The 244,213-nt window shown below is 42.7% G+C and overlaps 5 protein-coding genes and 2 non-coding genes across 12 annotated transcripts; 3 read left to right on the top strand and 4 right to left on the bottom strand.

Annotated features, from left to right (window-relative positions):
• The first annotated feature begins 26,167 nt into the window (after positions 1-26,167).
• On the top strand, positions 26,168-29,178 carry LOC106561430 (melanoma antigen recognized by T-cells 1). The gene is made up of 5 exons (XM_014125400.3): positions 26,168-26,314; positions 26,768-26,853; positions 27,090-27,186; positions 27,477-27,578; positions 28,415-29,178. Exons 2-5 carry the CDS (start codon positions 26,792-26,794, stop codon positions 28,481-28,483), a joined length of 330 nt encoding a protein of 109 aa, XP_013980875.2. The 5' UTR covers positions 26,168-26,314; positions 26,768-26,791; the 3' UTR covers positions 28,484-29,178.
• Positions 29,179-29,231: 53 nt separating this feature from the next.
• On the bottom strand, positions 29,232-40,626 carry LOC106561418 (putative bromodomain-containing protein 10). Of its 4 annotated transcripts, none has more exons than XM_014125371.3 (8): positions 38,693-40,626; positions 37,165-37,365; positions 34,965-36,547; positions 34,720-34,778; positions 34,472-34,570; positions 34,109-34,224; positions 33,829-34,007; positions 29,232-33,595 (listed from the first exon to the last, which is right to left on the bottom strand). In XM_014125371.3, exons 1-8 carry the CDS (start codon positions 39,382-39,384, stop codon positions 30,030-30,032), a joined length of 6,495 nt encoding a protein of 2,164 aa, XP_013980846.2. In that variant the 5' UTR covers positions 39,385-40,626; the 3' UTR covers positions 29,232-30,029. The 4 variants fall into 4 exon arrangements, with proteins under 4 accessions (XP_013980846.2, XP_013980865.2, XP_013980856.2 ...); XM_014125390.3 differs by having other exon boundaries at positions 34,481-34,570; XM_014125381.3 differs by having other exon boundaries at positions 34,720-34,775.
• An 18,566-nt stretch (positions 40,627-59,192) lies between these two features.
• On the top strand, positions 59,193-103,846 carry LOC106561404 (E3 ubiquitin-protein ligase UHRF2). Of its 2 annotated transcripts, none has more exons than XR_006757022.2 (16): positions 59,193-59,536; positions 69,005-69,475; positions 72,734-73,074; positions 79,954-80,172; positions 80,483-80,592; positions 80,951-81,137; positions 81,707-81,830; positions 88,376-88,483; positions 88,815-88,919; positions 96,507-96,613; positions 96,850-97,012; positions 99,215-99,352; positions 99,775-99,991; positions 100,267-100,418; positions 100,659-101,291; positions 102,302-103,846. XR_006757022.2 is itself a non-coding variant. In XM_014125351.3 (16 exons), exons 1-16 carry the CDS (start codon positions 59,384-59,386, stop codon positions 102,446-102,448), a joined length of 2,841 nt encoding a protein of 946 aa, XP_013980826.1. In that variant the 5' UTR covers positions 59,194-59,383; the 3' UTR covers positions 102,449-103,846. The 2 variants fall into 2 exon arrangements, 1 of the variants encoding a protein (XP_013980826.1); XM_014125351.3 differs by having other exon boundaries at positions 59,194-59,536; positions 101,193-101,291.
• A 2,403-nt stretch (positions 103,847-106,249) lies between these two features.
• On the bottom strand, positions 106,250-116,352 carry oaz1b (ornithine decarboxylase antizyme 1b). The gene is given in 6 exon segments (XM_014125339.3): positions 106,250-107,254; positions 108,059-108,144; positions 108,243-108,415; positions 112,309-112,395; positions 112,397-112,448; positions 116,122-116,352. Coding segments are annotated over 6 exon segments (663 nt in total). The 5' UTR covers positions 116,253-116,352; the 3' UTR covers positions 106,250-107,120.
• Positions 116,353-121,742: 5,390 nt separating this feature from the next.
• On the bottom strand, positions 121,743-160,706 carry LOC106561388 (inactive tyrosine-protein kinase PRAG1). 2 transcript variants are annotated; one of them, XM_014125317.3, is made up of 8 exons: positions 160,011-160,706; positions 158,056-158,219; positions 155,538-155,920; positions 153,537-155,338; positions 138,645-138,811; positions 126,785-127,551; positions 124,609-124,890; positions 121,743-124,371 (listed from the first exon to the last, which is right to left on the bottom strand). In XM_014125317.3, the coding sequence occupies exons 3-8, from the start codon at positions 155,802-155,804 to the stop codon at positions 123,571-123,573; spliced, it is 4,086 nt and encodes a 1,361-aa protein (XP_013980792.3). In that variant the 5' UTR covers positions 155,805-155,920; positions 158,056-158,219; positions 160,011-160,706; the 3' UTR covers positions 121,743-123,570. The 2 variants fall into 2 exon arrangements, with proteins under 2 accessions (XP_013980792.3, XP_013980782.3); XM_014125307.3 differs by lacking the exon at positions 158,056-158,219 and having other exon boundaries at positions 160,011-160,705.
• A 22,517-nt stretch (positions 160,707-183,223) lies between these two features.
• Positions 183,224-183,276, top strand: LOC123726798 (U7 small nuclear RNA). Its single transcript, XR_006758947.1, has one exon. It is a non-coding gene; the product is annotated as a U7 small nuclear RNA (small nuclear RNA).
• A 13,077-nt stretch (positions 183,277-196,353) lies between these two features.
• On the bottom strand, positions 196,354-196,429 carry trnat-ugu (transfer RNA threonine (anticodon UGU)). Its single transcript has one exon. It is a non-coding gene; the product is annotated as a tRNA-Thr (tRNA).
• Positions 196,430-244,213: the final 47,784 nt, after the last annotated feature.

The following is a 244,213-nucleotide window of genomic DNA, read 5'->3' as shown; positions in this document are numbered from 1 at the left end:
TTTGTAAACTCTGCAATTATATTGGAGATTTATAGCAGTGAATGTAATCTATTAAATATACTGTTATAGTATTTATAAATAGCCAGGGAAATTAATTGTTCTCACTTTATGGTAGAACAATCATATTTTTCTGCTTGACTGTGGTGCCCTTTACCTGAATTGAGGATTTTCTTGTGATCACAACCAAACTACTTATTTTGCTCAAATAGAGAGAGAATTCAATTGTGTTTTCTTTGAAAAGATGGGCCTGGCTGAGAATTTAACTTTCAGTTTTTTTCCCTGAGTGTAGCGCAGTTTACTGCAAGTTTTGGGAATATCTTGTAACCAGACTTTTTTTACTCAACTAGAGAATGAAATAAATTGTGTTTCTTTAAAAAGATGGGCCTGGCTGACATGGACTGTTTCCTCACCTTATTCTCCTTGTGGTTTTCCATGGTCGCTGGTTATTTACCAGGTAACAAGAAGTGAAAACGGAACAAGGACTGAAGCAATAGACTCCTTATTTTACTCAGATTGAATTAAATGGTGTTTCTTTGAAAAGATGGGCCTAGCTGACATGAAAAATACATTAAGGGGAAAAGATCCACAGAGGCTGATTAACTTTCTGCACATATCTTTATTTACAATGCTGGTTGCATTGTACATTTCTTCTCATCACATGGATTTAACAATGCTTACACCTATCCAATACTTGGATATCCATGAGCGGGATGGACGATTGGTATGCAGCCATTGATTTCAGGTAGCTTCATCAACAGATGGAATGTGTCCCAAATTGCACCGTATTCCCTATACAGTGCTTTTGGAAAATAATCAGACCCCTTGACTTTTTCCCTCATCTTGTTACGTTACAGCCTGAATCAATTTTAGAATAAATCGTTTTTTCCCTCAATTTACACACAATACCCCATAATGATAAAGCAAAAACAGTTTAGACATTTTAGCAAATTTGTTCAAAATAAAAACTTAAATATCACATTTACATAAGTATTCAGACCCTTGATTCAATATTTTGTTGAAGCACCTCTGGCAGCAATTACAGCCTTGAGTCTTCTTGGGTATGACGGTACAAGCTTGCCACACCTGTATTTGTAGAGTTTCTCCCATTCTTCTCTGCAGATCCTCTCAAGCTCTGTCAGGTTGGATGGGAGCGTTGCTGCACAGCTATTTTCAGATCTCTCCAGAGATGTTCGATCGGGTTCAAGTCCGGGCTCTGGCTGGGCCACTCAAGGACAATCAGAGACTTGTCCCCAAGCCACAGAGACCTGTGTTGTCTTGGCTGTGTGCTTGTGGTCGTTGTCCATAAAGTCCCGAAGATATTTTCGGTCATAAGAGACATAAGAGACAACATTATGTACAAAATAAGTCTAAAAAATAAAAGTTACAAACAACCCAAAGAAACAACCAAAAAACTATTGGTTGGGAATACGTAAAACGTCAGTCTTCTCCAGCGCCATCATGATGCTGCCACTACCATGCTTCACTGTAGGGATGGTGTCAGGTTTCCTCCAGACGTGACGCTTGGCATTCAAGAATCTTGTTCCTCATGGTCTGAGAGTCCTGGCAATCCATCTGGCCCCGCGGCCTCGTGAATGTTGACCTGTTTAAAGGTCTTACTCACATCGGCTGCGGAGAGCGTGATCACACAGTCGTCCGGAACAGCTGATGCTCTCATGCATGTCCCAGTGTTACTTGCCTCGAAGCGAGCATAGAAGTTATTTAGCTCATCTGGTACGCTCGCGTCACTGGGCATCTCTCGGCTGTCCTTCACTTTGTAGTGTAATAGTTTTCAGGCCCTGCCACATCCGACGAGCGTCTGAGCCGGTGTAGTACGATTCGTTCTTAGTTGCATATTGACGCTTTGCCTGTTTGATGGTTCGTCAGAGGGCATAGTGGGATTTCTTATAAGCTTCTGGGTTAGAGTCCGGCTCCTTGAAAGTGGCAGCTCTACCCTTTAGCTCAGTATGTTGCCTGTAATCCATGGCTTCTGGTTGGGGTATGTACGTACAGTCACTGTGGGGACGACGTCCCCGATGCACCCATTGATAAAGTCAGTGACTGATGTGGTGTACTCCTCAATGTCATTGGTAGAATCCCAGAACATATTCCAGTCTGCGCCAGCAAAACAATCCTGCAGTTTAGCATCTGCTTCATCTGACCACTTTTTTATAGACTGAGTCACTGGTGCTTCCTGCTTTAATTTTAGCTTTTAAGCAAGAATCAGGAGGATAGAATTGTGGCCAGATTTGCCAAATGGAGGATGAGGGAGAGCTTTGTACGCGTCTCTGTGTGTGGAGTAAAGGTGGTCCAGAATTTTTTTCTCTCTGGTTGCACATTTAACATGCTGATAGAAATGAGGTAAAACTGATTTAAGTTTCCTGCACTTAAGTCCCCTGCCACTAGGAGCGCCACACCTGGACGAGCGCCTTCCTGCCTGCTCATGGCGGTATACAGCTCATTGAGTGCGGTCTTAGTGCCAGCATCGGTCTGTGGCGGTATGTAGACAGCTACGAAAAATACAGATGAAAACTCTCTAGGTAGATAGTGTGGTCTACAGCTCATCATGAGATACTCTACCTCAGAATGAACAGGTGAAAATAGACCTCAAAATGAACAGGTGAAAATAGACCAAATTATTAGGGTGAGGCACATTGACCGCCGTTTGGGTCTTTGCGTGTCAAAAAAGATACAGCAAACTACACTATTTGACTCTTTATATAAGCTTTTAATATGACATGTCAAATAACACAATTATATTATAGAATGTTGTGTGTGCTGAATTTGCAGGTGCAAGCCAAGCGCCACCACTACTATCAGTGGCACTGTCAAAGCTGTACAGAAAATGCCTGCAAACAATCACACACCGGCTACTAACAGCTTAATACACAACATACACTTAATATTACTTTCTTAGCTACAGTATACATATCTCCATGGCATATTACATCATTTATGCAGCAGCATACAAGACATTTTTGGACTCACCTTGTTGTGCTGTGCTCACTTAAACAGGAAGGTTGCGCGGCGGTCCTTTGTGGGCAAATTTTGTCATCAAACTTTGTCATCAAAGTCTGGCATTCTCTGGATTTATGGTGGGAATTCGGGAAAAAAAACACACAGCCACTCCACTGAATAGCAGGCTAGGGATTGCTTTGCTAGGCTTGAAGTTAGCCACTGATTACTTCCAAACCACTCATTGTTGAATTAGCAATTTTCAACTTGTTGTGTAATGGGTATGTCCAGTGGTCGATGAGAACCGATACGTTTTATCTATAAATTCTCTTCATTATTTCTCTTCATGTGACAAGGATAAAAAAAGGATTTGCCTTTAGATTGTAAACAATGATTCATGATGATGACTGCTAGCTAAGATTTTGAAAGTAAGATGTTGACATAACCTGCCCCACCTGCCCTGAATGACAGGTCGCCACTGGCCAGGTCAGAATCCGGCGATATAAAAGATCATTTAAAAACAGCTAGCTGGAGCTCATCTAAGTGGTCGCTGTGAATGCCCTCACCCGCTAGTATTTTTTGTGAACAAATGTTTCATCTTGGTGTTATAGTAAGGTTGGTAGGAACATGAAAAATCGTTGTCGAAATCTGTTCAAGTCGACTACAAAATCCACAATGCAATGCTCTCTCCATGGGCTGGCTGCTAGCAATCTAGCAAGCAAGGAAACGTAGCTACACACAATATCAAAGACATCATCAGCATGTAAAGTAACAAGTTAGCTGTAATATCGCCTAAACAAACAGCACTATCAATTTAGGAACCTACAATCTCACCAGGTTCAACCTGCAGATAGATGTCTTCTATGGTATAATGGCGTTCGCAACAATTGATGTACATTCCGCCACTTAGTGTGCGGGTGGATAATAAGGATCCCAAAAAAGGAGATAATGTGGGTAAAAATAAATAGAATATCAAAAACGAAATTAACCAAATCAACCTGCTTTTCTGTAAAAAATAATACAAAAAAAAAAATTCTAATCAGGTCCCTACACAGGCTCAGAAGACTCCTGAGGGTGGGACATTTCCTAGCGACAATAGTTCTTGCAGTGCTTCTGCCGCAAAATCTTGGAACCCAAAAAACTTTGACTGCAGATATAATGATGTCCAGCTTCTTGGACTTCTTAGACACAATTAATCACTGTGGTTATAAATGGCACAACATCCACCTTCACAATGAGTGTATCCAGATCACTCGATTGGCTTAAAACACTAGGAACTGGTTGCAAAGCATCCACCGCTATATCTTCAACACTGTTGCCTCTTGCTCCTTCGACTCTCTTCACCGCCTCCACATAGGAGATCAGCTGCACAGTCCTAATCCTTGACACCTCGACCACCTTCACCCTAAGAGCGCACTCAAGGAAGTCCAGAGTATGGAGAAAAAAAACGGGCTCCGACTAGGAGAATATGTTTTGAACGGTCCTCCTACTCAGAATTCCAAGTCAGGAAATCTGGCCTGTTTCTAGAGCTCCGACCTGAAGATCACTGACGTCATGATTCAACCTTGTTTTTTTCCCCCAGAGTTCCCAGTTGTCTTGAAAGCACCATAAATCCAGAGAATGCCAGACTTTGATGACAAAGTTTGATAACTATAATGTATGAAGGTAAGACCCAGCTGCAGACCACATCGAATAAACAATAGTTTAATGATCCAATAGGAGCAGGCAATAGACAGGTCAAGGCAGGCAGTGGTCAGTAAACCAGAGGAGAGGCAACAGTACCAGACAGCAAGCAGGATAAGGGTAAGTGGAGGCCAAAAATCCAGCGGGGGGCAAAGGTACCGGTCGGTAGGCAGGGTCAGGGGCAGGCAGACTGGTCAGGCAGGCGGGCTCAGAGTCAGGACAGGCAAGGGTCAAAACCAGGAGGGCGAGGAAAGAGAAACTGGGGAGAAGCAGGCGCTGAGAAACAAACCACTGGTTGACTTGACAAACAAGGCAAACTGGCAACAGACAAACAAAGAACACAGGTATAAATACACAGGGGATAATGGGGAAGATAGGTGGCACCTGGAGGGGGGTGGAGACAATCACAAGGACAGGTGAAACAGATCAGGGTGTGACAACAACAAAATTTGCCCACAAGAAGGACCACCGAGCCACTTTACTGTTCAAGTGAGCGCAGCACAACAAGGTGAGTCCAAAAATATTTTGTATGCTGCTGCATAAATTATGTAATATGCCAGGGAGATATGTATACTGTTGCTAAAAAAGTAATACTAAGTGTATGGTGTGTAGTAAGCTGTTAGTAGGTCATGTGCCTCACACTAATAATTTGGTCCCTTTCCCCCTCATAACTTAGCTTATTGTTCTGACTTGGTGGTGCACATGTATCATTGAATATTGTAAGAGAATATTGTCTGCTTATATGCCCCCTTTATTTATCCTATGGTTCTGACTTGGTGTACAGGGAGAATACTGTAAGAACGGCCCATATTCAGAATTTTGTCGCTGCACATTTCAAAAGTGCTGAACAAATGATATTGACTACGTCTGTCCTAACTCGCTCATTAATGTCTTAATCGGAATTATGGATTGCATCTTATCCGCTCGTCGTCCCCTTATGCCATAGTTTGTACACCTCAATTGTCAGTAGAAACCACATTTGTTTAAGCAAGTCAGCCATATCAGCTATGTTTTTTTAAGGCAATAAATGAGGCTGAATGAACTGTTTTTCTGCCAGACAAGGCTCCGCTGCTTGACAGGTGTAACAGTGGTAAGGATTCACTACATGGTGCTGAAAAGAAAGCTCTGCTGTTGGGACAGCTTTATGTAGGCCCTAACAGTTTGTGGGTACCGTTTGTCACCATTATAGTGCAATTAATGTATTGTTCAGTGTTGTGTAGTGACTTTTCTGGCATGCATCCCCCAAAAAATTGGGGAGTTTGCCCCACCAGGATTTACATGCGAAAATTGCCACTGGACCTGGCTACAGTGAAGATTTTCCAGTACCCAAAAGAGGACTCGTTTCTGCGCCCCAGGATGCAGACGAGTTATCCTGCATTCCTAAGCAGTATGGGTCTGCTTTCACTACCCACAACACACACACACACAAAGCCGTCAAGTCCCAGGAGAAGATGAGCTGCAAGGCCCTACACAACTCTCTCATCGCACAGCAGACCATCCCTACTGCAGACCTCCTAATAGGTTACCATTGGCTCATAATACCTTATAAAAGCCTAACTACTTATTTTGCAAATTAATGCCTAGCTAACATCAATTCAAGTCAAAGTTTATTGGTCACACAACCAGAATACAGAATGTAAATGTTGCAGTGTAATTATTTTTTAATCTTCAACATAGAAATGCTACCAAAAATAATTTACTGAAACTTGTTACAAATGATGGAGTCACCCATGTTTCACCAAACAATATTTTGAAAGAGGAAGTAAAGCACTTTAAGCAGATGTTTTTGTTTCAGTCTCCTCCATCTCCACTAATCGAAGTTAATTGTATGGATTTTTTTTCTACTAATAATTGTGGTGGATGAATCAGAATTAGTTCGGTAACATAGATAATTAAGATGTTTTATTAGTATAATATGCTTATGTGAGATACTTGTCATTAGAAAGTGTCCTTTGGACTCTGGTGTCTTTCAGTTGCACGTTTCCCTTAGCTGGGGCTCAGTCACTTGGGGCCCAGAGAGGGGAGAAGTCAGACTTATTTTTTACATGTCTCTGTTGCTATGCAGAATATCAGCAAGAGAGGAGGACTGAATGAAACATTGTCTTCATATGTGAATGTCTTTACCTATTCTTAAACCATGTGAAGGGATGGCGTGATTAATGGGGAACCAATTATTTGTCTCCACAATGTCTGTGCGCAGGTCACTCCCCTCAGTGAGCTTGTCCAGGAGTGGGGTCAAGAGGGGGTTTGCTTGAGATGGGAGTATCTAGAGTTGACAATTAATATATGCCATTGGATGAAATTGTGTTTTTGTTCTATGAAGTACCAGGGACGAGATTAGAACCTCGTCATTAGGGACCAAACTGAACGATAATTTATAGCGAATGCTATCTGGCTGTAGATATCAAATTTATTTATATAGCCCTTCTTACATCAGCTGATATCTCAAAGTGCTGTACAGAAACCCAGCCTAAAACCCCAAACAGCAAGCAATGCAGGTGTAGAAGCATGGTGGCTAGGAAAAACTCCCTAGAAAGGCCAAAACCTAGGAAGAAACCTAGAGAGGAACCAGGCTATGAGGGGTGGCCAGTCCTCTTCTGGCTGTGCCGGGTGGAGATTATAACAGCACATGGCCAAGATGTTCAAATGTTCATAAATGACCAGCATGGTCAAATAATAATAATCATAGTAGTTGTCGAGGGTGCAACAAGTCAGTAACACGAGTAAGTGTCAGTTGGCTTTTTCATAGCCGATCTTTGAGAGTATCTCTACTGCTCCTGCTGTCTCTAGAGAGTTGAAAACAGCAGGTCTGGGACAGGTAGCACGTCCGGTGAACAGGTCTGGGACAGCAGGTCTGGGACAGGTAGCACGTCCGGTGAACAGGTCAGGGTTCCATAGCTGCAGGCAGAACAGTTGGAACTGGAGCAGCAGCACGGCCAGGTGAACTGGGGACAGCAAGGAGTCATCAAGCCAGGTAGTCCTGAGGCATGGTCCTAGGGCTCAGGTCCTCCGAGAGAGAGAAAGAAAGAAAGAGAGAAAGAAAGAATTAGAGAGAGCATATTTAAATTCGCACAGGACACCGGGAAAGACAAGAGAAATACTCCAGATGTGACAGACTGACCCTAGCCCCCCGACACATAAACTACTGCAGCATAAATACTGGAGGCTGAGACAGGAGGGATCAGGAGACACTGTGGCCCCATCCGATGAAACCCCCGGACAGGGCCAAACAGGTAGGATATAACCCCACCCACTTTGCCAAAGCACAGCCCCCACACCACTGGAGGGATATCTCCAACCACCAACATACCATCCCGGGACAAGGCCGAGTATAGCCCACAAAGATCTCCGCCACGGCACAACCCAAGGGGGGGCGCCAACCCAGACAGGAAGGCCACGTCAGTGACTCAACCCACTCAAGTGACGCACCCCTCCCAGGGACGGCATGGAAGAACACCAGTAAGCCAGTGACTCAGCCCCTGTAATAGGGGTAGAGGCAGAGAATCCCAGTGGAAAGAGGGGAAACCGGCCAGGCAGAGACAGCAAGGGCGGTTCGTTGCTCCAGCCTTTCCGTTCACCTTCACACTCCTGGGCCAGACTACACTTAATCATAGGACCTACTGAAGAGATAAGTCTTCAGTAAAGACTTAAAGTTTGAGACTGAGTCTGCGTCTCTCACATTGGTAGGCAGACCATTCCATAAAAATGGAGCTCTATAGGAGAAAGCCCTGCCTCCAGCTGTTTGCTTAGAAATTCTAGGAACAATGAGGAGGCCCGCGTCTTGTGACCATAGCGTACGTGTTGGTATGTACGGCAGGACCAAATCGGAAAGATAGGTAGGAGCAAGCCCATGTAATGCTTTGTAGGTTAGCAGTAAAACCTTGAAATCAGCCCTTGCCTTAACAAGAAGCCAGTGTATGGAGGCTAGCACTGGAGTAATATGATCAAATTTTTGGGTTCTAGTCAGGATTCTAGCAGCCGTATTTAGCACTAACTGAAGTTTATTTAGTGCTTTATCCGGGTAGCCGGAAAGTAGAGCATTGCAGTAGTCCAACCTAGAAGTAACAAAGGCATGGATTAATTGTTCTGCGTCATTTTTGGACAGAAAGTTTCTGATTTTTGCAATGTTACGTAGATGGAAAAAGCTGTCCTTGAAACAGTCTTGATATGTTCTTCAAAAGAGAGATCAGGGTCCAAAGTAACGCCGAGGTCCTTCACAGTTTTATTTGAGACGACTGTACAACCATCCAGATTAATTGTCAGATTCAACAGAAGATCTTTGTTTCTTGGGACTTAGAACAAGCATCTCTGTTTTGTCCGAGTTTAAAAGTAGAAAGATTGCAGCCATCCACTTCCTTATGTCTGAGACACAGGCTTCTAGCGAGGGCAATTTTGGGGCTTCACCATGTTTCATTGAAATGTACAGCTGTGTGTCATCCACATAGCAGTGAAATGTAACATTGTTTTCGAATGACATCCCCAAGAGGTAAAATATATAGTGAAAACAATAGTGGTCCTAAAACGGAACCTTGAGGAACACCGAAATTTACAGTTGATTAAAGTAAACAGTAACTGTTCACAAAGAAAGACTCTGTGGTTTGTCATGTCAAAAGGCCATTGTGTAAAACATTCTTAACGGGTCATTAGAAATGGTGAATCGTTGAAAGTCAAAGATGCGTTTGCAAAAGTATCTTAAGTAGGTTATGTGGGACGAAATCGTCCCACCTACTCAACAGCCAGTGGAATCCCGTGGCGCGATATTCAAATACCTTAGAAATGCTATTACTTCAATTTCTCAAACATATGACTATTTTACACCATTTTAAAGACAAGACTCTCGTTAATCTAACCACACTGTCCGATTTCAAAAAGGCTTTACAACGAAAGCAAAACATTAGATTATGTCAGCAGAGTACCCAGCCAGAAATAATCAGACACCCATTTTTCAAGCTAGCATATAATGTCACATAAACCCAAACCACAGCTAAATGCAGCACTAACCTTTGATGATCTTCATCAGATGACACACCTAGGACATTATGTTATACAATACATGCATGTTTTGTTCAATCAAGTTTATATTTATATAAAAAACCAGCTTTTTACATTAGCATGTGACGTTCAGAACTAGCATACCCACCGCAAACTTCCGGTGAATTTACTAAATTACTCACGATAAACGTTCACAAAAAACATAACAATTATTTTAAGAATTATAGATACAGAACTCCTTTATGCAATCGCTATGTCCGATTTTAAAATAGCTTTTCGGCAAAAGCACATTTTGCAATATTCTGAGTAGATAGCTTGCCATCACGGGCTAGCTATTTTGACACCCACCAAGTTTGGCACTCACCAAACTCAGATTTACTATAAGAAAAATTGGATTACCTTTGCTGTTCTTCGTCAGAATGCACTCCCAGGACTTCTACTTCAATAACAAATGTTGGTTTGGTTCAAAATAATCCATAGTTATGTTTTGTTCGTGCGTTCAAGAAACTATCCGAAGGGTGACGAAGGGTGACGCGCCCGACGCGTTTCATGACAAAAAAATTCTAAATATTCCATTACCGTACTTCGAAGCATGTCAACCGCTGTTTAAAATCAATTTTTATGCAATTTTTCTCGTAAAAAAGCGATAATATTCCGACCGGGAAACCCTGTTTTCGTTCAAAGACGAAAAAATAAAAACATGGAGTTGTCTCGTGCACGCGCCCCCAGTCTCATTGTTCTCTGATCGACCACTAACCAAATTCGCTACTGTTTTTCAGCAATGGGCTGCAAAGTCATCATTCAACGTTCTGCCGCCTTCTGAGAGCCTATGGGAGCCGTAGGAAGTGTCACAGCAGAGATCCTCAGTTTTCAATAAAGAGAGTGTAGAAGGCCAAGAAATGGTCAGAGAGGGCACTTCCTGTAAGGAATCTTCTCAGGTTTTTGCCTGCCATATGAGTTCTGTTATACTCACAGACACCATTCAAACAGTTTTAGAAACTTTAGGGTGTTTTCTATCCAAATCAAACAATTATATGCATATTCTAGTTTCTGGGCAGTAGTAATAACCAGATTAAATCGGGTATGTTTTTTATCCGGCCGTGCAAATACTGCCCCCTACCCTAGAGAGGTTAAAGATGTAGTTTAACTCAGACTGGTGTGTTTGTAACTCTCCTCATTTGGTAATGCAGAAATTAGCCACCACATAATGTAAAATTAACAGCTGTACAGAATGACTCACGTGAAGGCCAAATTACAGAGGAGGAACTTCTTGATGCAAACTAAAGCTTTTAAGTCCGGGAAAACTGGATGGCATACCAGTGGCGGTATACCAAACCTTTTTTTATATATACTCAGAGGACCGTTATTAACATGTTCCAACCACTCCTATATAAATGGTCGATTATCACACTCAACAAGAAGATCTGATTTCGTTATTACTGAAACAGGATCCAAGTGGTAAATATAAAGATCCAGTCCATTACACTCCAGTGTTGTGATGCAAAATGCTTAGCGCATAGAATTAAAAAGTTATTGTCGGATATTATTCATCCTAATCGGACAGTTTTTTTACATGGACGATACATTGGAGGTAATATAAGACTGGAAATAATAGAACACTGAAAAATCTGGGAAACCAGGCCTGGTATTCATAGCTGACTGTAACGGCTGTCGTATTGTAGAGAGGACCAAGGCGCAGCGGGTTGCATGTTCATCATATCATTTAATGAATAAAGATGACACGAAACAATAAACAAACAAAGAACAACAGGGGCCTGTTGCACAAAAGTAGAATTAAGACATCCAGGATAAATGACTCAGCTGAGCTCAATGAAGCCAAAACATGTGCGTCCAGGCTTAATTGGTTGCACAAAGACCAAGCCAGGATGAGCAGACACGGATTCATTAAGCCAGGTGAAACCAATCCTGGATAGGTGCGCGCTCACGGCTCACTCAAATAGACCCCGCCACAGATCACAGATTAACTGATTTACCATGGCAACTAGAGCCGCGTACTTTTCCCCGTCGGAAGCACAAATCCTCATGGAGGCATACGAGGAGGTAAAATATATAATTAAGAAGAAAGGCAACACCGCCACAGTGATAAAGCAAAGAGAAAAAGCGTGGCAAAGTATTGCAGACCGCCTGAATGCGTAAGTAGTGCACAATTACACAGTCACCGCTCCGCTGAAACATCACAATTACAATTCAAATATTTAATTCACATCTCCAAAAATGCAGTTGTACTGTAATTATGAAACGGTTAAATTTTTAATTGAAATGCACTGCAGATATGAGTGAAATTGTGTAAAGTAACTCCATCACACTGTATAACGCTATGATAGATTTTTTGATATTTTTACTGAAAACAAGACAAAAATACCAAGTAATTTTTTGCAGTGTGACTCCATTAAATGTGTGTGTGTGTGTGTGTGTGTGTGTGTGTGAGATTAAACATGAACGGGCCAAAACGGACATGGCAGCAGGTGAAAATCAAATACAAGAACATTCTGCAGAATGGTATGGTCCCTGACTAATATTTAACAAAGCACAAGCATATATTGTACCCAGAAGGTGCCTGCTCACACATTGTCTGTACTGTTTTAGCAGTGAAAAAGAATACCCACAGACAAGGCATGGGTGGTGGGTCACCAAAGGCTGACCTTACCCCAGCAGAGGACATGGCCTTGGAGCTAAATAAAGGCAGGCCCGTCTTAGAGGGGATCCCTGGGGGGAAAGAGACGAGCATAGGTTCCTCCCAAGATGCCACCCGCTTCATTCAAGGTATGTCCTTCCATCTCTACATGGGATACAACCACATTCATATTGAATCAATTTGGACTGTCTGACTTTGGTTTACCTATTGCCTTGCAGTGTCTGGCAGCACTGTGTTCCTGTTAGAGCCACCAGCACAAGCACCAGACGATGCTGATCCAGTGAGTACTCCATCAAAGGCATACTGTAGGCCTGGCATGTCTTGTCTACTAGCTTCAATATGAATCCGATTAAATGTGATAGGGTGAAGGCCCCAGTGCAGCAGCAACAGCACATGATGGAGACGATGATGAGGAGGAGACCATCTCTCTGGATTCCAGAAGGCATGAGGTATCATGTTAAGACTGTGAAAGTACTATTTACTCTACAATGGTGAGGAGTCCTCATCAAAATCAAAAAATCTAATTTCTTTTACAGGACCCAGATGCTATACAGTGGGAAAACCAGCCTGGCAACATAGTGCGTATTAATAAAAGGACACCACATCCTGCCAAATTCCAGCTGCGCTAATTGTATTGTGTTCACAGAGCTCACAAGCTATCAGAAAGTTGTATGGCAACCACCTCCGGCGCCAAATAGAACTGGCAGACATAGACATTCAGTACAAGAAGAAAAAGATGGAAAATCTTGCACTGGAGTCCGAAATAAAAAAGAGGACAATTAGGAAACTGGACCTTGAAATAAAAAAACTTGAGAGGGAGGTGAGATATGCCTTCAATGTACACTGTATGCTAACTGTAACACAAATGTATTAATCATTATTTTTCTTTCCTCCCCCAGCTCCAAGAAGATGACACAGCTCAAAATAAAAATTAGGTATATTCTCGTAAAGTCAAGTGAGCCATGACATATGAGCTCTTATTGTGAGCACACAGGACGGTGGCATCTTTCTAAGGTTTTTTTTATTTTCCCAGCAATCAGTACAACCAAGTCATCGTTATAAGGCATCGCCCTCTTTTGCCCACCCCCCCAGCACCAGGTGTGGCCACTAGCCTATATGAAGGCCCAAAATTGTGTGTTCCTTTCTGCTCTGACAATGGCATGCCCATTCGTGCGAGATGTGGTGGATGAAGAAGCACTTGTGCTAAGGAGAGCCTTCAGGCGAGAAAGGGTCTTCAGGGACCGGTTGGACCCACTGGCCTTCCCTGATGACCATCTATATGAAAGATACAGGTTTTCTGCAGATGGCATCAGGTATCTATGCAGACTACTGGGTCCCAGGATTAAGCACCGCACTGCACGGAGCCATGCACTGAGTGTGGAGCAAATGGTTTGTGTGGCCTTGCGCTTTTTTTCTAGTGGAGCCTTCCTGTACTCAGTGGGGGATGCAGAACAGCTGAACAAGGCCACAATTTGCCGCACAATAAGGAGTGTGTGTCTGGCTATCAAAGCATTAGCAGATGTCTTCATCTCCTTCCCTGGCCACAGAAGACTCTGTGACATCAAAGAGGAGTTCTATAGGATTGCAGGTAAGAGGATCTACAAATTACAGGACAACTGTTAACACATAGTAGGATACTCATTACTTTGTGTGACAGGTTTCCCCAATGTCATTGGTGCAGTGGACTGCACACACATAAGGATAAAAGCCCCCTCAGGTGCCCATGAGGCCGATTTTGTGAATAGGAAATCCTTTCACAGCATTAATGTTCAGGTGAACATAACTTTTTGATATTGTCCATTGACGAACACTCTGCATTGCCAGTGATGTGCATTGATTGGTGTAATATTCCTCATCTTATGATTTCAGATGGTCTGCAATGCTGACTGTGTGATCAGCAATGTTGTGGCAAAATGGCCTGGCTCAGTCCATGACTCCAGAATCTTTCGGGCCTCTGAAATCTATCAGTGCCTATCACAAGGTAAGCCACACAACCCCTATTTATAACCATCATGGCTGTGTCAAGAATATCACTGTGTTTATGAGGTAGTAATGATGAGATTTTGTGTTGACAGGTGAATTCTCTGGTGTGCTGCTGGGAGACAGGGGGTATGGCTGCCAGCCTTTTCTCCTGACACCTTTCACAGACCCCCAGGAAGCACTGCAGGCCTACAACCATGCCCATGCCAGGACCAGGGCCAGAGTTGAAATTACCTTTGGCCTCCTGAAGGCACGCTTTCACTGCCTTCACAAATTAAGGGTCAGCCCTGTTAGGGCATGTGATATTACTGTGGCTTGTGCTGTCCTCCACAATGTGGCCTGCCTGAGGAAGGAGAGGGCCCCCAGAGTGCCACCAGCCATGGACTGGGACAATTCGGCAATCTTCCCTGATGACGACAGTGGTCGGCTGCTGAGGGACCAATATGTGTTGAATTATTTTAGTTAGTATGTGTGCTTTCAATTTTGGTTAAATATGTCCTGCGGTGGCAGAGGAATTGGGTTTTTTTTTGGGTTCGTTTTTTTACGAATTTGGCCTCTTATGATGTTTGTGCGGTATACTGTGTGTAATACAAGGCTGCAGGGAGGCTACTGCATCCATTCATTTGTCTGTTCAGTTGATGTGTATGGATTTGTCCTGCATTTATTTTAGTGTGCAGACATGCAGGGTGTGTTATATACAGACCTTTGAATGTGTATGTATCATTTTGTATAATATGCTTGGATTCTGTGCTTTCCATCTTGTAGTCACTGTGACTTCAGTTTCGAAAGGAGCTGATGGTTTACCTGCTTTGTTTTGTCCTTATTCAATAAAGGAACATAATGTTACACATTGTGTTTTTATATTCATATGGAATGTGTATTTGTTTATATGACAGAGTACTAGGGCCACACTGAAGAAAAAGGATAAAGTCATAAATTTATGAGGCTGGTTCTTTCTGCAGAAAAGCTACATATTGTTTTTACAGTTTTGATACTTATGACAATGTGATACTTAATATTCTGGCACATCAGCATGTCTTTGTTTATGAAACCATACTGAAGTACAATTTCACGAAATGCCCCACATCTGTCATTTTAACAACTGTCCTCCTTTAAAACAACCGGTTACAATATTATTACTTGTGTTTTTTTCCCCTCTGTGGCCCTAATATTCTATCATTTTATATATAGCCTTATAGTCTATGGGAAACTGTAAATTATCTAATGATAGCAACATAATCAAAAAATTATTTTTTATCCAAAATCATTGAAATTAATGATCACAAACGTTTAATGACAGTGGGTCTAGTTATGTGATAACAATGTATAGTGAGCAGTGAAATAACTATTGGTTTCCATTTGTGGTGACTGCTGACTGACATTAGGGATGAGATTAAATAGATCCTGGAATTTAGCCTGGTCTGGAGCAGGCTAGCTCCACAGAATAAATCTCCATGGTAATTTATACCATAACATATCCTCCTGCCCCCTATCCATCTTTAGTGCAACCGGATTACGGATCAATTGAGCCAGGATCACCAAGATATCCTGGCTTAATCCCTTATCCTAGTTTTGTGCAACAGGCCCCAGGTGACAGTTTCACAGGCTACAATAATCACTAGCAGTGCGAAATACAACTACCCACAAATCCCCAGGTGAAAACACGCAACTAATATATGACTCCCAATCAGGAACAACGACGTACAGCTGTTCCTGATCGGGAGCCACACAGACCACACAGAAATAAACAAACTAGAAAACCAACCTAGAATACAAAACCCAGAACATACACCAAAACCCCGTAATACATAAATAAAACACCCCTCTACAATACACATAACCCCCGAACCACATAAAACAAATACCCTCTGCCACGTCCTGACCAACCTACAAATACAAATAACCCCTATACTGGTCAGGACGTGACATTGACTTTGAAAAGGCCTTTGATAAAGTATGACTGGATATAAATGCCTGGAATATTTCAATTTTTTTGAATCTCTTATAACATGGGTTAAAGTTATGTATAGTAACCCTAGGTGTAACATAGTAAATAATGGCTACTTCTCAGAAAGTTTTAAACTGTCAAGAGGAGTAAAACAAGGTTGTCCACTATCGGTATATCTATTTATTATTGACATCGAAATGTTAGCTGTTAAAATCCAACAATAATATCAAGGGGTTAGAAATCCAGGGCTTAAAAACAAAGGTGCCTTTGTACACTGATTCATGTTTTCTTTTAAATCCACAATTTGTATCCCTCCACAGCCTCATAGAGGATCTACATACTTTTTCTAACCTCTCTGGATTGAAACAAAATTGTGTGTTTAACCTTTATTTAACTAGGCAAGTCAGTTAAAAAATGTTTTATTTACAATGATGGCCTACCCTGGCCAAATCATCCCCGAACCAAGACTACGCTGGGCCAATTGTGCACCTCCCTATGGGACTCCCGACCACGGCCGGTTGTGATACAGTCCTGGATCGAACCATGGTCTGTAGTGACGCCGCTAGCACTGAGATGCACTGCCTTAGACCGCTGTGCCACTCGGGAGTCTATTACATATTGGATCACAAAAAAATACAACTTTTACATTACCATGTAGGTTACCAATAAAATGGACTGACGGGGATGTAGACATACTCTCTACACATATCCCGAAATAAATAAATGATCTCACTCCCATAAAATGTATAGAAAATTAGCAAAAATATATAAGATCTTGCTACCGTGGAAAGGAAAAAAAACTGTATTTTTGTGGAAAAATCCCCCTGATTAACTCTTTAGTCATATCCCAGTTTACCTATTTGCTTATGGTTTTTCCTACACCTAGCGACCTGTTTTTTTTTATTATTATTATAAGGACAGACGCTGGAGACAAGAAGCAAGTACAGCGAGTGAACATTTAATTAACAATGGACATGAAACAGGACAGGACAGCGTCTGGACATGAAAACATAAAAACATTAACGCTGACATGGAGAACAAACGGAGGAACAGACAGATATAGGTGGGGAAATCAACAAGGTGAAGGAGTCCAGGTGAGTCCAATGAGCGCTAATGCGCACAATGATGTTGACAGCCTGGCACCCTCGAGCGCCAGAGAGGGGAAGCGGGAGCAGGCATGACAGTACCCCCCCCCCCCTCTAGGGGCGCCACCCAGCGTCCCACCTGGGCAAGCCTGACGGTCCGGTCGAAGCATGGGCGCTGGACTAGCCGGCTGAGGCGTGGGAGCCCGACGAGCCGGTTGAGGCGTGAAAGCCTGGCGATCCCGCTGAGGCGTAGGAGCCCGACGAGCCGGCTGAGGCATGACGTGGGATGTGAGCTTGCCAACTCAACCGAGGCAAGGAAACCTCTCGAGCCAGCTAAGGCGTGGAAGCCCAACGAACCAGCTGAGGCACCCGGACCCGGCGTCACTACCGAAAACAAAAATCAAGAATTCCCTGATGCTTCACATATTGGTGTCAGCATTCTGTAAGGACAGATGCTGGAGATGAGAAGCAAGTACAGGGAGTGAACATTTAATTAACAATGGACATGAAAAAGGATAGGACAGCGTCTGGACATGAAAACATGATGACGTTAATGCTGACACAGGGAACCAACAGAGGAACAGATAGATATAGATGGGGCAATATGAGCAAATAATATTCCATTTGGCTTGGAATGGCAAGCCAGACAAAATTAAAAGGGCCTATTTATATAATGAATATGAATTCGGAGGGCAGAAATGATAAAATATTAAATTATTAGACCTCTCACTAAAGGTGTCAGTTATACTTAAATCCGAACTGATTCTGTAGCAATTTAGTAAGCATGTCTCACCCCATGTTCAAGAATGGCCTTTTTCCCTTTATTCAGATTACAACCTCTCACTTTCGGTTATTTGTGAATTAAATCACCTCCAAAATATTGCTATTTTTAAAACAAGCCATAGACAGTTGGTTGCAATTTCAATTTAATCCACCAGACAAGACAGAAAAAAATAATACAACAAATATTGTGGTTAAACTCAAATATACTAATTGATAAAAGAGAACATTATTCTTCGATAATTTGTTATTTTTTTTAAGTATTATCTTTGTAAATTAAGTCATAAATAGGACTGGTGTCACATGCAGCTAACAAAAATATATGGAAATGTCTGCTCTACCCAAAATTACAACCGACTAATTGCAGCATTACCGTAAAAATGGAAGAGGCAAGTGGAAGGGGAAAAAAGTAAGGAATTTGTCTGTTGGCCCTGTATTAAAGGCCAAAATTTGTAAAAAAAAATATACCAGTTTCATTTAAGGACCAAAAAATGTACAGGTGTGCCATGTAAATTGCTAAATAGTTAGGAAGAGATTTTCAATGTACCAACTCCATGGCACATGGTTTATGAACTGATACGCCAGATTCAAAACTGGATTTTTAAATTATTATACAAAATTCTTGCAATCAATAGAATGTTATATATATGGGGGATACAACCTTCCCAGCTCTGCAGATTTTGCTGCGAAGAGACAGAGTCATTAGATCATTTATTTTGGCACTGTCCATATATATAGCTTGTTTTTGGTCACAGGTCCAGGAATGGCTGACGCTGCAGATAGCAATGCATGGTGATTTGAAAAGTCATAGTCAATCGATCAATAATATAATAATACTTTTAGCAAAAAAATGTATCTTTAATTTACAATCTGTAGAAACTATGAGAATAGAAAGCTCCAGAACTTTTGTGAAACATTACAGCACAGTTGAAAAATGTATGGCAAATAGAAATACAGTATGGATGGTGTTAAGAGATAGATGGGGGGAGTTGAATGGCGCTGAATTGTGGGACTAATAACAAGAAGATACCAAATGTAAAATATATAGGTTCAGAACTTTTGTGAAACAGCACAGTTAAAAATATATGGCAAATAGAAATCAAACTGGATGGACATCAGAAATAGACGGGAGAGTTGAGGGTAGAGGAAGAACAGGACTAAAAACGAACAAAACTTTGTAAAATAGATTGTGTCCGTAAAATGTACATAGTATGTATAAGGTAGAAGTAGAAGCCTAAGTGTTGATGTTCATTAGTTTACTCCAATTAGGGGAGGAGTGGTAGGGTTAGTGAAAAATAATAAACGAAAATATATTTTAAATATATATATATATATATATATATAGTAACCAAAAAAGTGTTCAACAAATCAAAATATATTTTAGATTTTAGATTCTTCAAAGTAGCCACCCTTTGCCTTGATGACAGCTTTGCATTCTCTCAACCAGCCTCATGAGGTAGTCACCTGGAATGCTATTCCAAAAGTCTTGAAGGAGTTCCAACATATGCTGAGCACTTGTTGGCTGCTTTTTCTTCACTCTGCGGTCCAACTCATTCAAAACCATCTCAATTGGGTTGAGGTCGGGTGATTGTGGAGGTCAAGTCATCTGATGCAGCACTCCATCACTCTCCTTCATGGTCAAATAGCCCTTACACAGACTGGAGGTGTGTTGGGTCATAGTCCTGATGAAAAACAACTGATAGTCCCACTAAGCACAAACCAGATGGGATGGCGTATCACTGCAGAATGCAATGGTAGCCATGCTGGTTAAGTGTACCTTGAATTCTAAATAAATCACTGACAGTGTCACCACCAAAGCACCATCACACCTCCTCCATGCTTCACGGTGGGAACCATACATGCAGAGATCATCCGTTCACCTATTTTACATCTCACAAATACACAGCGGTTGGAACCAGAAAACTCAAATTTGGACTCATCAGACCAAAGGACAGATTTCCACCGGTCTAATGTCCATTGTTCGTGTTTCTTGGCCCAAGCAAATCTCTTCTTATTATTGGTGTCCTTTAGTAGTGGTTTCTTTGCAGCAATTCAACCATGAAGGCCTGATTCACACAGTCTTTTCTGAACAGTTGATGTTGAGATGTGAAGTGCAATCTGGGGTGCAGTTAATTGCCAATTTCTGAGGCTGGAAACTCTAATGAACTTATCCTCTGCAGCAGAGGTAACTCCTTTCCTGTGGCGGTCCTCCTGTGCCGGTCCTCATGAGAGACAATTTCATCATAGCGCAATGATGGTTTTTGCGACTGCACTTGAAGAAACTTTCAAAGTTCTTGAAATGTTCCGTATTGACCTTCATGTCTTAAAGTAATGATGAACTGTCGTTTCTCTTTGCTTATTTGAGCTGATCTTGCCATCATTTTGACTTGGCCTTTTACCAAATAGGGCTATCCTCTGTATACCACATCTAGCTTTTCACAACACAACTGATTGCATTAAGAAATTCACTTTTAACAAGACACACCTGTTAATTGAAATGCATTCCAGGTGACTACCTCATGAATCTGGTTGAGAGAATGCCAAGAGTGTGCAAAGCTGTCATCAAGGCAAAGGATGGCTACTTTCAGATAGGTTTGCAGCCTTCAACCATACATGGCTTGCAGTACTCAGTAGTAGGTTCAAAATCCCCTGCCCTGCTAGGATCTGATTCGGGGGTTCTGCTGTCTCCAGTTCTGGAAGACCCTCAGGCCCTCGCATCTGCGGAACCAGCTGGCCCCTCCGGGACCCAGCTGGCCCCTGCTTCCAGATCCCTGATGAGCCTCGCCCAGGGCTCCCCACCTGGTCCACCATGGAAGTCATCGCTTTCAGCTGTTTTGAAAGAGTCACCAACCTCAGTCGCAGCCAGTGATCTGCCAACGACAGTTGTAGCTGGTGTGTCACATTCCTCCGCCATGGCCAGCTGTGACCTCTAGCCGTGGCCAGTCTCCCTTTACCAGCATCCCTTTACCAGCTGAGTTAGAGGATCCTCTGCCAACCCCCGTGGCATCCCATGGGGGCGGCCAGACACTGTTCCCGCAATGTTGTGCACTCTCCTCACGGGGCGGCCCCTAAGCCCCTTCTGTGCACCAGAGCCGGCACCCTCCAGGCCCCCATGGTTCTCTAAAGTGACACTGGCAATCAGCTGCCCCTCTAGTATGGCCAAACATACACAAGGACTGAACTCAATCCTGTCTGGTACCTTAGCTGCTCTGCCCCTCTGCCCTGTCTGTCTTGCCGGATAGAACTAGGTTAAGGTCTAAGCCCCTCATTGAGGCCTTTTCCAATGTGTGGATTTCCATAAGAAATCCAGAGGCGGCTGTAAAAAAAGACATGCCTGTGCACATGACTTTCCCCACAGTCCAATTAGGAGGATTTCTCCACTTCTCAGCTGTCCGTCACAGCCTCCTGGTTTCCACCAATGAGCGTGCCCGAATGCACATTTGGACTCTGACCCCTCCCACTCCGGGTCAGAGTGGCTATCGTTGTCGGCAGATGAAGACGCAAGTTTGGCTGCCAATCAAGTTATCAGTGCGTTTTAATCTGGAAGTGTTGTGCGTGCATCCACAATAAACCACCAAGATTACTTATATGATGTGTAACTGGGTGGTGGTGACCAAGAGAGAATAGAGTTAGGATATGGACACATCTGCATTGTTCTTGCCAGACAGCCTGTAGTGAGTCAGAACCTTTCTTTTTTTATCCCTTATTTTACCAGGTAAGTTGACTGAGAACACCTTCTCATTTACAGCAACAACCTGGGGAATAGTTATGGGATGAATGAACCAATTGTAAATTGGGGATGATTAGGTGGCCATGATGGTATGAAGGCCAGATTGGGAATTTAACCAGGACACCGGGGTTAACACTCCTACTCCTACAATAAATGCCAAGGGATCTTTAGTGACCAGAGAGAGTAAGGACACCTCTTAACATCCCATCAAAAAGACAGTACCATACACAGGGAAATGTCCCCAATCACTGCCCAGGAGAATTGTTTAGACCAGAGGAAAGGGTGCCTCCTACTGGCCCTCCAACACCACTTCCAGCAGCATCTGGTCTCCCATCCAGGGACTGCCCAGGACCAACCCTGCTTAGCTTCAGAAGCAAGCCAGCAGTGGGATGCAGGGTGATATGCTGCTCACCTTTTTTTCTTTTTTTTAATGTATTATTTAACCAGGTAGACTAGTTGAGAACAAGTTCTCATTTACAACTGCGACTTGGCCAAGATAAAGCAAAGCAGTGCGACACAAACAACACAGAGTTACACATGGAAAAAACAAACATACAGTCAATAATACAATAGAAAAAGTCTATATACTGTGTGTGCAAATGAGGTAGGATAAGGGAGGTAAGGCAATAAATAGGCCAGAGTGGTGAAATAATTACGATATAGCAATTAAACACTGGAGTGATAGATGTGCAGAAGATGAGTGTGCAAGTAGAGATACTGGGGTGCAAAGGAGCAAAATAAATAAAATAAATAACAGTATGGAGATGAGGTAGTTGGATGGGCTGTTTACAGATTGGCTAGGTACAGGTGCAGTGATCTGTGAGCTGCTCTGACAGCTGCTGCTTAAAGTTAGTGAGGGAGATATGAGTCTCCAGCTTCAGTGATTTTTGCAGTTCGTTCCAATCATTGGCAGCAGAGAACTGGAAGGAAAGGCCGCCAAAGGATAAATTGGCTTTGGGGGTGACCAGTGAAATATACCTGCTGGAGCGCGTGCTACAGGTGGGTGCTGCTATGGTGACCAGTGAGCTGAGATAAGGCGGGGTTTTACCTAGCAAAGACTTAGAGATGACCTGGAGCCAGTGGGTTTGGCGACGAATATGAAGTGAGGGCCAGCCAACGAGAGTATATAGGTCGCAGTGGTGGGTAGTATATGGGGTTTGGTGACAAAACAGATGGCACTGTGATAGACTGCATACAATTTGCTGAGTAGTGTGTTGGAAGCTATTTTGTAAATGACATCGCCGAAGTCAAGAATCGGTAGGATAGTCAGTTTTACGAGTGTATGTTTGGCAGCATGAGTGAAGGATGCTTTGTTGCGAAATAGGAAGCCGATTATAGATTTAATTTTGGATTGGAGATGTTTAATATGAGTCTGGAAGGAGAGCTTACAGTCTAACCAGACACCTAGGTATTTGTAGTTGTCCACATATTCTAAGTCAGAACCGTCCAGAGTAGTGATGCTGGACGGGCGGGCAGGTGTGGGCAGCGATCGGTTGAAGGGTGTGCATTTAGTTTTACTTGCATTTAAGAGCAGTTGGAGGCCACGGAAGGAGAGTTGTATGGTATTGAAGCTCGTCTGGAGGTTAGTTAACACAGTGTCAAAAGAGGGGCCAGAAGTATACAGAATGGTGTCGTCTGCGTAGAGGTGGATCAGAGAATCACCAGCAGCAAGAGCGGCATCATTGATGTATACAGTGAAAAGTCAGCCAGAGAATTGAACCCTGTGGCACCCCCATAGAGACTGCCAGAGGTCCGGACAACAGGCCCTCCAATTTGACACACTGAACTCTGTCTGAGAAGTAGTTGGTGAACCAGGCGAGACAGTCATTTCAGAAACCAAGGCTGTTGAGTCTGCCGATAAGAATGTGGTGATTGACAGAGTCGAAAGCCTTGCCCAGGTCGATGAATACAGCTGCACAGTACCTTAACAATCAGCATTAAGTACTAGCAGGTGAGAGCATTCACAGCCAACAGTTCATACAAGCTCCAGCTAGCTGTTTTTACAATACTGTATGAAATGCAGTCATTTTGACATATCCTATTCTGTAATGGATATTCTATGGCAAGCAATTATTATTGGCTTGAAATGTTTCAACATTTCTGCTTCATGTCTGTTTTTTCCAACAACAACAAAAATGTGGTTTATGACTCAAGTAGTTACCTTATTTGGTATGTGTTTGTAAACTCAGCAAAAAAAGAAACGTCCCTTTTTCAGGACCCTGTCTTTCGAAGATAATTTGTAAAAATCCAAATAACTTCACAGATCTTCATTGTAAAGGGTTTACACACCGTTTCCCATGCTTGTTCAATGAACCATAAACAATTAATGAACATGCACCTGTGGAACGGTCGTTAAGACACTAACAGCTTACAGACGGTAGGCAATTAAGGTCACAGATATGAAAACTTAGGACACTAAAGAGGCCTTTCTACTGACTCTGAAAAACACCAAAAGAAATCTGTGTGAACATGCCTTAGGCATGCTGCAAGGAGGCATGAGGACTGCAGATGTGGCCAGGGCAATAAATTGCAATGTCCATACTGTGAGACGCCTAAGACAGCGCTACAGGGAGACAGGACGGACAGCTGATCGTCCTCGCAGTGGCAGACCACGTGTAACAACACCTGCACAGGATCGGTACATCCGAACATCAAACCTGCGGGACAGGTACAGGATGGCAACAACAACTGCCCGAGTTACACCAGGAACACACAATCCCTCCATCAGTGCTCAGACTGTCCGCAATAGGCTGAGAGAGGCTGGATTGAGGGCTTGTAGGACTGCTGTAAGGCAGGTCCTAACCAGACATCACCGGCAACAACGTCGCCTATGGGCACAAACCCACCGTCGCTGGACCAGACAGGACTGGCAAAAAGTGCGGTTTTGAGTCGCTGTTTTGTCTTACCAGGGGTGATGGTCGGATTTGCGTTTATCGTCAAAGGAATGAGCGCTACACTGAGGCCTGTACTCTGGAGCGGGATCGATTTGGAAGTGGAGGGTCCATCATGGTCTGGTCCGGTGTGTCACAGCATCATCGGACTGAGTTTGTTGTCATTGCAGGCAATCTCAAAGCTGTGAGTTACAGGGAAGACATCCTCCTCCCTCATGTGGTACCCTTCCTGCAGGCTCATCCTGACATGACCCTCCAGCATGACAGTGCCACTAGCCATACTGCTCGTTCTGTGCTTGATTTCCTGCATGACAGGAATGTCAGTGTTCTGCCATGGCCAGCAAAAAGCCTGGATCTCAATCCCATTGAGTACTTCTGGGACCTGTTGGATCGGAGGGTGAGGGCTAGGGCCATTCCCCCCCAGAAATGTCCGGGAACTTGCAGGTGCCTTGGTGGAAGAGTGGGGTAACATCTCAGAACTGGCAAATCTGGTGCAGTCCATGAGGAGGAGATGCACTGCAGTACTTAATGCAGCTGGTGGCCACACCAGATACTGATTGTTACCTTTGATTTTGAACCCCCCCCCCCCCCCTTTGTTTAGGTACACATTATTCCATTTCTTTTAGTCTGTGGAACTTGTTCAGTTTATGTCTCAGTTGTTGAATCTTGTTATGTTCATACAAATATTTACACATGTTAAGTTTGCTGAAAATGAACGCAGTTGACAGTGAGAGGACGTTTCTTTTTTTTTTCTGAGTTTATGTTATTGTTGCAGTGCTCATTGCAGTGGTTTACAACTTTATTTGACTATTATCGGTCAGTGTGAACTGACTGTGAGGAAGAAAGTAATCATATTGTGCACCCTACAGACCATTCCTTGATACTGCAAGATAATCTGAAAGTAGGCCTACTATAACGCCAAAGCAGGCAACAAATGAAAAGGATATTAGCCCTACACTATCAAGAGCATCATACTACATTACCACTACAATACAATAAAACACGTTATCTTATTCACAGGAATTCTAATAGGTTAGAATTACAAAGCAATATTTTGGAATTATTTTAGTGATTCATTTTTTGGTCATCATTTTTGGTGACTTGTACAGGGAAATGTTCTAGATATCAATAGCGTGCAATAAAGGTAGGCTACATAAAGTTATTATTATGAACTGAAATGAAATAAATGTACTCAAATGATATTATGAATTATATTAAATATTTGAATCCTTGATGTATTACTTATATATACGAATAGGAATACGTGTTTATGAAGTTTCCCTTATTTATGTGAATAATGAAGCGTGTTGAGCCTGAGCGCCATGTCAGACAGAAAGAGTCAGCAGGTAAAGTTTCCATCATCGAGTCCATAATATAAATTGTGTTCTGGCTCCAGGACTGGAGGGGGTTTCACGCCCATTAGTCCAGTTCAATGGCTTTAAGTATGAGTGGTAGAACTCGTGACGGTCATGAGAATTCCTTTCCTCCCCTCACAGTTCTAACCTTTTCTCAAGTCAGAGATTTAAGCAAAGAAAAGTGAGACTGAGAGCTTTCGGGAAAGCGCTGGGAAGCAATTTAGAAGGACCGGACCCTTCACAATCTAATTATCTACTTTAGGTAACTTTTTCTACATAAACACAGACCATTGATGGACAGGTCCATTGAGTTTTCTTTTGAACTAAGAAAAAAGTATTTTAAATGATTACATTTTCAAAATGATCAATTTATTTCAATATTGATAGAAGCCTAGGCTATACAATGTTGATCAAGTTTCAGATTTTCTGTTAGTTATGGTACAGGCTACATTATGCTGCTGCAATGAAATAACATTATTCATAGCCCTACAGAAAATATTATAGGATATAAAATGTAAATATCTTCTGATTTGTTGATATGTTACTTTGGAATTTAGCCTAAATTCAATTTGTAGCTACGTATTTTAGCGGCAAAATGTTCAATATACTTCACCAGTGGATTAGCCTATATAGTTTAGCCTGTTATTGATGTTGAAATAAACGTGTAATAACGGTTTCCTACCGTTTATAACGGTAATTGCACCATGTTCCTCAGGTGTAAAAGTCTGGATGGAAAGAGATGCCTCGCGGTGACTTCAACGTTTATTTTGCAAGCAGAGGACAGCATGTTAGGGCCGAAGAGTTCGTGGATTTTATTGACTCTAACTAAAAGAAAAAACATTAATTGAATTGATGTTTTCTGATCATTTATATTATTTGTAGAGTTAAACTGGTAGTTAGGACTGTATAGAATATAATAGACATTCAGAAAACGTCATTCGATTTGTTATCCTATCTTATATCTTAAAATTGATCCATTGGTGAAGAAAGTATTATTCATTTATTCATAATACTATCATTTGTTTGGTGCGCCACAGGGCAGCTGGCATAGCTCTGTTGGTTGTAATTCTCGCAGCCCTTCTCATCGTCGGATGCTGGTATTTCAAGAGGAGAAGCGGGTACAAAATGATCAGGGTAAGAATTGTCCAAGCTGCACTTTCCTTGCATGACAAAGGGTGCATATCTCTATAGTATAATATGGCTTCATCTTCTCCCCTCTCCTTTACTTCATATGTAATGATCTGAAGAGAATAGGCGAAAGCAAATAGGGATATACAGTATATGTATCTTTCACCTGTCCAGTTCTTTCACAGATCTATAGGAGATGGAATAGTGGCAATAGGTAATCGGTTGCTGTCCAACAGGGTTTATTCCTCCTGTTCTCCTTACTAATGTTGCTGTTTTCTCCTGTTTTCTCCCCACAGAGCCCAAGATCAGGGTCCCTGCCATTATTCAGTAGAGGACAGTTCAGCGAGGGAAGAGCTGCAGCAGATAACAAGATGGGCCTCAGTGAGCTCAGACCTGTGGTAAGAGACTCAGACTGGATGTACTGGGATGTCAATGGTCAGAACGTTCTTTTTTTAAGAGTATTTGATGTTTTATTGAATGGATTTGTCCTCTATTGCTGCGTTTACACAGGCAGGCCAATCCAGATATTTTTCCACTAATTGGGAAAAAGATCAGAATTGGGCTTCCTGTGAAAACACAGCTGCAGGTTTAAATCTGTATACAAAGACAGAAGTGAGGAGTGAAGAGAGAGTTTCTGTTTATGCGTAGTGGTGGAACCAGGATTCGATCACATGCTGCAGACATGGGCAGTTATGCGCTGGAAGGCAATAGTGTGACCAACCCATGGCCATGATCATTCTCTTATCATAGCATACTGCATTCATTCGGCTATACACAACACAACCATGAAGGAAGGACCTATAGTTCAAATCTCCATTACTTTTCCTGGAATTAAAGGGTTCTTTGTGGAATAAGGGGCACATGAGCTGCCTGGTGCAATATGGCTGCTGGTGGTGCAGTCAGAGATTATGTCTCCAGACATCAGGAGGGGATTACGATCTGGAATTCATAGGGCCCCAAGGGGTGCATAATTTTACTTGGAAAGGGCATTTTTCGACATAAGGGCTTTTCACAAGACTGAGCCGAACCAAGCTGTACTGAGCTGACCTATGCATCCATCATCATTGCAGCAATCATTACGAAAAGGACGATGTGAAAAGAAAATATCCAAGCCAGCACAGTTTGGTTCATGTCGGTACAATACTGTGAAAAAGGAAATAGTATTTCAATTATCAGAGGGGTTTATCCTGGTTGTTTCCTAAATGGTGTGTGCATTTGTATTGATGTGTTTCAGCTTCCCAATGCCCCTCCTGCCTATGAGAAGATCTCATCAGGACACCTACCTCCTCCCTACTCGCCATAATAACAACAGTCCTCTGTGGGATAACCAAAAATATGAAACTTCATGTGTTATTTCATTAAACACATGCTCAAACTTGTGAAGAACAAATATTTTGTTCATAGAATTATTCTTCAATATTTGGGTGGGGGGGGGGCACTGTAGTTTCATGTTAATGTTTTGACCTTTTAGCTCCACAAGCTTTTATTTCTGAAGGCTGCTCAAAGAACAAGACTTTCTATCAATCCCTGTATATGTAAACATAACAATATTGTGCTTAGGAAATTGTTTGTTCATTTCAGTGATAACCTAGCTTCTGCCGAGTCCCCAACAACCGGATGTTCTGGTTTTCAGGAGAAATGGAAAGCGAGCCTGTGACGCAACTTCCGCTTTTGGACTTTTACAAGGCGACGCTCCATCTTAACTCCTCCACATTTACTGGATTGGTTGAACAGTGCAGAATAGAACCTCCCCGGACAATATTTTTTCTTCTCGTCAAGACCAGTATGTAGGGGATCTAGTTTCAGGTGTTTCTTTTATGCCTGCTACGTTACATTAATGATAACCAAATTTGTAGGAGCTGAGAATTAGTTGAGAATTCCTCTGAAGTTAATGACAACAGCTTACCGGCTTGATTGTTGGCTTATATATTTCAAAATGTACTTATGAGGATTTGGAAATTACACATTTCAATAAAGAACTCTTTTTTTTTAAACACAGTTGAGTTTACCAAGAGCCTCATTCACATGAACACCACAAAACTCTTCTGGAGGACAGTCGCACCATTTATTTCCATGCAGAAATGTCCACAGTTATCCAATGACAATGTACCCACTAAGTATTTTGAGAAATCTATGATAGGAAAAATAAATAAATATAACTTCCAAAATGTTTTATATTGGCTTCGACAAATCATTTAGAAGTTGCACTTCAATCATGTAAAATGCTATTTTTTCCCAAATAGTTTCTGGAAATAGAATAGAACCAATGTAATTACATTTGGACACTGACCTGCCTCTTGAGTAGGCAACACACATCTGAAGAACATACTACAATAGGTCTGAGGGAAAGTCCTAAGAGTCTGGTAGATAGAATAAAACAAGTGTTGTTCCAATCTAAGGAATTAAATGGATATAATTTCAGAATTATATTCAATGTCAATGAAAAGTATTACCATCACATTCAAATCCATTTGCTCTACCCTGCAATCCTAGCAATTTACAACATATTTATTACTGGCCTTAAAGGTTTTAAAAAAACTAAAAATGTCCAAATTCACATTTAAACTTTGTGAGAAGGCAACCCCAAAATGCTGTTAGCTTAAAGAAATAGAAAACCATCACAAATACATTTCCACCTACATTTCTTGAGCAAACTGAGTCAACTATAGAGTTTATCTAGCATCGCTTAAAACACACTCAGATATGCAAAGTAAAAATGCAGCTCAACCAACCCCCGCCTTCTACCAAAAACATTCTAGAATGTTCTAAAGCAGTCCAGAACACCAAGTTAGCTGGAATATGTGTCTGCTTCATCACAGACACTGGTACTGGCTTTCAATCTCAGTCTTTCATTTGATAGGTCCACTTCTCTCAGCCTGTGTAGGCATTAAGGGATTGGCAGTATTTGCGCTAGGCAACGGCACTCTCCCAGTGGAGTTAGGAGTAACAATCAACGCAGCCATAGACTTGTTAGCCATCTCTGGCAGGCCTGTGATGTTGGTAGGGCCTCTAGCCAAATTTAAAACAGCACCATCAGGACTCACTAGTAGCTTGGTGGTGGGGCTGGTTGTTTGCACTGCTGATGCAGGCGCCTGTAAAGGCTGCAAAGGGGGCTTGCCCAGGCCCAGTATTTGCTGCTGCTGAGGATTGGATAAAACAGTGGGCATGCGGATAGTCTCTGCCGACATTACCGTCCTGATAGGTTGTGCTGGTGTCATGATTATAGTGCAGTTGGATGGAGGCACAGTTGCCACAGGAGACGCCTGTTTGCTACTGAAAGCACTCCTGATGGATGGTATGGTTGCCACGGGTAGAGTCTGCAACCTGGAGACAGTGCTCCCTATTGGGGGAACAGCTACCGCCGGCAGCACCTGTGTCCGGGTGGAGACCACTCCCATAGGTTGCATGAATGACATTAGCTGCTGTGCTTTGAGTGGTGTGTTGACACCAAGTGCTGTGTGCAAAGGGAGCTGTTTTGATGGGCTCTGTGGAACTCCTGCAATTTGAGCTGCACTGGGACTTCCTGGCACGGAAGAGAGTGAGAAGCCGCCCATCCCTTCAGGTTGAGTTAAATGTGGAGCTGCAACCACATGAGCTAGGCCAGTGTGTATGGTGGCCGGAGCAGGGAGCCAGTGTGAAACTTGTGGAGAACTGGTGGTGGTGCTGGTGGGCGATAGTGGGGCTCGAACAGCCACCATCTGGCGAGGGACAGTGAAAGAGACAGGGAGAGAAGGTCCAACTTTCACAGTGGATGGTGCTGCCAGGGTTGGGGATCTAAGTGCTGCTTGTTGAGGCTGGTGTGTCCCGGGTGGTCTGGCCATTCTGGGGCTTTGCGCAGGTAGGGCCAGCCCAGGTAACATTGGCCCTTGTGGTACACCGGTGGTTGGAATCACTATCCTGGGACTAGGAGCTGCCACAGGCACTGCGGGGCTGGAGATTATGAGGACATGCTGGCCAGGCCCAAGGCCTTGAGGAGGAACAACAAAACGGGTGTTGTTGAGGAGAATCTGCGTGCCGCCTGCAAGAGTAGCAGTGGTGTTGATGACAATCTTTTGTTGCAAAGTGGTGGTGGTGCTGGAGACAGGATTGGTATTACCAGCTGGCTGTACTGGAGAGGACTGCTGAGTGGATATAGGGGCAGTTGGAGACTGTGGAGTGCTTATCATCTGAGCAGGTCTGGCGACGCCGACAGCGTTCTGAGACTGAGAAACCTGTGCCGGTGATGTGAGGGGGGATGTTTTGACAGGACTTAGCGGCGTAGTGATTGACACAGGTAGTTGTGTGTTGCTGGAGATCAAACCTCTGATTATAGAAGACCCTGGCTGCCCAGCTACCTTGATTCGATTGGGGATCACAGAGGATGAAGGGACACCTTGTAGTTGAGATCCAGTCAGCAGTGTGGAGGATGGCAAATGTGCAGTGCTAGTGACAATATGAGACGATGTGGTTGCAAGAAGGCCCGACTTTGAGGCAGATATAAATGTGTTTTTTAAAGTAGATTGTGCGAGTGCACTAACTGGCCTGCAAAGGTTTGCCTGCTGTGGTAGCCTTATCTGAGAACCTGGAAGGAGATTGATGCTCTGGACCTTATTCAAAGCTCCGAAGTTAGCGCTGCCAATGGCTTGACCAAGGTTAAGTCCGATCTTCATTGCTTCAGTGGATATCGACATGGTTGGGGATTGTGCGGTGGGTCCAGACACTGATGATGGCGGTTTTGGATTACTGGTAGATGGTGATTGGCTGATGAACATGAAACTTTGACCTGGAAGAGCAGAGGGAGCCGTGGTGGAAGTGACTTTGGTTGCAGCCACAGACGTGATGTTCGAGGAGGGAGAGACCAGGATGAACTTAGTGAATGGGGGGGACCTCTCATCTGGACCTACCTTTTTCAGAACAGGTTTGGTGACACACTGGACCAGAGACGTCTGGGTGGCACCTGCTGGTTTACCAGGTACAGTGACAATGCTTTTAAGTAGCTGTGCGTTAACAGCAAGTGTAGATGAGAGAGTGCAACCCTGGTTTACAGCAACGTTAACATCAGAACTCGCCGTCTGACTTGTGGCCATTGTAATGCCAGCAGTGATCGGAGACTGGCGTGTAGTTGTTGAACTTGTGACAGTTGAAGACCCTAACAGTGAAGGTCCTGATCGCGACTGGGCTACAGGTGAGCTGGTGACTACAGGGACTGTAGTGGCAGCAGGTGGAAACGTCTTGGACACGAGGAAGGCTTTGAACTGTGGAGAGATGTTGATGACAGGGCTGGCAGGTATCAAACCAGGTGTACTCTGGTCAGATGACTGCACCTTGACAACGCCAGTGTTGCCCCCCCTAGTGGTGACTAGAATGGACTGCGAGTCCCTGATGCATACAGTCTTCAGCTCTTGTTTACGGTCCGGAGGTTTGCTTGGATCAGTAGCTGCTGCACTGGTGGGGTTGGATCTATTTGGTATAACATTTTGGGTAGTGCTACTTGCTTTGCAACGAGGGAGTTGCACAACCTTGTAGCCTGGAGTTAGAGATGTCTGCAACCTAGGAGAGATGGTAGGAGAGGGTGTTCTTCCCTTTACCGGTGGCACTTGTTGTATAGCGATCCGGTTGTCATGACGTTGAGGCATGGTGAATCCAGAGCTTTGTGACAGTGGAGTGGACTCTTTGGAGGCTGGGACCTGGAGAGTCCTTAGTTGCTGGGGCAGACTTTTATCCTCCGACTTTTGAATGAGCAAGTTCGATGGCAGGATGACCACTCGTTGCATTATCTTATTCCCTGTTTTCTGGTCCAGGATTGGCTGTACTTCGATTTTCACAGGGCTCCCATCTTTCCTGACCAGACCCATGCCCTCAGGTATCTTGTATACAACGTGTATGGGGCTCTTTGGTATGGGCGTGGTATGGACTGTCTGTGAGTGTTTAGATGTTGGTGTTGTTGGTTGTGGTAGCTGTCGAGAGCTTTGTGGTAAAGAAGGTTGAAGTTTGGTAGCTTGCATGGAAGAAGCACAGTCCTTGCTTTGTGCCTGACCAAAATGGCTGATAACACCTGTACCAGGCTGATGATGAATTAAGGTCACTTTATTCCCTACACTCTTAGCCAGCAGGGTATGTAGTTGAACAGGCTTGTAGGTCCCTTGGAAACCAGCCATAGGTGTTACAACAACTGAGCTTGTCTCTCCAGCCTGCTGTGCTGCTGGATTTGCTTCCCTGGGTCGGTTTTCCATTTCTGATCCTTCAGGAGAAGTTGTCATCCTGTTACTGCCAATCCTGCCTATCTTAATGAGACTTGGGTCCTCGTCTATAGCGCTGTGCAGGCGCTTCAAGCCCCGAGTGGAAGGTCTATGCTCATTCAAGGTCAACATCTCTTGTCTGGTTACCACGGTGAAGCTGCCTCTCAATGACTCTGCTCTAACCTGCACCGAGTCCTCTGCAAAAAAAAATTTAAGTTCAATGTATTAATTCTAAAATGCCCTGACAATTTTTATTATGTGGTTTCAATGCATATTTATTCATTTAACTACATAAATGATTAAGAACACATTCTCTATTACAATAACGACCTAACCAAGAGGGTGCAGGTTAAACACACTTTACCTCCTTAGTATATGCCGCTCCTGTGATTTATGATTCAATTGTACCAACAAATAAAGCACAATTTACCTCCTGTCCACAGAATTCTCTGAACTGTCTGGTCCTGCTGTTGCCGCTCCTCCTCTTCAGTCAGTCTAGTGTTGTCACCTGTGCTTCTGTCCACATCCTCTGCCACCCACTCCTCTCTGACAAAGTTGTCATAGTCAGGGTGCTTTTTGAAGTCATCATAATCCTTTTTTAAACGTAGCCTGTGGGGACAGATGACATAACAGGCATCGAGAAGTCGGTTATGTGTTTTTGCCGGACACAGCTTTAGGTTAATATAACTGCCTTCAGGCAAGCGCCTTACCTGTTCCTATGGAAAGCCTTGACCAGTTTGGGTTCCCATGGGGAGAGCTCGTTGAGCAGCCTTATGAGAGTGATGTGCAGATCTTTCACTGCTTCTCTCCTGAAATACCACCTTTCCTGTAAGTCCATTAAACACATGACGTCAACAATAAACAAACCCAATGCTTGAAAGCATTAACCACTGTATTTCGTATTCTCGATTTTGTATACTCCCATAGTAGACAAGCTATAAAAATGTGTTCCCTCCATCATTCATTTTTACATTGTAATCCGTCCATACTGTATGTAAAAGTTGTTTCTGTATGTAATGTTTTATTGACACAGTACAGTCAAACCAAAATACAAAACATAAAATATTTATTACTTTACTAACAGATCTCTTTTTGGTGTTCTCCAGCTCATCCAGCTCATCCTCTGTCCTGCTGATGAGTTCCCTCAGCTCCTCTAGACTGGTGCACACCAACTGGATTAATGGAGTAGAGAGTCAGATGGGGAAGAGAAGGAGAAAGACAAATCAGCATGCATGGATTCAAATTGCATATTAATTCCTATTCCGTATTTTGCATTAAAACAATACAAAAAAAAAAACTTGGGAAAAACTGTGGGGCTTACCCTAAATCCATGTTCAACTGGGAGTTGAGGTTTCTTCTTTGAAGACAGCTTTTTTCCTGCTGAGAAAGAACATTATTTTACTGAGTAATTAAGACATCAATCAGCCAAAGCATTTTAATTGATTTAAAACAAACAGGAGGTGTTTTAGTCTCTTGACGGGTTTTACATAATTTGGCCTAACAACTTCAAAAGCTTGATGTAGGAAGACAGGATTAGCATGCAAAGCAGAAAGTTATTTTACCCACCCATTTTGCGTTTTTTTCTCTTGTCCTTTTTCTTGATGTTGGTAGCAGCTCTCTGCAGGGTGGATCTAGCTGCCTTGGCCTTGCAGAGTCGGGTCCTGTCTGGTCTGCACTGTCCACCTGTTGCACGTACCTCCCTCTTTTTTTTCCTTTTCTTTTTCTTGGCCCGAATCCTGTCCATCTTATCCTCTGTCAAGTTCATCTTGCGGGGGTGGCCAGTCCCAGAAGCTGAGGTTGTTGATGCCTTGTTCTTGGCACAACGGCAGCGATGATTGTCTTTGGACTTTGCCCCCATTTTGGAGACGCATCTTGGACATGGCCTCAGCCCCTCAGTGAGTTTGTCCCTGTCTACTTTAACATCAGTCTGTCTCATTGGTACAGCCACACTAGGCCTACCTGTTATCTCACCAGGGGACTTCCCCGTATAGCTGTGTTCCCCCACACTGAGATGCGTCTGACATGACTCTGAGGATGACCCTGAGGAGGATGAGTCCGACCCCTCTTCCTGTTTCACCTGGAGTCTATCAGGCCTATATTCCACTTCCTGTGGCTTTTTCTTCACACACCCTCTGCCCACAAAGTCCTTAATATGTGAGGAGGAAGTAGAAGAGCCAGTGTGTCTGTTCTGTTTAGGCTTACAGTCCTCCTTATCACCATCCTCTACAGAAACAGAAGAGTCATCATCCTCCTTCATTCCCCAGGTGTGAAACGACCCACCCCTGCTCGTACCCCCGTTCTCCCCTTTAATCCTACCACCACTCATTCTGTCAGAACTAGGTTTCTCCTCATAGTCCTCCGTCTCCATGGAAACCAAATGCTCAGAGTCCTTCTGCTCGTCCGAGTCCTCTGATATTCCCTCATCAGGCTCCACCCGCCTGACCCAGACAGCTGGAAAGGGGAAGTCAGGGGGCATGCTGGCACTCTGGCAGTAGATACGCAGGTCCGCCCCGCAGAAGTGCGGGAAGTGGATATAGGCGTTCTCATTCCCGTCGTAGCCCAGGATGGACTCGCGGCACTCGTGGATGGGCTGGCCCAGCACAGCGTCCTGCACATCCTTCTGGGTCTCATACACGTTGTCACACAGGCCTTTGAGCAGCCACACACGCTGAATGAAGGGTAAGAGATGGAAGGGGTTCTCCTCCAGGGGGCTAACCTCCCCGGCCGTCCTGAAGAACTGATGGGAGAGGCCGAGCTGCTCAGCCATCCTGCCCTGGTCCTCCGCCGTACCCATAGCATAGTACCAGCCCTGCACCCTCTGACGCAGCTCGGACTCCCAGCGGCGGTATGTGAGGGCTGGGCGGCGGTGGAGCGTCCCTCTCCTCTGGGGCTGGCAGAGAAGTGAACTCATGATCTTGGAGAGGAAGACGCTGCAGCGAGGCATGAGAAGACACCGCTCCAGCTCAAAGAACACTATCTCTGGGAGGTTGAGAGCTGCCTGGGCCAGGCAGAGGAAGTGGCCGATGGCAGGGAGTTCCCACAAGGTTTTCACGGGATTCTGGGCCACCTGGGAGAGAAGACTGCGCTCCCACTCCTCTACATCCTTGGCTGAGGTTTCCTCCGCCTCCTTCTTCTCCAGCTCCCGCTGCCTAAAATCAAAAATGAAGGATGAGTTGATGAAGCAGATATGGGTCATTCCATTTGATTTCAATCACTTTCTGACTGCACCACTTTTGATTTGAACAAAACGTTCTATACAATAGTTTGACAACCCTGTTCATAAGGTTTTAAATGATATCAAACTCAACCCTTTATATGTTCCAGTGATGAAGACATGGACGTCTCAATGGTAGGATATGCAAAATGGATCAACTTTGAGCACCTTAATCTCCTAAATGTTTAGGCATTCAGGTCCAAAAATGTACTTTCCAACCACTTCTACCATGGGCTAATATGTATGGAAGTTTTTGAAATCAAAGGGAGTGTGGTCAAAAAGTTTTTGAAATCAAAAGGAACTACTAAAAACTGAGTCTAACAATCCCAGCCACATCTTTGATATAGTCATACACAGAATTAGAATTAAATATTATAACACTTGTTTTTGTAACCCTGAATGTATAGTATCATTGGATTAAGTAGTCTATGGAATTTGTTTGTTTTTATTCTGACCATGGAGGGAATCAGGACATAGAAAACCCAACATCTGCCTGGCCTGGCCTTAGCCTCAGGCACTGGAGCATTATATTACATTTCATCCATATCTTACCTCTTCTCTTCCTTGGCTTTCTGCTGCTCCTCCAGCCTGAGTGCCTGGATCATGATGGACTCATTTCCCCCCACTGTTATAGTTGCCAGGCTGCGAGGCACGGACCTCCGTCTGGTTGAGGTGCCCACAGGCCCCCTCTCATCCTCGGTCCCGAAACGACCCTTGGAGGTCACCACCAGAGTGGTCTTCTCTCGCAGCGTCCTGGTTGGGCAGGTTGACAAAACAGAGCATCATAGGGTTAGGGTCTCAGTAGTTTCATGGGTCAAACAAACACTACTGATGTCAAAGGTTAAATTATGTAATAAAATGTTGTTGTTTTTTTTGTTACTACTATAGCAGCAAATCGATATCATTGAATGTGTGTTAAGTGTGAATGAACGTAGCCTATGTACAATATGCAGGCTTTGTAATGAATGTACACCATTTTACAAAAGTTTGGGGTCACTTTGAAATGTCCTTGTTTTTGAAAGAAAAGCACATTTTTTTGTCCGTTAAAATAACATCAAATTGATCAGAAATACAGTGTAGACATTGTTAATGTTGTCAATGACTATTCTAGCTGGAAACGGCAGATGTTTTATGGAATATCTACAGTTGAAGTCGGAAGTTTACATACACCTTAGCCAAATACATTTAAACTCAGTTTTTCACAATTCCTGACATTTAATCCTAGTAAAAATTCCCTGACTTAGGTCAGTTGAGATCACCACTTTATTTTAAGAATGTGAAATGTCAGAATAATAGTAGAGAGAATGATTTATTTCAGCTTTTACTTATTTCATCACATTCCCAATGGGAATGGTGTTTTGCGGGTACAGTTTAATGAAGCTGCCAGTTGAGGACTTGAGGCGTCTGTTTCTCAAATTACACACACTAATGTACTTGTCCTCTTGCTCAGTTGTGCACCAGGGCCTCCCAGTCTTTCTATTCTGGTTAGAGCCAGTTTGCGCTGTTCTGTGAAGGGAGTAGTACACAGTGTTGTCCCAGATCTTCAGTTTCTTGGCAATTTCTTGCATGGAATAGCCTTCATTTCTCAGAACAATAATAGACTGACGAGTTTAAGGAGAAAGTTTTTTGTTTCTGGCCATTTTGAGCCTGTAATCAAACCCACAAATGCTGATGCTCCAGATACTCAACTAGTCTAAAGAAGGCCAGTTTTATTGATTATTTAATCAGAACAACAGTTTTCTGCTGTGCTAACATAATTGATAAAGACTTTTCTAATGATCAATTAGCCTTTTAAAATGATAAACTTGGATTAGCTAACACAACGTGCCATTGGAACACAGGAGTGGTTGCTGATAATGGGCCTATGTACGCCTATGTAGATTTTCCATAAGAAATCTGCCGTTTCCAGCTACAATAGTCATTTACAACATTAACAATGTCTACACTGTATTTCTGATCAATTTGATGTTATTTTAATGGACAAAAAAAGTTGCTTTTCTTTAAAAAAAACAAGGGCATTTATAAGTGACCCCAAACTTTTGAACGGTACTGTATGTATGCAAGGCTTGCACTTTCTTACCTTGACAACAGTGTCAACTTCTGCTCAAGCATAATTTCCAATTTCTGCGCCTGTTTAGAAATCCAGTGGTCGACCCCATGGTGCCTGTAGCAGTTCTCTAACATCAGCCTGAAGTCTGCCACAAACTCTGTGATGGTTTCATACTCCCGGCTAACAAACTTCTCCTCCATCCTTCTGAAACACATGGACTGCTTAAGTTGACCCTCGGCCCTGTCAGTGTGGTCCTTGAAGCCAATGGGGTGCAAGAATGGAGTCGTAATGCCTTTGTGCTTTTCCAGGAGAAACCCGTGAAATATCCTATAGGCCTGCTGTAACTCATAGCTAAGGTCTTCTTCAACTCTAACTGTGGTAGGTATGTAGACCTCAGGTAATGACAGATCGTTTGAGATTTCAGGCACCCCATGTCTTAGTGCAAAATCATTGGTAGAACTACCGTGGGAAAGAACATTTACATTCTCCAGGGAGGTTCCGTTGCTGAGTCCTTCAGTGACTAGCCTGCTGCATTGAGTGCTGTGCCACTTTGAGTCTGATGATGATACAAGGTGAGCCTTCTGCTGCTGAGATCCTGAACACAGTTCACTCCGACAGTCTTGGTTGAGAGAAAAGAAAAGACTGTGGTGGCTGTCCCTTTTGTCTGACATGTCGTTTTGTGGGACCTTGGATGGGTTGCAGGTTTCAGTTTGCACTTTCATGTTGCTGGCAGCCCTGTATTTCAATAGGACGTAGCTAGCTAACCAACTGACAAACTGTCCCACTTTTATTGGGTAACCTTGCTAGCTAGCTAGCTAGCTAGCTGACCGCAGCAGTAGCATAACGTTAGAACGCTTTGTTGCCATCTTTGAAAAGCAGCTCGCACAATTGGTAGTGGATATTATCTCCTGACAATTACATTAGGGTCACATACATAACTTGGCGAGCTAGTCCTTCCTTGTTTGACTCTTCAAAACATTCACCGGCACGTGCAATAGAGTTGACAATACAGTGTCAGTGGTAACTAACTTTAAGTCAGCTAACGTAGCTGCCAGTAAGCTAGCTACCAGCTGGATACTGTAGCTAGCCAACATGCCTTAGCTAGTGCTAGCTAGCTACTAGTTGGTTAACGGGACATTATGAGAAATGTTATGTTGACGTTAATTTGATAACTAAATGAACGAAGAATGTTAGTTATGTGGGGTTTATTTAGTTAACGGATCCACCACAAACTATCTAGCAAACGATTAACAGTAGCCAAGTTCACTGGCTGAAAGCAAGCAAGCAGTTAGCATGATAGCTAAACGAAGTGAAGTGTATTTCAACATTTGCTAACGTTAGCTAACTATTGGTCTTCCTTTCCTTAGTTTGGTACGTTATGATGGGACCGGTAGTCTACATAATGGAGAAATATATCTTAACTTACAAGGCTATTACAGTAGCTACCCCAACAATCTGCGACTTCAGTTCGCCTCCAATACAAGCTACTACAGTAGTAGCCAAATTGTCTCCTCTATCCGAGCTCATTGTTTCCAATGAAAGGCCTGCGTCTGTACTGTCCGCAGCAGCGTTAGCAGGGAAAATACTGTGATTTACAGGAAAGTTAGGCAACACAGCAATGAATCCTTGCTATGATGAGCCAACGAAACAAGCTTAGTAAGATAGATAAGAGCGATTCAGCAAGATAAACCTTGCTATGTAGCTGGTAGCTAGCCAACGTTAGTGGGTTAGCTAACGATTCATGTAAATTAACTTGAACATTTCTAAAACAAAATTAAACTAGCTAATGACAAACAAAGTAGCTTCATAACTGTAGCGATTTTGCTAACTCAGTCAACTAAACGGTCTACAAAGCTAAGTAGCTAGCGGTTCAGTTACACTAGAGTCGAGAGGCTATGCTATCAAAATATTCCCCGAACGTTGTTTCTTCGCAACCTCCTCAGTGCGTGCACCCTGACGTAGTCGCGTGTCACACATTTTATTTGGGTTAACAATATATAATTTTTTATTTGTGTTTCATAACGTAGATATTACTTTTATTTGCATCGGCCAATATAAGGACGATGTCATTGTTTATCGAATTGTTCAGAACGACAGATTGCTACCTTATCAGCTCGGGGATTCGATCCAGCAATCTTCTGGTTACTGGCCCAACGCTCTAACCACTAGGCTACCTGCCTTCCCTTGACTGGAGAGTAATTTGGTAAATAACGCTCACTACACTTCTCACCTATCCTGTTAAAATGGTTTCTGAGTTTTGTTTAATCAACAGAGGAAAAGCATGTCAGTTTTTCCATGTGCAATTCACGTGAGGCTGATGGCAAATTGACCGATAATTTTGAAGACTATCAGTGGGGTCAGTCAAGCTTCATCAGTTTATAGAGGTTGACATATGCACGCTCGAGCCCCATTTAACAAAAGTGCGCGTGCACAATTTTTTTTTAACTTTGCGTGCGCCAGTTTTCCTGCAAAGCTTGGTATTTATCAAAACAAGCTTTATTTATACAGCACATTTCAGACATTGAATGGAACGCAATGTGCTTTACAGGAAAAAACGATGAAATAAAAGCTTAAATATTTACTACACAACAAACATAAGATTAAAAAAAACAAAAGAATGAAGCAAACTGAACAACTAAAAAACAACCTAAGGAAAAGCAAAAAAATATGTATTTTGAGATCTCTTTTAAATATATCCACAGTTTCGACCACCCTCAGTTTCTCTGGCAGGCTATTCCAGAGGCTGGGGGAATAATAACTAAAGGCTGCCTCTCCATGCCTCTTGGTCCTAGGCTTTTGGATTGTTAAAAGGCCAATGCCAGGGGACCTGAGGGACCTACCCTACTGGGTGCCTAACTTAAAAGCATGTCTGACATGTATTGGGGTGCACACGTGTGGATGATTTAAAAACCAATAGAATAATCTTAAAATTAATTCTAAAACTCACATGCAGCCAGTGCAGAGACCTGGTGTAATGTGTGCTCTCCGTCTGGTCTTGGTCAGTACCCGTGCTGCATCATTCTGTTTGTTTAGCAGTTGACCAATGGCTTTCTTGGGAAGACCAGACAGGAGAGCATTACAGTAGTCAAGCCTGCTTCTAATAAAAGCATGGATGAGTCTCTATGTATCAGCCTGAGAGAGAGAAAAGGCTGTATCTTGGAAATATTCCTCACTTGGTAAACTATTTTGATCACATTCCTAATGTGTGATTTGAAATTTTGTTCAGAATCTAAAATAACACCTAGGTTTTTTACCTGGTGTTTTATCTTTATTGCCCGTGAATTAAAATGTGCGGCAAGATTCTCTCTCTCTGTTGCTTTGGCTCCAACAATAAGTATCTCCTTTTTGTCTTGATTTAGCTGGAGGAAGTTGAGAGCCATCCAGGTATTTAAATCAAGAATACAGTCTAATTTATTTGTGTAGCTAAAATCCTCTGGTGAAACGAAATGTACAGTTGTGTGTCGCCTGCGTAGCAGTGAAAATCAATGGTGTGTTTTATGATAACGCTGCCAAGGGGTAACATATATAAACTGAACAGCACCAGACCCAAAATCGAACCTTGTGGAACTCCACATGTGATATATATTTTCTCTGAGTTATGTTCACCAAGGGTGACAAACTCTCAACTGGTTAAATGGGTCCTAAACCAATTTAGAAGTGAACAGGAGAGACCAACCCACCTCTCCAGTCTGTCCTGAAGGACTTCGTGGTCAACCGTGTCGAATGCAGCACTTAAATCTAAGATTACAAGGACAGAGAGCAGGTTGGCATCTGTGTTGGCTCTAAAATACTTTAGCACTTTAACTAAGGCTCTGGGCTGTGGTGGGCATGAAAACCCGATTGGAATTTTTCAGAAATAAAGTTGTCATTTAGCTGTTTGAACACCAAAGTTCTCCAGAATTTTGCTTAAGAATGCAAGGTTGGAGATTGGCTCGGTTTCCCCATAGCAGTTGTAGTACAGTGGGGAAATGCCTGTGAACAGGGAGTGATTAACAACAACTTGCACTTCTTCAGATATGCAATTAAAAACTGTTTTGAAAAATGTGGTGAGGAAAGTATCGAGAAGGCAGGTAGAAAGCTTCAATTGTGATATCACTTTCCTGAGCATGTTTGTGTCAACCAGGGAAAATAAAGCCATAGTGCCTTTGCATGATAGACTACGGCACATACCATCAACTTTCTCATCAGGTCTTGGTTGACTGATACCCAGCCTAATGTTTGTTATCTTATCTCTGAAATATGCCGCAAACTCATCACATTTATATGTGGCGTGAAGTTAACATAGGTTTGCGGGGGTAGGACTTATCAGGCCTCAATGGTCGAGAAGAGCACCTCTCGAATTATTCTGATTAATCGTGATCAAATTAGAAATTGGCGTGATCAAATTGGCATTTCTAACTGCCTTGTTATATATGCCAAATTGCTATCTCAGAATATCATAATGGACCTGCAACTTTGACTTTCTCCACGTATCACCGTTGAACTGACTGGAAAGTATGGATATTTCCACGCAAATCTCAGACCATGTGTATGCACAGTTTTTAGTGGTTGATCAACTGTATTGCAAGCAAAGATTGAAGTTTGATGCACGGGAATTATAATAATGGTAGGCTGATAAAAACGTTGGTCTAATGATAAAACTGATGCATTTACCGTTGGCAAGAAGATCGCATAGCAGAATGTCGCCAAATATATTTATTTTACTTTTATTATTTAGGCCTAAATCACAATCATATTTCAGGGCATGTCTCTCCTTTTCTGATATGACTGGGTTATTCCCGCTACACAACGAATATTAGACTACCATTTGTCCATCGCTCATTCAAAAGCCATTGCCAACCATGCTCGAATGTAAATAGACCGGCCGCCTATGACAGATTGGATCACTTTTATTTAAAAAAGGTGCTATCTAGAACCTAAAAGGGTTTTTCGGCTGTCCCCATAGGAGAACCATTTAAAGAACCCTTTTTGGTTCCACGTAGAACACTTTTGGGTTCCATGTAGAACACTTGAAACAGAGGGTTCTACATGAAACCGATGATGTGTATAAACCCTAGATGACTGACAGGGGGCGCTGTATTGAAGCCACCGCGCAGCCTTCATGGTACTCCTCCTCAATTTAAAAAAATAAATTGGAAGCTTTAGAAATGAATTTATTAATGTCTACATTCATTTTTGACACGTTTGTTATATTACATACACCTTAATGCATACTTTTAAATGATGTGAGCTAAAGATAAAAAATGAAAAAATATATTAAAACATTTTCCTTTTTTTAGAGAGTACTAATGGTGTTGTCCCAACTACAACACAAAAAACTTAAATAAATGTAATTGTATACTTTAAACATGTAATTGGAGGACTGCTGCTACTAGGGAGTGCCAATATGGCCGACCGGTGGCTTCAAAGCCAATACATACAGAAGCATCCAGGATTTATATACACAATTGCATGGAGCCAAAAAGGCTTTTCCTATGGAGACAGCCGAAGAACCCTTTTGGAACCATTTTTTAAAAGAGTTTGTACAGTATAGCTGTTTGACAGGAGCATGACATAATAGCATATTTCATCTCAAGAGCCTATACCAAGGCAGGATATAGAAACACAATTGATTATTGATAAACAAAATATTGAATAACAATGTGTTTTTTGCATAGAAGTGTGGGCTTTAGGCATCATTTACTTTTAAATTGTTCAATAGAAAATCAATCTTACAGAACATGTGGCCAGTGTTTGGCACTTCACTATAGGCAGCATGCATTTTTTGTAAAAAAATAAATAAAGTAATTACAAAAGATTAAAACATTCTGCCCACACACTTTCTTTTAGAAACTGTCATGGCCCAGTTGCAACATCTCCAAATAATTCAGCAAATGAAGGCGTTTTTGTTACCATAAAAGGTGAATGGAGGGCATTTTCCAGGTAGGTTTGAAATGCTCGTTCATGAGCGCAGAAATATCTATACTACGGATCTGATTTATCAACAAAAACGTGTATATGCTGCAAGGCAACAGTTTGATAAATCCCTAGAATTTGTTGCACAAGGAGATCCTAATATCTCCACGTTTGCCAGAATTTAGTGATCATTTTATGCACCATATGTACAAAATATATCCCAAAATGTGCCTGGCCAGTTTTCAAGCAAAAGTTGGCATTTATAACCATTTGACTTGACATAAGAATGTGCTCACCTCCCACAAACGTTACACCATGCAACACACATCTGCTAGTGGTTGAAATATTGTATTGAAAGCCAGCAAGTAAGAATAAGAGTAAGAATAAAAATAGGGATTTGATGATATTACCTTCTTTTTTTTTACCAAGTGCATCTTTCAATTAATTGGATTTAGTAACCTAGTAAATAGATAGGCTATAGCCTGCATTTCAAGTTTTGCAATCTCATAGGCAGCACGGTTTAATATACAGCAGTCTAATTTAACTGGTGAACCGACAGGTGATCTTTTACGTTGAAGTAAGCTACTGTAAGTACTGTAGGCTAATTGCATTTTTTTGTAGCCTGCCCTAGACATTGTTTCAGAATTCTCAGGCAGTCCATCATATTTAGGCTGGGGGAAGTCAGTGCAAAACATTGTTCAATTAAAAAATTCTGCTGACAGGTCCACAACCATTTGCCAGAAATGGACATAGTCCTTTGCCAGATATGCAGCAGAAATTACTACAAAATATGAAAACATTCTGCCAACATTGTGGTAGTTTATTTTTATTTGATTTATTTATTTCACCTTTATTTAACCAGGTAAGCTAGTTGAGAACAAGTTCTCATTTACAACTGCGACATGGCCAAGATAAAGCAAAGCAGTGCGACAAACAACACAGAGTTACATGGAATAAACAAGCGTACAGTCAATAAGAATAGAAAAAAAAGAGTCTATATACAGTGTGTGCAAATGGCGTGAGGAGGTAAGGCAATAAATAGGCCATAGTAGCGAAGTAGTTACAATTTAGCAAATTATCACTGGAGTGATAAATGAGCAGATGATAATGTGCAAGTAGAAATACTGGTGTGCAGAAGAGCAGAAAAGTAAATAAAAACAATATGGGGATGAGGCAGGTAGATTGGGTGGGCTATTTACAGATGGGCTATGTACAGCTGCAGCGATCGGTTAGCTGCTCAGATAGCTGATGTTAGTGAGGGAAATATAAGTCTCCAGCTTCAGCGATTTTTGCAATTCGTTCCAGTCATTGGCAGCAGAGAACTGGAAGGAAAGGCGGCCAAAGGACTTGCTATGGGTGGGTGTTGTTATCGTGACCAGTGAGGTGAGATAAGGCGGAGCTTTACCTAGCATCGACTTATAGATGACCTGGAGCCAGTGGGTCTGGCGATGAATATGTAGCGAGGGCAAGCCGACTAGAGCATACAGGTTGCAGTGGTGGGTGTTATAAGGGGCTTTGGTAACAAAACGGATGGCACTGTGATGGACTGCATCCAGTTTGCTGAGTAGAGTATTGGAAGCTATTTTGTAAATGACATCGCCGAAGTCGAGGATCGGTAGGATAGTCAGTTTTACGAGGGTATGTTTGGCGGCGTGAGTGAAGGAGGCTTTGTTACGAAATAGGAAGCTGATTCTAGATTTAATTTTGGATTGGAGATGTTTAATATGAGTCTGGAAGGAGAGTTTACAGTCTAGCCAGACACCTAGGTATTTGTAGTATGTAAAATATTTGACAGTGGGTAGGCTCAGGCCGCCAGGGACTTTGGGCCCTACCAGATATCACATTGGGCCCTACCACCACAGGCCACCACAACCCTGCGCAATTGCTGTAACCACACATCTCCAGAACCCAATCGACCCATTCAAAGCTTTACATAACTCTACCTTTGCAGGCTTGCAACTCTCTTGTAGTCCAATATTTACTGTCAGTGAGCTGTGAAAATATAACACTGTGCAGACATGCATGCAACATTCTGCATTCAGTGGAATTCACTATTTGATGCAAGACTGATACCCTCTATAAGAAATGTGCTAAAGCCTATCTTTTACAGTCTAAATGTAATTTTAATGGTAAAATTCTTGAATGGAAAATTCTCTTAACATTAATGAATAATTTAAAATAAATATAACTTAAATATACATTAACCTCTTCAATGAAAATAAAATAACATTATCTATAGAATGATGTAACAAACAAAATACTGAAATCAGCAGCAGATGTTTGAACTAAGTACACATACCAACTAGAAAATAAGCAGCTGTAAAAATGGAAATGGAAAACAAAATGGAAATAAATAAACATTGGTTTAAGACTATACCACTCATATGGGAGGGGAGGGGGGGGGGGGTAAGTCTAAACATTGGTTTCAGACTATACCACTCATATGGGAGGGGAGGGGGGGGGGGTAAGTCTAAACATTGGTTTAAGACTATACCACTCATATGGGGGGGGGGTAAGTCTACACATTGGTTTAAGACTATACCACTCATATGGGGGGGGGGGGGTAAGTCTAAACATTGGTTTAAGACTATACCACTCATATGGGGGGGGGGGGGGGTAAGTCTAAACATTGGTTTAAGACTATACCACTCATATGGGGGGGGGGGGGGGGGTAAGTCTAAACATTGGTTTAAGACTATACCACTCATATGGGGGGGGGGGGGGGGGGTAAGTCTAAACATTGGTTTAAGACTATACCACTCATATGGGAGGGGAGGGGGGGGGGGTAAGTCTAAACATTGGTTTAAGACTATACCACTCATATGGGGGGGGGGGGGGGGTAAGTCTAAACATTGGTTTAAGACTATACCACTCATATGGGGGGGGGGGGGGTAAGTCTAAACATTGGTTTAAGACTATACCACTCATATGGGGGGGGGGGGGGGGGGTAAGTCTAAACATTGGTTTAAGACTATACCACTCATATGGGGGGGGGGGGGGTAAGTCTAAACATTGGTTTAAGACTATACCACTCATATGGGAGGGGAGGGGGGGGGGGGTAAGTCTAAACATTGGTTTAAGACTATACCACTCATATGGGGGGGGGGGGGGGGTAAGTCTAAACATTGGTTTAAGACTATACCACTCATATGGGGGGGGGGGTAAGTCTACACATTGGTTTAAGACTATACCACTCATATGGGGGGGGGGGGGTAAGTCTAAACATTGGTTTAAGACTATACCACTCATATGGGGGGGGGGGGGGGGGTAAGTCTAAACATTGGTTTAAGACTATACCACTCATATGGGGGGGGGGGGGTAAGTCTACACATTGGTTTAAGACTATACCACTCATATGGGGGGGGGGGGTAAGTCTAAACATTGGTTTAAGACTATACCACTCATATGGGGGGGGGGGGGGGGTAAGTCTAAACATTGGTTTAAGACTATACCACTCATATGGGGGGGGGGTAAGTCTAAACATTGGTTTAAGACTATACCACTCATATGGGGGGGGGGGGGTAAGTCTAAACATTGGTTTAAGACTATACCACTCATATGGGGGGGGGGGGGGTAAGTCTAAACATTGGTTTAAGACTATACCACTCATATGGGGGGGGGGGGTAAGTCTAAACATTGGTTTAAGACTATACCACTCATATGGGAGGGGAGGGGGGGGGGGGTAAGTCTAAACATTGGTTTAAGACTATACCACTCATATGGGGGGGGGGGGGGGGGTAAGTCTAAACATTGGTTTAAGACTATACCACTCATATGGGGGGGGGGGGGGTAAGTCTAAACATTGGTTTAAGACTATACCACTCATATGGGAGGGGAGGGGGGGGTAAGTCTAAACATTGGTTTAAGACTATACCACTCATATGGGAGGGGGGGGGGGGGGGGTAAGTCTACACATTGGTTTAAGACTATACCACTCATATGGGGGGGGGGGGGGTAAGTCTAAACATTGGTTTAAGACTATACCACTCATATGGGGGGGGGGGGGGGGGTAAGTCTAAACATTGGTTTAAGACTATACCACTCATATGGGGGGGGGGGGTAAGTCTAAACATTGGTTTAAGACTATACCACTCATATGGGGGGGGGGGGTAAGTCTAAACATTGGTTTAAGACTATACCACTCATATGGGGGGGGGGGGTAAGTCTAAACATTGGTTTAAGACTATACCACTCATATGGGGGGGGGGGGGGGTAAGTCTAAACATTGGTTTAAGACTATACCACTCATATGGGGGGGGGGGGTAAGTCTAAACATTGGTTTAAGACTATACCACTCATATGGGGGGGGGGGTAAGTCTAAACATTGGTTTAAGACTATACCACTCATATGGGGGGGGGGGGGGGTAAGTCTAAACATTGGTTTAAGACTATACCACTCATATGGGGGGGGGGGGTAAGTCTAAACATTGGTTTAAGACTATACCACTCATATGGGGGGGGGGGGGTAAGTCTAAACATTGGTTTAAGACTATACCACTCATATGGGGGGGGGGGGGGTAAGTCTAAACATTGGTTTAAGACTATACCACTCATATGGGGGGGGGGGTAAGTCTAAACATTGGTTTAAGACTATACCACTCATATGGGGGGGGGGGGGGGGGTAAGTCTAAACATTGGTTTAAGACTATACCACTCATATGGGGGGGGGGGTAAGTCTAAACATTGGTTTAAGACTATACCACTCATATGGGGGGGGGGTAAGTCTAAACATTGGTTTAAGACTATACCACTCATATGGGGGGGGGGGGTAAGTCTAAACATTGGTTTAAGACTATACCACTCATATGGGGGGGGGGGGGGTAAGTCTAAACATTGGTTTAAGACTATACCACTCATATGGGGGGGGGGTAAGTCTAAACATTGGTTTAAGACTATACCACTCATATGGGGGGGGGGGTAAGTCTAAACATTGGTTTAAGACTATACCACTCATATGGGGGGGGGTAAGTCTAAACATTGGTTTAAGACTATACCACTCATATGGGGGGGGGGGGGTAAGTCTAAACATTGGTTTAAGACTATACCACTCATATGGGGGGGGGGGGGTAAGTCTAAACATTGGTTTAAGACTATACCACTCATATGGGGGGGGGGGGGTAAGTCTAAACATTGGTTTAAGACTATACCACTCATATGGGGGGGGGGTAAGTCTAAACATTGGTTTAAGACTATACCACTCATATGGGAGGGGGGTAAGTCTAAACATTGGTTTAAGACTATACCACTCATATGGGGGGGGGGGGGTAAGTCTAAACATTGGTTTAAGACTATACCACTCATATGGGGGGGGGGGGGGGGGTAAGTCTAAACATTGGTTTAAGACTATACCACTCATATGGGGGGGGGGGGGGTAAGTCTAAACATTGGTTTAAGACTATACCACTCATCATATGACACCTCCTACCTGTAGTGTGTTTTGTTTTCACCGCCTTTTTCGATCTTTCAACCTCTCTTCTTCAGACCTTCGTGAGTGAATGACATACATTCAATATGAAAATATATTCAGGTCAGTCTGGCTACAGTGAAACAAGTGATTTTAAGAATGCAAATTAAAAGTTTTTATAATGTTCAAGACTTACGGCATGGGAAAGTTCTGCAGGAGAACTAGGCATCACCATCGCCTAATTTGCTGCATGTTTTCCTTTGAAAAAGAAAATCACATAATTGGATGGGGATCCCAAAAAACATATCCACTAGTAATGACAATTTCATAATTTTTACATACCTCAGTGAAATCACACTGTGCTGCATTGCAATATACAGAGCATACTGTAAGTTAAGAAATAGTGATGATCATAGTGATCATAGTAAATAATAATACCCCCCCCCCCCCCCCCCCAAGAAGTCACAGCATGTCACATCAGCATCCAGCTCTGCAGGAGTTTGATGTATGAATTGTGTATGTAGTCTAAAAACTGTAGCAAATATGTCCCAAAAAATGTCAAGAATAATAAACAAGAAAACATATGAGCAATAACAGTAGTGTGCTTTGTATGCTGCAAGCACATAAATAATAATAACTTTTCATATGTTATAACAGAAAATAGGACTAATAGAATATACTGAATAACCAGCATCTCCCCCCCCCGGGAGAAACCTTGCTTTGGTTGTAACGTCTGCTTCCAACTCACACCCTCAAACACGTAGATCCCCTGAACACATCTTACTCTTCAGATCCCAATCGCCTGAATTCTAATCACCTGTTCACACACCTGTATGTCATTATCACACACTATTTAGTTCAGTTCTTTTCAACCCATCACTGTGAGGTGTTGTTTGTTTTGTGACACATGTCTTGCAGAGCGCTGTTTGTGCCCTGTCGTGTACACGTCCTGTGTAAGGCAGGCAAAAAATAACGATGGCTATTTCCTGCCTGTACTTTAGCCTATTGGATTTCCTGTTATCTACCTATTGCCTGATCTCTCGGACAACGTTACTAGCCTTTTCCCTGCCTGTATTGTTGCCATTTTGGACCCCCTGTGTATGACCTTCTGCCTGCCCCTGGACCCAGCTACCCGCCTCCTCCTGTGGTCCTTTGCAAGAAACACCTGCTGTGCCCTGTGATTGAAACGAGCTCTCTGTCTCCCATCGTGTTCATTACATTGGTAGGCCCTGTGGTGTGAACAAGGTACAATTTTCAATAAAGGAATGACAATCAAATGGTACAGTTCAGTGGAATAATTTAAAGGAATATCTAACCTGAACATCATCCACACCAAAAGTCGTCCAGGGGACAAGATCCGAGCAATGTTTCTGTGAACAGTGTATGTGAAAGTAAAGAAAAAGTACAATTCAACAGCTTTTTAATACTCCAGCATGCATAACAGTTTTGAACACAGTTGGAACTGAATTAACCCAAGTATTTTTCACAACATGTATGGGTGTTGCTGGACCAGAAAATGTATTTTGGACTGCAAACACACCATTTCTCACATCAATGCACTCACATGCCAAAAATCTTTCCTTGGACACTGTTTCAAAGCAATGTGTATGCTTTCTCTGTAAATGTGTCTTGAAGTTTTTCTTATTTAACTTCAGTTTGCAGTGTGAAAAAGTGACAATGACTTTTCTTGACTTGCCATGTATGTTGGGACCAGGTGACTTCATTGTAGATACTATGTGTAGGCTGTGTGGACTCGCTGTGTAACTAAGGGAATGGCATCAACGATACACATTTAGAGCCAGCCAAACACAAGGCATACATTGAAGAAACAAAGAAAATCAAAGATCAAATAGATTACATAACTGTACATGTAAACCTAGGCTTACTGTTCAAGATGGCAAATTTGTCCTAATAAGATTCCCTCATTGTGAGCAATTAGCTAGCTCACATGCAAATGGGTGCTAATTAACGCTATGCTAGCATCGGTGCAGTCGTTGGTCATATAAAAATATACCACTGCATAACATGAATATTACAAAGTACATTATGCATAATGACAGTCTCACTTACTTCCATGGTTTATATTTTTATCCATGTCGGTTAGGTTCAATTAAGATTTGCTTTTGTTGACATTGATACCTTCGACATTTACCTCAACTTGGGTGATCTTGAAGGAGACGAGAAGGGTTTGGGTTAAACGCGTTTGATTCCACCCACATTGAGCCCGGCCCCGAACTGCACACTGCAGTCAGGTGCTTTTTGAGCCTGTAGGCCTACCAAGGCAGGACATAGAAACCCAATAATCTACTGATAAACTATACTGATCAAAAATACTAAAGCAACATGCAATAATTTCAAAGATTTTACAGTTCATATAAGCAAATCAGTCAATTGAAAACAATTAATTAGGCCCTAATCTATGGATTTCACATGACTGGGAATACAGATATGCATCTGTTGATCACAGAAACCTTTAAAAAAGGTAGGGGCATGGATCAGAAAACCAGTCAGTATCTGGTGTGACCCCCATTTGCCTCATGCAGCGCAACACATACCATTTCCATAGAGTTGATCAGGCTGTTGATTGTGGCCTGTGGAATGTTGTCCCACTCCTGTCCCACTTCGCTGTGCGAAGTCGCTGAATATTGGCGTAAACTGGAAAACGTTGTCTTACACGTCGATCCAGAGCATCCCAACCAGGCTTAATGGGTGAAATGTCTGGTGAGTATGCAGGCTATGGAAGAACTGGGACATTTTCAGCTTCCAGAAATTGTGTAGAGATGGGGCCATTGATTATCATGCTGAAACATGAATGAATGTCACAATAATGGGCCTCAGGATCTTGTCACTATATCTCTGTGCATTCAAATTGCCAACGATAAATTGCATTTGTGTTCATTGTCCGTAGCTTATGCTTGCCCATACCATAAACACCATGGGGGACTCTGCTCTCCAGCACAACGCCATACACGTGGCCTGAGTTTGTGAGGCCGGTTGGACGTACTGCCAAATTCTCTAAAACGATGCTTGAGGTGACTTATGGTAGAGAAATTAATATTAAATTATCTGGCAACAGCTCTGGTGGACATTCCTGCAGTCAGCATGCCAATTGCACGCTCCCTCAAAACTTGAGACATCTGTGGCATTGTGTTGTATGACAAAACTGCACATTTTAGAGTGGACTTTTATCGTCCCCAGCACAAGGTGCACCTGTGCAATGATCATGCTGTTTCAACAGCTTATTGATATGCCACACCTGTCAGGTGGATGGATTAACTTGGCAAAGGAGAAATGGTCACTAACAGGGATGTAAAATAATTTGTGCACAAAATTTGAGAGAAATAAGTATTTTGTGCATATGGAACATTTCTGGGATCATGGGACCAACACTTTACATGTTGCGTTTTTTATTTTTGTTCTTTGTAAATATTTAACAACAATAGAACTATAGAAGTGTGGGCTATAGCATTTAGCCTAGTTTTACATTGTTTCGAATATACAATCAACCTTGCAGAATGTGCAGACAGGCACTGGCTATGGCAGCATGAATGTTCAGCAAAATATCAAAACTTTCTGCCCACACCTCTACAGAAATGTGATCAAAATTGCCATTGCTCTTTCTTTTAGAAACTGCTGTGGCCTAATTCCAAAAGTTCCAAAATTGTTCCAAATTATACAGCAAATAAAGGGCTTTATTTCTAAAAAAGGTTCTATATACACAGTGAAGGGAAAGAACCTTGAGGGTTCTATCCCTACCCCAGAGTGTAATGGGGATTTTAGAAAACAACAGCTAACAAAAGCTAACGCAGTATGAAAACAGAGCTTTTTAATTTGTTTCTGATGTTTTCCATTGGCAATATCCATATTAATGATGCTGCTGCATGGTTTCGCTGGTAAGAAAAATGGCTAGCTGACTTCCGAAACTGTTGGTTGCAACCTGATCTCAGATCATTTCGTATTATTCTGCACGTAAATCAGAGACATTTCGTTTAGTTTGATGTTTCATTTCATATGGTATGTATTAATTTGTGGATGTCCATCATCCATTTTTTATGATATGTTATGAATTACAAATCGCATTATATGTTATGAATTTGCAAAACGTAGAATATGTTACAAATTTGCTAAACTTCTCTACGAATTTTCAAAAAGGTAAACGTGATACGAATTAGAAAACGTACAGAATAATATGAAATGCTTTGAGACCAGGTTGGTTAGCTCTCTATGGCAGAAGGAAGATTCAATTAATATTTTGCAACATTTTTGTCAGGGACAATGTCTGAGTGGCAAACACTATAGTTCATACAAACCTGTGCTGTTGCAAACTATATGCTAGCTATAAAAAGAGGAAAAAAATAATGATTTGCCATTCTGATTCAAAAACCAACTGCCATTCTGCATGATGATGCAAGAGGATGGTGGTTGAACCAACTTGCAAGTAGCCTACCAATAAGCACTTTATTTTTCAATGTATTAAGGTAAGCAAAGTTGATTATTTAATTCAAATATATGAAACCAAAGTCATATGATAAACTACAGGCTAAATATATAAAGGTGAAACGTTATTAGAATTTGAGTATGTTTGTAAGCTGGCTAGTTAATTATATATAATAAGTATTGGTGATTCAATAGCCTAGTTAATCACTACATTACTTTTAACACACTATCTATATTTTGCTCAGTCTGGCAGTAACCCAACTATCAGACACAGAGAATCTCTTTCGGTTGCTGCTGACAACTACTGCACGTTGTTCTTCTACATCATAATACATATGTCTGCATAGCATTTTGTCTTCATTTTGGCAGATTAACTCGTGTTTTTTCTGAAGATGAACTTGTGTTTTTGCTCCTTTTTTCTTCTTCTGTGGAACCAGTCAGGCAACAACTCATACTGTACTGACTGTACCCCAACGGCTAAGGAATTGGACCTGTGGCAGGATTTGTACCTGTGTTCGAAATGTGTCCAGTTCAAATCCCAGGCCGGCGCTGGAAAAAAACGTACGGAATTGATCTGACAACTGAAGGGCTGCTGGGTTCACATCCTCAGAACATTCCCTTACCGTTGGGCCCGTGAGCAAGGTCCTTAACCTGACAACATGCTCTCCACCCAGAGGCGCAGCATTGGAGCTTAAATCTGTGCTCATCTCAACTGTATGTGTAAGGTCTGCTGTTTGGGGGGGGGTTGAGAATGGAGCAAATGACACATTTTTGTTGTTCGCTGAAACTAATGGACAACATTGTATTGTATAAAAGGGTTCTGTATAGAACTTTCAGGGGTTCCATATACAGTTGAAGTCGAAAGTTTACATACACTTAGGTTGGAGTCATTAAAACTCGTTTTTCAACCACTCCACAAATTTCTTGTGAATAAACTATAGTTTTGGCAAGTCGGTTAAGACATCTACTTTGTGCATGACACAAGTCATTTTTCCAACAATTGTTTACAGACAGATGATTTCACTTATAATTCACTGTATCACAATTCCAGTGGGTCAGAAATGTACATACACTAAGTTGACTGTGCCTTTAAACAGCTTGGAAAATTCCAGAAAATTATGTCATAGCTTTAGAAGCTTCTGATAGGCTAATTGACATCATTTGAGTCAATTGGAGGTGTACCTGTGGGTGTATTTCAAGGCCTACCTTCAAACTCAGTGCCTCTTTGCTTGACATCATGGGAAAATCAAAAGACATCTGCCAAGACCTCAGAAACAAATTGTAGACCTCCACAAGTCTGGTTCATCCTTGGGAGCAATTTCCAAATGCCTGAAGGTACCACGTTCATCTGTACAAACAATAGTACGCAAGTATAAACACCATGGGACCACGTAGCCGTCATACCGCTCAGGAAGGAGACGCGTTCTGTCTCCTAGAGATGAACGTACTCTGGTGCGAAAATTGCAAATCAATCCCAGAACAACAGCAAAGGACCTTGTGAAGATGCTATAGGAAACAGGTACAAAAGTATTTATATCCACAGTAAAATGGGTCCTATATCGACATAACCTGAAAGGCCGCTCAGCAAGGAAGAAGCCACTGCTGCAAAACCACCAAAAAAAGCCAGACTATGGTTTGCAACTGCACATGGGGAGAAATATTGTACTTTTTGAAGAAATGTCCTCTGGTCTGATGAAACAAAAATAGACCTGTTTGGCCATAATGACCATTATGTTTGGAGGAAAAAGGGGGACGCTTGCAAGCCGAAGAATACCATCCCAACCGTGAAGCACGGGGGTGACAGCATCATGTTGTGGGGGTGCTTTGCTGCAGGAGGGACTGGTGCACTTAACAAAATAGATGGCATCATGAGGTAGGAAAATTATGTGGATATATTGAAGCAACATCTCAAGACGTCAGTCAGGAAGTTAAAGCTTGGTCGTAAATGGGTCTTCCAAATGGACAATGACCCCAAGCATACTTCCAAAGTTGTGGTAAAATGGCTTAAGGACAACAAAGTCAAGGTATTGGAGGGGCCATCACAAAGCCCTGACCTCAATCCTATAGAAAATTTGTGGGCAGAACTGAAAAAGTGTGTGCGAACAAGGAGGCCTACAAACCTGACTTAGTTACACCAGCTCTGTCAGGAGGAATGGGACAAAATTCACCCAACTTATTGTTGGAAGCTTGTGGAATGCCACCCAAAACGTTTGACCCAGGTTAAACAATTTAACGGCAATGCTACCAAATACTAATTGAGTGTATGTAAACTTAAGACCCAATGGGAATGTGATGAAAAAAATTAAATCTGAAATTAGTCATTCTCTCTACTATTATTCTGACATTTCACTTTCTTAAAATAAAGTGGTGATCCTAACTGGCCTAAGACAGGGAATTTTTACTAGGATTAAATGTCAGGAATTGTGAAAAACTGAGTTTAAATGTATTTGGCTAAGGTGTATGTAAACTTCCGACTTCAACTGTATGAAGCAAGCGATAGAACCCTTTTTGGTTCTATAAGGAACCTTTTTTCCTAAGATTGCAGCCTAGTCTCTTGTGGACAGACTACGGATGCGTTCATCTGCCCAGGCGTTGCTGATGCATGCCAAATCTTACAATGCCTGGATAGGTATTTTAAGTATCAGCTAACCACACATGTTATAACAATCTGTCAGTTGATGACATGGTCGATGACGTGGATTGCAACCATTGGTTGATGCATGCCACGTCTCAGCAGGGGAATGCTAATGCAGCGTTCAAAACAGCTGGGAACTCGGAAATCTCTGACTTCCGACTTCAGTTTGTTCAAGACCACTGTGAACTCTGTGAGCACTGACTGGGAAAAATCGTTCCCAGTTGTCTTGAACGCAGCAGAAGTCCTCCTGACTTCAATGAGTCACAGCTCTCCCTGCTCTGTGAATCACGTGGGTCACGTCAGCCAGGCTACTAATTACATACACTTGATGCCAATGATTGACCCTCCCATAGGAACAACATTCTCTTTGGAGGAGCCAGTAAGGCAGCAGGAGAGAGAAGTGCAATGAAGTGAAAGCGAAACCATGTCGCTAAGTACAAACCTTCGTACCCTGAATACAAGCCAAGCAAAATGACGTTGAAATCTACTTGATCACTTCAGCATATTGAGAATATTGGATCCCATTGGTCTGATGGATTTCTTGAGAATCATGAGATGGAGTCAGTCGACTTCAATGATTCCTCTGAAATTAGGCCTTCATCCTGGTCAGGCTTATCTGTGGTAGAGATTTCCAAAGTTTGCCCTGAGAATCCTACCAGAGATTATTTGGGACCTGTAGGAGTGAGGTTTTCTGAGAAAGGGGATCCATCCTTTTTGACCGACCCATATGTTTCAAGCTGGGTAAAGGTCAAACTGGGAACTGTTACGTCTCTCAAAGTTTCGAGAAGTGGAATTGTTTCGATTTTTTTTTTTTGAGGCAGCGGGCACTCCGCTTCACGCATATCAGGCTCGACCTGTGTCATGCTTTGCTCTCCGGAGTGATCAACGGATTAAGGTTGAGTGTAGCGGTGGATAAGAGAATGAATATTCCTGATGTTTGTGATGCCCGCTGTTTGGTGAGATGCAGACTCGGTAGAAATGGTGAGACGGAGGATACCCTGTCTGGTTGTTGAGCTTCGATATGGAGTTTCTACCAGATAAGGTCAGGCTAGGATGTATTAGCTATTCGGTGAGTGCATTTGTTCCAAACCCACTATGCTGCTTTAGGTGCCAAGGATTCAGACATGTGCCAGCAGAATGTAGAAGGGAGATCCCACGATGTGGAAAATGTGCATGAGAGCATAGTCAGAGGGAGTGTGAAGTTGGGGTTGAGAAAGCAGCTTGGGATCTGAAATGCTCTGTACGAGAGAGAGAGAAGTTGAGATTGTTAGAGTGGGGAAGAAAGTTTCATATGCTGAGGCAGCAAGGAGAATAGATGATAGCCCAAGGATGAGGGATTTGACTGGGAGCCCCCCAGTGAGTAGGCCTGAAGAGAGAGATTCAGAGAGGATGAGTTTTAGTAAGGTTGGATTTCTTGCGTTTATAGCTATGGTGATCAACTGTACTGCACTAATGGAGTGGAAATTACAGAAGAGAGGTGTGGTAGTTGCAGCAGCAAAGTATTTTGGTGAGAGATTTTAGTGCAGAAGATCTACAGGGAGTTTTGGGAGACTGGGTTCCAAAGCAGAGGGATGGGGTGATGGGTTTTGTGGATAGTGTCTAGGTAAGTTGCAGGGATACATGGTGGTGCAATTAAAACATTTGCCCTTCCCCTTTTACCTTTTAACCAAAATATGAAATCTGCACACCTACCTGCGGAAGGGAGCAACACGCAACACAGCGTCTTGTCTGACAGAAATTCACAGGAAGAAGACCCTCCATAAACTTATAGAAACCGTTCATAGAAGTTTTGAACAGTTTGGGAGAGCAAGTGGTATAAAGAAGCTATACATGCCATCAATGCTTGTCCATGTTCAGTATGGGCTGCATTTTTTTACTTTTTTAATCCCATCTGTTTTGAAATAAATATTTTTAGATTTAGAAAAAACTTTGTCTATTTATCAACCATTAGAGCAATGGCTAGCTCTTTACAATGCAAGTCAGTAAAGGTTTTAATTTGACATTGAAGTTATACATTTTATATAGATTTCTAGAATGTCGACTGCTTACATTGCACATTCTGAAAACGGTGAGATACTTTCGTCCCTTGTATTCGTTTATTCATTGTACTGCCCACAAAAAAGGGCCCTGCGCCTTTAACGGCAAATTGTACATAATTTTATTTCGCGAGATTTGCTTGGCGCGGTGACCCATGTGAGAGACACATCCTGCAAAAATCATTCTCCCCTGCAGAGAAAAAGGCTATGGAGCGCTGAACATTTTCACTTGTATCCCCCTTCCCCCAAAGGCCCCGTATTTGTTGTGATCAGATTTCTGTAACAAAAATTGGTGGCTATCGGGCGGTGGAACGATGTGGATTCAGATTCGGACCATAGACGGAAAGGAGACACGAACCATTGAGGATCTTTCCAGGCTGACCAAAATTGAGTATCTGAGGCTGAAAATCAAGGATATCTTCAATGTAAACCCCCAACAACAACGGTTATTCTATCGGGGCAAACAGGTAGATGCTATCTGTCACCTTTGGCCATCCTAACAGTCGTTTGTTGTGTGTTTACGGTGCCGGATTAGGTGCTAGGCTGTTAACGTTGTACATAGCACTGGAGCTTCCTGTTTTGAAGGGAATTCGCCAACAGTTCTTGCGCAAGAGCTGAGAGGACGGACTGTGGTGCCATATTCATATGCTGTCATTGTCCCCATGTATTCTGTCTACAATGTTGCAGTTTTCAGTAGGCCTGTTTTCCAAGATGCATGCAACAATGTATCAATGTAGTAGCCAACACTTGAGCTAGACAGCTGAGAAAAGGCATATTCTTCGTGACCTTTCCAGATGTACAGTGTTATCCACATGTCAGGAAGGCATCCCGTTATTAGAAGCTTATTCAAACCCCCATGACCAGTGCGATATAATCTAGATGCAATGCAAACAGGATTCTACCACGTTTCCCAAAATATTTGGGATCTTGAGTACTGTCGTCATGACCTTTTTGATGTTCATGTGATTGTGTTATTCATTTGTTTAGTTCAGGATGCTTTGCTCCACGTGCCTTGCCGTCAAGTGAAGTGCAGTGTTTACACCCGCGCGCTGGTGGTTTGACAAACTCAACGTCACTACATCGTGAATAGTGGTTAGGTAGGAAAGTAATCTAAGCATGGGGACTTTGTTTCCCTTATTCTGTATGTAGGTTACATGTAAATCATGGTTGATAGATACGAATTCTGCTGGACAGTGTTACACAAGACTAATACTCCTGGGGATTCTAGACGCTGAAGTAGTAGATTCAGAGACAATTGTCATTGAATGTGAGATTTATACTTTTTTTTTCTCTCCAAGTGAGCTTTGACATTGATCAGCAACATTACATCTTTTACAATATGACATTGATCAGTCTTTACAACATTTGTCTTTTCTGCGACTTCGTATAATGCCTTCTCATCATTTCAGTGTTTGTGAAGGTAATATGCTAGAATGCTCTGTACCTTTTTTTAGGGCCCTGTTTCCAGTCTAGTAGTAAGGACGGCAACCAGAGTGTTGTCAGAATATGCATACACCCACCTTGTATCCTTTCTATCCAGTGTTTGAGCCAAGTATAATGACTCAAAATGCCATCAGTTAAAGACAATGGTGATTGGGTTGGAGATGGAAATGCTGCCGTGCCCCTGTGATGGTCATTCAATCCTGTGTGTGTGTGTGTGTGTGTGTGTGTGTGTGTGTGGGGGGGGGGGTTTAATTGTCTAACCACTGTGTCCCTGTGCATGTCCCAAATATAAACCTTTTCCAAATAGCACTACTTTTGACCAGGGGCCATAGGGAATAGGGTGCCATTTGGGACAGACCGTTTGTGGGGAATATTACATCTGGAATAATGACTCAACATGCACCTCATAAAGAAAATACTGCTTTTTCTATTATCATAATTTAATATGCTTCACACCGTCCTTTTTTAATCCAGTTATTTGACTTACCATATAAATTGATTCCTCTGAAGGCACTTTAGCCTTAAATCCTAGGCCCTGTAAAAAAAATCCTAGGCCCTGTAAATAAATAAAAAAACTAAAGGAGAATCATGACTGCCATTGAAAATAAATGGCTTGCTCTTGTTTTGCTGGATTTTTGACACTACATTAAGGATTTAAGTGGTTTTGTGTTTACACATCCATGCTTTGGAAGGGATTCCAATTTCGGGGATGTTGTTCGTTGCTGTATAATGTGCAATACAGCATGATGTGTCAGCCATTTTGAATTTTTGAATGAGGAATTCCCATGTGCTCTCTTTTGAGAGGAAACATGGGACGGAGCCACGGCAAGCTTTTTTTCATTTTTTTATGGGGATCAAGCAACTAAGCGTATTCCATTTTAATGTGAATTTAAACAACAAAAGACCCGCGTTCGATTTGCTTCAGTTGGCAGCCTACCTACGTTTTCATCACCTTGTGATGTATGCATGGCTGGCTGTTTCTAAGGAAACAATATGCTTTTCTCTTTTCCATACTGAGTGTTGTGTTTTCCCACTATCCCTTTATTTAGGCCTAGTTTATGAGAATACGCACTGGATTATGTTAAGGTTTATTATACAAGAAGACCTTTGGTTTTCAGTGCTGATATTGTGTAGTAGTGTAGGCCTAGTAGTAGAGTAATGTACTGTAGTAATCTTTGTATTTCCTCTGCCTCAGGATAGCAGGCAGGGTGGGTGGGGGATTTACACGTGTGAAGTAATGTGAAGAATGAACCACGCGCAGTACCGACTACCGTCACACTATTAAGACTGTTGCCAGGAGCCAGAGGAGACTCATTCAATTTCAAAATGGCGTCGTCCTAGCCCTAGTTCAAAGCATGTGTACTATGCCCTTGCGTTTGAACGACTGTCAATGTTAGAGAGCCACAGAGGTCTTCTAACAGTCTCTTAAGTCTGTGAACGGATCTCTACCTATAGTCAGTCACAAATGTTCCCTTTCCGAGAGTACAGTCACTGCCTTTCTCTTTTAGATCCTGAGCATACCGTCTTGTCACACACACAAAAACAGAACACTCTACTGAGCAGACCCTGTCCACTGAACGTCTACTCTGAGACTTGTGATTGGCTGGTTTTGAATTGTGCTCCCTCTCTATTGGCGAGTGAGCGTCTCTCAGGGTTAATATTTCACAGAAAATGTGTTGAAAGAAAGCCACTCGCACTGATGGCATGTTTTATAAATGCTCCTAAATGTGAAAAAAGACAGCTTAAGAACTGTTTTTAATACACACACACACACACACACACACACACACACATTTTCAACATTACACTACAGGCTAATGAGCCTTTACACTTTTTTTTCTTAGTTGGAAAAGCAGGGCATTCGTTCAGTCATTGTTATTGCTCTGTATATGAGAGGCAATATGGCTTTGTAAGAGAGCTGGTTGGTTGCGTTCCTGGGTCTTTGCTTATGGGGGACTAAGATAGTGTGTGCTGCACTCAGCCATGTGTACAGATGCCCCGCTCTCCAGTTTAGGGTTGGCTGAAGGTTTGGAGCCTGTTGTCTGACACGGCTGAGGGCACTGGAATCCAATTACACTAATGGAAGTTGGTGTCCTTTCTGAGTTAAGAAAGGGACGGTGTGTTTCACGCGGTGGAAAAGTGACCAATTTATTTTGGATCTGTTTTGAGCAGGCAGCGTGAAGTAGAGGCAGACAACAAAGGACCAGTTTTCAAACATTTTATTTAAGGCATGGTTTTTCTATAACTGAACTCAAGACTCAGCCTATTCTCCATTCACATATTCTTGATTTAGTTATTTTCAGTTGTATCAAAGAAGTTACTTTAAAAACCATGCAAGATTAAAACGTAATGAATTAAATAAACAAAAAAAGGGCCCAGGAAGCAGGCGTCCATTTTCTTAAACAGTTCAGTGGCTACGTGCTCTCACCAAACGCTTGTCACATGCACTCTGCAACAGGGATCCACCATGCTTCTGGACTGCATCACATCCGGTGGGATGTCCGCACCTCAAACAGAAAGAAACAGGGATTTTATTCAAGTCAGGTGAACATACTCAATGAACCAGAGTCTGCCGAGTTAACAGTACATGACTGATTGCCAAGTTAAGCAGTGGTACTTGAGGTAGATCAATGCCACAAAGGCTGCATTTACACAGAGAGCCCAATTCTGATATTTTTTTCCCCACTAATTGGTCTTTTGACCAATCACATCAGAACTTTTTATATCAGATCTTTTTCAGAGTTGATCTGATTGGAAAAATGTCTAGTCTCAGTTTAGCAATTTTATGTTTGTATGTCATGGATTTGGATTTAGGCTAGTTATCAGCTCAGTCTAGTTATTTTGTTTACGGTTCCTTCAGTGGTGATGTGTTTTACTTAATTTGAATATCAGCTAGCTACAGGAACTGTGTGTCAGTTGTTCTTGGTAATGCGAGTTAAATGGAAGTGCTTTCTTTTTCACTCTACCAGACCGGCTTGTCAAAAAAAAACGCAGGCTCCTGCTTTACGAACACGACGGCTAGAAAGAAACACGGTTTGGGGGTAGAGGAGAGCAAGCCGAGTCTATTCAAGCCAACTTCTTTCTAGCCATGTAATTACTAGAGATGAAGAATGTAATCTGTTTTGAGGTTTAACGTGTGTGTTCTGTATAGATGAATAAATAAAGCAATAGAGTTTGGTATAGGCTAGACAGCGAGTTCCATGTCAGTGTTTTGGGCTGCTTGGGGGGTGTTCGCTCTTTGATTAGAAACGTGACCTATTTTTTTTCTATTGGCGGTCTAGCGGGCGGGAGGCGAGGGGTGGTTTGGGTGGTGGGGGGAGGGGTAGGGTGTGGAGCTCACTGTCTGGTTGAGCAGTGTGTGTGTTGGGCGTTTCCTGCCCTATCCCAGAGTTCCCTGACAGGCTCTGACTGCAGACTAGTATCTGACCACCAGCCCCACTGACTGATTTGGTTTTGCACCTTTGTTGCGTTAGGGAAATGAATAGTCACACATACACTAGCTCTGACTCGCTTACAAAAATACATATGAACGCCACACTTGTACGTACTCACTCACTCACACACACGAATGCACCTAGTACATTTCGGAAGCACAGGTCATGTACCGATTCTTTTGAAAGGCTCGGCACGTACGCAGAAACACCTTTCCAAATTCTGATAGAAATCTCAGGTGGTCCAATTCACTTAATTGGCAGGCAAAGATAACCACCACAAAAGTACAATGGTTATAATAGAAATGGTCTGTCATTTTAATTGCGTATACAGAGTACTTTTCTCTGTTGCGTTAAATCATTGATAGGCTCGATGCCAAGGCATATCTGTCAGCCAGGATAGTGTCTAAATAGACTTTTCCAGGTTCGGCCTGGTGATGTAGTGTTGCCCTCCTCTCCACCTGGAGTAGATTAGGTTTCTGTTCTGTATCATAATGAACAGGATCCGTCCAACAATTACCTAATTCAAATATAAAAGTAGCTGTTTAATAATTATTACGTATTCAGAATATGTTGTTGCAGGGGCGGAAATCCCGGGGGGGACGGGGGACACACGACCCCCCCATCCTGGGAAAAATATGATTTGTCCCCCCCTATATCACTGAAACATAACTATGTAATTTAAATAATATTAATAATACACAATGAAATCAATTGTGCTGATTTATAGACACTTAATAGCGCGTTTTTAAGTTTCAAAAGATTGCAACCCCCCCACCCTTTGCCTCACAATGGTTTGATCCACTGCCAGTTCCTTAGCTTGCTCCGTAACAGAGAGGTCGTATCTACTGTCTGAAAGGCACTCAATGCACGTAACTGACGTGAGGTTAATCCAGTCAATCGCGCACACACACTAGCTGAATATGCAGAGCTAGTGCGCAAATATTAACTATTAAGCTAGCTAGTACCTATTCCATTTATGTGGCGTCATCAAAGATGCAATCTTTGCTATCGTCAATTTATTCCAAGATCAGCATGAATGTAAGTTGGTGCTTCAAAGTCCCTGTCATAAGGTTAGCGATAAACTGAACAGAACTACACTCTCTTCTACCATTGTTTTAAATATATTTAATGGTCTCGTTGCAAAAGCTAAATTGTCGCAAGGGAACTTTTAATTATATATTTTATTTCACCTTTATTTAACCCGGGTAGCAAAGATTATCGCAAACACCACTGAATTGGTGCTCGCTAGCTTTGCAAATTCAGCAATTGTTAGAAGCCAGCCAATATGAAACAAACGATTAAAATTACAAAAGGTTGCAGCATATGTTGTGTAAATGGTGAACTCATACAGCTGTCAACTCTTGTCACTGCAATCCGTTTCACATTTGCTAGCTACCTTTTAGATCGAAGCCCAAATAGAATGATAGAAGATAAGATGATAGAAGCCCATCTCCTACTGTAAATAACCTACATACTGTGTGTGTGTGTGTGTGTGTAGCCAACCAGGTAGAAAAATGGCAGGAAAATGGCAGAAAAAAGACGGACATCAGAGTATTTTTCAGTACACCAAAACGCAAAGTAAGAACCCTAGTAGCCTAATATCTCAGACTAGTTGATAAAATGTTCATAAGAAAGAAGTGAAATGCTAATGGATGTTTCATAATGATGTCATTAGGCAGAGCAGGCAACAGATGGCACACAGACAGCAGAGTTGGGGACAGATATGCAGGGACAGACTGGCAGAGACAGGGAGTCTCAGGTAAGTTTGTTGAGTCTTTGTTTGGCAACATTATGAAAGGTTCTCAAATTTTTTGACTTGTAAAATAGGAATATAATTGGAAAATGCCATGGATACCCCCGCTCTCAACTTAAACTGGTGACTGAACTAAGATTTGTTAAAGGCAATGGTATTGCTGTTGTGATTAGTTGTGTAGTTTTGGGTACCGGTAGTTAGGAGTACGGCAAACACCTTATTTCTTTGGTTCCTCAATATACATTTACCATATTAAACGTAGGCTATGTGTTACAGCACTACTTTTGGTGTCCCCCTCAGGAATTGCTCTTGAGAAAATTTAATGTAATTGTCCCCTCCAAAGTTGATATCAGATTTTCGCCCCTGTGTTGTTGTAACCTTGCCAGTGCGTAAGCAAAGCGCATCTCACGCTGTTTTTTTTTTTGTTTGTGTGTCAATGTCTGAGTGATGTGCTTGTAATAATTTAGCAATGAGCTTTTCAAAGACAGTCTGGCTGACTTGTCAGTCGTCGCCTCGGATAAACAAAGAAATTAGTTTGACTGAGGAGAGGTTGTTCTCGTCATCTACAACCAAATAATGACACACGCGGACAAACACTCACACGCAAAGTGGTTGTGCCACTGCCACCACGTGATCGATTTTTGACCATGCTTTCCACATATTTTTCCGTTAGTGTTTCTTTTCCTCCTTAGTCTAGCAGATGACTGAGGTTTTATTGCACATTCCTAATGTTGTTATTGAGGATGACATTTACATCCCACTCTGGAACTTTGTTGAACATAATGTACTCTATGGGCATAGCAATCTATTGAAAAATTTGCCAAAATCTAATACATATGCCAACTTTGATTTCATTGTTTCTCAATTATGCTTTTTGATATATATGTCAACAATCCTTCCAAAGGACCATGCTATGGATTACATTTTGTGAAAATCTCCAAAATCTTGGTATTTTTTTTGGTCTGGGTTGTGAGAGGAATCGCTTGTATGAGAAATGCATTTCAGCATATTTTCCAAGAGAATCTTAGCTAGAACACATTTTCTAGATATGAACAATTGATTCAGTAAAAGTCTGAAGAATACGTCCCGGACCAATCACACAAAATGTGGTGAATGCACAAGATTCTGAAGTGAAGATATGATACATCAATATCCGTAACATCCACAACTGTTATGGATGTTACGGATATCATAACGCTGAAAGAGGATTCTGACAATGAAAAGAGAGAAACCAATTATAGACCATACAAAACCTTAGTTTCCTAAAAGTTTCAAGATGATAAGGTGCATGTTTTATGACAACCCCCCCCAATGTTACATTGCCTGTCCCAGTCACCCTCCTACCTTTACAAGACTGTGTAATACGCAAACAAAACGTAGTATTGCTTCATTAACATCTCATCTTCGTAACTAATACTGGGTACAGCTGTGAGTGGAAAAACAAGCTTTGTGAGCCCTTTCTAAAAGCCATGAAATATGGTTGACAGAAAAGCCTTTTTTGAGACTTGGCCACCTACTCTGTAAATGGTCAAAATTCATGAAATTAAACTTTTCAAATAAAGCTTTGAACTCCAACACATAGACCTTTTAAGGATAATGGTTTCATTTGGAAATGAATGCTCAGGTCGACTTTTACACAGAATCGCCCAACCATAACTTTTCGAATGGACTGGATGGAAGACATCCAATCCCCCCAAATGTTTTACCACCCCTTGACCATAGCTAAACCCCAAATTTGTAGAAGCTTTATAACATCGGATATCATGGGTACTAACTGGACCTGGGTTTTGAGTGTAATTATTTTTATTGCCTAAGCCCTAAGGAGCCTATAAAATGTCTTGTTGAAGAGGGAGATTATGCAAATAGTAATTGACTCTCCAGTTAAAGGTCAAACGTGGCTAATGTACGCTGTGTTATGGGATACCATGCATGACATAAAATAGGCTTTTCCAGACACAATAGATTAATTCTAGTCAGTGTGCCGCAGCCTGCCTGGTGTCCCTTTTTCTCCACGATGGTGTCTAGTCCACCATAGAAATAGAATTACTAGAACGGACATTCCCATTGAAGTCAATGTTCTGTGACTGGTAGTAATTATATTTCTGTGCTATGCTGTTTACTCCACACGGCAGGCAGACAGACAAACGCACACAGACAGGTGACCACAGTGTTTGCGGCTGCTCTGTTCTAAATTTCATGAGATTATTAAATAAGGGAGGCTAGAGGACGGGAGATTGCGCTCTCTGTCACAAGCCAGTCTGGAGCGCCTCCACTCTCGTTTCTCCTTTTCTGCCTCAATAAGTATCGAGGAGAGGAGCGAGTGGCCATGCTCATTTCTCCAACACAATGGAGGATGGGAAATGGTCTGGTCACTGGTTACCTCGCTCGCTTCTGCTCTGATGAGATGAAGCTACGTAGATCCATTGGTACACAACTAGCTGTTTGCTCACCATTATACCATAACATTTTCATGGAAGTAGGCTATAACAAGAGATACAGTAACTTAAAAACACATAGCAAGTAATGAGGCAGCCAGAGATGCAATGTTTCTTTATGTGAGGAGTCTCTCACTCTCAGAAGTGGAGCCATTTTCTGACACAAACCAATGACTGCGGAAATGCGCCACACCACCATCTGAAAGACAGACCGAGATTGTGGGGAGGGAGTTTGTCGATATGGAGGGGTGGTGGGGGGGGGGGCTTCTTTATTGGTTGCCATAGCGACTTACATAGTGTTCCCCCCCCCTCCAGATTTATTATTTTATTTATGTATTTATTTGAGGAAAAAACGCAGTGGAAGGGAGAGATTTGTCGTTTTTGCACAGGAATGGATGTTTATTTTTTCCCCGTAGCGTTTAGCTTTAATTCCGAACGGTATTGAGCATCAACACATTGTCCCTCCTCACCCTTCTGAAGAACCGTGGAATTCTGTCTTTTTGCCGAGCTCTTTGTTTTCTCCTGACAACCAGCTCCGGCTCGATATATGCTTCTGACGGCGATGCTATGCTGTTCATTTTAATATTGCGCAGATGTCTGCCAGTGCCTGAGAAGAGAACCCCCCCCCCCCCCAAAAAAAGAGAAAAAAACGATACCAAAATGGCTGCCGAACAGATCCGTGTGTGTGTGTGTGTGTGTGTGTGTGTGTGTGTGTGTGTGTGTGTGTGTGTGTGTGGATGTGTGATTTTTCAGATGCAAGATGGCCATACGGTGTTTGACTATCACATAGCTGTTTTACCCACCTCAAGCAAAACAGAGAAACAATGTCTGCCTAACTAACAGATCCATTTGTGTGTCAATATTTTTCAGATGGAAGATGGCCACACGCTATATGACTACAACGTGGGGCTGAACGACATCGTCCAGCTGCTAATCCGTTCTCAGGCAGGGGATGCTCCCGACAGCCCCCTCGTCCCGCCAATTGCACCCCCTGTCACCCCTAAGGACTGTGACACCATGTCCAGTAGTACAGCTCTTCCCCCCACCACCTCCAACACCACGGCTGGTGCAGCTACCACCCCCTCCCAATCCAAGCCTACCATAGTGGCCCCCAAACCCATCCCTACCCTCACCACAGTCAACAACAACACAACCACAACCACCAGTAACAGCAGTACCACCAACACCAGTACCACTAGTACCAAAACCAGTAACACCAGTGATCCCAATAACAACAGGGCCAAGTCTTCTAGCCCACCAGCAGCGCTGGAGAAGCTCGACAACCAGCCATCAACCTCTACACGTCCCTTCCTCATAGACGCCGGCATTGGGGTGTTCAAGGTGAGAGAACTTGCTGGTCTGTGGTACCATTTTCTCTCAGGTTGAGGTTTGTGTATGAAAGCCTGTGAGATAATATAATAATATTACGTTCATTCAATAATGGTCCTTTTGAGCCGGATATGAACCAGCTAAGTGACCCCTAAGGATACAACTCTCCCCCACAGTATACTTGTGTCTTGAAAGGTTTCAAAACCCTACTTTCTGTCCTCTAGTCCAGGTTGGTTAGTTTCACAGTTTAGGAGATACTGACGTTTGTTTCGTCATTTGTTTCCGTGATGGCACTGGCACACTACCTCTTCTTTGCATTGTTGTGGTTTTTGGACCCACATGCCTGTGTTAGTTCAAATTGGCATCTGCCTCTCACTCCCTCAGCATTCTGTGTTCAACTGCCATAGCGACCAGTGGATACAGACAAAGGGCTCTGGAGGGTTTCGCTACTGTAGCAGGTCCAGTGGTGTGGGTGCCATTCTGGCCTTCGCTGGCTGGCTGGCTGGCTGGCTATCTTGTTTTGTGCTTGTGTGTCTGGCACTGTCATGTTGCCCTTCACCTCTCCCCTCCCTGTCACCCTGGTTAGATCCATTGCTAGAGGTAGTGTCAGTCGTCAGGGAAACAGTCTGTAAACATGCATGACAGACCTGATCCTGTGTCTCTACTCTAGGGTGATGCTAACAGACATTCAGTGGAGGTTGTTATTCTTCTGGGCCCGTATTCACAAAGCATCTCGGAGTAAAAGTGCTGATTTATAGGATCAGTTTAGCCTTTTAGATCATAATGAATACGATATGGGCAGGGGGGACTTGTTCCTACGTCAGCACTCCTACTCTGAGAAGAGTTTTGAATATGGGCCATTTACTTAAATTTCCCTGTTGAATTATGTCTGTACTGGAGCTCTGAACGTTCACTTCATGGGAGCCATGTTGCTACACGTTTAATCTCCCCAATGAATCAGACGTTTGAGTTGGAAAACTTTATTGCCGCGCAACAAACGGTTGCTAAGATTTTTCTTGGTAACTTATTCCTTTTTTATACTCCGTTACAGATAGTGGCAAGGCTGACACGTTTTGATAGATAAAACAGTTAACACCATAGCCAAGCTGCAGGGGAGCTGGGGCTAAGGATGCCAAGCAGACCCAAGCCAAGAGACACATGCGCAGAACTTAACCCTGAGAAAAGGCATGCTGGCCTGCTGCTGGCGAACCACAGTGGCTGTAAATGATATGTAACAGTCTCTTGGCTCAATGAAAAGCCAGTGCTAGCCATCTACCATCAAGGTGATGACTGGCCCTGTGTGACTCAGTTGTGGCTTCAATTTATGCAGGGATCACACATACACATACCAAAATTGTATGCACTCTGATATATTCTTAGCTTTGGGACACATCATCGGGAGAATGTGTATTGGTTGGACTTCCTGAGTTGTCCATCGTTCTGGTGGGTGGCAACAGAAAATAACAATACCACAATATAGCTGGCTTCACCCAAAAAACATGTTTCCTGTCAACAAAAGGAACTCTACTTACCAGACATAAAGTGAAATGTGTCCCTCATTATCAAATAAACGTCAGAATTCAACATTTGTCCGAAGCTCACCATTCCTGTCAGTAGACAACGCACGTCACGCTAGATTTCCTACCACAAAGTCTACCACTGTTTGCACTGCAGGAATATGGTGCGGTTTGGACAAAAGTTGGATTCAGATGTTTATTTGATAATGAGGGACACATTTCACTTAACGTCTGGTACGTAGAGTTCCTAGAGATTATACGTATGCTTTTGTTGACAGGAAACGTGTTTTTTCGGTGAAGCCGGGCTATATTAGGGTAGGGTTATTTTCAGTCGCCACCCACCAGAACGATGCATAACTCAGGAAGTCCAACCAATACACAGACTCCCGATGTTGTGTCCCAAAGCTAAAATATTTTGTACTACATGTGAATATTAAGAGTAGACCAAAAGGCTGCCTTACTATGATGTTGCTACTCCCCCCCCCCCCCCCCCCCCCAGCCTTTGTCCACAAACACTCACTGACGAACTTTCCAGAACTGATGAACATTCCAGAACAGTGATCTAATCCTTAGTTGCTAACTCCATTAGCTAACTATGCTATGCTACTCATCATAACATAAACTGAGGACGCATCAAGAGGCGATCTGAATCCAGACCCAAGCCTAGAATGCGTGGAACACAGAATACTTCAGACGTCATTATAAAGGCCTTGAGAGAGGGGGAGGGTGAGGTGTTAGTCACGAAGAAACAGTGGGGTCTCCAAAACCCACAGTCTGGAGAAGTGTGTTTGGTTCCTCACGTTACGTCTGGATGAGAATCAGTCTGAGGATGCTTCATTCAGACTGCTGTTTCATGTGGTTATGTCATTAACTCCAGGGGAGACAGATAGATAGTGACAGCAGTGCGTCTCCACAGGCCCACAAGGACTGCTAAAAAATAGTGGCACTCGGTATCAATAATACTCTGAACCTGCAACCATTAACTTAAATAAAGGATATAGAGCTCACTGCTTCTGCAAATCTCAATTTCTTTAGCCATGATGATACACATTGTAATCTAAACATTGCTAGGCCCACGCCTGAGTTTGGCCTTGCCCCTCCCTGTCTCAGTCGTGTGCTTTGTTCTGCTTCCATCATTAAAGGTCCAATACAGCTGTTATTTGCAGAGAGGTTTGGAACTCTTTCTTATTGGTCTATTAACTAATTTACCGCCTGGTGATTTCACCAGGCAGGCCATAACTCCATCCCACCAAAACAGGCAGAAATTTCAGGCGGACTTTTCAAACAGCTCTTACACTTAAAGGGCATTATCATAATTGTTCACAATTGGAAATTATATGTTTGACTGCACTGGGCCTTTAAATAAACAGAGGCTAGTTGGAGAATTGATAGCCTAGTTAATGGTGTTTGGCTAACACAATTTCACACTTAAGTCGTTCTCATTTTGTTGCTTCCAGTGGTCCACTGATGTTTTTTTTCCCCCAGCCACTTTGTATTCCAATGTAAACAAATGCTTGTCAACAATAGTAAAAACATTTTTTTATGGGTATTTTAGAAGTAATTGCAGGGGTCTATTTATTTTAGAAATGTCCCATATGTCTTTGTCATTTTTCTTTGATACATACATTTAATTATCCAGACACCTGCCTTCATTAATACTGAAGCCAGATGTACTCTTAAAATTATATAGAATAATACGTGTATTTTTATGAATATTTAAGAGCTAAACTATTTCATTTTTCTTATCTCCCAGATAAATGAGTTGGTGGACTGCAGAGACATAAGCATCGGTGCCTGGTTTGAAGCCTGCATCGACAACGTGACGCGAATCCCAAAGGGTCAGAACAGCAACAGCAAAGCTCCTACAGCGGGGAAGGTTGGCAGGCCTAGCAAAAGGACTAATGGCAAGCTGGAGACAGAGCCGGGCCAAGGCCAAAGCCACCCCTCCTCCTCCACGGACACTAATAATGGAAATAATTATTCTATGTTAAACTCGGACAGTGGGCCAGGGGCTGGGTCCTCCGCTTCTCAAACAGACTCTACTGCCACAGACAAAGAGAAGGAGGATGTCACGTACCATATCAAATATGACGAGTAAGTTGGTGCACCTGAGGAAAAAGGCAGCATGACTTGTCTGTATTTCCACTTAGGAACCCTATTTTGGATTTATTTTCCTCCTTTTTGGGGAGGGGGTCATCTACAATTGGTAGTTTCACCCACCCAGGTTTGCTTTCGTTAATTCCCTGCCATTTGGTTTCTTTACGGCGTGTTACAGTAGGTCCTATTCTTTTGGAATGGGTCACCTACTTTTGGTTGGTAAGTAGGAGTACGGTATGTTGTGACGAATCCTACCAGGTACAGTGAGCTCCAAGTATTGGGACAGTGACACCTTTTTTTTGTGGTTTTTGCTCTGTACTCCAGCACTTTGGATTTGAAATGATACAGTTACTGAGGTTGAAGTGCAGACTGTCAGCTTTCATTTCAGGGTATTTTCATCCATATTGGGTGAACCGTTTTGAAATTACTGAATTTTTTGGTACCTAGTCCCCCCCCAACCCCCCCCCCCCCCCCCTTTTTTTAGAGGACCAAAAGTATTGGCACAAATTCACTTATACTGTATGTTTTAATAAAGTAGTAAAAAGTGTAGTGTTTGGTCCCATATTCATAGCACACAATGACTACATGAAGCTTGTGACTCTATACATTTTATTGAATACATTTGAGGTTTGTTTTGGTTGTTTCAGATTATTTTGTTTCCAATAGAAATTAATGGTAAATAATGTATTGTCATTTTGGAGTCATTTTTTTATTTATTTATTTATTTTACCCCTTTTTCTCCCCAATTTTGTGGTATCCAATTGGTGTAACTTGCAGCGATGAAACAAGTTAGTCTTGTCTCATCGCTGCAACTCCCATACGGACTCGGGAGAGAGGCTAGTGTCGAGAGCCATGCGTCCTCCGAAACACGACCCGACCAAGCCGCACTGCTTCTTGACACAATGCCCACTTAACCCAGAAGCCAGCTGCACCGGAGGAAACACTGTACACCTCGTGAGGGTGCATGCGCCCGGCCCGCCACAGGAGTCGCTAGAGCGCGATGGGCCAAGAACATCTCTGCCGGCCAAACCCTCCCCTAATGCGGACAACGCTGAGCCAATTGTGCGCCGCCCCGTGGGTCTCCCGGTTGCGGCCGGCTGCGACAGAGCCTGGACTCGAACCAGGATCTCTGGTGGCACAGCTAGACCACCGTGCTACTCAGGAGGCCCTTGGAGTCACTTTTATTGTAAATAAGAATACAATATATTTCGAAACACTTCTACGTTAATGTGGATGCTACCATGATTATGGATAATCCTGAGAAAGTTAGAGACGCGCAAACATCATAACCCCCTAAAATGCTAACCTCCCCTGTTATTGTAATGGTAAAAGGTTAGCATGTCTTGGGGGTATGATATTTGTGTGTCTTACTTTCTCACTCCTCATTATTCACGATTCATTCAGGACTATCCGTAATCATTGTAGCATCCACATGAATGTAGAAGTGTTTAGAAACATTCTATTCTTATTTACAATAAAAGTGACTCCAAAATGTATTTCTATTGGGCACAAAATAATCTGAAACACAACCAAAACAAACAAATGTATTCAACACATTTGTAGAGTCACAAGCGTGATGTAGTCATTGCGTGCTATGAATATGGGACCAAACACTAAACTTTAGACTACTTTAATAAACACAAGTGAATTTGTGCCAATACTTTTGGTCCCCTAAAATGGGGGGGGGGGGGGGCTAGGTACAAAAAGTGCTGTAATTTCTAAAAGGTTCACCTGATATGGATGGAAATACCCTCAAATTAAAGATGACAGTCTGCCCTTTAACCCAATAGTCACTGTATCATTTCAATTCCAAAGTGCTGGCGTACAGAGCCAAAACAACAACAAAAAAGGAGTCACTGTCCAAAAGTGTTTGGAGTCAGAGCTGTGTAGACTGGGGTTGCTGGGGAGTTCAGGATATCCCATTACATGCCATATATTTGGCCGTAGAAGTGCTTTGATATCCCCTTACAGTATGTAGTCACACCCCAGTAAATACAGAGGAGGTGAGATTGCATGCAATATAAGTGGTGATAAATCTAACATAATACCCCTTTTATGTATTGCTGCACCAGAAGTGCCAGCCACTCCCTCAGTAACCTTTGACCTGGAAAACTAAAGCTCAGGCAGTAATGAAACGGCAGCATTAACTGTTTTCCTTACTAACCTGGTGGGGCACTGGCCAGTGAGTCAAAAGCAGGTCAAAAGGCAACAGAGTTATTTCCTGTCTCAGAAATCCATTCCCAAAAAATGTCTGTAGACCAGTGAGCTTTGCATGTTTTAGGACAGACAGATAACCCTCTGACACTGGCTAGTCACCTGGAGTAATAGCATAAGAACCAGATTTAATACAGTAGACAAGTCAGTTTGTAATCTGAGATGTTGAGTCTCATTTTTCCACAACTTCCATGGCCTCTCTGAAAACATTGTCAGTAGTTGGTGTTTATAACCAAAACTTGGACGACATGTACAGTTTTGCAAAGTAGTGTCAGGAACCGGCTCGTAGCCCTTAACAAAGAGGGAGACAACGTGCAGATAACGGAATAACAAAAATACATTTATTAAGTAAACTATATACAATTAACAATGCTGTGTTTGTGTGTAATCAGTAGTGTAAGAGAGTGGTTGCGTACAAAGATGGTGATAATGAGAGGTGCCAAAACAAACAGGCCACAAAATGCCACAACCAAAAATAGTCTGTGTGGAGAGAAGGCTCCTCAATGAACGGGGCAAATGTGTATTTATCCCCGGAACACACCCGGGTCCAGGTGTGTCCCATTCCGCCCACCGTCATCCTATCAAGGAAAAGGAGCGTAAAGAGAGAATTCGGCAGACAGTGGGAGGGTCGTCACAGCAGCTAACATCTGCAACGTATTAATATAAATGTTTTGTTCTTTTACGTAATTAAATCAGAAATCACTCTACATCCTGCTGGATGGTGAAAGTCCTTTTGTTGGGGATGTAAACCCACAACTCTTTGGTTCAGAGGGAAAGGGGTTGGGTTGGGGCAACGAGTTTAAAACCACAGCCCCTGATTCTGTCTGCCTGCAGCTTATGAGGGAAAGGAGGATAGAGGTGGTGGGGAGAAGCTGCTAGATGGAATTTGAGTCATCATTTTCAGGGAAATGAATTCAAAGGAGCCATTTCCAAGGTAACCGCGGAGTTCTCGGGAGCGTTACTCTAAACCCCATTCCAACTGCTGCCTAAAATTGAGCTGCACATCTAGCATGTTGCGAGTGAGGTGCATAAGGCTTTTTGCTTAGTGAACCACTTCTGTAGCTACCAATCGCTCTAGCCCATATGAATCAAACTCATTCCACAGAGGGCTGAGTGTCTGCAGGTTTTTGCTCCTCTCTTGTATTTGATTGAGTTACGGTGATTGATGGGTTACGAACTCCCATCACTTGGTTGTATGTGTCTTAATTGGACACAAATTGAAAGGAGAAACCAAAAACCAGCAGACTCTCGGCCCTGCATGGAATGAGTTTGACACCTCTGTTCTACTCATTGGCCATATTTCAGTATGATGATTGGAAATAAACATTTATATTTCAAATGACCCCAAGCCAAGCAGCTTTTGTTTCTCTCTCTGTGTTGTGGTTAGGCAAGGCTTTCCAAGGCTCGCCTGCCTGCTGAGGCAGAAAAACAGCTTGTCAGAACTGAAACCACCCGTTTTACTTCAAAGTCTTGGGCTAATCTCTAAGAAATCTTAATTAATGAGGCTCAAAACCGTTGCCTCCAAGATGGAGAATCGTCTGCATTCTTTTGGCCTGTTTTTCCATTATAACAAGCGTCTCAGATCTGGCTTATGGTGGGTCTCGCTTTCGGCCCAACCAATGCTTTCAGTGTAGCATTTGGAACAACCGATGCATCCATCGAAGCAAAGGAAAAAAAACTCTGGAAAGCATAAACAACTATATAAATAAGGTATAAACAATTATCAGATTAAATGGTTATATAAAAAAAAAAAAAGACCAGAAAAGGAATGTATTATTGCATCGCTGCAAAGGTCATGCTACATGCTATTTTGCAATTGTGACAGTTACTGTATTAGTGAAGCTCCCACTGCCACCATATTTCTGCTCTGTGATTTAGCCGTATTAATTAGACCTTGTACTTAAATGTATTTCAGTATTCCATGATTGCTGAGATCAAAAGGCCTGCAGTTCCATTTAGTTATGAAACTAATACTGTTTAAACACACTAAGCAACCCTTATTGTTTGAATAGCTCATAGCTCCAGGACTGCCTACTCGCCTCCAATACTAGTCAGCTACTCCTCCACACACCCACTGTCTGTCCTCTCCGTGCACTTCACTTACTTATCCTCCCCTCTTGTTTTCAGATTACATTTGAGGAAACAGAACTTTAAAAAAAAAGGTTTCCATTGAAATATTAAATTACAAATGAACAGAATGTGCTAATTTTGCCCATGTGATGTCATCATGGCGTAATTACACTCAGCTAAGATCAGCCAGACTCCTCTGCATTTGTGTGTGTGTGTGTGTGTGTCCTCATCTGAATCCCAGACACCCTATCAAACCATGCTGCTTATCTGACAGCCATGGCAGTGCTTCATTTGAGCTAAGGAGAAATATTAGTTTTCACATACCTCCTCTACATGCAGTATAGGTGCTCTGTTTGGTCATCTACATATGATGATAATGACAAACGGTTTCATAGTCTATTCAGTTAATGCTCTAAATTCCAGAGTCCGTATTCTAGATTCTAAATGGTAGCTTCCAGATTTTAGAGTCCAGATTCTAAAACCCAGATTCTAAATTCCATTCTAGAACCACTTCTAGTTTCCTGCTCTTCACAGGCGCTGTGTACAGTACAGTGTGAGGGTCTGTGTGGCCCATGGTGGTGCCGGTCCGGGGTGGACTAATCTCTTCCACTGGGTTGTTCCCGTCTCTCCTTTGCCACAGGAACACTGTGTGCTGAGCACTGACTTTTGTTCTGTTCTCCCCTTGCGGAGCTTCTGTAATCCCCTCCACCCAAAAAAGGAAATTCATGCCTCTAGCCTGCTACCCTCACACCGACATCTCGAAGCTATCAATGTGCTCAAGCTTTCTTTGCTAGTGTTACTACTCTATCTACAGTACCAGACAAAAGATTGGACACACCTCCTCATTCCAGGGTTTTTCTTTATTTTTACTATTTTCTACATTGTAGAATAATAGTGAAGACATCAATACTATGAAATAAAACATATGGAATCCTGTAGTAACCAAAAACGTGTTAAACAAATCAAAATATAGATTGAGATTCTTCAAAGTAGCCACAAATGAACTTTTAACAAGGCACACTTGTTAATTGAAATGCATTCCAGGTGACTACCTCATGAAGCTGGTTGAGAGAGCATGCCAAGAGTGTGCAAAGCTGTCATCAAGGCAAAGGGTGGCTACTTTGAAGAATCTCAAATATAAAATTCATATTTCCTTAACACTTTCTCTTGGTTACTACATGATTCCATATGTGTTATTTCATAGTTTTGATGTCTTCACTATTATTCTACAATGTAGAACAATGTGTTCTGGTATACACATACACAGGCGCCAACTGTATGTACGTACACAGGCACCAAAACACACACACGTAGAGGATATTGCTGTGAACCGTAGGCTGGTCTTTCTCTCTCCCTCTGTGTAAAGCGTCAGCAATGGTGCTATAGAGGTAGGGTGTGTGTGGATCCAAGGATTAAAATTCGGAACATGAACTTGAGTGTGCACAGAGCACATTGCAGGGAGAGGAGAGGAGAATGTGAAGGACACTAGACAGGAGAAATAGGAGACGTACGACTGTAGCTAGTACCTTCACAGTACAGCCAGTCACTACTAAGCCTCTTCACCATGCTAATGTCTGTGAACCCGAATTATTTTTTTATTATTTTTTTATCTTGTCATCCATCAGCAAAATATTTTGTCAAAATAACCAGTCAGCCTCCTCTGGTCAGATAGGATACTACCACTGTCACATTTCTAGGATGGGTGTGTTTGGGAATATCAACGGTAAATCCCACAAACTACTCAGCAAGATAAAGATGTGTCTAGTGTGCTTGTCACTTAAGTTGTGTTGACATGCTTCAATGTAGTGATGCTGGGGAGAGCTCTGTGATTTGTGACACTGCGGAGAGTACGCGCTTGTGTGGGGTGGATTGGGATGAAAGCATTGCCTAAAGCAGGCCTTGGTATATGAGCTAGTCTCCAGCATTCACTGTCCCTTTTTGAAATAGTCAATCACCTTTTATTGTTTAACCTCTCCAGGACTGACCACCTCTACTGGTTTTATATCGGACATTCTTTTGAAGTATAACTCTGTTAACCTTCAAAACCTTCTTCAGGGCTACCTGACTTTGAATGATGAATTAGTCACACACACATGACTTTTTAGAGTTGCCTTTTTTTCTCAGACCGGGGGATGGGATGTATTTGCAACGTATACACAGTGTTTCATTTCCTCTCTGTCTGTTTTTATGGAGATACAGAGTTGTTAAAACCCTTTCTAAGCCTGTTGCATTAGTCCCAGTCCAAGCTGCATATTATACTGATTTGTCTCTGAAGTTTTGCACTTACATGTGTGAAATTCCAATTTCTCTTGTCTGGCTGTCTTTTTTGATTTTATTTTATGAATTAAAAAAATCTAATTTTGGCCTGTTCTAGCAGTTTCTCTACTCAGCTTGCTACATCTGACTAACAGGTATAAGTGAAACTACTAAGTACTTCTGTAGTCCTTTTTGAGGATAAATACTTTTGAGTTTTACCCATCTGGAGATCATACTTTTTTACGAATTCATTAGGTCAAGTTTTTGATATTTTATGTGGTGTCGATGTTTTATAATGATGGCGACGACGATGATAATGTTCTCTCCTCTCCCTAGTTACCCTGAGAACGGCGTGGTGGAGATGTGCGGTGGTAACGTGAGGCCGCGGGCTCGGACTCTGCTCCGGTGGGACCAGCTCAGTGTGGGCCTTGTTGTCATGGTGAACTACAACATTGAGATCCCAGAGGAGAGGGGGTTCTGGTTTGACGCTGAGATTACTGCGCTCAATGAGATCTCCAGAACCAACAAGGAGGTCCGCGTCAAGATCCTACTGGGGTAAGAGACTAGGGCTGTGGTCTATAAACCCAGTGGATATAAAAGGTATATTTATGTCTACAGGTATTGTTGTGAATCTTCATGTTCTGGTGTGAAGTGCAGAATCAGAGATGAGATCTGACAACATTGTAAAGGCAAAAGAAGAGGTTCATTTTACCAGTGTTTCATATAATCATATGTAAGTCTATGGGTAAGGGCTGTGAAATACTTACTGGTTGTATTGTGAACCACGTAGGCCAGTAATGCAACGTAGATATTTCTGCTGACTGTTGTTGAAAGAGGACTCACTCTGTTCTTCCACTCCCTCCAGAGGGCCAGGGGACGTCATCCCAGACTGTAAGCTGTTGTTTCTGGATGAGATCTATCAGATTGAGAAGACTGGAGCGCCCTCACTGTCTGCTGCAGATGGCCAGTTCAAACGTACGCCTCAATACTACAGTCTTCTGACCAGCCAGTCAGGGCTAGGATAGGGTTAAGGGGGTAATATTGAGAATTCACTCTGAATTGTTTTCGTCAAGTAGCCTCAATGATAAAATGTCCCATCGAAAATGGCCATTGCAAAATGGCACAATTTGCAATTTCACATGGTTTATTGCCATCAGTATGTGTGTTTGGTTTGTGTGTGCATGGGTTTTGTTTTGTGTTTTTGTTTGCCTGTGTGTGCGGCAATTGTTTGCATATGTATTTGTCTGTGTGTGGGTGTGTGCACACCGGTGCGTGTGTATGTTTTCACGTGTCTGTGTGTGTATGCCCTCTACACATGCTGGGATGGATCCAGGGAAGAGCGGGCCCGAGTGTAAGCACTGCAAGGCGGACCCCGACTCTGAGTGCAGGTTCTGCTCGTGCTGTGTGTGCGGAGGGAAGCAGGACGCCCACATGCAGCTGCTGTGTGACGAATGTAACATGGCCTTCCACATCTACTGCCTCAACCCACCGCTCTCCACTATACCGGACGACGAGGACTGGTGAGCTTCGCTATGCACTCCCACCATTTGGGGGCGCTACACTCACTCACACATACTGTAGGCCGCATCCCAAATGGCACCCTGTTCCCTATACAGTGCACTACTGTGGGCCCTGGTCAAAAGTACAGTAGTGCTCTATGTAGGGAACAGGGTTGCATTTGGGATGTAGAGCTGGTGGTGCATGTACAATATGTGATCCATTTGATTCTAATGATGAACAAACACACATTGTGAGTGTTAGTCATTTTTGCATGTTAGTGATGACTAAGAAATGGCTTTAGCCGTATGTATGTATGTATGTATGTATGTATGTATGTATGTATGTATGTATGTATGTATGTATGTATGTATGTATGTGTTTTATTTGGTGCCAGATTTTATGGTGGGTATCAAAGGTTTCTAAGTTACAAGAGACAATGACACCAAAAGTATAGCACCAACAGTAGTTTATCTTCTGTCCATCAATCACAACACTATATTGACTCCCTATATTGATCATGCTCTGAGAGGGTAGTGCACCTACTCCATTAAGTGACTGAGTTTTGACTCTTGCCTGTTTTACTTGGCAGGTACTGTCCCACCTGTAAGAATGACACTAGCGAGGTTGTGAAGGCTGGTGAGAAGCTGAAGGCCAGTAAGAAGAAAGCAAAGATGCCATCAGCCCATACAGAGAGTCAGAGGGACTGGGGCAAGGTGAGACAGACCGGGTCTATAATACTAACTACGCTAACCCCAACAGAGAGTCAGAGGGAATGGGGAAAGGTGACAGGGGCCGTGTCCGAAATCTGGCTTGCCTACTACCTACTTAAACTGCATACTGTGTACTAATCAAAATACTATTTAGGAATTACTGTTTAGTAAAAATGAATGCAGTAAGCAACACACATCAGAATACCAGGCTCATCCTACTGAGAATGGGTCATCTAATGTGCAATTGTGTTGATTCCTGCCATTTGTTCAGTTTGGTACAGCGTGACCCCTCATCCTACAATCTAAGCTTGATGCCCTCAATCTCACACAAATGATCAATGAACCTACCAGGTACAACCCCAAATCCGTAAACATGGGCACCCTCATAGATGTCATCCTAACTAACTCGCCCTCCAAATACACCTCTGCTGTTTTCAATCAAGATCTCAGCGATCACTGCCTCATTGCCTGCATCCGTAATGGCTCTGCGACCAAACGACCACCCCTCATCACTGTCAAATGCTCCCTAAAAGACTTCTGCGAGCAGGCCTTTCTAATCGACCTGGCTGGGGTATCCTGGATGACATTGACCTCATCCCGTCAGTAGATGATGCCTGGCAATTCTTTAAAAGTGCCTTCCTCACCATCTTAAATAAGCATGCCCTACTCAAAAAATGTAGAACTAGGAATAGATATAGTCCTTGGTTCACTCCAGACCTGTCTGCCCTTGACCAGCACAAAAACATCCTGTGGCGTTCTGCATTAGCATCGAATATCCCCCGTGATATGCAACTTTTCAGGGAAGTTAGGAACAAATATACACAGGCAGTTAGAAAAGCTAAGGCTAGCTTTTTCAAACAGAAATTTGCATCCTGTAGTACTAACTCAAAAAAGTTCTGGGACACTGTAAAGTCCATGGAGAATAAGAGCACCTCCTCCCAGCTGCCCACTGCTCTGAGGCTAGGAAACACTGTTACCACCGATAAATCCACTATAATTGAGAATTTCAATAAGCATTTTTCTACGGCTGGCCATGCTTTCCACCTGGCTACCCCTACCCCGGTCAACTGCCCAGCACCCTCCACAGCACCCGCCAAAGCCACCACCATTTCTCCTTCACCCAAATCCAGATAGCTGATGTTCTGAAAGAGCTGCAAAATCGTGACCCATACAAATCAGCCGGGCTAGACAATCTGGACCCTCTCTTTCTAAAATTATCTGCCGAAATTGTTGCAACCCCTATTACTAGCCTGTTCAACTCTCTTTCGTATCGTCTGAGATTCCCAAAGATTGGAAAGCTGCCGTGGTCATCCCCCTCTTCAAAGGTGGAGACACTCTAGACCCAAACTGCTACAGACCTATATCTATCTTACCATGCCTTTCTAAGGTCTTCGAAAGCCAAGTTAACAAACAGATTACCGACCATTTCGAATCCCACCGTACCTTCTCCGCTATGCAATCTGGTTTCAGAGCTGGTCATGAGTGCACCTCAGCCACGCTCAAGGTCCTAAACGACATCATAACCGCCATCGATAAGAGACATTACTGTGCAGCAGTATTCATCGACCTGGCCAAGGCTTTCGACTCTGTCAATCTCCACATTCTTATTGGCAGACTCGACAGCCTTGGTTTCTCAAATGATTGCCTCGCCTGGTTTACCAACTACTTCCCTGATAAAGTTCAGTGTGTCAAATCGGAGGGCCTGTTGTCCGGACCTCTGGCAGTCTCTATGGGTGTGCCACAGGGTTCAATTCTCGGGCCGACTCTCTTCTCTGTACACATCAATGATGTTGCTGCTGGTGATTCTCTGATCCACCTCTTTGGACACTGTGCTAACTAACCTCCAGACGAGCTTCAATGCCATACAACTCTCCTTCCGTGGCCTCCAACTGCTCTTAAATGCAAGTAAAACTAAATGCATGCTCTTCAATCGATCACTGCTCGCCTGTCCAGCATCACTACTCTGGATGGCTCTGACTTAGAATACGTGGACAACTACAAGTGTCTGGTTAGACTGTAAACTCTCCTTCGACTCACATTAAGCATCTCCAATTCAAAATTAAATCTAGAATCGGCTTCCTATATCGCAACAAAGCATCCTTCACTCATGCTGCCAAACATACCCTCGGAAAACTGACCATCCTACCGATCCTCGACTTCGGTGATGTTGGAGGCTATTTTATAGATGACACTCTACTCAACAAATTGGATGCAGTCTATCACAGTGCCATCCGTTTTGTCACCAAAGCCCCATACACTACCAACCATTGCGACCAGTACGCTCTCGTTGGTTGGCCCTCGCTTCATACTCGTTGCCAAACCCACTGGCTACATGTTATCTACAAGTCTCTGCTAGATAAACCCCCGCCTTATCTCAGCTCACTCGTCACCATAGCAGCACCCACTCGTAGCATGCGCTCCAGCAGGTATATCTCACTGGTCACCCCCAACGCCAATTCCTCCTTTGGTCATCTTTCCTTCCAGTTCTCTGCTGCCAATGACTGGAACAAACTGCAAAAATTTCTGAAGCTGGAGACTCATATCTTCCTCACTAGCTTTAAGCACCAGCTGTCAGAGCAGCTCACAGATCACTGCACTTGTACATAGCCCATCTGTAAACAGCCCATCTATCTACCTACCTCATCCCCATACTGTATTTATTTATTTATCTTGCTCCTTTGCACCCCAGTATCTCTACTTGCACATTCATCTTCTGCACATCTACCATTCTAGTGTTTAATTGCTATATTGTAATTACTTCGCCACCATGGTCTATTTATTGCCTTAACTTACCTCATTTGCACTCACTGTATATATACTTTTTGTTTTCTTTTGTTCTACTGTATTATTGACTGTATGTTTTGTTTGTTCCATGTGTAACTCTGTTGTTGTATGTGTCGAATTGCTATGCTTTATCTTGGCCAGGTCGCAGTTGCAAATGAGAACTTGTATATTTTACATTAGAAAGAGGCTATATCTTGGCCTGGACTGGAGCAAATATGTTAATGCCGCAACTCACGTTATGTGACACTCAGAAGGAGGACCCCCTTGGTTTTTGGCAGCTGAATGAGTGAGCGAGACACACACACGGGCAGGCAGACAGACAACACTGTCATTGTCTAGTGCCTTGTGCTGCTAACAGAAGCCCAGGCTAGTTGAGTAAACTGAGCCGTCGGCCTGTTGAGTCACAATATTAGCAATACAAAGTAGATCTCTTCTTCACAGCTTTGTAGCAGAGTGACTGGGCAGATTGGATTATGCTTAGGCGCGGGGCACCGGTCTATGGCCCGTAACGTGAACGGGCAAAAGCCATGAGGGAGGAGCGTCCTTCTCAAATCGAACAGTAATCTTAGCCACTCGGTCATGTTGTCAACAAAGCAGCATGGTGCATCGTCCAAATTTGATCAAAAGCAACCACTTTTGCATGTGGAAACAGAATTATTTTAATTAAATCAAATCGGATGCTTTTCAAACAATGCAGAGTTAAAAGTAAGATAAATAAAAAATACAATCCAAAATGTAAATAGTGACACAAGGACAAAATACACAGCAAATAATGAGTAAAAACATAACGCTATATACAGGGAGTACCAGTACCGAGCCGAAGTGCAGGGGTACGAGGTAATTGAGGTAGCTATGTACTACATATACAGTGCTTTCAGAAACTATTCATACCCCTTGACTAATAATTTGATGTGTTACAGCCTGAATTGAAAATTTAGTAAATATTGTTTTTCTCACCCCATTTACACACAATACCCCATAATGACAAAGTGAAAACATGTTTTTATAAAAAAAAAAAAATTGTGTTGAAAATAAAATACAGAAATATCTAATTCATACTCATTGATGTTTTGTGTTGGATTTGCTCCAAACATAATGCTTTGTTTTCAGGATATAAAGTTAATTTCTTTGCATTGTTTTTTGCAGTTTCACTGAAAAGTCTTCCTTTTCACTCTGTAATTTAGGTTACTATTGTGGAGTAATTACAATGTTGTGATCCATCCTCAGTTTTTGTCCTTTCACAGCCATTAAACTCTAACTGTTTTTAAAGTCACCATTGGCCTCATGGTGAAATCCCTGAGCGGTTTCCTTCCTCTCTGGCAACTGAGTTAAAGTGTAATTAATAACTTCACCATGCTCAAAGGGATATTTAATGTCTGTTTTTTTGTTGTTGACCTATCTACCAATAGGTGCCCTAAGCGATTCATTGGAAAAGTTTGAAATTCACTGTTCGACTGAGGGACCTTACAGATAATTGTATGTGTGGGGTACAGAGATGAGGTACTCATAAAAAAAAATGTTTTACTTTATTATTGCCAACAGAGTAAGTCCATGCAACTTATTATGTGACCTGTGAAGCAAATTGTTTGACTCCTGAACTTTAAGGTTTGCTATAACAAAGGGGTTGAATACTTTTTGAATCAAGACATTTCAGCTTTTCATTTTTAATTAATTTGGAAAAATGTCTAAACATAATTCCACATTATGGGCTGTTGTGTGTAGGCCAGAGACACAAAATACTTTCTGAACGCACTGTAGGTAGGCGTAAAGACTAGGCAACAGGAAAGATAATAGACAGTAGCAGCAGTGTATGTGTTGAGTGTCAAAGTGTGTGTGTGTGTGTGTGTGTGTGTGTGTGTGTCTTGTGTGTGGGCGTATGTTGTGTGTGTGTGTGTGTGTGTTGCGGTGTCAATGTAAGCATGTATGAGTGTGATGGTAGGGTTTAGTGTGTGTGCATAGAGTCAGTGCACGAGAGTTTGTGTAAAAAAAGGGTCAATGCCGGTAGTCCGGGTAGCTATTTTATTAGCTATTTAGCAGTCTTGTTTAAAAGTCTTTGGCTTGGGGGTAGAAGCTGTTCAGGGTCCTCCTGTTGGTTCCAGACTATAAATGTTGGGCCTTCCTCTGACACTGCCTGGTATAGAGGTCCTGGAGGGCAGGGAGCTCGGCCCGAGCAATGTACTGGACCGTACGCACTACCCTCTGTAGCGCCTTCCTGTCGGATGCCAATCAGTTGTCATACTAAGTGGTGATGCAGCCAATCAAGATGCTCTCAGTGGTGCAGCTGTAGAACTTTTCAGCCTCCTGAGGGGGAAGAGGCATTGTCGTGCCTTTGAAGCTCTCGACCCGCTCCACTACAGCCCAGTTGATGTGAATGAGGGAGTGCTCGGCCCTCTGTTTCCTGTAGTCCACGGTCAGCTCTTTTGTTTTACTGACTTTGAGGGAGAGGTTGTTGTCCTGGCACCACACTGCCAGGTCTCAGACCTCCCTATAGGCTGTGTCATCGTCGTCGGTGATTAGGCCTACCACCGTCGTGTTGTTTTCAAACTTTTTATTATGGTGTTGGAGTCGTGGGTGAACAGGGAGTACAGGAGGGGACTAAGCACGCACCCCCGAGGGGCCTCTGTCTTGAGGGTCAGCGTGGTGGATGTATTGTTGCATACCCTCACCACCTGGGTTACTCCTTAATTACTTCACTTTTGTTTAGAGCTGACTTTGCTTTGAACGGGGCACCTGGCTCACGTTTGGGAAACAGCCCGTGTCCAAAACGAATTCAATCAACTTTTACCCCACGCAGAACACGCCTGCCCGGGCCATATTAATTGAATCCCCTCACTAAGTTCTTCTAAAGGAATGCATTGGGAGGTAGCAGTAGTGACCAAATGGGAAGAAAACGGACTGAGACACTGAGGGACTACCTGGACTTGTCCAATAAGAACCACTCAATTTCGTTTTCCATTGCAAAATGTTTTGCGACCTTGTACCCTACAAATTAGGGTTGCAAAATTACAGGAACTTTCAATGAAATCTGATTTTCCTGAAATCCCGGTTGGAGGATTCCTGCTTATTTCCTCCTGATTCTAGGATTCCGTTTGGTCCCCACTGAACATGGCCCAGGCCCACAGTGAGGCCTTTCTGCTCTGACTAAGCCGTGTGTAATTCTTTGTTGGCTCTCTCCTCTCAAGCTGTGAGGTGACGCTAACAATGCCATTTAAAATGACTCAGCAGGGTGAAGTTCTTTTCTTGGAACCAAACTTGAGGAAAAAGAACCCCATTGTTTCCCAGTATACAACATGGATGCTTCCCAAATGACACCCTATTGCCTATTTAGTGCACTAATTTTAACAAGGGTCCATAGGGCACTGGTCAAAAGTAGTGCACTATAGGGAGTATGGTGCCATTAAGAACGCATCCAATGTTAATTGAAAACAGCCTATTCTGTACATTAACATCTATATGTACATGAAAGTGCTAGAGGTTTAGTTTTTTTCATTATTTGTCTTATCATTTGTGAATGTTATGAGATAAGACTGAAGAATGAATCAAATTGTCCAACGCTTTAATAAAAAAAAACATTTCCAGTCCTGAAAATTGATTATTGTTATTATATACAATGCCATTCAGGTCTGATTACGCTATTATGGTAACTAAAGCTTCTACTAGTAAGCCCTTTGTTTATGTAATGTGTGTGGTCCAGCGTGGGAATACATGCTAGCTAAAACATACATGAATAGGTCCTTTCCTTGAATGCCATGCTCCTGTTACAGGGTATGGCCTGTGTGGGGCGCACTAAGGAATGTACCATCGTCCCCTCCAACCACTACGGGCCCGTCCCTGGTGTTCCCGTGGGAACAACATGGAAGTTCCGCGTTCAGGTGAGCCAATAGCAACACGATTTCATACCATGGGTCATACAGGTTAGGTGATTCCTCACAAACTCGGAGATAACAGCGAAAATGTTTCGAACAATGTTATATTTACAAATCATGGCGACGTTGAATCCGAAAAGATTGTTACTTTAAATGAACTTTATTGGCTTATAGTTATCAACTCTGATATTCTGACATGGATTTGTTGACATAGCCTGTATCGCACGTTCCTTCCCTCTTTCTCTATCCCTCCCATATCTCACATCACCCATCCTGACTCTCCCCCACTCCTGTTCATTCTCCCTATCTATATTCTCCTCCCTTCCTGTGTTCCAAGGTGAGTGAAGCGGGAGTGCACAGGCCCCACGTGGGAGGTATCCACGGCCGCAGTAACGATGGCTCCTATTCGCTGGTGCTGGCCGGAGGCTTCGAGGATGAAGTGGTGGGTTTATTTTTTATTTTTTTCAGATTTTTTTTCATTTCTGCGGTTGTTGTGTGTTGAACTAAGCAATCTAGGAGCGTGGGAGCGGGCTCTCTCCCTCTGTTTTCCCTCGCTATTCTCACTTCCTCTAATGTCCCATGCTGTTTGTTCTTGCTCTGTCTTGTCTTTAGCATGGGAGGATGGTAGTCTGTCTACCCATCCATCTGGTCCTCACACAGGTGTTGTCTGTCTCTCTCTTTCTCCCACCCCCACTCTCCTTCTCTCCCTTTAACATGTTTGACTTTCTTAAAGGATTACGCAGTGTACATCCTTGAAGAATACAGCGCAGCTCTGGAGAGTGCATTTAAACCACTATGATGAATGTTTAACTAGGATTCGTCCGGAGGATGGATTAGGATGGACTTTTAACGTATTTTCACTGGATTTTTCTAAAGTGTTCATACCCATACATAGCCAGTTATAATTGTAATGGCTTAGTAGATAAGAAAAGACGCTGAGTATTTACCTGGCTAAAAGAGAAGGAATGTAATATCTATTGTTTACAGGAAACCCATTCAACAATTTTAGATTAAGTTCTGGGGGGGAGAAATATACTTTTACCATGGGCAAAGAAACTCGAAAGGGGTGACGATATTAATTTACAAGAATTCTGATCTGAATGTGCAAATTGTCCTAACAGATCCGCAAGGTAGATGGATTATTTTAAATATGTTATTGGACCATAAACAGATTAGGCTCATTAATTTGGCTCATCCAAATAATGATGATCCATGCTTCTTTGAAAATATATATAATAATTTACAAGCAATACAAAACTCTATTATTATGGTGGAAGATTATAATACGGTTTTAAATACCTCAATGGACCGTAAAGGAAATCGCACTGCAAACTATCACCCTTATGCATATAAGGAAATCACGAATGTAATGGATATATTGGAACTTGTGTGTGTGTGTCCTGACCTAGTGAGATATACATGGCAGAGGCTCAATCAAGCTAGTCATCTTGACTACTTTCTTATGTCATTCTCGCTGGCACCGAAAAGTTTAAAAAGTGTTGATAGGGGACAGAATGCCATCAAATAATTGGCTTATACATTATCCTTAGAGAATTTCCACGTTGGCGAGGATAATGGAAATTTCATCAAAGCCTATTGGATGACAACTTGTTTTAACCAGGACAGAATAATTTGAATAATCTGCCTTTTTCCAACATAATATAGGTAGAGCAGATCCCCTTATTGTATGGGACACTTTTAAATGTGCCTTTAGAGGCCATACAATTCAATACTCATCTTTAAAACAATAGCAATTTAGGTCAAAATAATGAATATTAACAAAGGAAATACATGGACTAACAGTACAGATAGTTGTCAATAAAAATTGTACCATAGAGGCACAGAATACATTAGAGGAAAGACTATAAAAGAAAAGGAGGAACTTATGCAAGAAAGATCAAGTGTACAGTAATATATTATAAAAATAAAGCGAACTGTATGGAATATGGGGGAAAACAACACAGAAATGCTACCAAAGATAATTTACTGGAACTTGTTACAAATGACGTAGTCACCCATGATTCACCAAACTATATTTTGAAAGAGGAAGCAAAGTACTTTAAGCATACAGTGGGGGAAAAAAGTATTTGATCCCCTCCTGATTTTGTACGTTTGCCCACTGACAAAGAAACTATCAGTCTATAATTTTAATAGTAGGTTTATTTGAACAGTGAGAGACAGAATAACAACAAAAAAATCCAGAAAAACGCATGTCAAAAATGTTATAAAATGATTTGCATTTTAATGAGGGAAATAAGTATTTGACCCCTCTGCAAAACATGACTTAGTACTTGGTGGCAAAACCCTTGTTGGCAGTCACAGAGGTCAGACGTTTCTTGTAGTTGGCCACCAGGTTTGCACACATCTCAGGAGGGATTTTGTCCCACTCCTCTTTGCAGATCTTCTCCAAGTCATTATGGTTTCGAGGCTGACGTTTGGCAACTCCAACCTTCAGCTCCCCCACAGATTTTCTATGGGATTAAGGTCTGGAGACTGGCTAGGCCACTCCAGGACCTTAATGTGCTTCTTCTTGAGCCACTCCTTTGTTGCCTTGGCCGTGTGTTTTGGGTCATTGTCATGCTGGAATACCCATTCACGACCCATTTTCAATGCCCTGGCTGAGGGAAGGAGGTTTTCACCCAAGATTTGACGGTACATGGCCCTGTCCATCGTCCCTTTGATGCGGTGAAGTTGTCCTGTCCCCTTAGCAGAAAAACACCCCCGAAGCATAATGTTTCCACCTCCATGTTTGACGTGGAGATGGTGTTCTTGGGGTCATAGGCAGCATTCCTCCTCCAAACATGGCGAGTTGAGTTGATGTCAAAGAGCTCCATTTTGGTCTCATCTGACCACAACACTTTCACCAGTTGTCCTCTGAGTCATTCAGATGTTCGTTGGCAGACTTCAGATGGGCCTGTATATGTATTCTTGAGCAGGGGGACCTTGCGGGCGCTGCAGGATTTCAGTCCTTCACGGCGTAGTGTGTTACCAATTGTTTTCTTGGTGACTATGGTCCCAGCTGCCTTGAGATCATTGACAAGATCCTCCCGTGTAGTTCTGGGCTGATTCCTCACCATTATCATGATCATTGCAACTCCAACAGGTGAGATCTTGCATGGAGCCCCAGGCCGAGAGATATTGACAGTTCTTTTGTGTTTCTTCCATTTGCCAATAATCGCACCAAATGTTGTCATCTTCTCACCAAGCTGCTTGGCGATGGTCTTGTAGCGCATTCCAGCCTTGTGTAGGTCTACAATCTTGTCCCTGACATCCTTGGAGAGCTCTCTGGTCTTGTCCATGGTGGAGAGATTAGAATCTGATTGATTGATTGATTGCTTCTGTGGACAGGTGTCTTTTTTACAGGTAACAAGCTGCGGTTAGGAGCACTCCCTTCAAGAGTGTGCTCCTAATCTCAGCTCGTTACCTGTATAAAAGACACCTGGGAGCCAGAAATCTTTCTGATTGAGAGGGAGTCAAATACTTATTTCCCTCCATTAAAATGTAAATCAATTTATAACATTTTTGACATGTGTTTTTCTGGATATTTTTGTTGTTATTCTGTCTCTCACTGTTCAAATAAACCTACCATTAAAATTATAGACTGATCCTTTCTTTGTCACTGGGCAAACGTACAAAATCAGCAGGGGATCAAATACTTTTTTCCCCCACTGTATGTTTTCGTTTCGGTCTCCATTAACCGAAGTTAATTGTATTATTCTATTAATAATGTAAAATTAACATCTATACAGAAAGACTCATGTGAAGGCCAAATTACAGAGGAGGAACTTCTTGATGCAATTAATGGCTTTTAGTCTGGGGAAAACTCCAGGGCTGGATGGCATACCAGTTGATGTGCACCAAACCTTTTTTGATATACTCAGAGGACCATTATCATCATGTTTTAACCACTTCTATAAAAATGGTAGATTATCAGATACTCAACAAGTAGGTCTGATTTCATTATTACTGAAACAGGACCCAACTGGTAAATACAAAGATCCAGTCCATTTAAGAAATTAGAGGGTCCTTACACTTCAGTGTTGTGATGCAAAATGCATTGTGCATAGAATTTTAAAAGGTATTGTCGGATATTATTCATCCTAACCGGACAGGTTTTTTACATGGACGATACATTGGAGATAATATAAGACAAGTACTGAAAACAATAGAACACTATGAAAAATCTGGGAAACCAGGCCTGGTATTCATAGCTGACTTTGAAAAGGCTTTTGATAAAGTACGGCTGGAATTTAATATAAATGCCAGGAATATTTACATTTTGGAGAATCTCTTATACACTGGGTTAAAGTTATGTATAGTAACTAGGGCTGTTGCGGTGAACATATTACCGCCACACCGGCGGTCACGAGTCATGATGGCAGTCAAATTCCACATGACCGTTTAGTCACGGTAATTAGGCTTCTCCAAGCTCTGATGCTGTTGATGGTCATTAGTAGCCTACCAAACTTGCTAACTGCCCGGTACTCAGCACTCTATTGTTCTCTAATCACTCTGACATCAATGCAAATGTAATCGAAAATCTAATCAAACACTACATGAGAGCCCATGAGCTCATGTTGCGCAACATTTCTATACAATTGCACGAGAAAACAGGGTGATTGTCTCTACTAAAAAGAGGAGGATCCCATCAGCTTTGTAATGACTACTATATTTATTTCTCAACTTTCCTAATATTAAGCACATTGTTTATCACAACTAAAGTGTCAAATAACGTTTTAAAATTAAGCACATTAATCCGCTTTACAAGGGGTGTAGAGCCTAACTGGCAGACATAAGCAGCGCGTGAGTTTCAAGTTTGGGGAAGATAATTTTCACCATAAAAATGAACCTTTATAATAAATGCATTACATGCGTAATTGCGTTTGTGTTCACTTTTGATAATGGTGTCTACACACAATACCCCATAACAACAAAGCGAAAACAGGTTTTTAGACATTTTTGCAAATGTATTAAAAATAAAAAACTGAGATGCCTTATTCACTTAAGTATTCAGACCCATCGCTTTGAGACTCAAAATTGAGCTCAGGTGCATCCTGTTTCCATTGATCATTTTTGAGATGTTTCTTCAACTTGATTGGAGTCCACCTGTGGTAAATTCAATTGATTGGACATGATTTGGAAAGGCACACACCTGTCTATATAAGGTCCCACAGTTGACAGTGCATGTCAGAGCAAAAACCAAGCCATCAGGTCGCAGGAATTGTCCGTAGAGGTTCAAGACGGACCCGATGGTCACTCTGACAGAGCTCTAGAGTTCCTCTGTGGAGATGGGACAACCTTCCAGAACCCAATGGTCACTGACAGATGGAAGAACCTTTCAGAAGGACAACCATCTCTGCAGCACTCCACCAATCAGGCCTTTGTGGTAGAGTGGCCAGACGGAAGCCACAGCTCAGTAAAAGGCACATGACAGCCCGCTTTGAGTTTGCCAAAAAGGCACCTAAAGGACTTTCAGACCATGAGAACCAAGATTCTCTGGTCAGATGAAACCAAGATGGAACACTTTGGCCTGTGTGCAAAGAGTCATGTTTGGAGGAAATCTGGCACCATCCCTACGGTGAAGCATGGTGGTGGCAGCATCATGCTGTGGGGATGTTTTTCAGGGACTGGGAGACTAGTCAGGATCGAGGGAAAGCTGAACGGAGCAAAGTACAGAAAGATCCTTGACGCTCTGGACGTCAGAGTGGGGCGAAGGTTCAACTTCCACTGGACAACGACCCGAAGCACCCAGCCAAGACAACACAGGAGTGGCTTCGGGACAAGTCTCTGATTGTCCTTGAGTGACCCAGCCAGATCCCAGACTTGAACCTGATTGAACATCTCTGGAGAGACCTGAAAATATCTGTGCAGCAATGCTCCCCATCCAACCTGACAGAGCTTGAGAGGATCTGGAGTGAAAAATGGGAGAAACTACCCAAATGTAGGTGTGCCAAGCTTTTAGCGTCATTTCCAAGAAGACTCGATGCTGTAATCACTGCCAAAGGTGCTTCAACAAAGTACTGAGTAAAGGGTCTGAATTCTTATGTAAATGTGATATTTCCGGTTTTTATTTTTTTTTATAAATGAGTGTGTAGATTGAGGATTTAAGAAAAAATCTATTTTAGAATAAAATAGATTTTTCTTACCATAAATTGCAGTAAAACATTTGACAATTAAACCACGATATAACCCCCCAAATACTCAAACTGAAATCTGCTATAGCCATATCAAAATACCAGGTTTCAAATCATAATTTATTTTTTACATTAACCTTTTTCACATTGTGTGAAAAAGGTTAAGGGGTATGAATACTTTCCGAAGGCACTGTATATTCATACTCCTTGGATTTCTTCACATTCTATTTATAAAAAGTGGGAAGAAAATGGATTTAATTGTGAAATTGGAAGATTTTTTTTGTTGTTTAATTAATAGAAATTAAATAAGTAAAATATAGTCGTTGCTGAAGCATTCTGCTCCCTGAGTCAATACATGTTAGAAACCCCTTTGGCAGTGATTACAGTTGTGAGTCTTCTTGGGTAAGTCTCTAAGAGCTTTACACACCTGGATTGTGCAATATTAGCCCATTATTCTTTTCATAATTCTTCAAGTTCTGTCAAGATGTTGGGGATCATGGCTAGACAGTAATTTTCAAATCTTTCCATAGATTATTAAGCAGATTTACTTTGAAACTGTAACTTGGCCACTCAGGAACATTCACTGTCTTCTTGGTAAGCAGCTCCAGTGTTAATTGGCCTTGTGTTGTAGGCTATTGTCCTGCTGAAAGGTAAATTACTCCAAGGTTTTCCTCTATGATTTTGCCTGTGCTTAGCTCCATCCTGTATCTTTTTATCCTGAAAAACTCTAGTCCTTGCTGATGACAAGCATACCCATAACATGATGCAGCCACTACCATGCTTGAAAGTAAGGAGGCAGTTACTCAGTGATGTTGTGTTGGATTTGCCCAAAACATGAGGCTTTGCATTTAGGCCAGTGTATTCCTTTGGCAGTTTTTGTTTTCAGAATTACTTTAGTGCCATACAAGGCGCATGTTTTGGAATATTCTGTATATTTGTATTCTTCTTTTCACTTTGTCACTTATGTAATTATTGTGGAGTCCCTACAATGTTGTTGATCTGTCCTCAGTTTTCTACCACCACAGCCATTGAACTCCATAGCTGTTTTAAAATCACCAATGGCCTCATGGGAACATCCCTGAGCAGCTTAATTCCTGTCTTTAAAAAAAAGTTTTAATTTAATCTTTATTTAACTAGGCAAGTCAGTTAAGAACAAATTCTTATTTACAATGATGGCCTACCCCGGCCAAACCCTAACGACGCTGGGCCAATTGTGTGCCACCCTATGGGACTCCCGATCATGGAGTCCCATTGATGTGTCTAGGTGGTTCAATGCATAATCCACAGCATCATTATTTACTTGACCATGCTTAGAGATATTTATTGTCTGATTTGTTATTGTTACCCATCTACCAATCACTGTCCTTCTTTGAGGCTTTCAAAAAGCTCCCTGGTCTTTGTACTTGAATCATGTGAACCCCTATTATTTCACACAGTGAGTCCATGTAATTTACATTATTATTTGATTTGTTAAGCCACATTTTACTCCTGAACTAATTTAGGCTTGCCTAAACAAAGGGCCTGAATACTTATGTACATAACTAATTAGAAAATAGTTATCACATTTTTATTCATCTTTAAAAAAAAAGTTTAAAATTTTCTTCCACTTTGACATTAGAGTATTTTGAGTAGATTGTTGACCACTTTGTAACACAATAAAATATGAAGAAATCCAAGGGTTATGAATACGTTTGCAAGGCACTGTATGTTGATTTAGCAGTGAGTCTCAGGCTGAGATTTCATATTTGTGACTTAGTCAGCTAAAGAAAATGCAAGATTAGTCCAGTATGTGCAGGGGCTGTGTTATTAGGACTGTGTTTATGTGTGTGTGTGTGTGTGTGTGTGTGTGTGTGTGTGTGGGGGCTCCTTTTTAACCCTCTGACCTCCACTGTCAGGACAGGGGAGATGAGTTCACCTACACGGGCAGCGGGGGTCGCGACCTTTCAGGGAACAAACGCATCGGGGAGCATTCCTTTGACCAGACCCTAACCCACTACAACAGGTACAGTAAACAAACAAAAGAAGTACCACCTGTCCTGTTTCTCTCCCTGGTTTCAACCAAGACAGCAGGCTTCATAGTGTACTTTTTTTACTCAAGTCAATGTAAAACTGTTGAAAACCAGTGTTCATCAACCTGTCCTGGAGACGCAAAGGATGCTGAATCAAATGTGTTAGTGCTGAACTAGAATGAAAGCTAGCTCCCTTCGTCACATGACCCTTTGACCCTTGCTCTCTCAGGGCCCTGGCGCTGAACTGTGACGCCCCCATCAACGACAAGGACGGGGCGGAGTCCAGGAACTGGCGTGCGGGGAAGCCAGTGAGGGTGGTGCGGAGCTCCAAGGGACGACGCATCAGCAAGTACGCCCCAGAGGAGGGCAACCGCTACGATGGCATCTACAAGGTACATTAGCTAGGGGGACTAACTTCTATCGTATGAAATTGCAATACATACAGTTGAAGTCGGGAAGTTTACATACACTTAGGTTGGAGTCATTAAAACTCGTTTTTCAACCACTCCACAAATTTCTTGTTAACAAACTCTAGTTTTGGCAATCTACTTTGTGCACGACAAAAGTAATTTTTCCAACAATTGTTTACAGACAGATTATTTCACTTGTAATTCACTGTATCACAATTCCAGTGGGTCAGAAGTTGAAATACACTAAGTTGACTGTGCCTTTAAACAGCTTGGAAAATTCCAGTAGGTCATGGTTTAGAAGTTCATGATAGGCTAATTGATACTATTTGAGTCAATTTGAGGTGTACCTGTGGATGTATTTCAAGGCCTACCTTCAAACTCGGTGCCTGTTTGCTTGACATCATGGGAAAATCAAAAGAAATCAGCCCAAGACCCAAGACCTCAGAAAAAAGATTGTAGGCCTCCACAAGTCTGGTTCATCCTTGTAAGCAATTTCCAAACGCCTGAAGGTACCACGTTCATCTGTACAAACAATCGTACGCAAGTATAAACACCATTGGACCACGCAGCCGTCATACCGCTCAGGAAGGAGACGCGTTCTGTCTCCTAGAGATGAACGTACTTTGGTGCTAAAAGTGCAAATCAATCCCAGAACAACAGCAAAGGACCTTGTGAAGATGCTATAGGAAACAGTTACAAAAGTATCTATATCCACAGTAAAACGAGTCCTATATCAACATAACCTGAAAGGCCGCTCAGCAAGGAAGAAGCCACTGCTCCAGAACCGCCATAAAAAAGCCAGACTACGGTTTGCAACTGCACATGGGGACAAATATCGTACTTTTTGGAGAAATGTTCTCTGGTCTGATGAAACAAAAATAGAACTGTTTGGCCATAATGACCATTGTTATGTTTGGAGGAAAAAGGGGGAGGCTTGCAAGCCGAAGAACACCATCCCAACCGTGAAGCACGGGGTGGCAGCATCATGTTGTGGGGGTGCCTTGCTGCAGGAGGGACTGGTGCACTTCACAAAACAGATGGCATCATGAGGTAGGACAATTATGTGGATATATTGAAGCAACATCTCAAGATACCAGTCAGCAAGTTAAAGCTTAAGGACAACAAAGTCAAGGTATTGGAGTGGCCATCACATAGCCCTGACCTCAATCCTATAGAACATTTGTGGGCAGAACTGAAAAAGCGTGTGTGAGCAAGGAGGCCTACAAACCTGACTCAGTTACACCAGCTCTGTCAGGAGGAATGGGCCAAAATTTACCCAACTTATTGTGGGAAGCTTGTGGAAGGCTACGTGAAACGTTTGACCCAAGTTAAACAATTTAAAGGCAGTGCTACCAAATACTAATTGAGTGTATGTAAACTTCTGACCCACTGGGAATGTGATGAAATAAATCTTTCTCTACTATTATTCTGACATTTCACATTCTTAAAATAAAGTGGTGATTCTAACTGACCTAAGACAGGGAATTTTTACTAGGGTTAAATGTCAGGAATTGTGAAAAACTGAATTTAAATGTTAGGCTAAGGTGTATGTAAACTTCTGACTTAAACTGTACTTCCATGCAATAGTATTTTGTTTGTATTGCCATTACATTGCTTTATACTAAGTTGTATGCTATAGTGTGGATATTGGAATAGAGCCCTGGTGGCTCCTTGCCTGTCACTCAACCTCCTCACATGAACATAGACTGGAGCATGCCATTTTGGATCCTTTGTGTTACCTCTCTCCTAGTCCCTTGTGACGAACCGTTAACAGCCGTTTGGTTGTAAAAAAATCAGAAATCCATTACAAATGTAATACAAACAGCATCAAAATAAATCGGATGACGATATGGTTGGGCTTTTTGAACACATCTTGATTTCCCCAGATGGGCCGTTACGGTAAACACAACACGCATGGTTTCAGGGCTGTAGCAATCGCTAACAATACAAGATTAGGAAATATTTAATCTGCTCTTTTTGCCATCCTTTTTTGAATGAGGAATTTTCAATGCAATATTATTTTTAGTGCTATCCCTGTCTTACTATAAACTCCTGTTAGACAGCAGCAACATCCAGTGAAGATGTAACTATGTGCCCATAGAAATAGAATTTCTAGAACGAACATTCCCATTCAACTCTGTGTTCCGTGGAGCAGCAGTAATTATTTTTCTGTGTATGTCTCAGGTGGTGAAGTACTGGCCGGAGATAGGGAAGTGTGGTTTCCTGGTGTGGCGGTACCTGTTGCGGAGGGATGACCTGGAGCCTGCTCCCTGGACACCTGAGGGCCTGGAGCGCATCCAGAAACTGGGCCTAGCTGTACAGGTAAGTGAGGGTCTCCTGTCCACCTGCATTTCTTTTATAGGACATTATGATTGTATGAGAAGGATAGGACAGGCTTTTGGTTATGACTGCTGTTTCAGTGGCTGTCTCTCTTTTTATGTCTTAATTTCTCCAATTATATTTGCAATATTTGAAATTGCTGCACCATTTCCTTGTTGGAAAAATGTGAATAGTTTGCCTAATTTCATTTTTATTGACAAAACACGTACTGTATAGTGTAAATAATCGTTGTACCTTCTAAACCGCTGTGAAATAGTATATTTTCAGTAACCACAGATATTGTATTGATCCTTTGTTTGTTAAAGACAGTTGATGTTTTTATCTGACGGTCTTGACTGTCTCTCTGAGTGCCCCTACTAGTGTCCTCTGTGTTTTCGTATGACTCTGTCACTTTGCCTCCACAGTATCCTCCAGGCTACGTGGAGGCCATGGCCAACAAGACCAAGAAGGAGGCTAACGCTCGACCAGGGTGCACTAGGAGCAAGAAGCAACCTGGACGGGGACGGCCACGGCTACTCCCCCTGGAGAAGAAGGTGAAGGAGGACGAGAAGAAGCCCATGGAGGGTACAGAACAGCCACAGAGCAACGGCAGTCAGAAGACACCCAAGGACAAGGAGACAGGTACCTGTTGAGACACAGCTAGGAATATAAGCCAGAGACCAACGAGTTGTATTTTTAGCTTTGTGTGTACAGTATACTGTATATCTTGTGCACTGCTATGTGGAATTGCCACTAGGGAAAGGGGGGGGGGGATTACCAAAAGATATGAAGCCAGTTATGACAAGTCATTTCAGGGGTTGTTTTGAAGGCGTCAAATAAAATGTTACCCCATCTTTGAATAGAATCGATATGTGTACATACATCCATAAACAACGTGTGTTGGTGTGCTTTGTCAGAGGTGTGTAGGGAGTCGGCGGAGCCCCGAGCCAAGCGTCTGAAGATGGAGGAGGCGTTCCAGCTGACAGAGCAGCAGCAGAGCCTCATCAAGGAGGACCAACCCAACAAGAAGAACTGGGACGAGGCCATGGGACACCTCAAGGAGGGGCCGGTATGTATCCACCACCCTACCTCAGCCACCTCACTAACTACCTCACCTTGCTGACCACTAGACTAACTACAACTATACTGAATACAAATATAAACGCACATATAAAGTGTTGTTCCCATTTTTCATGAGCTGAAATAAAAATCCCAGAAATGTTCCATATGCACAAAAAGCGTATTTCTCTCAAGTTTTCTGCACAAATTTGTGTACATCCCTGTTAGTGAGTATTTCTCCTTTGCCAAGATAATCCATCCACCTGGCAGGTGTAACATCCAACCAGCCTCACAACCGCAGACCACGTGCAACCACACCAGCCCAGGACCTCCACATCCAGCTTATTCACCTGCGGGGTCATCTGAGGAGGGGGAAGGGGGGTGCTGAGGAGTATTTCTGTCTGTAATAAAGCCCTTTTGTGGGGAAAAACAAATTCTGATTGGCTGGTGAACCTGGCTCCCCAGTGGGTGAACCACTGGCTCCCCAGTGGGTGAACCACTGGCTCCCCAGTGGGTGAATCCATAGATTAGGGCTTAATAAATGTATTTTAATTGACTGATTTCCTTCTACACAATACTGCCTCACAATGTAGTCTCCTGACTTCCTACTTCTAAACAATAGCTGAACCAACACAAGTCTCAGCTAGCTACACAACCTACCTACAAGGACTTGTATGTACTTCTATTAAATGAAATTAAGCAGATGATCCATGGCTAACTAAGATGTGTGATGCTGCTGTTACTATTGTGACAGCTGTGCCTGTGTTCCTGTCTTTCTCTGTAGAACTTCTTGAGGAAGGTGGAACAGACCTTCATGTGTGTCTGCTGCCAAGAGCTGGCCTACCAACCGGTCACCACTGTCTGCGCGCACAACGTCTGCAAGGTGTGTGCACTTGCATCCATTGTAATGATTGTTTGCTGGACTATAATTGATGACTAATTGTGGTGTAGCAATGTAAATGATAAACAAAAGTTGAAAAAGTATGGTGACGTGACAAAAAAAGAAAACGAGATATTAGATACATTGAAACAACAAAGGTCTAAGAAGGGATGGTTGAGGAACACCACAAGACATTATAACCTTATTAAATATGAGACGCACCGAGCATGTCATTGCCGCTAGGTACTTATCACAGTGGGAAGCCGTTCCTTTTCTTGCTAGAATGAAAGCGGTTCCTGCTGCGTGATGAACAGCGATGCTCGTCAGTGACCAACAACTTGACTTTGAGCCAGTCAGAGAGCACGAACCCCATGTAGAGGAGCCCAAAAAATAATGAAAATGGCATTTTCACCGTACATTCCTGGATGAAACAGTTACACTTCAAATGCACTGTATGCTATAGTATGGTAGCTAGCTAAGTGCACAGACACAATGCACACAACACTAAATACGTCCTTAGCTAGCTAACTAGCTATGTTGTGCTAGCTAGCGAATATGCTAACGCTATCTAAACATTTGGCTATGGGCTGGCACTGGCCGTTTAGGATTATGGATAGTGAATTCAATTGTTTATTCGTCATCTTGCTAGGTAGTTATCTAGCTGTGGCCATATGGCTAGTATCAACAAGGGTTTTCTACAACTTAGCAAGATGGCTTTGAATCTAAACCATAAGCAATACGCACAGACATGCATTGCCAAACCATAGCTACTGTCACCTTTTGGTTTGGAGTATTTTAATAACAAGGATGAGTGGCTGACGACTTCCAAGGTCTTTGCTGTGTGAACACAAAAGAGATTGACTGCCGACACACTTCAGAGGTGCTAAATACTGTCAGCAGGCGAACATTTGACAATCCTACCAGTGTGTCTGAGCTTTTAGATACCCATGCTGTTCTGTGATCTGTGGCATTCTCACTCTTTGTCTCTCACTCTCTCCCTCCCTCCCTCCCAGACCTGTTTGCAGCGGTCTTTCCGAGCGGAAGTGTACACCTGCCCTGCATGTCGCCACGACCTGGGTAAAGATTACATCATGGTCCTCAACAAAACTCTACAGCTGCTGTTGGACCAGTTCTTTCCTGGGTACAGCAAGGGCCGATGAGGCCACACACACACGCGCACACACACTACATGTACACGGCGACACACACATAGATACACACATTTGCACTTACACAAGTAGTTACACAAATCACATACCGATGATGCACACATACAAAACCTACGTATAGACACATTGGTACACACATACATGCACCTGTTGAACTTGGACTGTCCCCATTAACTTCACCAGCCTGAAATCATCCATGCCTCAGAAGACCTCTCCTGAGCACCACCCACCCCTAACCTTGCCATGGATTCCCTTCCTGGGTACCACCACCCCTTAACACCCCAAAGGGTTCCCTCCTTCCCAAGCCTTCCACGTCCCCAGTCCGCAGAACTTAGCAGTTCATCACCTGTCCATGTGAGGAACAGCCAGCGAGGATGCTAATGCTAACCATAGCCATGTAGAGAATATATGGCTCTAACGCTACGTAGCCTCCAGGGGAAGGTGCCTGAAGTCAGCACCTATAGGGGTCAGGGGTTCGGGGTCACAACCTAGAGAAGCGGGGTGATGGGAAATGTAGTGTACAATGTTAGTTTTTTTCTTTGTTACTGGTCCATTTGAATTTCAGCCTGTTCCTCCCTTTCTTCTTCTCTCTGATCTCCGTTCCTTTTTTGTTTGTTTGTTTTCGTGGTGATGTCCTTTTCATTCAAAGAATTCAGGATTTTTTAAAGACATGCAAATGCAAAATGTTTTAAATTATGCTATGGTCTCTAAAGCAGCAAACTGTGATGTGCATTCCTTCCTACTGCTCAAGGCGCAAATATACAGAACAGAAAATAATTTTCTCTCTTCTGTATCAACTCGCAAGCTAATAGTTTCCTTCTCCTCTGTGAGCTTTGCTTCGTCCCCACCGTCCCTAGGGTTGCAAGATTCCGGTAACTGCCCAACATTCCAGGTTTTCCAGAAATCCCGGTTGAAAGATTCATGGAATCAGGAGGGAGAAAGCAGGAAATCCAGGAATCTTTCAACTGGGATATTTAGAAAACCTATGAGAATTTTGGGAACATTTGCAATCTTACCTGCCCCCAGTCGTGTACTCTACCTACCACTGCTGTGGACAACAGTAACTGTCTAGACGTCAAGTGGACGCTTCGCTTCAGCTTTAGTGTTGTGTTCTGTTTTTATTGCACTTATTGAAGAAAAAGATGTTGAAAATAAAAAAAGTAATGTCTATAATTTCCAATAATGCTACTACAACATATGGCATTTTTCTATAATTTTAGTTGCCTATTCTATTTTAGTCATTAGTTATTATTTTATGTGGCAACCTTTACCTGCTGCTGTCAGCCTGATTGAAGAGTTTCATTGCTTCATATTGTGATCTGAAATTTTATACATGGTATAATAATACTTGATATGCACCTATTAAATATTTTGATTCCAGAAAAAAAATATTTTCTGTTCAGTTTTCTTCCAGCCCAAACTGGGCTTCTGCGGGCCTCAGCGGAAACAGTGGGTTCTGGCTGCCATTCATGCCAAGAGGATATATCTTCCTCTCTGCTCTCGTCACACCACCTCATATTCAGATTCCCACCTAGTTTCTGCTATATTGGTTTTACATACCCAGTGCTATAACATCTGTGAAGGGCAGTGAAAGACTGGAGAAACTTACCTGCGTTTACACAGGCGGCCTAATTCTGATCTTCTGCCACTAACTGGTCTTTTGACCAATCCGATCAGATCCATAGCCAATAATTGGGCAAAATATCAGAATTGGGCTGCCTGTATGCCTGTATGCCTGTATGCCTGTATGCCTGTATGCATGTATGTATGTATGTATGTATGTATGTATGTATGTATGTTAGTCTGAGATTGAGAATGTTAATGCGTAGAGACCCCATGTATAGGTAGGTACCTATTACCTACTCGACAACTGAGCTGATCAGTGTAGTAGAGCCACAGCCAGGTGCTGTGCTATGGCCTGGTTACTATACTAGGTGAACAGTTTCTACGGTGAAGTGTAAATGGTCCCGAACGCTGAGCTGAGTATGCAGGATGGAACGTTAGACTTTCTGTGCCGCTGACTGCAACGTAATGGTTCCACTTTTAAAACCCAGACAGATAAACCCATGGAGAAGGTGATCACAGAATGAATTAGGGTAGAATAGAGCCAGGTTTTCCTGAGTTAGAGGATTTCACCTCTGGATTCTGCAGGTGATATGGCATACATACAAAGAACATGAGATGTAGTGCCTCTGCCACGTTTCCATTTTAATGATCAGAGATAAACCCATTGAGAAGGTAGTCACTGTCTAAGTTTGTCTTTGTATAGGGACTAGGGAGAGAGGATTATTTCACCCTTGGATTCTGCAGGTGAAACCAACGCACCCAGGTAATCTTGACTGAGTTGACTAAACAGGATTTCTCACCTCGATTGTGCAGGTAAAACGCCATACATACATAATGGTGCAGGTGATAACTAGGAACATTGTTGTTGACCTCATGGTGGGAAGGAAGGAGCATTCCCTTGTGGTGAGCTGCCCCCTAGTGGAGTAACATATTACACTTTTCAAGCCTCCAATACTTACCCTAATTTTGTAACTCACCTATTTCGCTTACTGTGCAAACATTACTAGGGCTGCATTCTGATTCTCTATCCTTCTCCTGAAGTGTGCACTACTATGCATTTAAAAGCATTGGATTAGTGCAAGCATAGCTGGATGGCATTTCAACCACATTCCTCACACCAGTTCATTACTTTTAAATCCATGAGAGGGGGAAGTCTACGAGTGCATACTTTTGGAGAATGGGAATATAGCCCTAGTGTGCAAACAAGGGCTTTTTCTCAATCTCTTGATTCTGCACATCCTCAAAATGCATCGAAAGGTCCGAAGGGAGGGGACCTTGGCCCTCTTCCTCCAATGCAACTGACACAGCAAAGACAAATTGATTAAGCCATGGAAACCATTTGAATAACTACAGCTGCGTTTACACAGGGAGTCCAATTCTGATCTTTTGCCCAAGTATTGGCACAAGCTTAGATTTGTCAAAAACACCAATTAGTGGCAATAGATCAGAGTTGGCTGCCTTTAATTCAATCAATTGCATTTCACGCCAAATATTTACACTATCAGAGAGATGTTTGTGTTTGAACTGTCAAAATGTGTTATTGCAAAGAAATACTGAACAGTAACTAGCATACACTTGGGGTCAACTTCTGGAATAAGAACCACTGCCCCATGATCATGCAAATGTGTCAAATCCAGTGTGTTATGTGTAAATGTAAAGTGCATTAACAAAGAACAAGACTACAGAATAGGGAGAAGGAAAGAATCCATAAGATGATGTATCAGAGACAAGGAGGCAATGATATTTTTCTTACTTTTATTATCACAGAAGCACAATAGGTACCACTATGCAAGGTGAACATCAAACTTATAAACTACACGAAGAATCAAAAAGTTAAACGGAATGCTAGTCCAAAAATCCAAATCGAAACATCACAACAATTTTATCCAAACAATGGTACAATCATTTTCAGATATACAGGAAAGAAAAGCAAAAAGGACTTGACTTTTTTTGGTTGCTTTGAACCAATTAATCCATAATTTTACATGATATTTACTTCTCAAATGTAAGCACCCAAACCAGTTACACATAACAGCATTCACGTGTGCTAAAGTTTAAAGGGCTATTATCCAGCAATGAAATACCAATATTGGAGCTTTTTTGCATAAAAGCAATGTTTACACACATTACAACATTTGTCAGAGGACTTGAGTGCTTTATTATCAAAATGTTTGTCACAAAGGAGGGTTGGACATGTTTTTATAGCTTAGCCAATGAAATAAAAAGCTTATATCTAATATAGCCAATCAAATTAAAAGCTGGAGTACCCAAGCGTAAACCTGATGACCTGTCTTTTTACATTCAAGAAATAAGAAAAAAAATTCTCCTTCCGCCTATCAACACAATAAGAATAAAACAGACAATCGATTGATGATAATAGTTATGAGAATTGCAATATGCTCAAAGTCCGTAAAAACATGGTTCCCTCTTAAGTAATGAACAAAATACCAATGAAACCTAAATAATAAAAGAACTTAAAGGGATGAAAGAGAGGAGAGAAATGTCAGCCAAGCTGTGAAACTGGGGGATACAATATCTAAACTAATCATCCACTTCCTTTGAACAAAAGCATAGAAGGATGTAAGCACTTGGGTCACATAGGAGAGTGGGGTTTGGTGGAGCAGTGGGTAATGTGGGGGCAGGGGTAAGCCTGGATCCCTAACCCAATTGCTCCGTTTCACACAATTGTTTCACTTCACAATTGTGGTCATCACAGCATGGTCATCAGACTTCAGTCTGGCTGAACCATCTCTTCATTGAAACAGTTTGTGAAACAATAGTGAAAACAGCACAATTCAAGTTGGGATCCATGCTATGCTGGGGGCTGTTCCAATAAGCAGGATCAATGTGTTACTTAGCCAGCTAAATGTCTTCACTAAACATTCTGAAATTACTTCACCTTTCCTAGAATATAGAATTGAAATGCTTATGACTGACTCAACCAATAAACCCATACTCAGGTTTAGCTTTCTAAATACATTTTTACATTTAAATAAACCAGAAAAATCTAAAGGATGTGCCTATATCTGGCTGTTTATCAAAGTTAGCTGGCTAAATTGATGATTCTGTTTCCTGGAACACCCCACAGGGGTCAGAGCTAATCCTCATCGGAGGAAGAGTCCTTGTCGAAGTTGTAGGCCATGAAGAAAACGTCAGGTCGGAGTGGGACAAGGGCATGGCCCGGTTTCACTATCTCGAAGCCCAGAAAACTGAATGTGCGCACAAGTTTAGCTGTGGGGACACACAAAGACACATATTAGAAGAAATACCATCAAGGACGACCTTCCATCATAAACGGTGAACTCCAAAAGTATTGGGACAGTGACACATTTTGTTATTTGGGATACTCCTGATTTAATGGTGAGAAAGATGGACGCACAATATCATAACCCCAAGACATGCTGACCTCATCATTACAATAACGGGGAGTTTTGCATTTTGGGAGGTAGGATGTTTATGTCTGCAATTTTCTCACTCCTCATTATTCACGATTCATTCAGGACTATCCGTAATCATTGTAGCAGCCACATGAATGCAGAAGTGTTTAAGAAACATTCTATTCTTATTTACAATAAAAGTGACTCCAAAATGGCACAATACTTATTTATTTACCATTCATTTCTATTGGGCACAAAATAATCTGAAACACAACCAAAACAAACAGCAAATGCATCCAACAAATTTTGTAGTCACAAGCTTGATGTAATCACTGCGTACAAGGAATATGGGACCAAATACTAAACTTTTGACTACTTTAATACACATACAAGTGAATTTGCCCCAAAACTTTTGGTCTCCTAAAATGGGGGGACTAAAGGGGGGGGGGAAGAATACCTAGTCAGTTGTACAACAGAATGCCTCCAACTGAAATGTGTCTTCCGCATTTAACCCAACCCCTCTGAATCAATTGGATACCAGGAAATTGGGGTGAAAAAGGGGTAAAATAAATAAGATGTTACTGTCCCAATACTTTCAGCTCACTGTGTGGATGCTTATCCATTGAGATCATAGGTTTGGTGGATACGCATTACGTACCGCGATCATCTCTATTCTTGTAAAAGCAGACGAACACGCTGACAACTTCAAGATGTTCTTCCGCATACTCCAAAAGAGCCGCAAAACTGTAGAGAGAGAGAGGTAGGCAGGGTTAATTAGACAACATGAGATTATACACACACACACACACGCAGATTTTCATATACAGAGCACAGGCACACACCTCTCCTTGCTGCCCTCGGGGAGCGGGTCCATCGGTATCTCCACATACAGAGCGTTCCCGCTCAGCACAGCGTCCCAGTGGATCACCTTGGAAACAGTGGGGCGGCTCTGGAAGTGGAGTATCCCGGGGCGACCGTTCCCCGCCGGCTCCTCTGTCACAGTCAACTTCCGGTCCTGGAAAACCAAAATGGGAAGGAGGGGAGCGTTAAATCAGTCATTTCACTTGAAGAAGGGATCATTAATGAAACAACTCCCTGGATGACTTCAGGATTGTGTTCACTAGAGCACACTAACAACATTTTTGCAATGGAAAAGTAATATCTGTTTTTATTTCAAGCAGTACTTCACTTTATATGCAAATCCTGCTAACAGCTTCTAAAAAGGGCTCGGTAGAGTTTCCGGCCAACCAAATAATTACAAATGAGTAACAGCGTTTTCCATTCGCGCCGGTCCTCAGCTAATCAGCTCGGTTACAGACTCATATTCAGCTGGCTACTTTTTCCACCTCATATTAAATTAGGCTACTTTTCATTTAAAAGTTTCAATTGGCTAGCTTGTCGACCCCTCTCCCGCTAGAATAGAAGACGCGTATCGTTCAGCGACCTATCGATAGGATAGGCACCTGTCAGTCACAAAGCGAGCGATGACTGGGAAACGCAGTCTGCCCCGCCTCCCAGTACAATGTGCACGTGCTGTGGTCGGTTTCAGTCAAATGTATTTACATGGAGGAGGGAGGGAGAGCATGATGCTCGTGAATTTGCACGTCCCATGTAATGTGGTGACGATGAGCATTCTAGGAAATGTATTTTATTTGGTGTTTCACATAGCCAGCCACACAGAGTCGTGGCACATAGTATGCCATTTACTGTGCTTTAATTGACAACTGAACAGCAAGTGTTGACTAGTTTATAAAAGGTGTCGAACTGCCTGAATAAAGTCGACCTCCTATACCCCTTTGCCATTCATAAATCATGCAACGTGATTATATCCATGGTGTCGCATCGGGACAATTAAACCAAAGGATTTCCTAGGTTTTCCTTTCTTAGGACGTTGAGGCTTGCCAGACAGTGACGTAAGTGACCAACTCTCACCTCGTTAGTCAGCGTATCCTACCGAATCCCGCCGGTTAGACCTGCGTTCATTTGGCTCCCTAATTTGCATAGACTATTGATAAGCCTATGCTTTATGCCGATTATCTGCAGATAAATTACAAAACAATTCACTGCAGGAACAATAGAGAGCTTAATTCGGGTCCAAACATATTTAGGGCCCTCACGGAATCCAGGCATTAAAACGGAATTCAACAATATATTGACCTTAATAGGGAATCAACTAAATGTATTGAAAATGTATTAATTTATCATGATGGAAACAGAAAACGTCAGCCAACTTTCCAAATGTTGACTAAACAAAATATGCTAGACAAGGTGGGATCTTCTTGTGTCTGAGAAATGTTGGTAGAAACACTGCGTAAATATTTTTTTTTATAATAACCACCATATCGAAGTAAACTTCGAGTCACATGATGACGTGTGTGGTCCTCCCACTACGACTCGTTGGGAAAGCATGCAGTTTATTAGGGTACCGATGAAATAAGTTATGAACTTCAGGGTGGCGAAAGTGGAGGCGATGAGCTTGATCCTCCTTTCCAATAAATATTGATGGTCTTATTCTGGTGACACGATCACTGATGCTTGTTTGACAAATAAAACTAATCTCACTCTTTTGTCCATAATCATTTCATTATGTAGGCTATACCCGCACTGTATCTACAAGCTGTTGGCACATGCCAATACCAGAGAGGGCACACTCACTATATTAAATGTTTTGTTTATATTATTTATATCCCAGGACAAATTAGCCAGCAACATCAAACTAGCTAGCTAAATGTCCATGAATGTTTCATGTGTTTCGACCTGTGCCCAAATTAATATAGTTGGGTCAGAGTGCGTTTCGATATTTCAACCTGCGAGCCCTGATCGAGTCTGGACAAAAATCAGCATGCGCGTAATGGCGCTCGCATGTGTGTGCACGGTGTAGTCATCAGCATGTTAGAAAAATATTTATCCAGCTCGACTGCGTCACGGCACAGACATGGCAAAGCAATTGCTGAATGTATCAAGCAAGGCTGATCTAAATAACATACGTTTCATAGCTCTACGATAAAAAATGCGACCAACGCACTTCCAAACCTAAAATAAGTATTTACGTGGAAGTCAAACATTTGTTTTTTTACGTCAGAGGCAGACACATTGCATATGCTCAGAACGTCAAAAATGGATCCCTTTACATAGTCCTTATCCCCTTGTCTATAGGAGGGATGCATGCTGTTTAAATGGCCCAAATGTGACTTTTAAAAAGTGGCACGGTCATAGGATGCCACCTTTCCAACAAGTCAGTTTGTCAAATTTCTGCCCTGCTAGAGAAGCCCCGGTCAACTGTAAGTGCTGTTATTGTGAAGTGGAAACGTATAAAAGCAACAACGGCTCAGCCGCGACGTGGTAGGCCACACAAGCTCACTGTCCTCGGTTGCAACACTCACTACAGAGTTCCAAACTGCCTCTGGAAGCAACGTCAGCACAAGAACTGTTCGTTGGGAGCTTCATGAAATGGGTTTCCATGGACGAGCAGCCGCACACAAGCCTAAAATCACCATGCGCAATGCCAAGCGTCGGCTAGAGTGGTGTAAACCTCGCCGCCATTGGACTCTGGTGCAGTGGAAACGTGTTCTCTGTAGTGATGAAACACGCTTCACCATCTGGCAGTCCGACAGACAAATCTAGGTTTGGCAGAAGGCGATGCTGCCTGCCCCAATGCATAGTGCCAACTGTAAAGTTTGGTGGAGGAAGAATAATGGTCTGGGGCTGTTTTTCAAGGTTCGGGCTAAGCCCCGGTTCCAAATCTTAACGCTACTGCATACAATGACATTCTAGACTATTCTGTGCTTCCAACTTTGTGGCAAAAGTTTGGGGACGGCCATTTCCTGTTTCAGCATCAAAATGCCCCAGTGCACAAAGTGAGGTCCATACAGAAATTGTTTGTCGAGATCGGTGTGGAAGAACTTGACTGGCCTGCACAGAGCCCTGAACTTAATTAACCCCATCAAACACCTTTGGGATTAATTGGAACGCCGACTGCGAGCCAGGCCTAATTGCCCAACATCGGTGCCCGACCTCACTAATGCTCTTGTGGCTGAATGGAAGCAAGTCCCTGCAGCAATGTTCAAACATCTAGTGGAAAGCATTCCCAGAAGAATGGAGGCTGTTATAGCAGCAAAGGGGGACCAACTCCATATTTTGGAATGAGATGTTCGATGAGCATGTGTTCACATACACTACATGACCAAAAGTATCTTTTCAATAACCAAAAATATTGTATTTTCAGCTGTTTGAAGCTGGTGTACAAAACCAAAAGTAAAAGACACAATCGAAACATAAGAGGAAGCATAGAAATAGCGCACATAGAACATATCTACTGCTTCTTAGACTTGCTTTCAATGAGAATGACACATCTATAAGTCACATTTCTATGGGCATTTGGTCAGAACGCCCAAAAAGTTACATATGCGGCTTTAAATTGTAATATCTTAAATATATTTTTGCAGTATGCAATGAGTGCGTGTGATGTCCTGGTGTGTTAGAGGAGTATGCATAACATTACATTTACATTACATTTAAGTCATTTAGCAGACGCTCTTATCCAGAGCGACTTACAAATTGGTGCATTCACCTTATGATATCCAGTGGAACAACCACTTTACAATAGTGCATCTAAATCTTTTAAGGGGGGGGGGGTTAGAAGGATTACTTTATCCTATCCTAGGTATTCCTTAAAGAGGTGGAGTTTCAGGTGTCTCCGGAAGGTGGTGATTGACTCCGCTGTCCTGGCGTCGTGAGGGAGCTTGTTCCACCATTGGGGTGCCAGAGCAGCGAACAGTTTTGACTGGGCTGAGCGGGAACTGTGCTTCCTCAGAGGTAGGGGGGCCAGCAGGCCAGAGGTGGATGACACGAAAGATTATATTATGGTTGCATTTGCATGAGCGTTGTTAAATGCGTGTATGTACTCACAGAGTAGAGCGGCCGAGCTGAAGGAGTGTGATCCCGTTGACCATTCCCTCGCCCACCTGGGATCTTCAGGGGTGGGAGAGGGGCATCAGGAGCACCACAGAGGCCCCGGACCGCGGGTACTACAACAGTGTAGGGACAGGCTGGACAGGGAGAGACACAGATTCATCTTTAATTGTTGTTTTTAAGCTTTTGACTGCAATAGGACTCTGAACATGCGAGATAACGTTGCTTAAATCTTGTGTTCCCCGGTGTATTTTAATTATTTGGTGCAATACGGGCCGACGTATCAAGTGCAAGTAAAATTGGTAACCAAAATACTGATTGTGTGATTTAATTCACCCTCAAAGCGCATTATATTAGTTGGAACTGTTGCCCATGTAGGCAGTGGAGTGTATTCATGGATGCCAAGGGAAGCCAGGTTTCCCCCAAAAAAATTACCAAGAAAAGAAACATACAATAATTGTCTCTTTCGTATCTCTGTTTCATAAATGTTCCTTCAATTCGAAGGAGGCTTAATGTATCTCACCGGAGAAAGCATCAGAGTGAGCGAAATAGAGCCCCCGTCTCTGTAAGCCATCTATCTGACGCTGTCTGGTCAAAAAGAGTATGACATTGTTGCCACCTGTAGCATTGAATGCAAGGGAAGCCAGTGAGCATTTGGTATAAAAGTATAAAATAGCCAATCGGCGTTGAGCTAAACTGTGTGCGTTCAACTGTGAATTGTCCTGGCGCACCAAAAAAAAAACTGGTATGGAAAGCCAGTTTGGATTTGGCTTCACTCCAATCACATCTACAGCAAATCGTCATCGAGAGGAAAAAAAAAAACTTGAATTGTTTGCATCGTTGCCCTCCGGTGGCTAGCTAGCTAGTTAAAATTGGCCCTTTCCTAAATTAGCCATGGATGGAGATCGGGATTTGGTTTTACTTCATTCTCTGTACTGACCAATGATTATAACAGCAATTGTGATCCAAACAAACTCATACATTGTGCCCCTGGCCTGAGGGAATGTAAGTTCAATATGTGCTAGATGTAGTAGGCTAATGTTAACTAGCTCGCCTGGCGCATATATGCCCTTGAAAGGAAGTTAAGCAAGCGAGCAACCATTTTAGCCAGGTAGCCTAGGACAACAAAAAATAAAAGCATGTGCTGTATAACTGAGTCATAGACGTTTCGTCAACATGAAAAGACAAAGGATGGCATTGGTGTTTCCATACAAGTAGGGTGAGTCAACATGTTTTTTCTTCTTGCACAAATACACCGAAATCAGAACCATAGACATCCACATCATATTTGGCTTACGTTGATTGCACTACATTTTTTTTAATTTTTTTTAGCTGTCACTGTACTAAGCATAAGTGATTTGATGATGAAGTTGAAATGGTGCTGGAATAGTGGAGGCAGCTCCAGTTTTCTTTGCGACTTGCGGTAACTCTGTGGTTCTAAATCAATAGTTGTTTAATAGTCCGAAAATGTAGGTCATGAAACGGTTTGTTACATGCAATATGCTTTGTGGACTTCAGAGGTTGCTCTCCAGTTTTGTGATGAAACAAAAGGTGTGGTTTAATTTACTCTGCCACTGGGTCTTAGTGTCTCAGCCTTTAGGCCTATAAATCACGGTCACAAATTTTATTGGTCACATACACATATTTTGCAGTTATTGCGGGTGTAGCGAAATGCTTTATCGCAACACATAGGTTGTAATATGGCTTTAATTGTTTTCTCTGGCTTGGCTTCCCCAGTGATTTGACCCACGCACCGCTACTGCATGTAGGCTATGTGAGTTCGCCACCTACTTCATAATTGTGATACTCATTGAAAGGCAAGGTCAATACAGGTGCATCAAAACTGGGACCAAGAGACTGAAAAATAGCTTCTATTAAATAGCCATCATTGCCGGCTTCCACCTGGTTATGCAACCCTGCACCTTAGAGACTGCTGCCTACACATAGACTTGGAATCACTTGTAACTTTAATAATGTTTACATACTGCTTTACTCATCTCATATGTATATACTGTATTCTATTCTACTGTATTTTAGTCAATGCCACTCCGATATTGCTCAATCTATTATTTATATATTTCTTAATTCCATTCTTTTAGATGTGTGTATTATTGTGTATTTTTAGATATTACTGCACTGTTGGAGCTAGGAACACAAGCATTTCGCTACACCCGCAATAACATCTGCTAAATATGTGTATGTAACCAATAAAATTTGATAGGGCAAAATATGTCACACTAAAGCCATATAACCTAAACAAATTGTATTATTCCAAGGCAAAACTACATCATGAATAAACATAATCCACCATGTATGTGATGGATAGCATTGTATGGCACACAGCAGGTTGCTTAACGCTGTTCAGGGGACATCTGGAGGCTGCCTTGCATCAGGAGGGCACTAGTGATGGATCATTCGCAAACGAACGACTCTTTTTGAACGGGTCTTTTTGGTGAAGGTCAGGAACCGAACCGCATCGGTGAAAGAGCCATTAATTTGGCTCCCAGACTGCAACTACTGCATTTTGATCTAAAAAAAACAACGTTTTTCTGCAGATAAATTACAAAATAATTATCTAGAGGGTGAACCCTCACCGCCTAGACAATGGAGAGCGTGTCAATCTGGTCCACGCAAATTTTTTCATTGCAACATTTTTTTTGGGGGGGTGCAAGATAATAGTTTACGTTTTGGGCTATACGTTGGATATCTGTACTTTTTTTTCAGAGTTCTAGCTAGGTCCATTTTCAAGGATTTTGAACAAAGAGCCGTTTGGGAGTCGGCTCACCGAAAATACTCGGAATGCCCCACGATGGGGAAAACGTGCACGATGAGGAAAAACGTGCCAATCTTAACTGCGTATCTGCCGGATGACAAATTAACTTGACCAAAAAAAACTGCCAATGATCGCTACAAGTCAAACGTATAAATAGCATACTAAATGTAATAATGAATTCATCCCACGTAGATATGTAATTGCACCATTATTTAATTTATTCATAGGGGTTGGATGATTAATTCAACAATACTTTGATAATGACTCCAATATTGTTTTGGGTGTATAATTTTGAGGGACTAATAGTATAATGGTATAATGTTACAATGTAACCGTAAAAGAGTGACGTCACAAATGGAGGAATGACGTTGCGTCACTTGGGCCTTCTGATTAATAATCAATTGTGTTTAGAGAAAAGGTAACAATGGACGTGGATTCCGCGTGTTTCTTCAGTTTTAAAGTTGCTCATCCATTAAACAAGCCATTCTAATGACAGTTTCATTTTGGGCCTTTTAACTGGTTGACCAGCGAGTTAACGGTAGCTAAGCTACCTGACTATGCTATGCTTGCAGGTGGCAAGCTAGTTACACAGCTAACGTTACATCATCTTATCGAGCTAAACTACGAAACGATGTCATTGGCAACCATTGAAACAAAATTGAAATAAATGGTTAAGGTGTTCCGTTTGTAAAAAGTGGTGATGGATTTAGCTAGGCTTCCTAGAGGACCTTGATAATGTAGCTAGATTTTAGCCTAGCTTCTGTTATATAAATGACGTATCTTGGCTAGCTAGCTAGCTTAGGATAAGCTAAGGGAGAGAGGACTAACCTTACACAATAACGTTATAATTCGTCACTCCAAATTAATGTAGGATATGTTTCATAGATTACTTATCTAGCTAACCAGTTGTGGACAAATATGAATATTTTACGTCATAAGAAATTAAATCCCAGTTTATATTAGTAGCTACTTCCTCGTCACTGATAAAAATGCACCATCCCCCACTTCACTTCGCTATTTTCTCCGTCTTCACTTACTTGCCAATCATGTCACAAATATTAACGTTACTACTTAAATCCGCCATTGTAGTACAGAACTGTGGTTTTCCTTCTTTCTCGCGAGCAAAGCAATGACTGTTTAAGATCCGCTGGAGGTTGGATTTTACCATCCGGCCTCGGAGAGAGACACGACTGGCTTCTGACTGCTCACTGCAATGGTCGGCTGAGGAATAGAGCTCGATCAGTTCTGAACTCAAGCTATGAGCTACGTAGGGAAAACAAGCGATACGTAGCTAGTTAGAGGTGAAGTTAGCTACATGGGGGCGTCTTCCGTGCAAGTGGAAAAATACCAAGGCTAGTAAACGAACAACAAAGACAGACAGACAGCAGGGCTGATGTTTGTCATCAAGGCAAGAAAAGTTGAATGTGTAGTCTCCATGCAACATTATAATTAGTCTTTCAGTTACATTTCATTTGATTGAAAGGTACAGCATCATTGATGGCTTGAACACAGTGGGTGAATAGGTGAATTATAACTAGGCCTTATTCATATTATTGTCAATTGAATGTAATACAGTAGCTACATATTTGTATAGTTTTGCATGTTGTTACTCTAGCCCCCCCAGCAGTATAAAATACCACGTTGCCTGCCCTGCAGTATAAAATACTACTTTGCCACAACAAACTAGACATTTTGGCTAAAAACATTTTCCCTGTGAACCCAACAGTGGACGGGAGAGAGTGCAATAGGCTACATACCTATGTTCTCGCCAAGCAGGTTAATCTCCTTGGGATGAGGATATAGCCTTGGATTGTTTATCTGGCTCTAAAAGGTGTCAATGTCAGTATGTCTGGTGGATAAGCTTTGAGGAGTAGCTATTTATCTTGGATGCTATTACCAGGGGCAAAGCAAGAATACGTCCCAAATGGCACCCTATTCCCTGGGTGTCATTTGGAACATGGCCCAAGACAAGTCAGTGCTTAAATTGACCCCAGTGACCTTTTACCTTGGAGTAAAACATAACATTCATACATAACTCTGTTGAATGGCTGACAAAGCAACTGGCCTATACCGATTGCCTCATCCAATTGGGCCACTGCCATTATGATGTGTACTTACCAGTAGTCTCATATTGGTATGTGAAGCCTATGGAGAGAAATGCAGCAACATTCACGCTTTAGGCTGATTAATTTCCTTTCATATCTTTAGCCAGCTCCAAATCAAAATGCCAGACTATGCTTATCATATTAACCATGCCATGAACTGGTAATGTCCCAAATGGCACCCTATTTCCTATATAGTGCAGTACTTTTGACCAGAGCCCTATGGACGGTGTACACTTTTGCACTATAAAGGGAATAGGCTGCAATACCTAAAGTATTTCAGTTCATAATAGCCAACTTGTTGTGATGTTGAGCGGTCTGCTGCTTGCCCCACAGCTCCAAGAGTAGCTGCAGCCCAATATGGTGACCGGAGTATGGGCGAGTGGGTGTCGAAAGTAGTGGGTGTATGGAATGCGAATCAGCTAATTGGGCAGATTTGTTGCCACTCAAGACCGTTTGGCGTGGCTGACTAACGAATATTGAGATAACCATCTAGATGTGACCTTGAACCATACAGTACCAGTCAAAACTTTGGACACACCTACTCATTCAAGGGTTTTTCTTAATTTTTACTATTTTCTACATTGTAGAATAACAGTGAAGACATCAAAACTATGAAATAACACATATTAAATCATGTAGTAACCAAAAAAGTGTTGAACAAATCAAAATATATTTTAGATTCTTCAAAGTAGCCATCCTTTGCCTTGATGACAGCGTCACGTGGAATGCTTTTCCATCAGTCTTGAAGGAGTTCTTATTCTAAAATGGATTCAAATAATTCCTCATCAATCTACACGCAATACCCCATAATGACAAAGCGAAAACAGGTTTTTAGAAATGTTTGCTAATTTATTAAAAATTAAAACAGAAATACCTAATTTACATAAGGCCCTTTGCTATGAGACTCAATTGAGCTCAGGTGCATCCTGTTTCCATTGATCATTCTTGAGATGTTTCTACAACTTGATTGGAGTCCACCTGTGGTATGTTCAATTGATTGGACATCATTTGGAATTGCACACGCCTGTCTATATAAGGTCCCACAGTTGATAGTGCATGTCAGAGCAAAAACCAAGCCATGAGGTCGAATGAATTGTCAGTAGAGCGCCGAGACTGGATTGTATCGAGGCACAGATCTGGCGAAGGGTACCAAAAAATGTCTGTATACTTGAAGGTCCCCAAGAACACAGTGGCCTCCATTCTTAAATGGAAGAAGTTTGGAACATACAAGACTCTTCCTAGAGCCAGACTCCCATCCAAACTTAGCAATCGGGGGATAAGGGCCTTGGTCAGGGAGGTGACCAAGAACCCAATGGTCATTCTGACAGAGCTCCAGAGTTCCTCTGTGCAGATGGGAGAACCTTCCAGAAGGACAACCATCTCTGCAGCACTCCACCAATCAGGCCTTTTATGGTAGAGTGGCCAGATGGAAGCCACTCCTCAGTAAAAGGCACATGACAGCCCACTTGGAGTTTGCCAAAAGGCACCTAAAGGACTCTCACCATGAGAAACAAGATTCCCTGGTCTGATGAAACCAAGATTGAACTCTTTTACGGGAATGCCAAGAGCGCTTTCGACACACCCACTCCTTTTCACAGCTCTGCACTGACACCCTTTGCTGTCTCTAATTAAACTATGACATACATGTAATGTGTCCTTTGGACCACTAGGTGTCATCCTTGCATTACAAACACCTGTAACAGGTTTGAAGTGTTCTAGCTACATTGTCATTCGTCAGTTATGTTCAAGGAAGACGTTTGTTTTGTGTTGGAGCAATTGTATGGCTGGGTATCTGAAAGGTTTGGGGTGACAGGACAATTTCAACTTTGGATGGTTTCTCCATGAGTTCATATACTTAAAAATGTCAATTGTGAAAACATGAGTTTGATATGGTGCTGAATTGAAACGTGCAAGGCTGACTAATACAGAAAATAGTAGAAAGTATGAGACAGGTCCTATCTCCCCTACACCTTCTGCAGCTAGGTGAAGTCTAATTGTGCATTCCAAATGACACCCTATTTCCTATATAGTGCACTACTTTTGACCAGAGCCATATGAGCCCTGGTCAAAAGTAATGCACGGAATAGGGTGGCATTTCGGGTGTAGGCAGGCCGATGTGGTAAACAACTGTCTTTCAGTATGCCTTCACTTATTGTCAAAACAGATTCAATGCAGTGCAGATCTGGCTTGTACAGGCTTGTTGTTGTTTACAGCTGTGTAACCACTCCAAAAATCCCTCTGTACAGCAGTGGAACATTATGATTTCAAGGTATGATAATTACCTGAACAGAGGAGGAATCGTGATAAATTAGCCTAAAAGGAGCATCTATTCTAAACATTCTCATTATTGCCCAATCTTGTTTGACATACATTGTGTTTCATATTCAGTAGGAACTTATACATATTCGTACATTCAGTCCTCATGCGATCTCATAGATTTAGAAATCAAAGTGAAGTGAATTGAATCGTGACAGGGGGTTGGTTAATGTCAATCTATAGAGACCCAAAACCTCCCAACAGCTTTTCATCCCACGTCCGACCTGAGCTCTCCCACTCCCCCAGGGTAAAAGTGGAGGACTGAAGGTTGCTGTGGTGTGTGTGTGTGTGTGTGTGTGTCTCTGTAGCAGTAGCAGACATGTTGGTTCAATTGAACCATAATGAAGGCATTTAATTTGCATGAAGAGTGCCTTGGTCCTTCCTGAAACAGTTTGTTAGATCTCTGAGTCTGGTAGATTTTGGTCATTCTTACCATAATTTGCACAATATGATGACTGAAACCTCCACATTGTGTAATGTTCAAATACAGAGAGATTACAACCAGGAATGTTAAATTGTCGTTTCCTTGCAGAGACTATCTGCTTGCAGTGGCGGTCAGTGCCGTTTAAGATGAGGGAGGACAATACATTTTTTCATGAGCATGGCCTTATTTCTACTACAGCATATTGGTTGACTCTCATTCGTATTCCATTCACCCAGTTCAATGTAACAGTGATAGGTTTAGGCTACCTCATGATAATCAGATTTTCCCTATACCCATTATGAGGTTGCTACAACCTAGCCTATGAATGAAAGTTTACAATGTAGTTGCACACAGGTCGAGAGACAAATTTGAGGTGACAGACAGTGACATTCAGTTCTGCCTTGCACACTCTTGCCTGCATCTAGCTGATATTGGGTGTAATCATTAGTCCAACAGTTGCAAACAATAGTTTCTATTGGACAAATTCCAGTATGCTTATCCCCGTTTTGTTTTGTTCTGTTTGCTTACGTTTAATAAACCTTTTCAACAGAATTGGCAGAATGAATACACCCCTGATCACGTGTAAACACAGTTCACTTTCATAGCAGCCACATTGTATTCCTTCTCGCATCCATGCACTCTCCTCCTTTCACCTCTTCCCTTTGTTTGTGGACTTCAATGCACAACACATCAGCTGTATGTGACCAGGCGAAAAAACCTTTCCAAACCAAACCGCTACACACTGCCTACATTGTTGTCACCATATTAGCTAAAGTAATGTCATAGTATAGCTAATAGAACTAACGCGTTAGTAAACCCGCTACAATTATGCAGTAACGTTAGTGTGCAGTCAGTAAGCAGTTACACCGGCGGGCCCCGGTGGCAATAAATGGGTAATACCATGAATTAATTGGAAGAGTCCCAGCGTTGTTTTGGAAAGTCATAGCCAGCTAGCTAACATAGCATCCCTCTTTCTGAGCAGGGTATTTCAGTAGGCTTAACTAGCCAGCTGCATTTGCTTGCTAAGTAAGTGAAACAGATTTTTTTTTTGGGGGGGAAATCTCTCTCTTGCTTCTCCTTCATTTTGGAAGAAATGAATTTGTTCAAAACTGTTCAACTATCGTCTTTCTCTCTCTTTGAGTCAACTACTCACCATTTTATACACTGCAGTGCTAGCTAGCTGTAGCTTATGTTTTCAGTACTAGATTCATTATCTGATCCTTTGATTGGGTGGACATGTCAGTTCATGTTGCAAGAACTCTGATTGGCTGGAGGACGTCCTCCGGAAGTTATAATTACTGTGTAAGTCTATGGAAGGGGATGAGAACCATGAGCCTCCTAGGTTTTGTATTGAAGTCAATGTACCCAGAGGAGGACGGAAGCTAGCTGTCCTCCGGCTACACCATGGTGCTACCCTACAGAGTGCTCTTAAGGCTACTGTAGACCTTTTTTGCAGAATAGTTTGTTTTAATCAGTCATTTGGTGGCGTGTTTATATTTAGTATAGTTTTATTTAAAAAGGATAACTTTCTAAACATTTTTCAATTGACATTTTTATGAAATTCACTGAGGAGGATGGTCCTCCCCTTCCTCCTCTGAGGAGCCTCCACTGACTGCTTGATACCACATTTGTACCATTTTGTACAAATGGGCTTTCACATTTTCCTTACAGCTCCCTGACTCAGGCATTCTAGCCTTTCTTCCATTTCATTAGCAGCTAAGGTCTTACAAAGTACCAGGCCATAATCAGCAGCACACTTATATCCATTCACAGGTTACACCCATTGATTCAGAACAGAAAGACTGAGACGGAGTATGGTGTGAATGTGTGAAAACATATTTACAATTTATTAATAGATGCAGGTGAGGCTCACAAATTCTGTTAATAACTTGTTAGTCATCAGAGAAGGGTAAACGTTGTAGTCACATAATGATAACCGCAGTGGAATAGAACAGTATTTGGACTGTTTCCTTTGCAGCCTCAGGCCATATTTCTCATTGGAGAAAAAGCTAAGAAGTTAAAGTGTGTATGGAAGCAGTCTGCTGCAGTGCACTGGCAAAGGAGAGGAGACACAGCAAGCACAACAGCAGAAGCATTAAAACATCAACCTCTAAAACAAACAAAGTAATAAAATGGCACCCTGTTCCCTAAATAGTGCACTACTTTGGACCAAATCCCTATATTGGCCCTAGTCAAAAGTAGTGCACTATGTAGGTAATATAGTGTTATTTTGGACGCAACCAAAAAAACCAAAATGCATTCCAGTAACTACTACAGGTTTAACGAGACTAATATAGGTTAAACAATTGGATATCATAAATACTTTCACTATGGATCTTATCCATTGCAATTATTAAGACCTGCTTGAGTGGGGCACACCAGTTGATCTACAATCTCTGTATGTACAAGTTATATCTGTCTCCAGACTAGTCTGTGAAATTCCAGTTTCACATATCGAAGAGGGAGTATAGGGGTTACGATTTACAATTAAGTTTTCAGTCACCATAACACATGGAGAACTAAAGGCACTGTAACAATTTTATAATATTGAAAACAACAGTTTTAGATGATATTAAGGTAAGTATTGGGGTAAGTGGGGCCATAGCAGTGGTGGTTCTGGCCATCTTAACTAATGCAATACACACTGTATTAAGTGTCATTAGGCAGTACACATTTTTAATTGGTTCATTCAGGTCAGACTAGTTCCATTCAGTCAAAACAGCTTTGCCTTTAAAATGGCTGCCTCTCTAAAGACCAATACCCTTACTCCCCATATGGATTGACAAGTTGAGATGCAACATCATACCTTTACACTGAATAGTAAGCATCATTCTAGAACCTTTTGACTCCGTGTCAACACTTTTACTGTATGTGCCATTTTAATATAGGCAAATGTAAATACTTGTGTGTGTGACCCTCTATTTACATTTTGTAATCAGCAAATAAAAGTTAAATAGCTGCACAGGCACAATCAAACATTTATGTCAAGACTTGCTGGAGTGGACAGAGATGAAATACCAGCGAGAGCTCTTACTATTTGAAAGGGCAAAGGGTATCAAGAAATCCTATTAATTAAGGACAACACAAGACCGTAACAGTTAGAATGTCTTGGCTCGACTGTTGTTCATTAGTACTTTGCATTCTAGTAAGTGTAAATCTTTGTCTGATTAGAATGCTCCATTCTGTGCAAGTCTCTTCTCACAGGGGCTGTGTTTGGGGTGGAGAGTGCAGAGTGCTCAGTCTGGCCAGAGAGACCATTCCATGTTAGGCTGTTCTGTCCATTCCTGGCCTGGCTGTGCTTTTGAACAATCTCCAGTGGTCTGCCTTAGTCCATACAGTAAACACAACAGCAGTCTGTAAACTAGAACACATACAGTAGAAGCTGAATGGACAGTCAGTGATGCCTTGCTTTCATGCATGTTGTTGTAAAGGAGGCAGGCAGGCAGCAGGTTCACATTGTATTTTCGTATATCCTCCGTGACAGATACAGGGAAACCCAGGGCATTGGTTCATTGTCTCTACACATTGTCCACAAACTCGCCCTAATCCCAAAACTATCCAATCTGTTCAGGTCTCAAGGAGTGCCTAGGGAGCTAGGGTTTGATTTGGGATTCAGAAAGTTTGTCCAGTCAGTGTTTCAGTCATTTGAGTGAGTAGAGCAGTTCAGCAGTATGACACAGGGACAGAGGGTGAGCGGCGCTGAAGTACTGACAACACAGCCAGTCCTCCAACTCTGCATTCCTCTCCGGCTCCAGAGATCTCTCAGCAAACTTCATCATCAGCAGGGCTCTCTTCACGTCCAGCCAGTTGAGGAGGCCCTCGTGGCAGGGCCCTTCTCCGGGGCCCAGCCTGTCTCGGTCCCCCCACTGCTGCTGCTCCATCAGGTCCCTCCGGGGGCCCCACAGCAGGCTCTGCAGCACCCGCTTGGCCTCCTGGATGTGGATGCGTTTGATTGGGTCTGGCTGGAGGAGCAGCCGGGTTAGTCTCTGGAGCCCAGCGGAGTAGAGGGAGACTGGAGGAATGGGGGGCAGGTCCTCACAGTTGTAGTCCTGTTCTTTCAGTTTTGGGCTCACCTCGAATGGGTTGGGCTGGTGGAGCAGCTCGTAGATCAGGATTCCCGTTTGGAACTCGTCGAATTTCCGGTACTGGGCGGCCGACACGATTTCCGGGGCCAGGCGGGCGTGGTCGCGTTTAATGCGGGGATCATTGGCAGCGGAATCCTCAGTGTTTCGCTGCTTGGCCTTGGCGAAGCTGGCGATGACCAGGCGGGGGAGGTGCTTCTGGTCGTAGGGGGCATTGGGGTTGGCCTGCAGGGGGCGACGGTGAGGGATCAGGAGAAGGTTCTCCAGACAGAGGTCGCGGTGTGTGACCCCGTGCTCCTTTAGGTGCTCCAGACCGTTGCACAGCTGCAGCAGGAGGAAGCAGACCCGCCGTTCGTACACCTACATAAAAAACAATACATTTCATTTGTTGAGCGCTATTCATCAGAAATCACAAAGCTCTGTACATCAAAACAAGATAAAAAAAAGGCTGAAAGCTTAAAGCAAAAATGAAGAAAGCTATGAGTGTCCCAAATGGCACCATATTCCCTATATAGTTCACTACTTTTGACCAGGGGCCTAGGGTGCTATTTGAGATGCAGCCTAGTACTGTACAAGATACGCAGACAGACAACTGACCTCTGGCTGAGCCTGGTGGAAGGACGCCCACTCCTTCACGAAGTCTGCCGTACTCTGCTGTGGCACCTCCTGGGTGATAACCACCACGCGTTCCTTGTCCCCCTGCGTGGGGTTGGGCCCGAGGGGCAGTGAAGCCTCGTCAGGGGGGAGCATGCTCTGGGGGACGCAGGCGATGAAGTGACCACAGTCCTGCTGGAGGTTAAAGTGGGGTGGGAGGGTTTGCTGGACAGACAAGCCGTAGAGGTGACCCTGCTTGGCTTCAGAGGTCTGGCTCTTACAGATCTGGAGGGAGAGAGAGAAACATACTGGTTATAGTTGGTTGAGAATGGAGGAGGGAAGAGTCAACGCCATAATGTGGAGAGAATTAGGAAAATGTCAGCCTGGCACTTTCAGAGAACAGAGTGGAGGAGGAAGAGACTGCTTAGACCACAATGTGCATAGTGAGGAAAATACTTGAATTATATTGATACACAAGAGTCAAAGCCCTGATGTGGACAGAATGTGGAAATACTTCAATTATATTGAAACAGTTTTATGACTTGTATACCATCTCTGCCTCCAGAATCAAATCTTGCCTGTGTGTTTGCACGCTACTTGTCTGTCACAAGAGACTTTGCAAGAGATTTCCCCTTATTGTACTACTTGTTTGCAGCTTCAAGTAGAGACATTAACACATTCTCTACTTGCACTTAGTGAGATTTAGTATTCTCACTCGCTGTCACCAAGCTTTAAATCCTGCATTCATTCCAATCTTGTTTTCAAGCAAACACTGGTACACTTATGGCAGCTTAGATGAATGAGTTTCATCATGTACAATACGTGCAAAGCCAAACACTGTGCGTTGCATCCCAAATTGCACCTTATTCCCTATATAGTGCACAAATTTTGACCAGAGTCCTATAGACCCTAGTCAAAAGTAGTGCACTATATTGGGAATAGGGTGAGCTCTGATATGACATTGGGTACTTCCCAAATCGCACCCAATTCCATATATAGTGCAATACTTTTGACCAGGGCCCATAGGGAAATGTAGTGCACTATATATAAGGAATAGGGTGTTATTTGGGACAGTCTGATGATTACTATGAAGGCTGGATTATTTCATACACTGTGTGTGTGAGAGAGAGGGGATCTTTGATGTGTGTGTGTGTGTGCGCGCGCGCGTGTGTGTGTGTACAGGCCTTGACAACAGGCATGTGTATAACTGTAAATCCTGGCTGGCATGAAAAGATTAATGGACCCAGAGACATTAGGAAAGACTATGCAGAGCCTCGGGCAGCAAACCTCCCTTAACACACACGGCCCTGCTCTGGATTTACACGTTGCTAATGACTTTGGGACAAAGGTCAGTCAGAATGAATGCAGAGCAGCACACCCTCCTCCCTCCACGGCAGGCTACAGTACATCCCCTGGAGGAACACTAGAATGGTGGGACCTTCCTTCTCTTCTCTCAGAGAACAAACAAAATCTGTCCCAAACGGCACCCTATCTCCGATATGGTCAAAAGTAGTGCACTATGTAGGGAATAACATGCCATTTGGCACATACACAAAGTGAAGGGGCTGTGGCTCCCTCTGGTTCTCTAAACAGTCAAAAAGCTTGTTATTAAGGGGTCGGCTTACTTCATTGGACAGGTTTTTATTGTTTAACGAGCTAGTCTTTAACAAGGTAGAAAGATGACCTTGATAGATGAGTAGAATTTACACAGTCCAATCACAGGGGAGTCTGGATGTACACAATCCAATCAGAGAGGAGTTTGAATTTAAACTACAGATTACAAAGAACCTCTTCTCACGGTAATTATGTCTCTCACCGACACACACATCCTCGCCACACGCTTGTTTATAATTCCACACGTTTTTTCCCCCCATCTAAATGTATTCTCAGCCTTGTTGTTTTGTCTTTCAGACTTATTGTAAACATTAAACACAAGAGTCCTTGATATCAAAACATTTTGATTATCAAGCACTACATGAGAGCCTTGGCCCCCCAAAACAATCCCACTTTGAAACTTAAGAACACAGAGAGACATATCTCCCTAGGGAAAGCGTTCTTCTGACCTAAATAAAGGTTAACTAAGAAAGTTTGTATTCAGTTACCTTGACTGTGTAGTGTAAAACTTTGAAACTTAAGACCACAGAGAGCTATAGAGATGAAAGGTATCTAATGTTGTTACCTTGACAGCGTAGGAGTTAGATGGGTCGGAGGCGCAGGCAGCAGAGTAGTACACAGCATCGCCTGCATTACAGCTGGCTTTGTTACAGGTCAGTTTGAACAGGGACCAGTTGCTCTCATCGAAGCGCAGCGTGTTCTTCTGACTGCGGGTGAAGTGGTCCTCACATTTCAGAGCCAGGCGCCGCAACGACTCAGCGTACAGGCCTCCCAGCTTAGAGTAGATGCCCTCTCTACTGTCTATGTTACTGAGCAGGGTCTGCAGCTGCAGGCTAGAGCCGTGGGTGGGCCCAGAGGCTGAGAGGTGAGGGCCGCTGAGCTGGGGGGAGGAGGAGGAGGTGATGCTGCCCCGGCTGTGTCCTCCGAGTCTACCACGTACCTTCAGGGGTTCGTCCAGGGTCCGGGAGTGCAGGGGGCGACCCGGAAGGCCATGACAGCGCTCTAGGGATTCGGAGGAGTAGAGGGGACGGGGGTCGACAGGGGAGGACGGGAGGCTGGACAGGGATGGTACGTCTGGACGAGATGCGTTGCTCTCGGAACCACCGGTGAAGGGGAGGCGGGGGAAGGCCCAGAACAGGGGTTTCCCGGCCGCGCTGTCAGGGGCGGAGACGGTGCGGTTCACCATCTTCTTCTCGGGGAGAGGCGGTGGCTGCAGCTGGTTGGAAAGGTTGTTGCTAGGGAACGGGTCAGGGTGAGGAGACACTGGAGAGGAGTCCATGGGGCTTCTGGGAAATGGGGAGGCGCACGACAGACGAGGGGCATCGTGGGAACCTGTAGAGAGCGAGAGAGAAGTCATCAGTATTCATGATGATATTGGATATCACACCGAGACAGGCTACAAGATAAAATATTACATTTGAAGCGCGTTTCTATTTTTTTATATACTGAATTGACTTAAACACTGGAGAACTACTAGTACCAGCAGCATCAACACTTCTCTGATCAAACAGTTGACGAATCCATATACATATAAAAAACATTTGATCAAAACCGCATCAAAACAACATCTCACACTTGAAAAAACTCTGAGCTGACTTCTCTGAAGCGTGTATGTGTGTGTGGTGTATGTAAGAACCCAAGCTGAGCCATAAGGGAGACTCTGGGCATCTATCACACCACTATCAGATTGGGGGGGGGGGGGGGGGGGGGGTAGTAGTGCATGTATGCTTTTTGTCTCCAGACAAAAGGTGAAGGTCGAGAGCCGTGCATCCTCTGAAACACAACCCAGCCGCAATGCTTTTTGACACAATACCCAGAAGCCAACATGTCTGAGGAAACACCATACACCTGGCAACCTTGTCAGTGTGCAGTACACCTGTCACAGGAGTTGCTAGAGCCTGATTGCCAGCCAAACCCTCCCCTAATCTGGACAACGCTGGGCCAATTGTGCACCGCCCCATGGGTCTCCCGGTTGCGGCCGGCTGCGACAGAGCCTGGACTCGAACCAGGATCTCCCTCGATTGCTAGTGGCATAACTAGCACTGCGGTACAGTGCCTTAGACCATTGCGCCACTCAGGAGGCCCTTGTTGAAGCACCTTTGGCAGTGATTACAGCCTCGAGTCTTCTTGGGTATGATGATACAAGCTTGGCACACCTGTATTTGGGGAGTTTCTCCCATTGTTCTCTGCATATCCTCTCAAGCTCTGTCAGGTTGGATGGGAGGCGTTGCTGCATAGCTATTTTCAGGTCTCTCCAGAGATGTTCGATCGGGTTCAAGTCCGGGCTCTGGCTGGGCCACTCAAGGACAATCAGAGACTTGTCCTGAAACCACTCCTGCGTTGTCTTGGCTGTGTGCTTAGGGTTATTATCCTGTTGGAAGGTGAACTTCGCCCCAGTCTGAGGTCATGAACACTCTGGAGCAGGTTTTCATGTAGGATCTCTCGGTACTTTGCTCCATTCATCTTTCCCTTGATCCTGACTAGTCTCCCAGCCCCTGCCGCTGAAAAACATCCCCACAGCATGATGCTACCACCACCATGTTTCACAGCAGGGATGGTGCCAGGTTTCCCCCAGACGTGACGCTTGGCATTCAGGCCAAAGTGTTCAATCTTGGTTTCGTCAGACCAGAGAATCTTGTTTCTCATGGTCTGAGAGTCCTTTAGGTGCCTTTTGGCAAACCGAGTGGGCTGTCATGTGCCTTTTACTGAGGAGTGGCTTCCGTCTGGCCATAAAAGCCATAAAAGCCTGATTGGTGGAGTGCTGCAGAAATGGTTGTCCTTCTACAAGGCTCTCTTATCTCCACAGAGGAACTCTGGAGCTCAGTCAGAGTGACCATCGGGTTCTTGGTCACCTCCCTGACCAAGGACCTTCTCCCTCGATTGCTCAGTTTGCCCGGGTGGCCAGCTCTAGGGAGAGTCTTGGTGGTTCCAAACTTCTTCCATTTAAAAATGATGAAGGCAACTGCATTCTTGGGGACCTTCAATGCTGCAGAAATGTTTTGGTACCCTTCCCCAGATCTGTGCCTCAACACAATCCTGTCTTGGAGCTCTACGCACAATTCCTGGTTTTACCGTCATTTCCGGACTATAAGCCGCAACTTTTTCCCCACGCTTTGAACCTTGCGGCTTAAACAAATTTTTTCTCCCCAAAAAAACACATTCTGTGACGTGCTCAGTTTTTTGGCGGCATGAAGCTTTCATTAGACCAATGAAATTGCCGAACGGGTTAAGGTCAAAAAAAATTTTTGTTTACTGTTTAGATTAAATCGAGCGCTCTCAAACTTCCCATCATTCTGATTACGGTAGTCATTTTGTCACCCTCATCATGGCAAAGACACGGAGAAATGCATATGATACAGCTTTCAAGTTGAAGGCGATTGAACAGGCTGTTGGAAAAGGAAATAGAGCTGCTGCACGGGAGCTTGGTCTTAATGAGTCGATGATAAGACGTTGGAAACAGCAGCGTGAGGAATTGACTCAGTGCAAAAAGACAACTAAAGCTTACTGCTAATTTTTTGTTGTTGTTGTTACAAGCCGTGTTTCGTTAAAGCCTATTTATTTTTGTTACAAGCCGTGTTTCGTTAAAGCCTATTTATTTTTGTTACAAGCCGTGTTTCGTTAAAGCCTGTGTAAAGATAATTTGTTTCAATGTACCGGTAGGCACCTGCGGCTTATAGACATGTGCGGCTTATTTATGTTCAAAATAATATATATTTTTTAATTCAGTGGGTGCGGTTTATATTCAAGTGCGCTCAATAGTCCGGAAATTACGGTAGCTGTTTGTTTTTTTCTGTCTAAAAAACTGTTTTTGCTTTGTCATTATGGAGTATTGTGTGTAGACTGAGTTTTTATTTGGTATTAAATCCATTTTACAATAAGACGAACATAACAATGTGGAAAAAGTAAAGTGGTCTGAATACTTTCTGAATACACTGACTGTTTAAAGCAAAACTATCCAAACTATTGATGATGGTGAACCTGAACAATCAAAATAAAATCGAACGCAAGCCTCGATCAGCAGGTAGGCTATAGCCAGATCAGAGTTGTGTCTCTGGTAGCTTACTTTTATTCTGGTAAAACACCATTTTCAACAGCGCATTTGATAACAATAAGCTTGAAAATGATATTGGTTGTCAATGAACTAATAAAGCCTAATATTGTGCAAGCCATTTTACAAGCATTTGAATGCAGCTATACAAGATCAGAAATAGACCTCTCTTCGGGCAGTGCGCGAAGCTGGGCACAGTGTGCAGTTTGACTAGGCTACTGATATTCCCCGGGGTTGTTCGGCACGCAAAGGGACTTGTAGATCAATGACTATCAACGCATTTAAAAGAGCGGTATTTTCAGAAGGTAGAAGGAAAGTTATTTGAGAAGAGGAAAAAAACTAACCGACGATTCGTAACCTTTGAATCGATTTTCTGACTGATGCATGCTAGATCTGGATTGGTTTGGGGTCCCGAGTACCTTAAACATTTGAACTAGGGACCAATGCGTATTAGTGAATCGTTACATCCCCAGGAAACACATATCTCGACCATAAACAGGGTTGGTATAGAACAGGTACAATTGGCCACCAAGGGTTCAGAGACTGAGCAATAGGGAGAGTGAGGAGAGCGACTAACTGCCGCTAGTAGTTACTATTGAACTAGGAGCCTACCGCCTCAGGCGCCTGTATTGATTCTTATAATTGGAGCTTTGTGTCCTTGTGCCTCCCTCACCCAGAATGCTATAAATATATAGTGCATTACCAATACAGTACATTACCCCTCACCGACAAACCTACAGTACATTAACCCTAACCCATAAACCTATAGTACGTTTCCATAAACATACCGTACATTATCCATATGTAACAGATTGCATTCTGTTCTGCCCCGAAACTAGCGATCTTCTGCCCAGCAACACACGCAACTCAAAGCCAACCGTCTTAGCCAAAAGAGCAATCTACATTATCCCTCACCCATAGACCTACAGTAAATTACCCCTCACCCATAAACCTACATTAAAGTCCACAACAGCATCTGCCTGGGTGACTTTGGCGAGCTGCACCCATCCTATCACTGAGTCACTGTGGCCCTCCCTTATAACGTCTAATATCTTAGTCACATTTCATCTATTCAAAGTTCCCTGAGAGGGTGTAGTGAGGGAGTTCAATATGATGGTCAACATGTCTGCTGTGCTATACCATTAGGAAATGGTGAATAAAAGAGTACAATATAAAGAATGTGACACTCCATAGTCTAAGGCTGCATCTCAAATGGCACCCTATTTGGGCTCTGGTCAAAAGTAGTGAACACTGTAGGAAATAGAGTCATAGAGTCACATTTGTAACACCGACTAAATGAGTGTGTTTCCAGAGCGGAAATCTAAAGGAAAGATGGCATGTATGCATGGAGCAGCAAAAGCCCTTATTTTCCTTGTTATCAAAGTCCCATAATTATCTCTTCAAACACTTCCCAGGAAGTGAGGCAATTACATACTGTCTGGGAGTGTCCCAAATGGCACCATATTCCTCATGTAGTGCATTACTTTTGACAGGAGACCTATGGTCATAAGTAGTGCACTACATAGAGAACAAGGTGCCATTTGGGTTGCGTCCCCTGGGCTTATATGGAGAGACGAAGACTGTGACGCCAAACAAGAGTGATGGTGCGTCAGACCTCAGCCAGCAGTGTGCAGGGTTAGACACGCACACACTCACTTGCACTCAAACACACACGCACGCACACTGATTCAATCTGTCTATCTGGAAAAAGTATATTTCAAAACAAAGGCTGGTCACACAGACAATTTACATTTTAGTCATTTAGCAGATGCTCTTATCCAGAGCGACTTACAGTAGTGAATGCATACATTTCAAAAAAAAAATTCTCCGTACTGGTCCCCCGTGGGAATCGAACCTACAACCCTGGCGTTGCAAACACCATGCTCTACCAACTGAGCCACACGGGACCATTTGAAAGAGGACAGAGAAATGAACACTTGACTTCTGCTACTATAACCTCATATCTGCAGTCGCCTTTTTCTCTTCTGATTTGTTCTCTCAATTTCAACCTAGTTAGATGGCTTCCTTCTAGTAGAACCATGTGACTACCACAAATGGAAAACAAGCAAAGACGTTTTTCCTAATCATGTAACATGGTATAAAGGGCAAGATTTCCCCCAGGACCAACTCTGGGGCACAATTCTTTTACATTATTTCCCCCAATGATGTTGGATAAGTGTAGTTATGGCTGCACAATTAATCGAATTCAGATCAAAATTGCGATTATTGACGTGCAACATCCATATCGCAAGAGGCTGCGATTTTCTTCTTTCTTTGACACTCCGTTAATAAAAAAAAAAACTAGACTACGGTACCTCCTCCAATAAGATGTGCTAGACTCTGTTCATTCACTCTCTACAGATGTAGGATCTTAAATGCAGGAAATTAAATATTTGTAGCATAGTTGAGAATTCCACTTTGAAATTTCAGACTTGATTTTCCCTTACGAAAAATGTATCAACCCATTCAAAAATGTCCATTAATTATAATCCACATAATAATTCACATTTCCTTTTGCTGCAGGATTAATTTCCTGCTGTAGCAAACTGGCTCAAATGTAGATCCTACATCTGTACATGCACAGAGGATGCTGACAAATCACAAGCGAACTCTCTCACTCTCTGCATGGCTTGTGCATGCTGGCCAATCACAAGCGTCCCTGCTTAAAGCTCGCAGATAGACTCTGGTGAGGAACGAAAGGGCTTTACCTGTGTGTGTGTGTGTCAGAACAACAATGTTGATTTGGTGCCAAAGAAGGGCGCACCTTCAGTGGTATGGCAGTATTTTGGCTACAGGCAAACCGATGTCAACCAAATTAAATCATTTGAAGAATAACCATCCCCTACTTTACGATGATTGCATGGTGAAAAAAACATCTGAATAGCAAAGCCCCTCAGCCACAAACAGCCGCCTAAACAGGCATTGATTGCAGACACATAGAAATCACATAGCTTTAGAAATGTTCCTATTTACACAGTCAGCAAAGATGACTTCAAGAAGATGATAAACAAGCTGGACAGGAGATACAAGATTCCATCTCGCACATATTTCTCCCAAGTCGCCATCCCAACACTGTATAACAAAATGAAGGGAGAAGTTGAAACATTGAATGTCGCATTGAATGACTGGACCAAACTCCATTGTTTTGGACACAGGCTGCACCTTGCAATCGGTAACCTATGTGTTAATTGTTTTTGTTAAGGCACTTTGTCTTATCATTTCAATTATAATAACGATTGAGTCTACTTATACATAATTACACAATCATAAGCTTCCTATTCCATCTGTAGCCTATGGGTACCTGAATAAACACTTAACTTACGTTAATTAAGAGCTCATAAAGGTAAAATAGAAATAAGGAACTCATTATGTTATTCATTAATTAATAAGTGCTGTGCTTATAGCACACTATTTTGATAATAAAAATGTGTTTTAATACAGTTGAAGTCGGAGGTTTACATACACCTTAGCCAAATACATTTAAACTCAGTTTTTCACAATTCCTGACATTTAATCCTAGTAAAAATTCCCTGTCTTAGGTCAGTTAGGATCACACTTTATTTTAAGAATGTGAAATGTCAGAATAATAGTAGAGAGAATGATTTCAGCTTTTATTTCTTTCATCACATTCCCAGTGGGTCAGAAGTTTACATACACTCAATTAGTATTTGGTAGCATTTCCTTAAACAATTTAAACTTGGGTCAAACGTTTCGGGTAGCCTTCCACAAGCTTCCCACAATAAGTTGGGTGATTTTTGTCCCATTCCTCCTGACAGAGCTGGTGTAACTGAGTCAGGTTTGTAAGGGCTCCTTGCTCGCACACACTTTTTCAGTTCTGCCCACACATTTTCTATGGATTGAGGTCAGGGCTTTGTGATGGCCACTCCAATAACTTTGTTGTCCTCAAGCCATTTTGCCACAACTTTGGAAGAATGCTTGGGGTCATTGTCCATTTGGAAGACACATTTGCGACCAAGCTTTAACCTCTTGGGGCTAGGTGGGACGCTAGCGTGCCACCCGTGGTGCACTCCATCAACAGCAGGTGCATTTCAAGAGCGGCAAATTTGAATCCAAATAAATGTCAAAATTCAAATTTTTCAAAAATACAACTATTTTACACCATTTGAAAGATAAACATCTCCTTAATCTAACCACGTTTTACGATTTCAAAAAGGTTTTACGGCGAAAGCATACATTTAGAGTATGTTAGGACAGTACATTTACAAGAGTTGTGTGTAATGTTTTGTCAAGTCAAAGACAGGGTCACCAAAACCATAAAACCAGCTAAAATGATGCACTAACCTTTTACAATCTCCATCAGATGACACTCCTAGGACATTATGTTAGACAATGCATGCATTTTTAGTTCTATCAAGTTCATATTTATATCCAAAAACAGCGTTTTACTATGGCATTGATGTTGAGGAAATCGTTTCCCTCCAATAACCGGCAGTCAAGTCAGCGTCACAAATTAAATAATTAAAATTAGAAAACATTGGTAAAATATTATATTGTCATTTAAAGAATTATAGATTTACATCTCTTGAACTCAATCAACTTGCCAGATTTAAAAATAACCTTACTGGGAAATCACACTTTGCAATAATCTGAGCACTGCGCCCAGAAAAATATGCGTTGCGATACAGACTAGACGTCATGTTGGGGAGATCTAAAATCGAAAATACTATGTAAATAATCCATTACCTTTGATTCTCTTCATCAGATGTCACTTCCAGGTATCACAGGTCCATAACGAATGTAGTTTTGTTCAAAAAAGCTCATCATTTATGTCCAAAAATCTCCGTCTCGTTAGCACATGATGTAAGCCAGCCGGACTTCTCGTCATGAACGAGGGGAAAAAATATATTTCCGTTCGTTCAAACATGTCAAACGTTGTATAGCATAAATCATTAGGGCCTTTTTTAACCAGAACATGAATAATATTCAAGGTGGACGAATGCATACTCTTTTATAACGTATTGGAACGAGGGTACCCAACATGAACACGCGCGCCAGGTGTCTAATGGGACATCATCGTTCCATGGCTCTTGTTCGGTCAGATCTCCCTCCAGAAGACTCAAAACACTTTGTAAAGGCTGGTGACATCTAGTGGAAGCAATAGGAAGTGCCAAAATATTCCTAAGCCCCTGTGTTTTTCAATGGGATAGGTTTAAAGTCAATACAACACATCAGGTATCCACTTCCTGTCAGAAAATGTCTCAGGGTTTTGCCTGCCAAATGAGTTCTGTTATACTCACAGACACCATTCAAACAGTTTTGGAAACTTTAGAGTGTTTTCTATCCATATATAATAAGTATATGCATATTCTAGTTACTGGGTAGGATTAGTAACCAGATTAAATCGGGTACATTTTTTTTATCCAGACGTGCAAATGCTGCCCCCTAGACCCAACAGGTTAACTTCCTGACTGATGTCTTGAGATTTTGCTTCAATATATCCACATAATATTCCTACCTCATGATGCCATCTATTTTGTGAAGTGCACCAGTCCCTCCTGCAGCAAAGCACCCCCACAACATGATGCTGCCACCCCCGTGCTTCCCGGTTGGGATGGTGTTCTTCGGCTTGCAAGCGTCCCCCGTTTTCCTCCAAACATAACGATGGTCATTATGGCCAAACAGTTCTATTTTTGTTTCATCAGACCAGAGGACATTTCTCCAAAAAGTACAATCTTTGTCCCCATGTGCAGTTGCAAACCGTAGTCTGGATTTTTTATGGCAGTTTGGAGCAGTGGCTTCTTCCTTGCTGAGCGGCCTTTCAGGTTATGTCGATATAGGACTCGTTTTACTGTGGATATAGATACTTTTGTACCTGTTTCCTCCAGCATCTTCACAAGGTCCTTTGCTGTTGTTCTGGGATTGATTTGCACTTTCGCACCAAAGTACGTTCATCTCTAGGAGACAGAACGCGTCTCCTTCCCAAGCGGTATGACGGCTGCGTGGTCCCATGGTGTTTATACTTGCATACTATTGTTTGTACAGATGAACGTGGTACCTTCAGGCGTTTGGAAATTGCTCCCAAGGATTAACCAGACTTGTGTAGGTCTACAATTCTTTTTCTGAGATTTTCCCATGTCAAGCAAAGAGGCATTGAGTTTGAAGGTAGGCCTTGAAATACAGTGGATTTAAAAAGTCTACACACCCCTGTTAAAATGCCAGGTTTTTGTGATGTAAAATAATGAGACAAAGATAAATCATGTCAGAACTTATTCCACCTTTAATGTGACCTATAACGAGAACAATTCAATTGAAAAACAAACTGAAATCTTTGAGGGGGAAAAATAAAAAACTCACAATAACCTGGTTGCATAAGTGTGCACACCCTTAAACTAATACTTTGTTGAAGCACCTTTTGATTTTATTACAGCACTCAGTCTTTTTGGGTAGGAGTCTATTAGCATGGCACATCTTGATGTGGCAATATTTGCCCACTCTTCTTTGCAAAAGTGCTCCAAATTTGTCAGATTGCGAGGACATCTCCTGTGCACAGTCCTCTTCAGATCACCCCAGAGATGTTCAATTGGATTCAGGTCTGGGCTCTGGCTGGGCCATTCTAAAACGTTAATCTTCTTCTGGTGAAGCCATGCTTTCGTGGATTTGGATGTGTGCTTTGGGTCGTTGTCGTGCTGAAAGGTGAACTTCCTCTTTATCTTCAGCTTTCTATGGACGCCTGAAGGTTTTGTGCCAAAATTGCCTGGTATTTGGAACTGTTTAGAATTCCCTCCACCCTGACTAAGGCCCCGGTTCCAGCTGAAGAAAAACAGCCCCAAAGCATGATGCTGCCACCACCATGCTTCACTGTGGGTATGGTGTTCTTTGGGTGATGTGCAGTGTTGTTTTTGCGCCAAACATAACTTTTGGAATTATGGCCAAAAGGTTCAACCTTGGTTTCATCAGACCATAACACATTTTCCCACATGCTTTTGGGGGACTTGATGTTTGTTTTTGCAAACTTCAGCCGGGCTTGGATGTTTTTCATTGTAAGAAAAGGCTTCCGTCTTGCCACCCTACCCCATAGCCCATTCATATGAAGAATACGGGAGATTGTTGTCACATGTAGCACACAGCCAGTACTTGCCAGAAATTCCTGCAGTTCCTTTAATGTTGCTGTAGGCCTCTTGGAAGCCTCCCTGACCAGTTTTGTTCTCGTCTTTTCATACATTTTGGAGGGACGTCCAGTTATTGGTAATGTCTCTGTGGTGCTATATTTTCTCCACTTGATGATGACTGTCTTCACTGTGTTCCATGGTTTATGTAATGCTTTGGAAATTATTTTGTACCCTTCTCCTGACTGATATCATTCAACAATGAGATCCCTCTGATGCTTTGGAAGCTCTCTGCGGACCATGGCTTTTGCTCTGAGATGCAACTAAGAAAATGTCAGGAAAATCCTACTAGAACAGCTGAACTTTATTTGTGATTAATCAGAGTCACTTTAAATGATGGCAGGTGTGTAATGACTTATATTTAACATGAGTTTGAATGTGATTGGTTAATTCTGAACACAGCCACATCCCCAGTTATAAGAGGGTGTGCACACTAATGCAACCAGGTTATTGTAAGGTTTCTATTTTTCATTTTTCCCCCTCGAAGATTTCAGTTTGTTTTTCAATTGAATTGTTCACATTATAGGTCACATTAACAGTAGAAAAAGTTCTGACATGATTTATCTTTGTCTCGTTCTTTTACATCACAAAAACCTGGCATTTTAACAGGGGTGTGTAGACTTTTTATATCCACTGTACATCCACACATACACCTCCAGTTGACTCAAATGATGTCAATTAGCCTATCAGAAGCTTCTAAAGCCATGACATCATTTTCTGGAATTTTCCAAGCTGTTTAAAGGCACAGTCAACTTAGTGTATGTAAACTTTTGACCCACTGGAATTGTGATACAGTGAATTATATGTGAAATAATCTGTCTGTACACAATTGTTGGAAAAATGACTTGTGTCATGCACAAAGTAGATGTCCTAACCGACTTGCCAAAACTATAGTTTGTTAACAAGAAATTTGTGGAGTGGTTGAAAAACGAGTTTTAATGACTCCAACCTAAGTGTATGTAAACCTCCGACTTCTACTGTATGTAGGTGTAATAATCCTATCTATTATCATATGTAGCCTACAACAATGTTGGAAAATATTTGTTTCATTTGTTTTTATATTTAGTTACCACAGTTTGTATGTTTTAAAATCGCAATTCATAATCGCCATTGCAATATCTGGCCCAAAAAAAACACAATTCGATATTTTGTCCAAATCGCACAGCCTTGCGTGTAGCGCTCTTATTTTTTTTCTTCTGCTCTCGTATCTCGTCCCTAGTTTTTGTGTCCCGGCGGGTGGCTGTACTCACCAGAATCAGAGAGGGCTCTGTTGGAACCTCCAGGCAGGCTGTCAATAGAGGCTGTAGGCAGGCTGCTGCTCCCCAGGCCACAGAGACTGTAGGACAGGCTCTCTACGGAGCCCTGCTGGCTACACCGGTCCAGCTCCACACTGCTCTGACTCATCTTACCAGACACCCTGCAGAGAGAGGAACATAGAGACTGACTGACTGTGTGTGTGTGTATGTGTGTGGGGGGGTTGTTTAGTGCCTTATCTCTATAACCAGGAAGTTAAATTAAAAATTACAAAACAGCTTCCCACCATTAAAAACAAATGAACACTCACTGTTATCATGTCTGATGCTTGCACTGCTTGAAAACAATTAACAAAATGTCTCTATTGCACCTCTCAACAATTACAGACGGTGTTCTCTATTCTTCCAACCAGTTAAAAAGAACACAGAATCTTAGTACTCCTGTCTAATTTCAGGAAACTGGTCGAGCGTGTGTTGTTTGTGTGTGTTGTGTTGTATGCTGCTTCCCTGTCAGTTTTGCTTCAGGGAAGGAGACGGTTGTTTACAATCTACTTTTGTCTCTGTGAGCCAAATATCAAGTTTCCCTTTCATCTTATCTAGATATCTCAACCTGTCTGGATGTGAATAAGACAGTAAGGCCACTCCATTTGGTAACTTGCCTCAACTCTTCACAACAACACATAAAACATCAGATAGATTATTCTCACTTTCCTGGCTGACTGAGTGTTTGTTTTTGCTGTGTCTCTTTAGATAAAGAATTTTCTAGCACACAATACTTACAACCAAAACAATGCCAATTCGTGAAAAAGAGACAATACAGACACTGTAGTTTGCCGAATTGACCGTTTAAGTGCTAGGGGACAATAATGCTGTTTTTGAAAATGTTTGCCACTTTCCACCTTCTAGCCCCATTTAATAATTTACCTGTTCTCCAAATCAACCGACAAAAGCTCTACTCTAAAACGATAGATAGAAAATCAATTTTTGGTTTCCCTTGCCATGATTGTGCCTATCTGATTATATCGGAATGAAAAAGAGCTCCATCCTCCTGGGGTAGTTTTTCTGATCATGGGTCGCAATTAGACTGAGTGACAAGCCGGCCACTGCTATTCAGTTACTTCGTTATAGCTGGTTAATGGGATAACAGCGCATAGGACCGGTTCCTTCATCTCAGCTCAGATTGACTGGCTCTATTGCTCTATCCACCGGGCCTTTTAACTACAATCACCTCGTAAATGACCACAACAAAAAGTGTGTGTGTGTGTGTGTGTGTGAGAACCCTTCTCATGATTGAGCAGAGCAGGACCCAGTATCATTTTTCTGTCATAAATATTGCCGTGTTGAAGGGAGGACCAATACGCAGCGGGAATGTGGATACTCATCTTTTAAAAAAAACATGAGCAAAGCATCCACAGGAAAAAACAATAAACAATACTCACGACAAGAACAGTGTGGCAGGCTAAACAAAAGCAGTGCTCACAAACAACTACCCACAACCACAAAGAAAAACATACACCTGTTTACAGGACTCCCAATCAGAGGCAACTAGAAACACCTGCCTCCAATTGAGAGTCCAGCACCCAACCTACACATAGAAAACCTACCTAGAACCTACACACAACACAAACCCTCTGCCACGTCCTGACCAAAACTAATACAATTACTCCCTCTGCTGGTCAGGACGTGACATTTTCACACCAAAGGTTTACAGTGGCTTGCGAAAGTATTCACCCCTCTTGGCATTTTTCCTATTTTGTTGCCTTACAACCTGGAATTCAAATATATTTTTTGGGGGGGGTTTGTATCATTTGATTTACACAACAGGCCTACCACTTTGAAGATGCAAAATATTTTTTATTGTGAAACAAACAAGAAATAAGACAAAAAACGGAAAACTTGAGCGTGCATAACTATTCACCCCCCCAAAGTCAATACTTTGTAGAGACACCTTTTGCAGCAATTACAGCTGCAAGTCTCTTGGGGCATGTCTCTATAAGCTTGGCACATCTAGCCACTTGGATTTTTGCCCATTCTTCAAGGCAAAACTGCTCCAGCTCCTTCAAGTTGGATGGGTTCCGCTGGTGTACAGCAATCTATAAGTCTTACCATAGATTCTCAATTGGATTGAGGTCTGGGCTTTAGATGTTTCCCCTTAAATCACTTGAGTGTTGCTTTTGCAGTATGCTTAGGGTCATTGTCCTGCTGGAAGGTGAACCTCCGTCCCAGTCTCAAATCTCTGGAAGACTGAAACAGGTTTCCCCTCAAGTGTTTCCCTGTATTTAGCTCCATCCATCATTCCTTCAATTCTGACCAGTTTCCCAGTCCCTGCCAATGAAAAACATCCCACTGTGGGGATGGGGTTCTCGGGGTGATGAAAGGTGTTGAGTTTGCGCCAGACATAGGGTTTTTCTTGATGGCCAAAAAGCTCAATTTTAGTCTCATCCCACCAGAGTACCTTCTTCCATAGGTTTGGGGAGTCTCCCACATGCCTTTTGGCGAACACCAAACATGTTTGCTTATTTTTTTCTTTAAGCAATGGCTGTTTTCTGGCCACTCTTCCGTAAAGCCCAGCTCTGTGGAGTGTACGGCTTAAAGTGGTCCTATGGACAGATACTCAAATCTCCGCTGTGGAGCTTTGCAGCTCCTTCAGGGTTATCTTTGGTCTCTTTGTTGCCTCTCTGATTAATGCCCTCCTTGCCTGGTCCGTGAGTTTTGGTGGTGGGCCCTCTCTTGGCATGTTTGTTGTGATGCCATATTCTTAACATTTTTTTATAATGGATTTAATGGTGCTCCGTGGGATGTTCAAAGTTTCTGATATTCTTTTATAACCCAACCCTGATCTGTACTTCTCCACAACATTGTCCCTGACCTGTTTGGAGAGCTCCTTGGTCTTCATGGTGCTGCTTGCTTGGTGGTGCCCCTTGCTTAGTGGTGTTGCAGACTCTGGGGTCTTTCACAACAGGTGTATGTATACTGAGATCATGTGACACTTAGATTGCTGTAACGCCCTGGCCATAGAGAGGGGTTTTTGTTCTTTATTTTGGTTAGGCCAGGGTGTTACATTGGGTGGGCGTTCTATGTTCATTTTTCTATGTTTTTGTTTTTCTTTGTTTTGGGCCGTGTGTGGCTCCCAATCAGGCACAGCTGTAGTTCGTTGTTGCTGATTGGGAGTCACACATAAGTAGCCTGGTTTTCCTTTGGGTTTTTGTGGGTGATTGTATTCTGTTAGTGTGTTTTCCTGACAGGCCTGTTTCTGGTCGTTTTTGTTTCGTTTTTGTAAAGTGTTCTCTTTTTGAATTAAAATTCTAATGATGAACACATCCTCCGCTGCACCTTGGTCTAATTCTGACGACGGCCGTTACAGAATCACCCACCAAAGACAGACCAAGCAGCGGAGGAAGGAGCAGCACAATGAGGGGATGAAGCAGCGTGCTCGGGAGGTCATGGCATCCTGGTCGCTGGAGGTGTTGGAGTCAAGGATTGACTGGACATGGGATCAATTATTTGACCACTGCAACAACCTGCCGAGGGAGAGCGACGGACATGGGAGGCAGCCCCCAAATTTTTTTTGGGGGGGGCACACGGGGAGATTGGCGGAGTCAGGCGGTAGACCTGAGCCAACTCCCCGTGCTTACTGGAGGCAGCACAGTACTGGTCAGGCACCGTGTTATGCGGTTAAGCGCACGGTGTCTCCAGTGCGCGTTCATAGCCCGGTGCGCTATAGGCCAGCCCCCCGCAAGTGCCATGCGAGTGCAGGCATCGAGCCAGGACGGATTGTGCCGGCTCAGCGCGTCTGGTCTCCAGTGCGCCTTTTCAGTCCAGGTTATCCTGCACCGGCTCTGCGCACTGTGTCTCCAGGGCGCTGGGAGGGTCCAGTTTGCCCAATGCCTGCGCTCCGCCCGTGCATGGCCAAAGTGGGCATTCAGCCTGGAGTGTGGGTAAAGAGCCTACGTACCAGAACTCCAGTGCTCCCCCACAGCCCGTTTTATCCTGTGCCTCCTCCTCGGACCAGGCCTCCAGTGGGTCTCCCCATCCTGGTCAGTCCTGTGCCTTCTCCACGGACCAGGCCTCCAGTGGGTCTCCCCATCCTGGTCAGTCCTGTGCCTCCTCCACGGACCAGGCCTCTAGTGGGTCTCCCCAGCCTGGTGAGTCCAGTGCCTGCGCCCAGAGCCAGGCCTCCTTCATGCCTCGCCAGCCTGGTGAGTCCTGGGCCAGAGCCGCCCGCCAGTCCGGAGCCGCCAGAGCCGCCCGCCTGTCCGGAGCCGCCAGAGCCACCCGCCTGTCCGGAGCCGCCCGCCAGCCCGGTGAGTCCTGTGCCAGCGCCCAGGGCCAGGCCTCCTTCATGTCTCCCCAGCTCGGTGAGTCCTGTGCCTGCGCCCAGGGCCAGGCCTCCTTCATGTCTCCCCAGCCTGGTGAATCCTGGGTCAGTGCCGCCGGAGCCGCACGCCAGCCCGGAGCCGCCGGAGCTGCCAGGGTCACCCGCCAACCGGGCGCAGCCAGGGTCGCCCGCCAGCCGGGCGCAACCAGAATCGTCCGCCAGCCGGGCACAGTCAGGGTCGCCCACCAGTCCTCCGGCGCGGCCAGGGCCGCCACCTAAGTGGGCGACGCCGAGGGTGGAGCGGAGGCCACATCCCGCACCTGAGCCGCCGCCGTAAGAAGGCCCACCCGGACCCTCCCCTTCAGAGTCAGGTTTTGCAGCCGGAATCCGCACCTTTGGGGGGGGGGGGGGGTACTGTTACGCCCTGGCCATAGAGAGGGGTTTTTGTTCTTTATTTTGGTTAGGCCAGGGTGTTACATTGGGTGGGCGTTCTATGTTCATTTTTCTATGTTTTTGTATTTCTTTGTTTTGGGCCGTGTGTGGCTCCCAATCAGGCACTGCTGTTGTTCGTTGTTGCTGATTGGGAGTCACACATAAGTAGCCTGGTTTTCCTTTGGGTTTTTGTGGGTGATTGTATTCTGTTAGTGTGTTTTCCTGACAGGACTGTTTCTGGTCGTTTTTGTTTCGTTTTTGTAAAGTGTTCTCTTTTTGAATTAAAATTCTAATGATGAACACATCCTCCTCTGCACCTTGGTCTAATTCTGACGACGGCCATTACAATTGCACACAGGTGGACTTTATTTATCTAATTATGTGACTTCTGAAGGTAATTGGTTGCACCAGATCTTATTTAGGGGCTTCATAGAAAAGGGGGTGAATACATGTGCACGCACCACTTTTCCATTTGAAAAAAATGTAAACAAGTAATTATTTTTATTTCACTTCACCAATTTGGGCAATTTTTTATCAATTTAAATTACAGGTTGTGATGCAACGAAATAGGAAAAACACCAAGGAGGATGAATACTTTTGCAAGGCACTGTATGATGATGAAAGACGGTGGAAATGTTGAGGTGGAGGTAAAAAGTAAAGGACAGAGTGTGGTGTGTGAGAGAGAGTGTGGTGGGGGGGAGAGGGAAGAGTGAGTGAGTGAGAGGTTGAGGTACTCTCTCTAAGTTTCAAACTCTGAGATCATTTGTATCCTAAATATCAGATTTCCCTCATCAGATTTCCCCCCCAGCTACCATAGGAATGGAATAGTTTTAATTAGTGTCCTGAGTAAATGTAAAGACAACCTCCTCGGTGACAGTCAGGGATACATTACAGGGACGGACCTTGAGTGAGATTGAGCCTTTAAGAGAAGACATGCATGGACAGCCTCCCATCATTAGGGTCTCATGACACAGTGCCAATGTCTTATAACTGCACAGGTTATTTGTTCTGAATCGTAGGGACACTTAGGATGGGATCCAAACAAACACAGGTAAATGTCCTGTGCACTGCGATAAACTTTCAAAGGCAATTTCCCAGACATTTCCAGTTATCACATTCCCGGTAACACTGCTATTGTAGGCTCTACCGTAAATCACCTCACCTTCAAAAGTCAATTGCAGTGTACAGGTAATCCATCTGTGTTTGTCTGGATCTCAGTACTTATAACTAATATGTAGAAAGTAAACAACAGTGCTAAGAAGCCTTGTGGATCTGTTGACACTCATGATATCATTACATGCGTGTGGTATTTTTAAAGAAGCATCAGGGTGGAGGGGAGGGCGAGATATATGGGGTTGAGGAGCGGGTGAGTTATAAGCGGTTAAGTTATAAGGGGACTACAGATGGCAGTGTTGAAAGACGAGCCTCACTTGCCTGTGGGTGATGTTGTGGTAGATTATGTTCTACAGTACTGAGTCTCTCTCTCTCTCTCTTCTCTTTCTCCATTTCTCTCAGTCACACAGCCCTCCTTTGAGTTACAAAAGAGAATAGCTACCTAGTAGCGAGGTAACTTTAAAGTAGGCCGCAGCCTCCATCACTTCCCCTGCCTGAACTGTGTGATCTGTGACTACGTTGTCAGATGATGGTTGGATAAAAAGGTTACCAAAACAATAATAATCTCTGAAACCTTGTTTATAATGGCATGGCTTCCATTAGCTCTTCAGGCATATGTCTTTCTGATAAATCACCAGTGTCTAAGGGGTTGAGTAATAGTGTACATTTACGCCTACCTGGTGGCCAACCTGCCTATACTGTGCCCCTCCCCTCTCTCTCTGTCCCTCGCTAGCTGGCAATGAAAGATGTGTGTTTGTATTCTTGGAAGTACGGCAACTAATCAGTCTCCTAAGTAATCTTGACACTCAAAAATGGGAGTTGACACCGGGCATCGACGTCCATTATTTTGAAGTCGGCTCTCCACCACTACATCATCGTCGTTAATAGTTGGGAAAATGGCAGAGGAAGGCAAGCGAGAGCAGCGAAGTCCTGTATGACAATACTTTGAGAAGTTAAATGAGAAGGAAATGCAAACTTTCCAAGGTGGAATTGAGGTGCTGTAATGGTAGTACAGGTGCAATGCTTAATTAAAGCTCAGACCTTTTTTTTGTTTTTAATTTTTGCCTAAAATGACATACATCTAACTGCCTGTAGCTCAGGATCTGAAGCAAGGATATGCATATTCTTGATACTATTTGAAAGGAAACATTTTGAAATTTGCGGAAATGTGATACTAATGTATGATAATATAACACATTCGATCTGGTAAAAGATAATACAAAGAAAAAAAAACGTTTTTTATTTGTATTTGTTTTCATCACCTTTGAAATGCAAGACAAAGGCTAATATATGACTTAGGAATCTAGGCGCAATTTCAATTTTGGCCGTTAGATGGCAGCAGTGTATGTACAAAGCTTTAGACTGAGCCAATGAACCATTGCATTTCTGTTCAATATGTTGTATCAAGACTGCCCAAATGTTTAACCATCTGAAAGGTACGCACCGTGAAACCCAAACTTTTTGCCATTTAAACGTTAAGACATTTTTTTCATTTATCATATCCCTAACTTGAAACTCTAAAACTAGATAGAAAGTATGTATAAATAATAATAGACATATATATTTCAAATAACTGCCCTTTTCCTTGCCCGCAAATTGATTTTGAGGAACAAATCGGTGAAACAAAATCTCTGCGGCCCTTTGTTGAATTTTGAAATCCAGATGTGGCCCTCATGACAAAAAGTTTGCCCACCCCTGATCTAAACTATTATATACTACATCTATACTATTACTATACAGTAACATATCTAAAAATGATTTCTGTTCCAGCCTGGTCATGATGAATATTTCCATTGAAAAATGGAACAAGACAATTCACACAATTGCGTCTCTAAAATTGGAAGTGGAATAGGGAATCGAGGAGGACAGCTCTGGTTGAAATAGATTACTGAGAACACGATTTCTCTTTACAGAGTCAGAGGGTGACCTTGGCAAGTAGCCTATTTAGCGATCGATACAGAGTGTTAGAGGATGATATGAGGACCATTGATGAGAGTCATGTGCTGCTATGAATAGCAATAGAGAAGCCCACTCTTATGATAATTCATCATAACATTATTATAGAGTACATTATATGTACATATAGGGTCCCTGAATGCATTCATGCGGGTCTTTCTCAGAAAATACAATCCAGATCTATAACTGCCTCATTGCTGTTGGTCAATATAGAGAAAACGGAGTGAATGTTATGATATGAAGTCAAGTAACAGCATCATCATTCTGTATGCTACCCTATCACCATGGCTGGTCGTGAAAATAGCATTCCTGTAGCCTTCTTTCAGCAGCAGCACCGCAGCATCCGCAAGCTAGCCTGTTAATTAAACATGGTGTTAGGCTAGCGAGGTTATAAGTACAACATTAACACAGCCTGATGAGGACTACCTGCTGTGAAGAGGCCACGCACATACACCGCACGCACACAACCTGCTGTGATGAGTCATGGACCCCAGGAAGAGTAGCTGTAGCTGCTGTGATTGTAACTGGGAATGGGGATCCAAATAAACGAATAAAACACATAGGCAACACAACAGTCTGTATCAGTTCCAAGAAGAAATTATCCCATCTATAATACAGGACAGCAGCCAGTGACACACTGTGACACATACTTATAGCACTATAGACATAGAATGACTAGATTCTGTTTCAATGGCTGAACCGTTCATTTCCTTTTTAAGCATTTAGCAGACACTTCCTATCTAGAGCGACTCACTTGAAGTAAGTGTGGAAGAGTTCACACAACTCCAGGACCATTCAGTGATTCCCCCAGTAACGTTGGTGTGTTGTAATGCTGTTGCAATGCTGATTTTCTTGCCTTGCAAATGCAGGTGAGTTATTATTTTGAGCAGAATAGTGACCATTGTTTCAGCAACAAGGTCATTTGAAAAGCAGGCCAGTCATAAACCACTGCCTTGCTGCCAGGGATATTAATGTACAGGCACAGGGCCCTCCCTCCCTCCCTCTTTGGGAAGTATATTAATGTACAGGCACAGGCCTTTCCTCCCTCCCTTTCTCTCTCCCTTCTTCCCTCTCTCCTCTCTCTATGGGCAGCAGTCACTGTACCCATAACACGTGCAGAGCAGAACTACAAGCAGCAGCAGCAGCAATGGGACGTGTGGTGTGGTGCAGCAACGCTTGGTTTCACAGTGCTCCGTCTGCCACCGCTGAGAGCTACGCCTTAGAGAGCTTTATGTTTTATGAGTCCTCAAGGTCTCTGTCAGTCATGCTCCCAGGATGGATATAACCCATTTAACGTTCAGATATATCCTACATCCGTCTGTTTGCCAACCGTCTTTTATGGAAGATGCGTTTCACCCCATCACCTCCTATCCAGATGACTGGGGCTGCATGCCAAATGGCACCGTATTCCCTTCATAGTGCACTCATTTTGACGAGAGCCCTAGTCTCTGGTCATAAGTAGTGCATTATAAAGGGAATAGGGTGCCATTTAGGACGCAGCCTGTAACCTCCATCCACATCCCAACCCTGGAGAAATAAACCTGGAAGGCATGACATGGGGAGGTTTATGTAATCAGATAGGAGATGCCAGTATCTATCTGGGCAGCAGGCAATGGTTTCACACACAGGGCTGGTTTCAGCTCTCAGCTCTGACAAGCAGTGCCAACCTATGGGGGACACCTGACAAGAGATCGCCTCTGATCTCTAACGATCTCGATCCCACTGCAATGTTATTGTTTCAGTCCATAAGTTGTATGGTTTTGGTCTGATGAAAAATAACCTTAATTTGCAGTACTTCCAAAAACACAACACAGAATCAGAATTTTACCAAGATTAGAACCATCTTATTCAACATAGGGCAACAAAGAAAGTTCACTAGATCATATCTACAAGACCCTATTGTTTTTGTTCAACAGAGTTTGGCTAAAGGTATGTTTCAGAAAAGTCTCATACAGTACCTCAGACTGAAGGATCAGCAAAGGTCCAGGTAGGATGGCCATCAGACACATTATGATTCCAGGTCCTTACTCTCGTTCAAAAACCACAAGCTATGAAGTAATGCAACACTCCCTCAACAAGAGTCATGTGTGTATTTAAAGTCTCTCTCCACAGAGAAAGCAATGGCACCTTCAAACACCAAATAAAAACACCCGTATCTCATAACCTCCACAAACCACACAAACGCACCACTTCTTCACTGCAGCGTTTCCCCTGTACTCTTTCAAACCCAGCAACTATGCTATCTAGTCTATTCTCTGCCATCCGGAAAGGATAAAGCTAATCTCGGGGTGAGGCGAGGGGGGAGGGGGAGGGTGGAGGATCTTGGCTGGGGGTGGCACCTCATTGCCATGGACAGTTTGGGAGTTGCCCCGGGCAACAATCTGCTCTTCCACTACTTTAGGCAACCCATCCGGGTGTCCTGCCCTGACCTAACTGACACACCCACATCCCATAATACACACACAGGACTGATGGGGGTAAGATGGTAGGCCACACACAACGGCTTGGACCAACTGTCACTAGGGTCGTTCCACCTCAAAAAGCACAATGAAGAGGATTTCAACACCCACCATCATGGCATTGGTTTCTTTACCCTGTAAGCAGTCTATTGACAAGGTATGACAGTAACTCATGCTGTTTTTGTTGGTACCATTGACTTGCATTGGATTTGTGCCACAAATGCTAAAACGTTTTGGATTTGTGCCACAAATGCTAAAACGTTAGCATTTGAAACAGTGGCCTTGTAAACAAAACCAAAGCATGGATTGCTGTCATACCTTGTCCATAGACACTTACAGGGTAAGGAAACTAATGTAATTTTGTAATTTGGGTGAAATGTCCCTTTATCGTTGAGGGGGTGGGGATATTTTGGGGGAAATCACCTAATAGCAGGAACAGCACCATCTAGTGGTCAGAACCTGGTAATATCAGGATGTAGGATGGGACATAAACCTAACAACTTCAATGACCAATTTCTCTGAACAGAGGGAAAAAAAAACATCACCAAATTCACTGAGAATACATTACCTAGGATGAAGATAAATGCTCAGAGCTGCAGCTCCATACTACCAGACACAGAGAACTGATACTCTATACTCGTTGTTGGGATTGGTGTGGCGGGTCCGTGGGTGGCTTTAGACTATTTCTTTGGATTCCTCATGTCTTACTCATGGTTAGTTTGGTCCAAATTGGATGTAAGATACTATATTTACTGAATATTATATGAATCAAAGAAATTAAAATGGCCAATTTGGGTGTAATCAATTAGCTTAATTTCTCAAAGATCAAATTGCAACAAAAATAATGTTTCAGGAATGCTAATATTTGATGTTTCCAACTACAGAAACGATTTCAGAGCAATCTGAGATGGTGGGTATCATGGCTTGCGGAAATCACATGGAATGACCCACTAAGGATGAAAGGACTGCATCAAAAGTATCACCTCACACAAGGGCCTCCCAGTGAGGACGTTTGTTTGGTTCCTCACAGTGATCAATGAACTGAGATGATGATTCCCGTCGTGAGAAGGACAGACTTCTCAACCATCTGGTCCTTTAATGATTCATCACACAAAAATGCTGCCTCATCAGGGTTTGGTTGGTTTGCCTGTTTTCCTCCGTCTCGGCCTTGTGGAAACACCACTGCATCACTGGATGTGTCTCAAATGGCATCCTATTCCCTATGGGCTCTGGTCAAAAGTGTAGGGAATAAAGGGCCATTTGGGACACACTTTCCTGTGTTACACTCTTCTCAAAGGCTTTCTAAGACACTTTGTCTCTATGGGATTAAAGTCTGTTCAAGATGTTTCCGGAGTTATATTGGGTGAACTGTGAGCTGTGAAGTTGAATCTGTTGTCATCTGGCTGTTTCTTAACAGAAGACAGAGAGGAGAGATCTTGTGAACCTGACAGAGCTTCATTATTTAGGGAAAGTTCACTGTAAAGCCTATGTGAGGGTTAATGTGACTCTGAGGCACGTTCTTTAAACACGGGAAGAACTGGCGTGGCAGTTCATGCCTAGTCCTAGTGTGCGCTGTAACAGTTAAGCTCTCGGAAAACAAATAAGAACAGAATACCCAAAAGCATGTCGGTTGCTAGGGAAAGGCATGTTCCCACATGCGTCTCTAGAAAGTGTATTTTTATCAGTAGCAGCATGCTAGCAATGTCATAATATAATGGGAGAGATGCATCAGCTTACTAGTATTACAACAAAAATAAGGGTCTGGGAAATGCAGTCAGCAACAGGGGTTCTAGAGTTCCCTACAGCCAGCCAAAACAAAAGCTGCTGCTGAGACTAATTTCTTTCATATTGAAAAGTTTCAAATGTCAAACTTTAAGTTGCCAAATAATTAAGAGAAAAGTGTTTGGGATCATCTTGATACCTCAATGACCTTGCTCCCCAATAACTTAGCCTAATACTGTATAGGTTTGACACATTTTAACACACTTCCATTTGAATACACAATTAACACCTCTACAGCTTCCCTGCAGTTTAAAACTTAGAAATGACATGTAGAAATAGTCATCTACACAGAAAACCAGCAGAGAATCAGCACAGTCTTGTTGACCAAACACCTAAAGCTGCTCTGTTCTGAACTCTGCAAGGACTTGAGGAACTTACAATTGTATTCTAAACCTACAACATGCCCGACAAAGCAAGGTTTATTTTAAAATGACCATTTGACGTCAACACGGCGGCAAACTATGTCTCCTTCTGCTTTGGGTACATGACTCAGAAACCTCAACGTGTATTAATAATTTGAGGCCCTGTGGTCTAAATAGTACATGGGGAAATGTCACTAGAGTTTAACAGCTAGGTTATTTTATATAGCCATGTGACTATATTTGTTTCACAGCTAGGTCACAACTAGCTATTACCAATGTTAGAAACATTGATTAGTTTCATGAACATTTGAATTAGAGCTTAGTTAAATGCATATTCGCATCTTAGATGCATAATAACATATCAACATCTTAGTTAGTTGACAATGTTATCTTTGTGTGTGCCTGTCAGTGTCAATGAGACAAGGCACAAGGACCCTTTTTTCCCCAGTCCCATCTATTGTGTGGTGGCCAAAACAAACGTAGAATATGACAGGGAACATTTTTACTGCCCATTTTGTTCTTGACTTATAGAATGAAAAGTTAGGCTGCAGTTACACGACTCAACTTGCACGCAGTTTTAGTTTGCAGTTGCAGGTTGCAAGTGACATCATCCCAAACAACTTTGCTGTTACATGAAGCAACTCCAACACAGTTAAAATAGCATGCAACAGCCAAAAGAAATTGAAGCTGCTTCTGTCATATTGTTTGAGAATTCTAAACTCACCCCATGCCATCTGCTGCATTAGGTCTTGTACATTGTGATTACAGAGTTAGCGTAACTCTGCATTCAAATGGGGCAGCAATGAAAATGAATGGGCCTTTTAGCTTTTGTTTTAGCATCAACATCCGGGAACGCTGGCGAAACAGACCAAGCAGACCAGGCTGGGGTTTGAGAAATCAACGAGAAGTGAAAAATTCTTCCTTAGTTGTACATTTTCTTGAAATCTTGGCACAACTTAGCCAATGTCTTAAGTAATTGAACATGTTGTTACTCCAACCTCGTGAAAGTGACAAACTGACACGTTTTCATTTTTGTGAAAAACTCTTTTATATGAAGGAGTGCCTTTGATTTGACGGCCTGCACGTGTGCAGTTCGGCGCGAGACGACTGTTAGACCCGATTTATGTGTTTCTACGCATGAGCTTAACTTACTAACGTTGTCATGTCATCGCCTACAAGTGTGATGAGGGATTTCTACTGGAGAAGCAGTTTCTGCCGATCTTCATAATGTACCGTCTGTGTTGTTGACATGACAACTGGGCCGGTGTTCCGAACCTTCAAATGTGACAAAAGCATAAGTTCTGATTGGCTGTTTCTTGCGACTAGCTGCATAAAGTTGAAAAGCTTGCAGATGAGATGCTTATTAGTTGCAAGGGGTGTTTCACGGAGCACTCAAGAAGCAACTCAGTTGCAAGCAACTAAAATTGTGTTCCGAGTTGCGTCGTGTAAACCCCAGCCTTAGACTACTACAAATGGAACAAGGAATGCATTGAGACTGGTTCCGGAACAGTCTGAATGATCCTAAGGTTTCTAGAATGAGAATGGAGGCTGATACCGGCTGAATAATCTCACAACGGAAGGCGAGATCACAGTAGGCACAGTCGCCTCGCATCACTGCACAAGACGAGGGAGGAGCAACATTTAACCATCACACCCAGAGAGAGAACAAACCACATGGCTGCTACAACAGACCTCTCTAGTCAGCTGATTAGGTGCACCAGAGGGAGGGGGGGGTGAAACTATTCATCTGTTGTGTTGACATTCCTAAAATAGTCTAACAAGTGAATAGTTAATTATCAAACAGCAAAAACCTTTTAGAGTACAAGGGACATTTAAAATGTCTACACTATATAAAGTAAGTGTTAATACCCGTGCGTTACTTAATTTATGTACTGCCTAATGATGAATGAGTTTCATTACTGTAGCGCTACAAAGAATTGCACTCGATTCTATGGTCTGTCTGGCATGCTGTACTATACTATGCCTGAACCAAGCAGTGCATTGGGTAAGTGAGGAGCCTTTAAAAGCTATAAAGAAAATGACAGAGTGGAAATAAAACAAATACCTATCTAAACTGATACATTAAGAATCACGTTTGCCTAAAATGTTGTCTCATCAATATGAAGCAAGCCATCTAATTCCAACTCAAATTACTGAACACTGAACTCAATGACAATACTGTATATTCAACTAGTAAGCTACAAAGACGCGCCATGGCCTTTGCTCTTTCAGACTCACCATCATTCATTCTGCACTCTCAGGAACACCATCCATAGCTCAATGCTCAGTGTGAGTGAAATAATCCAGGTGCCGTACATTACAAAAGAGTGACTCAACGACAAAGATGAGTAAAGCTACTTCACTACAGTACAATGACTGCTCTTCCTTCTACCCTCTCAGTAATGCCATCCATAGGCCGTAGCTCATAGAGTGTGTAAAAACAAAAGACCCAGGCCTAGTTTCTTACCTGTGGTGTTTCTTAGGAGGAGGGGGTGGAGGAGTGGGGCCCTGGCTTGAACTCTTCCCCTCTGCTGAGAGCTGCACCGTGCTGGAGACAGACGATGGAGTCAACGGCTGCGTTTTGGCCAACATGCTCCTGCTATGTTTTCCCTCCTCTACGCTGCCGCCGCTGCAGCCTGCCTGCTTCAGTTTCTGACTGGCACCATTGTTGGCCACGGTGCCTGGCAGGGTCTGGGTGCTGCCCTGCAACCCCCCAGCGGGTCTCCAATCCCTGGCCTCCCTCCAGACAGCCGCCCCATTGATGAGCCCCATCACCCTGTTCCGAGAGGAACTCTCCTGGGCATGGCCCTCCTCCCCCTCCTCCTCCTCCTCGATCCGGCCCTCCCAGTTCCAGGCGGTGGTGTGGAGCTTGTGCCTCCGGGCCTCCGATGAGGCTGAGTTGTGGGGCTCCATCTGGGGCTTCACCTGCACCTGGACGTCACTCTCCCTGGGGGATAGAGACAGAGCCTGGATTCCCTGGATGCTGAACTCAGGGAGAGGGACTGGGGAGAGACTAGAGGTCCCGAGGAGTGGTTTGGGGGAACGGTTGTTCCTCTTGGGGGGGATAGGGGGGCTGTTCTGGGGCTTGGGCTGGAGGGAGGCTGGGGATGATGTGGAGGATGTCTCTGTGACAGAGGAGCTAGAGGGCCACTTGAAGGCTGGACTCCCAGGATTGCTGAGGGCCGTGGGGCTGAAATGTGGCCACTGGGTGCTGACGGCTGAGTCCGGGCTGCTCAGGTAGAAGGTCCGGTTGTTCTCCTCAGTATGGGCGGCCATGACAGTTATCTTTGCCCTATGGTTCTGACCCTCTCCTGTGAGCTCCAGCTCTGAGCATTGCTTTTGGGCCTGGGGGGGGTTGGGCTTCCCGTTCCCCCCAGCACTCTGAGGCCTCCTCTTCCTCTTGGTGCTCTCAGCATAGATGGGCTCTGATGACATCATCTGTCCCTCTGAGGGAGGGCTGGCTGAGGAGGCTGAGAGGCTCTGAGGAGTGGGACTATCTGGCCCCAGCAGTCTGAAGCCATCGGGTCCTGTGAGGGAGTCTGTGCTGCTGCGGTAGGAGCAGGAGTCTGACAGAGACAGGCTGGAGACAGGCTCAGAGAGAAAGGAGTTGGTTCTGCCACCTCCACAGGGTTGGAAGTTGGGCACTAGTAGGCCCGGAGAGGCCCCCGAGCCCACGGTGGTTAAGGCTGGGACGAGATAAGTGCTGGACGAGTCCGTGGTACCAGACGTGAGCCAGTTACTTGGGGCGGCTGTGGCGGTGATCAGACCGTTACCAATGCCGTTACCGGCAGTTGTGGTTGCCGTGGCGATGATGTCGATAGCAATACCCAAAGGTGCTTGTACATCCTGGACGACCTGGACTTTGGAAGACCCCCTAGTGTCGACACCATTCCCATTGTAAGTGCTCTTGGTGGTTTTGGTATTCTTGGTGATTTGTTGCCTGTAGGAGAATTCACCGTTGCTATTCCCATTCTCCTTCAGACTGTGGGCACTATGAGGCCCCCGGCCGTGGCCATCCTCCTGGGTCACAAAGATACTGCTGATGATCATACTAGAGTCCTTCTGCAGGGCAGACGGGGACAGAGGGGACAGGGGGCTTAGAGGTCCAGGGGAGAAGCGGCTGCACGGGTAGTCCATCTTCCCAGGGGTTGTAGTACTGTGTAGTACTGCTTCTCTCAGGGCCTTGTTACAGCCGTTACTGTCTATGTAGATAGGGGACAGGTCCAACATCTTAAGGCCCAGTCTGTCCCCTGGACTCTTCTGATTTTCCTGGTGACACATGGAGGGGAAACACAATTCATGGTTATAGAAAACATAGTCATTTATTGAATCACTTGAATTAAGTGACTCTAAAACCTATGGGTTTCTATTGGGTATTTATTATATATTGACATGGTTATTACATAGGAAGGTAAAATGCAAAGGCATACATTTTCACAAATCTGCATTTGAGTTGGTGAGTTCTCACCTGCTCTATGTTCATGTTGACATCTGCCAGCATGTCGCTGGTGTCAGGGTGCATCATGGTAGGGCGGACAGCGATGGTGGGTTTCGAATAGAGCAAGGGCACGGTTACCCCCTGGCCATCCTCCTCCTCTCCACCCAGACTGGCCCTCAGGGCACCACAGGACACTATGCTGCCCCCGCTAGCACAGTGGGCGCTACGCGGGTGGAAGCAGTTCTTACACGATCCGGGTTTCCACACGTGTTCTGCAAACTCGCCGCAGGCTGACATGTTTGTCCGAAACAAACGTTTAGTGGTCGTCACTGATGGGTTGTGGAGGCAATGGAAAGATCCGACATGGTTGATTGGTACACAGAAGCCTGGTGTCACAAGATTGTACAGAAGATCTGCAGAGAGGAAAGCAGAAATCAGAAATTGATAGTGAACAGATTTGTATTTACTGTGGCGATTCTCAGTACTGTTTCTTGTCTGAACTTCAAGAGTTAATCAATAACCATTTTAACCCAAAGGAATGCTATTGAGGGCATACATACAGTGCTTGAGCAGAGGCTCAGGGAGATGAACAGAACAGTGTAGGTTATGAAGATAAGGCATTGTTTAACGCATTTTCTACAGCATGCTTATTTTAACACCAACTGAATTAAGAAATAAAACTTCATCCATATCAACGCAATGAATTAAACTTTTTAGGAACAGGCATTTGATAGTGGATTGTGGTGTTGCTCAATGATCATGAGTCAGGATGAAAATACTTCACACCCACTGGTGAAAACCAAAAGGTGCAATCCTCTCCTCTCCTTTCCTCTCCTCTAACTAACAGAGTTGGCATTATGTCTGGTTGGAGAATCACCAAACTGTCTGTCTGCAGGATGAACTAGGATAGAACGACTACAGTAACCACCTCATGATCATGTTGTTCAAGAGTTAATAGGATATATTACATCACATCTATGACACGTCTATGACACTGTGGGAAGCTACAAGTGTTCCCATCGATTCTAACCCATTACTTAGCTAGACCAGTCTCTGACTGTATGTGTGGTATCAGGGCCGGAATAGCAAAATGTGTAGAATAGCAGGAACAATTCTTAAAAACTGCTAAATGTTCTCTTAGCCTCGTGGCAAAATATAAACAATAGGATGAGATGAGCTATAAAACAGCATGATTTTCTCTCTGACCCATGGCAAAAAGTGTGTGGTACCAGAAAATGTTTAAGCAATGACAGTGATCAACCTCTGTCCCATTGGTTCCACACTAATGCTCCATTGATTCCGATCGATTCTAACCCATTAATTAAGGTTCAATCCATCAAGTGTTTGACTGTGTGAGGTGCCAGTAAAAGTTGAAACAATGACAGGCTTTAAGCTCTTAGTGGCAAAACTCAACAAGCCCCGCCACTATCACTCCACTCCAGTGTTGTTTGTAACTTAAGACGCTCTCAGCTTTGTCCTCGTTTCCCAGGACTCCTAAATTAGAGGATCCTACTTTCTGTTCAGCCCACATGACCCCCAGGAACATAAAGGCTTTTAGAATGCAGTCTCACGTTCTAGAACGTCTGAAACATCACAGAGGTCGGAATGCCTTGAATGTGGAGAGGCGCAAGTCGCACCAGGGTGAATCTCACACCACCAACCCGGCACCACTAACACCTCTCCCTGTGTAAGTCCTGTTAAAGACTGAAGGACGATGAGAAAATCCACATGACTAGGAGGTTCATTTGTCTTGTTCCTCCTGGGTGTCCTACTGTCTCTTCACACAGAGCTAAATACCTAGAGACAAACCTTGGAAATGGTTCACAGTAGTACACACACATATCCCCACCCCCTAAATGAATTAGGAAAGCAATACAGATGACGTAGCGTAATAATATAAGAGATTACTCATCCAATATCAAACAACACCAGAAACTGGAGGATTTATGCTATTGATATTATAGCTTGTGTTTCCCACGTAAATAATATATAGGAACCAACTAATAGGCTAGACACAGGCTGTAGGAGGGGAGTTTGTTGAGATGCATGTTTACATATACAGTACAAACTGAATTCCTTTGATGTTGTTTTTCTGACACAAGAACTGTCTGGAAAGCACCGGAAAGAGCACTGATTGTTGTTCCAACTCTTGTTCCAATAGCAGGAGTTACAAATGTAGCCTATATTCAAATGTGTGACCAATAGAGCGAATTGGCAATACAGACAGACAGTGTGGTACATGGTCAACTTCTGAATCAACAACTAGCTCTGTCTCATGTCAGAATTAGACGTTCATCCAGGTTTCTCCAACGTCAAATTTCGAAGTTGTCGCAAACGTTGTTGTGGCAAAAGTGTTTAAGGTTAAGTTTAGGCATTAGCTCCAAAATCTTAAGGTTAGGTATTAACTCTGAACGGATAAGGTTTGAGAGGCTTAAAACTAAAAACTCAAAAACGACTTTCTATCGCTAGATTCGAACTTGCAGCCTTTGGAATCAGAGGAAAATGTGTACGCCCATCCACCACCCCCCCTAGCAAAAACGAAACCTACTTGAAGGTAACAGTGCTCACTGTTGCCCATAGGGGCCGGTTTTCACATCATCTCCTGACGTCCTCAGACATGGATGGACGTCCAATAGCGACTTGTATTACGGGTGACCTGGCTGGAATCAAACAGTCATAGCTGCTGTTCCATGTTCTCAACGGGGTATCTACCTATCACCCAAAACAAAAACAAGAATGAATGTGGTAAGGAGTTTCATATGAGGGGGCTGTCCATTTCTTCAGCTCCATCAACTCTAGAAATGAACACAACCAAATACTCAGCCAGAGTGTATCTCTTTCTTCCTAGAAATGACACTATTCTACAGTATGTACTCCTGTAGGCGAACATCTATCAATGAGTATGGCTGGACAGTTAATACACAAATTCAAGTCTGTTTTTTTTTATATAAACACTTACCTGAAAGTGAAAATTCTCATATGGCTGTTAAGAAATTCAGAAGTCAAAAGGGAAAAAATGTAAAAGCGATTGGCGGGTCTGGGTCAACTTCGTCCTTTCAGACTGAAAATAAAAAGCCATCTTTGTCCCTCTGTCTCTCTCCGTGTGTGTGTGTGTGTGTGTGTGTGTGGTGTGTGTGTGTGTGTGTGTGTGTGTGTGTGTGTGTGTGTGTGTGTGTGTGTGTGTGTGTGTGTGTGTGTGGTGGGGGGGGGGGGGGCAGTAATGTTGTGTTGTTGGGGCGGCAGCAGTCAGGACAGTTTGGCTTCCTGGCACTGTTCTGTTATTGCATGCTAGGCAGAGACAGCAGGGGGTAGGCTTCAGCAGAGAGGCAGCAGTAGTTAATCACACACACACACACACACACACACACACACACACACCGCACACACACGCGCACACACACACACACACACACACTGCATTATTTGCTCAGGGCTAGTGTGGTGCAGTGGGGAATGCAGTCTGTGTCAATGTTAGACTCCGTGGCAACACTTTTGACAGTCATATTCAGATAAAGACAGAGGCAGAGCAGGGCTTTGTCAAGGACAGAACAGCTGAAAAAACTCTGATGAATTGGTTTACTTTTATACTTAGTCTACATCAAAAGAGCTTATTTCATGTAGTAGTAGTGTCCAATACAGTTTACCTGCATTTGGTAATCACGCTAGTGACTTCACTTTCAAACTGAAAGCAGCTATGAGACAATTATGAAGACAAGTTTGATACTAGTTTGTAAACCAGTAATTCCATGCTGAAAATGCACTCACATGCATGCGCGCATACATCTAAGGGAAGAAGTTTTCCCGCATGGATCGATACTCTGCACATTCCACGACTGGTGTAATAAACTTGGCAAAAACGTGTTATTAACGAAATAGGGCCATACATTCTCAACTCGATCACGGACGACATATTGAGTTCTTGTGAGGATCTACAGAACATTACGCGGTTTTACGAAGGCAAATAATAATGTGTATGAAGGCAAATAATGAGACTACCGCGCCTGTTTGAACATCGATCCAGCATTTTCCCATTCCTTGATTGAGGATTCGAACACTTCACTCTCATTCGATCTTTGGATTGTCTTATTCGAACTGCGACTTTAAGATTCCTGAAGGTATTTTTCTGAAACAAGTAGTATGCTTCTAGCCTCCTGGAGCACGTGCCTAGTTCCTGAATATCTACAGATGTTGACATTTTCATGCTCCTTGTCCTCGCTCAGCCATGGTCATAAATAACATTTCACTTTTAGAATCCGATTGCGCTCTGGACTATGAATGGTTTTATGCAGGATCACCTGTGACATTCCTATTGAGGTTTCTTAGCCTGATTATACACATGGAGCAAATAGCCTACTAAGCAGAGGGACCGCTATATGTTCAACCTAGAGAAATTAAACAAACACTGGTTTGAATAAACATAGAGGTGTAATTTATCGGTCAGAGAGGTGCTATTCGGCTATCTGGCAAGAAAAACGCATGGCAGAGTCAAATGTTTTCGCTTACCTGCGGACTTGACTTGCCTGGCAACAGCAATTCGCGCCCTCCAAAACAATATAAAATAACTGGGTCCCCAAAACAAGATGTTTATGTTATTTATCCCACGCCCGACAAACCGACAGGTTCATATGGAAGCCTCGAGAAATGAAGCTTTGATGCGGAGTCCCAGCAGCTAGCTTTGATCCGTTGCTCTGGACTCGCAGCGAGGTGAACTGGTAGAGGAACGGGCGAATAGTGAGCTTGAAGCTCCCGCAGCGAGGGGCGGAACTCCGTAAACTATAGGCCTAATAACCTATACGCAGAGTCGCAGACTATAGTCTTGCCACATTCAAGTGGCTGTAAAGTGGTTTTCGGCTACTAGGTTCACTTTCTCTGCTCGCAACCTATCGAGCCGTGCATCAGTGGCTTTCCCAGGGGCAAGGGCATTTCGCTTGAATAGGCTATAGGTGACGCGCGTAATATAATATAGTCCAATTGTTAATTTTACCCTATTTGTGAAGGGCGGGAGAAATAAGATGAAATAAGGTATTTTCGTGGTCACCATATCTATAGGCCTGGCCGCCTGGGGATGATGTTTATCACATGCGTATAGCCTATGATAAACTGCATAATTATTATACTAGGAGGGTATGTGGGAGATAATCCCAAAGTAATTAAACACGCATTTTGGGCAGCTCCGGGGATGGTTTTGAGTCCCCCCCGGTCCGGCTCTGACAGGCAGTGCCTTGCTTGGATGAGTGCCCCCCGGAGCTCCTGCTTCTGTACGGAGAGAGAAAGAGAGAGAGACGGGAGGAGCCGTGTCGTGCCCCCCGCTGAGCCTCATTATGACCCGGGCCAAAGGAGGCCAAACTCGGCATGGTCAGTACCATTCAGCACCATCCCATTCCACAACTGAAAGGTGAAACATCACTGTCAGCGAAAAGCTTAGTCAAAACAACAGCCTAACGCGCGACAACGCACACTAGTCTCCGCACGCACGCTCGCGCTAACGCACACACATACACACAGTTGAGTTGTTGCCCCAGGGACCTATCTGTCTGTGAATTGTCTTTCGCCTGAGCAACCCACGATTAGGCTAATGTGCTGATAAGCGATGAGTCATTTAATTATGAACTTTCAATGGAAATTCAAAACACTTGTCATCTCCCAAGGAGCATCAGCTGTAGATGGGCCTAATTGAATTGTATGCACAGCAGTGGAGGCTGCTGAGGAGAGGACGGCTCATAATAATGGCTGGAACAGAGCAAACGGAATGGCATCAAACACATGGAAACCCTGTATTTGATACCACTCCACTAATTCTGCTCCAGTCATTACCATGAGCTCATCCTCCCCAATTTAGGTACCACCAAGCATCATTGACTATCAATGTATGAACTGTAGAGAAGAATGGTTAAAAAGGAGAGGACATGTACTGGCATACCAATATAGTACTGCTAGGTTTATCTACATAGTCTGGTTAAAGTTTGGGTAAATCAAATTCCATGTTATTTTCCTTTTTTGGGACACAACCTAACAGCCGCTCGCGTCGCGTGCGCGTGCGTTGTAAAATAAATGTAGAAATGTATATTATTCAATTATTGCACCCACACTGCTCGCACACGCCAACAAGCATCTGTGTTGCCAAGGGCTAAAATAGATGTCAGTTCTATTTGTGACGCAGATTGCGCTGCAAGTCCTGCCTCTCCCATCTCCTCATTGGTTTATAGAAGCAGGTACCCACGTGCCATCTCCTCATTGGTTATACCCACGTGGGTGACTGAAGACGAACGAGGTCAGTGGCGGTAATGCACCTAATTTATGAAAGTTGCCAATTGCAATATAAAGTCAAGAGAAGAAAAAGCCTGGAAGGAGGAGAGATGACTAGAAACGATTCGGTTGACCGTTTTATGTGTGGATTAATTGGCGGAGTAGAGGACCTTGTGCATTTCAGGTAAAATAACTCAATGTTTATATCCCAGGACAAATTAGCTAGCAACAGCAAGCTAGCTAAATAGGACAAATTAGCTAGCAACAGCAAGCTAGCTAGCTAAATTGCCATAAATTATTAATGCTTTTCGACCTGTCCCCAAATTAATATAATTGGTTCTGGAGTTGTTTTGATATTTTAACCTGCGTGTCGTGATCATGTTTGGTGTGGGGGGACAAAATACATTTATGCACTACACAAAATGCCTCATCATGACAAAGCAAAAGCAGGTTTTTAGAATTTTTTGCTAATTTATAAAAAATATAAAACAGAAACATCACATTTACATAAGTATTGAGACCCATTACGCAGTACTTTGTTGAAGCACCTTTGGCAGCGATTACAGCCTCTAGTCTTCTTTGGTATGAAGCTATAAGATTGGCACACCTGTATTTGGGGAGTTTCTCCCATTCTTTTCTGCAGATCCTCAAGCTCTGTCAGGATGGATGGGGAGCGTTGCTGCACAGCTATTTTCAGGTCTCTCCAGAGATGTTCGATCGGGTTTAAGTCCGGGCTCATGGACATTCAGAGACTTGTCCCGAAGCCACTCCTGTGTTGTCTTGGCTGTGTGCTTAGGGCCGTTGTCCTTTTGGGAGGTAAACCTTCGCCCCAGTCTGAGGTCCTGAGCGCTCTGGAGCAGGTTTTCATCAAGAATCTCTCTGTACTTTGTTCCCTTCATCTTTGCCTCAATCCTGAATAGTCTCCCAGTCCCTGCTGCTGAAAAACATCCCCACAGCATGATGCTGCCACCACCATGGTGCCAGGCTTCCTCCAAATGTGACTTTTGGCATTCAGGCTAAAGAGTTCAATCTTGGTTTCATCAGACCAGAGAATCTTGTTTCTCATTGTTTGAGAGTCTTTATAGGTGCCTTTTGGCAAACTCCAAGCGGGCTGTCATGTGCCTTTTACTGAGGAGTGGCTTTCGTCTGGCCACTCTACCATAAAGGCCTGATTGCTGCAGAGTGCTGCAGAGATGGTTGTCCTTCTGGAAGGTTCTCCCATCTCCACAGAGGAACTCTAGAGTTCTGTCAGTGTGACCATCGGAGAGAGGAAGAGAGAGAGACGGGAGGAGCCGTGTCGTGCCCCCCGCTGAGCCTCATTATGACCTGGGCCAAAGGAGGCCAAACTCGGCATGGTCAGTACCATTCAGTACCATCCCATTCCACAACTGAAAGGTGAAACATCACTGTCAGTGAAAAGCTTAGTCAAAACAACAGCCTGACGTGCGACAACGCACACTAGTCTCCTCCGTTGTCCTTCTGGAAGGTTCTCCCATCTCCACAGAGGAACTCTAGAGCTCTGTCAGTGTGACCATCGGGTTCTTGGTCACCTCCCTGACCAAGGCCCTTCTCCCCCGATTGCTCAGTTTGGCCCGGGCGGCCAGCTCTAGGAAGAGTCTTGGTGGTTCCAAACTTGTTCCATTTAAGAATGATGGAGGCCACTGTGTTCTTGGGGACCTTCAATGCTATAGAAATGTTTTGGTACCCTTCCCCAGATCTGTGCCTCGACACAATCCTGTCTCGGAGCTCTACGGACAATTCCTTCGACCTCATTACCTAGTTTTTGCTCTGACATGCACTGTCAACTGTGGGACCTTATATAGACAGGTGTGTGCCTTCCAAAATCATGTCCAATCAATTGAATTTACCACAGGTGGACTCCAATCAAGTTGTAGAAACATCTCAAGGATGATCAATGGAAACAGGATGAACCTGAGCTCAATTTTGAGTCTCATAGCAAAGGGTCTGAATACTTATGTAAATATGGTATTTCTGTTTTTTATTTGGAATACATTTGCAAAAAATTCTAAAAACCTGTTTTTGCTTTGTCATTATGGGATATTGTGTGTAGATTGATGAGGGGAAAAAAACGATTTAATCAATTTTAGAATAAAGCTGTAACCTAATACAATGTGGAAAAAGTCAAGGGGTCTGAATACTTTCCGAAGGCACTGTATATAGTGGCAGTACATCATAAACTGCAAGGTGAGCTGTCTGCCTGGGCAACACAGAAACAGAAGACAAGCTCATTCATTATGACCTCTGTACTATAGCCTTTCTGCAACAGCATACACCGTCGTCATCATAGGCCCATACTGTGTAGCCAACTGCAAGTTAAGCCGGTGTATAGGCGAACTGCAAAAGCATAAGCATTCAGGTATACAAACAGAATACATGTCATGTTTGGGCATCACTTTCAACTATAAAGGATTATACAATGGGAAAAGATCATTGCAGCAAAAAGAGAATAATGTAAGCCTGCCTTACAGCTGCATTAGAAATTGCACTGTATTCCCTACATAGTGCACTACTTTTGACCAGGGCCCATAGGTTTCTGGTTATAAGTAGTGCACTAAATAGGGAATATGGTGCCATTTGGGACACAAGCTTAGAGTATCCCTTCCTGCCACTGGCATGTCATTACTATTCATGATGATGAATTAGCAGTTTGTTGACAGAAGGCTGCCTGCTCTGTCTGGCATGCCTCCTGCAGTATTTGCAATGTGAGAAGTGAGCTGTGAGTGGACAGTGGGGAGATTGCCAATCAGTCCCTCGATTACAGACCATCCCCACGATGAGAGAGATGCTATGTCAGAATGCTGCTGGAAGCTGGACGGGTGTTGCGAAAGGTATATGGACTGTGTAATGGTCAAAAGTAGTGCACTACGTAGAGAATAGGGTGCTATTTTTGACGCAGTCCGTGCTGCTCCTTTTCCAACGCGCTGTGTAATCTCATGAAGAAGTCCATGCCTGCCAAGCATCTCTCCTGTGGCTAGCTGTTTGAATTATTAAAGACAACATCATCTTGAATTAAAGTCAGCCAAGGGATAAATGGTTTTAATGCATGAGAAGAAAAAAGTGCAGGGTTTACACTTGACTGGAGGAGTTAGATAGGTCAGTTTGGGCCAATAGGAGTCATATTGTAGCCTCACCCCAGAGTCGTTGGGGTTTGTGTATTTGTGTGAGAGAAGAGTGGTACCTCACCATAAAGTCGTTGCTATTGGGGTGAAGAATGGGGATTTGGTTGAGACTACTTAGCAGGACGGTATATTATGATTATTCTGTCAAAATGATAACTAAACTGCTGACTGAACTGTAATTCTTCTTACTGTATATCTCTGGCAGACCAATCCCAGAGAATGGTTTCATAATCTGGATTTCCCTCTGTGTCAAAAAAGGCACCAATCCCCAACCCTTCACGCCGTCTAGCTAAGCTCTCATTAGTTTCTCAATCCTTCTTTTCCGATTAGTTTGCAATATTTAAGGTTGGCAAAGTTGACTATTCTGAAGGCATGGATTTTCCAAGTGGTTAGTTGTGAGCACACAATCCTTGATTTCTGTCCTTCTCACGAGTCAAAAGAAGACTTGAAAGTGTGGTGTTGGTAACACAAGACCATGAGCACACAAACTGGTTGGACATTACATCATTCCCTAGGGAAGTGTATTTAAAGCTACTGACGAAATATGTAGCCACTAGCATGCCCACCACCTACGGAGATGCCCTCTATTCGTTTTCTAATGTTTAGCTGACTGTGGGGGATGCTGCACTTTGTACTCCTAGGACTGCTTACTGCTTAATGTACCACTGTGTAGTGTCGAGTGTACCCGAAGGAATGTTATATCACGCAGGAAATAGGCTTGGTGCCGCTTCCCCTCATCCCCGATTTGCACGCGTTTTCTTTTTTTCCACTGTCACCATGTTGCTTTGTCTTTTCATTTGTTCACCCCCCTTCCTAGCTATTAGTCGCAGGTTGACATTTATTGTCATGAGTCTTGTCATCGAGGCAGAACTGAGCGATTTCCCCTTAGATAGTCCAGCTGCAAAGTAAAAATTGGCTATATTTTGTGTGCTTTTTGGTCTTAGTTTAAGGTTAGGGTTAGGGTTAGGCATGTAGATGTTATAACTTTGTGGCTGTGCCAGCTAGTGACCACAATGCAGAGCTGCCTCCAGAACAAGATTCAAGATGAAAAATGCTAACCTGCTAACGCTAACCTACAAGCCACCCCCACCTTACTTCTGGCCTCACCCCTGACACCTGGCCTGTCCCAAAATAAGTTCAAAGTTCAACTCACTTCCACTGTTTTTTGGGATGATTGACAAAACAGGTTGCCTGGTTGGCTGGTCCCAGTATGACACACATACCATATAACTCTTGTAAAACCCTCCTTTACCACACCAAAAGGCTACCACTGCTACTGTGAAAGAACTTTCACCTACAATGCCTTCAGAAAGTATTTTGGTATTTTATTAGGATCCCCATTAGCTGTTGCGAAAGCAGCTACTCTTCCTGGGGTCCACACAAAACATGAACACATGTAGCCTACATATCAATACATATACAGAAACTATCTAGGTCAAATATGGAAGAGGTGTTGTGCCGTGAGATGTTGCTTTATCTGCTTTTTAGTCTCTAAGAGCTTTGCCCACCTGGATTGAAATTATTCAAGCTCTGTCAAGTTGGTTGTTGATCATTGTTAGACATCCATTTTCATAGTCTTGCCATAGATTTTCAGTCCAATTTAAGTCCAAACTGGAACTAGGCCGCTCACGAACATTCAATGTTGTCTTTGTAAGCAATTCCAGTGTATATTTGGCTGGGCTTAGCTTTATTAAGTTTATCCCCCAAAAAACTCCCTAGTCCTTGCCGATGACAAGCATACCCATAACATGATGCAGCCACCACCATGCCTGAATATATGAAGACTGGTACTCAGTGATGTTGGATTTTCCCCAGTATTACTTTAGTAACTTATTGCAAACAGGATGCATGTTTTGGTAAATTTTTATTCTGTACAGACTTCCTTCTTTTCACTCTGTCATTTATGTTAGTATTGTGGAGTAGCTACAATGTTGTTGATCTATCCTCAGTTATCTCTTATCACAGCCATTAAACTCTGTAGCTTTTTTAAATCACCATTGGCCTCATGGTGAAATCCCTGAGTGGTTTCCTTCCTCTTTAGCAACTGAATTAGGAAGGGCGCCTGTATTTTTGTGGTGACTGGGTGTATTGATACACCATGCAAAGTGTAATTAATAACTGCACCATGCTCAAAGGGATATTCAATGTCTGCTTTTAAAAATAAAATGTATCCACCAATAGGTGCCCTTTGCGAAACATTGGAAAACCAATGCTCATTTCTAACCATTGTGTAAATTTAACACTAAATATCTGCGTGCATTTCTGAAAAGACTACTCACGCACAAAAATATTGATATTTATCAACTTGGTGAAAGACATATATGTTTCCTGTTATAAATCAGGCCTGTCATAAAACCGTGCACATAATTCTGCCAGAAAAAAAACATCAATCACTTTTTATGGTGACATGAACACCATGTATACTTTTGGAAGTATTGGCATTAGGCCAAGAAAGTATCTAAAGGAAATAGCAATGGATGACGAACTTTGTGTTGGTAGAATGTTTTTCTTTCCCAGTGATGTTTCCTGTATAGTATCTGACCATTTCTGAAAATCCAAAACAATTGCACATTTCTGTGGACCTGTAAACAGATCGTTTGAATGCAATATTGTTTTGCATTCACTTTTTCCTGACCCTAAAAATGCTCACTGCCTGTGAATTTGGAAACATTGTCTACTTAGGCCTACTTACGGTGGTAGCCTACACACTTCAATGCAAATGATCAACTGTCTGTTCACCTGTTATATTCAGTATGATATGAACCGCGCTGTTTGTCGGATGCATGAAATTGCTTGAAAATATAGTAGCCTACCTAATAGGCCCAATTAAATGAGAGATGCACATGGTAATTTGTTGTATGGCTACTTCGGCATTATGTAAAGAAAAGGTGAGGAGTTTATTCTACAATGGTTATATATACAGTACCAGTCAAAATTTTGGACACACCGTCTCATTTAAGGGTTTTTCTTTCTTTTTACAATTTTCTACTTTGTAGAATAATAGTGAAGACATCAAAACTATGAAATAACACATATGGAATCATGTGGTAACCCACATTTTTTTTAAACAAATCAAAATATATTTTATATTTGAGATAATTGAAAGTAGCCACCCGCTGCCTTGATGACAGCTTTGCACACTCTTGGCATTCTCTCAACCAGTTTCACCTGGAATGCTTTTCCAATGGTCTTGAGCAAAGCACCCCACACCATCACACCTCCTTCATGCTTCACGGTGGGAACCATACATGCAGAGATCATCCGTTCACCTATTGTGCATCTCACAAAGACACAGTGGTTGGAACCAAAAATCTCAAATTTGGGCTAAAGGAGAGATTTCCACCGGTCTAACGTGCATTGCTCGTGTTTCTTGGCCCAAGCAAGTCTCTTCTTATTATTGGTGTCCTTTAGTAGTGGTTTCTTTGCAGCAATTCGACCATGAAGGCCTGATTTCATGCAGTCTCCTCTGAACAGTCCATGTTGAGATGTGTCTGTTACTTGAACTCTGTGAAGCATTTATTTGGGCTGCAATTTCTGAGGCTGGTAACTCTAATGAACTTATCCTCTGCAGCAGAGGTAACTCTGAGTCTTCCTTTCCTCTGGCAGTCCTCATGAGAGCCAGTTTCATCATAGCGCTTGATGGTTTTTGCGACTGTACTGTACTGTACAAAGTTCTTGAAATTTTACGCATTGACTGACCTTCATGTCTTAAAGTAATGATCGACTGTTGTTTCTCTTTGCTTATTTGAGCTGTTCTTGCCATAATATGGACTCGGTCTTTTACCAAATAGGGCTATCATCTGTATACCACCCATACCTTGTCACAACACAACTGATTGGCTCAAACACATTAAGAAGGAAAGAAATTCCACAAATTAACTTTTAACAAGGCACACCTGTTAATTGAAATGCATTCCAGGTGACTACCTCATGAATCTGGTTGAGAGAATGCAAAGAGTGTTCAACACTGAAGGCAAAGGGTGGCTACTTTGAAGAATCAAAAATATAAAACATATTTTTATTTGTTTAACACTTATTTGGTTATTACATGATTCCATAAGTGTTATTTCATAGTTTTGATGTTTTCACTATTATTCTACAATGTATTTTTTTTTTTTATAAAGTAAAACCCTGAAATGAGTAGCTGTGTCCAAACTTTTGACTGGTACTGTGTGTGTGTGTGTGTGTGTGTGTGTGTGTGTGTGTGTGTGTGTGTGTGTGTGTGTGTGTGTGTGTGTGTGTGTGTGTGTGTGTGTGTGTGTGTGTGTGTGTGTGTGTGTGTGGAATACTGTGTGTGTAATGGTTGTATATATTATGTTTAGAAATGAAATATTGTCTACTTGAGAAATGTGACTACAATATTCAGACGTAGGCCTAATAGCCCACAAACGACAATGGAAAAGGTGAAGGCCAAAAAGATCAAGGACATCAACCACCTGAGCCACTGCCTGTTCACCCCGCTATCATACAGAAGGCAAGGTCAGTACATGTGCATCAAAGCTGGGACCGAGAGACTGAAAAAACAGCTTCTATCTCAAGGCCATCAGACTGCTAAACAGCCATCACTAGCACATTAGAGGCTGCTGCCTATAGGCATAGACTAGGAATCACTGGCCACTTTAAGGAATGGAACACTAGTCACTTTAATAATGTTTACATATCTGGCATTACTCATCTCATATGTATATACTGTATTCTATACTTTTCTACAGTATCTTAGTCGCTCGTCCATATGTATATAGTCTTAATTAATTCCTACTTAGATTTGTGTGTATTGGGTATATGTTGTGTAATTTGTTAGATATTACTTATTAGTTATTACTGCACTGTCGGAGCTAGAAGCACAAGCATTTCGCTACACCCGCAATAACATCTGCTAATCACGTGTATGTGACCAATAACATTTGATTTGATTTGAATTGTCTGTTCTATCGTTAAATTGCGCTTCGGATTGGATTGCATAGAGCAAAATACTTGAAATAGCTTATCTATTTACTACTGTGAAGTGGATCCAATTAAATGAGAGACGGAACAAATTATAATTATAGATTAACCTAACTTGTTGTAGGCCTAGGCTATTTCGCGAGTAGTCTATGAAACCATCACAGTCAGAAAAGGTAAGGAATTTATTCTGCAATGATAATGAAAATGAAAATGAATACTTATTTTAGAATGCAAAGATAAAATAAATTGATTTTCATTCTTCTCACTAAAGGCAAATTATTGCATCTTGTTATTATACACTGAAAAAAATATAAACGCAACGTGTAAAGTGTTGGTCCTATGTTTCTCTCAGATTTTGTGCGCAAATTTGTTTACTTTCCTGTTAATGAGCATTTCTCCTTTACCAAGATAATCCATCGACCTGAAAGGTGTGGCATATCAAGAAGCTGGTTAAACAGCAACATCATTACACAGGTAACCATAAGCCACCACCAACGTCGTTTTAGAGAATTTTGGCAGTACGTCCAACCGGCCTCACAACCACAGACCACGTGTAACCATGCCAGCACAGGACCTTCACCTGCGGTATCGTCTGAGACCAGCCACCCAGACAGCTGATGAAACTGTGGGTTTGCACCGAAGAATTTCTGCACAAACGGTCAGAAACGGTCTCAGGGAAGCTCATCTGCGTACTCGTCGTCCTCACCATGGTCTTGACCTGACTACTGTTCGGCTTCGTAACTGACTTCAGTGGGCAAATGCCTTTGATGGTCACTGGCACACTGGATAAGTGTACTCTTCACGGATGAATCCCAGTTTCAACTGTACTGGACAGATGCCAGACGTCGTGTGGGCGAGCAGCTTGCTGATGTCAACGTTGTGAACAGAGTGCCCCGTGGTGGCAGTGGGGTTATGGTATGGGCAATTTGAATGCGCAGATATACCATGACAAGATCCTGAGGCTCATTGTCGTGCCGTTCATTCGCCACCATCACCTCATGTTTCAGCATGATAATGCACAGCCCCATGTCGCAAGGATCTGTACACAATTCTTGGAAGCTGAAATGTCCTAATTCTTCCATGGCCTGCATACTCACCAGACATGTCACCCATTGAGCATGTGTGGGATGCTCTGGATCGACGTGTATGACAGCGTGTTCCAGTTCCCGCCAATATCCAGCAACTTCGCACAGCCATTGAAGGAGAGTGTGACAACATTCCACAGGCCACAATGAACAGCCTGATCAACTCTATGAGAAGGAGATAGTGGCAAGAAAAAGTCTGTGAACCCTTTGGAATTACCTGGATTTCTGCATAAATTGGTCATCAAATTTGATCTGATCTTCATCTAAGTCAAAACAATAGACAAACATTGTGTGCTTAAACTAGTAACACACACATTATTGTATTTTCTTGTCTATATTGAATACATCATTTAAACATTCACAGTGTAGATTGTAAAAAGTATGTGAACCCCTAGGCTAATGACTTCTCCATAAGCTAATTGGAGTCAGGAGTCAGCTAACCGGGAGTCCAATCAATGAGACGAGATTGGAGATGTTGGTTAGAGCTGCCCTACCCTATAAAAAAAAACACTCACAACATTTGAGCTTGCTATTCACAAGAAGCATTGCCTGATGTGAACCAAGCCTTGAACAAAAGAGATTTCAGAAGACCTAAGATTAAAAATTGTTGACTTGCATAAACCTGGAAAGGGTTACAAAAGTATCCCTAAAAGTCTTGATGTTCATCAGTCCACGGTAAGACAAATTGTCTATAAATCGAGAAAGTTCAGCACTGTTGCTACTCTCCGTAGGAGTGGCCGTCCTGCAAAGATGACTGTAAGAACACAGTGCAGAATGAACAATGAGGTTAAGAAGATTCCTAGAGTGTCAGCTAAAGACTTACAGAAATCTCTGGAACATGCTAACATCTCTGTTGACGAGTCTATGATACGTAAAACACCAACAAGAATGGTGTTCATGGGAGAACACCACGGAAGAAGCCACTGCAAAAAAAACATTGCTGCATGTCTGAAGTTTGCAAAAGTGCACCTGGAGGTTCCACATCGCTACTGGCAAAATATTCTGTGTGTAACTGATGTGAAATAGCTAGCTAGTTTGAGGGGTGCGCGCTAATAGCGTTTAAATCAGTGACGTCACTCGCTCTGAGACCTTGAAGTAGTTATTCCCCTTGCTCTGCAAGGGCTGTGGCTTTTGTGGCGCGATGGGTAACGATGCTTCGAGGGTGGCTGTTGTCAATGTGTGCAGAGGGTCCCTGGTTCGAGCCCAGGTAGGGGCGAGGAGAGGGACGGAAGCTTATACTGTTACATTGATGCTGTTGACCCAGATCACTGGTTGCTACGGAAAAGGAGGAGGTCAAAGGGGGATGAGTGTAACCGATGTGAAATGGCTAGCTTGTTAGCGGGGTGCGCACTAATAGCGTTTCAATCGGTGATGTCACTCTCTCTGAGACCTTTAAGTAGTTCCCCTTGCTCTGCAAGGGCCGTGGCTTTTGTGGTGCGATGGGGTAACGATGCTTCGAGGGTGGCTGTTGTCGATGTGTGCAGAGGGTCCCTGGTTCGGGGCGAGGAGAGGGACGGAAGCAAAACTGTTACATGTGGACAGATGAAACTACAATTGAGTTGTTTTGAAGGAACACACAACACTATGACACTATGTGTGGAGAAAAAAAGGCACAGCACACCAACATCAAAACCTCATCCCAACTGTAAAGTATGGTGGAGGGAGCATCATGGTTTGGGGCTGCTTTGCTGCCTCAGGGCCTGGACAGCTTGCTGTCATCGACAGAAAAATGAATTCCCAAGTTTATCAAAACATTGTACAGGAGAATGTTAGGCTATTTGTCCGCCAATTGAAGATCAACAGAAGTTGGGTGATGCAAAAGGACAACGACCCAAAACACAGAAGTAAACCAACAACAGAATGGCTTCAACAGAAGAAAATATGCCTTCTGGAGTGGCTCAGTCCTGACCTCAACCCAATTGAGATGCTGTGGCATGACCTCGAGAGCAGTTCACAACAGACATTCCAAGAATATTGCTGAACTGAAACACTTTTGCAAAGAGGAATGGTTCAAAATTCCTCCCGACCGTTGTGAAGGTCTGATCCGCAACTACAGAAAACGTTTGGTTGAGGTTATTGCTGCCAAAGGAGGGTCAACCAGTTATTAAGTTCAAGGGTCCACATACTGTCTCTTGCCACTGTATGTCGTGCTGTATAAGGCAAATGGTGGTCACTCACACCAAATACTGACTGGTTTTCTGTGACCAACAGATGCATATAGGTATTCCCAGTCATGTGAAACCCATAGATTAGCACCTAATGAATTTATTTCAATTTACTGATTTCCTGTAACTGTAATTCAGTAAAGTCTTTGAAATTGTTGCATGTTGCGTTTATATTTTTGTACAGTGTATTTAGCTACCAGTTTTTTGTTTATGAATAAGACTGTCATCATATTCCCCATTTGCAAGGTTACTACTAGACTAGTTTTGCCTTCATGCAATGCAATACTTCAACCACTAGAAACTATGCGTACTGTACACATGGTCTAAATTTTGCGGGAGGATAAGTTCAGATTTGTATAAATGCTAACGTTTGAGTGAACTGGCGCTCGTATGTTTTGGGATACATTTTGTGAACACACAACGTTTATAAATGAGGCCACTGGTCTTTGTGATTTGAATCTGTGCTTCAAATTCACTGCTCGACTGAGGGAACTTACAGATAATTGTATGTGTGGGGTACAGAGATGTGGTAGTCATTTAAAAATCATGTTAAACACTATTATTGCACACAGAGTGAGTCCAGGCAACTTGTTATGTGACTTGTTGAGCACATTTTTACTCCTGAATTTATTTAGGCTTTCCATTACAAAAGGTTTGAATACTTATTGACTCAAGACATTTCAGTTTTTCATTTTTTATTAATTTGTAAAAATGTCTAAAAACATAATTCCACTTTGATATTTTGGGGTATTGTGTGTAGTAGATAAGTGACACAAAATCTCAATTTAATCAATTTAAAATGCAGGCTATACAGCAAAATGTGGAAAAAGTCAAGGGGTGTGAATACTTTCTGAAGGTGCTGTAGTAGTTGTATACAAAACATTTTTAGTTCAATTCAGCCATTATCCTTCTGGAATGTGTTTTTGATTGGGGCTCCAACTTTTACGAAACTGAGATGGTTGAATGAACAAGAATGATCCAACAATAGGTTTCAGGAAGTGCCCATCTGGGTCAGGGTAGTTTCTTGTGACAGACTGTTAACATAAATGTCATGGTGGGTTCTGAGATTAGGGTCATGGTATTGTATTGCATTCAACCAGGCTGCTTCCCAAAGTAAAATGTACTACTTTTGACTAGGGCCGATAGGGGCTCTGGTCAAAAGTAGTGCACTATATAGGGAAAGGGTGCCATTTGGAACGTACCCCCAGTGTGAGAAAAGCCTAATCAGCAAACAAACCTCAATTCTCAGGTGCCTCGTAAGCCGTGTACATTCAAAGGATTCAAAGGTTCCCTCTCTGTGTAACTGTATGCCTCTGGGAGTCCAGGAGCTAAAACAGAAATTAAAGACCGTTGTGAGCGCATGTGTGTTTTTGTGTGTGTGTGTGTATGTCTTTGTGTGTCCTTCAGTTGTCTGGCAGGAAGTTGGAGACAGAGAGGTGGGTGTCAGTTTCAACAGTGCCTTTTTCCAGCTGTGTTGCTGTGGTGGGTAGGTGTAGTTTGGAATGCAGAGATAACGTGGCCGGCGCTGCCGGTATGTTTGTGTGTGTGTGTGTAGTGCCGCACCTTGCCGCCCATGGTTTAACACTGTACACAAGCCCACCCTGAGCACTTTATTGTGTAGCCTCTGTCACTCACTGTGGAGATTTCTCCACTGCCATTCATTGATACGTTCCTCAACATGTTGCTACAAATCCTCAGCCTCTGTTGGTTATTAAACTAAATCACAGAACATGAAGACACTGTATGAATCACACTCAGTTTGTCACTGATCTGGCAGAGTTCTTATGTTTCTACTCACAGAGCTTATAGATATGAAAACAAAAAGTCCTACTGTAAAAACTAGATTTTATACTTAAGTAGAGCATTTTCCATGTTGTTTTGTAGTATACATTTAGCAATGCATTTTAGTTTATTCCTTTTCAGAAAAGTATTTTAATTTTAAGTCATTCTAGAAGAACATGTCATGCCCCATTGCAAACCTACTCAGCTTAAATCAATATGTGAAGTCACCAGACAACATTGTGAGCATCAGCTGGTAAATGTTTGGTGGCGGTGTGTCTGAGTGACTTGTCCTCTCTCTCTAACCAAACTAATGTATCTTCCACACTCGGTCTCTTCCCTATGTTTACAATGTGTCTCTGCTCTTGCACTTAAGCCACACAGGGACATCTGCCAGAGGCATTAGCTGTCCAGGCTTCAGGCTACAAGGGACCAAACCTGGGTTCAAATAGTATTTGTTATCTTTCATATACTTTGAGTGTTTTATTGAGACTGCCTGGGGTTACATATGGGCAGGGTTTTGATTCCTTTGCAGAAAGTAAGTCATTGAAAGACAATAAATGCTATTTGAACCCAGGTCTGCAGTGGAGTCATGTGAGTTTGATGTTTCATGCGGCGTGTTAATGGCTTCTGCATGGTTGGTAGCCAGAGAGTCAGTCCTCTCACCCAGGAAGGGGGCTCTCACACGCCCAGCCTCTTCCCCAGGGGCTGTTTCATTATGGGGTAAAAACTTATTCAATTCCCCCTGTCTACCACTGCCCCACCCTGTTCTACCAGCATGGGCTTAGTTAGAATCCATTTTGACATGTAGCTGGCCAACATTTAAATCAGTAATGGTCTCTTCCCCCAGGGGCCATTTCATCGTGCTGTAAAAAACACTTCCTCAACTCCCCTCTAGCTACCACTGCCCCACCCTGCGCTAGTCTGGCTTTACCTCCACCGTCTTAGCTGGAATACATTTTGACATAGTGTGTTTTTCCTTCTAAATCTGTAATGGTTTCTCCCCAGGGTCTATTTCACTGTGGGGTAAACACTTCCTTAACTCCCCACTAGCTACCACTGCCCCCATCTTGCTTTACCTCCATGGGCTTAGCTATACATGTAGCCAAAATGTTAAGTGTGCCCCTTCTAAATCAGTAATGATCTCTCTCTGTGCTAAGTGGTTTTAGAGGGCTGTGGGCATCTGAAGAAAAGCTGTTGTGAGGGAATATGACATCTGACCTTCCCCTGAGCTCTGTCCCTGTAGACTGGTCATAAGGAGTTCTTGGGAATCTGAAAATGTACAAGAGAGGTTATATCCCAGGAAAAGGCATGGGGTGAGATTGAGTTTAGTCCTGGACTAAAAGGCTTGCTCAAAGGAGAGTCTCCATTGAAATTGATTTTTATTTCAGGACTAGGTTTATCTGTCCAGGAAAGCAGAACTGCATGTTACATATTGGAGGAATTGTACATTAATTTGTGCTAGTTCATTCATACCTATGAGATCTCATCCCTAGTGACAGAATAGACTAATTGGTTGATGAAATAAAGATAACCAATTTTGTTATTTTAAACATGATTTATTAATCCTGTGACTGACTGTGTTGCATGAGAAAGGCCGTTGTAATTTCACTGATGATGTAGATAGCTATGGTATTTTATAGTTTACAACCAATTATTCATAATCAAGAATCAATAAAAACGACAATAGGCTATCCTTACAAAGCCTATTAATTCAGTGTTACACGGAATTTAACTGATTGGGGAATTAAATAAATAAAATGGAAATTCATCCAAATGACATAAAGACATGAGACAGAAAATCAATGATTGCAGATGCAGCCAAACCCCAAAAGCAGGGGTGTCAAACCAATTTTGGTCTTCAACGAGGTCCCGAAGGCCGCACTGAATTTTAAAATGATTTCCTCACTGTCAAAATTAGTCCAAAATAGTCCTCTATCCAGCGTTTTGGGAATCTCCGATGATCCCTGACTGTCTAGCTTTCATTTTCGTGATTATTAGTGAGCTGGACACAGTAAAGAAACTGTATAAATATAGGTCCATTATCATTTCTGCACCGTTTTTTATTTGGTTTTAGTCCTTTTAAAGTATATTGAGGCTCTATGTTTGACACCCTTGCGAGAGAGCGAGAATATTCACACACAGGCCTTTAACCTATCATTAACCCTGTCTTCTCCCCTCTGTCTCACTGTACAGCTGCCTCATCAGATATATGACGCACAGACCCGTCACTGTAATTACACAAATTGACAGACAATCCCTGTGTCAATCTTACTGTTCCCTGTATATCTTAAATAGAAAACCAAGAGTGGATATCTGTCAGTCGGTCTTAAAGAGTTAATTACCACAGGGATGTTTGATTGGAAAGAAAAGGCATGGGGGGTTGTCTGTCAGGTTGTGGAATAATGAGAGAGCTTGGAAAGAAGGGAAAATGAAATACAATACTAATACGCCAATTGTCTTGGGTCTCTATTACAGTAGTCTGTAGCCTGCTTTACTGTGAGGTACTAAAGAAAGAGACTGACTAGAACAGACATTTCTATTCAAGTCTAATTGTCTTTATCCTGATTGGCCAAAGCTGTCATTACCATGCAGTAAAGCACTGTGTTGTTTGAACCAAAATGGCTCCTTAGTGGCTCCTCAGTGTTTAATGACATCCTTTAGCCTCCTGCTACTATTGCCACTTAATCACAGACAGACAATCAGGAGAGAAGAGAAGAGGAAGAGAGGAAATGAAAGGAGTGGAGAGGGGCGGTGAAGAGAGGAGACAAGAGGACAGTAGAGGGGGAGAGAGAAGGCAGTCTAGTCTGTGTATCCACTTATCTGCCACTCAAGTATGCAAATTCTAGTCACGAAGTGGATGCAATCATAATCACATGGGTTCTTCTGTTGAGAGCTTATTGGTTCCCTGGCTGGTTTAGGCTATAGAAGACTCAGTTAGAGGATTTGGGGGATGATTATAAATGCAAGAAGATAATGATAATCATCTAGACTAATCGTCTGGAGGGGACGGGATGATCATTTCATGATACTTTTAAATAAAGAAACATGTTCTGGAAAGAAATGATGGTTTGGGAATCCCAATGAGAGTGCAGTAATACATTTTCTTTACCAGCTTGATTCATTATAGTTGAGAAATATTTTGTCACTTCAGCTTCTTTAAAGGGGAACTGCACCTGCTGATTTAGCCACATTTTTTGGCTTTTTTGGCCGGACTTGCAGCGTGTTGAGCATCACAAATAGAACCTATGCCTGGCCACGCAGATGCTCGGTGAGGAGCGCGAGCAGTGTGGGTGCAATGATTGAATAACACTTACAGTTGGAGTCGGAAGTTTACATACACCTTAGCCAAGTACATTTAAACTCCGTTTTCACAATTCCTGACATTTAATCCTAGTCAAAATTCCCTGTCTTAGGTCAATTAGGATCACCACTTTATTTTAAGAATGTGAAATATCAGAATAATAGTAGAGAATGATTTATTTAAGCTTTTATTTCTTTCATCACATTCCCAGTGGGTCAGAAATGTACGTACACTCAATTAGTATTTGGTAGCATTGCCTTTAAATTGTTTAACTTGGGTCAAACGTTTCAGGTAGCCTTCCACAAGCTTCCCACAATAAGTTGGGTGAATTTTGTCCCGTTCCTCCTGACAGAGCTGGTGTAACTGAGCCATGTTTGTAGGCCTCCTTGCTCACACACGCTTTTTCAGTTCTGCCCACAACTGTTCTATAGGATTGAGGTCAGGGCTTTCTGATGGCCACTCCAAGACCTTGACTTTGTTGTCCTCAAGCCATTTTGCCACAACTTTGGAAGTATGCTTGGGGTCATTGTCCATTTGGAAGACCCATTTGCGACCAAGCTTTAACTTCCTGACTGATGTCTTGAGATGTTGCTTCAATATATCCACATAATTTTCCTGCTTCATGATGCCATCTGTTTTGTGAAGTGTACCAGTCCCTCCTGCAGCAAAGCACTCCCACAACATGATGCTGCCACCCCCGTGCTTTGCTGTTGGGATGGTGTTCTTCGGCTTGCAAGCCTCCCCCTTTTTCCTCCAAACATAACAATGGTCATTATGGCCAAACAGCTCTATTTCTGTTTCATCAGACTGGAGGACATTTCTCCAAAAAGTACAATCTTTGTCCCCATGTGCTGTAAACTGTAATCTGTCTTTTTTTATGGCGGATTTGGAGCAGTGGCTTCTTCCTTGCTGAGCGGCCTTTCAGGTTATATCGATATAGGACTTGTTTTACTGTGGATATAAATACTTGTGTACCTGTTTTCTCCAGCATCTTCACAAGGTCCTTTGCTGTTGTTCTGGGATTGATTTGCACTTTTCGCAGCAAAGTACATTCATCTCTAGGAGACAGAATGCGTCTCCTTCCTGAGCGGTATGACGGCTGCGTGGTCCCATGGTGTTTATACTTACGTACTATTGTTTGTACAGATGAACGTGATACCTTCAGGCATTTGGAAATTGCTCCCAAGGATGAATAAGACCTGTTGAGGTCTACAATTTTCTTTCTGAGGTTTTGGCTGATTTCTTTTGATTTTCCCATGATGCAAAGAGGCGCTGAGTTTGGAGGGAGGCCTTGAAATACATCCACAGGTACACCTCCAATTGACTCAAATGATGTCAAATAGCCTATCAGAAGCTTCTAAAGTCATGACTTCATTTTCTGGAATTTTCCAAGCTGTTTAAAGGCACAGTTAACTTAGTGTATGTAAACTTCTGACCCACTGGAATTGTGATACAGTGAATTACAAGTGAAATAATCTGTCTGTAAACAATTGTTGGAAGAATTACTTGTGTCGTGCACAAAGTAGATGTCCTAACCGACTTGCCAAAACTATAGTTTGTTAACAAGAAATTTGTGGAGTGGTTGAAAAAAAACGAGTTTTAATGACTCCAACCTAAGGGTATGTGAACTTCTGACTTCAACTGTATATATATATATATATATATAATTTCAGGGTTTTTCTTTATTTTTATATGTCAAAAAATTTATGTAACAACTACAGATTGTCCCTTTAAGTCTATCAAAAGTGTACAAGTTAGAGCATGTGTCTGTTTTATCAGCATGAATTAGATTGAGCAATAAAAGCCCCCCTTTTATTTCATAGGCTTGGATCCGCACTATGCAGCTGTTGCAAGAGCACATTTTTCTCTGGCTGTCCACTGGTTTCAAAAACAATGATTGATTGGCAGCTTCAACTTCTTGAATTCAACCATAATTGGGTTCAAATACACATTTAGATTTGTGAACAGCCATCCACAACAACCACAATCCATAAGGCGCAAATAGCTAAATGAGAGAGCAGCAGTGTGATTCACATCAATTTGCTATGTAGAGTTCAATAATAAGTGATATCCGTATCGCCGTAGACTACACCACTACTGTCATCCTTACCTCCAAGCGTTTATTAAAGTTGGATAATCTTTGGATGCCGACAGCAATCGCACCATTGGAAGACATAGCTTGGACTGTAGCCTACAAAAGCCTATTCCTGCTCTTTTCCCGCAATCCATCAAACACATATGGTTTGATTACAGTCACCATTTTTTTTGTTATCCCTGTATTCTGTTACTCCCCAAGGACCGCATACTTAGGTCCTTCGGCAGGGCATGGAAACCGTGGAGCGTTGACTGTGGAGGCACGGTCGATCCATATAGGGCCTGTGATCTTTTGAACGCGTTGGGGGCGATGACACGACAAGAGCCCCATTCAACAAGCGCCCCATTCAATGAAGGGAAGCAAAGTGGGTGGAGGGGCGATTTGCACGTGGAGCTTGGCAAAAGGGGGCAGGATTGTTGACATAATTGTAATCCAAACACAATCTTCATTGATTTGGTGTGATGCCCTGAGGTTCCAAACTCAGTTTTAGAGGAGACTGACGTTATGACCGAAATGATCCTATTTACACTTTGTAGTCAATTTTGACACTAGAATAAATGTTTTTGACTCATATCGATGCCACATAGGCCATTTTCAACGTGATTAGTTGCATTTTAGGGGCAGTCACTCTAATTTGTCAGTGAACATTCAATGCACATGTGAGTGTGACATGGAACAGCAGGATTGTCAGTCAGTAGTGTCTCACTCTTTTATTTCTGTCGTTGTTTAACATATCGTTTTTATACCCCAAATTAAAATGTTATTTTCAGATTTCATGACATTGTGAAAGACCAGTATGTTCCAACCAACTTTGATTTACACATTGTGATGAATGCAGCAAACGAAGCTGAGCAAAACAAATACAAAGGTTTAATTGAATTAATTCTACAGGGTGGTGTTTATGGGTTGTCACCCACTCCCTAACACCCTTAACACTAAACAGTGCCTGGTGGATGGATAATGGGAGAGTGGATGGCTTTAGCAGACAGAGTGCTAGAACAGGGAAACATGGCCATTTGTGGAACACTGTTGTAATAGCCTACAAAATGAGCACACGTTTCTCTATATTTCTCCTAGCCTGGAAATCATACCTGAATTCAGCTCCGTTTCAAATCTGTTTCAAACAATAGTGAACCATAACATAATTCAGTCTGGATTTCGAGGGAGTATTAAAACTCTTCTGGAATATTCTATGAGTAAACAGTATTTTATTGTAGGCTACAGAACCATGTTGTTGGTTATCATTGAGAACAAAATTTGACTTTGTTTTCAACATCTGCCTCTCAGACACATACAATGCTGGTTGGTTGTGATGTGTTACTTGTACTGTAACTCACCTCACTTCACCTAAGCGCTCCTCTCCCACCTCAGCTTTGACTCAGGTAGCCAGGGGAATGATTTAAGTGTCTGACTGCCTTAGAACAGGTTTGGGTTTTCTGAAATTATCCTTCATAACAGTTACCTGTAGACATGACTGAGCTCTTGCTTTTGAGTGTTTGGAGAGGTTCAGCACATTGCAGGGTGATTGTGACTAGTAGCTCACCTTAGCTCTGTCTATGATTTAAGTGTCTGACTGCTTTAAAACAGGTTTGGGTTTCCTGTAGACAAGCTACCTGAGCTGTTGCTCCTGGCTGTTTTGGAGACTTTCATCACTGCAGCGAGAAAAGAAAAGGAAATAAAGAAGAGACTTGATGAGTAAAGAGGATTAATGAAATATATCTCTCGCGATTCCCCCAGGCAAGTTTGTCTCTCAGATATTAGATAAAGTTAGACAAAGACCCTTCTCATAGTCTCAGTGAAGAACCAAAGGAGCCTTAACAACTAGGCATTTATAAGAGAGCTCTATGTGGGGAATGAGCGTGTGAATCATCTAGCTTAGGTCATGTCCCAAATGGCATCCTATTCCCTTTTTAGTGCACTTCTGGGCTCTGGTCAAAAGTAGTGCACTAAATAGGGAATAGGGTGCCATTTGGGACGCAGTAGGAATGTTGTGCTCCAGACTTCACCTCCCCTTTTATGACCTCCTAGGGGTCAACATGTTCCTAAATCATGTTCCAACACCAAAGAGTTCCTTACAGTTCACGACTAGAGTGATAGTTACTGGGGTCACGTGTAGTGCAGCATTCTCAGTCAGTCAGCATTCTCAGTACGGATCCTCTTAAACACTGAAGGATCTGAAGGGGTTTCGGGTTCCATGATGACTATGCGTTTGTCCATAGAAATAGAATGTGTCTGTGTAAAGTGGATGGATAGACTAAAGAAGATGGCACTGAATAGTGGTGGGTGTAGAGAACTCCTTTCAAAAAAGGTTCTCGAAACCTCGGCGCTTGGAACTTGTGGTGCATGGACCAAAATGAAACCATTAGATGTAGTGGAGATAGAATAAACTCCTGAAATGCTTAAAATGTGAACATGGTCTGTTCTCCTAATGTGAATATGGTATCAGGATTGTGGAGCTTACCTTCCCATCCCCCTGTATGTTCATCTGTGTAACTGGGAATTGACTAAAGAAGCCCACACGAAAAATGACAGTTTACTATAGAATACTACAATACTTACTATAGAATTCTATAGTAAACTGTAGGATACTGTATAATACTATACTACACACTGTACTATCCCTCGATAATGTGTAGGACTTATGATGGAATGTTGTAGTATACTATAGTACTAAATACTACGGTATTATCTGCAAAAAAAAACACTGTAGTAAATATTACAGTAATGTCCAAAAATACTACACTTTTTTTTATCTATGGTATATACTACAATATTACATTTGCATGTACCCTGACTATTCCCCTAACCCATATCCCAATTTGTGCCACCCATAAGTGAGAAACCTACATACTAATCTAAGTATAGATCAAATATTGTGTTACCTACAGGTTATAGAAAAGAGCAGAAGGTCTGAACTATCTGTTCAGACCCCAGTCCTACCTACCTACAGGTTATGGAAAATGTGTTCTTTTAATATTTCTCTAGTAGGTTTTCTGAAGGAGAAAGCCTCCACTTCTATGTCAAAGATAATAAAACAAAAACACTATATTAAATACCACAGTAATGTCCACAAAAACATTACAGTAAGTACTACAGTATACTACAGTCCGCAAAAACACTATAGTAAATACTACAGTATACTACAGTGAATACTACAGTAAAGTCAGAAAAAACACTACAGAGAATACTATAGTATTTATACCATAGTATACTATGGTATTTTTTTATGTGGGAGATGGCACTGAAGAGTGGTGGGTGAAGAAAAAATCCTTTCAGAACATATGCGTGGAATAGTTTATACAGTGTATATAATAGATATTGAAAAACTGCTGAAATATGTCAAATGTGAGCGTGGTTTATAATGTGCATATGATAGCAGGATTGTGGAGCTGATCTCCCTGCCCCCCACCCTTTGAGCCAGCTGTGGCGATGACTGCTGTGGAGTAATGCTGTGGAAGCAGGTAAGAATTATGATGACGGATCAATGCCAGATCTCAGGTGTAATTATCCTTCCCTACCCTCTACCCTGAGCTGAACGACTGCACATCATGGGAGAGGGAGAGGAAAAGGGAAGGAGAGAGGGTGAAGAGAGAAAGGAAAACAAGAGAGAGGTGGTGTTTGGGAGAGAGAGAGAGAAGTCTGGGTGTGTGAGAGAGATAAAGAGAGGGGGTAGAAAGAAAGAAAGATGTTGGAGACGAGACTGAGAGTCATTTTAAATCAGGAGGCCTTGTCATGACAGTTTCCAAGTAAAAATAGTCATGTTTAAGCTTCAGAAATAACCCAGTCTCCCTGGGGGCAGAGGAGAAAAAAGCTGAAATTCACAGGGTCTATTTTTAAGAGGAACCGATATGACTGTAGATGATGTCCCAAATGGCACCCTATTCCCTACATGGGACCCTATGGACACTGGTCAAAAGTAGTGCACTATATAGGGAATAGGGTGCCATTTGGGATGTATACAGTGACTGAGGTAAAGGCTAGAGCTGCTTCAGGCCTATTATATTTAGGTCCTGTGATCTGCTGAGCTGTTTATATAGAAACTGTCTACCTGCCTCTTAGCCTGTCGAGCTACAGAGTGGTTTTCTATGTTTAGTTGTAACTTCTTGTGGGGCAAATTTTTTATTTTTTATTTAACTACCATAACCATTACCTAGCGTTTGCCAGAATGGAAAAGTGGCCTAGTTAAAGATTTTGTCTGAAAATCCCTAGAAAGCAACACGACTGAAAATGTAAATCAATCTGAGAACGATATGGTGTGTCATACAATATTGTCCAATCACACGATAGAACTAAACATACTGTATGTAAGGCTATGTGATATGAGGAAGGATACTCAAATGCAACCCGATCTAAGAGACACCGCCCCAGCCCTCCCCCCACCACCAAACACACACACACACACACACACACCACACGACACACTCTTGCCCCCAGTAGCAGCTCACTCACAGATGAAATAAACACATGAACTGCATGCTGTTAAAATGTTCCAGTGTTGATCTCACTGTATTATACCGGACAAGAATTTGGCAGCAAGTCTCAACGTTTAGTAACAACACAGTTGTTTCCTTTTAAGGAAAAGTTGCAGCACGAATGTTTGCTAATCCTCTCAAGCTACGGTATATTGCAACACAAAGCAAAAACAAACCTGTTTAAAGTACACTTGGATAAAGAACGTTGTCTGTGTGTGTATTTGTTGTTTGCCTCGGGCCCAAGACACATCAATCACAACAGAAAGCAATATCTCCCAACCTCCCAAATTCAAACAAATTAATGTCAAAAGGTTATTTCAGTATATTGGTGTGGTGAGGGCTTAATCACTTTTACATTAGTTTTTAATGTTGTGGAGAGAAGAGAGGGAATCTTCAGAGGAGATAAGAAAGTGAGAGAGAGAGAGAGAGAGAGCTGGTATAGAGAGCCCATTAAGCTCTGCTCCCAACACCTGCTCTATCATCTCAGACTGAGAGAGGGAGGAGAAGAGTGGAGGAGGGGATGAGAGGGAACAGAGGAGGAAAACAGACCTGGCTGCAGCTGACCAAACATTTCCCTGACTTACCCTAGATCCTGCAGAGAGACTGTCAGCCGCGTTGGTTAGCCCAGTGACTACACAGCAGGGAGCATGGGGCAGGCCCGAGCTAATGAGTAGCTTCAATGTCTCAGTGGGTTAGTAAGAGAATGGTGCAGGGTTGTGGGTTTGATTCCCATATGGGAAACCCATACAGTATGTCACTGTCAATTTTACAGTTCTGTCGCTTTGGATATGTGGTTTTGGTCTGCTAAATGACCATATAAAATAGGGGGTTTCAGGATCTCAGCGAGACAGGGTGGGCGTGTGTGTGTGGCAGGGAGGTGGGACGCCAATGCACCCCATGTATTATTTAGGAGGAGCACGTCTGGGCTGGTCTGGACGCCTGGCTGATGATTAACTCTCTGCCTTGGCAGGGGTGGCCCTTTGCCCCTCCAACCAGGCATCTTCCAACTAATCAACACGTCTGGCAAGGGCACCAACACCCTTCGCCCCTCTTCGCCTCCTCAGACACACCCTTGGCCGCCCCCCTCACCCAGGCCTCATCCGAACCACCAAGAACCAATTATGGGAGAAAAACAGCAGCAGTTAAAGCATCAAACGCTGCTGCCACAGCATGTCTCAGAACAACATCTTCTGTACCTGGTGTTGGTGCTGAGCTGACCCTGTGCTGATGATCAAATGGTTCATGAGCTTAGCCTCAGCACAATTGTCTAACTCTATCGTCACCTGACCACCTCTGGAGGATCTGAGGCGAAGATACATGAGCAAATAGGGAGAGAAATAGAGATGAGGTATAGGAGACACAGGTGATTTGCTTTGACAGTACATAGACTGGTAACACTTTAAATACATGTACAATATAATGCATTACATGAGGCAGTCATAAGTTATAAGACTTGCGATAATTATCTTTCACCAGGCTCATAGATTTGATATTTGCATGTCTCTTTTTGGACAGATCAGCAAACTGCATTTTTTTTGGCCACGTTAACTTAGACTGACAGGTGAAGGAAGACTGAAGACTTGAAGATGTATTATACAGGATTAGACAGGTGCATGATGTTTTACTAAAGCCTGACATGAAGAACTACCGATGAAAGATTTAAAGCATTATGATGTTACACGTTTTCTCCTTGGGCTTTATGGAGCGTGTTAGCAGGTAGCCTAGCGGTTAAGAGCGTTGCTGGTTCGAATCTCCGAGCCGGCAAGGTGGAAGAATCTGCCATTCTGCCCTTGAGTGAGGCAGTTAACCAACAACAGCTGCTCCCTCAGTGCAGTGGATGATGAAGACAGCCCCCCCGCACCTGTCTGATTCAGAGGGGAGTTAAATGCTGAAGACACATTTCGGTTGAATGCATTCAGTTGTGCAACTGACTAGGTATTCCCTTGTGTTAGCTAACTCAGTCGGTGCATCCCAAATGCCACCATATTCCCTTTATATTGCACTGCATTTGATCAGGGCCCTGTGTACTATATAGGAAATAGGGTGCCATTTGGGATGCAGCCTCAGTCTCTCACAAATCAGCTTACATTAGGATTATGAAATACCTGTTTATTCTCTTACCAAACATATGCTGCTACTCAGACAGACAGGGTGGCTCTCAAGAAGAGAGAGAGAGAGTGTGTGTGTGTGTGTGTGTGTGTGGTGTGTGTGTGTGTGTGTGTGTGTGTGTGTGTGTGTGTGTGTGTGTGTGTGTGTGTGTGTGTGTGTGTGTGTGTGTGGGTGTGTGGTGAGTGGGGGTTGTTCTCTTTTTTATTTTTGTATCTGCAACTTCAATAATTCAGGGTACTGTGAAATCGCTCAAAAGGTAGAACAGAGAATAATGGACTGAGAAACAGTATATTCGTCAATAGGAAGAGGAGAGAAAGATAGAGAGGGAAAGAGTGATTCAGAGAGAGAGAGAGCAAGAGATAAAATAGAGGGGGAGAGAGGGAGGGAGGTAGGGAGAGAGACAGAGACACATAGACACAGAGAGAGATACATTGAAAGAAAGCGAGGGGGAGAGAGACAGACACAGACAAACAGAGAGAGGGAGAGAGAGAGAGGATACCCTAAAGACACAGTGTCACATAGTTTCCCCTTCACAGAGCCAAGCCACTGAGCCCTTCAGCCCTAGTACACACAAACCCCAATTAAGATCCTGTGTCTCACTTCCAAACATACCCCAACGACTCACACGTCACTGTTTTTAGCAGCTTCTCATGTCAAACACTTTTTCTTTATACAAACTGTTTTTGCTCCTCAATAAATGGAAAACAGGATTGGACCACAAAACACTGAGGAGACCAGACTGAGACGATGATCCTATCCGCCCACAGAGGAAGACTGGGGTTGTCTGAAATGATACCCTATTCCCTATTCAGGGCTATGGACCTTGGTCAAAAGTAGTGCACTATAAACTAAATATGGTGCCATTTGAGATGCAACCGTAGCTAGCTTCCCCAATTCTCGTGTTTAAAAGTTGTAAATCTTACAACATTCAGAGTTGGCAACCAGTTCTGCTATAAACAACATAACATAAAAGCTACAAGAATAGCAGTTATATTAAGCGAAGAATGTTGAGGGACGGACCTTATTATTTGTAATTTTCTTTTCCCAAAAATGCTGTGTACAGCACAACTGAAGATAATCTAAACTCATTATCTTTCTGAATGGAGTGGAGTACATTTGATCATTTGCTTTGTGTGTGAATATGGTGAGAGAAAGGGCCGAGAGAGGACAATAGAAATGCAAACGCTGCAACTACGAGAGGAGATGAGAGACAGCCGTTTGCCTTTTTTTTATATCCACTAACTTCTTGGAGCCCAGAGTACTTATTTGAGCTTTCATGGAATTGTGAACTTTCTTGATCTTTTTGGAAATGCTTAATGCAAAATCTTAAGGTATCTTTGAGACTTGACCAATGATTCTGTTATGATTGTTGTTGTTCTTGTTGTCTCCATTCGAATTTGTAAATAGAGACCCATCATTTTTCATTTACCAAGGAAATAAACTCAAACAGACACATTCTAGTCTACCCAGGTACATAAATATAATGTATTAGTACTTTTTAAATAAGAAAATTAGAGAGGCTAGAGGGTACATTTGTGATTTTCGTGTCTCTCTCCAATGTCCTGTAGACCTGACCTGGTCAGACAACCATGCATTCTCTCTCTTCCTATCTCAGTGGAGAAGGTTAAGGAAACCCTATCTGCATCTGAAATGGCACCCTATTTCATAAACGGGCCGTTCCACCAATTCGGTGCCTTTTGAGAAGTGTAACTTGGTAAAAAAACGAATTTCTGTCATAAAGAGCACTTGTTCAAATTCATAAAAAGCAATTTTACCATCTCAAGAGGTTAAATGACAAAAAAATACTATTGTGAGTGGCTATTAAGTGCGAAATAAAGTCACAGAGTTGACCGTCACATGATTTCATCTTAAATCAGCCAAAAATCCCCTCGTGACACGGGGAATGGAAGCTTGTTGTGTGCAACAAGGAGTAGCAATTGAATAAAAAAATTATAAAATAAAAATAATTGCTAAAACATTTATAGCCTGTCTATCTATTATTATTTATTTATTTATTTATTTATTGTATTTAACCTTTATTTAACTAGGCAAGTCAGTTAAGGACAAATTCTTGTTTACAATGACGGCCTACCCTGGCCAAACCCTAACCCGGACGATGCTGGGCCAATTGTGCGCCGCCGTATGGGATTCCCAATCACGGCCGGTTGTAATACAGCCTGGAATCAAACCAGGGTCTGTAGTGACGCCTCTAGCACTGACATGCTGTGCCTTAGACCGCTGCGCGACTCGGGAGCCCCGATGTCTTAGATGTAAAGTCCCCTGTTTTTGGGGACCTGCGTGGTTCTGGTACTGGTTCCGACCAACATTTTGGCTTATAAATCTATGTGGACACCATAGATCTAAATGGCTTGCATTAAGTGGTAGCCCTGAATCTCATGGACACAAGAGTATGTATAGTCTGCCTGTGTGAAGCAGGGTGTGAAATCTGACAGCACTTAAAGCTGGGATGTCCCTCCTACCATTTCATTGGCTCCTCTGACTGTCCATCAACTCTTGGCTGAATCCTACATCAAAGCCACTAAGAACGCACATGCCTGGAATTCTTCCATCTTAACGTGGCAGGAGAGGGTGGTTTTGTCACTGTAGCACATTCAGGGATCGATTTATTACCAGTAATCTAAAAATAATTCATAGATTTTAAACAAAAAATACTTTCTGTTTGTCATAGACAGAGATGAAAGGTGAGTTCATAACGAGTTCAGAAAGACATTCACAATCACAGTGATGCTGATCAAGATAGACCTTTAGAAAGGTGAAATCTTATAGGTAGTCGTTTATTTATTATGCTATATTTAGAAACATTCTAAGTCATTTCAAGCCTTATTCATAGTTTTGTTGAATAGGAAATACATCATATAAAAAATGGCATATTTTCATCATATTTGTGCTGTGTTTTGCACTTGTGTCCTCAAAAGTAACTACACCTCAACAATTTATAACTATTTTTTACTAGAAAGGTGAGATTTGAACCTCTCTTGGAGTATGCAGTATTACTAGTTATTGTTTATGGTCCTTTCGTGATAAATAATTACTTTTGGGGATTACGTAGATTACATTTAGTTACATTTAAAAGGTTTTAACATGGTTGACGTGTTGCGCTCGACCCAAATAGTTTTCCACCACAAAACAACAGAAAATGGCCAAAAACAGTAGAACCAGCTCACCTGCTTTTACACTATGATTTGACTATTAGATGTTCAATGTTTCTTTGGCAAAAATATTTAAAAAGGAATAGATTCACCATATTAAAAAAAATGTTCAGTTCACGCAACAGGGTTCACCTTAAAATGAGGGACAGACATAAATTAATCACAAAAAGTCACAAACTTTTTAAATATGCATAATACACTATAAATTCTTCAAATGTATTATCTTATCACAGCACTGGCAGACCATGGTTGGACAACTCCCTTACCAAAATGGCTGACCCTTATCCCCTCATAAGATGGTTCAAGTCCATTCTAGTATTCTTATTCCTAATTCGTTGGGGGCGTCCTCCAGTGTACTACTTTTGGCCAGGCCTTGTGTTTGATTTCCCAGCCCTGGGTGGTCCAGTCGGAGGCATCAGGAGGAGATATCCCCACATCCCTGTTCAGTATTCAGTGTTCATCACTGTCTGTCAGATAATGACTGAGTCCCAAATAGCACCCTATTTCTTATGTAGGCCCCTTAGGGTTCTGGTCAAAAGTAGTGTATAGGGTGCCATTCGGCATACCGACATTGAAACTGCCCAGAGGAAAGGAAACAATCGACTTTCTGACCCCAACGTTAGGCAGGAGGAGATGAGCGTTGCCAACAGAATAGATTTGTGCTTCTTGACTGCATCCTAAATGACACCCTATTCCTTACATAGTGCACTACTTTTGACCAGAGCCCTATAGGCCCTGGTAGTGCATTATAGTCAATAGGGGACATTTTAGGATGCGTCCCTTTAATGAGCACCTGTCTGGAGGAAAGAAAATAAATTCCTGTCTGTCTGGGTGGGTGAAAGAAGCAAGGGATTGCACCAGAGATCTCTGATTGCTTGTCACTTTGGGCCACAGGTGCTGCTCCTTGGGGCTGACTGAGTCTGTCTTGTCCTGCCTGCTTTTCAATGAGCGTGCTCAGTGTTGCGTTTCAGAGTTTCAGCCCCATTCAAAAGCAAGAGTTGGTACAGTAGACTCTGTATATTAATGGTCTGCATTCCAAATTGTACCCTATTCCCTTTATAGTGCACTCCTTTTGACCAGAAGCCCGCATTCCAAATGGTACACTATTCACTTCAAAGTGCACTACTTTTGACCAGAAGCCCTGGCCAAAAGTACTGCATTATAATAGGGTGCAGTTTGGGACACAGTCTTAGTTCTCCCCCTGGGGAAGATTCTCTTCAGAAAACCCTTCCTCTGCCCTGAACCCTCTCTCTGCCTTGAACCAACCGGACATTGGCTGACATAATAGTGAACAGTATGGGGTAGCCTGAAAACGGGCAGGGCCAAATGTGACTTCGAATGGGGAAAAAGGGAAAACAAGCATTTCATTGTTTACTGTCTGCACCATAGCTGGTTCCAAAAGCACTGATTTACTTGACTTATTCCTTTCAGCTACTAGTGTGGCAAAGAGCCTCAAAAACACCCAAAACTAAGTAAAACAAAAGAGAGAAATAGTAACACGATTTTAAAAAGTAATAAATAAAATACTTTCAATGCCTCATGGGTACATTTGAACATAGACAACATTAGTTCTCTCTGGGATTTAGCTGTCCAGGGACAGGCCCATGCATAATGGACTATCAACAGTACACACTATAAGCACTTTAAACCCACTTGCAGACAGACGGGGAAAATTAGGAGAGACATCAACAGATTATGTTGTTTTGTTCTGTTCTGCAGAAGATAAGAGTCCCAACTGCTTTTCCAAGACATCTGTGAAGATTGAGTGTTACAGAATAGAGTATGGAAATAGAAACACACTGTGATGGTAAATAAACAAATGAATAAATCATATTAGTAAAGTGCACTAGGGACTGTCTGTCCATAGAAATAGAATTACAAAAAGGGAAAAAGCATTGTAGACCATGGAAAGTTGAATGGGAATGTCTGTTTTAGAATTATATTTCTATGGGTAAGTCCTCTTGGTAAGGCACTCAGTGTACTCAGTACATCTGAGTCTGTCTGCTGCTGTATAATCTGCTGGCCTTGTGCTGTCTGCAAGGTCACAGCTACAGGCACACACACGTTGTCACGGAAATGGAAGGTGAATCAGAGGGGAAGGACAGGAGCAGAGAGGAGCCCTGCTAACAATTCTAGGGAGAGAGAGAACGTTTTTGTAATTGTTACCCGCAATGTTGCCATAATGTTTGAGTGTCCAGTTTTTCTTTAGTTAGGGGAACGTTCTATCTATGTTAGCAAATCCCTTCTGAGAACCTTTTTAGCATGTTTTGGTGTTAAAGTTAGGAGAACATTCCCTTTAGGAGAATATTCCATCAACGTCCCGCCAAACATACACAACACGGTTGTCATGTTCTCAGAATATAAGATATTAATGTTGTAGACACATTTCATTGGACGTTGCAAGAACAAATCAAACAAACAAAAAATATTTGTCACGAGTGCCGAATACAACAATTGTAGACTTTACCGTGAAATTCTAACTAACGAGCTCTTTCCCAACAATGCAGTTAAAAAATAAGAAAATTAACAAATAGATCAAAAGAAAATAGTAACACAATAAAATAACACAAAATAAAAGTAACGAGGCTATATACAGGTACCGGTTCCCGAGTCAGTGTACTGTGGTATGAGGTAGTTAGGTTGATTGATTAGACAATACTGTATGTACATGTAAGTTTGGTTAGTTGATTGATTGAAATACTATGTACATAGTAGATAGTGGGTGACAAGCCGAAAGTCCGGGTAGCCATTTCATTAACTGTTCAGCAGTCTTATGGCTTTGGGGTAGAAGATGTTCAGGAGCCTGTGCGGTAGCAGAGATAAAAGGCTGTGACTTGTGTGACTGGAGTCTTCAACAATTTTTAGGGCCTTCCTCTGACACCGCCTGGTATAGAGGTCCTGGATGACAGGGAGCTTGGCCCCAGTGATGTACTGGGCAGTACACACTACCCTCTGTAGCGCCTTGCGGTTGGATGCTGAGGAGTTGCTATACCACGCGATGATGCAGCCAGTGAAGATGCTCTCAATGGAGCAGCTGTAGAACTTTTTGAGGATCCACTACAGCCCTGTCAATGTGAATGGGGGCATGCTCGGCCCTCCGTTTCCTGTCTCATTGTCGTCGGTGATCAGGCCTACCGCCATTGGGTTGTCAGCAAACTTAATGATGGTGTTGGAGGTGTGTGCTGCCACGAAGTCGTGGGTGAATAGGGAGTACAGAAGGGGGCAAAGCACGCACCCCTGAGGGGCCCCCGTGTTGAGGGTCAGCGTGTGGATGTGTTATTGCCTACCCTCACAACCTGGGGGCGGCCCGTCAGAAGGTCCAGTATCCAATTGCAGAGGGAGGTATTTAATCCCAGGGCCCTTAGTTTAGGGATGAGCTTGGAGGGCACTATGGTGTTGAATGCTGAGCTGTAGTCAATGAAAAGCATTCTCACGTAGGTGTTCCTTTTGTCGAGGTGGGAAAGGGCAGTGTGGAGTGCAATAGAGATTGCGTTATCTGTGGATTTGTTGGGGCGGTATGCGAATTGGAGTGGGTCCAGGGTGTCTGGGATGATGGTGTCGAAATGAGCCATTACCAGCCTTTCAAAGCATTTAATGGATACGGATGTGAGTGCTACAGATAGTCATTTAGACAGGTTACCTTGGCATTTTTGGGCACAAGGACTATGGTGATCTGCTTGAAACATGTGGGTATTACAGACTGGGTCAGAGAGAGGTGGAAAATGTCAGTGAAGACACTTTCTAGCTGGTCAGCGCATGCTCTGAGTACACGTCCTGGTAATCCGTCTGGCACTGTGGCCTTGTGAATGTTAACCTGTTTAAAGATCTTACTAACATCGGCTATGGAGAGCCTGATCACAAAGTCATCCGGAACAGCTGGTGCTCTCATGTATAGTTCAGTGTTGCTTGCCTTGAAGCGAGCATAGAAGGCATTTAGCTTGTCTGGTAGGCTTGCGTCACTGGGCAGCTTGCAGCCGGGTTTCCCTTTGTAAACTGCGATAGTTTGCAAGCCCTGCCACATCCGACAAGCGTCAAGAGCCGGTGTAGTACGATTCGATCTTAGTCCTGTGTTGACACTTTGCCTGTTTGATGGTTCGTCAGAGGGCGTAGCGGGATTTCTTATAAGCGTCCGGATTTGTGTCCCGCTCTAGCCTTTAGCTCAGTGCGGATGTTGCCTGTAATCCATGAACATTCTTATGTGTCCAGTTTTCTGAGGGTTAGGAGAATATTCCATCAACGTCGCACCAAACATACACAGAACATGGTTGCCATGTTCCCAGAATATAAGATATTAATGTTCTAGACACGTTTTATGGGAACGTTGCAAGAACATTTTTGTGTATCAGTTGTCAGGACGTCGCGTGATGTTCCCAAAGAAACGTTCTCCCCCAAAACTTTTTTGTTTGTTACACTTCACACCTTGTTACTGTTGTCAAGGCCATCAAGGCCCTGATTGGCGAACCACTGATTAATTCACAGATCTTTTGGTCTGTTGGAAAGGTTAGGGATACTCACACGCAATGCTTTTAACGTAGTGTTTTCAATGTACATATTTTGACATAAATGATTACATTGTTCATGTTAATTTATACAATAATTATTCAACATGTCCTCACTGGGTATTTCAACAATTTAAGGGCTTTCTGTATTGTTATCTAATGTTGGTGGTGCATATTAACCTGTTTTAAGGCCTAATCGCCCAACATCAGTGCCCAACTTCACTAATGCTCTTGTGACTGAATGGAAGCAAGTCCCTGCAGCAATGTTCCAACATCTAGTGGAAAGCATTCCCAGGAGAGTGGAGGCTGTTATAGCAGCAAAGGGGGGACCAACTCCATATTAATGCCCATGATTCTGGAATGCGATGTTCGACGAGCAGGTGTCCACATACTTTTGGTAATGTAGTGTATATTGCTAAGAATGTGACAGTAGATAAAGATGACTCCTCTAGCGGGTCTTGAATCCAGGCCACGAGCAGCAATAACAAATGCCCTAATCACTGTCCAAATAACAGATATCTCTAGGGCATGTGTTTACTGGGCCGGTATAGTTAGGGGTGGCAGGTAGCCTAGTGGTTAGAGTGTTGGGCTAGTAACCGTAAGGTTGCTAGATTGAAACCCTGTATAAATCTGCCATTCTGCCCTTGAACAAGGCAGTTAACCCACTGTTCCTAGGCTGTCATTGTAAATAAGAATTTGTTCTTAACTGACTTGCCTAGTTAATAAAATAATTCGTTCTTAACTTAATCAATGATGAGAGAATAGTCAGAGTAAACTAATACTGTACACGGACATGGTGGCGTAGCAGGAAGATTGGAGTATCGCGAAGAGTTTGTGAGTTCAAATCCCAGGATTTGTTGAATAATATTTACTGTATAAATGGACATGCACAATGTAATCATCTATGTTCAAAACACTAAGTTAAAAGCTTGGTTTGTGTGTGTTACAGTATCCGTAACCTTGCCAACAGACAATCGCTATGAATGGATCAGTGGTTTGGCAACAGTAACAAAGCGTGATGTGTAATGAAACATTACATTTTTTTGGAGAACGTTTATTTGGGACCATCAGGTGACATCCTGACAACTGATACACAGAAATGTTCCCATGAAACGTGTCTAGAACATTAATATCTTAAATTCTGAGAACATGGTAACCACGTTCTGTGTAAGTTCTATCTGATATTAAGGAGATGGTCTCTTTGAAACATTCCTTGCACATCACGGGAACATTCCTATGAAAATGTTAGTTAATGACCTAATGAAACTCTTAAGGGAATGTTCTGTAAAGTTGTGGGAACGTTTGTTGTTAGCTGGGAGGAACCTGGGAGGACCTCTCCAAGCCACAGGACAATGGAAGATCACTTCCTGTTTCTGTTTATCATCCTGAGCAGTGCTGGGAATCGTCAACACAGTATAGCCACTGTAGAAGAGCTGCTCTAAACTCTGATCAGGATCAGGGTTAACAGAGAAACCCTTTGTTTGCAAGTAGGCGTATATATGGAAACATTCAGTGTATATCTATCTCTCAACTTACAACTCCCAGAGCCTTCCTTAATTGCCCTTGAAGATCTGCTTATGCCTGGGAGAGGGAGAGATGGGGGCATGGGCACATTCACCTGACTGTTTACAAAGCATTATACATCTCTGCCTCAGATCTGGGTTGGCTGAGCAATTACCTCTTCCTTTCCCATAGAGCAAGAGTGAGAGAACACATTTTGTTCTATCAGATAATCTTCATCAGCTAACGTTTTACATTTTAGTCATTTAGCAGAGGCTCTTATCCAGAGCGACTTAAAGTAGTGAATGCATACATTTCATATATTTTTTTCTCCGTACTGGTCCCCCGTGGGAATCGAACCCACAACCCTGGCATCACAAACACCATGCTCTACCAACTGAGCCACACGGGACCACCCAGGTAGCCTAGTATAACCTAGGGTAGCAGGTAGGACCAGTAATCAAAAGGTCTCTGGTTCAAATCCCCAAGCTGACTAGGTGAGAAATGTGCTGTCGGACAAGGTATATCGCTAGTTGCTCTGGATAAATGTCTAACGTCACTTTTGGTGAACGGAGAAGAGCTAACTAATTTCAGTCTTTTAGGCGAGCTCTATAAAGAGAGTAGGGTGTCATTTGAGACTCAGCCAGCACTTATGGAAGCTAGAACCATAGATCTAATTCCAGGGGTAAATCATTACTACCATTTGGATTCTAAATTCCGGAACATTGAGAGGGGTTGGCCGTGTTCTGTTTATGATCTTGGATGCGTGAATCAGGATTTTTATGCACAGGAGAGTTGTGTGTTTGCTCAACAGCCACCCTGTCCTACGGTGGTTTACAACAATCACAATCTGCACATTCTTTACACAGGATATGAATTTGGTTTATCGGAACAATTCTTGAGGCTCATCTCAACAATCTGATATCCTGTCAGTGTTTGACTTCCTTATTTGACTGTAGAGGATGAAGTAGCATGAACCTGGTGTTGGGTTTCCAAAGAGGATGAAGTAGCATAAACCTGGTGTTGGGTTTCCAAAGAGGATAAAGTAGAATAAACCTGGTGTTGGGTTTCCAAAGAGAATGAAGTAGCATAAACCTGGTGTTGGGTTTCCACAGAGAATGAAGTAGCATAAACCTGGTGTTGGGTTTCCAAAGAGGATGAAGTAGAATAAACCTGGTGTTGGGTTTCCAAAGAGAATGAAGTAGCATAAACCTGGTGTTGGGTTTCCAAAGAGGATGAAGTAGCATACACCTGGTGTTGGGTTTCCACAGAGGATGAAGTAGAATAAACCTGGTGTTGGGTTTCCACAGAGGATGAAGTAGCATAAACCTGGTGTTGGGTTTCCAAAGAGGATGAACTAGCATAAACCTGGTGTTGGGTTTCCAAAGAGGATGAAGTAGCATAAACCTGGTGTTGGGTTTCCAAAGAGGATGAAGTAGCATAAACCTGGTGTTGGGTTTTCCACAGAGGATGAAGTAGCATAAACCTGGTGTTGGGTTTCCAAAGAGGATGAAGTAGAATAAACCTGGTGTTGGGTTTCCACAGAGGATGAAGTAGAATAAATCTGGTGTTTGGGTTTCCACAGAGGATGAAGTAGCATAAACCTGGTGTTGGGTTTCCAAAAAGGATTAAGTAGAATAAACCTGGCGTTGGGTTTCCAAAGAGGATGAAGTAGAATAAACCTGGTGTTGGGTTTCCACAGAGGATGAAGTAGAATAAACCTGGTGTTGGGTTTCCAAAGAGGATGAAGTAGAATAAACCTGGTGTTGGGTTTCCAAAGAGGATGAAGTAGAATAAACCTGGTGTTGGGTTTCCACAGAGGATGAAGTAGAATAAACCTGGTGTTGGGTTTCCACAGAGGATGAAGTAGCATAAACCTAATGTTGAGTTACAGCAAAACTGAATTTTGAGTCATTGGGTCAATAACGTTCTATCTACGCAAACCCGTACGGAAAAAAGTATGAAAATGTATGTAGTCACTACTGTAAGTCGATCTGGATAAGGACGTCTGCTAAATGATAAAAAATGTAAAAATGTCAAGCATAGTTCTGAGATATTGAGCATACATTTTTTTCACATCCCAGATCTCAGAACTATTTTGTAGCGAATTCTTCTTTCATAACCCATTAACGCCCTCACCTTAAAGGTACCTAAAGTGCACATTATCAAACTCCTGCGACATTTGTAAATACGTTTCTTTTTGGTTGGGGTGCAGTCGCAGAACCTTTACGGCTCTGAAATGTCAATCTGGGTTCTGTCATAAGGTTCTATCTGACACTTCTGAATTAGACATGTTCGGTTTTTAGGAAAACGGTAGCTATTTCAGTACATAAAATATTGTTATTCTATCATTTATCACGATAGAGTCGGAAAACATCACCAAATACATTAACAAATATATTATGATCATCAGACGATTTATTGTCATCGCTGAACAACGACATGACAACATCATTTACTTTAAGGTTTCTGACAATATCGTTTTTTTTTTGCTTGCGTACCATTATTACTGGCTAGACAAGCCTAGACCATACTTAAAGGGAGATGGCAAAGATGTGTTCGGATTGTTCCGTCTGTATTTGTTCAGGCTTGAGATTGGATAGCAGATATAAACGTATTGTTTAAAAAAAAAACGCACTTAAACGAATCTTCATATGTAATGCATTCGGAAAGTGTTCAGGGCCCTTGACTTTTTCCACATTTTGTTACGTTACAGCTTTATTCTAAAACAGATTAAATTACTTTTTTCCCTCATCAATCTACACACAATACCCCATAACGTTAAAGCGAAAACAGGGTTTTAGAATTAAAAAACCCCGAAATACCTCATTTATTCAGACCCTTTGCTATTAGACTTGAATTTGAGCTCAGGTGCATCCTGTTTCCATTGATCATGACAGCCTGCTTGGAGTTTGCCAAAAGGCATCTAAAGACTCTCAGACCATGAGAAACAAGATCCTCTGGTCTGATGAAACCTAGATTGGTTTTCCGTTGCAAAACTTTATGCTACGGCGTGCGCCCACAAATGCAACCCTATTGCTGGCTTACAGAAAGTTGGGCCTCAATAATGACACATTTTTATTACAGTTCTGACACTAAAGAACACACCTTCGATAATGGGAGTATCAAAACAACCTGACCTTTATCGTTTATTTGATTATTTATTTTATTTATTTAATCTGAAATATCTATTCCCTTTTGAAGGCACATTGGACAAAAGGAATTCAGAAATAGCATTCTTATTCCATGATATTAATCAGATTAATGTACAGCTGACAATCCAAGCCCTATGATGTACGAATAGCTTTGACTCTCTCCTTATATGAACAATTGAATTTGGTTTTATGGTCCTGTGAAGGTTAAACTAAGCGTCTTTTCTAAACAAGCCCAACAAAGCTTGTCACTAATGCATACTTTTAGATGGTCAGATCTATACATTTATAACACACCGGTGAATTTCCAAACGACTTATATGGTCCCCTAAGAAAGTCTCTCTTGTCTTCGAGACAACAGTTAATGTTTGTTCACTGTCTGTTATTCTGTGTCAGCGCCTTTAGAGGCACCATTAGAAAGCTGTTCAGAAAATAACGCGATTCACAAGGTCTAGAACAGATGCAGCCCAGCTCTGCCATCAACAGACAGAACAACAACTACATTTTCATTGATAATGATGCTGTTCATTGAAAGGTGTATATTATTTTACAATTCTAATATTATGCAAACTCATCTTTGTTAGCTGTTAATTAGCCATGTTAGTGTCGTAGCCTGTGGAGCAGCTACATGCTGTTTTCCCAGGGGGCTGTGCTTCGGCCTCGCTCTGAGAACCCCTGAATCATCCCATCTCCATCTGGCTCTGCATGGGGCTCTGGAATACACACTCTATGATCTTGGAATAACACAAAGTTATATACATAACAGTATGTACTGTACACCTATTTATATCAGAGAAATACAATATCTCAATGTTTTGTTTAATCTAACCTTTGTTGATACAGTTTAGTCTCAGTGAGATTTCTTTTTTAAGATAGACCTGTTCAAGATAGCAGCAGCAGCAGTCGACAACTGTGGGTTATTATATCCCCATGCACATCAGCCTTTATCAGATATGGACAACCCCTCAATACTCAGGTACCTAAATTGATTGACTCACAGTAGACTCTCACCAGCTCATAAATGTTTAAACTGTCAATGAAGGAGGGCATGATACACATGGGTTACTCAAGACAGGCAGGCAGTGGTGTGCATGTACAGTAAAACCTTCTGCGCTCGTGTCAGTTTGGAAGAGGAGCACCTTTCAAAAAGCTGATCTGACATGCTGAGCATAGAACAAAATTATTTGAAGCCATCTTCAGTTAAAAGTTATGGCAAGCGTGAAACAGTAATTATGACATGTATCAAAACTTGGTATAAAACTCGGGTGTGGGGAATTATTCCACAAGGAAATTGATTTTATTTCAATGTGGAAGGTTTTTCAAAAAGGAACGTTTTTAATAACTGGTTTGTGCAGAATATTTGAGGTGACGAATAACTCTGCTTTCCGTTCTGATGCTGTCATCATGGTGAGAGTTCCGTTCTAGAGGGACAGCAGATTCTACATGAGCTCCTCATATGTGATGTTATATACCTCGTTTTATTTCCTGGAATTTTTGGGAAACTATTCATGTGACTCAACCACTTGCATGCACGAGAGAGAGAGAGAGACTCTCCAAACAGCTCACATGAAAGCATGCACAACACGAGGAATGCAGCCAGTGGAGACTGATGAAGCTGTGTCTGTGTAACCAGTGTCATTCTGTTGTCTTTTGTAAGAGCGGGATGAGAGGTATTGACCGCCAGACAACAACATTGGGGTCACCACTTGTCTGGGAGATAAAAGGAGGGTGAGTTGGGAGGGCACCAAGGTTGGGGCTGGGGGAATTTGACATTTGACCCCCTCTTTGTGTGAGGATAGGATCAGGGGGATCCCCCAGTCCTGCAGCATGACATCTCACTCTGTCATTCTTTCACCTTTCACCTTGCTGTTGTTTACTATCTCATCTTTAGGCTACATCTCCTAAAGATATTATAGATGTGAATAACAAGCAGAAGCACAGACCCTTGGGGATCCATTTACATGCTTTTCCATTAAACAATCACACAGAGGTGAAGTAAAAATAAAGAAAGTAGCTAATAAACTGAAATGAATTCCAATACCTTCCCTTTCATCCTAGCGAGATGAGCATAGAGAGATTGACAGATGTTAAGAGAAAGAGACATTCTACATAACGTTATATCAGAAACTCTCATCTAACAACAATTCTGTGCAATTATGGTGAATGAGGGGTTGGGTGGTGGGGAGGCTTATGGCTGCCTGGCTGGAGTTGCGGTTGGGGCTGGCAGCCTGGATGAAAGGCTGTCTTTCAGGGTCTCTGGGGTCTCTGTGGGGTTGACTGGAGATGGTTTCATGCTGCAAAGTCAACATTTTCAATATCATTATAAAGTATGAACACATATATTAGATTTTTGGTCTCAGTTAGGGTTAAGCATAAAGTTAGGGGTAAGGTCAAATCAAATCAAAATGTACTTGTCACATGCGCTGAATACAACAGGTGTAGACCTTACAGTCAAATGTTTACTTACAAGCCTTTAACCAACAATGCAGTTTTAAGAAAAATACATTAAAAAAAGAAATAAAAGTAATAAATAATTAAAGTGCAGCAGTAAAATAACAATAGCGAGGCTATATACAGGGGGTACCAATACAGAATCAATGTGCAGGGCACAGGTTGTTCGAGGTAATTGAGGTAATATGTACATGTAGGTAGAGTTATTAAAGTGACTATGCATAGATAATAAACAGAGAGTAGCAGCAGCGTAAATGTACGCTGCTGCTACAGGCAGTGATGTAACCAGCCAGGATGCTCTCGATGGTGCAGCTGTAGAACCTTTTGAGGATCTGAGGACCCATGCCAAATATCTTTAGTCTCCTGAGGGGGAATAGGTTTTGCCGTGCCCTCTTCATGACTGTCTTGGTGTGCTTGGACCGTGTTAGTTTGTTGGGGATGTGGACACCAAGGAACTTGAAGCTCTCAACCTGCTCCACTACAGCCCCATCGATAAGAATTGGGGTGTGCTTGGTCCTCCTTTTCCTGTAGTCCACAATCATCTCCTTTGTCTTGATCACGTTGAGGGAGAGGTTGTTGTCCTGGCACCGCACGGCCAGGTCTCTGTGTTGAGGATCAGCGTGGCAGATGTGTTGTTACCTACCCTTACCACCTGGGGGCGGTCCGTCAGGAAGTCCAGGATCCAGTCGCAGAGGGAGGTGTTTAGTCCCAGGGTCCTTAGTTTAGTGATGAGCTTTGAGGGCACTATGGTGTTGAACGCTGAGCTGTAGTCAATGAATAGCATTCTCATATAGGTGTTCCTTTTGTCAAGGTGGGAAAGGGCAGTGTGAAGTGCAATAGAGATTGCGTCATCTGTGGATCTGTTGGGGCAGTATGCAAAATGGAGTGTGTCTAGGGTTTCTGGGATAATGGTGTTGATGTGAGCCATGACCAGCCTTTCAAAGCACTTCATGGCTGCAGACATGAGTGCTATGGGTCAGTAGTCATTTAGGCAGGTTATTTTTGTGTTCTTGGGCACAGGGACTATGGTGGTTTGCTTGAAACATGTTGGTTGGTATTACAGACTCAGACAGGGAGAGACTGAAAATGTCAGTGAAGACACTTGCCAGTTGGTCAGCGCATGCTCAGAGTACACGTCCTGGTAATCTGTCTGGCCCTGCGTCCTTGTGAATGTTAACCTGTTTAAAGTCTTACTCACATCGGCTACGGAGTGTGATCGTCCAGAACAGCTGATGCTCTCATGCATGTTTCAGAGTTACTTGCCTCAAAGCGAGCATAGAAGTAATTTAGTTTGTCTGGTAGGCTCGCGGCTGTGCTTCCCTTTGTAGTCTGTAATAGTTTGCAAGCCCTGCCACTTCCGACGAGCGTCGGAGCCGGTGTAGTACGATTTGATCTTAGCCCTGTATTGATGCTTTGCCAGTTTGATGGTTCGTCTGAGGGCATAGCGGGATTTATTATAAGCTTCCGGGTTAGATTTCCGCTCCTTGAAAGTGACAGCACTACCCTTTAGCTCAGTGCGGATGTTGCCTGTAATCCATGGCTTCTGGTTGGAGTATGTACGTGCAGTCACTGTGGGGACGACATCATCGATGCACTTATTGATGAAGCCAGTGACTGATGTGGTGTACTCCTCAATGCCATTGTAAGAATCCTGGAACATATTCCAGTCTGTGCTAGCAAAACAGTTCTGTAGCTTAGCGTCTGCTTCATCTGACCACTTTTTTTATTGACCGAGTCACTGGTGCTTCCTGCTTTAGTTTTTGCTTGTAAGCAGGAATCTGGAGGATAGAATTATGGTCAGATTTGCCAAGTGGAGGGCGAGGGTGAGCTTTGTACGCATCTCTGTGTGTGGAGTAAAGGTGGTCTAGAGTTTTTTTTATCCCTCTGGTTGCACATTTAACATGCTGGTAGAAATTAGGTAAGAAGGATTTAAGTTTCCCTGCATTAAAGTCCCCAGACACTTTTCCTGTTTGCTTTTGGTCGTATACAGCTCATTGAGTGCGGTCTTAGTGCCAGCATCGGTTTGTGGTGGTAAATAGACAGCTATGAAGAATATAGATGAAAACTCTCTAGGTAGATAGTGTGGTCTACAGCTTATCATTAGATACTCTACCTTAGGCAAGCAAAACCTCGAGACTTCCTAAGATATCGTGCACCAGCTGTTGTTTACAGCCACGACTATGTGAAACATAAGATATTACAGTTTTTAATGTCCCGTTGGTAGGATATACGTGCTTGTTGTTCGTCCACTTTATTATCCAACAATTGTACGTTGGCCAATAGTACCGATGGCAAATGCAGATTAGCTACTCATCGCCGGATCCTTACAAGGCATCCCGATCTCCTTCCGCAATACCTCCATCTTTTTCTCCTGCAAATGATGGGGATGAGGGCCTTGTTGGGTGTCTGGAGTAAATCCCTCTCGTCCGACTCATTAAAGAAAAATTCTTCATCCAGTTCGAGGTGAGCTTCTGATGTCCAGAAGCTCTTTTCGGTCATAAGAGACGGTAGCAGCAACATTATGTACAAAATAAGTTACAAACAATGCAAATAAATAAATAATTAGAGTACGGTTGATTAAGAGCCCATAAAACGGCAACCATCCCCTCCGGCACCATCTTCAGAGTAGGTTTGAAGTTAGGGTTAGGTGGTTAAAACTATAATTTTGGGGGGAGATAAATAGTCATTTGAGTTCTATAACATGGCTGGATAGTGATGACCACTGGAGACTCGGCCTGCAGGAGAATAGGTGGTAGAGGTTTGGTTCGCAGCAGCAGCCCCATCCTCAGAGCCCTGCTGGTGATTGAGCGGTTTGGCGAATGGTGTCTGGAGCTGGATGAAAGCCTGGCTTTGAGGGAGGCCTCTGGGGGGCTTTTGTGGGGCTGACTGGCAGGGCAGGACACTGGGCCATGGGCCTAGTGCTAACATCCCTGGCTCACTCTCTGGGGCCTCTGTCCCACTCTTTCAACTATGTCAACAGGCCTGGAGATGCCAAGCATTTTAGGGATTATTCAAATCAGGGCCCTGCACAGACGTTTCAGGGGGCAGGTGCACAAAATGAAAAAAATGTATTCATTACATACCAACAGCTTTTATTTGCATAGGTCTATTTATTTCTGCAACAACACACTCACTCATCAAAAATTGTAAGCAATCTAGTTGCCTCCTAAAGACATGATTGACATGGGGAAAAGAGAATGGGCTATCAGCTGATCATTGATGGGGATGGTTGATGTAAATCTGCTAGTTAGCTAGCTCAATAATTATTTTCTACTGATTGTGATTTATCGTCAATGCCCCGAAATAATTTCATCGTATAATATTCATAAATGTCTAACTCATGATATGGCTGGTTGGCTAGTGACCTGTGTAAATATTTTAGTAGGCCTGGTTAGCTGGAGTCGACTACCACTGTTGCTGCTGCTGATACATGTTCAACTCCCGACTGAAGAAAGGATGGAGTTCGGCCAGAGGATCATAGATGCGGCCGTTCCTCTCTGTGCCTTTCTGCCTCTCTCTGCTGCGCTTATCAGCCAACCAGACCGAATGTTGATGATGATATAAATCAAGTGTTATCAAGTGTTAATCAAATGTTATGCTGCAGCTACTGTGGCAGCACTGCTGATATTTAAAATAGGTAGCTTGCTACACACACTCGTGCATCTCAAGACATGCACGTTTGGGTACCGCGCGCTCGCAATCTCCGTTGGCAGACCGGGAAACGGGCGCAACCGACCATGTGCAAGCTCCAGGGCAGACCAACAGGCGCAACCGACGGAAGGGGTGGGGGTGGTGAACACGATGACGTGACGACAACTTGCGGGCAGTGGGTTCAGAACAACAACGAAAAAAACTGGACACAAAAAAAGATATTATACCAACACCCAAAAGAGCACTTGGCGAGTGGGAGGGCAAAGGGGCAGGTGCTCAGGCAAAGGTAGACCTCTATCTGTGCATGTGCCTGATAAAAAATATACCTCTTACATACTAATTACAGTAAGAGCTTTGGAGAGAAGGGAGGACAATGCCTTTTTTTAACAAGGGAACACTCAGAGGTATGTGAGGTAAAGTAAGTGTGGAATGGAGAGAGACTGCTCTCTCTGCCTTACATTTTCTCTCTCTCTCTCTCTCTCTCTCTCTCTCTCTCTCTCTCTCTCTCTCTCTCTCTCTCTCTCTCTCAGCCCTCCATCTATTGAAGAGTGCCTTAAAAAGTTATTTAAAAAGTAATGGATCTTCCCTTTCAAGGAGCAGAGGAGGAATACCAAGCACTGAGGAAAACGAGAGCTGTCGCAAACCAAAAAGTTGTAGGATGGATGTGCATTATTAGTTCTACCACACCTGATTCTAGTACTACTCAAGCTCTTGATTAACAGATGAGGTCTTGATGGACAGCTGAGTAGTAGAATCAGGTGTTGTAGCACTGGGCATGAACAAAAAAGTCTACATAACCCTGTGGCTCGTCAAGAGCAATTGTGGCCATCCCTGACTCCCATTCCTCTGTATAGAATTTACTATGTCTGATGATTGTACATTTGGTTGAGCATTTTATATTTTGTGATAACTCACTTTTGTTTACAGGTCATTTAGTACTAGGCTTTTCTTTAGTAGACTTTAAAATTACATTTTCATGTTAATAGTTAAAGGGCAGCCTCAGTGGGGAACCGTCAGGGCCTTCTAGGCCGTCAGAGAAAAAATTACATTTCATTTTCATTTCTATATCATCTTTACAATAATTGTAATGGTTTTCTGATTTCATCTCTTCTGTTTGTGTTGGAAAGAGAAGGGTTAATACTGAATAGAAAAAATTATCCAATCAGGATTTGGTTTGGTAGTCTCTGCGTAGAAAAATCTAGCTAGCCAGCTGGCTAGGCCTTCAGAAACTGGACAGAAGGCCTCTGCCATTCAACTGTATTAGAGCAGAATTGTTGTTGTTGTTGTTGAGCAATTTTTTTTATCATTCCTGATACAAACACTGTAACAAATGACAAACTGCTGAGGAACACCTGTAAAATATAAAGTCATTAGACAAGTACAAAACACTTTTAAGACTAATTATAGACATATTTAAAAATGTGACATTGGATAGGTGCTCTAAATTATATCGCTACAAATGTCCTTAGTAATGCGGTACACAGCTGCATCCCTTTACCTGCATACTGCTGCTTCCTACTCAGCTCTGTGTATCACACAAATATTCCTCTCCATACCAACCCTCTTCTCTGCCAACTCTCCCACAAGTCTTTCAGTGAACACGTCCGACTAAGATCAGGGTCCGCTAGAAAGTGACACACCAGTAACATCCCACAACAGACCTGGGTCAAATACAGTACATATTTGAAAAAGTATGAGTTGTGCTTGTTTGCTTGAATATTTCAAGTATTTTAAGGGAAAGGGGATACCTAGTCAGTTGTACAACTGAATGCCTTCAAACGGAATCTGTCTTCCACTGAATCCGAGAGGTGCGGGGGGCTGTGTTAATCGACATCCATGTTGTCTGCGCCTAGGTGTTGTCGGGGGGTTAACTGCCATGCTCAAGGGCAGAACGGCAGATGTTTCCACCTTGCTGGCTTGGGGATTAAAACCAGCGACCTTTTGGTTACTGACCCAACGCTCTTAACCACTAGGTTACCCGCCACCCCTGTAATCTCCCAGGTCTGCCACACTCACCAAGACCAGGACCAAGACCAGGACCAAGACCGGGGCTGTGATCCGCATCCAAACACTTCCTCCTGCTTTAACAACATCTCAAGCTTAATGCTGTGTTAACAACTAGCTTTGATCTTCTATAGGTTTTATCCTGACATATTGGACATTGATACGGTCATGTGCTATCATGGTATTCATTGATACAAGCCATGCAAAAGTTGTGTCCACATCTGGTGGTGACTGGTTCATTGAAAACATCCAGACAGATAAAGCACTGGATCAGCTCTTATTTTGTTCTTGTTCTGGGGACAGCCATAGCTGGAACCAACAGCACTTTCATTTAGTTACTTGACTTGACTTTCCTGTTGTCTTATTAGTGGAGCAAAGGGCCCAAACAGTGTTTCTCCAGAAACCCTGGTTATTGTAGATATTGTATTTATGAGTTGTAGCAGACACTGAAACTAGCAAGCTAGCATCTCTGTTTGACAGGGCTGTTTGTTTATGTCCATCAACATGGTAACCCCATGCCCCTAGGCCACCTGCTAGCAAGTAATGGGCATGTTTGAGTGGTACGTCTGAAGCAGTCGACAACAGATGAAAGTCGAAGTGTGAAGTCACTGATGTGGTTTTCCAACAGCAAGGCTCAGTTCAACATTGCAGTGTTGCCATTATTTATAAAAATCTTTCTTTGTAATGTCGTGATGTCTACAACCCCCATATCACGCACTAACAAACTGTAAATATACACTGAATGTACAAAACATTAGGAACATCTGCTCTTTCCATGACATAGACTGACCAGGTGAATCCAGGTGAAAGCTATGATCCCTTATTGATGTCACTTGTTAAATCCACTTCAATTAGTGTATATGAAGGGGAGGAGACAGGTTAAAGAAGGATGAGAACAATTGAGACATACATTGTGTATGTGTGCCATTCGGTGAATGGGCAAGACAAAATAATGCCTTTGAACAGGGTATGGTAGTTGGTCCCAGGCGCACCAATTTGTGTCAAGAACTGCAACACTGCAGTTTTTTTCATGCTCAATAGTTTCCCGTGTGTATCAAGAATGGTCTACCACCCAAAGAAATCCAGCCAACTTGACACAACTGTGGATTCCCTGTGGAGTGCTTTCGACACCTTATAGAGTTCACGACAAATTGAGGCTGTTCTGAGGACAAAAGGGGTTGCAACTAAATATTAGGAAGGTGTTCCTAATGTTTTGTACACTAAATGTATTTGTGTACATTGTACTATCAATTGGAGAGAGAGAGCTTCAAATATCACATTTATTTGTACATAATCACCTCCACTGTATACATATGAATCGCGGTAAAGTTGCCAACTGTTTCAGTCACGTCTTTGGTCCCGTTTCCGTGGGTTAATGATTGGTTGACAAATAGTGCCTCCCACAATGCAGGCGATGGCTGCAAGTCGCAGCTGGTGAGGAGCAACTACTGGAAATTGAAGTTGACTGAAGTTGAAACTTCATGACCTTTGATCACATGATTGTTGTAAAGTTCATGCAGTTGACATGTAGGCACAAGTCGGAAAATGTTTATCCCCATAATGCAACACACTTTGAAAGACTTGACAAAAGTTATCTGCTCGAAGGCGCCCAATCTCTTCAGATTCCATGCCTTCTAGATGGCAGTGATGTTCTATTTATTTAACCTTTAATTTATCAGGGAGTCATACTGAGACCAAGGTCTCTTTTACAGATGAGACCTGAACTGCAGTAGGTGGAAAGTCTGTAAAGCGGATTTAACCAATGAACTTCCAGAATTCGACCCACACATTGTATAATTACCACCATCAGTCTCTAGTTTTTTATACCTCAATGATTGCTAGTTAGCTCCATGATGTTGTTTCCATCTGGAAACATCAACAAGGTGACATTCCATCGTAACTCCTCTTCCACATTTACTGGATTGGTTGAACAGTTTTATTTTTCATCGTGACTAGAATGTGGGGTGTGTAAACTCAGCGAAAAAAAGAAACGTCCTCTCCCTGTCAACTGCGTTCATTTTCAGCCAATTTAACATGTGTAAATATTTATACGAACATAAGATTCAACAACTGAGACATAAACTGAACAAGTTCCACAGACATGTGACTAACAGAAATTGAATAATGTGTCCCTGAACAAAGGGGAGGTCAAAATCAAAAGTAACAGTCAATATCTGGTGTGGCCACTAGCTGCATTAAGTACTGCAGTGCATCTCCTCCTCATGGACTGCACCAGATTTGCCAGTTCTTGCTGTGAGATGTTACCCCACTCCTCCACCAAGGCACCTGCAAGTTCCCAGACATTTTTGGGGGGAATGGCCCTAGCCCTCACACTCCGATCCAACAGGTCCCAGACGTGCTCAATGGGATTGAGATCCGGGCTCTTCACTGGCCATGGCAGAACACGGACATTCCTGTCTTGCAGGAAATCACGCACAGAACGAGCAGTATGGCTGGTGGCATTGTCATGCTGGAGGGTCATGTCAGGATGAGCCTGCAGGAAGGGTACCACATGAGGGAGCAGGATGTCTTCCCTGTAACGCACAGCTTTGAGATTGCCTGCAATGGCAACAAGCTTAGTCCGATGATGCTGTGACATACTGCCCCAGACCATGACGGACCCTCCACCTCCAAATCGATCCCACTCCAGAGTACAGGCCTCGGTGTAACGCTCATTCCTTCGACGATAAACGCGAATCCGACCACCACCCCTGGTGAGACAAAACCGCGACTTGTCAGTGAAGAACACTTTTTGCCAGTCCTGTCTGGTCCAGCGACGGTGGGTTTGTGCCCATAGGTGACATTGTTGCTGGTGATGTCTGGTGAGGACCTGCCTTACAACAGGCCTACAAGCTCTCAGTCCAGCCTCTCTCAGCCTATTGTGGACAGTCTGAGCACTGATGAAGGGATTGTGCGTTCCTGGTGTAACTCGGGCAGTTGTTGTTGCCATCCTGTACCTGTCCCGCAGGTGTGATGTTTGGATGTACCGATCCTGTGCAGGTGTTGTTAAACGTGGTCTGCCACTGCGAGGACGATCAGCTGTCCATCCTGTCTCCCTGTAGCGCTGTCTTAGGCGTCTCACAGTACGTACATTGCAATCTATTGCCCTGGCCACATCTGCAGTCCTCATGCCTCCTTGCAACATGCCTAAGGAACATTCACGCAGATGAGCAGGGACCCTGGCATCTTTGATTTGGTGTTTTTCAGAGTCAGTAGAAAGGCCTCTTTAGTGTCCTAAGTTTTCATAACTGTGACCTTAATTGCCCACCGTCTGTAAGCTGTTAGTGTCTTAACGACCGTCCACAGGTGCATGTTCATTAATTGTTTATGGTTCAATGAACAAGCATGGGAAACAGTGTTTAAACCCTTTACAATGAAGATCTGTGAAGTTATTTGGATTTTTACATAATATCTTTGAAAGACAGGGTCCTGAAAAAGGGACGTTTCTTTTTTTGCTGAGTTTAGTTTCAGGTGTTTCTTTCACGCCTGCTACGGTAGGTTATATAATTACAAAGAAAAACATTGGGTCTGTGACACAGACCAAATAGGCTCAACATTTATGTCCGCTGGCCTGGGGACCTCCTGGAAACCGTCCGGTACAGTCAATCATCCACGCCAATGGCCCGCTTGGGCCAGTCAAAAAATATTGTAATAATACTTTTCTGTAGTCTATGAAGTTGATTATAAACCAGATGAATTCCCGAAGCTGTTAGTTCACATGCTCAAACATACTGTAGCCTAGTTTGAACTGAACATGAACTGTCGGACAGCAAGAGTTGGAATCTACAACTGGTTGCATGTGGAGAGAAACAGTTCTGATAAGCCCATGGAGTCATCACACAACATTTCTAAACACAATCACAGGAAAAACACAGTCGAAAACACAGTTTTGATGGCTTCTTATTGAAAAGAAGAAGATTACAGCTTTCGATCGGTGTACAAATTACTTCTCAACTCTGAATATTGAGAGAATGGCAACATTTTAAAACTGGAGTATCTGGCATGGTTAGAGAAAAAGGAGCCACGGGAGCCACAGTAGGCCTATATATATAAACTGTTTAGACATCATTGGATTAGTGCCAGTTGAAAGTCTTTTTAGGACATTAAAATCATCAATACTTGTCTAACTAGCAAGAAGATCATATTTAGAGTCTGTGATCTTATGAAGTCAACAGCGAATAAAAACATTTGAATACCTCACCCGAGGGAGAGGAGACAAGCGGAGCAGAGAGGGAGAGAACGTTGAGAGAAAGATACATTCTAGACAGCATGATATCGGAAACTCTCATCTAACATCTCCCTGTGAGCTGTGCAATTATGGTGAATCAGCAGTTGCTGTCTCGCTGGCTGCTAGCTGGATTTGAGGTGGGGGGGGGGGGCTGGCTGGAGCTAGGGCTTCTGGCTGGGGCTGATGGCTGGATGAAAGGCTAGCTCTGAGGGGGGGACTCTGGGGTCTCTGTGGGACTGGCTGTAAATGGTTTCATGCTGCAAAGTCAAAATGGTTTATGGCATCAAAATGTATGACACATACATTAGCTTTTTGGTCTCAGTTAGGGTTAGGCATAAAGTTAGGGGAAAGGTTAGGGTTTAAGTTAGGTTTAGTGGTTAAAATCAGATTTTGTTTCAGAGAAAATATTGTTTCCGACCTTGCACAATGGCCAGATAGTGATGACCACTGAAGACTGGGCCAGCAGGAGAACGGGTGGTAGAGGTTTGGTTAGTAGCAGAGCCCATAGCCCTGCTGGGGAATAAGTGGTTTGGCGGATGGTGTCTGGAGCTGGATGAAAGCCTGGCTTTGAGGGACGCTTCTGGGGGGCTTCTGTGGGGGTGACTGCCAGGGCAGGACACTGGGCCATGGGCCTAGTGCTAACATCCCTGGCCCACTCTCTGGGGCCTCTGCCCCACTGTTTCCACTGTGTCAACAGGCCTGGAGATGCCAGGAATATTAGTGATTATTCACATACTAATTACAGTAAGAGCTTTGGAGAGGAGGGAAGACAATGCTCAGAGTAACGCAAGTGTGGAGAGACTGTGCTCTCTCTGTCTTATATGTCCTTAGTTTTCTCTCTCTCCTCCATCTTTTGAAGACTGCCTTCTCTGAAGTGTTCATCAAAAAGTAATGGGCCTTCTCTTTCAAGGACATGTGAAAGTATCGAGCAGAGGAGGAATAGCGAACAAGAGGAATACCGAATACTGAGGAAAATGAGAGAGGGAGCATACCAAAGGGTTGCAGGAGAGGTGCAGCATTGTGATTCACACAAACAGTGAATTGCAAGGGCTGGTAATAGAAAACTTCTACGATTTCTTGTAGCCCTTCTCATATAATGAAGGTCCTCTCTTCATCATACAACCAGACTCATAGATCAATATATCGGTTATACTGTAAATACCCCAATATACTGCGCCTTCAGAATGTATTCACAGTCCTTGACTTTTTCCACATTTTGTTGTGTTACAGCCTGAATTTAAAATGGATTAAATTGAGATTTTTTTGCCACTGGCCTACACACAATACCCCGTAATGTCAAAGAGGAATTATGTTTCTCAAAATGTTTACAAACTAATTTAAAAAAATGAAAAGCTGAAACATCTTGACTTAATAAGTATTCAACCCCTTTGTTATGGCAAGCCTGAATATGTTCAGGAGTATGTGCTTAACAAGTTACATAATAAGTTGCATGGACTACCCCATCTCTGTACCCCACACATAAAATTATCTGTAAGGCCCCTCAGTCAAGCAGTGAATTTCAAGCACAGATTCAACCACAAAGATCAGGTTGGTTTCCCTGCACTATGCTCAAAGGGATATTCAATGTCAGATTTTGTTCACCCATCTACCAATAGGTGCCCTTAGCGAACCAGGTGAACCAAAAAATTACAATGAAATCCATTTTAATCCCACTTTGTAACTTTGTGGAATAAGTCAAGGGGTGTGAATACTTTCTGAAGGCACTGTATGTGATCTGTTGTGCAGAGTTTAGGGAGGAATCCAATTTGACTATTTCTTAAAATGTTGTGTTCACGTAGGAAGGATTCTGAATTCTGGCATTCATTATGCTACAGAAAACATTTTCGAAGTTACTACTACCAGCGATGGCTCGACTGTTATTAGGGTAAAACTTGTCACAATTTTTTTTATATAGCTGTGATAAAGCCTTGGCTCCAAATCTTAGGAAAGTACCCTACCCTTATCACTAGTTTAAACAGCTTGAGCTAGTGTTTTAGCATCTCTGTTCGAATGCTGTCTGGCCCACAGGCGTTGAGGGCCTTTATTTTATCATTCAGTTCAGACAATGTAATAGGATTGTCCAACTTGTTTTGTTGGTCATTTGTCAATCAATTTATCAGTGGCTAAATTTATGCCATATTTGTCTTCTTTAAATTTGGTCAAAATAAAACTGCAAATCAAGTTTTCAATATCAATGCTATTTAATGCTTCCGCATATTCAACATGGCAATTGTTTGTCCACTTTGTGTGGGCGGAAGGGGGTAGAGTTTAGGTTCTATTTTTTAATTTAGGGGTGGTTTATCTGATCTTTTCAGATAAATTCTAGTTTGGTATTGGTCTGACAAGGGGTGTTGTGGCATGAACATAAAGGTATTGATTTTAGCTTGCTCCATATTTGTCATGGCACAGTCAACCACACTGTTTCCTATTGCAGAGCAATAAGTAAACCTGCCCAAAGAGCCACCCTTCGTCCTGCCGTTAACAATGTACAGACTGTACAGGCTTTTACAGAGCTGGGGCGCTTGCTTCCTATTCTCGTTGACAGTACTGCCATCCGAATGTCCATAGAGGTCTGCTCAACATCTAGTTTTTATTTACATTTGGTTGAGTTATCAACTAACATGAACATGAAATCAACCAAAAATGTCACCCTCTTATTGGATTTAGGTTCAATTAAGCTGATTACTTTTTGCGAATCCAATCAGTTTTCCACGATGATTCAACCTTACATTTTTTTGTTGAAATGACAGAAAAAACTTTGATTCAACCAGTTTTTGCCCAATGGGATAGCTCTCTCTCTCTCTACAGTTTAATAAGGTAATTAATGAAACGGGGGCCTATTATGTGTCTGTGGAAAATATGTTTCTGTCTGTAAGGTCTGTCTGTCTGTCTGTCTGTCTGTCTGTCTGTCTGTCTGTCTGTCTGTCTGTCTGTCTGTCTGTCTGTCTGTCTGTCTGTCTGTGTCTCTCTCTCTCTCTCTCTCTCTCTCTCTCTCTCTCTCTCTATATATATATATATATATTTACTGCTCAAAAAAATAAAGGGAACACTAAAATAACACATCCTAGATCTGAATGAATGAAATAATCTTATTAAATACTTTTTTCTTTACATAGTTGAAAGTGCTGACAACAAAATCACACAAAAATAATCAATGGAAATCCAATTTATCAACCCATGGAGGTCTGGATTTGGAGTCACACTCAAAATTAAAGTGGAAAACCACACTACAGGCTGATCCAACTTTGATGTAATGTCCTTAAAACAAGTCAAAATGAGCCTCAGTAGTGTGTGTGGCCTCCATGTGCCTGTATGACCTCCCTACAACGCCTGGGCATGCTTCTGATGAGGTGGCGGAGGGTCTCCTGAGGGATCTCCTCCCAGATCTGGACTAAAGCATCCGCCAACTCCTGGACAGTCTGTGGTGCAATGTGGCGTTGGTGGATGGAGCGAGACATGATGTCCCAGATGTGCTCAATTGGATTCAGGTCTGGGGAACGGGCGGGCCAGTCCATAGCATCAATGCCTTCCTCTTGCAGGAACTGCGGACACACTCCAGCCACATGAGGTCTAGCATTGTCTTGCATTAGGAGGAACCCAGGGCCAAACGCACCAGCATATGGTCTCACAAGGGGTCTGAGGATCTCATCTCGGTACCTAATGGCAGTCAGGCTACCTCTGGCGAGCACATGTAGGGCTGTGCGGCCCCCCAAAGAAATGCCACCCCACACCATGACTGACCCACCGCCAAACCGGTCATGCTGGAGGATGTTGCAGGCAGCAGAACGTTCTCCACGGCGTCTCCAGACTCTGTCACGTCTGTCACATGTGCTGTGTGAACATGCTTTCATCTGTGAAGAGCACAGGGCACAAGTGGCGAATTTGCCAATCTTGGTGTTCTCTGGCAAATGCCAAACGTCCTGCACGGTGTTGGGCTGTAAGCACAACCCCCACCTGTGGACGTCGGGCCCTCATACCACCCTCATGGAGTCTGTTTCTGACCGTTTGAGCAGACACATGCACATTTGTGGCCTGCTGGAGGTCATTTTTCAGGGCTCTGGCAGTGCTCCTCCAGTCCTCCTTGCACAAAGGCAGAGGTAGCAGTCCTGCTGCTGGGTTGTTGCCCTCTTACGGCCTCCTCCACGTCTCCTGATGTACTGGCCTGTCTCCTGGTAGCGCCTCCATGCTCTGGACACTACGCTGACAGACACAGCAAACCTTCTTGCCACAGCTCGCATTGATGTGCCATCCTGGATGAGCTGCACTACCTGAGCCACTTGTGTGGGTTGTAGACTCCGTCTCATGCTACCACTAGAGTGAAAGCACCGCCAGCATTCAAAAGTGACCAAAACATCAGCCAGGAAGCATAGGAACTGAGAAGTGGTCTGTGGTTACCACCTGCAGAACCACTCCTTTATTGGGGGTGTCTTGCTAATTGCCTATAATTTCCACCTGTTGTCTATTCCATTTGCACAACAGCATGTGAAATGTATTGTCAATCAGTGTTGCTTCCTAAATGGACAGTTTGATTTGGAGTTACATTGTGTTGTTTAAGTGTTCCCTATATTTTTTTGAGCAGTATTTATATATATATATATCAATTCAAGGGGCTTTATTGGCATGGGAAACGTGTTAACATTGCCAAAGCAAGTGAGGTAGATAATATACAAAAGTGAAATAAACAATAAAAATTAGGAGTTGGAGTTTATCAAAATTGGGTTTGTTTTCTAATTCTTTGTGGATCTGTGTAATCTGAGGGAAATATGTGTCTCTAATATGGTCATACATTGGGCAGGAGGTTAGGAAGTGCAGCTCAGTTTCCACCTCATTTTGTGGGCAGTGTGCACATAGCCTGTCTTCTCTTGAGAGCCATGTTTGCCTACGGTGGCTTTTCTCAATAGCAAGGCTATGCTCACTGAGTCTGTACATAGTCAAAGCTTTCCTTAAGTTTGGATCAGTCACAGTGGTCAGGTACTTTGCCACTGTGTACTCTCTGTTTATGGCCAAATAGTATTCTTGTTTGCTCTGTTTTTTTGTTAATACTTTCTAATGTGTCAAGTAATTATCTTTTTGTTTTCTCATGATTTGGTTGGGTCTAATTGTGCTGCTGTCCTGGGGCTCTGTGGGGTATGTTTGTGTTTGTGAACAGAGCCCCAGGAACAGCTTGCTTAGGGGACTCTTCTCCAGATTCATCGCTCTGTAGGTGATGGCTTTGTTATGGAAAGCTTGGGAATCGCTTCCTTTTAGGTGGTTGTAGAATTTAACGGCTCTTTTCTGGATTTTGATAATTAGCGGGTATCGGCCTAATTCTGCTCGGCATGCATTATATGGCGTTCTACGTTGTACACGGAAGATATTTTTGCAGAATTCAGCATGCAGAGTCTCAATTTGGTGTTTGTCCCATTTTGGGAATTCTTGGTTGGTGAGCGGACCCCAGACCTCACAACCATAAAGGGCAATGGGTTCTATGACTGATTCAAGTATTTTTAGCCAGATCCTAATTGGTATGTTGAATTTTATGTTCCTTTTGATGGCATAGAATGCCCTTCTTGCCTTGTCTCTCAGATCATTCACAGCTTTGTGGAAGTTACCTGTGGCGCTGATGTTTATGCCAAGGTATGTATAGTTTTTTGTGTGCTCTAGGGCAATGGTGTCTAGATGGAATTTGTATTTGTGGTCCTGGCGACTGGACCTTTTTTGGAACACCATTATTTTGGTCTTACTGAGATGTACTGTCAGGGCCCAGGTCTGGCAGAATCTGTGCAGAATATCTAGATGCTGCTGTAGGCCCTCCTTGGATGGTGACAGAAGCACCAGATGATCAGCAAACAGTAGACATTTGACTTCAGATTCTAGTAGGGTGAGGCCGGGTGCTGCAGACTTTTATAGTGCCCGCGCCAATTCTTGATATATATGTTGAAGAGGGTGGGGCTTAAGCTGCATCCCTGTCTCACCCCATGGCCGTGTGGGAAGAAATGTGTGTGTTTTTGCTTATTTTAACCGCACACTTGTTGTTTGTGTACATGGATTTTATAATGTCGTATGTTTTACCCCCAACACCACTTTCCATCAATTTGTATAGCAGACCCTCATGCCAAATTGAGTCGAAGGCTTTTTTGAAATTAACAAAGCATGAGAAGACCTTGTTTTGGTTTGTTTGTCAATTAGGGTGTGCAGCGTGAATACATGGTCTGTTGTACGGTAATTTGTTAAAAAGCCAATTTGACATTTGCTCAGTACATTGTTTTCACTGAGGAAATGTACGAGTCTGCTGTTAATGATAATGCAGAGGATTTTCCCAGGGTTGCTGTTGACGCATATCCCACGGTAGTTATTGGGGTCTAATTTGTCTCCACTTTTGTGGATTGGGGTGATCAGTCCTTAGTTCCAAATATTGGGGAAGATGCCAGAGCTAAGGATGATGTTAAAGAGTTTTAGTACAGCCAATTGGAATTTGTTGTCTGTATATTTGATCATTTCATTGAGAATACCATCAACACCACATGCCCTTTTGGGTTGGAGGGTTTTTGTTTTGTCCTGTAGCTCATTCAAGGTAATTGGAGAATCCAGTGGATTCTGGTAGTCTTTAATAGTTGATTCTGTCTATCTCTCTCCCTCTGTCTATTTCTCTGTCTTTCTCTCTGTCTATCTCTCTCTCTGTTTATCTCTCTGTCTCTGTTTATCTCTCTCTCTCTGTCTATCTCTCTCTCTCTGTCTATCTCTCTCTCTCTGTCTGTCTCTATCTCTCTGTCTATCTCTCTGTCTCTGTCTCTCTCTATATATCTGTCTCTGTCTCTGTCTCTCTCTCTGTCTATCTCTGTCTCTGTCTTTGTCTCTGTCTCTCTCTCTCTGTCTCTGTCCATCTCTATGTCTCTGTCTATCTCTCCATCTCTCTCTCTCTCTTTATATCTCTCTGTCTATCTGTCTGTCTCTGTCTCCCTCTCTGTCTAGCTCTATGTCTATGTCTATCTCAATTCAATTCATTTCAATTTGCTTTATTGGCATGGCTTAACAATGTACATATTGCCAAAGCTTACTTTGGATATTTACAATATGAAAATAATAAGAATCAAAATTGTCAATTGGACAACAGTAACAACAATAACCAAGGGTCAAAATAACCATACATTGAACAATAACAATAAGCATACAGTAGAGGACATGTGCAGGTTGATTGGTCTGTCAGACACTGTCCCTCATCTTATGGCAGGCAGCAATGTAGTGTGCTGCCAACCCACAGCTTTCTGCGTCCTCCCCCAACAGGACGGGTAGCCTACTCTCATCAGAGAGGTCTTTGAAACCTTTAATAAGGGTTTCAAATTTGGGGAAATGACACTCTCTAATTGTTTTATATTTTTCACATTTTGTCAGGAAGTGTGTTAGTAGAACAGGTTTGTGAACTCAGCCCCAGGACCAGTTGGATGAGGGGACTCTTTTCCTTGCTCAGCTCTTGGCATTGCAGGGCTTGGTAATGATATGAGAGGGGGTCACTGTATTTTAGATGTTTCCAAAACTGAATTGCTCTTTTTTGAGTTTTTATTATTAGTGGATATTGGCCTAATTCTGCCCTGCATGCATTGTTTGCAGTTTTCCTCTGGACATGTAGGAGAATCTTACAGAACTCTGCATGCAGGGTTTCAATGGGGTGTTTGTCCCATTTGATGAAATTTTGTTTTGCAAGTGGACCCCACACCTCGCTGCCATAAAGTGCAATTGGTTCAATGACACATTCAATTAGTTTTAGCCAAATTTTAATAGGTATTTCAATTTGAATATGGTTTTTAATGGCGTAGAATGCCCTGCGTGCTTTCTCTCTCAGTTCATTCACTGCCTCATTAAGGTGTTCAGTTGAGCTTATTTTTAAACCCAAGTAATTGTAGTGTGTACAGTACTCTATATATTTTGGACCAATTGAGAACTTTGGTCAAATTCCCTGAGATCTGGATCTTCTCTGGAAAATCATTATTTTAGTATTTTTGGGGTTTACTGCCAGGGCCCAGGTCTGGCAGTACTGCTCTAGCAGGTCCAGGCTCTGCTGTAGGCCATGTGCTGTGGGTGACAGAAGGCACAGGTAATCTGTAAAGAGTAGGCATTTAACTTCTGAATTGTGGAGACTAACACCAGGGGCTGAGGATTTTTCTAGAATAGTGGCCAATTCGTTGATGTAAATATTGAAGAGTGCAGGGCTCAAATTGCCACCCTGACGAAGGCCCCGCCCCTGTTTAAAGAATTCTGTTCTTTTCTTGACAATTTTAATGCTGCACGTATTGCCAGTATACAGTACATTGATTTAATTATGTCATATGTTTTACCCCCTACACCACTTTCAATAACTTTGTAGAACAGTCCTTTACGCCAAATAGAATCAAATGCTTTTTGGAAGTCGATAAAGCAAGCGTATATCTGTCCATCTCTCTGTCTCTGTCTCTCTCTGTCTCTGTCTATCTCTCTGTCTATCTCTCTCTCTGTCTCTGTCTATCTCTCTGTCTATCTCTCTCTCTGTCTACCTCTCTGTCTCTGTATATCTTTCTGTCTCTATCTATCTCTCTCTGCCTCTCTCTCTGTCTATCTCTCTGTCTCTGTCTATCTCTCTGTCTATCTCTCTCTGTCTATCTCTCTCTCTGTCTACATCTCTGTCTCTATTTATCTCTCTGTCTCTCTCTGTCTCTGTATCTCTCTGTCTATCTCTCTCTCTGTCTCTCTGTCTATCTCTCTGTCTCTCTCTGTCTATTTATCTCGCTCTTTCTTTGTCTATCTCTATCTCTCTCTCCGTCTATCTCTCTCTCTCTGTCTATCTCTCTCTCTCTGTCTCTGTCTCTGTCTCTCTCTCTCTATCTATCTATCTATCTATCTATCTATCTATCTATCTATCTATCTATCTATCTATCTATCTATCTATCTATCTATCTATCTATCTATCTATCTATCTATCTATCTATCTATCTATCTATCTATCTATCTATCTATCTATCTATCTATCTATCTATCTATCTATCTATCTATCTATCTATCTATCTATCTATCTATCTATCTATCTATCTATCTATCTATCTATCTATCTATCTTTCTCTCTCTGTCTATCTTTCTCTCTCTGTCTCTGTCTATCTCTCTGTCTCTGTCTATCTCTCTGTCTCTGTCTATCTCTCTGTCTATCTCTCTGTCTCTATCTCTCTCTGTCTCTGTGCAGGACTCAGATTGCAACCCTGGCGAAGGCCCCACCCCTGGTTAAAGAATGATGTTCTTTTCGTGCCAATTTTAACGCTGCACGTATTGCCAGTATACATTGATTTAATTATGTTATATGTTTTACCCCTACACCACTTTCAATAACTTTGTAGAACAGTCCTGTATGCCAAATAGAATCAAATGCTTTTTGGAAGTCGATAAAGCAAGCGTATATCTGTCTATCTCTCAGTCTCAATCTCTCAGTCTCTATCTCTATCTCTATCTCTATCTCTATCTCTCTGTCTCTATCTCTATCTCTATCTGTCTCTATCTCTATCTCTATCTGTCTCTATCTCTATCTGTCTCTGTCTCCGTCTATATCTCTATCTCTCTGTCTCTATCTCTCTCTCTGTCTATCTCTCGATCTCTCTATCTCTTTCTCTCTCTCTGTCTGTCTCTCTCTCTCGCTGTCTATCTCTCTCTCTCTGTCTGTCTCTCTGTCTATCTCTCTCTCTCCCTCTTTCTCTCTCTGTCTCTATCTCTCTCTATCTCTCTCTGTCTGTCTCTATCTCTCTCTCTATCTCTCTCTCTGTCTCTGTCTGTCTATCTCTCTGTCTGTCTCTATCTCTCTGTCTCTCTCTCTCTCTCTCTCCCTCTCCCTCCCTCACTACCATACATTCATTACAGCTCTCGTCCCCCATGCTTCTCCTTAGTGGGAGAATGATTCACATTCACAGTTATCTCTCCTCTTTCTCTCTATCTCTCTGAAGTTTATATTCAGACATTTTAGAATGGGAAGAAACCTTTAATGATGTGGGATTTTATAGAATATCACTTCTTCAAATATAGAGGAACCAGACAGATCTCGACATTCATATTTCATCAAACATTTCCCTAACATAATTATTATCGAAGATTGTTTCTACATTACATATTTTTCCTGGATTTCGTACCCTCCCAATAAGCCCAGACATGGTTGGCTATAGTCCGTAGATAACTGACTGTAAAGGGTTCAGTGTAATCCATTCATATACAGTAACATTCACATGGTATGTGTCTGGACTGTTCAAGGACATAACCGTCATTCAATAGGCTTTTTATCTGCTTCCAGTAACACCAGCTCTGGTGGTAAGTTAACTTAATTGGCCATGATCTGTTTGAGATATTGTCAGCATTCCAAATGGCACCCTATTCCCTATGTAGTGCACTGCTTTCGACCAGGGCTCTGGTCAAGAGTAGTGCACTATATAGGGAATAGGATGCGATTTGGAACACATGCTTTGAGGCTCAATGCATGTCTTTGTTATGGTTGTGTTTTGGTCTACAGCCATCAAAGGAAACCGGGAACATTCCCAGAATATTAGCTAAGATTCCCATGAAGTTCTATTTAGGGTTTTACAGTATCTAGCGTTAGGAGGATAACATCCCCAAAACAATCAAAGAATGTTTTTGATAACAAAGTGTTTTGTTCTTTTTCAGATAAAAAATAAATAAAAATTAAAAGAATAACGTTCTCCTAACATTCAATAGAATGTTGCGGAACAAACATTCGTAACAACCACCACAGAACATTCCACAAACGTTCTCATTAGGTTTCCAGGTTATGTAATAACACAATGTACCAGTAATGTGTTTAGAACATACTACCGCAACAAAACGTGAGCGCAATAGAAAAAGTTCGGAGAAAACATTACGGGAATGTTCTGTTAATGTTGATGGAGTTGTTGTTAAAACCATCCATAACAACAGGCAGGGAATATTCCCACAATGCTCTCAAAGTTATAGTGTGAGGTTGTGACATGATTGTTCCAATAGCGTTCACTAAACGTTCTTCAGCAATAATGTCTGGATTCAATTCAATTGTTTCTGAGAAAACGTTACCGTTACGTTCTGCTAACATTAATGGCGATGTCTTCCGAGACATCCAGGTATAGGATCTTAACTGACCAGTTTAATTGGTCGAGTTTCTCACAGCTGGAAAGCAATCCTGCAGCAACAGGAAATGTGAATTACTATGTGGATTATAATCAATGGACATTTTTGTATGGGTTGATACATTTTCCGTTAGGGCAAATCAAGTCTGACATTTTCAAGTGGAAAATACAAACTTTAGAAGCATTTTTAAACCTCGACCACACTACAAGTTTTCTGCAACAGGGGGGGTCGAAGAAAGATCCTGTACTGGCCTAACGACCAATGATGTGTATTGATAACAACAAACAGCCCAGAAACCTGGGAACATTCCAAGAACATTAGCTAACGTTCCCATTATGTTCTACATAGCGTTTGAGCTAACATTAGGATGATAACGTCCCACAAACATTCGAAGAATGTTTTTGGATCGCCAAATATATTGTTCCGAAGAAAATGTTTGAAATGAAACATCCTTGGAATGTTCTCCTAACATTCACTAAAAGGTTGTTCACCACATCTGTAACTACCACAAAATATTCCCCTTCATTTGTCATTCAATTCCAGTAATGTTCTTAGAACATACTGCCACAAAAGAAATGTGGGAGCAATAGAAGCGGTTCTGAGGAAACACTACAGGAACGTTCTCCTAATGTTGACGGATATGTTATTCAAAACACCCATAACAACAAGCAGGGAATATTCCTACAATGGTCTCATATAGTGTGACATTATAGTGTGATATTATGACATGACACTTCCAATAACATTCCCTGAACATACTTCAGCTATAAAATGTTATTCAGCTAATGTTGATGGAGATATGACTACTAACACGTATAACAACAAACAATAATACAAATTCTCCCCAGGCTTGTATAAAGTTATTCAGTAAGGTTGGCTCAGAACGGAGGCAGCGGACAATGTACCAGGCCAGCTGTGAATTACAACCTGATAGCAATATTTTTTGGACTACCAAGAAATGTACTGGTGAATTATATTAATCATGCATTGAAATGCATCCGTTTATTCTGCCAACAATGCCTTAGTATGATTGTGTATGCTATTCAAAACACACCTTTTATCTCTCTGTTACAGGCATGTTCATACAACCGTCTCCAAACTGTTTAACTGTGCAGCAACACTACGGCTCCCTCACAAACACAAATCCATCAGTGTCGCTGGATCAGCCCTGTGCCAACAGGTCCTGGGGACCTAGGGTAAAACACTCTTCAAACTGTAAACATGGCATCTCAACCTGCTGTAGCCTTGAACAAACAACCCACTCAATTTGGGGCCTTACTGTAACACCTGCACACACACGCACGCACACACACTTTTTCTTTCTCTCTATTTGCTTGGCTGGAAGTAGAGGTGACTGAACACACATGTTTTCACTTCAGAGGCTGGAGGCTCATTAGTCCAAGACCATGCAGAGAGACAGAGTGAGTGACTGGGGACTGAAAGCTAAGCTATATAAGCCCATGCAGAGAGAGTCAGTGAGGGACTGACTGGGGGTAATGGTAACTTGTAGCTAGCTATAGGCTATATTTCTGACTTCCATCCTCTCTGGTTCTAGAAATATATGCACTGAGCATTTAAGGCCCTCTAGGTAGAGACAGGGAGGGAGTATCAGTCAGCAGCAGACTGTGTGTGTGTGTGTGTGTGTGTGAGTGAAGGCCATTTTTAACTTAACTGTATGTCTTTCCACCAACCGATCCACCTCGAGACAGAACACTGCTGACACTGGAATGCGACTCAGAGTCCCCACTGTTAATTGTTTCTTCCAGGACAGGAAGAAAGGCAGGAGCAGACAGTACAGAGAATGATTCACCCTCTGTGATGTACTACACAGAGAGAGAGAGAGAGAGAGAGAGAGAGAGAGAAAGAGAGAGAGAGAGAGAGAGAGATGAAGAAAGGCAACAGAGAAAAAAGATCCCCCTACGTGATGTACTGCTGTCTGTAACTTTAGATGTTACATAAACTTGCACAGTGGGTCTCGTCTCAAATAGGGCTTTGGTCAAAAGTAATGCACCATAGAGAATAGACTGCCATTTGGGAGGAAAGCCAGCTCTTTCCAGCCACACAGAATAAAATATGTAACAACCAGGAAGTGGTAAAGGTTGATCTATTAGGGAACGGGGCATTTGGTGTCCATTTTCTGTCTCCTTAAAACAAAACAGAGCATATGCTCATGTTTATAAATTCTGTTTTAAAATCTCTGTTCTACGGTAAAGCAACAGATGTGCTCCAAAGATGTCTGTTTCTGTCTGGGACCAGGGCGTTTTACAGTCCTTGTCTGCGTCTGAAATCGCACCTCATTCCCTTTATAGCGCACTACTGACCAGAGACCAAAGCAGTGGACTATATAGGGAAAACGTTTCTAAGTAGTGCACTAAACAGTCCTTGTTCTCATTTGAAGGGACCGTTGGTGTAGCAACCATGTGCTTATTATGCTCCCTTCCTGTTGTTGGAAGCAGGGGGACAGAAATGGAATCAGCAAATGACCCTGTTCCTGTCTGACTGTTTCTGTGTGGCTCTGTTACTGTACTGTATGGCAGAGGTCCCCAGCTGGGTAGTCACTGCCCAACGCAGCACATTGAGTCATGTCATCTCTAGGGGCTGCTTCTCTGATCTAGTTTACAGATATCCATCAGTTGTCAGTAATGTCATAACATTCCATGAAGAAAAAAAAATGATGGTGTGTCTTCCAAATAGCATCACCAAGAGGTCCATAGAACAGAGCCTGTTCCTACTGGGCACACCATGTCATTTCAACTTGGAAATGTGGGTAATATTTGGTTGAGACGTTGATCAACACGATTTCAACCTTTTTCACACACTCAAAAAGACAGTCAGAAGTTTGTTGAATTCCTGATGCGTTATCACTGCGCTTTCAACCATTGACAAGCACAGCAAAGCTCAAATGGGAATGCAATGTCAGCTATTTAGTATTTATACAACTACTCAATGTGTTATCACTGAGCTTCGTCTAATAGCACTAACAAATGACCTGTATTGCAGTTGAGATTACATTAAAAGTTCACAGTACTGTACGAGTGATCAATGCTGTTCGAGATTCTGTGTAGATTATTATTACAACAGTTGTGAAGATCTCCACAGACCAGAAACCTTTGCATGCTATCTTGAACATGCACACTTTCTAAGATTACGTAAGAAGACATTTATAAACTCAAATGTGGCCCTGGATGTGTTACTCATTTTAAGGTTGAAGAAATACTGTTCCATTAGTTTGTAAGACAGCCTTAACTTTAGGCTATTTACTGTCTTACAAAAGTAATATTGAATTGTGTTTTGTTGACAACCCAACCAAATCAAAACCCAATCAACATTTAAAGGATATCTAATGCTTGGATAGTTTCAACTGAGCCACTGGCTTAATCAAATTCTTTAACTTTTATTATTTTTTAACTTTTTAACATTTGAAGGAGATGCATCTTTTGTGCCACTGAATTACTCTGGCTTTAATTCCAGTTTATCTTTAAGTTAATCATTAATGTGTTGGATTCGCGTCTCTATCGCAACCAAACATCTAAGTTAAAGAATAGGACTAAATCTAATCTCATCAAACTTTAAATGCACTTTAAATAATGATTTGATTTAGTCCTATTTTTTTTTACCTTATATTTTTGGTTAAGATGGAGACGTGAATCCAACATATTAATGATTAACTTGAAGATTACATTTGAAATCAACCAAAGCTTGAAACCCTAGCCTGCCTATATATACTGTATTGTCTATTTTTTGTTCAACCCTGGGTTGAATTGAAACATTAGTTGTTACTAACTTCACAAATGCTATACAGGCCTAAATAGTCTCAATGATGATATATGATTTATAACGTATGGTTCCATTTCATTTGCTCTGTTAAACCTACTCTTTGGAATGACTTTGATAGCAACAGTGAATATATTTAGGTATTAAGAGACCTCTCAATAATCATTCTCACGATAGCACATTGGTAGTAAGCGACACATGTAAATTCTAAGCAGGTTTGGGCTTGGTTTAAACCCTGGATGGGAGACCGAATAGCTGTAGAAGGACAACTATCCAGTAAGAGATGCTGCCCAGCCTATTTCATTTTTTTCTCTGATAGTGGATATAACGTTGACGATCTGACATTGTTTTAAAAGTACAAATCCAACGAGGTTTGTCTATATTGAAAATTGGTTGCAATGATGACAATTCTGTGGTTGAAATTCCACCCTCAAAACAACAGTTTATGTTGATTACTTTTTTCAAATCCAAAGTACAGTATTTTCCATGTAGATTCCACGTCACAGTACGTTGACAAGTTGCGTTGAATCAAAGTTGATTCAACCAGTTTGTGCCCAGTGGGAAGGCAGGCTCTCTTACTGACCTGAGTTTATCAGCGTTGCTAAGAGAAATGCAACCCTGCCCTACTGCTCAGAACACAACCCACATCTTCCTGTTCCTGTGTTAGGAACAAAGGCCCTGGTTCATATTCATTAAAGCATACCGTTGAAAAACGTTTTGCAATGGAAAGTGAAAAACAGCATTTCTTATTGGCCAAGTTCAGGTAGTCCGTCCCTGTTTGAGTCTGTTTTCTTCCATTTGGTGCCTAATGCAGATGACCCTCGGGCGTGGAGAGCAGTGACGGGTCAGTGTTGAGGGCCTCTTCATTAAAACACGGCTCAAATTGCTCTTTCTCCCCTTCCTGCCATTCATACAGCAGGCTCTGCCCTCCCTGTCCTTTATCCACTTCCTTCCTGCAGGCAATTAGAAGTGAGAGACGTTACTTTACTCTGGGCCAGGTCTCAGTTCCGCCTAGCTCTGACTGTTGGTAGGAGATGAGATATCCTGATGACACCTCTTCGTTTCCATTGTCTAAATCCTTGAGCGCTTGAGAGGCGGATGGGGCTCGCGTCAGACACGGGCAGGGTGGTATGGTAAGGAAGGGGGGAACAATTGTGGGCTTAAGGTTAAGTTGGAAAAGCTGGATATACAGTAGCACTACTTCTTGTATGCAACTACATTGAACAAAAAAATTAACGCAGTATGTAAAGTGTTGGTCCCATGTTTCATGAGATGAAATTAGGGTTGTGGCGGTCACGAAATTTCATCAGCCGGTGATTGTCAAGCTGTTGGTCTCACGGTAATTGACCGTTAATTTACATAAACACATTTAGCATCTCCTGGCTTCCCAAAGCCACTGATGCAGACCTTTGGAACCTCTACATTTTAAATTGTCTAATAAATCCATGTAATATAGCCTACACCTTTACAATAAATCCATTATTTATTTTAGACAGGTCAAAATAAATATGATATGAAGAAAATGTAGTCTATTTCAGAAGAACAGAATAGCATATTCTGAGTTGTCCTAAAGTTAGGTTCTGATCTGGCTATGCCATATGGCTGTGGGCTGCACTAGTTCATTTAGCAGACAAGATTTCCTTGGAATTCCATGGCATTATTTTATATTATTTTATAGTACGAAGAATACAATTGAACAAAGCTGAATTAAATAGAAAGGATATTTTTCCCAAAGGATTTGAGCGAGTATGCAAATGCTGCTATTCTGTGTTGAGTGGTTAGCAAAGAAATAGGTACTCCTATATGCTTAATTTAGAGTTATTAATGTAACTTTAGTTGTTCTACAAACGTTAGGCTACATGTTTCGATGTTTAATACATTGTAAGGCTGCATGATGCGACTCTAATGATGATTTGAAAAAAGTTGCTTGAAGGCATGAGCTCTACTTTGTTTTTTTGCGCAGGCTGTACACACTACATCAGTCTCTCACTCACAATTTGACAAGCACTTGATAATGCTTGGAATTTTCCTGTGGCATCCCCTTTGTGTGGCGGTAAGGCACCCTAAAAAAATCCATGTCTTTTGCGGCCAGTGGCCATTGTGCCCTTGGCCCAGAGTGCTGCGTTGTGCCCTTCTCCCTGAGTGCTGTGTGCCCTGAAGCACCTCTCACTCACATGGCTCCCCATCACATGATCAGGTCTTTCTCACAGGCTACAGGTGAAGAAAGACACATCAGGGATGTAACTGCATACGTCCTTATCCAATTCCGAGGTGCGTATTGAAGATATTGGAAGAACTGTCCACATTTACTATTCAACAGCCAACAAGATGAGTAGGCCTAACAAACAGCAAAAGCACTAGCCTATGTCAATATACTATCCCCCATAGTACAAAAGTTGACCTATTTTATTCTGTGCGAGAAATAAATATTCCAAACAGTCTGGGTGTAATGACCGATGCTGGAGATGAGAAGCAGGTATGGGGAGTCAAACATTTAATCAGGAACAGACAGGTAACAGAACAGGAACAGCGTCAGCACACGAGTAAACAAAGGCAAATTACAAATAATGCTGAAGCAGGGAACAGAGCGGGAAACCAGACAGATATTGGGAAGGTAATGCGGATGCGCGTGACGGGGGAAGGCAGGTGTGCGTAATGATGATGGCAGGAGTGCGCAATGCTGAGGAGACTGGCACCCTCCGAGTGCCAGGGGGGAAGAGCGGGAGCAGGCGTAACACTGGGACAGTTGTTGGATGCGATAGATCTCAAATTAATACAACCACTAGCATAAAAAAAAATGTTTTATGCAATGTGGCTAACGGATCAGATCAGAACATTTAGCGTAAAAGTTGATCAACCTATAAACGCAGCAATGGGCACACGGCAGTAGGCTATAAGCACGAATGTGACAATTATCATGCACCTGTCTTGAAACAGGAGCAGGGGAAAAAACATCTATGCACTTAAATAGCAAACGGAGGACTCTTTTCCCATGATTCATTTCCATGCCAGCCAGGTAGGCTATAATCCTGTTGTAAAGATAAGCAATGTGCTTTAATATTAGAATTGTTGAGAAATAAATATAGTAGGTCTAGCCTGTAGAAAGCTGATGGGATCCTCCTCTTTTTAATAGAGGCCATCACTCTGTTTTCTCATGCTATTACATAGCCTAAATAAATGTTGCACAACATGAGCTCATGGGCTCTCATGAAGATTAGATTTTCGATTACATTTGCGTTGATGTCAGTGATTAGAGGGACGATAGAGTGCTGAGTACCAGGCACGTAGCAAGTTTGGAAGGCTACTAATGACCATCAGCTACATCAGAGCTTGGAGAAGCCTAATCACTGTGACTAAATGGTCACGTGGAATATGACTGCCTTCATGACTTGTGACCACCAGTGTGGTGGTAATACCGTTACCGCAACAGCCCTAGCTTATTTCTCAGGGAGGGGGCAATTGGCATGCTGACTGCAGCAATGTTCACCAGAGCTGTTACCAGAGAATTGAATGTGAAGTGTGGCGGTAAAGTGTGCTCTTCACAGATTAATCACGGTTTCAATTGTACCAGGCAGATGGCAGGTATGACATCGTGTGGGCTAGCGGTTTGCGGATGTCAGCATTGTGAACAAAATGCCCCATGGTGGTGGTGGGGTTATGGTATGGGCAGGCATAAACTATGGACAACTAACACAATTGCATTTTATCGATGTTAATTTGAATGCACAGAGATACCGTGACGAGATCCTGAGGCCCATTGTTGTGCCGTCACCTCATGTTTCAGCATGATAATGCACGGCTCCATGTCACAAGGATCTGTACACAATTCCTGGAAGCTGAAAATGTCCCAGGTCTTCCCTGGCCTGCATACCCACCAGACATGTCACCCATTATGCATGTTTGGGATACTCTGGAACGACATTTACGACAGCACGTTCCAGTTCTAGCCAATATCCAGGAGCTTCGCACAGCCATTGAAGAGGAGTGGGACAACATTCCACATTGCCATAATCAACAACTCTATGCAAAGGTGATGTGTCGCGCTGCATGAGGCAAATGGTGGCCACACCAGATACTGACTGGTTTTCTGATCCACGCCCCTACCTTTTTTTAAGGTATCGGTGACCAACGGATGCATATCTGTATTCTCAGTCATGTGAAATCCATAGGTTAGGGCCTATTGAAATTATTTCAATTGACAGATTTCCTTATATGAACTGTAACTTTGTAAAATCTTTGAAATTGTTGCATGTTGCGTTCATATTTTTATTCAGTGTATTTCCCTCCAAGTGTACAAGTGTAAGAGTTAAATACAGTGTGATGCGTGTTTTTAGAAACCAAGTATGTTGGCCTAAAGGCCTTACCATTCATTTCTCCTTTTTGAATTTATTGTTACATACACTGGATAGATGCAGCGAAATGTGTTGTTTTACAGGGTCAGCCATAGTAGTACTTTGCCCCTGGAGCAAATTCAGGTTAAGTGCTCAAGGGCACATCAACAGATTTTTAACCTTGTTGGCTCGGGTATTCGAGCCAGCTTCCCGAAAAAACATGAATGAAAAAACAGGAACAAAGGCTCCAACGCTCTAACTGCTAGGCTACCTGCCATTGGTGGTATATGTCAAGTCTTGTGGACCAGGAACATTACAGTTTATATGTAGCCTTGAGTATTCTACTGCCCCCATGGGAGTCATCCGAGTCGTCTTCCCCCGGTCCTGATCCTGATCTGGCGTCTTTCCTTCTGCTAACTCAGGGTTTCCTGACCTCCTTCCTTATCGGAACAGAGTGTAACTAAGTACACAACAGTTGATTCTGTTAATATCAAATGGCACCCTATTCCTTAGTGCACTACTTTTGACCAGAGCTCTGGTTAAAAGTATTGAGTTCTGGTCAAGAGTAGTGGACTATAAACAGAATAGGGTGCCATTTGAGATGGCGAGAATATCTGAGGTTAAAACTACTCAACTTCCAACTTCCCTTTGTTTGTAGATATTGTAGTTTCTCCATCGAGTTAAGAGAAGGGAGTTTCTTTATGGTCCTATAAACCTGGCGGCCCCAGGCTCAGGCAAAGACACTAGGATAAGTATTAACAGCTACTGTATACTGTAGCGATTTGTGCATTCCATCTTTACAGAGACCATACTGTATTTTGTCCTCAGGCCTTTCTTATGTATGTAAGAAAGTCTAGTACTACTGAGTATTTTGAATGAGTATGGGAACATTTCACTGAATGTTTAGCCTTCAACATCATAGTACCCTCGAAGCTCATCATTAAGCTCGGGGCTCTGGGTTTGAGTCTGAACCCCGCCCTGTGCAACTGGGTCCTGGACTTTCTAACGGGCCGCCCCCAGGTGCTGAAGGTAGGGAACAACACTTCCACTACGCTGGCCCCCGTACTACACAATGAGGATGAGGAAGGGATTTGCTGTTTGGGATACGTTTTCAAAAATGTGAATTCACACAAAATGTGTCTGGACCCTTCTCTAACATGCCACAAGAGGTGGGACCAAGTCCCTATTTTTTAAGCCACAAGCATGTCTCACGTCACAAGGTCCATGTCTCAAGTCGAGTCCCAAGTAGAGTGGGTCGAGTCTCGATTCGAGTTCAAGTTGTGCATTCTAAGTGCAAGTCAAGTCGAGCTGAGTCACAAGTCAAGTAAAAAAAATAAAAAAGCCACAGGCCTAATGACACCACTGCTCATGGGCACTTGATGTAAAATGTCAAGCAATTTTGACATACCAAAAGACCAGTTGGCCTATGCTAGTATCATCAGTCTCAAGTCTTGAGGCTCCAAGTCCAAGTCATGTCTTCAAGTTATGGGTTAGTGTTAGGGTTATGTCTTCAAGTTATTTTATTTTCTATCAAGTCGAGTCTCAAGTCATCAAATTTGTGACTCGAGTTAGACTCGAGTCCAAGTCATGTGACTAGAGCCCACACCTCTGCCATTTACATAAAACATTTAGATTTGGTTCTAAAAAAGACATTCTCCTTTAACACATTTTGACAATTCATGTGTAAGAACAACGTGTTCCTAGTTCCCTTCCCACAGCAGCTTTCTGTAAAGGTCGAGCTGCAGCTGAGCTGACAATAGACTAGCGAGACATCCTGTACTCCTCTTCTCTCGCTCTCTCGCTCTCTCGCTCTCCTGTACTCCTCTCTTTGAGGCTGAGCCCGTTACGTAACAACCCCACCATGGCAAGCCTGACTGGGCATGAACAGAGCTCCTTCTTCCCCTTTCTCTGCATCACAAATGGCACCCTATTTCCTATAGAGTGCACTACTTTTGACCAGAGCCCTATTGGTAGAGGGGCAAAAGTAGTGCACTGTACAGGGAATAGGGTGCCATTTGGATGCTGTCCTTGTTATGTTTTACTTATCAGACATTGTCTCTTTTGGAATGTAAAAAGCCTATTCTGACTGTACTGCCACTGGCAGAACTCTCTCACCCCTGTCTGTCTCCCAGACAAATACCTTCCTCTTCTGACTTCAATTGGAAAAATTAAACAAGTAACCTCTCATCTAACATTATAAGCCAGCTTGCCACACACACACACACACACACACACACACACACACACACACACACACACACACACACACACACACACACACACACACACACACACACACACACACACACACACACACACACACACACACACACACACACACACACACACACCAGCTCTAGGTTTGGCAGGAGCTGTTCGCCTTATCTTCCTCTTCTATCAATGATTGATGACAGTTTTACGAGACTGCTCTTTGCAGTTTTCTTCCATTGAAGGGCATAGTTTTCTGTTGTATCTCCCATGTTAAAGAGAGAGAAGACAGGTAAAGAGAGGTTATGCCTATCGTACAGTACACCAGCCAACCCTGCAGGCCAGACAAAGATGTACATGTTATCCGTGGCAAACTCAGGGCAACATGTCTTGACAGAAAGATCTGTTGAAACTTCCAGGTATTGTCTCTCTTATGTATGTCTTGTCTCTTTTACCTGGGCGCAATATGCTTGTCCAAAGCATCTCAGCTACCATGGTAGGTTTTGTTTTGAGTCAGAGAAAAGTCTTCTAGTCAGGAAGAATCATAAGGGTGGAACGCAAAAGGGTTCAACCTGGAACCAAAAATGGGGTTTTCAAAGGGTTCTCATATACTGTGCACTCTACTTAGAGGACACTCTACTGAGAACCCTTTGAAAACCCCTAGTTGTTTCCAGGTAGAACCCTTTCCACAAAGGGTTCTACATTAGGATTTCCCAAACTCAGTCCTGGAGCACTACACAGTTGACTCAAATAACCAACTCATCATCAAGCTTTGATTATTTGAATCAGCTGAGCTGTGTAGTGCTAGGGCAAAAACCAAAACATGCACTCAGGGGGGGGGCCCAGGTCTGAGTTTGGCAAACCCTGTTCTATATTAAACCCCAAAAGGGTTCCATCTGTAACCAAAAAGGGTTATCCTATGGGGACAGTCGAATAACCCTTTTGGAACCCTTTTTTCTAAGAGTGTAGCCCAAAATATTTTGTGGCTTTCATTTTAGCACACTGCCTGTGTACAAGCACAGGTACTGTAACAAGTTTACAGGTCCAAGCACAACTAGGCTATTAGGTTGTTTCATTTATGTCTATCAGGTGTTCAGATCCTTGTCCTCTCCTTGTTTTTGCACCTGTTAACACCAAAATCACATACCTCATCAGCATGATTGACAGCTAGTCAGTGTAATGATTCATCAACACACAGTGCCTCTAAGTCATGGCCAGACAAGACAGACAACCAACCCAGCAATTAATCACCAGCAGGGCACCTTTCGCCAAAGTGCGTGTGATCAAAACAGGAGAAACAGCTGTCTACCAAGCGTCAGTGTAATTTTGACGTAGTTGTACGTTGCAGGTTAGACTTCCTGGGCATGGTACTGGGTGCCATACAGTCATGGCATGCATAGCCGTGGGAAGATGTGGGGGGGATATGAGTTTTTACGTTTCTACACATTGGTTAACAATTTAAGTAGGGTAAAAAAAAAGCATTTTATAAATGCATTACATGCAATTCCACGTAATTTAGGATAGAAAACATTAGCATAATATTTTTTTAATAGTACAGAAATGACCAGAATGAATGGCTACTCTGACAGTGACAAACGGAGAGCAGTAAAAACGACCTGGCCTTGAATGCAAACAATATAGGCTGCATTCGGAAAGTATTCAGACAGTATTCAGACCCTTTGACCTCTTCTTCTTACGGTACAGCCTTATTCTAAAAGAGATTAAATACCATTTTTCCTCATCAAACTGCACACAATACCCCATAATGGAAAAGCAAAAACAGTTTTTTAGAAATGTTTACAAATTTATCAAAAAAAATGAAATACCTTATTTACATAAGTATTCAAAACCTTTGCTATGAGACTCGAAATTGAGCTCAGGTGCATCCTGTTTCCATTGATCATCCTTGAGATGTTTCTACAACTTGATTGGAGTCCACCTGTGGTAAATTCAATTGATTGGACATGATTAGGAAAGGCACACACCTATCTATATAAGGTCCCACAGTTGGCAGTGCATGTTAGAGCAAAAACCAAGCCATGAGGTCGAAGGAATTGTCCTTAGAGCTCCGAGACAGGATTGTGTCGAGACACAGATCTGGGGAAGGGTACCAAAACATTTCTGCAGCATTGAAGGTCCCCAAGAACACAGTGGCCTCAATCATTCTTAAATGGAAGAAGTTTGGAACCACCAAGACTCTTCCTAGAGCTGGACGCCCGGTCAAACTGAACAATCGGGGGAGAAGGGCCTTGGTCAGGCAGGTGACCAAGAACCTGATGGTCACTCTGATAGAGCTCCAGAGTTCCTCTGTGGAGATGGGAGAAACTTTCAGAAGGACACCCATCTCTGCAGCACTCCATCAATCAGGCCTTTATGGTAGAATGGCCAGACGAAAGCCACTCCTCAGTAAAAGGCATATGACAGCCTGCTTGGAGTGTGCCAAAAAGCACGTAAAAACTCTCAGATCGTGAGAAGCAAGATTCTCTGATCTTATGAATCCAAGATTGGATTCTTTGGTCTGAATGCCAAGCGTCACGTCTGGAGTAAACCTTGCACATCGCTTCGGTGAAGCATGGTAGTGGCAGCATTATGCTGTGGAGATGTTTTTCAGCGGCAAGAACTGGGAGACTAGTCAAGATCAAGGGAAAGAAGAATGGAGCAAAGTACAGAGAGATCCTTAATGAAAACCTGCTCCAGAGCGCTCAGGACCTCAGACTGGGGCGAAGCTTCACCTTCCAACAGGACAACAACCCTAAGCACACAGCCAAGACAACACAGGAGTGGCATCGGGACAAGTCTCTGAATGAGCCAGAGCCCGGAAACTTTGAGTGGCCAAGCCAGAGCCCGGACTTGAATCCGATCAAACATCTCTGGAGAGACCTGAAAATAGCTGTGCAGCAATGCTCCCCATCCAACCTGACAGAGCTTGAGGGGCTTTGCAGAGAAGAATGGGAGAAACTCCACAAATACAGGTGTGCCAAGCTTGTAGCGTCATACCCAAGAAGACTCAAGGTTGTAATCACTGCCAAATGTGCTTCAACAAAGTACTGAGTAAAGGGTCTGAATACTTATGTAAATGTGATATTTCCAGCGGGAGGGGGGTTTTACACATTTGCAAAATATTCAAAAACTGTGTTTTTGCTTTGTCGTTATGTGGTATTGTGTGCAGTTAAAGAAAAAGGTCAAGGGGTCTGAATATATTCCGAATGCACTTTAAATACAGTACATATATACCTACATTGCATTCCTAAAGTATTCAGACCCCTTTACTTTTTCTAAATTTTGTTACGTTACAGTCTTATTTGAAAATTGATTCAATTGTTTTCCACCCCATCAATCTACACACAATACCCCATAATGACAAAACAAAACAGTTTTTTAGAAAATTTTGCTAATTTATCAAATAGAAAAACCTGAAATATGACATTTACATACGTACTTAAGTAAAAATACTTTAAAGGACTACTTTAGTCATATTTTACTTTACTATTTATATTTTTCACAACTTTTACTTTTACTTCACTACATTCCTAAAGAAAATAATGTACTTTTCCCTCCATATATTTTCCGTAACACCCAAAACTACTTGTTACATTTTAAGTGCTTAGCAGGACAGGAAAATTCTCAAATTTACACATTAATCAAGAGAACGTCTCTGGTCATCCCTACTGCCTCTGATCTGTCAGACTCACTAAACACAAATGCTATGTTTGTGTGAGTGTTGGAGTGTGCCTCTGGCTATTCATAAATAAAATAAAAAACAAGAAAATGGTGCTGTCTGGTTTGCTTAATATAAGGAATTTGAAATGATTCATTCTTTTACTTTTAATACTTATATTTTGGCACATTTACTTTTGATACTAAAGTGTATTTAAAACCAAATACTTTTACTGAAGCAGTATTCTATTGGGTGACGTTCACTTTTACTTGAGTGCTTTTCTATTAACGTATCTTTACTTTTTCTTAAGTATGACAATTGAGGACTTTTTCCACCACTGCTTACATATTTACAAATATCTTTACATGGTGATGTTTCTATTATTTGCTTGTATCTGCTAAATATTTGAACCTGATATATAGAGCACTGTATCATCAGCGTATATGTGAACATGTGTATTCTGACAAATTAGAGGCAATTCATTTATTAATATAGAGAAAAGAAGGGGGGCCAATACTGAGCCTTGGGGTACACCTCTACTGAGTCCAAGAAGTTGTGATTTGTGTCCTATGAAAACACATTGTTTTCTATTGCTAAGATATTCATGGAACCAGGTTTAGTGATCGGTTAGTGAAACCAGTGTTTTTATCAGGGGGTGCGCTCAGCACCTCCAGTACCCCTACTTCCCGTAGCTATGATGACATGGTGTGAACAGGATGATGTCCAAGTCTGTTTGTGTGTACTTGCCTTTCCTTGTTTTTCCTTCTCGTAAGTGCCATAATTACTCACATGTGTATATGGAGAAAAGGATAGAGTAGACCCCTGGGGAGGACCTTAAAATGGCGCCGGAAGAAATGGCAGCAGTTTTATTGGCACCCAACCAATTATGCGATTGTGGTTTTTTTTGCGTTATTTGTAACTTATTTTGTACATAATGTTTCTGCAACCGTATCATAAGGCAAAAAAGAGCTTCTGGATATCAGGACAGTGATCACTCACCTCGGATTAGACTAAGGTTTCTCTTCAACAATTCTCCGAACACCCAACAAGGCGAACATCCCAGTTATTGGCAAGAGGAAAAGACGCAGGTACAGAGGACACAGAGCGGGGTGCCTCGTAAGGATTCGCAGAAGGCGAGTGGGAATGCTGCCGTTACTGTCAATATTACTCGCCAACGTGCAATCATTGGACAATAAATTAGACGAGGTACGACCACAAATATCCTTCCAACGGGACATCAAAAACTGTAATATCTTATGTTTCATGGAATCGTGGCTGAATGATGACATGGATATTCAGCTAGCGGGATATACGCTGCACTGGCAAGATAGAACAGCACACTTGATAAGACGAGGGGGGGCGGTCTGTGCATATTTGTAAACAACAGCTGGTGCACGAAATCTAAGGAAGTCTTTAGATTTTGCTCGCCTGAAGTAGAGTATCTTGTGATAAAATTCAGACCACACTATTTGCCTAGAGAGTTTTCAGCTATACTTTTTGTGGCTGTTTATTTACGACCACAGACGGATGCTGGTACTAAGACCACACTCAGTCAGCTGTATAAGGAAATAAGCAAACAGGAAACCGCTCACCCAGAGGCGGCGCTCCTAGTGGCAGGAGACTTTAATGCAGGGAAACTTAAATCAGTTCTACCTAATTTCTATCAACATGTTAAATGTGCAACCAGAGGAAAAAAATCTAGATCACCTGTACTCCACACACAGAGATGCGTACAAAGCCCTCCCTTGCCCTCCATTTGGTAAATCCGACCACAATTCTATTCTCCTGATTCCTGCTTACAAGCAAAAATTAAAGCAGGAAGCACCAGTGACTCGGTCTATAAAAAAGTGGTCAGGTGAAGCAGATGCTAAACTACAGGACTGTTTAGCTATCACAGACTGGAACATGTTCCGGGATTCCTCCGATGGCAGTGAGGAGTACACCACATCAGTCACTGGCTTTATCAATAAGTGCATCGAGGACGTCGTCCCCACAGTGACTGTACGTGCATACTCCAGCCAGAAGCCAGAAGCCATGGATTACAGGCAACATTCGCACTGAGCTAAAATGGTAGAGCTGCCGCTTCCAAGGTGCGGGAATCTAACCCGGAAGCTTATAAGAAATCCTGCTATGCCCTCCGACAAACCATCAAACAGGCAAAGTGTCAATACAGGACTAAGATTGAATCATACTACACCGGCTCCGACGCCCATCTTATGTGGCAGGGCTTGCAAACTATTACAGACTACAAAGGGAAGCACAGCCACGAGCTGCCCAGTGACACGAGCTTACCAGACGAGCTAAATCACTTCTATGATTGCTTCGAGGCAAACAACACTGAGGCATGCATGAGAGCATCAGCTGTTCTAGACGACTGTGTGATCACGCTCTCCGTAGCCGATGTGAGTAAGACCTTTAAACAGGTCAACATACACAAGGCTGCGGGGCCAGACAGATTACCAGGACGTGTTCTCCGGGCATGTGCTGACCAACTGGCAGGTGTCTTAACTGACATTTTCAACATGTCCCTGATTGAGTCTGTAATACCAACATGTTTCAAGCAGACCACCATAGTCCCTGTGCCCAAGAACATGAAGGCAACCTGCCTAAATGACTACAGACCCGTAGCACTCATGTCCGTAGCCATGAAGTGCTTTGAAAGGCTGGTAATGGCTCACATCAACACCATTATCCCAGAAACCCTAGACCCACTCCAATTTGCATACCGCCCAAACAGATCCACAGATGATGCAATCTCTATTGCACTCCACACTGCCCTTTCCCACCTGGACAAAAGGAACACCTACGTGAGAATGCTATTCATTGACTATAGCTCAGCATTCAACACAATAGTACCTTCAAAGCTCATCACTAAGCTAAGGATCCTGGGACTTAACACCTCCCTCTGCGACTGGATCCTGGACTTCCTGACAGGCCACTCCCAGGTGGTGAGGGTAGGTAGCAACACATCTGCCACACTTATCCTCAAAACTGGAGCCCCTCAGGGGTGCGTGCTCAGTCCCCTCCTGTACTCCCTGTTCACCCATGACTGCATGGCCAGGCACGACTCCAACACCACCATTAAGTTTGCAGACAACACAACAGTGGTAGGCCCGATCATCGACAATGGCGAGACAGCCTATAGGGAGGAGGTCAGAGACCTGGCCGGGTGGTGCCAAAATAATAACCTATCTCTCAACGTAACCAAGACTAAGGAGATGATTGTGGACTCCATCAAAAGGAGGACCAAGCACGCCCCCATTCTCATCGACAGGGCTGTAGTGGAGCAGGTTGAGAGCTTCAAGTTCCTTGGTGTCCACATCACCAACAAACTTAATTGGTCCAAACACACCAAACAGTCCTGCAGAGGGCACGACAAAGCCTATTCCCCTTAAGGAAACTAAAAATATTTGGCATGGGTCCTCAGATCCTCAAAAGGTTCTACAGCTGCAACATCGAGAGCATCCTGGCTGGTTGTATCACTGCCTGGTACGGCAATTGCTTGGCTTCCGACCGCAAGGCACTACAGAGGGTAGTGAGTACGGCCCAGTACATCACTGGGGCTAAGCTGACTGCCATCCAGGACCTCTATACCAGGCAGTGTCAGAGGAAGGCCCTAAAAATTGTCAAAGACCCCAGCCACTCCAGGCATAGACTGTTCTCTCTACTACTGCATGGCAAGTGGTACCGGAGTGCCAAGTCTAGGACAAAAAGGCTTCTCAACAGTTTTTACCCTCAAGCCATGAGACTTCTGAACAGGTAATCTAATGGCTACCCGGACTATTTGCATTGTCCCCCCCCCCCCCCCCCCCACCACCCCCAACCCCTCTTTTACGCTGCTGCTACTCTCTGTTTATCATATATGCATAGTCACTGTAACTATACATTCATGTTCATACTACCTCAATTGGCCTGACCAAGCCGTGCCCCCGCACATTGGCTAACCGGGCTATCTGCACTGTGTCCCGCCACCCGCCACCCACCACCCTCCAACCCCTCTTTTACATTACTGCTACTCTCTGTTAATCATATATGCATAGTCACTTTAACCACATTGTCACGGTTGTCGTTGGGAAAGGAGGACCAAAATGCAGCAGGAATGTGGATGCTCATCTTTACGTTTATTAAAATAACGAATTGAACACCAAAATAACAAAAGAACGAACTCACGATCAACGAAACAGTCTTGAAAGGCTTACTCACGCTAAACAAGAAACAATCTCCCACAAAATACAAACCCAAACACACCCTAATATATAGGACTCTCAATCAAAGGCAAAGAGACAACACCTGCCTTCAATTGAGAGTCCCAACCCCAATTAACTAAACATAGAAACAGATACACTAGACTAAACATAGAAATACACGAATATGACACAGTGCCCAAAAACCCCGGAATACATAAATCAAATTCCCTTCTACAACAACCACCACCCCGAACCACATCAAACAAATACCCTCTGCCACGTCCTGACCAAACTTCAATAACAATTAACCCTTATACTGGTCAGGACGTGACACACATCTACATGTACATACTACCTCAATCAGCCTGACTAACCGGTGCCTGTATATAGCCTAGCTACTGTTCTTTTTCACTGTCTTTTTCACTTTTGTTTTTATTTCTTTACTTACCTATTGTTCACCTAATACCTTTTTTGCACTGTTGGCTAGAGCCTGTAGGTAAGCATTTCACTGTAAGGTCTACACCTGTTGTATTCGGCACACGTGACAAATAAACTTTGATTTGATTTGACATGCACGCACATTCCCCTTATCTGATATCTGGGTCCTGGCAGTACCAAGACAGGAGTTAGAGATTAGCATGGGTGTGAAGCAATAACAAGGATGCATATTAGACGCATGTTAGAATGTGGATCTCAGTTGGTAGAGCATGGCGCTTGCAACGCTAGGATAGTGGGTTTAATTCCCGGAACCACCTGAATGTAAAATGTGCGCACGCTTTGGATAAAGGTGTCTGCTAAATGGCATAATTACTAACATGTTATGACAATCGATCTCTCCCTAGACAGGAGGATTAGAGAATGGCGTGGTAAAACCTACCCTTGCAGTCAATATGTTGCATATCACCAACTAGATATACTGTATATAATACTTGCGTGTGGAGTAATCACAAGGAGGCATGTTAGAATAAGTAGGGTAATATCTCTCTCTCACGTATGCACACACACTCATAGTTCCGTTCCACTAATTTCAAGGTCATTCATTGAACACTGTTTTTCAGGACATAGTACGTATTTGCCAAACTTGATGTTCCAAAAGCTGAGGAGGCTGTTATTGTTATTATAATGGAATGTTATGAAGTTGCCATACCAACTGACAACAGATGTATATCTGTAGACCAGAGATGAAACAGCTCAATGTGCTGAGGTAGCCAATCAGATAAGCAGGGTTTTGACTAGATGGTATACAGTTTCCCACTGGGCACAAACTGGTTGAACGTAATTTGTCAACGTATTGTGACATGGAATGTACATGGAAAATACATTGGATTTGAAAAAAGCAATCAATATAAACTGTTGTTTTGAGGGTGAAATGTCAACCACGGGATGATGTCATCATGATAACCAAATTTCAACATAGACAAACCTTATATAAAATATGTTGAATTTGTACCTTTAAAACAACGTCAGATCTTCAACGTTCGTAAAAAAATAAAGGCTGGGCAGCACCTCCTACTGGAGAGTTCATCTATGCGCAGCTACCCTTCGGTTTCCCATCCAGGGTTTTAACCAAACTAAACCCAGCCCTGCTTAGCTATGACATTTGTCACTGTGTGTTACCAATATGCTATCATGAGAATGATTGTTGAGCGATCTCAACTTAAAAAGGAAATAGATTCACTGTTGCTATCGAAGTCATTCCAAAGGGTACGTTTCACTTTTTAGGGCTAGGGGGCAGTATTCGGAAATTCAGATGAATGATGTGCCCAAAGTAAACTGCCTGTTACTCAGGCCCAGAAGCTAGGATATGCATATAATTGGTACCATTGGAAAGAAAACACTTTGAAGTTAAAATAATGTCTGTGAGTATAATAGAACTGATATGGCAGGCGAAAACCCGAGGAGAATCCATCCGGAAATTGTTTTTATGAGGTCACAGCCCATTCAAATGCTTGTTTATGGGAGATTCAAAGGAATACCTTTCAGATTGCAGTTCCTATGGCTTCCACTAGATGTCAACCATCTTTAGAAAGGGGTTCAGGCTTGTTTTTTGAAAAATGACTTAGTAATTGTAGTTTTTCAAGGTGGCTCTCATTTTGGACTGTAGTCTTGTGGCGCGCGTGGATGAGGGTGCGCACTTCGTTATTTATCTCCGGTATTGAACATACTACATTCTGTTTTACATTTTATTGTTTATTTACATATTAGGGTACCTGAGGATTGTTTATAAACATTTTTTGACTTGTTTGGATGAAGTTTATTGGTAAGTTTTGGGATTCCTTTGTATGCATGTTGAACGAGTGGAACGAGTGGATTACTGAATCAAACGAGCCAACTAAACTGACTTTTTGGGGATATAAAGAAGGACTTTATCGAACAAAATGACCATTTGTTGTGTAGCTGGGACCTTTGGGATTGCAAACAGAGGAAGCTCTTTAAAGGTAAGTGAATTATTTTATCGCTATTTCTGACTTTTGTGACGCCTCTGCTGGGTTGGAAAATGTTTTTAATGTCTTTTGGTATGCTTTCGCCGTAAAGCCTTTTTGAAATCTGACAATGTGGTTGGATTAACAAGAAGTTAAGCTCTTAAACGATGTAAGACACTTGTATGTTCATGAATGTTTAATATTACAATTTTTGTATTTTGAATTTCACGCTCTGCAATTTCACCGGATGTTGTCGAGGAGAAGTGAATCCAACATATAAATTATTAATTTGTAGACAAACTACAATTAAAGCCATACTAAGTCAGTGGCACAGATGGAACTATCCAAGCAGAAGATACAAGAGTCACACTTCCCAGACCGCTGAGAAGTGTGAATATGATCTATAAGATGGTTCCACAATGTAAATATAACATTAAGTTTGTGAGCAGTATAACGGTGAGTGGACATGCCCCCTTTCTCTTTATATGGGATCTTTATTCAGCTGCTGTGAAAAGTTTGCATGTGTGTAAAACCCTCCATAGTCTTAAGTTGCCTTGTCTGTATTATTCGCACTTGGGGAGCAATTATGGTGCCTGTAACTGTATTTAGACATAAACAGTACCAGTCAAAAGTTTGGACAAACCTACTCATTCCAGGGGTGTTCTTTATTTTTACTATTTTCCAGAGGTGTGGACTCGAATCACATAACTTGGACTCGAGTCAGACTCGAGTGACAAATATGATGACTTGCAACTCGACTTTGACTTTAACACCAATGACACGTGACTTAACTTGGACTTGAGCCTTTTGACTCGACCTGACTTGATACCCTCCCCAATGCCAAATATTAAAATGATGCTATTAAAAAAAGTGTGCAGCGCATCAACTCTTCATTTAACGGATTACAGTTTGAATCAGGCAGCAGCCAATCAAATTGTGCCAGCTGAGAAAAAGTTGTGTGTGGCAGTGCAGAGGAACGTCGGCGGGTGAATTCAGATGGAGCCCTGGAAAAGATGATACCCCAATATCAT

This window comes from Salmo salar, chromosome 01 (assembly GCF_965601325.2).
Source record: "Salmo salar chromosome 01, fSalSal1, whole genome shotgun sequence".
Taxonomy (NCBI): domain Eukaryota; kingdom Metazoa; phylum Chordata; class Actinopteri; order Salmoniformes; family Salmonidae; genus Salmo; species Salmo salar.
This window is presented reverse-complemented; position numbering and strand designations above follow the sequence as displayed.

Excerpts from the sequence above, each read along its gene's own strand:
- LOC106561430 (XM_014125400.3), top strand. The coding sequence starts at position 26,792 with ATGCCTCGCGGTGACTTCAACGTTTATTTTGCAAGCAGAGGACAGCAT. Across the intron at positions 26,854-27,089 it reads CAGCATGTTAGGGCCGAAGA|GGCAGCTGGCATAGCTCTGT; the intron begins GTTCGTGGATTT and ends GGTGCGCCACAG. Across the intron at positions 27,187-27,476 it reads GCGGGTACAAAATGATCAGG|AGCCCAAGATCAGGGTCCCT; the intron begins GTAAGAATTGTC and ends TTCTCCCCACAG.
- LOC106561418 (XM_014125371.3), bottom strand. The coding sequence starts at position 39,384 with ATGAAAGTGCAAACTGAAACCTGCAACCCATCCAAGGTCCCACAAAAC. Across the intron at positions 34,571-34,719 it reads CAGTTGAACATGGATTTAGG|TTGGTGTGCACCAGTCTAGA; the intron begins GTAAGCCCCACA and ends CCATTAATCCAG. Across the intron at positions 34,008-34,108 it reads AAGGCTTTCCATAGGAACAG|GCTACGTTTAAAAAAGGATT; the intron begins GTAAGGCGCTTG and ends CTGTCCCCACAG.
- LOC106561404 (XM_014125351.3), top strand. The coding sequence starts at position 59,384 with ATGTGGATTCAGATTCGGACCATAGACGGAAAGGAGACACGAACCATT. Across the intron at positions 88,920-96,506 it reads GAGGCTTCGAGGATGAAGTG|GACAGGGGAGATGAGTTCAC; the intron begins GTGGGTTTATTT and ends CTCCACTGTCAG. Across the intron at positions 101,292-102,301 it reads GCGCGCACAACGTCTGCAAG|ACCTGTTTGCAGCGGTCTTT; the intron begins GTGTGTGCACTT and ends CCTCCCTCCCAG.
- LOC106561388 (XM_014125317.3), bottom strand. The coding sequence starts at position 155,804 with ATGTCAGCCTGCGGCGAGTTTGCAGAACACGTGTGGAAACCCGGATCG. Across the intron at positions 138,812-153,536 it reads CCTCCTAAGAAACACCACAG|GGTGTCTGGTAAGATGAGTC; the intron begins GTAAGAAACTAG and ends CTCTCTCTGCAG. Across the intron at positions 124,372-124,608 it reads TCCACCAGGCTCAGCCAGAG|GTGTACGAACGGCGGGTCTG; the intron begins GTCAGTTGTCTG and ends TTTTTTATGTAG.